The 280,758-nt window shown below is 56.9% G+C and overlaps 2 protein-coding genes across 5 annotated transcripts; one reads left to right on the forward strand and one right to left on the reverse strand.

Moving 5' to 3' along the window:
* The first annotated feature begins 26,197 nt into the window (after nt 1–26,197).
* On the forward strand, nt 26,198–216,870 carry LOC116876547 (mitotic spindle assembly checkpoint protein MAD1-like). 4 transcript variants are annotated; one of them, XM_032872806.1, is made up of 8 exons: nt 26,198–26,342; nt 68,242–68,382; nt 83,996–84,052; nt 106,992–107,080; nt 127,104–127,194; nt 147,234–147,441; nt 173,594–173,784; nt 216,660–216,870. In XM_032872806.1, exons 2-8 carry the CDS (start codon nt 68,254–68,256, stop codon nt 216,816–216,818), a joined length of 924 nt encoding a protein of 307 aa, XP_032728697.1. In that variant the 5' UTR covers nt 26,198–26,342; nt 68,242–68,253; the 3' UTR covers nt 216,819–216,870. The 4 variants fall into 4 exon arrangements, with proteins under 4 accessions (XP_032728697.1, XP_032728698.1, XP_032728696.1 ...); XM_032872807.1 differs by lacking the exon at nt 26,198–26,342 and adding an exon at nt 50,575–50,788; XM_032872805.1 differs by lacking the exon at nt 26,198–26,342 and adding an exon at nt 56,940–57,155.
* A 40,541-nt stretch (nt 216,871–257,411) lies between these two features.
* On the reverse strand, nt 257,412–275,823 carry ELFN1 (extracellular leucine rich repeat and fibronectin type III domain containing 1). The gene is made up of 2 exons (XM_032872808.1): nt 275,777–275,823; nt 257,412–260,319 (listed from the first exon to the last, which is right to left on the reverse strand). The coding sequence occupies exon 2, from the start codon at nt 260,050–260,052 to the stop codon at nt 257,578–257,580; it is 2,475 nt and encodes an 824-aa protein (XP_032728699.1). The 5' UTR covers nt 260,053–260,319; nt 275,777–275,823; the 3' UTR covers nt 257,412–257,577.
* Nucleotides 275,824–280,758: the final 4,935 nt, after the last annotated feature.

Raw genomic sequence — 280,758 nt, forward strand, 5'->3', positions numbered from 1 at the left:
CACCTTCCCCATGTGCCAGGTGGTGGGCTGTGCCTGGTTCCCAGCAGCCCCGCCTCTGTCAGATGGATCCCGGGAGGGGGGCGTTCCAGGGTTCTTCATCTCTCCTTTCCACTCCCCCTCCCCTGCTCCTGCATTTATTCTCTGAGATGGGAGCACCGTCCTGGAGCTTTGCCGGCCGCTGTGTGCTGTCCCAGGAGCAGGCCCCATGGGCTTGGTCATCTGGCGAGGAGCCACATGCACTAACATGGCTATGGGGGGCTAACCTAGGACATAATGCAGGAGAGAAGGGGAACCTGCTTCAGCTGGCTGGGGCTTGTCACAGCAGGAGTGGGTGACCTTGATGTTGAGGCTTGGCATGATAGGAGTTCCCCATCGGTGGGCAGTGTGTGGGGGGGTCTCTGCACGAGAGAGCTAATGGGTGGGAGGGAACAAGGCCAAGGGTAGGCCTTGCGTGATGGGGTCCTGGATGGCTGTGCACATGGGGGCTGGGGTGTGATCCCAGGGTGTTGTCCTTGCTCTCCTTTGGTTGTAGGGCTGACATCCTGAGAAGGTGCAGTGCCCCGTCCGCCCAGCCTGTTGTACAGCATACCTTCTTGGGGAAGGAGGAGAGAGTGCCCCACCATCCTCGGGTGATAGGCCTCGGGTCTAGTCTAGATGCCCAGTGCACTTGGTGGTGGTGGCAAGTGCAGCCGCAGGGCCTGGTTCTCTCCTGTGTCCTCCCCGCAGCCTGTTTGTGGCAGCGGACTATTATTTGTGTGCCACGGAACAGGGCCCAGAGGCTCTGAGAGGCCCACACCCCAAGTGCAAGGCATTGGGTGAGTGAGGCCTTCGTGGCTCCCTTGGCTGCCTGCACCGCACTGCGGAGCACGCTGCCTTTCCTTGTGCCATCTGAGTGTTTATGGGGCGCGTGGGAGGCTTGGGGCTGCTTGGGGCCTGTTTGCAGAGCACATGGCCCGGCAGACCAGCCTGCAATAGCTGTGCACTTGGGTCAGCTGACGGGAGAGTATCTTTGTTGTTCCCAGTCTTGCTCTGGCCCGGTGCTCTCTGCCTCTGAGTGGCCTCCAGGGCCGAGCATCCTTTGGGGGCAGAGCCGTCTGCATCTGCTGGACGCCGTGGACGGGGGTCTCCCCATGGTAGTGGGCTCCATGCTTAGAAGGACACTGTTCAAGTTGGCTACTTAAGACGCACATAATTGGAAGGGGAGCCTTCCCTGTCCCGCATGGCAGAGGATTGTAAATCTTCTCTGATTAAAGGGAGCGGATTCAGAGGGTGGGAGAGAGGAGTTGGAAACAAATTGGCAGCGCGACTCCCTTCCTTTTGCTGATGGGGAAAGTGGTTAATTAGGTGATTTTTCTCTTCCTCTGACACGTGCAAATGAGACTCTGTTAATAACTGAGCTGTTACGTAAATGGGGAAATTTCAGCACCCTTGTCAACTTGTCAGGCGTGTCTGCAGAGTCGAGGTGAGCTTGAGGGAGAGACACTTGAAGGCTCTTGCCTCTCGTGGGGTCCTCTGTAAACTCCCGGGGCTTGCTGTGGGCAGGGGTGGGGGCACCCCATTCCCATCCTCCAACCTGTCTGGGCCTTGCAGCTACTGAAGATGGAGGTAGCAGGATGAGTTGCCAGGATGAGGTCAGTGGTCATTGCCCGGGGCTCAGGCTCACCTCGCCACGCTTCTCCCCTGCTTCCTGCATGCGGGAGCACCAGCACCAGGCTCTGGCCGCGCATGGGTGCGCGTGTGTGGGGGTCTTGGGAGCCAGCTGTCCCGGGTCGGCGGGGCTCAGAGCAGGACCCTGGGCACTGTCCAGACCAGGCAGCTTTTATCGTCCTTAGGAAGCAGGCTTTTCGCTCTCAGAAGTGTGTAGCTGAGACATACTTTTCAGTCTTATTTCTGCCAAAACGCCGGAATCTAAGAAGCTACTGCTTTCTCACATGGGCTTTCGGGAGTAAACACGATCTCATCACTCAGGTGGGGTTTGTTGGTCTGCTCCCTATTTTCCAGCCAGTCTCCATCGGGGGCGTGCCAGGCCGCTGGCTGTGGGCTTGGAACCTCAGCCGGCTCCTGCCATTTGTTTTTTCTTCCTCCCAGACTCTTGACAGGTTGTTCTTGAACCCCCGTGCCCCCCAACCCGCCCTGGGGTTCTGCGCTGTGTGTGGTTCACTCTGCAGGCACCCCCAGCCAGTGGCAGTAACACATGTGGAGCATGAGCCCACGAGGGCTCAGGCCTCCTCCTGCACCCTGCCAGCACCAGGACTGCCTGTGTCTTGGCCTCCCAGCCGGATGGACCATCTCGGGGGATTGTTCCTGGAGGACATGCGGCGTGGGCCTCAGGAGTGCCACCAGGACGTGGTTGCCGAGCTGGTTCCTGGCCTGAGGCATGGAGGCCCTGACCCTGTCTGGTGGATTTTGAAGACGTGGATCTTCTGGCTCAGGTTCCTGGGACTTCCATACCTCCTGCCCTGATGCGCGCTCTCCACTCTCCACTCCTGCCTGGCCTCTGGATGGTGGGTTGTTCGTATAGTGGAGACGGGTAGCTGTCTGTCTTGCAAATCTAAAATGAGATTTTACTTTTTAAATAAAAAGAAAGGAACGCTTGAATATTTGCAGCTGGGAGATGGCAGAGATTAGAAATGCTACTTATCTCTGTAGCACAAAAGAAGGGGAGCGATGTGCTGCTGAATACTGATGAAGCCGCGGCCGCACGAGCCACTGTGGGGACGGCCGCCCTTGCTGATGAGCTCCATGGGGACAGGACCGGCGTTCCAAGCTGTGCTGCGGGCCAGTGGGCATCTCAGGCCGGAGTGGGAAAGTCACCCTGGCTCTGGCTGGAACTTCTTGAACTCCAGGTGCCTTGTTCTGGAGTCCTGCCTGGCCCCGGGCCGTGTTGCCCCAATCTCTGCCATCCCCTGTGCAGCCTCCAGGCCTGCAGCACCTGCTGTCCCCCTCTATAGCTCCCTCACTGCCTGTGTAGCTGCTGGGTAAGGTCGCACGGCTCCCTGGGCCAATGTGTCTTCCCGTCTTCATTCCCATGGCCTACAGCCCTGTGCGTGCACACAGATTCACTACTGCCACATGCTGTGTGTCCTCAGCATCAATTATGCCCCTCATCCGGAAACCAGGCAGGACCGCATGCACACATAAGGGCATGCTGCCGCGTGCCCGGCCTCCTCCTGGGCTGGGGTCATGGTTGCTGTATGCGGCTGGCTTCCATCGGGTGACCCATGCTGACCACCCCACCGTGGGCTTGGTTCCCCCTCACCCCCGCATCCCTATCTTCCCCCTGCTCCAAGCTGGCATGTTCTTACTAGGCAGACTCGTGCACTGTCCCTGCCTTCGGCAAGGAGTAGGCCAGCATTGACTGAGCACCCTCTGTGGGTGGAGCCTGACTGATGGGGCACTCTGTGGGGCTTCTTGTGGAGGCCGGCTGCACATGTCGGACTCTGAGGTTGTCCTGGAGTCTTCGGAGTTGAAGCTGTGTGAGGTGTATCTTTGGAATAAGGGGGACCCTGTGAAGGCAGAGCTATGCAGCCTGGGGCCTGCTCTACCAGGGACTCGACTGGGTCCTTGTCACTTGCATCTCACCCCATCCTCAGAGGTACTGTGTGCTGGGCGTGGTCTTGTGTTGCTGCGGTGCTGATGACAGCCGAAGGTGTCCACGGTCATCAGATGCCTTGTGTGTAGGAAGGGGGAAACTGAGGCAGAGAGGAGGCTGCTGCCTGGCCCACAGTGTGCATCTGAAAGTGGGTGTCCTCGCACCAGCGATGACTTCTGTGGCTGGTCACACCTTCATGCCCAGTGCTCTTTGGCGTTGTTGGTCTTACTTTCAGCCTAACAGAGGGTCCCTATATGGGGGCTAAGGAGACTGAGGTTGTGGAGTAAAGACCCTTGCCCAGAGTCACACAGCCATTCAGGGGCAGGGGTGGGTGGAAGTTGGGGCTGGAGCTCACGTTCTCACCCATGTGCGTTGCCAGGGCCCTCCGCCCAGCCCTGGGCTCAGCAATGCTGGGTGGGTGCTGCCTGAGCCAGCCTGTGCCCTAGCGTTCGTTATTGGGTTCCTTGGAGGGGTTTGAGTTGACGGGTCTGCCTGAAACAGGTACAAGAAGGTTCTCCCGGCGCCATAGCCTTCTGCCATGGGGGTTGCTTCTTGGTGACCCTGGCCTTGGCCCTTGTGTCATTTGCTAAGGAGCTCCATGATGTTGCCTGCAGCCCCTGTCACTACCCCTTGCCTCCTGTGCATGGTGAACAAAGCAGAAGTAGACCCCAAGGGGGTCCCAGGAGGGCAGCGGAAAAATTGAAAACCTGGTGCGGGCCAGTGCAGGAAATGACATGGGCTCTAGGCAGTGGAAACCAGAGCCAGATTCATGTTCAGCCACGAGGTTGCTTGTGCCTAAGAACCAGATCTCATACATTAGCTTGCAGGTGGGGACGCTGGGGGGTAGACAGCCCAGCCCACATGTTCAAGAGGGACTGGGTTTGTACCCAACCCACCACACAAGGGAGACACTTCCTTTTTCTTCTGGGAACCCTGGTTGTGGCCGACTAGGACAGCCTTTGATGGGCCCGTCTCTTGGAGACCGTCCTCCCCGTCCAGGTAGGGACTCCATGCTTGTGGTGAGCGGCACCTGCTTCCTCGTTTCTGTGCCCTCCGAGGTGATGTCACATCCCTATTCTCTTAGTGGGTGGCTGGGGGTTGGTGTGGGTGGCCCTGAGATTTTCCACCCCTGCCAGAACCTTGCTGTCGACACACTCTCTCCCCCTCCTCAGGGAAGCACAGTCTTCCTGGGAGAAGACCCTGGGCCCCCACCCCGGGCTGGGGGCTGCCCCTGAGCATGCTGTACACCCTGTCTCTGCACTGCCCTGAGTGTGTGTCCACAGATGCTGTGGCTTCTGCACGTGTTCTCCCCCTTGCTCCCCTCCCGAGAGTCCTCCCTGGTGTCCTGGCCCCACCGGGCCGGCTTGTAAATGTGCATGCCTCCCTGTGTGTGCCTCGACAGAGCTCATGATACCATGTGTGCAGTACAGCACAGACGTGTGTGTGGTACTCACACACAGTACAAGAGTTGCGTGTCGGGTGTTGCTGTCTGTCCATCGTCCCCGCTCCATGATGCTTCCTTGAGCAAGCTTGCCCTGGGTTCCAAACCACTCTGCTGTTGGCAGGCGTTTGGTTCTCTGCTTGGGCCACTGGTGTGTGCGGCGCGGCGGCTGGGCAGGGCCCCCGAGGCCTCCACCAACGGCAGCCTGTTGTCCCCGTGCTGTGCTGGGAGCCCTGCTCACACCGTCTCTCACCACCATTGTGTCCTGGGGCCGCTTGCCCGTCCAGTTTTGTGATGTGTGCTGTCAGGCCTTGTGCCCGTTTCCCCGTCATGTCGTTGGCTTTATACACACCGATCTGTGTGGGTTCCTTGGATAACCTGTGTGTGTGTGTGTATGTGTGTGTGTGTGTGTGTGTGTCTGGAGCGGACTCCTTCTCCTTGAGCCCAACTCATCAGCTTTTTCTCTTTGTGTCTTTCAAGACATCTTTGATGACTTGGAAAAGTACTCCGTGTTTGTTTCCGAAAGCGGCCTTACCTTGCCTTCCCCATCTAGATCCCCTGTCCGCGGGCCTGTGTGGCGTGCCGTGAGGTGCAGGGTTTCAGAAGCCTCCTGTGCCAGGTGGCTAGCCGGCCGACCTGGTCACTTTTGGAAAAGACCACCCACCGTTCCCTACTGGACTGTTGTGATCACTGTATGCGTTGACTGTGCATGTTTGGGGCTGTTCCCTTAGTTTCTTAGTCCATCTGTCCACCCGTTTCCTTCTGATGAGTGTACATAGAGGAGGAAGAGGCCCGGAGGCTGAGCTCTGGAGGAGCCTGGATTGAGGCGGATCTGGGAGCCGCAGGTAAGGGTGTGTCACAGAGCAGGGGTGATTGACGTGTGGCTGCCTCAGGCTGACCCGTTAAGACGACCCTTCAGAAGTTTGCGGCATGGAGTTTGTGGTGGCCTTGACCGTAGTGGGTTCTGTGGAGGTGCGGGGGCAAGCCTGTGTGAGTGGGTGAGCATGCCGAGAGCCCAAGCGAGGTGGCTCGCATGAGTTCTGCAGAGGGGATGGGTGAGCCAGTTGGGCTGGGGTCTTCAGGGCATACGAGCTGACGAGGTGGGCTGTGTTCAGGATGCATATTAACGGGATGGCCTGGACAGTGGGCTCCGCTGGAGGTGAGTGCGTCACTGATGAGAGGAGGCGGCATCAGGGTCTGCTGTGGCTGGGACATGGGCCGCCATCCGGGCCAGCAGCAGGAGGGGCTGCAGAGTGGGCCCAGGGGAAAGAAGGTGTGGTTTGTTCTCTTTCCTCCATGGAATGCAAAGTAGGACTCTGCGGCCAAGCCTGAGGTTGTTGGAGATCGGTACCTGAGATGGGCATGAGAGACAGCGGGGCAGGGACGTGGCATGACTGCGTGGGGGGCACCAACCAGCAAGGCCCTGCGTTCCCCTCAGCGATACTCATCATGCTGCTGCAGGGGTGCGGCCGATGCGATGGTGGCAGCCTTGGGCGTCGTCAGCCCCTGTGGTGAAGTCAGCAGGGAGCAGAGGTGCAGAGTGAGAGGCATGGTCTCACTGATGCTGGACTTCCCACTGGGATGAGGAGGGGGGCGAGGGCAGTGGAATCTGTGGCCTGTGGGCAGCAGGGATGGAGCCGGGTCACAGTTCCTGGAAGGACAGTCAGGCCCTCCTGTGGGGGCTCAGGGGTCGGGTACTGGGAGGGCAGGACAGGAGCTGAAAGGCACCTTGTGGGAGCAGCCCAGCTGCCTGGTAGGCGTGCTGTGGGGAATGGCGGCGAGGCCAGATCCTACCGGATCTCAGTGCATGTCTGGGATGGAACCAGTCTCCTCTGTCACGGTCACACTACCCGCTGGCTTCCTCGTGACACCTCTGGCTACGCCCTGAGGACACCTCACCCCGGCAGCATTCACAGGGCAGTAAGAATGTGGGTCATGGCGTGCACTCTTTGCTGAAACCCTCCAACGGCTTCGTGTCTGAGGGGGAGCTGACTAGTCTCTGCAGTGGCCTCTGAAACCTGAGTGGTTCCCCAGCCCCTGCCTGGGACTTCCTCCCCGTCTTCACCGTCTCCCTGCCTGCTGCCGCTCTCCCGAGCCCCCACATTAGGGGTCATCCTTTCTGGGCTAGCTCTTCACCTTCTCTTATGGTTTCCTTTTTGCCGCTTGTCTCTCCAGTTGTTTTCATGTCCTTGGGAGCAGCTACTGTGCGTTCAGACAGCGGCCTGACATTTCCATCCTGAGCCTTCCCAGCTGTGCCCTCTTTTCGGGGGAGCCCAGCCCACCCCCGTTGGCCCAGTGAGCACTCAGAGCTTCCCCGGCCACCTCATCCCGGTTCCTCTGGCTGGCCGGTGCCCAGGGTCTGCGGCTTCTGGTGTCCGTGCCGTTGGCTGTGGACGTGCCAGCGACGGGGGCTGGCTGATGCCCCGGTTTGCCAAATCTCCCTGGCCCATGTGCTGGGAGGGAGCCTTCCACGCCTGGAGGGACAGAGAGGGGCAGGCCAGAGCTCTTTGAGTAGCTTTTTAAGATTGTGATTACAAAAGGAATCCATTCTCATTTACAGCATTTGACAAAAAGCAAAAGAAAACCAGGACAGCTGAGAATAAAGGTTTCCCACAGTCCTTCTGTCCTGTGAGAACCACCGTGAACGTGTTGGCTAAGATCCTTGCTCACGTAGAATCGGTGTTTTCCTGATACTATTTTTAGGGAAGTGTAACTAACACCCTGTGTAGTTTGTGGTTTGGGTCTTCTTTCTTTGTTTAATCTCATGAGCGTTTTCCGTGTTAAATATTCCTTTAAAACAACTTTTGGCTGTAACTTTCTTTACGAATGCTCTATTGACCCAAACTTGTTAGATACTTTTTTCATTTTTTCCATTTTTCTAAGTAACACTCTGATTGGTACACACGTCAGCAAACCTATCTGCATCCCTGGCCATCTCCTTGAGGAGTCCTTAGCCTGGGACTGGTGCCAGGAAAGTCCGCATGTTCTCCTGTATGACAAGACGTCTGGGCTGCTATAGCACTCAGGGGTCCTGGTGCTCACTCAGTGGCGACGGCAGGCCAGGGTGACCCCACAGCCCAGGGCGGGTGCAGCTCTGGCCCCGCCCCCGATGTGCCGTTTGACCTTGGCCAGGAGCTCGTGCTCTCAGAGGTTCCCAAGAGAGATCGGAATAGGAACGGTCGGCGTCAGCATGGCCGTGCCCCTGCGCATGGCAGGACCTTCTCTGTCAGCGCCCCTCCCGAGGCGGCCGGCTTTCTGACCCAGATCGGCTTGTTTGTGCCACACTGCTTGGACACCAAGGTGTGCTTCAATGGTTTTCCTGAGACCCTTCTCCTTGAGGGGCACCCTTGTGCCCACCCCGCCCCGGGCCTGTGGGACGGCACCCCGTGCTCAGCATGGGCAGGACCCTGTGCGCGCTGGTTGTACTTTACTCGCGCCCCCGCACCTGGCTGGTTCTGTGCGTGTCCAGTGCTGGGGGCCCCGACAGGCTGTGGAGCCCCTGCCCTCGCGGCCGTGGCATAGTTGGTGCTGGCTCCGGTTCCGCCCCAGCCCTCTGTAGACTAGAAGAGGGAGGAAGTGGGGTGCACTTGGAAGTCCTGTTAACAGACACTCACTGTCTTGGCCCCACTCGTCTCAAGCTCCCGGTGGTCTTGTTTCCTCGAAAGCTCCCTGCTTTAGCTCGTCTGTGACCTCAGCATTCCTGGCTGCTCCTTGCCCTGATGTAGGGCACCCCACTCCCCTGCCACCTTGGCGTTCTACCTGAGAGGAGCAGAGCGGTTGGGGGCACTGTCCGTCCCCTCTGTGGCGTCTCCGGGGCCCCAGGGGAGGAGGGGCGGGTGGTGCTTGTGGTTGTGTGCATTTCTCTCTGGCTAGCGCCCACTCAGTCTTTGACCTGCTCCTTGTCACCTGCTGAGTGATAGATCTGGAGTCTCTGATTGGAGGGGCTCTGGCAGCCCTTGTCTTGAATCTCCACATGACCGAGATTTGGTTAGTTGAGGCCAAGGCCCAGCTCTTCACCTGTGTCATTACTGCTTCTCATCCTTTCCTGGGGGCCGGCTTCATCCCCTTCCTCCTGCCTTTGGGTTTGGTGCGTTTCGGGAGCCCGCCTTCCCTCCTGTCAGGTGTCCCGGCCTGATACAGCCCTGTGGGGCGGGCCTTGTGAGTTTACTTGCCACACCCCTAGCAGGGCCTCAAGGAAGCAGGCCGTGGGCTGTGCCCTCCCTGATGGGTGTCTGATTCTCGCGGAGCTTGAGCTGCCCACGTCTCAGGCCAGGCTGCAGGGAAGCCTGTCCCGTGCTATGAGGACACCCTCTTCCTGCGGCCCAGTCCCAGCCGTCTGACGTCTGATGTTAGGGGAACATGGTATGTCAGCATTACCTATTAAACAGCACCTTATCGAGGGGTCATTACATCCCATCAGATGCTGACACCCCGCACATCCTCCCGCCAGGGCCTGCCCTGCCCCCGGCTACTGGGTGGGTTCAGCCCCCCCTTGCTGCCCAGTGAGGTTCTGGCGGGGTTCCCCCGGCTTGTTGGTCTTTCTCCCGTGTGGACCGTGGGCGATATTTCTGTGCAGGTCTGGTTGAGCGTGTCCTTGGCTCAGAGTGTGGCATTTGCGCTCCGCCTGGGGGAAGCCGCCAGCTTGCTTCTCTCGCGCCCTCGCAGTACCTGCTGTGGTGGGTCTCGTGGGTGCAGTGAGGCCAGGGGTGGCTCCTTCCGTGTGTTGTCCTCGTCACTCCGCTCGCCCCACCCCTCTGTGAGTGCTTCCTGACCCATCGGGTATCTTCCTTTTGAAGTGCTCTCAGCGTAGATGTGACTTAACGTATTTTTCTCCTTATTTGCTCACAGCCTTTGTCTGTTTTTCTGTCTTCTTAAAAAGTAATTTTGGAGGAGTTTTTAATAGCTTGAGGAAATTAGCGCTTTGTCTGGAAATATGGTTTTCCAGTTTGACGTTTTCCTCTATTTGCTCATGAAATTTTCCTGCTGATGTTAATTTTTAATTGTTATCTAGTTGAGTCCATGGGCCTTTTCTTTCAGTGCTTCTGTTTTGTTTTTGTTAACGTGGGAGTGCGGAGTGGACGTTGTCTTTCCTCAGTCGGTATCGGTCTCCTGCGGTTTGCTCTGTCGTGCTCTGGTTCTTGGGTCTGGAACCCCTGACCGCTGAGGCTGTCTTGTGTTCAGAGCAGCGCGCTCTCGCTGTGTGGTCCAGAGACCTCTGGTTGTCCTAACAAGACCCTGTGGACAGCCAGTCTTTCCGCGATGCCAGGCTCCTCTGACCAGGAGGTCTCAGTCCCTTTCCCTTGTTTGGAGCGTGAGGATGTGCCTGGCTTTGGTTCCGGTGGCTGCGTGTGGTGTCTGTGGGCCCAGATGGTGGGGTCCTCTCTGTGTTTTCTCCGTGTCCCGGTTGCGGTTGCTTTCTCCACATGAGCTCCAAGTGTGGTGGCCTCATTTCAAATAAGGGCAGTTCTCATCGGCGTTGCCTTAAACATACAGGCTCATTTAGGGGAGTCGATGTCTTAATGATTCTGACTCTTGAATACACTGTCCAGGATGTGCCTGCTGGTTTGTCTTTTTCTGCTTTTCCTAGTAGTTAAAATTACCTTCCAGTGGATTTTACACTTACTTTATCTTTTTTGTTGCCCGTGTTGGGGTCTTTTCTTCTGTGACATTGTCTGGCTTTTCCCATTCGGTCCAACAGGGAGACAGTGCTCAGCTCTGTGAGCCGGGAGCTGCACTCCTGCTGGGGACAGTGCTTGAGAGCACGGGCATTCTGATCTTGGCTGTGCTCCATACTGAGTTGAGTTTTAGCCTTCCCAGACCCTGTTTTCTTTACTTTTCCCTGGGGGTGTTATGAGTGCCTCCTTTTGGGGTCTGGCATGAGGCTGCCGGAGCCCGAGGGTGCACAGTGCTGTGTGCAGGGCTGGCACCCACGGAGCCGCTGCCCTTGTCACTGTCGTGCTCAGCATCGTGGTCAGCGTCTTCACCACTGGTGGCTTTGGAGTGGCCGCGTGTCTGTGAGTCCCGGCCTCGAGCCGCACGACTCTGCCTGCCGTGCACAGTGCTCTCATGCTTATGCCTGGCTCCTGCCTCTTCGTCTGCGGCCGGGTCCTGCTCTCCCTCTCCCTCCTCTCTCTGGAATGCTTGGCCCACTGCGTGAGAGCTTCTGGCGTGGCCCTGGCCCACTGTGCAGGAAGGGAAAGCCGAGTGAGGGATCCTTGCAGGGCTGCTCCCTTCTCCTCTGGGCGTCCCGATGGACTGGGCAGGGGGTTGGTGCACACACCGCACATGGGCTGCGGCAGAGGTGCCGGCTCAGTCAGGCACACAGCCGGGCACATGCACATGGCTGGGGAGCGCTCGCCCCAAGGCCTGAATTGCTGACGCCGGCCCCTGCTTCCCATGTGTGTTCTAGCTGCTGCTCTCCCTTTCTGGACTCCAGTCCTCACTGCAGTGCTGAGGGCCCCCTCCCTGTGCGCAGATCTGAGGGGTCAGCGTCTGGTTGGCCCCAGTGCTTCCTGGACCTATGCTCGCCAATGCCTGCAGGCACGTGGCACACACCATGCGTGGTGTTGCCCTCCCACAGCTCCCCGTCTGGTGGGTTGGAGGAAGGGCCCACTGTGTGCCATGCTGAGGATTGTGGGAGCTAGGGAGCTGGGCAGGGACTGGGTCCGGTGGGAGAGACCTTGGGAGAGGCCAGGGAGAGAGAGCAGTGGGGAAAGAAAAGGGCGTCTAAAGGAGCAGTTGGCTGGTGCAGTGGTCAGGGGAGGGAGAGGCTGTGGAAGGGGGGGCTGCAGGCAGGTGAGTCTCCCCCAGATGGCTGTGCCCCCAAGTGGATCTGGGGCTCAGCCTGAGCAAGGATGCCCTCAGCTTGCTGTCCTGTTTTCAGGGACTCAGCCTGGCCAGGTACAGGAGGGGGGCCTGCGGAGAGAGAAGCAGGTGTGGTCCAGCCACCTGGACCCGCCCCTGAGTCCTTGCTGGGCCCGGAAGCAGTGAGGTGCCATTGGGATCTTCTTTCTGGAAAAATGCTGTGTAAGCACCTCGCACTATTATCATTTAAATGGGACTTTTTCTACTACCGTGATGAAGTCTGGGCTCAGCCAGAGCAGGCTCCCTGCTTGTGTGGTTGTGTAGCTTTGGGATGCTAATCTCATAGACAGATGGCCACTTTGAAATCCATTTCCTGTGAAGAAATTGTGTGAAGGGAAGCACTTTCCTTTGTCACCAGCCTTCTTCCTCCTCTTGCTGGGCACCGCAGGCCTGTGGGACTGCTGAGCGGGCTTCTTATCCTGAAAGGCGCTGGTGATGTGCACACAGGAAGGGGGCCCTTCAGGAGGCAGGGTGACCCACTGAGACAAAGCTCCGGCCTTCGGGGCGCAGTGGGCGGCTTCTGGTCTGTGTTCGCGGGCCATGTGGGAGAGCGAGGACGGCGCCTGCGGTGTCCTCCCAGTAGCACCGGAAGCCCTGCCTGCCGTGGTCTCTGGGCTGCGTCTGCACGCAGGCGGCGCCCTGAGCCTTTGCTGGTGCCTGTGCTGTGGGTCCATTGCTCCCCACCTGCCACCGAGGTTCTGCGTCAGGCCTCACGGTAAACCACAGTATCACCCTGGCTTCAGCGGGATGAGCCCGTGCACCTGAGCGGCCCTGCTGTCCCGTGAGCTTACCTTGAATGTTGCCGTGCTCACACTGTGCCCGCGGCTGGTGTGCGTGTTCATCGACGGGCCTCCTCTCCTTGCCCTCATGTAAGAACCTGGTGAGTAGGGGTTTTTATCCCATTTGTGGGTGAGGAGTTTGAGGTGTGGAGGCACTGGGGCTCATCGTCTGACAGCATCCACACCCTCTCCGGTGTCTGGGGGACGTCGTGCAGGGCAGACTGCAAGTCACGCTAGCAAATGTGCCTCGTTTAAAACGTCCAGTGTCGCACAGAGTGTGTTCTCCTACCACAAAGGGATGGAAATTAGACAACAGAGGGAAATTTGGAAAATCCATAGACCAGAGGACATCAAACCACACATTCGCTAATACCAGTGAGTCGAGGGAGAACCATGGGAAATTAGAAATGACTGTGGGTGAGCAGGGCACACACAGGGCACTCACAGGGACGCTCCCAGCTCTAAGAGCTGCACTAGGACAAGATCGCATCCCACCTTAGTGAGCTGGAAGAAGAGCAAACCAAATTTACAGCAAGCAGCGGGAAATACAAATTAGAGATGAGTGAAGGAGAGAATAGAAAAAAAGAATAGAAAGTTACTTACTTGGAAAGATGAATAAAATGGGCAAACTGTTAGCTCAACTGACTGAGCAAATGGGGGGGAAGGGTCAGCAAAGCAGGAGTGGGAGTGGGGACGTTGCTCCACGGAGGGAGAAGGGCCTGGGAGAGCACCATGGGGTACTGTGCGCCCACACACTAGACTGTCTCGTGAGACACACGGAACGCCAGAGTGGATCGAAGACGGGAACTATAGATGGACCTATGTGATTAGTAATCAGCCGCTGGAATATTTCCAGCGAAGGTCCCAGGACCAGATGGTGAATTCTGCCTTATGTTTAAAGAAAGAGCTTACACAATGTTTCTCAAACTATTCCAAAACATAGAAGGGGAGGAATCCCTTTCTACCTCGTCTTAGGGTGTGCAAACAATTTTAGGAGCTCGTGTTTGGGCCCCTGCCTTAGGGCACACACAGTGATTCAGGTGCTAACGCCCTGAACTTGTGGAGGAAGCGTTGGTGTCCTAAGTCTTTGTGACCTTGGTAGGGAGTGGCTTCTTAACTAGGATGCCAGAAGCAAAGAGTGCTTCATCCAAATGAAATACTTGCGTGGGTCAGAGGACACTATTAAGGAAGGGAAAAGTCAGCCCACGGAATGGGAGAAGAGACTTGCAAATCAAGTATTTGATGGGGACCTAGCATCCAGAACGTCTAAAGAATTCTCACAGCTCAATGTCAAAAGGACTAAAAACTGAATTTAAAAATGGACAAGGGGTCTGAGCCATCCATTCACAGAGGACACACAGATGGCCTGTATGCGATGTGGCTGGGATGGCGGCTATTAAGAACTCAGGAAACCGGGATTGGCGAGGAAGTAGAGAAATTGCAGCCATTTCGTGTGACATGGGGCAGGTGCTGTGGAGGACAGGCTGCTTGAGCTGATGCTGGCACACCCATGGCTGGAGATGGAGCAGTTGCCCTAGTCTGCAGTGGGAAGTGGCCCGGCGGCCTGGGAATCCATGATTGATTTTTAAAAAATAGGACGTGTCCAGACAACGTGGCTGTCGCTCAGCCTTTGAAAGGAGAGGAAGTCTGGTACCCACTCCAGCATAGTCGAGCCTTGAGGACACGATGGTCAGTGGAAGAAGCCAGACAGAAGGAGAACACTGTAGGATCCCATTCGCAGGAGGTCCCCGGAGTCATGTCTTCAAATTCAGAGAGACAGGAAGTAGAGGGTGGGCGAGGGGCAGAGGAAGGGAGGGGTCAGTGTTTCATGGGGAGAGTCTCAGTGTGGAAGACAGAACATTCGGGAGATGGCTGGTGGGGGCTGTACCAGTGTGCCTGTGTGCTCAGTGCCCTGGGAGTGTGTGCTTAGCAGAGGTTAAAACATATGCTATGTATATTTCACTGCAAACACAAAGGGCAAGGGACTTAAGTAGACGTTTTTCTAGATGCGCAACGGTCACATGGGAGCATTGGGACGACTGTGAGATGCCACCTCACACTGGCTGGGATGGCCAGGAGCCGGGGAGGAGGGCGTAGCTCCTGGAGCAGTGAACTTCCGTCATCCTAAAGTCCTGACACTGACCCGTGGTGTCTCTGGAATGTGACTGTAAGAGACGGCAAGTAACCAGTGTTGGTTGAGCTGTGAGGAACTGGGAGCCACACAGACAGCGGGCAGGGTGCCAGGCGGTGCAGCCACTGTGGGAACCAGTCTGATGGGTCCTCAGAAGGTTCACGCGGAGTCCGGCCTGGTGTGTAAGGCTGTTCCCTAGGGCACTGAAAATGCATGTCCCACCGCAAGCCTGCACTGGAGTGCTGAGAGCCGTGCTGCTCACAGGAGCCAGGAGGCGGACAGAACCCAGCAGTCCACCCAGTGACGTGCAGATAAACCGGACATGGTGCACCTGTCCCGTCGGGGGTCGCTCATTCCTGATCAAGGCGTCGTGTGGCCTCACCTGGTATTGCGACGACAGACCTGGGACCCGTGGTGCGCAGTGAGGGGGGCCCTGTGTGCACGATTCCACGGGGCTGGCATGTCTACACCAGGCAAAGCCACGGACACAGACCGTAGGTTATGGGTGCCGGGCTGGGCAGGGCCTGGGGAGGGGCTGCCCGTGGGCTTGGGGTGAAGGAGTCTTCTTGAATATATGTTTGCAGAGCATTGCAAATATACTAAAAACCACTAAAATTGTTTAACATGGTGAAAATGGTGAATTTTCTGTAGATTTTATCTCAAAAAACAAGTCAGTCATGCAACAAATGGTTTTGTTATGGTAGTGACTGATAGGCCCACTGAGCAGCTGCCCCCTGCCCCCGTCCCATTCTGTTTAAGTGGGGTTGGGGGATGCATAGTGCAGGGCAGGTCCTTGGCCCCAGGTGTGTGGAGGGCACTCCTGGGGTGGGCTCGGTGCTGGAGTAGACGAGAGCTCAGTGGGACCTCAGGGTAGTCTGAACTCAGTGCTCATCACTGCTTGGTGGGGACAGGGCCATGGCTCAGGCTTCTGGGAGGGTGTCCCCTTGTGTGGCACTGCCATGGGGGCACCCACTCCTTGCGGCTCCCTGGAGTTTGCCGGTTCTGTGATGGGCCATGAAGGGGTCACTTCAGGGAACACGGTCTTCCAGTCCCTAGGTCTTCATGTGTGATGTGTGGGAACATGACCATGATGAACTTGGGGCCACGGGAAACAGTGTGGGCACGTCTGGTCATTGGTCTCTGTATGTAGGTGGTTGCTGGAGCCTTAGCGTCTGTGGGCAAAACAAAGCTGGGCCTTGGAGCAGTTTATAGGATTTGAAGTCCTTTTGCCTGTCCTCTTTGTCTCTGCTGGTAAGACGTTTCTCCTGAGACCTGTCATGACCTCCATCCTGCCCGTGAGCTCTGTGAAGGCTGTCCCCTTGTGTCTGCTCTCCCTGGGCGGGTGCCTGACACTGTTTGCATTGATTTGTCGGCTACGTGAACAGTGAGTCCATGGCTGCCTCCAAGCCAGTTGTCGTGCCTTGTACAGGCTCAGGACTACATCCCTGTCTGAAGCAGGAAGAAAGATGGGCCGTGGCAGTCGGGTTTCCTCATTGAGATCATGCCCTTGCGTCTGTCCTGTCTGCCGGCTCCTTCCTTCCTTCTCCGATGGTGCTCCCTGGGGCCTGGCTGTGGAAGCCTTGGGGAGGTTTGGGGGCACGATGGGTGAGCCACAGTGTCCCCAGCCATGGGCTGGCAGGCTGGGTGTTCTTGGTGTTCTCCTCTTGGACCTGCTCTGGCAGATGGGCTGCTGGGTGTCCCTGCATCACCTCTGACCAGTGCGTGTTGTGGGTGCTCACTGCTTGCACCTGCTCCCACGACCTGCTTCTCTTCCGAGTCTGGCCGTGGGACCACGTGACATGTCTGGCACTGCCACGATCTCTGTTGGCCAGGCTCCTTTTCTCCTCCAGAGATTTCAGAAAATTAGTGGAGCATTTGTAATTACACCAGACCTTTATTTTTCTACACTATCTATTCAGACACTTTTGAACTTGCAACTGTAGTATCCGGTCTGGGCAATAGAGCTGAATGTCCACCACCACCCCGTTACCCCTGCTGGCACTGTTCGTTCAAACCCCCCTTGGGTGCACAGATTGGAAGGTGATGGGAGAGGCAGTGCCCGCAGCGTGTTGGGGAACGTTCGTGTCCTTGGCCCATGGTCCTGCATTGGCACGTGCTGGAGGCCAGGTCTGAAGCTGGCCGTGTCCCACGTGATGCTTGGTCCCGGGGCACACACTGCAGGCAATCGTCCCGGTGTGGCTGGAGCCCCCACGCCAGCCTCCACTGCCTCAGAGAGAGAGATGGGAACCCTTGTGCCCGGGTACCTGGTCACCGCAGGGGCGTGGTCCCGTGGCAGCGGCCCCGCTCACGGAGCAGAGCCATGCTCCCGCAGTCCTGAGTGCTGGCCCTTCCTTCTAAAGGTCATTTCTGTCTCAGTCAGTTGTTAAAGTTCAAGAGGAAATAAACTGCTTGGAGCTGGCATTTCTCAAGTGTCAGCTCTCCAGCCCCAGCCTTGCGCCGAGCAGGAAGTGGGGTTAATAAGTGAGCTGCTGTGTTGACACGGTGATGGGTGAGCAGATGCTTCTCTCATCTCAGCTTCACTAAAAAAAGTAAAAGAGAAACTAATGATTTTTTAAAATCTCATTTTCTCCTTTCATTTCTGTTGTTCAGCATGGGAAATGCTTTAGAGATGTTTATTAGTGGGGTGCCAGCCCTTAGAGAGCTTGTCTGCCACGGGCACCAGGATATCATCCCCGGGGAGGGACCGCTCCTCCCCGTGTGCCCCCACGCAGCCCCCATGTCCTGCATCCCTGATGGGGTCTCCTCCCCAGGGTCGGGGGAGACAGCGGCCCTCCAGGAGGGGGTCAGCTTCAGCGTCCGCACACAGGGGCCGCACCTAACTGGGTATTGACTTGTGCTTTGGGTCGAGGATGGTGAAATCGATGGGGAAGCAGGCAGGCAGGATGGGTTTTATTAATCAGGCAGCACTGGTGGCTGGAAGGATGCTGCCGGAGCGCAGGAGCTGGTTGCAGGCTGTGCCAAGAGAGGCCGCAGCTCCGCTCGCTGAACCACGGTGGTCTATCGATCTTTGGCCCGCTGGGTGCTTCCACCTCGGAGCTGCTAATGGGCCACAGGCCGACGCCAGAGAGAGATGTGGGGGATCTGCCAGCTCGTCTGCCACCCCCTATCCTGCCTCCGTGCCTCCTGCCCACCCCTGTCAACTTAGGAGAGGCCGGGTGGAATGGCCTCTAGGGCGGCTACACACCGTGCCCCCATCTTCGGACGGAGTCATGGAGAAGATGGGAGGACACCCATCTCCGCTCCTCCATGGAGCCCCAGTGCCCGTGCAGCACTTTGGAGCTGCCCCGGACGGATCCCCAGCCGCCGCCGCCACATGGGGCATGGTGGCCGTGGGTTCACACTGGAGCTGCTCTGGTCCTGTGCAGACGAGACGGTCTGGGAGTCTTACAGGAAGGGATGGGAGTGAGTGAGCGGATGGTGCCTTCGGGCATCATCTCTCTGAAGAGGAATGAACACTGCTCATGCACGGCCCCGGGCCCTCCAGGCCAGCAAGTGTGCTCGTGGCCCCCAGCAGGCTTGTGGGGAGCGCCTTGGGTGAGGTCTGTCTGCCTCCTGCCTCGTGCCTTTCCGAACCTTAAGTCCGGCACGTGTGGTGGAGGCAGGGACCAGTAACCGGTGTCTGCAGGGGGCCAGGTCATCAATGGTTTTTGCCCTTTTGGGCCACAGAATGTTGCATGAAAGCAGCCACAGATGCGACATGAACAGTGGTGGACGCTTAGCCGAGCACGGGTGAAAGAACAGGAACACGGCCCCTTTGGCTGGGCTCCCGCCCGGCCCTGCTGCCTGTTGTTCCTCGTGTGACTTCCTGTGTTAGGACCAGGACTGTGCACAGACCCTCATCCCCTCAGCAGCTCCAGGGTGTGGCCATGGCGCCCGAGGACGTGAGGGTCCGAGTGCCTTCTGCCTCTGCCACATCCTGCCCTGCTGAGTCTGGGTGGCCTGGGGTGGGTGATGAGCTCATCCTGCTGTGTGCCTGGCATGCCCGCACTGGGGGACGCAGGGTCTCCTCATGCCTGTGATTCGGAGGCAGCCCCACCTGTGTGTTTGCAGGCTGGGGATGGCTTGGCTAGACCACATGATTCATCACAGTGGGACTGAATTGCAACCGCAAGGCGAATTCTCCTCACATCTCAAGGGGGGTGTATGGTGCAGACCCGGCCATCCGGCTGGAGATGCTGGGGCAGCAGGCTTGTCCGAGGCAGCACCGGGCCACCGGCTGGGGGCCTGGCGTGTGCCTCCTGCCCCTCCTCTGGGCAGGTTCTTCGAATCCTTCCTTCTCTGGTTTTGTTTCTGTTGTTTGGGTTTGCATTTTTATTTTTCAGAGAAATGTATAATGACACTTAGATGCATTGAGGACTGGAATCAGATGGCCTGTGTAAAGACAGCCACGTGCCACCCGGCCTGGGCATCATGGGGCGCCGGGATGAGGCTCACTGCTCTTGCCGAGGCGGCCCCTCCGATGAGTGCTAGCAGGACCCACAGAGGAGGTGCCACCTGCCTCTGTCCTCTTCTCCCTTCCTTCCCCCTGCACGTGGTTCTTGTACCACAGTTAGCACGCGGCAAGACTGACAGAGCCTGTTGTTGCGCTGCTGTCCCTGAGACTTGCCCTCGCGGTGCCGGGCAAGGCTGGCCCCACGGTGGGAGGGCGCCCCCGTGCACGTGGGGCTCCGGGCTGGCCCGTTCCCTCGCCGGCAGGGCTGGGTGCCGTCTCCTGGGATTCCTTCGGGTTGGCAGGACCGGGCTGTTGGTGTCTTCTGTCTGCAAGCCCGTCACATGGGGGCGGCCCAAGTTCCGCCATCCGTAGAGACCCCGGCTGCTCACTTCTTTTACCTTCTGTTCCGCGCGTGCTTTGGCAAGCGTACACGAGCAAATCTCAGCCTGGGGTCTGTCAAGGAGGCCTTTCCCAGCATGGACAAGGCCGCACTGCGGCTACTCCACCCCCCGAGGCCGGGCGCACGGCAGGGGACTTCATGCGTGCTCTGCTCTTTCCACATCGGCTCCTTAGATTCCCCGTCGCCTTCAGGCAGAGCAGGGCAGAGGTGAGTGGCTTCCTTCTTACTGGGGAGGAAATGGAAGGTCAGGCTCGCTGGGAGCACCTAACCAGTCAGATGCCGAGCGGGCCCCCACTGGATCTCTCCAGCGGCGGCCGGAGCCTCACTCGGCAGGGAGCTTGGAGTAGAACCCTGCCCGTGGCACAGGGCTGCCTCTGGGAGAGTGTTTCTGTGTCCCTGCCTTCCGGAGCTGCTGTGTGACCCCCTGCCACATTCTTAGGAACATGGCTGGGCATGCGTTTCTCGTGGGGATGCTGTCTCGTTGGATGGTTCTGCCGGGGCTCCTCACGAAGGCATTCCGTTTCAGTATGTGCGCAGTGCTTGTCGCTGGTGGATCCCTCTCGAGCAGGCCAAGGCACACTGTCCTCAGCCTGGCCTTGCCAGGGTCCTCCTGCACCTCCCGCCCTCCCTCCTTTCGGACGTTTCCCCAAAACCTATCTGTGTCCCTCTGATGTCCACTCCCAGGAGCCCTTGCTGCTTCCTTGCTTGATTGAGTCCCCCCCAGCTGGGCCGTTCCCATTCTTTCCTGAGGCCCGGACATCTGTTCTCTTCTTGTCGTTGGCTGGTCTGGGAGCCCCGAGCCATCAGTGAACTCCAGGGGCGGAACTGGGGGTGGAGCTTGCCGTCCTTCAGAACCGTAAGACGTGCCTTTGAAGGCTTCATGGTCAAACTCGGGTGTGGGTTAATGAGTCCATTCCTCTTTGGCCTGGTGGAACACAGTCAGGGGCAGAGGCGTTAAGCGGATAAACACACGTGAATCTAGAAACTGTGACGTGAGCACAAACAACAAAGATTTAGAGCAAGGTGCAGGAGGGAAGCTTGTGATCTGATGGGCGTCACCTCAAGGCTGTGAGATGGTCATGGGAAGTAGGAGACCATTCCTGGCCGTGTGCCCACCATGTGCCTTGACCTGGGTAACGGAAGCAGGAAGACTGGTAGGAGTGGGAGGGGGCTGAGGTGTGGGGCCTGTCAGCCCATTTAGTGTGTAATGTGTTGCTTGTCTGTGATCTGTTGAAAATGTGCCGATCCCTTTTACCCCCTGGCCCTCCACCCTGCTGCTATACCTTCCAGAAGAAAACCTGAAGTCCACAACCCAGTGGCCAGCAGTGCAACTCCTCTGGCTGGAGGCTGATCCTCTCTAAGCAGCCCTCTCCCTGGGGATGGCTCTGACAGGCACTCCCTGTCACTGAGACCACCTGAAGCCTGCATGGCCCCTTGATCCTGGAGGATAGCTGCTCTGCTCCCTTCTCTGCACCTGGGTCCCCAGTCTCTCCTCACCCAGGCCCCCAGTCTCTCCTCACCCAGGTGGTGGGGTCTCCCTGGCCTTTGCCCGCACACTGACCCCTTGCAGTGCTCTAGATTGGCTGGAGTTTGGCCTGTCCAGGGCTCTGTCCATCCTGCCTTGTCCCTTGGGTTCCCTCCGGCTGGGTGTCCTCCTGCCCTGTCTTTGGCCCCATGGCATCCTGGCAGCCCCGAACCATCCAGCTGCTGGTGACCCGTGTCAGCCTCTAAGCCTGGTGTCACACAGCGTGGGTGTCCTGTGCCCAGGAGCAGCACCTGACCTACACGCCAGTTACACCTCCCTGTGTTGGATCAGCTGGCTCTGATCTGCTGTCCACTCCTTGGCCCTTAGCCCTACCCTGTCCTTTCTGTGGCTTGCCCCTTCTTTCTACTAAAGAGACTTCTAGAATGTTCAGCCTCTCATAATTCCCTGCTGAGCCTTGATGGAGCCAAGAGCTCGGCAGCCTTCTTGTGGGTGCAGCTGCTGCCAGGGCCTGTCGTGTCTGGGGCTGGACCTGTGTGTGTCGCTTTGTCCCGACTCAGCCTGGGAGCCTGAGTACCCTAGACAGAGAACAGGGTCTCCTGCTTGAGGGTGGTTTGGCCTGGACAGTGGCCCTGTGGGGTGCACAGGGCCTCGTGTGAGTGAGTGAACTGTTGGGGGCCAGAATTTTCCTGTCTATTAAATTGGAGAAGTTAGTGGTTTGATCTACATTTCTGAGAGCCTGAAGGCAGATGCTTCTCTGGGATTTTGCAAAATCCCTAAATAAAATAAAATTTCGTTAATGTGAATAAAATTTGTTAATGTGAATAAAATTTGTTAATGTGAATAAAGTTTTGTTAATCTTTTGTTAGTTTCGCACAGAAGTGTACTTGGTAGAAATCAGGTCCGTGTTGGAGACCCTGTGGCTGAGCTTGTGCTGTGCCGTTAACGCCCTTGGGCAGTGGTCTGCTGTGGTCAGCATAATCCCGTGCTATGTGTCCGAGTGCCCTGGATAAAGGTTTGCTTGGCTTGGAGTTGTTTTGGGTTCGAGTCTGGCAATGGCTGTTGGCATTCACCCGTGCTCCGTGTTTACTAGCCTGGCAGGACGAGGCCCGGGCCCCACACAAGGAGCAGAGCTCCACCAGGGGATGACTGCCCATCTTGCAACACTGCAGCGCCCTGTTCGGGTCCTTCCCAGAGGCGGTGGCCGGTCCTTGGGCTTTCTGCACACGTGGGGTGGCTGATGTTCTTCCTGGGAGGACACAGACAGCTGTGGGGGGCGGGGGGGCGGGTGCAGAGGTCACACGGGGCCAGAGCCTGCTTCTGCTGCATCTCCAGGAAGGTCATTAAAATGTCTCCTGCTGCTTCAGAGTAGGCTGTGTCCTCTGTTCCCTGAAAGTGGGTGTTCTCCGGCCGGGACTTTGCTGAGGAGGTGGACGCTAAGGGGCCGCAGTACAAAGATGGTTCTCCGAAGCTCAGACCTCGTCTCTTGCTGCAGACGCCCGCTCAAAAAGGCATTGATCGATAGGCATGCCGACTTCGCCTTTAAGCACTAAGCGCTTTGTTTTGGACTCCCAAAGGAAATGCCAGTGACCCCAGAGTTCAGCTTACTCTTGGAACTAGCAGTTTAATGTTTTATGAGTTTTCTCTTCTTCGCTTCCCAAGAAAGGCTGAGGTTCACCGGAGAAGGCATCCCGGCGGGAAGAGTTGGCCATCCAGGCGCTGGTGTCATGGGTCAGGGCCCTGGGCTCGGCGCACATGTGGGGTCCCTTTCTGCCCCTCGGTATGTAGGGGAGAGGGCAGGGCCATCTGTCGGCCGGTAGTTTGAACAGCTTTTTGGGGGCACTTTAGCCGGATTCATGGAAACGGAAAACCGTCCTCCTATGGGAGGCTGGGCTTTCTTGGTTCCTCAGGGCCTCGCTGTTCCTCTCCCTCTGGCCTGTGAGGCCAGGATCCCTGCCGTGGGGCTGGCCCCCTGAGTGTGCTGCTAGCCATTCTCTGTCTCTGCAGAGTTCGTATACAGGCATGAGCCCCTCCTGGCTCCTTATCCTCGGCCTGCGCTTTGCTTTACTTCCCTTTGCAGCCGGGTGGGCATCTAAACGGGGAGGGTGGTCTACACTTCCTGTCTCCCACTTGCTCCTCTGCTCTAACACCCTTTGCCTTAAGCCCCCTCCTTGCCCACATTGGGGTCAACCTCCCCTGCTCCTTTCCCGCGTGACAGAGCCGTGCCCTGGATATCCGCCCCCAGATTTCCCCTTATGTGCCAGTCACACCTGTGTGTTTGCCTCTCGATCGTCTTGTGCCCGTGGTGGTGGCGGCTGAGTGGCGTGCACGGACCCAGTTTTGTGAGGGGCGGCCTGGGGGAAGGCTGTCTCAGCAGGGCCTTGTAGAGGTCTGACTCACTGGTCCAGCGGTGCCCACGGCCCCAGGAACCGACTGCTTCCTGGGGGCTGCTCTGTGACGTCATGGCTCTCTCTTTCCATCTCGGCTGTGGCTTGACAGGTAGCAGGAAGGACCCTTCGTGTCATGTTCTTTTGGTTCACGTGAGCCATGCGGTTTCTGTGCCCCATCAGCCTGCAGCCCCATGAGGTCAGGCTTGTGTTTCTCGTTCCCCAGGTTTGTGCAGGACCCACAGAGCTTGTCGCTGGGGCCTGTCACCGCTGGGTGAGTGGCTGAGTGCCTCTAGCTGCCGATGGCGCTGGGACCTGCCACAGAGCATTCAGCGGCGTCCCTTGTGCTGCCTTCAGGGGGGATTTTACCTTCCCTCTGGCTTTGGGACAGTTGAGCCCCGACCAAGTGTCAGGCCTCGGCAGGCCTGGGGACGCAGGGCCAACAGCCCTGAGGGTGGAGCTCATCCCATGGCTGCAGGCATGGTGCCTGTCCCGTGCCTGCCCTGCAGGGTCACGTGTCCTCTGGTGTTACTCCTTCCCTTCCTGCTTTCCTGGAAAGCATCTCACCACTGGGAGAAGCAGGTGTTCTTTCTAACTGGGCCCGAGGGCTTTGTTCACCTGAGCTCAGCCCCAGCACTCTGAAAGGCCCAGTCACCTTCCTGTCTAGGGCTGCCAGACACACGGGGGTGCTGCCTCTGAGTTGACACGCTTGTTCCTGTGACATGTCAGGACTGGGCTGGGCTCCAGTCAGACACCAGGGGGCTGAGGCCTGCTGGTGCTTTAAGGGCTTGCACGGTGTGCTGGCAGCCAGGAGATGAAGACACAGGCGTCCTGTGCCCCCAGCTTGCCCACCCCCAGCTGCCACCTGCTCTTGGGGTGGTCTCCCACCTGACTTCCACATGGCTATGAGGGCATTGTGCTGCCACTTTGTGGGACACGGGGCTTGGCAGACTCCCCCAAGGCTTTCCCCGCCGAGCTGGTGGTTAGGGCAGCTTCTGAGCGGCTCAGGTCGATGGCATGCTGGCTGTGTTCTCGCCTTGGCATGCACGAGTGAGGGAATGGGGCTGGTCGAATTCAGTAGCCCGGGTTGGAACATGGATTCCAAGCCCTCGTGAGCTGCTCACCCGAGTTCAGTGATTCTGGGGTCGACGTCACAGTGCTTGATTATCAGGTTGGCCTATGAAGAGTTTAGATGGAGTTAGAACTCAAAATAGCCTCTTAATAGGCCTGTTTCAAATGGCTCTGTGCGCCTGTTCATAAGTGTCTGGTCGTGGAGCACCTGGAGGGCTGGGAGCCGTCGGTCAGGCGTGCAGCTGGGTCACACCTGGGTGTGAGACTCTGGGATGGCCGAAGGGAGGTGAGAGTGAGGGGCCCGGGCCGTGGTCCACTCTCTCCTCTCTGCGTGTATCCCCTTCACTTCTATATTGAAAAACAAAACTCTGTGCTCATGTGTGGGAGAGAAGAAACGGGCATTGTCTGTCGTCCCCGTAGATGAAGGTTTTCTCCAAGTTGAGTGATCAAAGCTGAAAGGCTGCAGTCGGAGGCTGGGTGTGGCTGAGCCCGTAGGTGCCCTCCACGGCCCTCAGCCCGAGCCTGACTTGGTCCCGCCTCCCTGGCGCTGCTCCTGTGAGCGCCCCGCAGCCCCCCATGGCACAGTCCAGATGTATGTTCTGCTTCCCCGGGCTCTTGAGATGGTAAGGATTTCCTGTGGAAAGAGGCACCTTCCCCGCACGGAGAGGTTGGCTCCTTAGTGAGGGTCCTTTCCCAGGACGCCTCCCTTCCCAACTCCTCTCCACAGAGCTCGCTTCCTAGGGGGCTGCCCTGGTCATCGTCCCCTCCATCAGGCCCTGGGGACGGCCACTCCGGGTGTAGAATAGTGAGGCTGTGTGGTCTCGGGAGTCGAGGACTCTTCTTCCCGTGCGTGCTGGGCACGTCAGAAGCAGAAGGCGCTCCCTGGCAGGACGGGGGCACTAAGGGCGTTTTGGGGGAAAGAGAGGCAAAGACCAGGCTCTGGAGGTGCTTTGTGGCCGTGCCAGGGGGGTGGGTGTTAGCCCATGGGCCGTCAGGACTGCGGGGTCCTGAACGGGGCCACCCATGGTCTTCTGAAGGGTCGGTTCCGAGGGGGCTGGCCCAGGTGGGGCCCACAGGGAAGGTCGGTGTGCCGGGATCGTGGCCTGTCGTGAGCAGCCACCCGGGTGCCCCGGCCCCCTGGGGTGTCCTCGCCCCCCCTGCTGGCGGCTGGCCGGGCCGCGCGGGGAAACGGGCCCAGCTCGGGCAGAGGGGGCTCCCTCACCCCGACTGCTGCACATCTGGCTGCTGGGATCCGGATGGAAGTGCTTGCTGCTAATTTAGCTCATTCAGAAGTGCTTTCTCCCCGAGCGCTGTGGTGCCGACAATTTTCCCCATTGTGTGTGGGGTTGAGCTCCCCCTCCCCCCCGCCGCCTGCGTGTTCTGGGATCACCCTGGGTGTCTCTTTGAAATCCAGAAACTCCTGAAAAGCTCTAAGTAGCTATTCACCAGTGAGGAAATGGCAGCGTGCCGCTTGCACGTGCAGCTCTATTTTGGGACCAGCGTGACGAGCGTGTCCTGGTCCTGGGGGGCCCGTGGTTGGGGTGGTGTCCCGCGGGCCAGGTCTCACCGCTCTGCCCTCTCGCCTTTCTCATGCAGCGCCCGCGGGCTGGAGAAGGCCCGGCAGCAGCTCCAGGAGGAGGTCCGCCAGGTCAGCAGCCAGCTGCTGGAGGAGAGGAAGAAGCGGGAGACGCAGGAGGCCTTGGCACGGAGACTCCAGAAGCGGGTCCTGCTGCTGACGAAGGTACGGGGTGTGGCGGGGCTGCCCGGGCTGGCCCTGCTTGGGAGGCCTGCTGTCCCGGCCTGCAGCCACCAGCCTGTCCCTGCCATGTCTAGCTAGAGCACCTGGTCCCCAGACATGCATGGTTGTCAAGATCGCTACCAAGGGAAGGGCACCGTTAACCACAGTGGTTTATGTGGTCTGACTGGTCAGGCTCGTGTGGAGCTGCCCGTGTTCTCCCACAGAAGAGCGTCCACTTCCCTGTATCCAAAGCAGAGAGTCATGGTGGCTTCCTCAAGGTGGCCTTTTATCCTGGGATGCTTTCGGGTTCTTGAATCCCAGCAAAGACTTCTGTAAACCCCGCTGGTTCCTTTGGGACTCAGGTGTGGGCCCCGTTCTGGAAGGCCATCCCGCCACCCAGTGCTCCGGTGAGGGGCAGGGCTGGGGCTGTGCTGACCCGGTCCGCAGGCAGGGTCACCTTGCCCTAGGCTGTGGGCGAGGGCAGCCTTCCCTTCCTTCAGGGACCTGTGAGCACAGGGTAAGTGGGGGCTGGCCTGTGGCCTATGGTTTGGAATGAGAATGGTCTCTGGGGCCAGATGCCCTGGGCTGAATGTTCTTGTTCCCAGCCTTATGGGTGGAGACAGGGCTCTCTCTAATCCTGTGCCTGACAAGCTTCTGATGTCTAGCTGGACAGAGTCTGCAGGCAGCGTGTTACCTAAACATTCCCTTGGTTGCTGAAGTTTTAGGAGACGGGGGCGAGAGAGCCTGAATCTGGCCCTAGACAATCTCCAGGCACGGATGTGGGCTGTCCAGCCTGTTGGCCAAAGACACCTTCCAGCTGCCCCAAACCTCACACTGTGTGGGCCTTGTAGGCCATGCCAGGGAGTGACGGTCTACCTGGGGGACGCCAGGAGTTATGCCTCATGCTCTCAGCCTCTGGGACCTCCTGCTTATGAAGCTTGGAGGGGACAGTCCTATTTCAGCTACAAAAAGCCTGCCATTTCATGGCTTCTCCAGCACATTCCTTGCCATGCCATGTTGTCACTCAGAGCCTTGACATTACTCGGGGCCCTGGGTCCAGGGGCTTCCCAGGTCATGCTCGGCCAACCTTTGCATAGAGGTTCCTGGTGCTGCCCCCGATATCCTGGCTCTGCGAGTGGTCTCTGCCGGAGAGTCATGCAGCGTCCCCTCATGCGCCATGTCCAGGATCTTGGCAGCCTTCTGGCAAAGGCGAGGACACGGTCCTTAGGCCTGGGTGCTCATGGTGGGTGATGGTCAGGGCTATGGAGCCGCCTCCTGGTGCTGCCACTTATTTTTCCCTTCCTTCCCCAGCATGTACTGTGTGCCACCAGCTCATCTCTGCGCGTGGGCGGGGTCATGGCCCTTCCAGCACTTACAGTCTCACGGGAAAGGAAACGGTGACACACGTTTGCTAATTGTGATGGAAGTTTTCCTTTTTTTACATTTTTGTTTTAGAGAGGAAGAGTGTGCTTGCACACGGTGGGTGGGGGGTGAGGGCAGGGGGAGAGAAGCTCCCAAGCGGACTCCCAGCTGGACATGGAGTCCGACACGAGGCTCTCTCTCATGACCCTGAGATCGTGACCTGAGCTGAGATCGAGCCGACCGCCCAACCAACTGAGCCCCACACTCATGCCCCGTGTGGTGGAAGTTGTTGGAGCTGAAGCCGTGGCGGAGCTGGGGCCAGAGAGTCAGTTTGTGAGAGTCATGTGCAGGATTTGGGGGCATGGGCATGAAGGGGCAGCCCATGCTGCTGGCATCGGTCCAGACCGTGAAGGGCAGAGGGAACCAGAGGTGGATGGCATGCCTGCCCGGAGGGTGCGTCCACGGCTCAGACGGAGGGGCTGCATGTGGCTGGGGTGAGGGACGCCTGGACCTGATGTTCTGTATGTGGGAGCAAGGCCAGGCTGCAGTCCCCAGCGTGGGAAGCTCCCTTGGAGAATGTGCTCAGTCCGTCCGGGTCCCCGTTTTGCCATCCACAGAGCAAGCAGGGCCGTGGTGTGCTGAAGCAGCCTCATGGGCCAGCCCGACTGGCTGCTGTGTGGACAGTGCTCGTGAGGCATGTGAAAACCACGAAGGAGGAAATGGGTTGGAGGGACCCAAGGAATGGAAACCTGGGACCATTGTGCCATCCGGCAAGCCCACTCTGGGTGTTTCCCCGCGGGTAGCGGAGCCAGCGTGTGGAACAGGTGTGTGCTCCCCCGCGTTCACAGCAGCCCAGGTGCCCGGCCGCAGGGGAGCTGGCAGAGAAGACACGGCATCGGCGCACAATGGAATATCGCTTCACTGTGAAAAAGATGGAAGTCCTGCCATTTGTGACAACGTGTGGGGGACCTGGAGGGAATTGTGCCAAGTGAAATAAGTCAGAGAAGCACAAGTACTGCATGATTTCACATTGGGATCTGAACACGCTGAATTCATGGATACCGGGAACAGATCGGTGGTTGTCAGGCCCGGGGCTGGGGTGGGCATGGTCAGAAGCAACCGACTTCACTTGTAGGATACATCATAGAAGGAAAAATACAAGCCACAGATACCGGGCGTGTCCCCTGCTCATAGGGGATGCAGCTCCCCTCCCAGCCCCCAAGTGTGTGGCAGCCTAAGAGCTACAGGTCTGCTTGGAAGGGGGGCCACAGGGTGCTGTGGCTGGTCGGGAGTCTTCGTGGGGATCCCGGGACCGCTTGTGCGTGGGCATGCAGTGCTCCATCTCCAGGGCTGTCTGTCCAGCCTCATGGGAGCTCTCACGGCTGGATCTGTAGGAGGCCCTGTGTTTCTGGGGCTATCCTCCTTGCGAGGTCTGTCCTGGTTAGCATCCAGCGGCGGACAGCACCCTGCCCACCCTGGTGGCTGCTCTTCTCCTGGGGCGCAGTGATAAGGTCTTGTTGGCTTTCAAACAACTACTGCTTTTGTGTTTAATAAACTTCATTTTCTAGAACAGTTTGCGATTGATAGAGAAAAGGTAAGGCTAGCTCAGAGAGTCCTCACGCGGTCCGCTGCCCTCCATCTCCCCCGTACTGACCCCTCACGTCAGTGTGGCGGGGTCATTACTGGTCACGAACCAGACCTGACCAGCATCACTAACTGACGTCCGCGCTTTCCTCCTGTTCCCTTAGCTAACGCTCCGCCCTTGCTCTGTCCTGGGATCCTAGCAGGACTGAGCGGTTACTTCTTCTTGGCTCCTCAGGCTGTAACGGTTAGCCCTGTTGATGACTTTTCGTATTCCGAGCTTTTTGTTTTGAGATAGTTATACATCACAGGAAGGCAAGGATAGCACAGAGGTTTCCTCACACCCTGCACCACTTCCTCGCTGCTTCCTTTCTATGTCATCACGGTTCCACGAGCTGATACGGGCACACGCTTGTGCACGTCTGTCTTCTTATGTGTAGCTTGGCATCGCTGCCGCTGGCAAGGTGCTGCATGGCCTCACGCATGCCCAGTCACACCCACCTCGCCTGCCCCACAATGGCCTGGGCACAGCAACCACTCATCCATCCTCTGTCCCTAAAGTTTATCCTTTCAACAGTATGGTAACCGTGGAATCGTCTGGCATGTGGCCATTGGGAGACTGGCTTTTCCACTCTGTGGATCTCCCCGATCTGCCCAGTTTGTGCCTGTGTCAGTGTGTGGTCTCTTTTTGCTGCTGGGCAGGACTCCATGAAGCGGGCACGCTACAGACGTATGCCTGGGTGTCACGTGGTGTTTTCATGGCTTCCAGGTTTTGTTGTTACAAAGGCCCCGACTCACGACAATGCCCAGGTTTTGGGTGGCTGTGAGTTTTTGTTCCTCTGGCTGCGACTGTGGAGCCTGGCATCAGCGGCCCCTGGGAGCTGGGGACAGGTAGTTCCTCACCATCCTGGAGGTGGTAGCCCAGTGGCATTTCTGGGGCGGCAGCTCCGAGCTGTTGTCCAGGCGTGGGGTGTGGGGACGTGGGCCAGCATGGTTCTTCCATATGCCAAGCCTGCATTTGCTGGTTTTCTCTTGCTGCGGTGGTGCTATGGCCATGGGTGGCAGTGGACATGGCACGAGGGTGCTATCTCACAGTTCTGGGCGGGCCTGGCTGCTTCCTAGGACCTAGGGACCCAGGTCTTAGCAGACCGCATTGGGTGGCAGCCCCAGCCTTGAGGGGTGCTGGTGCAGAGGCTGTTGGGGAGAGTTTGCACCAGGTTGGCTGGGCCCAGGTTGGCTGGGCCTGTTGTAGAGTTCAGTTCTGTGGTTGCAGGACCACAGGGGTCCCATCCTTGCTGGCTGTCCTTGCTGCTGCTGTCTGCTCACGTTTTTTCTCACACTTTCCCTGAGGCCCCTGAGGCCCCAGGGGGTCGAGGCCACGCTGTATCTCTCTGTGGCTTCCTTTTCTGCCCACACCAGCAAAACTCTTTGCTTCTCCCAGCTTTTGTGGCTTGGTCTGGGGCCAAGGCAGCCTAATCCTTTGGTTTCAGGGTCTCTGAACTTAGTTCCATCTGCAGAAATGTCCCCATCTTGGCAGGTGACCATAGCACATCGTGGCCTACCACCTGCGCAGTTACGGATGGGTTATGCTGTGGACGCCAAGGCTTGGAGACTTAGGCGCCTACAAGGCCGGTGGGGAGCACAGATGTGGGGATTGGTCCTGTGCAATGGGATAGGGTGGACCGGAAGACGGGGTGGGTGTGCCACTCAGAAGGGGCAGCTCCTCCTGGCCCTAGCTGCCGTGTGCCGCAGGAATCGCCCAATTCTGGGAGAAGTCAGCACCCCTTCTATGAAGTATCCCACTCACAGATTTCCCATGGGTCAAGCAGGTGTGCTCATTGTGTGTGTTGAAGGTGACTGGAAGGGATTCGAGAGCAGAGAAGCAGTTGCTGCACACAGGGCCCGTGGGTCCAGTGTTCATGCTAAGTGAGTCCCTCTGGAAAGATCTCCCCGTTGGCCATGAGCAGGTATGGAAAGAACCTTCCTGTCCTCCTAGTGGCCATGCTGCTGTCCACCATATCCTCGGATCACCACACCAGGGGGGCCAGCGGCTGCGAGCCCTCTCTGTTGGCCAAGATCACTTGGGTTCTAGCAGTTAGAATCCCTGTGGGAGAGCCTCGTCAAACCAGCGCCTCACAACTGGAGCTGGCAGCTGTGACCCCCACCTGCGGACCCCGTGGCCCTCTGTGCCCAGACTGTGCCCCCATCTTTGTGAGGTTTTAGCCTGGCTGTCTTCTTGGGCATTTTCTGTCCTGCAAGGTGACTGTCTAGGTCCCAAGGCAGGAAATTTCCATTTTCTCTGTCTCAGCAGGTTGGAACCCAATGGCCCTTCCTGGCCTCATTCCATCCTCGCCCTGACCCCTGGTGCTCATGGGCCTTGCTGAGTTTGGGAAAGAGTAGCTATTGATTGCCTGGCACTGACTGATGGCTTAGACTGACTGTTGCTCAAAGGCATGTTCCCGATGGGTCGATAGCAATCTCCCATGCAGCCCCGGGTCCGGCTTGCAGGGTCCCGTCTGGCCAGCCAGGGGGATGATGAAGCCGTTCATCAGGCCTGTCTGTGTGGGCGGGGATGCGGCCGGCCTGCTGCACGTCACGGGCATGCCCACTGTGTGGCCATGATCGCAGTAACCCTGTGGGCTTGCGGCATGTCTGTCCCACCCCAGCCAGGCCTGCTCCTGTTCAGGTGCATCCTCCTCAGGGTGCCTCCGTGGTGTCTATTCTCAGGCCTGAGGGCATGGGGTTGTTGGTCTTCCCCTGTCCTTGCTGAGGAGAGACCCCCCTCCCCCGCCCTCCCCCGCCCGCCTCCCCCTGGGCAGGGTGGTGTGTGTGGCCCCCTGCTGCTATCGCAGCTCAGCGCCAGGCCGACTGCAGGCCTGCTGGCTGGGCTCTGTGCACCGGGGTCCCGTTGCGGGCCCTGTTTGTGTGGTTGACATTTCCGCTTACAGTGCTTGGAGCGTGTGGCTTTATTTTGAGACCTTATTAAGCGGCTCCAGTCTCAGGGTTTAATTGTTACTGATAGCTGAGAGTGTAATCACCTTGGTAAAATACCATGACTATTTTAAGCAATTGAAAATTGGCTTCCAGAACTGGGTGAGCACAAACCATTTTCCTATTTGGAAATGAGCTATTTCCAGTGTGCCCCTAATACTCTACAATATGGTTATAGAATTTTGTTATTTATAGAACCTCAGCCGTAAAAGCTAACTTTTTAGCAAGAAATTTAAAAAACAAATGAAAGCAGACACTTCCCTTAACTCTTTTATCTATATCCTAACTGTTTCCTAGCCCGAATTCCAGATTGCACTGGTTTCTGAGAGGAGGATGCAGGCCCTGGGTGTCTTACCACCCTGGGGATCAGAGTGCGTGGTTTGGTAGTGATGATGTCCCACCCTTGAAAGATTTCCTGAGTTGGGGGGTGGCCCTGGTGGTGGTGGTGGTGTGAGGGGTGGGTAGAGGTCCTGGTTGGGGAGCAGACAGGTGGTCGGAGGTCCTCCTAGGGGCTTCCTTTGTGTTAGGCATGCCAGGGTGTGGTGCTGGCTGGCAGAAGATGTCCACCATGTGGGCTCAGCGTCACTGGGGCTGCAGGCTGTTTTGTGGATACCCGCCCTATGGGTGCCCTGGGTCTGTGCCAGAATGTTGTGACTCTGGCTTTGGTCGAGCTCTGGTGGGCTGCGGGGGGGCCCCACTGTTGTTTGGGTCTGCTGGTGCTCAGTGAGGTGGGCCCTCCCTGGGTGAGGGTTTAGAGCTATATGCCCTTCTCTCGTGGAGTTCTCTCCATATTCTGACCACGACTCTCTCGTGGGAGATGCATACTGCCGCATCTCCCATCTGTGGCTTGCTGCTTCTCTCTTAATTGTGTCCATTGACGAGTAACGGCTCTTAATGTTAGCGCAGACCAGCTTACGAATTCTGTTACCTTTGTGTCAGCACCTCCTGAGACTTGGTGACCTCAGTCGCCACAGTTGTGGTTCCCAAAGTCATGGAGATGGTTAGCTGTTCTTTCCTGACTGCTTTATTGTCTCACCTTGGGTGTGACAGGCCGTGTGTGTCAGGATCTTTTCCCCACAAGGTGGTAACTGGATTTACCCCGGTGATCATCTTGCCACATATGCAAACAATGGGTCGTTATGTTGTATGCCAAAAAGTAATGCTATGTGTTGGTTATACCTCACTTAAAATTCTCAGAAAGATTATTTTTTCTCTGTTGAACATGCACTTGGCACAGCATCATCTGTTGAGAGACCAGCCCTTTCCCGTGGAGTGTCCCAGGGCCTTTGCCACCCGCCAGGGGTGTTCCTGGACGGTCCAGCTTCTGGATTCTCTGTTCGGTTCCATTGCCTCTCTCTGTCTTTTTACCCTGCCACCTTGTCTTCAGTAGTACAGCTTTATGACGGGTCCGTACCTGGTAGTCAGCCTTCACATTGGTTCTTCTCTAAGATTCTCTGGCTCATTCTGGTCCTTGCGTATCCTTATGTACATCAGAGTCCGTTTGTCCATTTACGTGAAAAATTCTGCTGGAATATGATAAGGATTACAGTGAATTTGTAAATCGGTTTGGGAAGACATGACATCTACATGTTGTCTTCTGAATGAGAACATCCCATGTTACATGCATTTTATTAGACACTTTCCTGAGCATTTTCTGTTCCCAGTGCAGTTTTAATGGCCTCTCTGAGGACTCTGACCTCGTATGTGTTACTGGTGTGCTGAGATGCACTTGGGTTTTGGCTGCTGCCCTGTGCACAGCAGTCGTGCTGAACTTGCTCCTTGGAAAGCAGCTCTGGCAGAGCTGAGCCTGGCCTTTTCCTCTCCAGCCCTCGTGCCTTTCATTTCCTTGTTTTCTTTCCCCTCTTATTGTCGGGACTGCCCGTCGACTGCCTCGCGGAAGTGATGCGGGCTCTGTCCTTGTGTGCAGATCGGGGAGCTTCGGTACCTCGCCGCCAACGGTGACACGTGCTGTTTGTTTCTGGTGGATACTGTTTATTGGATTAATGGAATTCCATTTTTTTTTTTTTTAAGATTTTTAAGTAATCCGTTTGCCCAGAGTGGGGCTTGAGCTCCCAACCCAAAATGAAGGGCAGCACACACCACCTACTCAGCCAGTTGGGCCCCCCCCCATTTGTTGTTTTCTAAAATGTCTACCTCATCAGTTTTGATGTGGGTTATTTTTCTTACTGGTCTGTTTCGAGTATTTTCTCATACTGTCTCTAAGGGCCTGTAAGAGCCGGCCTTCACGCAAGGTTCCCGTGCTCAGGACCACAGTGCAGACAGATGGGGTGCTGTGAAGGGATGGAGGGGACCCATCCTCCCACTCCCGCTCGTTTGCTGTCTCGTCCACGGACCCTGCTGGAGTGAGCTCTGCGTGCTGGCCTCTGCGCCGGGCACTTCTGGGGAACAGTGACTGCATAGACCTGTGTTCCAAACCCAGGTGTGCTTCCCTTTAGGGGACAGAGCAGACTGGTGAGAGCCTGGGAGCACTGCTGTGGTGACTTTGCTGAGCTCTGGAGTCTGCTAGGGGCGGGGCCCCAGGTGACCCTCTGGTGCTGGGGCCTGGTCACTAAGTTTGGGTTTCTGTGTTTGTGTGAATGACTGTAGATCCATTGGAAGTTGTGAAGATGGTGGGACAGGTCCCCCATAGCTTTCCTGCAGCTTCTGCTCTAGAAACGTCTCCCGTGATTGTAGTGCAGAATCAAAGCCGGGCATCTGGTGTCTGCTCTATGTGCGTGCGTGTGTGTGTGCACGTGTGTGTGCGCGTGCATGTGTGGCGGTGGGGGCCGGTTCTTTGTCGTGCTAGCACATGTGTAGCTGCACGAAAGCTCTACCACTGTGAAGACCTTTCGCGTGCTGCCCCGAGAGCACCCCTGCCCGGTTGTCCCCTGCTGTGTTTGCCGTCTCTACTAATAGGGCATTTCAACAATACTCTATAAATGGCATAGTTACAGTATGGACATTAAAGTTTTTGTGTCTTTAGATTTCATAGGCTGTTTTTTAGAGCTGTTTTGCGTTTATAGACACATTACGGGGCAAATACCGACTGCCGGGGTCCCGCTTGCCCTGCCTCAGCAGTAGCTCTCCTGCGATCCCCCCGCCTCAGAGCTCGGTCTGGTACAATCCACACAGCGTTATTGCCCCACGGTTGTTAACGGAAGCCTGTCCTTCCTTGAGGCTGGCCCTTGGTGTGCATTGTGCAGCTGGAAGGATTCATGATGGCCCGTGTGCACCGCTGCGGTGCCAGCTCCCAGAGTGCGGTCACTGCCCTCAGATCCCTGTCCCCATGTGACCCCCAGACCTGGGAAGCCACTGATGTTTCCCTGTTCCGTGGTTGTGCCCCTTCCAGGCATCATACGGTTGGAGTGCCCCAGCGTGTAGCTTTTCCAGTTGGGCTGCCCTGGTTCCGCCATGTCTTCGCGTGGCCTGATGGCTCATTTCTCTTCAGCGCTGGACAGAACAGTTCACCTGCGCACTCACTGAGCAAGGGGCATCTTGGTGCCTCCAGGTCTTGGCAGTTTGAAGGAGCATGCCACGCATGCCTGTATGCTGGTTTCCTGTGATGCCCAATTTCCACTTAAGCACACGAGAAGAGTGTGTTCCGCATCAAATGCTTTTAGCACCAACACTTCCTCGAGGAAGCTGTGTCGCTTCCCTGTTCTTCCCTATTTGTAGAAGCTCTGTGGGGTGGGGCCCTTTGTTCCCGATGGGCCCATGGGACACAGAGCTGGGGAAGGAGGGCCCTGGAGGCTGGAGCCGCGCAGGTAGGGTCTGGCTCCCCGCCCCCGGCCTCCCTCTTGGGACAGGTCTTGAGTCATTTCACCGCCGAGTATGTAACTGGGTGCACATAAGACTTCAGGGCACTTGGTTGCTTCTCCCGGGTGAGTGAGGGTACCAGAGTTGGCATCGATGGGGACTAGGCTCACGAGGGAAGGAGGCCGGGGCGGGGAGCAGACTCAGATGGTGTGCCTCCAGCCTTCGCTCCAGCCGCCCTGGCCCGGGCCACGGGCTCCTCCGTCCTGGTGCCTGAGCCCAGGCAGGTTGTGCACAGCTTGACATCCCAGCCTCTTACCTCCATTTCTCTCCCAAAAGAACTGAAACGGCGGCTGCTTCTGATCCAAGTCTTCATCTTCTTCCCGCGTCCTTCTTCAGAGCCCACAAGTTTCCTAATCTTATTAAAAGGATTGCTCTCGTCCGCCTTCCTTTTTAATGCTGAAAATTCCTGGGCTTAGGTAGCACAGAAGGAAAGGCGGAAAGCACCCAGTACCTGCCCTGTCTCCTGAGAAGCAGCCGGCTGTCAACAGGGCCTGGCTTGGGTCTGTCCCTGGTGCTCTCTCAAGTGCACGCCCTCTACCCCCTCCCCATTGTGGTGACTTTAATCGCTCTGCACCCTGCCCCCCTCTGAAGCCGACCCCCACCCCAGCTTCATTCTGCATGGCAATCTATGCTCTGCACAGAGATGGTGAGCGCACGTTCTCCTGAACGTGTGTTTACGTCTGCAGCTATCTAGGGAGCTGTGGAGATGGGCCAGGATGTACCTGGCGTGTGCAGAGGGGTAGTGCCTCTGGGCAGTCTGTTTTCAGTCCTCTGTCTGGGGGCATTCCAGCTGTCCTTACTGGATGGAAGCTGCTGTGGGGGTTGCAGCTGTTTCTGAGTAGTAATGGTCACTAAGCCACGGCATGTCTGCACTGTCCTGCTCTGGGACCTGCATTGTCAGGGTTTCCCATCCACACACATGCCCTTAGGGATGTCTTGGGGCCCGCTGACCTGGCACGTGGTTTTGGGGGCCTTGCCACGGTGTGCCAGGCAGGACTGGACCAGAGCCCTCTGTCCCTGTGAGTTGAGATGATGAGGCTGAGGCGCTCGACCTGGACCAGGTGGGGAGCTATTCTGCCCACCTCGAGACCCACCCTTCCTGGGGTACCCTGGCCTTCTCTGCTGTCCCCAGTCTCTCTGTCTTGATGACCAGCCTGTCCTCTTCAGGCAAGACTTGAGTAGCTCCCACCGGGTCCTTTGGAGCTCTGGGCCTTTGGTGTAGATGGATTTTGCATGGCCGTGGGTGGTTTCTCCATAGGCAGAGAGGAGTGCTGACGACACCCGGGCTGATGTTACAGACACGCTCTGTGGCCGGCAGGGGCCTGAGTGTGCCCCTCGTCACACCCATCTCCTCCATGCTAGGGACGAGAGTGCTGCAGATCAGAGAGGTTAGTAGTCCTGCAGACTCTGCACTGTCACTCTGTAGGGCGTGAGTCAGTCCTTTACGGCTAGCTCCTTTGTGTGCCTACGGATCAGATGGATCTTGGGGCATGTGGAGTTGAGTAAGGGGCCCTGGCAGGGCCCAAGACCCAGCCTGTCTGCCTGGCTCCCAGGCACTATCTAGGCTGCGGGTCGGTGGACAGTGTTGAATGCAGAGTCCAGTCCATTTCAGAGCCAGTGTAAGGGGACCTGTGCTGGACTGGGCCCAGGGGTGTGCCACAGTGGAGACCTCGCACACCACGGTGACATGTTTTTATCTGCGTGGGTGCCCAGTGCTGACTGCTGGTCTTTGGTGTTGCTGATGAGGTCTCTGCCTATGTCTGCAGGCCCCCCACTGTCCACATCCATTCCTGGTCCTTGTCACACCCTGCTCTCCTCCAGCAACCATGGTCATATCCTCTCTGCATCCCCTCCACCTCCCAGAGGAATCCCTCCTGCTGTGTTTATTTGTTCCGTTTGCCTCTGGGTGCCTGTCCTCCTGTCCCCACACCTGCTGTCCTGCTGTCCTGGGAGGGTCTGTGCTGCACTTCCTTGTTCTCCTGCCTCCGTCCTCTAGCCTTGCATATAGCTCCCGGGGAGCCACCTAGCTACTGGGGAATGGCAGGAGCTGGGCTCGGAACGCGGCAGCAGTCTGCGAGGTGGAGTGGGGGGCTCTGCTGTGAGTTGGGGTCTCAGTCCCTGCCCCGGCTGTGGGGTAGGCCCGGGCAGTGATTTAAATTCAGGCTCGGATTCAGACCTTGCTTCTTTCTTCCTTCATATCACTTTTGCGTGATCCTTGAGAAAAGCCTGGAAGAGGGTAGTGTACATCACCCCGCCCATGGTTTCTAATTTCGCATTTGTCCTGCTTAATGCGGCAGTCCTCCTCCTTCCAAGGCTAGGCAGGCTCCTCTCGGATCCTGCATCGGAGCTTCAAATTTTAATTTTTAGGTGTTGATATATTGTCCCTTCGGGTTACCTTTCCAGGCTGACATTTCTCTTACGTCCACTGAGGTAAAAAAAAAATGCACGTGTTTTGTTATGGGAGCATGCCATTTGCAGACTTGTCACCCCTGTCACCGTGTTATCCACCGAGGAGTCAGCTGGAACCGGGTCAAGGCTGCAGAAACAGTCTTAGAAAAGCAGTTTTAGGAAATATAATGAAATCAAAACAAAGTGCCTTCTATCCCTCTCCAGTTGGAAAATGTTTACTAAGTTAGGGTTTGAGAGGGCGTGGGGGGGTGTGGCACCCTTGGACCCACCACCGTCCAGCCACGGACCTCGGGGACTGCACTGGGCTGCCCTGCTTCTCTCGCTGGCAGCCTTCCCCGCTGCCTGGCTCACTTGTCCTCTTCGTCGCTCTGGACAGGGAAGGGCCTTTTCTGTTGTGTTCACGTGCTATTAGGAGGCTCTTTGTGTGTCGGGGCACTCAGGGAAGGTCTGCTAAGTGTTCATCGGCCCAGGGAGGGTAACTTGCTCGGCCCCCATGGTAGGTGAGGGCAGCATCCCAGCTCTGTTCCCCATCTCTTGTCCGCACGCACCGCCTCCGCCTACGAGCAGCCCCTCCCACCTTCCTTCGGGCCCTGGAGCGGTGCCCTGTGTGAGCGAGGGCCCGCTTCCCCCGGGCCACCCCGTCTGCCCACCGCCAATGGCTGTTCGGGCGTCAGGAGCTCTTGCAGCGACGTTGTGGATACAGACCTGTCAGTATTGAAGGTTAGGACCCAAATGAGCAACTTGGAAAATGGTGTCTTTCCTCCCAACAGTGGAAGTTAAAAGAATGGTAGCTCCCAGGGGCAGAGGGAAGGAAGATGAGCTGTAATGGGGGCCAATGCCCAGGGCAGGGCCGAGGCTGTGCGCCGGTAATGCAGGGCTTGGACATGCATCCTCTTCCTCTAGGTCCGGGGGGTGGCCTGTGTGTGGGGCCTTGGTTTTAGCCTGGTCCCTGCTGTCCCCACCCTGTGCTCCAGAGCATAGCCACAGGCCGCACCGTGTCCTGTCCTCACCCTCGCCCCCAGTACAAACCTGAGGCCCCCGGGCCACCTGGGGCTCTTCCCTGTTTTTGGATTTACAGACTGTGTGCCCTTGTAAAAGGTTCGCCGACACATGCATGTTTACTTGAGAAGCATGCGTGTGACTCACCGTCAGTGATGAAGGACTAAAGAGTTGAATCTCAGTGCATTTACGTGGAAAGTTTTAAAAAATCAGTGATAAAAATTAGTATGAGTAGGACCTCCCATTTTCCCTAGGTTCCTGGATTGTCCTGTGCACACCCTGGGTCACGGGCTCCCTACACGGAGGTGACCACAGGGTCCCACCTGAGGGCTTCCCGACTGTGGTGGAGGAGCTGGGCCTCGGCTATCCAACAGGGCTGCTGGCCGCCCGGTCGCTGCCATCGCTTATCACGTTCTCGGAAGGGGAAGTGGACGGCGTCCTCTCTCATGTCCCCTGCATGCTTCCATCTCCGAGTAGCTGCACTTTGATCCTTCCTCCTTTGAGGTTGGCCCTTTTGGGGTCATGGCCTGTGCCTGTCTGCTCGGCCCACACCGGTGTGGAAGGCGCTCAGGGCTGGGGGCCAGGGATGGTGTGTTCTCCACCCTCGGCTTGGTTTCTCAGATGCCTCTCTGCCAGCAGGTGAGACCTCAGCCCCTAGGCCCCTCAAGACACTCCTAGCACAGGGCTTCTCTGGTGACGCTTGTGAGGCCTGTGTGCCCTAGCTGGCTGCATCCCCATGTCCTGCACGGGTCCAGACTCCAAGCCATCCCACAGAGTGGGGGCCAGAGGGCTGGGGCTATCTTCGTTTGCACGTTTACTATTTTGTTTATGGGGCATTTTTGCTTGAGTGTTGAATTTCTGAAGTACAGCATTGAAGTATTTTCTGTCTTGCTTCCTGAGGTCCTGGGGTGGGTGCCTCCCACCGCTCCTCAGCATCCCGGCTGCTAGGGTCTGAGGCATCTGCAGCAGGGGGTTTTTGGCAAAGAAGCCTGAGTGTCCTCACTGGGAAACCCCCATGCAGGCCTACTAGCACAGGGACAGGGGGGCGTGTGTGGAGGGAAGGACTGCCCACGCAGCCCTGGTGGCCAGAGGGGCCCGAGCGCCACGGGCAGACCTTGGACTCCTGTGTCCCTGTTCACACCGTAAAACCCCCTCCCATCCTGTGAAGATCTGTCTTTTTAACTTGGTTTGGAAGAGATCACAATCTTTGAATGACCTGACCCTGAGCAGAGACAGAGCTGCCAGTGATGGTAACGGTGGTGACAGTGGTGGCATTGGTGGTGGCGGCACTCAGAGCATGGTTCCCAGCCAGGTGCCTCTCAGGTGCCACTGCTCTGAGGAGCTGCATCTCCTGCTGCTGCTGGACCCGCTGAGGGTCTCAGGGTGCCCAGATGCCCTTGACCTCCACTGGCTGCCCTTGGCCTAGGGCTGCTCGACTGTAAGCCTGCTGGGCCATGTCTGCATTCTGGGTGCCCCCAGGCATCTCCCTGTTGCTGGCTTTTACCCCTTGACTTGTCCTTCCTGTGCCAGCCCAGAGAGGGGGTCCGGAAAGGTGCCTGTGCCCTGAGTATGTGGGAGGGGCCCCGGGCTCTCACTCTGGGAGGGGGGTTCCCCACAGCCTCCATGTAGGGGAGGGACCCTGTACCTTCTGTCTGGGGGCGGGGACTTTCTCACTCCAGGCTGCCTCCAGGTGGCCTGGGGACACCAGGCACTCAGCTGTTCCTTGAGACTGTCTCCACCACAGGGTGGTTCCTGGCTTGCAAACTTACCACAGGCTGTAGCAAAATCCAAGGCTGCAGTGGCCTTTTGGGTATTCCATGAGGTGGGTGCGACTTAAACCAAGGTTTGTCCTGAAGGAGAGGGTGTGGCACATGTGTCCCTGACATTGCCCTGGGACTCCTACTGCTGGGGGTGTGGAACCACGGTTCTCCTTCCACGGCCGGCTGGGCTGCCCCTTTCTCCTCCTCTCTCCGGGAACTGAGTCTGTGTGTGACCCCGGCCCTTGGCTGCCCTGGGTGGGTGGCCCCCCAAGGCCTGTCCTTGGCTGTGTCAGGAAGGCAGTCAGCACCTGGGCTGGGGCCTGGCAGCTGGGCTCCCAGTGTCTCCCTTCTGAGGGAAGAGCCTGGGCCTGAGACTTGGAAAGCCCAAGTTGTAACTGACCTCTGGGACTCTGTGCCTGGGGCTTCTGCCTCAGGACACCCCACCTCGGAACCCTCACTTCCTGTCCTGTGTGGGGACACACCTGTGACCCGTCCCAGCACAGGGCAGCACCATCTGAGTGCTGGGGAAGGCTTGTGTGATCCTGAGCCAGTGCTCACACCAGGCCAGTGGATCGTTCAGCACACACTTGCCATCAGCCCTGCTCTCAGAATCACCCCGCTCCAGGGAATCACTCGAGACCTTCCTAGGTGACACGGGAGAGAGAAGCAGGGAATCTGACAAATGGTAGCTCGGCTATGCCTGCACTCAGTGGTTAAGAAGCACATAGGGGCTGGAGCGCGCACAGCCCCTGCCCTGGGCAGAGCCGAGCTTGTGGGGTGGGGGAGTTGCCTGGGTTTGTGTGGTGCGGCGGCCGCCAGGCCAGCCCCTCATGGTGCATCAGCAGTGTGAGAACAGGCTGCTGCTTCAGCACGCGACACGGTGAGCTACTCGTCCATACCCTCCGTGTGGGGCTGCGTGCGGTCTGCTTTAAGCTGACGGTTATGCCTGTGTGTCTGCGTTGCAGTAAGCCAACGGCAGACACCCGGTGTAGGGCCCGAATGAATAGTAGTGACAGCTGACCCCTGTCACGCTGACAGATTTCCCTGAACGGAGTTGGGAGACTGGCTGGGAGCTCCTTCCCGCCTGTCCCTGTTGCTGCTTCCTCGTGTCAGAGACTGCGTGTGTGAGTGTGTGTACCTCTGTGTGCCGGGGTGTGAGAATGTGTGTGTTACTGTGCACATATATGTGGTATGTGAGTGTTCACGGAGTGCCGTTGTCTGTGTGCATTTTATGTGCACACTGTGTGTGCATGCGTGGGTGTGTATGTACGTGTGAGTGTGCATGTGTGTTTTCTCTGGAAAGCTGGCTGTTTGATGTAGTTGGCTACTTTTCCCAGGAGATCTGCATGGAACATTAGGCCCAGAAGATGAGGACTAGCCCTCGCTGTCGTAATAGTTATTAAGTAGCAATAAAGTGGGATCTGTATTTACAGACCCAGAGTGCACTCAGACTGGAAGGTATTAAATATCATCCATCATCAAATGGAAAACAGTCAAATGCAGGGAGAGTGTTTCAGAGTCAATAATCTTTTGGTTAACTTTGCCCATAAAGATCCCAACTGCCCCTGATAAACCTCCGAGGAGGAGGGAGGGAGTTCTTGCAGACCATGGCGCTCCCGGCATGGCCCCGGAGTCAGGCCCACAGTGTACCACATCTCTGGGCTTGCGGTATCACCCTGGGGGGACTGGATATCCACCGTGGCCTCATGCTGTGGCTCTGGGCCAGGACAGAGGCATCTCTCGGTCCCTTCCCAGAAGTCTGGTTGCTTGCTTTTGCCATGGGTCATTCCCGGCTTACACTGAGTCTGGAGAACAGGGAGAAGTGGCACTCACATTGGCCAGCAGTGCCTGGGGCTTGGGGAGGGGGTGCTGGCTGCTGTCTGCCCAGGAGGGTGGTCTCAGTAAGGAGAAGCTTGGGGGGCCCCTTGGGTCTCTGGTGGATTGCGGACTCTCCCACTGGCGGCCCCCTCCTTCACCGAGGCTGTGAGTCTCCTCTGGACCTGCAGGAAGGTCGTGTTCGCATGAGAGACCATGTGGTGTGCCCGGTGCATGGCTTCGTCCCCAGGGAATCCAGGGGGAAACAGTCCAGTATGGACTTTGTGAGGGAGTGACCGTGGGCTCCGCAAGGCTCTCTCTTCTCTTTTGCCTGGGGCTCAGGACTAGCTTCCGGACCAAGGGCCAGTGGTGCCCACTCCTTGCCTGACCGGGTCCTGTAAGTAGATGTAAGTGGAAGCCAGAGGCGAGTGTGAGGCCACTGTGTAAGCAGGGATCTGTGTCATGTCTGTTGTGTGTAAGTTCTTGTCAGGGACGTCAGGCCTGGGAGATGTTTGCATAGCTTATGGATGTGCTTTCCAGGTAAAGGGCCTGGTTTCTGGAAGAATGTGGGAGAATTTAGACAGTTCCTGAGTTTGCCCCTTCTAAAGTTTTTATTTTCTCTAGACCAGAAGTTTCAAGTGTGCGTTACTGTGTTTAAAGCTTCTTTCCTTGTCCATCAAGCCTCTGGCCAAGAAGCGGGGTGCTGCCCTCACGGAGCAGCCACTCTGATGGCCCAAGGAAAAGAGGACAGGACCTCCTGCTGCTCTGGGGTTTGCAGGGTCCCATGGGAGCTGGGAGGTGGGAGAGGCTGGCCAGCCCCCTGCTGCGCACAGGAAGACAAGCTTTCCGGCCCAGGCAGCCTTCAGATGGTGACCGACTGTGAGAAGCTGTGTCATCGCAGAGTGCTGTCCTTGAAAGGCAGTGCCCCCCACTCTGAAGGCATGGGCAGGTGGGCAAGGGGGGAATCTCAGCACAGCCCTGTTTGCCGGCAGACCGCCCACCTCCAGGTGCCCTGGGGGTATTCAGAGCCGCAGAGTCTGTGACTGGAGCCCTCAAAGAGCCAGGTGGGGACTGCCTGCTGCAGGGACGCAGGTCCAGCCCTGAGCCTGCCCCCTGCCAGCTGACCCTGAAGCTCCTTTCTGCCATGCAGGACCCATGCATCCAGTGTGGTCTTGGGGGGCTCATGCATGTGGTCTGGGGGTGCTGCACACTGCAGGCAGCACTCTCCTGGGGGGGTGTTTTGTCTTCCCTTGGGTCCCCCGGGAGAGTAGTGGACTGTCTTCCTGTTGTGTGTCCTGTGCTCCCCAGAGCTGAGTGCTCGGCCTGCAGAGTGTGTGTGGGTGTCTGTCTGGCCAAGGATGGCAGCCTTGGGGCGACACATGGTCTCCCACTTGGCTCTCCCCTCCCCTTCCTTTGAGGAATTTGGGTTGCCGTTTCCCTTGCTCTGGGGCTTATAGCTCCCACTCTGGGACGTCCTCTTTTCTGGGGCTCCCTTGGGGCTCTGCACTAAGCTTTTACAGAGGGCTTTATCCCCAGCTTTATGAAAGTCTCTAAATAAATTAGATCCATTGGTTAGGCTTTGCTGGTGATTTTTATTAACCTCCGGTTAAAGAAATATTGCTAGTTACAGAAGCGTGATTTATTCCCGTGTAAGCCGGCCTCGTTTAGCCACCTGTAAGCCCCCGGGAGGAACAGCTCCGTATTGATGCGAAGTGCTGGGCGGTAATGAGAGGCATATGTAAGGAGAGGGCTTGGTGGCTGGAGGGGCTGGGAACCTGTGTTTCAAAAGGACTTTTCCCTTTTGCATGAAATAACTGGGGAGAGTAGCCATCTCACTGCAGTGCGGGTGGAGAGCCGAGCCCTGGTCATGCCTCCCGCAGACTCCAGACCCACATCCAGGGACTGAGTTCCAGGCGTGGAGAGCAGTGCAAACTGGGGGCGCTGAGGTCAGGGGGTGGGTGACCTTCCCTGTCAACCCTGGTTCCTGGTGGCCCCGCCGTGGAGGCGGCGATGCTACCAGGCAGGCTCGGAGGCCTGGGCTCAGATTCTGTGTGGCTTGGGGCATAGGACCTCCCACCTGAGTTTCTGCTTCCTGTGTGGGATGGAGGGGCGTGGGGTATGGCCCCTTCCCTTAACTTCCCTCCTCTGCATCGGGGACATGGAGGTGACCCGTGTGCCTTTGATACGGGAGGTGGTGCTTGTCAGCCTCCTTCCCTGCTGTGCTTGTCACTCAAGCAGGTGGCTTCCGTGCACACACTGCCTTCTCTTCTTGGTGGAACCTGGTGACACTGAGCAGGACAAGTGGGCACCACGCAGGCTGTGGGGCACCAAGGATGTCGTGTCTGGAGCACAGGCGTCCATGTCAGCCCCGATCTCCAGGCTGCTGCCTCGGCTGCCTCTGTTTCTAGACCACATTTGTAAATGCTTGTGGGTAAAATCCAGACTGTACACCAGTCTCTTTGGGGGTGCTCGTGTTTTTAGGGAACCATTCCAAGCACATGACTTCTTGGTGGTGCCCTGTGGCCAGACCTGCAGCCCTGTCAAGGTGGCATGACTCCCCAGAGTGAGTGTGGACGTTCGGATATGGCTGTGGGTGTGCTGCGTGGGATCCAGACATGGTCCCGCTGGGCCCGACGCCCTCTGCCGCCATGGGAGGAGCTGATGGTCAGGGCTTCTCTGATGGCAGGTCAGCCCTGTGTCAGGGCTCGACAGCTGCCTCCTTAGAGCCGTGCAGGCCACTGGCCCTGACTGCCTTCAGCGTTTGCTGCAATTCGAATCCTCTTGGGCCTGCCCTGACATGTGCTTTCTGCTCAGCCCATGGCATCTGGCCGCCTTGGACCCCTTGTCTTCCTCTGTACCTTCGCACGTTGTTGGAGCCCCTGCTGCCGGACTGTGGCCAGCGGTGACCCAGGCTCCTGCAGAATCGCAGAGCCACATACTGTGAGCCCAGCTGGACCCAGTGACTTCACAGCCTCAAAGCCACTGCCACCTCCCTCTTGCCTGCAGAAGGAGGTGTGTGGACCTGTCTGGAGCCAGGTTCTCCGGGGCCTGTTGGCTGTCCGTTCCCACTGACGTGGACTAAGCACTGTCTCTGTGTGAGCGTGCTGTGTGTTGGCGAGGCCGATGGGACCACCCCGCACACTGTGCTGGGAGAGACCTCAGGGCCCAGAACCCTGTGTCTGGGCAGTTGGGCTCGGTGGAGCAGCCCAAATTCCAGGGGGCAGCTGTGACTCGGCCTTTTGTGGGCCACATACCAAGTGTCCCTTCCGCAGGCGGGTCCTTGCAGACACCCCCAGTGCTGTCCTGGCAGGACCCCCCTGGGCCACGAAGGGCCTCCTGTCAGAGCAGATTGCTGCGTGGCTTTTCAGAGGATTAAAGTTAATTAAAGAGTTCTTCCTTGCTTTCATTTCCGTGTATCTGCTGGCTATTTACATGCTAATGCAAGCCCTGCCGTCCAGAGTGAGGAAGGTGTCAGCTCCAGGCACCTCATCATGCAGGAAAACAGTGGGAAATGAGATGAGCGCTCGTTTATAGATTTATATTGTGTCCCTGTGGGTAGTGAGAGGTGTGCGGATTCAAACACATTTGAAAGTCAGTGGCACAGTCTTTTTTTTTTTTTAATATTTCCTGAAGTGTCTACAAGGCTGACTTGAATTTTCTCCATTAAGGCCGCATCTTACGCTGCATAATTGAATGCATTATGCATGGCAATCTCTTTGCATAAGCAATTTTATAAAGAAAGAGGACGCAGAAAGTGGAGTCCAGACTTTGCAAGTGCAGCTCTGTCCTTGCAGGCAGCCCAGTTTCCGGGGTGAGGGGCTTTCCGCCCAGAGGGCCAGCTGGTGGCTGTGTTTTCTGGCTCTTAGTAAAGCTCTCCAGATGGAGAAACCATGTGGGGTGCGTGGGGGGTCCTGTGAAATGCGTGTGGGTAGATGAGGGAACGCGGCTGCCATTGCAGGCCGTGCTTGGGCTGCAGCGTCCAGAGGTCTCGGGGGTGTTCCTGTCGAGGGCGTGTGTGTGTGTCATTTTCTTTTTCCGTAACCACACCTTTTACAGGGGGATCGTCCTCCCTGACTTTTTTCTGCGTGCCTCACTGGAACAGAGCGAGTGAGTTTCTCCTCCAGCTTTCCCCTCCCCCTTGGGGGCCTTGGTGGTCAGTGGCATCTTCACAGCATGGAGGTTAGTACCATTTGATGGAGTCCTACCTTCCTCAGGCAGAGAGGGTTTCGTGGTCCATCACTAAATTAGATGCCTTCAAAGCCCTTCCTCGTCTGGTTGAATTCACACATTGGGAATGTCACTGGAGAGCCTGAGCAATGCTGGACACTGTCTAGTTACCAGAGCGAGCGTCTGAGGGCAGCATCAGCTGCGGTGCCCAGCACCGAGCTTGCTGAATGTCTGTAGAGAGCGGCTAACACTTTGCTGTCTAGGAGGATGGAGAATTCCTGTCTTCTCCTTCGTGCTAAGCACAACTAACAACCCTGGACATTATGTGTAAAACAAACATAAAAGACACAGGAAGATGGTGGCTGGAGACCTCAGGACCTAGGAAACACCATGCGGTGTTTTGCTTTTTTGTCTTATCCCATGGTTGGAGCTGGAGGAGTCACCCGGAAGCACCAGGGGCCCTGAGCACCTGTGGAGCCGGACACGTTAGACCGTCGCTGGAAGTACAAACGAGCCCGTGGTGGCTGAGCTCAGTAGTGGAAGGCGGGAGCTGTGGGAGGTGTCCCTGAACCTGGAGACCGGGCAGTGGGAACCTGCCAGCGTGCCCCCGCACAGAGCAGTGCATCTGCAGAAACACGGCAGCGGCATCTGAACAGAAGCCCATGCTCACATGGGTGTCCTCCACACCCCCAGGACAGGAGAGGCAGGGCTGATGGGCCTCCCAGCGACGACAGGGAGCTGCGGGGGGGTTGCTGGTCTCTTCAGTACGACAGGCTTTTTATTTCTTCCTGAGTCAGTTTTGGTAGTTTGTGTCTGTGGGAATTTGTCCATTTCACTAGGTTGTTGGAGACTTGGTGTCTAGTTGTTGATAGCATTTTTTTATGGTTCTTTTTATTTCTGTAAGGTCAGCGATACTGCCTCTGTCATTTCTTTCAGTTACCTGAAACTTTTCTGTATTTTTTCCCAGCTTGGCCTAGCTAAAGGTTCATCGATTTTACTGATCTCTTTAAAGAGCCACCTTTTGGCTCTGCTGATTTCTCTGTTGTTTTCTGCACTCCTTTTTGCTTACTTCTGCTCTCATCTTTATTACTTCCTTTCTTCAGCTTGCTTTGGGTCAGCTGATATTTGAGGAAGATGCAGAAGCAGTTCGGTGAAAGAAAGATGGCCTTTCAGCAGGTCTCGCTGGAGCACTTAGGCACCCACAGACAAAAAATCGAACCTTACACTTCATATAAAAAGTAACCACAAAATTAAATGTGGAACATAAAAGTACAAGCCTTTTATGAAAAAAAAAAAAAAGAAAGAAAGAAAGAAAATTTTCAGGGTCTAGGCAAAGAGTTCTTAGACCGGGCCATCGAAAACACGATTCGTCAAAAGGAAAAGTGATAAACTGGACTTTGGAACGGCTGAATGATCCGTGCTGTGAGAGACCCTAGTCCGGACTGCAGAGAGGCGTGCAGACAGCGCGTTTGCAAGCCACGTGTCTGACCAGGACTGTTAGTGGCTATGTCTGAAGAACCCTGAACCCTCCACAGCAGCGAAAATCTAATTAGAAAACTGGCACGCACAGATGGCGGATGGGTGTAGGAGAAGCACCGATAGCCGACAGGGAGATGCAAGGAGAACCACAGTGAGGGATCGCCGCACACCTCCGAACGGTTAACAAGGCTGGCAAGGCTGCGGAGAAACTGGATCCCTTGCTGTGCTGGCGGGCACGTAAATGGGCACAGCACTCTGGGTTATAACGTCTCCATTGTTGAAAGCTCAACCGCAGTGACCAGATGGCCCAGCACTTGCACTCTGGGCATTTATCCTGAAGTAATAAAACTGACGTATGGGACTGTTCCTGGCAGCTTTATGTGGACCAGCCCCGAGTGGAGAGAACTCCAGTGTCCTCCGGCAGGAGGCGGTTGCACACGGCAGGAGGGCCGTTGGGTTGGAGTTGGTCGGACCCAGGTGACCTTCTCTCTCCAGCTACTCCAAGCTACTGTGATTCCTTCTCTCCTCCTCTGTCCCTGGGCATTTCCACCCTCGGGTGCTGGCATGGGTTGTGACCTTTCCCCTCCAGGGCTTTGACCCTCTGTGGAGTGGCCCCAGTCAGCATCGTGAGGGCTCCAGGCAGATGTGTCTAGAGGTGCCTTGGAACCCTGAACCCTTTTAAAACCTAGAATGCCTCTTTTGGTTTTTGTCCTTGATGATAATACTGCACATTTGGGAGCTTTCAAATGCTCCCAAAAAAGTATAAAAAGTATAAAGAAGACCTTTTACAAGACCTTAATTCCTGTACCCAGAGGTGGCATTGAAATCATGTTTTTAAGTTTCCTTCATTTCTTCCTTCCTCCCTCCTTCTCCCTTTATCTAGCCATTCATTCGTCTGTCCATCCTTCCGCCCATGCATCTGTTTATCCAGCCAGCTACCTGTCTGTCATTCCATCTATCCGTCCATCCACCCACACTTCTATCCCGCTGTCTACCCATCTGTCCGTGCACCCATCCATCTGTCCACTCATCCATCTGTCCGTCTGTCTGTCCATCCATCACGGGCTGGTGACCGTAGGGCCAGGTGCTGTGGGATCAGCTGTGTTCCCGCAGGTGTTCCAGATATCAGGAGAATGGGCATGATCAGGACAGACAAGACCTGTTTGTGTCCCGTGTTTGTCACTTAACATTTATCATGACAAATGCTTGGTCATTAAACAGTTTTTGAAAAACTATTGGAAATTTAGACTGTTTTTAATTTTTCATTAGTTTTGGTGGTGGGAACAGCATCCTTGAATGTAACTTGTGGCCCCATCTCTGACTCATTTCTTTCTTTCTTTCTTTTTTTTTTTTTAAGATTTTATTTATTTTTTCGACAGACAGAGATCACAAGTAGGCAGAGAGGCAGGCAGAGAGAGAGAGGGGAACCAGGCTCCCCACCAAGCAGAGAGCCCAATATGGGGCTCAGTCCCAGGACCCCGAGATCATGACCCAAGCTGAAGGCAGAGGCCCTAACCCACTGAGCTACCCAGGCGCCCCTCTGACTCCTTTCTTAAGATGTGTGTCGGAGCCTGGAATTCCTGGTTATAGGGGAGGAGCACTGCTGGGAGCCTGGGTCAGTGCTGCTGGCGTGTCCATCGCCACTCTCATCAGCAGCTCATGTCATGTTGCTTTGCGTGAGAGATGGATCTTACTGGATTTCTGTGGCCCTTGCCCAAGACTGCATTCAGTCCTCTCCCGTCTTAGACGACACTGTTTTCCAGAGGAGGGAGGAGATTTCCGGGGATTCAGTAGCTTGCCAGAAAGCATTGCCAGGAAGTGGGAGAGCCAGATTTGCAGCCCGAGTCTAGTCCCTCTGCAAAGGGAGGGCATCTGAGAAGCAGGGAAGGCCAAGCAAATGAAGGGTTTTTGCAGTCAGATTTGTACGGTAGTGCCCTGTGGCTGCTCTGTCGTGCTTTGAAGAGTCAGCTGGCCACTTGAAATGTCTGTGCCATGTCGAGCTCTCATTGCTGTTTGAACCGTGTGACCTTTGCTGCTGGAGGAGTCGGAGCCCGCTGGCGCGGGATATAGGTGAGGGGGGCCTTTAGTCAGATCCCGTCATGGTCCTGTAAGCCCCTGGGAGGTGAGCTGCCCCCGTGCTGGGCTGTGACTTGGCCATGCAGGCCTCCCTCCTGCCTGTCCTGCTGCCTGTCGTCAGGAAGAGGAGAGCCGGGGGATGAGGGGGACTGCAGGGGTGCTCTGGCCTGTGGTGCAGCGGCTTCTCTGCCCTGTGGTGATGGAGCCGGGAGGCTGCCGCCAGTGTGAGCAGCTGCCTTGGCTTCTCTGAGTCCCTGGTGAGTCCCTGGGCTGGTGTCCCCAGTCCCGTGGAGCACTTCTGCTTTCCTTGCTGAGGGAAGTGGGAGTCTGTTTTTCTCCTGGCTGGGCTCCTCTGTTCTGTGACCCGTTTGTTCTCCAAGCCTCAGCTGAGTTGGGGTGAGAGGAGCTTTTGTCCCTGAGTCCTCCAGCACTGCCACCCTGTTCGCTGGCCGGTGGGCCTGGAGGGGCAGTCGCACACAGAGACCTCGGCACAGCCATCCCCTCGGGAACCAGCCCCACATTGGGCCTCCTGGGTGGTGGAAGGGCAGGCCTGTAGCTGGGAACAGTGTCGGCCTTGTAAGCACCTGGAATAGGGACACTCAGTGTGGAGATGCAGCCTCTCCTTTGGCTCTGCTCGAGGCCAGTGGCAAGAAGCCATCATGTGTGATTTAGAAAGTCAGAGGCCAGAATGCCCTGCAGGGCCTGGCTGGTCCCTCCATCTCGAGTGCCAGTGCGGGCCTGGGGGACCCTGGGAGGGGCCCATGACTGCAGCATGGTGAGGGGGGACACGGGCAGAGGGGGCACGGGCAGAGGGGCCATGGGGAGAGGTTCCCTCCTTACCGCAGAGGCTGGGAGTGTCCTGGAGACTTGAGGGCCAAAGGAGTGGCTCGCCAGCTCTCCTAACCTGTGAACCTCACAGAGCTGCTGCAGGGGCATCGAGGCAGGGCCCCCCACCTCCAGCAGCTGGCCCCCACGCTCTTGACCCTGAAGGTCACTCACTGGGAGACTAGGCACCGACAGAGCCCTTCCACCAAGTACTGCGAGTCGTTCAGCAGTTATATTTTTAACATCTTTTCCTTGCTGAGTATTGTCTTGGGTGTTGAAAATTCAGCCGTGAAAGACAAAGAATGAATGTCTCACCTACCCCGTGGAGCTCGCCGTGTGGTCAGGGAGGCACAGAGAGTCCTGACCTAAATAGGAAGTTGTGATGATGGCCGGATGGTGGGCCACAGAGTGTGTGGATGGACCCCCCGACCCCAGCAGGGCCCCTGTCCTGGGACGCCCTTCTCCTGGGACATTCCCCCCCCACCCAAGCAGGCCCCTGCCCTGGGTCACCCACTATAGTGGGTCCCCCGTCCTGGGCCATCCCCTCTCCCCACCCCACCCTGAGCGGCCCCAGTCCAGTGGTTCAGTGGGAATAACCAGGCTTGTATTTTTTTTTAAAAGATTTTATTTATTTGACAGAGATCACAAGTAGGCAGAGAGTCAGGCAGAGAGAGAGGGGGAAGCAGGCTCCCTGCTGAGCAGAGAGGCCGATGTGGGGCTCGATCCCAGGACACTGAGATCATGACCTGAGCCGAAGGCAGCGGCTTAATCCACTGAGCCACCCAGGCGCCCCCCAGACTTGTATTTTGCTGTTTAATGGGCAAAGACACTCCAAGAAGGTCGGGGTAAGAATAAATTGATATTATGGGTTTTACATAAATGACCCTACTTGGTCTTAAACATAAACCGATGAAAGGAGATTCCTCATGTTTCCTGGCTGACAGAACCGAGGCCCCTGGCAGAGTCACTCACTCACGCCTGCCCTGGTGCCATGTGGGGCCTGGAGTCCAGGACCTGCCATAGACGCGGCAGTGTGAAGAGCTGAAAGCAGGCCTTTTCGTTGGTTGCTCCGTCCTGGGGACCCGGTGGTTGGTGGCCTGCGGTGTTTATGGGATGAGTGAAGGTGGTGGATCTGGGTGTGAGCTTTCTGGTGTCCTGGGCCTGTGGGGCTGTCAGCATGCGTGTGCCGAGACCCTGATGGCATGAGGCCACGTGGCCAAGCTGAGAGAGCAGTGCATGGGGTGGGGGTATCCCGCGGACCCAGAGGTGGAGAGGAACCCGCGTGTGGAAGTGGCGCTGCAGGGTAGAAGATGGGGCTTGGACAGTCACCTGAGCCGATGCCCCTTTGCTGTCCTTCTGGAGAGTTGCCTGATGCACCCTGCCATCCGAGCTGGTTCTGTTCCTGGTGTGCTGCCGCGGCCTCCTGCCTAGGCGTCCTCACCCCCACCTCCCCCGTGTTTTCTCCTTCGTGGCCCTACTTGCTTTTTCGGCATTTACTTCCAACTCTCCCCCCAGGCTGAGGTCTAGGAGAGCAGGGCTTCCTGTAGAGCTGCTCTAAGCTCAGGGGGACATCCATGCCACTGGACACGAGCTAACTTATTTACTTACTTTCTTTCTAAGATTTTATTTATTTGAGAGAGACAGACAGGAGGAGCCAGGAGGAAAGGGGGAAGCAGAGCTCTTCACTGAGCAGAGAGCCCGATGCAGGACCGGACAGATGCTTAACCGACTGAGCCACCCAGGTGCCCCAGACGTGAACTTCCAATTGAGGATGCAGAGCAGCGTGACCTCCCTTGGTCTTGTTGGGGATGCTTCCCAGTGATGGGTCATTGAGCTCGGAGCCCCTGTCTAGATTTCTGTCTGGTCAGCAGAGCAGTGCTCCGAAGGAGGGTCTGGCAGGGGGAGCCCCTCCCTGAGCTCTGGGGTCAGCTCCTTAGAGAGGGCCAGGTGGAAGGACAAAGCCTGACTAGTGTCTGATCTTCTCGTTTGAGGAAGGACTTTTAAAATTAGAACTAATTGGGTCATGTCCTGTGTCCTAGAGGCACGGGGTTTGGTGCTTTAGTGAGTGGTGAAGGCCTTGGGGTCACTGTTGCCCGTTACCTTCCTATGCTCTGTGATCCCAGGGCCGTGGGCTAGGAGCTGTCATGGAGCCTGGGTTTATAAAATGTGTCTCCATCCTGGGTTCCATGCCACCTTCAGCACAACAGCTGAGCCCCCGGCCCCTGCTTCCTGCAAACCTGGGCTCAGATCTCAGCGCCATCACGAGCACCTGAGGACCCTGGTCACGTTGAGCAAGTTCAGGAACTCCATAAGCCTGTTTCCTCACCTGAGAGGGTGAGCCCCTGCCTCCCCTGGCTGTTCCAAAGATGGCGCGACGGACTGTCATGTTCACTCGCATGATGGCCGAATGGATATTTACTGAATGGCTGTTAGCTGTGGGGCGCTGTGCCAGGCGCTGGGCACCCCACAGTGAAGGAGAGGCCCAGTGAGCCATGGCGTGCAGTCACCACCTCGCTGGGCACCTCGCACGTGGGGGGTCCACCTGGGCTCTGGTGCCCATGCCGAAACCTTCCAGCGGGGAAAGCCGGCCCATCTCGTTCAGCTTTTGCTTTACAGCCGTGGCGGGGACAGGGCTCGGAGAGGGAGGGGCCGCTCTGACTCCGGCGAGCTGGCTGGGACCCCAGTCATCAGACCATCCCTCCGCCCCCCAGCTCCAGTGAACGGTGCTTGACCCAGAGCCAGGCCACGGCAGCTCGCGCTCTACCCATGTGCCCCCCCCCACACACACACAGCACGGACGCAAGGCTGCCTGCTTGGATCATCCGCACGCGTGTACCGCGCTGCTGTCAGGAGTGATGGCCACAGACGCGTCCTATACCCACCATAAATGAAATGGCAGTTTGTATTAGGGAGTGTGAGATCTCAGTAAAATTGCTTTGGGAAATCTCAGTTGATTCCTGCTTTGTTGTAGGGCTTTTCATCGGGAGGTTGAGACTGTGGGAAGGTGGCTGGCAGTGAGGACACGAGCAGCAGGTTCCCCCTTCCCCTGCCTGGCCACAGTTGCTGGCCGAGGATGGGCTGGGGAGGGCCGTGGTCCGTGCTGGGGTGGGCTCCTGGCCTCCTGCTGCTGTTGGGGGGACGCCCGAGGGTGCTGGTGGACCTGCCCGGTGTCAGGCCTGCCCTGTGCCCGCCAGCCTGTAGGAAGGAGTGCTTGGCCTCGCTCTCCGGGTGGTAAGGTGAGCCGCTCGAAAGACTGCAAAGAGTCACAGCAGCAGAGAAGGTGGTAGGACCCAGAGGCGGGAATGAGGTGTCATCAGGTGTTTGCTGTCAGGTGTGGTGGCTGCGGGCACAGGAGATCCCGAGGCCCCTGGAAAGCTGCTGGGAGTGGGGTCTCGGCTCCTTTGTGTTGAGAAGGGGACAGTGGTGTGTGGGACCATGGGCCAGCTCTTCTAGCGGACCCACCAGGGCGACATGGGTGTGTTTAGAAGCATCTCACCAAGCCCAGACGAAGTTTCTGCCGCTTTCTTGAGCGTTCCACTGCCTGTTGTGGAAGCTTGGCAGTGCCCAGCATTTGCACAAGCCAGTCCGGAGCCCTGTGCTTACCAGGATGTCGCTGGCCTCACAGGGGATGCGTGTTTGCTGCCTCGCCCCCCGCCCCCAGCATCTCTGGGAGAGTGTGGGGAAAAGCCCTGTCTGCGAGACCCCAGGCTGAATTCTCGGGAACACAGCCCGGGTCTCCTGGCAGGGCTCCCCCCCCCGCCCCCCCCACTGGCATTGGTTCTGGGGGGCTTTGCTCCCGATTTGTGGACATTTGACTCTGTCATGCTTCACTGGTCCTTACCCTGTCACTCCATTGTCATCCAAGCTCTGGGCCAGCCTTCTGAAGTTTTCACCCTCAGCAATCCTTGCCCAGAGCCCCCCAAGCGCCCCCTTTCCAGACCGTGCAGTATGATTTTCAGAACTCCCTTGGGCAGCCCTGCCATGCCACCACCTGACTGAGGATCAAGCTGCCTCAGGGAGTTGGTCTCTGGTCTCGATATTGCTTTCCGATGAGCTGTTTTTGGTGTGACTGGACAGCCACAGCCACGCTTTTAAAACTACAGAATCTTGTTTGTTTACTATTTATTTGTTTCAGCTTTGCACTGGCCTGCAGCACACGTACATCAAGAGCTGTCCTAAGAGGACGAGCCTGTGAGTCACAGGAAATCCAGTCCCTTGTGCTCAGCTCCCAGATGGACAGCTAGTGCCATCATTGGCACCCCGGATGCCCCTCTTTCCCATGACACCGCACAAGGCGATGCCTTTCTGCTGTGAACACTGCGCACCCCCTTCCCTGTTTTTAAGTTTTATGTAAATGGAATCCTACAACATGTAATCTTTTGTATTTGCTTTCTCATGCTCAAAATCAGGTTTCTGTGGGCAGTTACTTCTTTCTGTTCTCTGAGTGGACCACATTATGCTTTTTCATGCACGCATTCGTGTATAATTTTGAGTTTCTCCGCTTCTGGGTGAGGGTGAACAGTGTTGGTGTGAACGTTCTCCACTTGTCTTTTGGTGCACTTAGATCTGAATTGGTGCCTGAGCACCCAGGAGTGAGCTGCTCCGCCACGGGCACGTGACGTGGGGCACGGGAGGGGTCCACTTCTGTGCGTGTGATGGGGTGCACACCTGCTGGCAGTGAGCGAGCACTCCTGTAGCCTCAGAGCCTGCTCTCACTGGAGCGTTCAGCTAGGCAGCTGCGTGTCAGTGTGGGTGGTGGGTCTGCCTGTGTCTCCAGTTTGCGTTTATTTCCCAGGGTGTGGACGGGGGCGGGCACCTCTTCATGTGCCTCCCGGCGGGTGGAGGCCCCTCTAGTGAGGCCCCCGGCACACCCACTGTCTAGTTTTCTCTCATCTGCTGTTCTCTTTACGATCAGTAAGAATTCCTCATGCTTTCTGCATGCTGGCCTTTAGTCAGGTGTTTGCACGCAGATGCCTTCTGCCTGTAGCTGGTTTTCACTCTCTCCGACTTAAAAGATCCAAACTATAATGCAGTCTAATTTATCGTGTGAAAATTCCTTGTTGGTTATCATTTCCCATGTCCTCTCTAGGGAACCCTCACCTGCCCCATGGTCACTGATGTATGTGTCAGTATTATCTTCTTTTCCGCTTGGCCTTTCCACCCTGAGGGCTCAGAGCACAAAGCTTGACTGTGTCATGGCGAGCTCCCCCCATCTCCCCTGCAACTATGTCCTGTCAACTTGACTTATGAAACGCTTCCTTTCTCACCGCCCCACTGAGCTGCTTATGTGGTAAAACCAGGGTCCCCCTATGCACCAGTCTGTTTCTCTCTCTTTTTCCCCAGACCACACTGCCTCCATCCCTGGGACTCTGCTCAGCCCTGTTACCTGATAGAGCCAGTCCTTCCTCCCTGGCTGCCTTGGCTGGTGGTGACCCTTTATGTTTTCATGTGGGGTTTAGAAGTCAGTAAGCCTGCTGAGATCTCTGTTGGAGGTGTAGCACCATCTTGGTAAGGGTGCATCTGATCCATGAACATGGTATGTATGCTTCTGTGCTTTTTAGGTCATCTCTTTTTCCTCTCAGTGTTTTATAGGGCTTTCTAGTAGACCTCTCGTAGATTTGTTTTTTGTGTGTTTTTGTTTTGTGTGTTATTATAAATGGCATCTTCTCTAAAGTTTATTTTTCTAACAATTTTTTGCTGGCACAGAGAAATATAATTAAACTTTGATTATTGAGTTTGATCCAGCAACATTCTAAACTTTTTTTTAATAAGCTATTTGTGGATTCCATTGGATTTTCTGTGTTCACAGTGTGTCATCTACTCATAATAGTTTTTACTTCCTTGTACCTTTATGGCCATTCTCCCCTCCTGCTGCTGCTCAGGATCTCCAGTACTGTTTCAAACAGAAGTGCTTTGGTAACAGGTGTGTCAGAAGGAAATATGTTCACACTTTTCCCTGTTGCAGACTGTGGTGAAATTCCCTTACAGTTCTCATTTACTAAGAGCATTTTTGTTTATTGTCTTCACCATGAATAGATGTTGAATTTTTATCAAATGCTTTTTCTGCATGTACTGTGATGATCATATGATTTTTCTTTACTCCGTTAATGTGGAAAATCAAATTAATTGATTTTCAAATGTTAAACCGAGCTGGCATTTCAGGAATAAGCAAACCTATGTATGGTTTTCCTTCCTGAGTAATGCCTAGTTTGATTTGCTAGTAAGTCAGATAGGGATTTTTGCCTCTGTGTTTATGAGATTTTGACAACTAATTCTCATTTCTTCCAAATTCCTTATCAGGTTTTGATGTCATAGATTTTTCTGGCTTGATAAAATGAGTCAGGGATTCTTTTTTTCTCTTCTCTGTGATGGCGTTTGTGAGATCAGGGTATATCTTCTTTAAGGGTTGGGTAGATTTCACTAGTGAAGAGATCTGTGCCTGTGGGATTTTCTTGTTGGGAAGATTTTAAATTGGGGCTTTGATTTCTTTTAGTAAGTTCAAAGTCGTTTGGATTTTCTTTATGGATGATCATTCATCTTGATGACCTGCAGCTGTGTCTTCTTTTTCAGTCTGGCTGTTTGGTTGTGTAAGTGCTTGCTCTCTCGAACTGTCTCACAAAGAGTTTGTCGGTCTTACTGCTCACTTGAATGAACTGGCTTCTGGCGTTCTTGATTCTGTACCACATGTATTCTGCCTCATTAACTTCTATTTGTATACTTTTCCCTTTTCCTTTTTAATTTGTTGTTCTAACTTTTGAGCTACTTGATGATTGTTTTTTTCCCTCTTGTGCCTTTCAGGCTGTAAACATAGATGCATGCTGTAGTTAAGATACGTTATATTTTTCTTATCATTCATTTCAAAATACCAGTTTAGTGTGATTTTTATTTTGACTACAAGGTTATTTAGAAGTAGATTTAATTTCCAACATTTTGTGATCACCAAATTATTTATTTATAGCTTAGTTTCATTGTGTTAAAGACCACACTCTGGGATGTGTTGTATGATCCCCTAGGGAGCCGATGTTTGTAAATGGTCCATGCACCCATCAGAATCACGTGCGGTCTGTGTTGTTGAATGCGGTGTCTTTTAAGTCTCTGCATATCAGTTGTTAATCATACTGTAAGATTTTCCATGTCCTCAGTGATGTTTCTCCCTTTTTTTTCAATCCTGAGAGACCACCATTGGAATTTCCCAGCTTCACTGTAAGTTTGCCTATTTCTCCCTTTAATTTTGTCAATTATGGCAGCATATCTTTATTAGGCCCATATAGACTGAAAATAATTATCTTCCTGGTCCATTTAGCCTTTTATTATCATGAAATAGACTTTATAATTTCTTTTGATCTTTGAATCTCCTTTGTGTGATATTAATACAGATGTTATCAGCTTCCTTTTAATATAGCCTTTGTGCCTTTTACTTTCTCAAGTTTTGTTATGATTGTTTCCTCATTATTTTATTATGATGTCGCTCCTACACAGGTTAGAGATAGATTTTGTAGTTTTATACAGTCTGAAAATCTTTGTTTTTTTAAAATTGAAATATTTAATTTAGTTGCAATTAGTAATTAATTTCCCTTTTTTTTTTCAAAGAATTATTTATTTTAGAGAGAGAGTGCACTTGGGCAAGTGAGTGGGGGCAGAGGGAGGGTCAGAGGGAGAGAGAATCCCAAGCAAACGCCCCGCTGGGTGCTGAGCCCCACATAGGGCTCGATCTCTCAACCCTGAAAGCACAACCTGAGCCAAAATCGAGAGTCGGGAGGCTCGCCTGACAGCGCCACCCAGGCGCTGGATAAACGTGCTATTAGACTAACCACCTCACTACCTGCCTTTTGCTCATGTTCTTTTTTGTTTGTTTTTAATACTTTGTTATAGACTAACCATTTCCCCCTCATCATCTTGTCGTTATGCTTTAATGCAATTTTTTAGTGCCTGTTATGGTGATTACAGCAGACTTTCAAAGTCTCATAAAAAATAAATACTTCTTTCTCTTCTAGATGATTCAAAGGACCTTAAAACACGGTATCTATTGAGCTTTTGTCCATTTACAGACTGTTCTTGTTGAGCACTTTACACAACACACACACACACACACACACACCTGTAGCTGAAAACATACCATCATTATATTTTTTTAAAACGAGAATTCCAGGATAGTTACCACACTGTATTATGTTTAGTGTCAGGTGTACAATAGAGCCAAGTCATCGCTTCCATACGACACCCAGTGCTCATCTCCACAAGCGCACCCTTAGTCCCCACCACCTGTCTCCGCCCCACCTAGTGACCATCGGTGTGTTCTCTATAGTTGAGAGTCTGCTTTTTGGTCTGTCTCTTTTTTTTCTTTTGCTCATTTATTTCTTAAATTCCACGTACGAGTGAAATCACAGATTTGTCTTTCTCTGACTTATTTCGCTTAGCCTTATACTCTCCAGGACCATCCATGTCATTGCAAATGGCATGATTTCATTCTTTTCCTGGCTGAATAATACTCCTCAGTATAGAATGAATATATATATCACAGCTTCTTTTTCCATTTATCGATCAGTGGACTCTTGGGCTGCTCCCATAGTTTGGCTATTATGCATAATGTTGCGATAAACACAGGGGTGCATGTATTTTTTCTAATTAGTGATTTCATATTTTTTGGGTAAATATCTAGTAGTGCAATTTTTAGATCATAAGATTGTTCTATTTTTAACTTTCTGAGGAACCTCCATTCGGTTTCCAGAGTGGCTGCACCAGCTTGCATCCCCAGCAACATCGCATGGGGGATCCTTTCTCTCCACACCCTTGCTGACACCCGTCGTTGCTTCTGTTGTTGATTTTCGCCGCTGTGACAGGTGTGAAGTGGTACCTCCTGGTGGTTTTGACTCACATGTCCCTGAGGATGAGTGATGTCGAGCCTCTTCCCATGTGGCTGCTGGCCCTCTGGTTAACCTCTTTGGAGAATGTCTGTTCACATCTGCTGCCCCCTTTTCAACTGGATTATTTGTTTTTTGGGTGTTGAGTTTTGTAACTTCTTTGTATTTTGGATACTAACCCTTTATCAGAGATGTGATTTGAAAATATCTTCCCCCATTCAGTAGGTTGCCTTTTAGTTTTGTTGATGGTTTTCTTCGCTGTGCGGAAGCTTTTTATTTTGATGAAGTCTCAGTAGTTTATTTTTACTTTTCTCTCCCCTGCCTCGGGAGACTTATCTAGTAAAATGTTGCCACGGCCATGCCTGTGTTCTCTTCTAGGATTTTAATGGTTTCCAGTTTCATATTTAGGCCTCTCATCCATGTTGAGGGTGTTGTATATGCTGTAAGAAAGTGGACCAGTTTCATTGTTTTGCATGTAGCAGTCCAGTTAGTTACTGTTGTCTTGTATGTTCATATAGATGTATGTTTCTCACCCTTTTTATTTTTTTTCATTACCACCTGCATCCCTGGGCATCCACCTGGGATCATTTCCTTGGGATCATTTTCTTCTGCTCGCAAAATGCCCTTCGGTGTGGCTCTGATGCTGAGCAATTAATTCAGTTTTTCCCAGTGTGAAAATGTGTTCCTTACAGTTTGACTTCTGAAGAATATTTTTGTTGGGTATGGAATTCTCGGTCGGTGCCTTGCAGCTGCCCCCATTGAGCCTGGACTTTTGTGTCTTTTGACTCGGACCGAGTGAGCACAGGAGCAAGCCACCTCCTTCCTGCGCCCAGTCCCTTGCCCGCTGTCTCCTCTCCAGCTCTTTGTGGGTGTCTTTGTTTTCTGTTTTATTTTAAGAAGGGATATAAATATTCTACTATATCTAGAATTATATTTTCATTAATAAACTTTGCTTTTGGGACAGTTTTGGGTTTATAGGAAAATGGAGGCGATGGTACAGAGCCCCTGTATTCTTTCCTGCATCCCACCATTTGACCTAACATCCCGCATGTTCCGTGGCCATGGCTGTCAGGATTGAGTGCACTAGTTTGGGCACAGGACCACTAACTAACATCTGTGCTTTAAGGTCTGCTCTTGTGTGGGTCTGTGGGTTTTGCAAGTACATGTCATGTGTGGACCATTATAGTATTATACACAAACATGTATGTATGACTGCTTCTGTTTTCTGCAAAAGATTTTAGGGAATTGGTACAATTTCATGCTTAAATATTTGGTGGAATTCCCAAGTGGAACCATCTGAGTCTGGTGCCTTGTTTTTAAGAAGGTTATTATTAATTCAACTTCTTTCAATAGATATAAGCCGACTCAGATTTTCTCCTTCTCTTCTTGCAAATTGTGGTAGTTTGTGCCTTTCGAGGAATTGGTCCATTTCATGTAAGTTACCAAGCTTCTGGGCATGGGTCTGTTCATAATACTTCTATTCTTCTTCATATCCCCGCGATTAGTAGTGATGACCTTCTCTCACATCTGATATTAGTGTTTTCTGTCTTCTCCCTGTTGTTTAATCTCGGTCAGTCAGCTAGACATTGGTTTTGTTGATTTCTCTCGATTGATTTCCTGTTTCCAATTTCATTGATTTCCGTTCTAATTTTTATTACTTCTTTTCTTTTGCTTTAGGCTTACAGTGCTCTTCTTTCTTCAGTTTTCTAAGATGGGAGCTTAGATGATTGATTTCAATTTCTTTCCTAAACTAAAATACGCATTTGGTGCTGCCTGTGCCCTCTAAACCCTGCTGCATATTGTGTTAAGTTTCATTTCATTTAGTTAAAAATACTGTTCTGTTTCTCTTAAGACTTCTGTGACCCATGTGTTTTTTAGAAGTGTTGTTTAATCTCTAAATAGTTTGGGGTTTTTCAGCTATCTTCCTGTTATTGACTTCCATTTTAATTCCAAAGTGCTCTGAAAGCTTACTCAGTATGATTTCTATTCTTTTAAGTGTGTCCAGGTGTGTTTTATGGCCCAGAACGTGGTCTGGCTCGGGTGAATGTTCTATGCGAGCCGGAGAAGAATGTGTGTCCTGCTGGTGGCGGGTGAAGTATTTTATCAATGTCAATTAGATCCCTTTGATTGATGGTGCTATTTGGTGCAACTATATCCTTACTGATTTTCTGCCTGCTGGATCTGTCAATTACTGATAGAGGGTGTGGAAGTCTCCAGCTACACTAGGAGATACGTCTGTTTCTCCTTGCTGCTTTATCAGTCTTGCTTCACGGATTTCAACCCTCTCTTGTGAGGTGCATGTGTGTTTAGGACTGGTATGTCTTTTTGGGAATACTGACCCCTTTATCATTATGACATGCCCCTCTTCTTTTCTTTCTTTCTTTCTTTCTTTCTTTTTTTTTAAGATTTTTATTTATTTATTTGACAGAGATCACAAGTAGGCAGAGAGGCAGGCAGAGAGAGAGAGGGGGAAGCAGGCTCCCTGCTGAGCAGAGTGCCCCATGTGGGGCTCGATCCCAGGACCCTGAGATCATGACCTGAGTGGAAGGCAGAGGCTTAACCCACTGAGCCATCCATGCGCCCCATGGCATGCCCCTCTTATCTCTGATAGATATTTCTTTTTCCTGAAGTCTGCTTTGCCTGAGATTAATAAATTTACTTCGTCCGCTTCATTGTCTTTTGATTGAGGTTAGCGCAATGTATCCTTCTCCACCCCTTAACTTTTATGTCTGTGTTTGTAAAGTGGGTTTTTTATAGACATATAATTGGGTCCTTTTCTTTCTTTCTTTTTTTTACTCCGCGTTGAACTTATCTTTCAGTTAGCGTGTCTCAGTCACTCACAGTGATACTGATCCAGTTGTTCGGCAGCCGTGAAGTTTGTTGCCATTTTCTGTGTGGACACTTGTTCTTGGCTCTTTTTCATTCTTCCCTATTGATCTGCCTGGTTTGGTTTTCAGGAGCGTCTTATAGGACTCCATTTCTTTCTTTTTCTCTGTTAACTCACGAATTACAGTTCTTAAGTGATGTGTCCTCACGGTGGTCCTTGAGTGTGCGGTTGTATCCCAGTCAGAGCCCATTTTGAAGCAGCGCTGTCCCTCTTCCCAGGGCGTGCAGGAGCCTGACTCCACTGCACCCCCAGGCCCTCCCTCTGTCCCTTTTTGCCACACTACCACTGACTCACCTCCCCACTGAGGCATGGTGGCCCGTCCCTGTGAGCGTTTTCTGTGCGATCAGTGCAGACTGAAGAAGGGAGACACTGGTTTGGCGTCACTAGCCCCTTCCCTGAAGCTCGCGCTTTCTTTCTGTAGATCAAGCTTCTGACTGCTACCGACTGCTCCTCTCCGGAGAATGCTCCCACGTGCTGTTTCCGTTTGAGGATGTCTGTATTTCCTCTTCTGTTTCACCCAGCATTTTCCTCTCAGCGCTTGGACGTTTTCACTCCCTCTTGTACTCACGTGCCGCCTCACTCTGTTGGGGTTTCTCTGTCTTTGGTTTCCTGAAGTTTGCACAGGAGGTGCCAGAGTGTAGATTCTGTGGTATTGATCTTGCTTGAGGTTCTCTGAGCTCGCTGGATCTGAGGTTTGAAAGATCTCCCCTGATGGCGAAGTCTTTGCTCGGCCACTGGCGTCTCAGTGCAGCTCCTACCCCTTTCGTAACTGCCCCTTATTCTGAGATGCTCTGCTTTTCTCTTTATTTCTCTCTCTCTTAATTTCAGTTTGGGAAGTGGCTATTGCCACATGCTGTGTCTTTGTTTCCTCTGCCTCTTCTATGCCCGTTTTCATCCTTCCACTCTGTTCCTGTGTTGTTTTATCCTTTCTCTTATTTTTGTGTTGATGGGTTGGCTCATTAGTTTTCAGGGTTGCTAATGCAGACACTAAAGTTATAGACTTCCTGCTGAATTTTTTCTTGCATCGTTTTTCTCTCTCATATTTTTCTCCATGTCTCCTCTTTTAGAGGTTCCCGGGCGTATTTAACGTAGCAGGTGCTTAATGATATCTTTATCCCTGTTGGAACAATTTAAGGCCCCAGGCCTCCCTTAAAGGCTTTTATTATATTTTATATTAGTTCTTTGTTTCCTGAATTTCTGTTTCTGATTTGTACGTCGCTGGCTGGTACCTCCACATCACAAAGTTGAGAAGTTATGAACAGGTGCACAGTGAGCAGCACACCTCTACCTGCCTTGCCCTGTTCACCCATATGAAGGCGGCCAGGGGTCTGGCTGAGCTTCCGGAGAGTGTGTGCGCATGCGCGTGCGCCTGTGCCCTGTCCCGTGCGCGTGCCACTCCTTCCCCACCTCCTCCGTGGCCTCAGCGTCTCAGCTATTTAAGTGTCTAGTGTCGCCGCTGCGCCTTCCTCGTTGGCGGGCCAGGAGCTGCGTTCATGCGCCCTGTCCCACCCGGAGAGTCTGGGCACCTGGTGACCTCACGCAGTCACGGTTGCCTGCGTCCTGGGATCCGTCCTGCGTGGCCTCCTCTGGGGAAGCTGTTGCTTCCTCTACCCCAGCCGCCCTGTTGCCGCAGCATTTTCCCACCCTCCCCGTGACAGGCTTTTGGGGCCTCGGCCAGGCTCTCCTGCTCTGGACGGGCTGCGGGCTGCTGCAGCTGAGGCTGGGGCTCGTGGTCACTTCTGGAAGTTACTTGAGCTGGGTGGTTACCCTCCTGTCCTTCCTGCCCTTCCTCCCAAATGTTGATGGAAACCCTGCCCTCCCCTGTTCTGCCGGGGCCCTCGGCAGCTGGCTCCCATCTGTCCGGCTTGTCCCTTCATGTTCTCTTCTGTAGCCCCGAGTGTCTCTTTAGCCACAGCCCCCATTGCTGTGTTACCTACTTAAGTGTTTGATTGTTTGTTCACCTTGTTGAGCTTCATTTAGTCTGCTTTTTGTCTTTGTTCTAAACTTATTGTTTCTTGCTGATACGGTAAATCCCTTTATTGTTTGAAACACACCCTGTGAACCTTTTCTTCCGCTTCTGGTGGTTCTATTACCTGATGCTGTGGGTTTCATCCTCCTCGTTCTTGTGTTTGCGGTTCTGTTTTCAGTTGTGCTCTGCTCTGTGATCTAGTTTTATTTTTATTTCATTTTACTATGACCTTACGATCCTTAGAACTTTGTCTTTGGAACTGGTTTGACGCTTGGAGTGAGGGTCTGCTTTTCTAGCCAGGATCTCTGTTCCCTCCTGTCACGTGCCTACACGCACCTGCGGCCTTGAGCTGCCGTGTGGTTGTCCGCCCACAGGCGGTGCTGGTGTGCCTATGAGCGTGTGCCACCGTCTGTTTCGTTCTAAAGATTGCCCACTGGGGAGACTGACTTTTCGGTTCTGGTTCTCTGATCTTCCCTCCTGTTCAGGCACCACATTTTTTGCTTCTCCCCTACGTGGGGTACTAATTCCATTCCACCCCAGGGAGCTCCTGCCCCGGACTCCAGGGCTGCCCACTCCCTCTGGACTCAGGAGGAGAGCGGTGGGGGCGGGGGGGGCTTAGGGTCCATTTACATGAGAGGGGGGCGCACGTGTGAGAGACCACATTCCTTAGGACCATGGGCTGGGGTATTTTGGTGCAGGGGAGTGCACGGAGTAGGACGGGCCTGTTCTTCAGGAACCTGGGAGTCGCAGCTCATCCGGACACTGGTCAGGGCCACCTTGCCAGCTGTGAGAGTAGCATGTCACCTCTGGGCTCTGTCCCTGCCGTGGCTCAGCAGCACCAGAGGAGGCAGAGCCTCTGCCCCTGTGAGCCAGACATGGTCGTGCCTGCAGCTGCTGGCTGGTTTGCTCACACACCCAGCACACGCTGGGGCCTGGGGTGGGGCGGGGGGAGGTGGATGTGCAGCCTTCGCAGGGCTTGGCGGCAGCGATCTCTCAGTTTGTACCCGGGCGCGTCTCCACGGCTTCCACGGCCCTGACCGGATGTGTTTGTTCAGGGATTAATCACCCGCATTTGCTCAAGTGGAAACGAAGCAAACTTCACCACAAGTGGAATCACTCATTAAAAAGTCATTATCAAATCAAACCGGCATATTTCTTGGTCCTTTACTAGTAATGACAAAACAATATCTTGAACAGGTACGACAGACAACGAATCTGCTAGTTCACGCACTCCTCCTTCCATCCTCGGCTCCCCTGGGGACGTGATAGAAGAGCCTCTTGCGGAAGGGCAGTGTTGGGGGGTGGAGGGGGTCAGCGGAGGAGATGACTGCAGCTTGTTCTTGAAGGGAAGCCCCCCACACCGCCCCCCGCCCTCTGGGCCAGCGGCGCTCTGGTAGCTCCAACTGAAAAAGTCAATACCAAGATAGAGCGTTCCAATGAAATGAGGATGCTCCATAAACCTTCCTTTGGAAACAGATTTCCCACAGATGTGCGACCAGTGCCAGGTGGATTTGTAACTTTAATTTCTCACTTATTGAATTTCTTGTCATCGGCTAATTGTGGAGTCCACGCTGGAGTGATGAGCGGGCGTGAGGCTTGTGAGCTCTGCCCCTCCTCCAGTCCTACCCAAGAAGGAGGGCCTCTCCCACCAAGAGGACGCTAAGTCAGGGGCTGTTGCCGGTCCATGAATGCGCCTTTGAGCCTGGGCTGGTACCGGCTGTCCGGGTAGCGTGTCCGGATGGGAGGGGCTGGGGCCTCGAGGGACCGAGGCAGTGCCACGGCTGGCGCGGGACATGCCTGTGAACCCATGGAAGTCTGTTTGCCAGCATGGATGAGATCACTGGGCCTCACTTATAGGGCAGTGCGCAGATGCAGCGTCTGTGACGGCATCGATCCTCCCACCCGCCCTTTGAGACCGGCAGCTTACCCCACTAGTCTGGGAACTGAGGATAGGGGTGAGTGCTCGGGCCTCGGGTGCCCAGCTGGCCCAGTAGAGCTGGGACAAACCAACCCCAGGCAGAGGCCACGGAGCTCTGTGTCCTGCATTCTGCAGCATCAGCCTCTCTGGGCGCCTGTTTGTAGAACTGACTCTCAGGCCCCACCAGACCTGTGGAGACTAAGCTGACCTCCCCCCACCCCCCAGGATGTTCGCATGCACGAGGGTATGAGAAGCATGCTCAGAGCACCTGGGCTTCTGCACGATGACTTGATTTTCTCCACGTGGGCTTCCCAGGTGACAGCACGGAGACAAATGGGGTGCCTATCCCCAGCTCAGGCTGAGGAAGAATCCAGGCCCATAGGGAGTGAGAAAGGGTGGTGGGCAGCTCACAGGGGAGACAGCAGCTCCTCTCCTGGCATGGGCGCCCTTTGTGCAGGCCCTCCAGACCCTCTCGGTTGCTGCACCCAGGGACCTTAGGTCCCTGCTGCCTTTCTTGGTTGGCCTCCAGAAGCTTGTCTCCCTCCGTCAACACCTGGGGAAGGCATCTTGCAGTTGTGGGTGGGAGAAGCCATGCACCTCTCCCAGGGCCCCGACTCTGGCGCACACACAGCCTCAGCAGGTGTTCTTGCAGGGCCCCACTGGGCACGCTGCTCTGTGGCTTGGTCCTCCCACTATGAAACCTGGGTGTGCCTGCTGGAATGGAGTAGAGGGCTTCTGCACAGCTGGGGGCGTCAGCAGGCTCAGGGAGGGGTCTCTGGCCTCCCAGGTCTCCACTCACCTGCAGCTCAAGGCCAGGCCATTGTGGGGAGTACCTGGATCACGGCTGGACCCTGGTCACACCCAGGCTGCTGGTTTGGAGCAACTGGGGGCCCTATGGTGGCCTGGCTGGGCTCTGTCAGGCCATTGCGAATCTAAACAGTCCTGAACTTCTCGAGGATCCTGACCCCCTGCCCTCTGTGCCCACAGGAGCGGGACGGCATGCGCGCCATCCTGGGTTCCTACGACAGCGAGCTGACTGCAGCCGAGTACTCACCCCAGCTGACGCGTCGCATGCGTGAGGCCGAGGACATGGTGCAGAAGGTGCACGCGCACAACTCGGAGATGGAGGTGAGTGTGTGGTGGGCGCAGGGCCAGCCACCCGACTGGCTCCCGCATGCCGGCCCCGCTTGCGACCTGGTGGCCTGGGAGAGGGTGGCCCACCAGGGGACCGCTGCTGGTACAGTGTCACAAACAGACCTTCAGTTCTGATTGGAAAGGTTAGCTCCAGCCGTGCTGAGGGAGTCATCATAAATATAAGTGCATTAATAGCCATTTTATTATGACACATTTGGCTCCACATGAAACATTAATGAAGAGAGATTTGCAGGGAAGGCTCCCTGACACCTTCAGTCGTCCCTGGCATTTTTTTCATTGAGAGATTCCTCCTGTCTGTGTGCGCCCTGTGCGCCCTAATCAGTTAATTACGAGGCTGACAGATCTGGTACCTCCGGTGCCATCTGTTTGAGTTTTGTGTATGTCGGGTGAGGAGGGGCTGTCACTGACCGGCGTGGTCACCCCGTCTTAGCTCGCTGGGCCTGCACATCCGGCCCCCGGCCCTGAGGCTTCCAACATGGGCTCGCCCCTCCCACCAACGGCTTTTAGCAGAGGCTTTGGCGGACAGATGGGCACCGGCTTTGTCTCAGCTCCCTGCCATGGGCCCCACTCGCCTCCTAGTCTTCCCCTCCTGGAGTCCTGCCTCCTTGCTCAGGACTGGCCCAGTCTCAGAAGAGAAGGTCCCTAACTCTCTCCTCCCCCTTAACTGTGGTCAGCAGTGGAGTAGGGCATCACCCAGCCTTCCCATCCACCCACCTCTGGAGTCCTGGGCGAGTCCAGACACGTGGAGGATGCCCAGGCTCGGCCAGCGTCACCACCACCACGGTCTGTTCCTCTCTGTCCTGGTCACTGTCGTCTTTGCTTCTGGATGTGGGCACGGCTGGGCCCCTCCAGAAGCAGGCGAGCCCCTTGTTGACTTCCTGCCCTTCTCCCAGGCCCCAGTGACCCAGATCTGCATTGGGAAAGAGACTCCCCAGTGCATAACTCCGGCTTCCTGGGATCCCCTGTCTTTGAGGCTGGGTGCTGACCCTGAGACGCAGCCTCAGAGCCCATTCACTGGCTCTGCTCGCTGTCCTGCCTGCTAGAACAGAGGCCCTGGTCCTCCCAGCAAAGCATCCTGTCTGGTCCTTCTCCACGTGCCCTCCACACCCTGTCATCTACAACAGGCTCTGTTAGCCTCCACAGGAGCACCCCCCCCCACACCGGGCCCAGGTTGCTGCCTGCAGGGTGGACCGAGCATAGGGAGACTGGCAGCCAGGTGTTCCTGAGTTGGGCCCACCGGTTACTGTCCCCTGGCCTTTCTGGAGCATCAGCAAGCAGGTGAAGTGAAGCTTACTCAGGTATTAGTGATCAGCAGGCACTTCCCCCTGCCCCCCAAACAGACCCCAGCCTTTGGAGTGTGGAGGCCGTGGTTGGGTCAGCGCATCCCCGGAGTTGGACCTGGAACAGTCCCATCCTGCTCAGAGGCCTGGGTCTACCCGTGTCGAGAGCTGTGCGCCTCCCAGCCCCCACCAGGTGGCAGCAGACAAAGCCACGGGTCCTGCTCCTGTGTCCAGGCCTTGGGTGGGGACAGGCAGTGTTTCCTCAGCCTCTGTTCCCACTGTCATTGCTGAGCCCCTCTCTCGTCATCTGTGCTGGAAGCAGGGTGTCCTCCCCAGGAGGCTGACAGGCGGCTATCCGACACACGTCCTGGGGGCGGTGTGGGGGTGCAGTGAGGACAAGGGACCCCATGGCAAGGCCTGCCACATGTGCGATCCACAGAGCTCATTCTGCCGGAGGACCGTGTGCCTGATGAGCTCAGTTCTTTGCTGGCGGCTGCTGGAGCCGAGGCGCCTCTGCTCTTGGGGTTGTGTGCGGGATCAGGATGCAGCGTGCATGGGAGGGGCCTGCGAGAAGCTCTGGCTCATCCACTTGTGGGGACGTCCGTCATCCTCGCAGAGAGCCCACTTTGCTCACGCTGTCCCATGCTGTCTGGGCTAGTCTGGCTAGTTCTCCGGCAGCCCGAGCAGGGGCAGCCCCACTCGATGATGTCACAGAAGTGCTCCAGGTAGCATGGACATAGACGGCCCCTCTCTGTGGTCAGTGGAGGACGAGGAGAACATGGTAGACAGGTAGAAAAGGTGGGAAAGCACAAAGTCCTTCTTGTTCCCGGGCATCACAGCCTCGGTCCTGGCAGGGGCACAGAGATCAGGCTCCCTCCACGGGCCCCGCAAGGTCATCAGGCTGCCCCGCAAAGGGGTCTCACGTGGGCCCGGGGGTGGCTCTGTCAGCATCTTGGAGGGTGTGCAGCCCTTAGAGGGAATGGCCCAGGTTCTGTCCATACCTTCTCTCTTCCCGGCACCACGCTGGCTCTCCTGCAGCACCGGGACTACCCGCTTCCCCTGTGGGAGGCTGCTGCCCCCGAGCACCATCCAGGAGGAGGTCTGAGTCAGGGAGAAGGAGGCCCAACTTTAAGAACTAAGCCCTTTGCAGTGAAAAAAAAAAAGGGGGGATTCAGAGGGGGTTGGCGGTGGGTCCCAGGTTCAGGAAAGAGTTGGGCGAGCTCAGGGATGAAGTGGATGTGAAGGTGACCGTGCCCGCTGTGTCCAGAGCAGCGGCACCAAGATCAGCCTGCCCAGTAACGCCAGCAGTGAGAGGTGGGAGCGCTGTGGGGCAGCTCTGCCCCTCCCGCCATCACCGTCTATGACGAGCTTCTGTCTCTGAATGGGTGGGCATCCTATCCCCGCAACCTCCCTGAAGGTGGGCCCATCCCCAGCCACTGTGCAGACCCTCTCTCCACAGCGGGCGGAGGAGAACCTCTGGAGGCATTTTGGTGTGCTTGGTTCTGGCCAGGCGGGGGACCAGGCTTAGGCTAGGGATGCAGTCCCCCCGCCCCCAACATGAGTCAGCAAACAGGGGCTTTGATGCACAGCTTCCTTGGGAGCCAATGGCTGGGACAGAAGGAATGGGGTAGTGGCCGTGGGCTGTGAGTTGGGGTCTCTCAGGTTCAGGAGCCTCGTGGACTCCAGGAGGCAGTGGTAGAGCCTGCCTTCTAGGTGGGACACCAAAACCCAGACATGGGCCTGGCAGAGCTGAGTCCTGCAGACGTGTGTCCCCATTGGTGGACGGAGAGTGGGTGGGCATGGGAGGCTGCAGGTGGGGTCACTCTGTCCACACAGGCTCATGGAGCCCCTGTCTTTGTGGCAGCCTGGGGGGCCCAGCCCTACTTGCCCTCGTCCCATCTCCCAGCCTGCCATGGTCTTGCCATGGGGTCCCGTGTCCTCACCACACCCGCTTGGGGTCCAGACCGTCTACTGCAGGGCAGCTCTGAAGCCAGGGTCTCTGAAGCCTATTTTACCCCTTCTCTCTGCTGTGGGGCTGCGCTCTAGACAGGAGCCCCCAGCCCCTCTCTGCTGAGGCCCCGGGTCCTTGGAGGTGGCAGAGGGGCTGTGGCCTCGGCTCTGCCTGCTTCCTGACCCTCAGTGGGCAGCCAGCCCTGGGAGAGACCCATGGCTCAGCGAGTGGAGCAGGGGCAGCACGCTGGTGCCAGGAGCAGGTGCGGGCACCCCGGCTTGGAACCTACTCTCTGGGTCACCTAGGCCATGTGCTGACCCCGGGCCCTGCAGGCCACGGGGTGCTGCTCTCCAGGGCTTGGGGCAGAGTTTCCTGTTCTTGGTTATTAAGCAGCGATGTTTTATGTACTAGGAACTCAAGAGCTTTCAACACTGCCCCGAAAGGCCTGTCAGAAGTGTATTAGTTGAGCATTACATACGGACACACAGTGATAAGTTACGTCACTTCGTAGAACCTGGTTGTTAAGGTTCCTTGGTGTCTCTTAGGCAAGACCTCTGTCACTGCATGGATGTACCTATCGCTTGGGGGACACATGTGGGCCCTGGATCAGCAGTGGTGCTCCGGGTGCTCACTGGCAAGCCCCCAGTGTTGCCTTCAGGGGCCATGGGGAGCCACGAAGTGCATGCAGGGAGAACACCCCCACAGCCCTCGGGGTCTGATTACTGAGGTGGATTAACTCTCCGCAGCTTACCGCCTGCCTGATGGATTGCCTGTCTAGAAGGCAGGGTCCAGGGGGACAGAGGGGGAGAACATGACCGTGCTGGAAGTCGGGTATGCGTGATAGGTGCGGGATGTGTGCATCTCTCTGTTCCCCACCCCGACACCTGCTGCTGCTTCCTTTCGTTTCCTTCCTTGTTTTGTGTTCTGCCTTCATGGCTGCCCTGTATGTCTTCCCCTCCCCTCCTCCCATTCTCTGCCATGGCTTCCCTCAACCCATCCCCGTCCCTCACCCCAAGCTCCTATGTCTTCTCACTTGGGTTGGTAGGTTGGCCTTGCCCATAAAGGACCAGACACTACGTTCTGTGGGCTCTGCAGCCACATGCTCAGCTGTGTGTGGCTGCTGAAAGCAGCTTTGGGCCCTCTGTGAATGGTGGGGCGTAGGCATGGGCATGGGTGTGTGCCCATAAAACTTTATTGACAAAACAGGCAGGAGGCCTGGATTTGGGTGCCGGCTGTAGTTACAGGATGCCCGTTCCAGCCCCACTCTTCCTGGGACTCCCGGCATGCTGCTGCTTGTGTGAAGCCACCATGGTGGGGTGGGGGGGCTAAGCCAGCTTGGCAGGTGCCCTCGGGCAGGCACAGAGGGAGCTGCTCCAGGGGACCCTCTGTTCACTAGCGGGGAAGGTGGGGGTACTGGGAGTTTGACAAGCTTCCTTGCTCCTTGCGAGCTGCTGCTGCCTTTCGCTCCTTCAACTTAATCAGGTTGTTCTGATGTGGAGCACGTTTTGAGTCCGGCAGACACGTTTCAGTGGAACAAGCTGGAAGTGTTGAGATTGGGAGAATCCCAGTAGCGTGTCTCTGGTGAAGTTTGTGCCGTTTTGCATGGATTTTGTTTATTCCACTTAATAAAGCGGCTGCAGAAGTTCGTAGCCTATGTCACGAACCTTCCTGTGTCGACAGAGCTATAAATATGCAGCTCACGCCACCCTGATTCCACATATCGGCCTGATTTGTTTTTCTGATTTAATTAAAACAGATTATGGTGCTACTGGCTTCATGAAGGTATGCGGAAAATCCCAATTTCCAGTGATTCTCGTGAGAGCCCGATGACGGTGCTCGGGTCCTTTTGCCCTGGCCGGGGCTGGTTTGGCCTCTGGAGGAGCCCCGGGTAGTTCAACAGGTCTAGGGCCCACTTTCCCTACTTAGGAAAGTAGCCACTTGCTGTCCTTGCACGAAGAACTTGGGGTCACTATCCTGTGAAAAAAACACAAAAAACAGTGAAAAATCTGTAGACAGCATTGAAAGGTAGTCACTGTGTGATGGACAAAGGGAGATGAGAAGGGGTCATTGAGACAAGCCAGGCTCGGGGACCGCTCTATGGGGAGTGCTCTCCGAGTGCATGGGCAGGGAGACCCACGGGAGACAGGTGTTGGGTGGAGGCTTGGGCTCTTATGCTCAGGACCAAGGGAGGAGGTGGGGGAGTAGGGCTGGTGGCAGGCTCTGTGTGGACACATCAGCAGAGCCCTGGCCTCCGGGGTTGGGGACTGGCCCTATTGGACCCCTGGGGAAGGGCAGACACTGGACTTGGCAGACCGGCACCCCACCTGCCCTGAGGCGGGAGTGGCGGATACAGATTGCATTCATCCAGCGGTACAGTGTGATGTTTGGGTGTCCGTGCCCATGGTGCAGTGACCACCACAGTCCAGCCGGTCACCCCTGCATCATCTGGCCTAGCCCAGCTGGTTTTTTCCTGTAGCAAGAATATTGAAGATCTGCTGTCAGCACATTTCAGGCACGTGGGGCAGTGTAATGCTCTGATCCTGTCACCGGGCTGTGCTCGAGGTCTCCAGGTGTTGTTCGCCTCCCACCTGGCAGGGTGCACGCATGCGCCCACACCTCCCCGGCCCGCCCACCCCTGCCCCTGGCAGTCGTTTCTCTTAGTTTCTGTGAGTTCAGCGTTTTCAGATTCTGCATGTGAGGTTTCATAGTGTTTTTCTTTCTGGTTCTGATTTAAGTATTTTTCACTTAGTGTGATGTCCTCCAGGTTCGTTCATCTTGTCACAGATGGCGGGGGCTACGGCCTCTTTGCTTCCTCGTCTGTCGGCCACTGGCCGGCGTTGTGCCTGCCCCTGGGTCTCGGCTGCTGCGACCAGTCCCGTCAGGAACCCGGAGTGCAGGCACTGATTTGCGGGAGTGACTTTACTTCCTGTGGACGTGCTTCCAGCAGTTGGAGTACTGGATCACATGGGTCATATTTCTATTTTTAATCTTTGGAAAAGCCTCTGTACTGTTTCCCGTGGCGGCCGCGCCACTGTACATCCCCTTCAGCGCCGGGGTCTGGTTGGGGATCCCCGCACGAACGGGCATGAGGTGAGACCCCACCGTGGTCCTCACGTGAGTTTCCCTGATGGTGAGGGCTGCTGAGCACCTTCTCATGTGCCCGTTGGCTGTCTCTATCCTCTAGGAAAGTTTCTATGTTGATTGTTTTCCCACTTTTAGTTGGGTGTTTGTTTTTTTTTGCTCTCAGATTGCACAAGTTCCTTACATGTTAACCCTTCATCCGATAGATGGTTTGCAAATATCTCCTCCCGTTCTGTATTTTCTCCCATTGCCTTGAATTTTGCTGATGGTTTCCTGTGCTGTGCACTGGCTTTTGAATTGGGTGTAGTCCCACTAGTTTATTTTCGCTTTCGTTGCCTGTGCTTTAGGCGTCAGATTAAAAGAAGTCAGTCACCAAGGTGAACGTCAATGAGCTCTTCCTGTTTTCTTCTAGGATTTTTCTGGTTGCAAGTCTTTGTTCTGTGTTGATTTTATGTGTGTGGTGTGAGATTGGGGGTCCATTACCGTTGTTTTCCATGTGGATGTCCAGTTTTCTTAACACGGTCCCTTGAGAGCCTGTTCTTTCCCTGTTGCAAATCGTTGGCACCTTTGTCAAGTGCTAGTTGAGCATATATGCATGGGTTTACTTCTGGGCTCTGTGTTCTGTCCCATTTGTGTGTGTGTCTGTTCTTAGATTGTTATGCTGGTTAGATTACAACCGTTTTATGGTAGTTTGAAATCAGGAAGTGTGATGCCTCCAGCTTTGTTCTCCTTACTCAAGATTTCTGTAGCTACTCAGAGTCTTTTTGCGGTTCTATAGAAAATTTAGAATTCATTTTTCTGTTCCTGTGAAAAAATTTTGGTAGGGGTTGCACTGAATCTATACTTTGCTTTGGATAAAATTGGACATTTTGACAGTAGTATGTCTTCCCATTCATAAGCATGAAGAATATCTTTTTATTTATCTGTGTCTCGTTTTGTTTCTTTCATCAGTGTCATAGCTTTCAGTCTACGGATCTTTCACCTCCTTGCATAGATCTATTTCTAAGTGTTTTATTGGTTTTTTAATGCTGTTGCAATAGAATTGTTTTCTTTTTTGAATTGTTCATTGTTAGTGCATAGAAACACACCTGACTTTTGCATGTCAATTCTGTATCCTACAACTCTACTGAATTCACTGGTGAGTTCTAATGGATTTCTGGTGGAGTCTTGTTTGCTACACGTTAGATCATGTCACCTGCAGGGACACTTTTACTAATCTGCAGAATTGGATGTCTCTTACTTCTTTTTCTTATCTGATTGCTCTGGCTAGGACTTCTAGTACCATGTTAAATAGGAGTGGAGAGAGGGCATCCTTGTCTTGTTCCTGACCTCAGGGGGAGATCACTAGCTTCTCATTGCTGAGTATGACGTGAGCTGTGGGCTTGTCCTGTGTGATCTTTATTATGGTGAAGCACTGTGCATTGGTATCTAATTGATTTTTATCATTAAAGCATGTTAAATTGTATCAAGTGCTGTTTGTGCATCTGTTGAGATGATCATATGATGTTTATCCTCCATCCCATTAATGTGGGGCATCCCATTGCCAGATTTGTGCATCCTTGCATCCTGGCGATAGATCCCACTCAGTCATGGTGTGTGACCCTCTCTCTTTTTTTTTTTTTTTTTAATTTTATTTATTTGGGACTAAAAACATACACATGTGGAGGGGAGGGGCAGGGGGAGAGGGAGAGAGAGAATCCTTGGCAAACTCTGTGCTGAGCACGGAGCCTGACCTGGGGCTCTCAGTTCCATGACCAGGAGATCACAACCTGAGCCAAAAATCAAGAGTCCGATGTTCAACCAATAGAGCCACTCATGCGTACACATTAATGTGCTGTGGAAAATGGTTTTCTAGTACTTTCTTGAGGATTTTTGCGTCTGTGTTCATCAGGATACTGGACTATGGTTTGGTTTTCTTGTAAGATCTTTGCCTGACTTTGGCATCAGGCTAATGCTGGCCTTATAAGATGAGTTTGGAAGTGATCCTTTCTCTCTGGTTTTTTGGAGGAGTTTGAGAAGAATTGGTAATAATTCTTCTTTAAATGTTTGGCAGAGGGGTGCCTGGGTGGCTCAGTTGGTTAAGCGTCTGCCTTCAGCTCAGGTCATGATCTTGGGGTCCTGGGATTGAGCCCCGCATCGGGCTCTCTGCTCGGTGGGGAGCCTGCTTCCTCCTCTCTCTCTCTGCCTGCCTCTCTGCCTACCTGTGATATCTATCTGTCAAATAAATAAATAAAATCTTAAAAAAAATAAAAATAAATAAATAAATAAATAGATGTTTGGTAGAATTCAGTGGTGAAACCAACTGGTCCTGGGCTTTTCTGTGTTGGGAGATTTTTTATTACCAATTCAGCCTTCTTACTTGTTACTGGTTTGTTTGGATCTTCTGTTTCTTCCTGGTTTCTTCTTCTTCTTCTTCTTTTTTTTTTTCCCAAGATTTTATTTATTTGACAGAGCACATGTAGGCAGAGCAATAGGCAGAGGGAGAAGGAGAAGCAGACTCCCCGCTGAGCAGGGAGTCTGTTGCGGGTCTTGATCTCAGAACCCTGGGATCATGACCTGAGCTGAAGGCAGATGCTTAACCACTGAGCCACGCCCACATCCCTTTTCATGGTTTTATTCTTGAGAGCTTGAGTGTTTCTAGGAGTTTGTTTCTTTCAGGTTGTTCTGCATATTGGTAATTGTCACTAGTAGTTTTTTATGCACCTTCGTATTTCTGTGTTATCTGTTGCAATGTCTTTTTTTCGTTTCCGATTTTCTGTCAGGTGTGTGTGTGTGTGTGTGTGTCTGTGTGTGTGTTTACTGAGTTTTGTGAAAGTTTTGTCAGTTTTATCTTTCCAGAGCAGTTCTTTGTTTCTGTCCTCCCCCATGCATAGTTGTCTCAGCCCATGATCTGTGGGGTGACAACAGAGACTCCTGCCCCACACCTTGCTGATGTCCCAGGCCAGTCCTTTGTTTCCTGTCTTGGAGTGGGAACGCGGTGACTTTGGGACTGGCTTCTTTGTTGTCTGGCTCCAAATTAAACCTCTGTGGCAGTGGTTCTTGAACTTGGTGCGTGTCCAAAGGGCGTGAAGGGCTGTGGTCCCTCCCTGTGAGGCTGTGACTCTGGGAGTGCGGGGGTTGGGCTGAAACATTGTCCCTATGGCAAATTCCCAGGTTACCTGACTGTACTGGTCCCCACTCACACTCTGAGAGCCCTGCCTGCTGAACGGGAGGGACTGAGCCCTGCAACAGGTCCGAGGCACCACCGGGGAGAGCCTCATGGTGCCTGGGTGTGCTCTGCTTATGGAGAGGTGTCGGCCGCTTGGGTCACAGCAGCAGTGGCCTCGGGGTACAGATGTCTCCTTCTGACGGGCTGCACTGCCGCCCAGGGTCACCTGACAGAACCCGGGCTCTGGGCTACCATGCGGCCCCGGGAGCAGCCCACCGCTGGCATACAGCAAGCTTGTCTTGTGGCTGCTGGCCTCCCTGGGCTCGCACCTCCCCGCTCCTCTCTGTAAGGCATGTGGAGACTGTGTTCAGCGTCTTCCCCAGCCCCATCAGCCCCTTCTCCTGCTGCCCATCCCGGCTTGTGGGTCGGCCCCTCCGCTGGGCCCGGGCTCCGCTGCCGGCGGGTGCTGATCCTCTGTCGCGGCTTCTCACCTCCAGATAAAAATAGCCACACGAGGTCTTGGCGCAGCCTCCACCTGTCACACGTGGTGCGTGGGCTTGGAACATGTGTCTGGGCGCAGTGGCCCCCTGCAGGCCTGGCTGGAGGACGCATCTCTGGAGCAGGAAGGGCTGTGGGAGCTGCTGGGCTTGATGTGGCTCGTGGGCAGCCTTGTCTGCCTGATACGTGCTCCTGGGCCTGCCGCCTTCTGGGGAGTGCCTGGGCCCTGTGCCCGATGTCCCTCTTCCCGTGCCGCCTTCATACATCTGCACTCCAGCCAGCCCCACTGCCTTTTGGGCCCGGGTCGGCTGGACGGGGCTGGACCTCAGGGCCTGGGCCGCCGGACGCTGTTGCGGGCGCACCTTCAGGATGTGCTCCAGCCTCGCAGCTGTGACGGACCCAGGGGATGGGGACTCCAGCCAGCCTGCTGTTCCCTGGCCCCCAGCCTCCCTTCTGAGCCCCTCTGTAAGCCTCGTGCCTGAGAAGTCCCATTACCTCCGTACCCCCCAATGTGCAGGACGAACACCAGCGTGCTGGTCACATACGTCCTTCCCTCCTTTCCCAGTGAGGAGACTGGGATGCGGAGCCAGGCTGGATGACAGGAGTGACATCTGAGTCCACATCTGGGGCACACGTGGGTTCCTTCAGCCTTCCACCCAGCCTCCGACGCGTGAATGCTGGCTGCAGGGAGGAAACAGCCCTTCTTGGGGTCCTGAAACTGTGGTCTGTGGGCCCTGCTTGGACTGTACGAAACCCAGACAGTGACCACTGCCACCCGGCCCCTAGACCTCATGCGACTGTCTGAGGGCTCCGGGTGCACCTTCTTCCTCTTCTCCTGGGTGTGAGCCTGGCTTTCCCTGAGGCCTCAGCGTTTCAGGCGGCGCCGAGAGCCTGCATGTTGTGAGTGAGACAGATGCCGCAGATGACTCGGCCTGCGCCCAGCCACCTGTGGCTGACGAGTCCGGGAGGTCTGACGGCATTCTCCTGCTCAGGCAGCAGCCTGGCCACAGCAGAAACCTCAAGGGGGAGGCGGGAGTAAGTCCCTGCGGAGGCAGGCTGAATGCTTCGGGCAGATGCCATCCTGGCCGGCAGCTGCTCTCATCGACAAGCGGCTTTCTGTGTAGACAGGCCACCCCTCGGGCAGACCTGGGCCCGCCTGCTGCCTTGGCCAGGTGCTGCTTCCTGCTCCCAGCTGTTCCCCAACTGTCCTGGACATGCCCCTCCAGGGGGGTGACACCTGTAGGGACAGTAACGCAGGAAGGAGTGACAAGCTAAGGCCCAGTGGATGGGCTCTCACCAGCGGCCTCAGGGTGGGGCTGCTGGCAGGTGCCTGACCGCTCCAGTAGGCCCAGGCCCTGTAGGCTCTGCACCTACATCAGGGCTGGGCGAGCATCTTGCCCACTTCCCAGTCTTCTGGAAAGACTGGCGTGCTAGAACCTTCTGGTGTTGGGTATGGGCCCCGAGGTGCAGGGCTCTTGGGTCCAGGGCACCCACGGGGATGGGCGGATGAGGCTAGCACACCGCACAGGCCTCCTTGTCTGTGTGGCCTGCCTTGACTCAGGCCTGGTCGCTGACTAGGCTGCTTTGTGGTAGCATGCTCCAGGGTGGGGGGACTCTTGAAGAGGTGCCTGGCACTGGGGGTGGCACATGACGGCCCTGGACACCTTTCTGACCAGTGTTCCTGCAGGGCTGTTATCTGTCATTGGTGCACTTGGATGGACCATGTTTACTGCTTGACTGGGAGTGTCCCCTGGGCCACGGCTAGTGCCTGTTCAGTCCTGATGCGGCTGCATTTGAGCTGTGGCTGCCCGCTGTGCTGCCCCGGGGAGCTGCCCACCCTGCCCTCTTCCTCCTGTCTGCCCACCCACCCTTTGTCCCTGCTGGAAGCCCAGCTGCTGTGTGACAGGAGCCTCCTCTCCCTCGTCAGCACTGGGGCCACAGTGCCCGCTCAATACGCGTGTCCTCTCTCCCTGGTCCTCTGTGGCCTCTGTGTCCCATAATGCATAGACGCAGCCAGTGAAGGCTGCTAGAGTCTGGGTGAGGGTGACCAGTCCTCAGTCCCTTGGGGGCCTCTCTGCTGCCCCTTTCCAAAGCTCCCTCGGCACCAGCTGCCCCATGTGCATGAGCCAGAGGGCACACGCCCCCCCGCCCCACACCCACGGGTCTGGCCCTGAGGAGAGTCAGCCCACCCAGCGAGAGGCTTCACCCTATGCTGCCTGCCCCTACCCATCCCATCCCCTGGTCATGCGGCTCCTCGGCTGTGGGCTTGTGTCAGCACCCCACCCCGTGGCCTCCCCAGCCTGAGCCCTCCCACATGCTTGGGGTCCTGGACACAGACGGCCTCCTATGGGGGCCGTAGACAGGTTGTGGGGTGGTGTTCGGTGATGGTGTGCTTCCTGCTCTTAGACACTTCTGCCTTCACGTAGCAGAATGGACCGTTGCCTCCCCTCTGACCCATCCTCCAGGGTACAGGGGCCTGTATTCCAGCCTCCCTCTTTTCGGGGTGTGACACACACGGTCTGCCACAGTGATCCCTCCCTGCCTGTGGGCACACTTCTCTGTAACTCCGTCCTCTTGGTGGAGCACCTCAGGGGTGGGGGGGGGGCGCCCTCTGCTCTCCTGTCACCTCTGTGGGACACAGTACTTGTCAGAGTCTGTCTCATTGAGCGTGACAGGTACCCTTGCACTGCGTGGGACCTTTGGCCTGGCCAGAAGCGGGGTGGCAGAGCCTCCTGGCCTCATTCCCTGGGCGGCGTTATTTCTGACAGCTGTCCCGAGGTGGGACGTCCTCGGAGAGGTACAGGCCAATGCTCCATTCCCAAGACGGGATTGACTGTCATCCAAGTCCCGGTTTTGCCAGCTCTTCTAGTTCCCCAGGATCTCTGTAGCCCTCATGGGTGCCTGTCAAAGTTGTGCCATTTCTGAGCCCTGCGTCATGCAAGGGTTGGAGCAGCACACCACCTGCATCTCTGTCTTGCAGGGACTGGAATATTGAGCAGGGCACCGAGCATCTTGGATCAGCCTCTGCTTGTTCATCACAGTCTCTGCGCCCCTGCTCGCACGCGTCGGTGCAGAGACCATGGTGACATGTCTGCACCCATCTGCAGTTCTGGTGGTGGGGCCCTCTGTTACCCAGACTGCCTCGGTGGTCACCGCTCCATTTCTGCAGCTCGTTTGCCGAGTCTGAGTGCAGGAGCCTGGCTGACACCTGGTGTGCCCACGGGCAGACTCAGCCCTGGCCTTTTCTCCGTTCCTGGCTGACCTCACACTTGAGGGCTATGTGGGGACGCTGGTGTCACCACTGGGCACACAGACACACCGCAGCCTGTGGGTTAACCCCTTGCTGTGGAGCACGAGGCAGTTTCCGATGGTGGCTGCCGCAGCGCAGCTGGACATACGTTCCGTGGTTTCCTGTGAACACATTCGTGGGTGGGATCCCTGAGTGAGAGGGGACACGTGTTAGACTTCGGGCAAAACCCAAGTCATGCCGCAGAGCGACTTCCTAGTTTTAATCCCCGCTGTCTGTCCCAGTGGCTGGGATTGCCTGAGTTCTTTGTCTCTGCTGGTGAGACGGGTGTGGGCCGGTACTTCACGGCAGACCTCAGCTGGGCTGTCCCTGGGCTCGTTGGCACAGGTGCTTTGCCCTCTGGGAAACACCTGTCTTGTGCCCTCTTCTCTGTTGTGTCGTTTTGGTTACTGCTCTGTAGCTCTGTCCCTGCTGCTGACCAGGTAGGTGGGGTGGGGTCATCCCCAGCAGGAGCCTGTGTGGTGTTGGGGGCAGGGCTGGTCGTCATCCCCAGCAGGAGCCCGCGTGGTATTGGTGGCAGGTGGCCACACTGCCCAGGGCCTTCCACCTGGGGGGCAGCCTGTATCACTCCCCTCTCCCTGACAAGCCACTCACAGATGCCAGCCTGAAAGGGTGGGAGCCGCTCCCGCTCCCAGGTGGGCCACATCCCGGCTACGCAGAATGGCTCTCGTCCTATCCCTGTGAGTGTGCATGGGGCCTCTCCCAGGTGGCCCTGAGTTGCAGCGTGATGTTCCCTTGGCTTCCTCCTTCAGTCTTCCTTCAAACGTCATGTCCTGCCTACAAGAGGTGGTCTCCGCAGTGCCTGCCAGCCTCCCTCCCCAGCCCCCCACTGGCCCCCCTGCGCCCCCCTGCCAGCCCTCCACCCACCCACCTGACGGCTGTGCCCATCCCTCTGTGCCTGGCCTGAGGTGAGGCCAAGGCAGGTGGGCTATGGCATGAAGCTTAGCACTCGGGCCTAATGAGCAGTGTTCGGTTTGGGGTTTTTGGCTTGGTTTTGTGGTTGGGGGTTTAGAAGACTGCACTGCTGGGGTGGTGATTCCCACCCCGCCTGTGTTTGCCGTGGTTTCAGTTCTGCTCCTGGGAGTGTTGGTCACGTGGCCTTGCAAGGTATTGACAAGCGTTCAGGAGCCCTGGCCTCGTTGGCAGGGCTGGCGTGTTGGGAGTGGGTATGATTAGGGAGCTTGGTGGGTGCACCCAGATGTCACGACAAGATGCAGGTCTCCCTCAGCCCGAGGACCCAACACCGCCGGCTTCGTTGGCGACCACCTTCTAGCCGCCCTTCCGCAGGCCTTGGGAGCTGGGTGCTGGGACCCCACTCAGTGCCCGGAGCGTGGAGGCGGTGCATGACCTCTGCATGTCTGTTGCTTGTCGCTCTAGGAAGGACAGCATGTCCAGTCTGCAGGCTGCTCTGGTCTCTGCTCAGGGTCAGGCCGTGATGGCACGGACTCTCTAGCTGTCACCTCGGCACCTGTGTCCCTGGTGCTTCTGCGTCCCTGGTGCTTCTGCACAGAGGTGGCTGCTGGCACGTAAGATAGTGGCCTCACAATTCTCTTGCTGCATCTGTTTTCACTGTTTTCTGGGAAAGGTGTATGACTGCTTCTGTCCCTGCACGGCGTGTCCTAGACTGATGCTGCTCAGGAGGCATCCACGCAGGACCCCTGGCAGGCTGCTCACCATGCTTCTGGCATTGAGGTCAGGGGCACACAGCAGTGATGAGGGCCTGGGAACCCGGCCCTGGGTGCTGGTGGGCAGCTCCAGACTTCGGTCTGCTGCCTATTTCGCGGTGGTGTCTTGGAGACCTAACATGCCAGCTGCACTGGCCAGGCTGGGAGGGTGGCCACCCCTGAGCTCCTGCCTGCGTCGCTGGGACCTGGCCTGGCCCTGCTGTTGTCCCTGGTCAGGAACCTCCCTTGCATCTCTGTCCTGGGGTGGGCCAGGCCCCTGGGGAGGATCCTAGAGACCCGTTTAGGGGACAGTGGTCGGGGGGCGTCAGGGGTTTTCCTGATGTTGGCCCTGTTGGAAATGTCACCTCCATAGCTTCCTCCAGAGTATGAACTTGGCGGGAGGGCATGCATTGTACTCCTTGTGCCAGGGGTGTGAAAACTCCCGTCAGGAACGTTTCTGCGCCTGTGATTGCATTGTTGCTTCCGGCAGCAGGCTTGGGGATGGACTTCCCACTGTATGTCCCAGCACTCCACCCCCCTCCCTGGGCCGCCTCGCAGCCTTCAAGGTCTCAGGCAGGGGGCCTGCTCAGGCAGTGGGGTGGTAGGAGAGGGGCAGCGGGAGGCCCACTCACAACTGCTTTCCGTCTTGTCTTGAAGGCTCAGCTGTCACAGGCCCTGGAGGAGCTGGGAGGCCAGAAGCAACGAGCAGACATGGTGAGTCTCTTGATGGTGGTCTCCGTGGCCACAGGGAGCCCAGGGCGTGGGGACCTTCAGAGCCTGGGCGCAGAAGGAATCATATCCCTATCAGGCGCAACCCTGCGGGTCCCTGATGGTCACAGGGTGTCCCCTCGCAGAAATGAAGGAGGGGATGGGACAGGCATGGGGCTTGGAAGCTGGAGCCTGGCCCCCAGGGACTCTGATGTGGGGACCCCAGTGCCCTTTCTGCTCTGCTTCCTGACCTGCTTGACATGGAGCCAGTGTGAAAACCCTTGTGATCCCCGCTTGACCCCCACGGCCAGGTGGTCATTCGGTAGTACCCTGGCTCTGGGCCCATGGCAGCCCCACCTCATAGGGTGTGCAGACAGACACCCACCTGACCCTGCAGCCCGCTTTGCCCTGCTGAGCACTAGGTATGCTCCTTGGCCGGGTGGCCTTGTGGCCGTATGCTGCCTTCTTGGACCATGTTCCCCCGGATGGGCCGCCTGTGGGGCTGGGTGGACTGTGGGCAGGTACCACTGACCCTGGCCTGGGCGCCCTGCACCGAGAGAGGCTTCCTTACCACCATCGGGGGACAGACAGCATTGCTTTTAATGCATCTTTGTCCCATACGAGCTGTAGCCCCTGCCTCTTGCTCTGGCCCGTGGTCTGCTCTCTGTGGGGACCCAGCCAGCAGGCTCACAAGGAGGCCACAGGGCACATGTGAGGTGCTGTGGGGGCAGCTCTGCCCCAGGCCACACACCAGCTCGTTGGGGTTGGGGCGGGCTCAGGGACTCACGTCACAGGTTGGGGTTCCTGGTGTGCAGTCGTCTTTTGTCAGCTTCCGACCTTGAGCAGGTTGCCTTTACCTGTGACACAGGAGTGGGCTACGGGTTGGCGTGTCCTGTCCTTGGGTATGTTTCATCCGTCCTACAGCGGCCCCCACCGCCTCAGGCTATCCAGCTGCGTCTTATTGCCACTGCCACTGTCTCCGTCGTGGAGGGCGGGGCCAAGCCAACCTGAAACCTGCCCCCTCTTGAGGCAGGGGCCTGGGGATGGGAGGGGATGAGGCCCAGGCACCAGCGCCCAGGAGCCTGAGGCTGACTGTGCTCAGAGCCCCTAACTGGCGGGGTGCGTGGTGGGCATCGGTCAGACCGGCCGTGCCAAAGGTAGACACAGTTTAGTTAGAGTGTGAGGCCAGAGGTCAAGGATGGCAGGATGGCCTGGGCAGTGGGTAGGGGAGTCCCCCGTGGGGTGGGAAGATTGGGGAGGGCAAGCCAGGAGATAAGCTGAGATGCTGTTGGCTGTTGGGTGCCTAGGCCTGGGGGTGTGAGCTCCCACGTTGAAGCTCTCGAGGCTCCTGGCATGGGTGGGTCCTCTGGAGCCAGCGAACCTAGCCAGGAAGGCAGAGCCTGAGGTTCGAGCCCTGTCAGGCTGCTCTAGCACTGGGACGTGCGGCCCCACTTGCCAGGAGCAGGGAGGCAGCCCCGCAGCACCGTCCTGATGCCGCGCACGTGCTCTTCAATCTGTAAGTCAGCCCATTCTTGCCGCCATGAGGGCCCGAGGGCACATCCGGTCCCTGCAGTGTCTGAGTTCTCCGCAGGGGCCGTCACTGTTGGCCGAGGGGAACCACCATTCTCCACGTAGAGGCTTCACCCTCGTCTGGCGGGGCCCGGCGGGGGCACCTGCCTCCGGTGAGCCTGGGGTGGGAAGCTTTGTAAACTGCATGGCCTAGATCGCGTGTGTGGGCATGACTAACAGACTGTGGGTGGAGGACAAGCCCAGGGCTGCAGTTTGGCCTGCCTGGTTTCTAGACCTGAGGGGTGGAGGTGGGGGGAAGAAAGCCAAGGGGAGACCCTGACGTGTGGGTCAACATGCATCGTTCCCTCGGCTTTGATGGGAAATGTGCCCGAGGGCATGTGTCCATGCCGTGCACACAGGCAGGCGGAATGAAGATGGAGTCGTGCCGAGTGCAGGCCCAGCTCTCCTTCCGTGGCTCCTCGGGGTTTGGAAAGGGCAGGAGCTCCCATGGTGGGGCCACAGGGGCCGCCGCGTCTCATCATGGGGATACCTGGGGGATGTGGGGCTGGAAGGCAGCTTTCCCGCCTGTGTGTTCCCTTGTTTTCTGCCCATGACGTTTCTTTTCATTGTGTAAAGCTCCCTTGAGCCCTGACATACTGAAGCCCGGTTCCACCTCTAGACCAACTAGACTGGAACTCGTGGGGTGTGGGGCCCACTTCTGCCCAGGTGCTGCTGACGTCAGCCAGGGTGGACGGCGCTCTAGACCTGGCGCCCCTGCCTCTGCTCAGGGGCCCCTCCCCAGCGCTGCGGGGCCTTTGGGGAACACGCTCGTTGGGGAGCTTTGGGTGAAACGTCCCCGTGGCTCCAGACCCGCAGAGCCGGGCAGGCAGGTGGGGACCCGGCTCTTCCCCCAGTGCGCTCCCGGCTGGAGCCTGGAGGTGCCAGTGCTTGGTACACATAGGCGGGAGGTCTAAGGGACGCTAGCTCCTTTAGAGCTGGGCTGTGGCTGGCAGCTGCTTTCTGATTGTCACATCTTGAGCTTGTGTCCCGCTTGTTTCTCTTCTCTCTCTGCTTCCCGCTTAGCAGCAGCACCCAGTGAAGTATAGCAGGCCTCCCTCAGAGGCCCCTGGGCCCTCTTCTTCCTCCATCCTCCCTGGCGGCACCTCTGTGTTGTGAGGCAGTGAGCCCAGGTGGGTCCCCAGCCCATGAGGAAGTGGGTCCAGCCCTGCTGGAAACCCTATTTGGTGTGGCAGTTCAAAGACAGGGTCCGTGGCCAGAGCTCCCTTTGACATGGGGACCAAACCACTGTGGGTCTTGCTCTGTGACCCTCAGCCTGTTTTGGGGACAGTTGTGGCAATGGGTGTGACGGAGGGCACCTCTCACCGCAGGAAGATGTGCCCCCCAGCCTCTGTCCAGGTGGGTTGGGGACAGCCTGGTTCCTGTGCCACCTGTCCCAGCCTGCTGTCTCTGGGTCCTAAGTTGATTCACTATTTAGGAGAAGAGAGAAAAAAGAATATAAACATCTGTAGCTAATTGCAGATGACAAGACAAAGATAGTTTGCTTTTCTGTTATTAATTAGCAAATGTATGCTAATTAGAAGCATGGCAGAATTCAGTCTTTTCTCTTTAAATGCAATTAATATCACAAGGAAAGATGTCCTGGGCCATAGTTGTATCGTTAACATCCCTCACCCTAATTAGACATGGCCAGTGGTGGCTGGAGAAATGAGCTTTTTGACTATAACTATGAAAATCCCTCTAATATTTTATGTACTCCAGGGAGCAGGAAGTGAAGATTTATTTTCCAATTTAAGGGGAATGAAACCCCTCACAACTCTGGGTAATGATGCTGTCGTCTGCCTTGAGTACCGTGTCCCCTTCTGGCTCCTGTGGGCTTGCACTGGCCAGCGCAGGCCCGTGGCGGGTCAGCCAGGAAGGGCTCTGGCAGGAGAAGTTCCATCCATGCACTGGTTGCAACAGATGCTCCTGGGGTGTGCATGGTGTGGCCACATCCCAGCAGGGCAGGCCCGTCATCCAGGGCTGAGGGGTGTCCACGAGGCCGCAGCCCTTGGCCTCCATGCGGCCTCTCCCAGCCTGCGGCTTCCATTCAGAGCACCAGCTGCGGCTCTGAGGGGCTGGTGCACAGATGGCCGGAGATACCGGTGAGCGGCGATTTTCAGCTCTACGGACGGGCTGTGCACCCTAGCGTGTGCCTTGCTGATGTGTGTGGGACCGTGAGAGCAGTGCGGGGTGCTGGGAAAGCTCAGGAGGAGTCGTGTGCACTCCCATTGTTCAGTGCTGGCAGCCGGCATCCGTATGTGCCTGCCGCCCGAGAACCAGGCCTTATCGCAGCCTACCAGCGTTGCCAGCTGCCTTCCGGAAAATTATTACAAGAATCTCCTGGTTCTGTGACTGACAGTGACTCGTTTCTCGTCCCGGATCCATCCTGCCACGCAACCAAGCCCAGGTTGGAAGATTACCCCGCCTCCACCAGAGAACTTCGTCTGTGGTGGGGGAGTCACACAGGCTCATGGGGGACATCATGCAGGGACCCAGGGCTGGTAGCAGCCTCGGAACCCCTTGCAGGGTTCTGCGCACATAGAACAGTGTCTGACTGTGTCACCTGCTGCTGAAGCCCAGCATGCTGGCCGCGTGCCTGGCTGTCCTGTAGGCTCGGGGTAGCCGGTGCAGGAGGTGGGCCTTCCCTGAAGGTAGTGGGGCTGCTGGCCGGCTGGCGGTCCTGAGTGGTAGTGCTGCCTCGTCCACACCCAAGCCACGTCCTGGGTGTCTTCTGGTGCTCAGTGCCTGGCACGGAGTGAGCACTCGACATGCAGTGGGGTTGACATGGGGTGAGCATCTGCAGGCTGGTTGGTTCTCGAGTGCCCCAAATACCCATGGTGAGGGTTCAGTTTATTACTACACACTCTGCTGGTGTTATGGGGAGCCAGGGACTGTTCCAAGAGCTCTGGACACGTCCACTCTTAGAGCCCTGCTAGGTGGCCCTGTTGTCACACCCCCCTTACTTAGCAGGAGGCAGAGGCCTGGGTCCCAGTGAGTTCCAGCTCTAGAGGCTTTGCTGCCGGCGCACACCTCTGCCTGGGCCTTCAGGACTCCCAAGTGTGTGGGAGTGTCCCTTGTGTTCCTGACTGCACTGACCCATGTGAGTACAGGCCATGTGGTCAGCGTCCCCATCTGGGAAGTGTCCGATGCCCAGAGCTTTGTGTCCCTTCCAGAATGGATCTGCTGAGTGCTGGCCCCCAGGGAAGAGTGCCTGGGGTGGCTCTGTGGGATCCAGGAAGCCATTTGTAGGGGTGGAGGGAAAAGGGCTTAATGAAGTATATGCAGAAGTTAGCATCGAGCTGACCTGAAGTGTACAGGGCTGCCCCTGAGAGCAGAGTCCCCAGCAGGCGCCTAGGGCTAGGGGGTTCTGGGTAATGGAGGGACATGAGCTGGTTTCCAGCTGCTGTCCCTTGATGGCTGCCTTCGGGCAGGGCTCACGAGAGCATGGAGCTGGCTGCCCTTGCTGCACTGGCTCGTCTGTCCCCCGAGCCCCAGGATGTGGGAGTCCAGAGTCCAGCCCTGGGTCCCTTCCTCCTCAAGGTGCTCCCCATTGGACCCTGGCAAAGGCCAGCCTGGGGCTCTCTGCCTTTGGCCACAATGGTCCCTCATCTTAAGATGTAGCTCCTAAGGGAGAGACGGGGTCTCATGCCGGGGACTGGACAACTCTGCATGCTGGTAGTAAAAAGGTCGGATTCGGAGAATGTTTCCTTAACATGACACTTCACGGTGGCCGTTTGGACTTTCCATGCCTTTCCACATGCGTATGTTCACTGAGGCCCCTGCCGTGCTCTGTGCGCTGCTTTCCTCACCCTTCCATGTCTCCCCATGCTGTTTCTGCCTCTCAGAATATGTTCCTGTCTCGCAGGCCTGAGTTTTCCCTCAGCATCAAGCTAAACCTCCTCTGCCTCCCCCAATTGCTGTCCCTTCATAGGACATGTTGCCCTCCCATTCCACGCTCATTGTGGGCGCAGGATTGTCATCACAGCCATCATCCTCACTGTGGCCCTGCTTGGGATCATGCCGTGGCCACCGAGTGTGGAGCACTCGCATGTGCTGGACACATGCTCACTATTGTACTGGACCGTGTCTTGGAGTCCTCGCTGCAGACCCTCCTATGACCTGGCCATGACCCGACGGGGGGACAGATGCAGTGAGTGGCTGGGCAGGTGACAGGCCGGTGGGCACTGTGGAGCGGGTCCAAGCCAGCTGTTTTTCGTGGACAGTGCCGTCCTGCAGGGCCGAGCCCGGGACTTGGGTTTAAAGTACCGAGCGACTGGAGGCGGACTCGGAAGTATCCTGTGTTGCTGGGCCTCTCGCCTGTGGTGGAGACTTTTTGGTTTTGCCAGGTTTGCAAGGACCTAACAAGAGATTGGTGATTTATTACCTTAAAAAGATCCGTTTGCATCTTAGGGACACTGTCCTGAGAAGATGGCTTCTTAGCCTAGGAAATAAATGTCTAATGGTATAATTTCTGGTTCTTAATTGGATCTCTACACAAAAGGAGAAGAAAACTCCCCAGTGTGGAGGGAGCACTTTGGTTTTTTCCTGTCTGGAGCAGAGGAACGTGCAGTTCCCAGAGCTGTAGCATGTTGAGTGACTGGCAAGGCCTGACCTCTCCCGAGTTTTCTGTCCCGGCTGAAGCTCGGACTTAGCTCGTCAGGTCAGAGGAATCCTGCCATCTTGTGCTCATAGACTCTGTGCAGTACTGACCTCCCATCCGTGATACCGGCCGTGGCTCAGTCCCCACGGTCTTCACAGACTTCGCTGGAGCTTGGTCCCTTGTTCCCATGCGTCTTACACGCTTCTTGTTAGGCCTCTCCCCAGGTGTTTGATCATTTCCATTTTTCTCATGTTGCTCTCAGCCCTGGCTGACAGCCCCATGTTCACCACGAGCCTTCGGGGCCTCTCCCGGGGCTGAGGGGCTGAGAGAAGGCAGGCACTCCAGATGAGGAGATGGAACCCTCCCACAGGCCCCAGCCTACACAGTTGAGACACAGTGAGAATCGGGAATAGCCACAGATTGAAATTGGTTAATTTATCTTTAAAAACCACGGGGTTCCTCCCAGCCAGGGGAATTCTCCACAGTAGACCTTGTCGTGCTTGTCCCATTCTAAGGACAGTGTTTCTGTTTCCTCTAAATGTCTCACGTCTCTGCAGTGACCGTCTCTGGCCTAGCTCCTTCTCAACTACCAGGTCTTACCATGTCCGTGCTACGTCATTTTGCTGCTTACTGTTTTATCAAATCCGCTGTGGTTCCCCTCCCACACGTCCGCTGCGCGCCCTGCCGGTGTGTTCCGGAGGAGCTGGGTCAGATGTGGTCCTGGCCATAGCGCCCACGGTCCTCTGGAGGGGCTCAGCTGACCTGGATTCTGCCCGCCAGGGTCTGGCTGCTGCTTCCTTTGGCCCTCGGCCTGAGGGGGAGGCTTGTGTGGTGGCCATGGCCACCCTGCTCCCCTGGAATCAGGCTTTTCACGCTGCCTCCCCGACTGGGAAGCGTGGGAACGTGGGTGTCCTGGTGCCCCCGGGTGAGCCCCATAAGGAAGAGCTAAGCTGGGGCATTCAGCAGCATCCATGACATCACCTGTGGAGACATGAAGGGGCCCAGAGTTCTCAGAGCTGTGCCACATTTTCTGGAGAGGGGGTTTCCATTCTCATGGGTTTTTCCTGGACTTTCTAAGTCTCGCCTCCCGGTGTTAACAGCCGCTGTCCTGCAGGGGGCGTCCTCACTGGAACCCTCTAGCAGCACCTGGATGCCTCCTTCCACATGTTCCTGGGGTAGGCATCCCCCTCTGCGGAGCTGGGCCTGGGGCAGCAGAACCTTCTCTAGGGACCCAGTAGACGTGAGCTGCCTGTGCTGCCTCCTGATCTGGACAGCGTTTGTCTTCGTTTCCGGTTTGTTTTTTTCCAGCTGAAACACTGGATTTCTCCAAGTGTGTCTCTGGGGCCTTTCTGTCTTCTGTCACCATGTGCCTGTCACCTGCTGTTGGGCTGCCCTGGCCAGTGTCTCTGGCCCTGAGAGTAATGGCCCCTGGGGCGCTGTCCAGCCTGCCCACTGGGTCCTCTTTCTTAGCAGGTGTGCCGGCGTAGGTGGCAGCTCCTGGAGGGTGGGCACTGTGCTTGCACATGCTCTCCACCTTGGCTGCTTTGTCTGAGGCGTAGGCAGGCATGTACCAGCCCGGGTGACCAGCTGTGCTCATGAGAAAATGCACAGAAGAGCCACCGGAGACTGCCTGTGGCCTCTGGCCTGTCGCATCAGGTGTGTCCCTCTGGAAGGGATGGAACATGATGAGGGCATTCTGTTTTGGCCCCCTCGCCCGTCCCCAGGAAGCAGCAGCCACCACAGGGAGCTTCCTGGATGCATGATGGGCCAGAGCTGAGCAGAAAAATGGCCTTTGACCAGGATTCCCACTCTGACCTCAGCGTTGTCTCTTCTCTGGGACATCTGATTCACCTACCCTGACTGGGCTCTGGGGAGAAGCCCTGTTTGAATCCTGGGACGCCAGCAGGCCTTGGCTCCGTCAGTACCACCTGTGGTCCTTGGCCCAGGGGGGCCCTCGTGTGTCCCGTGAGCAAGTGATGGAACAGACAAGGGGTTCGAGCATCCTTCCTCTGGCACTCCCCAGCGCTGGGTTCATTTGGACCATGTCGAGGGAGAGGCACATTTCCCCGCTCCTCCTGTTGGTTGTGGCCTCATGAAACCGGGTAAGGCCCTTGGGATCAAACTGTGTATCCTCCCAAATTAAACTGAAATACACAGTCTCTATTTAAAGGTTATACTGTACTAGCGAGCCAGCCTTGAGTACCATTAGTATTAAAGTTTAATGACGCTTCAGAGCTGTGAGTGAGCCTGGCAGGCCAGGCCTCCTTGCAAGGAGGGAGGGACTTTGTCACCAGAGGAAACAGGCAGGTCAGAGGCTGGTCCACGCTGACCCTGGTATGCTGCCGTGGAGGTCTGTGCCCGGTGCTTGGGCCGCTCCGGCACTTCGCTCTCATCTGCTTCTGCTCAGGGTCCAGACCCCCAGAGAGCTCCACCTGGAAGTGTTCCTCAGCCCCCCACCCTCTGGGTCTCACGCTCGGAGGTGAGTTCTGTACGTGAGACCGCACTCTGGGGGCTCTGCAGCTGGACTATCGGAAGAAAGGGAGAGAAGACACAGATTACTAGCATCAGGAATGAGAGAGGGGGCAGGAACGCTTGTCACTGTCCTGGTGGGTGCGAGGTGCATGTCGCTGTAGTTTTGGTTTGCGTTTCCCTGATAGCTAGTGATGTGGATGGAGCATTTCCTCACATGCCTGTTGGCCATTTGTATATTTTCTTTGGAGAAATGTGCTTTCAGATCCTTTATCCATTTTTAAGTTTTTAAAATCTTTTTATTGAGTTTCAAGACTTCTCTAGGGGTTCTTCATAAATTATAGATACTGGGTCCTCATCAGATAAGTGATTTGTGGGGTGTTCCCTCTAGAGGATGTCTTTTGGTGTGCACATGGTTTTGCCTTTTGTACATTTTGTCTTTTTTTTATTTTTATTTTGTCATTTGGTGTTCTTGGTGTCATATCTAAGAAACTGTTACCATATCCAGGGTCATAAAAGATTTACTCCTGTGTTTCCTTCTAGGAGTTTTGTGGTTTTAGCTCTTACACTTAGGTTTTAATCATTCTGATGGTGTGAGGTAGGGGTCCCCTTCCTTCTTTTGCCTGTGGACATCCAGTGGTCATGGCACCATCTCTTCAAGGGCTGTTGTCTCCCTACAGAAAGTGTCAGTACCCTTGTTGACGATCATTTGACCGTAGATGCTTGGCTTTATTTCTGGATTTCCATTTGGGTCCCTTGGTATGCGTGTCGGCCCTTCATCAGCACCATGCTGTTTTGGTTACCGTCACACTGTGGTAAGTTTTGAAAGTAGTAAATGTGAATCTTCCAACTTTCTTCTTTTTCACATTGATCTTGGCTGTTGGGGTTTTGTAATTCCATATCAATTTTAGTATCAGCTTTCCCATTTCTGCAAAAAACACTGAGGATTTTGACAGAAGTTGCATTGAATCTACGGATCACTTTGAGGAAGATTGCCGTCTCGGACGGCATTAAGTCTTTCAACCCAGGAACACAGAACGTCTTTCCATTTATTCAAACTTACTTTCTTCTGTTTTAGCAGTGTTTTATAGTTTTCAGTGTGTATGTACTCCCTCCTTGGTTACACTTACAAGTTTTTTATTCTCTTTGATGCTCTTGTGAATGGAATTGGTTTCTTTGTTGATTGTTGACTGCTGGTGTTCAGACACGCTGCCAATGTTTGTGTGTTGGTCTTGTTTCCTGCCGCTTTGCCAAATTCTTTTAACTCCAGTAGTTTTTGTGAATTCTGTAGGATTTTCAATTTATGAGATCATGTCATCTGTGAGTAGAGATAGCTTTACTGCTTCCTTTCCAATTGGAGGTCTTTTGTTTCTTGTTCTTGCCTAACGGCTCCCGCTGGAGCTCCAGTGTCATGTCCAATAGCAGTGCTGGAAGTAGTCATCCTTGTTTTGTTCTTGATCTTAGGGGAAAGCTGTGCGTCCTTTCCCACAGAGGATGATGTGAGCCATGGGTGTCAGTGAATGCCCTTTATCGGCTTGGGGAAGCTCCCTTCTACTCCTACTTGATTGAATGTTTTATAATGAAAGGGTGTTGGATCTTTGTCAAGTGCTTCTTCTGCCTCAGTTGTGATGATAGTGAGTTTTTTTTCCTTCATTCTGTTAATGTGGTACATTGCATTAATTGATTTTTGTATGTCGAGCCATTCTTGCATTCCTGGTAGAAAGCCCACTTGGTCATGGTGTGTGACTCTTTCAGGTGCCGACAGTGGGGCTAAGCTGCTGGTTTGTTGAGGTTTTGTATGCCTGGGTTCATAAGGGCTCTTGGTCTTAGTTTCCTTTTCATGTGGTGCCTTCTCTGGGTGTAGTTTTGGGGTTATGCTGGCCTCATAGAGGAAACTGAGAAGCATTCCTCCTCTTTAACTGCTTGGAAGAATTTGGAAATTCTGTGTTAATTTTTTTTACATGATTGGTAGCATTCTCCAGTGAAGCCATCTGGTCCTGGGCATGTCTTTGGTACTCATTGAGCGTCCTCACTTGTCATGGGTCTGTTCAGATTTTCTACTTCTTCTAGAGTCAGTTTTGGTGTTTGCATTTCTAGGAGTTGATCTGACTTGTCCAGGTGGCCTGACTGTTGGTGGACAGCTGCTCTAGGACACTCTGAACATCATTCTTACTTGCTAAGGTCAGCAGCAGTGACTCTGCTCCCCTTTCTGCCATTGGCAGATGGGCCCTTATCTCTCTCTCCGTCAGTCTAGCTAATGTTTGACAGTTTGTTCAGCTTCACTTCTCGGTTGCCATGATTTTTCTTTTCCATGAAAGGGTTTTTCCATTGACTTGGACTTGCCTTGTTTCTGTCAACCTTCTCATGTAACTCACGTGTTCTCTCTACTTTCCGGTGGTTTCTTCATCCCTGAGGGGAACGGTTTGATTATGGTGCGCCTCGCTACACTTTGCGGTGTCGGCTGTGTTTGGGGTTTCTGCGCTTCTGAGCTCCATGGACTTGCTGTCCTCATCCTTTGTGAGTGTCTAGTTACCCACAGTTGGGGTGCTGGGACTAGTGCCCCAGGCCACATTTGCTCTTCTCCTTTCTGAAAATTGTCTCATTGTGAATCGTTCCTGTGGCTGTGTCTCCAGCCTCCCTGACCTAATCTTCCAGCACAGTGACCTGTGCATTTTTATTTCCAGCATTGCTGTTTACATTTCTACAAAGTTTGCCTCGGTCTTCCTTTTTCCCCGTGTGTCTCTACTTGATGTTTGAAAGTATGGCATCCAGTTATGTGGACTGTTTCAAAGTCGTTCTGTGCTCATTCTAACACCTGCGTTGGGTGGATGCCAGAGACCCATGTGAGCTTCGTTCAGGGATGCAGCTAAGCTCCTTAGAAGTGGTCCAATCTGCCGGGTGGCATCTTGATGACATTCTGGCCTGCTCTGGGTCAGCGCTAGTTCTGGGGCTAATTATCACCAGGCCTGGGCCTCGGCCTTCTGGGGTGCTCTGCTGGGTGCCCCATGAGTGAGGGGCTTTGGAGTCTGGCTGGACAGAGCAGGTGCTCTTCCCTCTCGTCCCTTTCCTGGTTTAGTCTTCGATCCGGGGGTCTTTCCTGTCCTGCATCTGCCTGTCAGGGTTGTGCCGCGTACTTGTGGGGGACCCTGCATGCGCCCTGCTCCATGGAGTCTGGCTGCCACTGTCACCCCACGCTCCTCACTCTGCCTCCTCAGCAGGGATAGCAGGCTGGGACAGCCAGCAGGCCTGCCTCATGCTTTCCAGCCTTCCAGTCTTCCAGAGGCGGCCCTGACGGTGGAAGCCTCTGGCCCAGCTCTTCCCTCTAGCCTATTGTACACCTGGCCTCACTTAGAGCACTGGGCATTTTTTCCAGAAGGTGCCAGGGCATATGTCATTGATTCAGAGTCTTCTGTGAACACAGATTTGCAGAAAATCACACTTGATGTACTGAGTACTTCCTGATACCAGGGCCTTTGCCTGATTGTCCGGGGCTAGGGTCAACTTAGGCCTGTTCCCTGCCCTAGTCAGGGCTCTTTCCCATCCCTGTGGCTGTGTGGATGGGACCTCAGTCTGTAGGCTGTGGCCCCAGCTCCCATCCTTGGGTTCCGGGTGCTGAGTATCCCAGCTGGCGGGATACTCCACCCTGGCAGCCCAGCGTCCCCGCTAGGGTGGAGACGGGAGTGCTGGTGTGAACTCTGCCTGGGGCAGCCCAAGCAGATCTGCCCTCAGAGGGCTTGGGAAGTGAGTCCTGGTGTGGAATCTTTGGGTAAATAGTAGCTTTCTGATCCCTTTTGGGAGGCCAGCTAGCCTTTGTTGTATTAATCTCCGGCTTGTCGAGGGGATTTTCACTTGTGTATGAATATTCCATTAATCTCTGCAGACTGATGGGAGGATGAGTAGTAGCTTTGAGAAGTGGTGGGGCCTCCTGAGCTGTGACCTACTCCAGAGACCTTGTCCTGTCCTATGTCCTCCTGCCCCGTGCACACCACACTCTCACCCTGCTGCTCCCCTTCTTCCCATGTCAGACTGATGGGGATTGGCAGCCAGTTGGTGGTCTGGAGTTCTGACCACACAGGGTCCACTTGGATGTCTGGGGTGGCTCCAGCCCGTGCTTGCCTCCCTGACTTGAGCAAATGGGGTCTCCGATGTGAGGATCTCAGTGGTTAATCGCCCATGTGTCCATGTTCTCCATGCCTCCGTGCCTTTTCCCCCGCTGTTCCCGCGTCTCTTTTCCACCCGGGACAGTCCCTGTCCTTGAAGCTGCGCATGTCTGTGTCCGGCTGCATCCGAGGTGATGGCGTGGTTTCTCAGCAGGCACGTCTTTCTGCCTGCATAGACTCGGCTTATGTTCAGTATCGGATGTTGTACTGCGACCTTCCTGCCAGAGGTGGAGGGTTAGGGCCTAGCCAGGGCTCTCACCCCTTTGACAAGAGCCTTCTCTTGGACCCTTTGCTTCTCAGTAGCTGTGTGGGGCTTGGAGGCTGCTGGGGGCTGCTGTGCACACGGGTTCAGGGCGTCCCCCTCGATGCCGGGTGGGGGCTCCATAGGTGCCGCCCCTGTTGCCCCCTCTGGGAATGGAGTTGACGTAGATGGGACAGATGGGAGATTCAGGCACATGGTTGGTTTGTGGGCCTTTCATAGTTTTGCTTCCTGCCATGAGCACATCACCAGACTGTCATGAGTCTGTCACTGGCACCCTTGACAGCAGGTGACTCTTACGGCCCTTGCTTTCCCAGCTGCTTTGGAAATGCCCATAGTCAGTAGCAGTCTCAGTATCAGATGAAGGGCAAAGAAAAGAACAGTAATCAATGAGAACGGTACCCCTACATGTCAGCGTGTGTGTGCGCGTGGACGTTGACCGTCCGGTGAGAATGGAGCTTGTGTCCAGAGCCGTTGGGGACGTGGCCACGTGGCATGCTGTGCCGGTGCTCCAAGGCCGTGCTCTTGCCATGGCAATGCAGGTTTCTCATGTGATAGCCAGTTTTTGTGTTGTGACCAGGAGTGTCCTCCTCACTCCGTTGCCGCTGAGAGCATGCGGGGAGCCTATGCACTGCTCTGTTGAAGCGTGGGGTCCGCGTGTGTCAGAGTCACCACTTGGTGCCCCTACAAGCTTGGGAAGCACCCTTAAAATCGATGCCATGTGCCTGGGGGTTCAGGCACATGGTTGGTCCTGTGCTTGGGGGTTCCCTTGTGTCCTGCCTGTGGCAGGGGGTACCCTCAGCTACTGTGCCTGGCTGGCAACCTCCCCAGCAAGAACCTGGCACAGAAGCCCCACAGACCCTCCAGCCACACGGGGCTGGGCCCCACCACCTGGGGGTTGCAGTCCTGGGAGTTAGCGGTGGGGAGCCAGTGGCCCTGTCACTACTGGGGTCTGGCAAGCAGCCCCCCACTTCTGGACCTGGGCTTACCTCTGCCCACCCCCACCTCTGGTCAGGAGAGTGGTGGGGCCAGCTGTGGGGCTGCTGGGGCAGGCGTCCCGTAGACAGTGTGCCTGTCAGCTCTTGGGCCTCTGTCCTGGCTGACTTGTCCCCTCATCAGCAGGGAGAGGGGTGTCCAGCATGGGGCAGCAGACCAGCCCACTGCTGTCTTGAAGTAAATGCACTTAGAGCAAAGTGACTGTGTCCATTTGTGTGCATGTTGCCTGGGGCTGCCTGTGTGCGAGGCAGCAGCAGGGCCTTCATGCTGTGAGTGGGCTTGATCCATGCCAGTGAGGGTCCTGGCTTCTAGGGCTCCGTGCTAGAACCTGAGCTCTGCTGGTGTTCACAAAGATGCCCTGATGTGTGGACACCTGGTCCCCTGAGGAGGCACAACCCCCTGGGAGGCAGGTGGGAGGTGTCCAGGGACCCCAGACCCCCAGACCCTGGCTGTGGGTTGGCCGGCAGAAGTCCCAAGGGCAGCATTTCCCGGTGCTCTCCGCTGTCTGCGCATGTCTGCCCAAGAAGTGTGAGACTTTCCTGGGGGCCCGTTGAACCAGTGTCTTCCCTGTGGTCTGGGGTCAGGGCTGAGAGTTCCAGGCAACCCCGAATTCATTCAGCAATAGGGTGAGGACCAGGTTCATGCTCCTGGCCCCTGTGAGGGCCTGGAGGTTGGTGCTGGGCCTGGTGGGAGCAGCCTCTCCAGAACTCAGCGTTCCTGGGGCAGAAAGCCAGAGGGACAGTAAGGACCTGTGGTTGGGGCACGTGCTGCGTGTGAACCGCTGGCTGCGGTTGGCCGTTGAAAATAAAGGCTCACCTGGGTGGCCTGTCCTTTGGTGGATGCTGGCCTGGGCTCTGAGCCAATAAATGGGTATTTTTAGTGGTTCCATAGTGTTTGAGTTAGCGACATGTACACGTGGTATGAAGTGAGGTTCTGGAAAGAAAGCAAGATGGTAATGCTCAGCCATCTTCCCGCCCAGTAGGCCTTTGTGCTGGAGGCTGCTGGTGTCCCCAGGGTCTTGTGTGCAGGCTGGGAGGTTCTGTGCCGCCTGACTTCCTCCTCGGGCAGCCTCAGAGTGGAGCCGTCAAGTCTTGGGCAGTTCATGGCCTTGGCGTCAGGGTGAGTGGTAGGCTCTGTTTCCCTCATCGTCAGAGCCAGGGAGGCTGGGGGTGGAGGGTCCTTTGGCCAGGCCCAGGGCGACTGGCGCCTGACCCTCTGCAGGGCTGCCTCCCCGGTCCCCATGCATGTTAGGTTCCGGGTTTGACACGAAAGTTGCAGGGGGTGTCAGCCCACCTTGGCTTTGGAGGAAGGTTGACCTCCTTGGCCTCAGCGTGCTTGGCTAGGCAGCGAGAAGCAGCAGCCTCCAGGGGGGCCGTGAGCGGGGCTGGCACATCTGACTTCCCCAGGGGCACCCCCGTTTGTGAGCACAGTCTGCCAGTAGCCGGGTTCCCTGGGCATTAGAGTCGTTTGGAGCTGGCGCTGCTGGTAATTATGCCTGTTAATTTGGAGAGTGAGCCCAAGAAAGGAATATAAATTTGCGTATTAACTTCAGAGGTTGGAAAGGCAGAGGTGTCTCTCTGGGACACACATGTGGAGATGAAGCAGGGAGCTTTGCAGAGGGGCTCCCTCGGGCCGTTGTGAGCCCAGGACCTCATCCAGGCTGTGCCTGGCTTGTTGAGCTCGTCCTTATCACGCATGCTGCCTCGGTCCACGTGTCTACAGACAGCCCCTCTGAGGGACCCCCTTCCGAGCAGGCCTGGGAGCTGGCCGTGGTCCTGGAATGACTCACAGAGCTGCCCTCGTGGTTTTGTCATTTAGCAAGTCTCTCAGAAGATGCAATCCAATTAGTCCTGTGTTCTTTTTTTCTCTAAACCAACTCCAAATACAGATTTTTCTCAGTCAAGTATGAAATAGGTAGTTGCAGACGGCAATATTAATGCATTTCCAATTTTCACTTCTTCCAGTGCCAGCTCCTAGTAGCGTGGCTTCTCCTGTACCTCCGAGCGAGCCAGGGCTGGGCCTGAGGGTGGAGGAGGGAGGTGCTGTGGGTGGGCGCTGGGCGCCTTTCAGAGGAGTGGCTATGCGGCACCATGGGGATGGGACTCCGGCTCTGGCATGTGCCGGGCCCTAGAATGGGCACTTTCCTCTCGGTCTTCTCGCTTCCTGCTCAGACTTCAGGAATAGGAGGTTCTGTCCCCACTTTACAGATGAGAACATTGAGGTTCAGCCTGTATGTGAACAAGCCCAGGGGATCCTGCACAGTGTAGCGTGAACCCCCCAGAAGAGGGGCCCGGGAGAGAGGCTGTTCCCAGGCACCTGCAGTAGCACTGCTCACATCTCTCCTCCCACAGCCCCTTTCAAACCCAACTGGTTTCCTTCCTTTTAAATGCCGAAGCGTTTAAGTAGTTTCTGAAATTGGGTGTCTGGTGGGTAAAGAAGTTCCAGGTCTCTCTCCCTCCTGGATGGGGTGCTTCCTTGTGTCTTTACCTGGGATCCACCCCCTGCCCTGTGCTGTCCTGGCAGGGCCTGGCCCATCCACGTTCCCACGGCTGCCCTGCTCTGGACCACGCACGCAAGGGACGCGCCAGGCCTGGGTGCGTACTGGTCAGCCGTGTGCCCTGGGCCCCTGCCCGTGGGCCTGGCCTGCCTCCTGCACCCCGGGCTGAGCTGGGAATTGGGTAAAGAGGTGACAGCAGTGTGTCCACCTTCAGGGGTTCCCAAGCCGGTGGGAAAGGAGAGTCACACACTGGAAGCGAATGGCTCAGCAGCGCATGGGGGCTGGCACTCCCCTCTCGGGAGGACTGGTGGGGAAGGTAGCCTTTGAGGTAGGTGTGGATGGTGGCAGGGGACTGACTGGCAGACAGATACCATGTGTCTTGTGTGCCGGCCACCATCCCGGGATGGGGAGCTGGGGCAGGGCAGGCTTTCCCAGGGCTGAGGCAGTTCCTCGTGGGCCTCAGCACATGTGGCCTGTAGCCCTCGGAGGCCTGTGGTGTCGGGCCCTGGCAGGGTGGGAGAGGGTGAAGTGGAAAGCCTATTAGTTAGGAGTCAAGCTTACAAGTTAAAAGGGCCTATTTGGCCTTGAACACTGTGGCATAAGTCAGCAGTTCTTCCTCCTTTCCTGGAAATTGTCCAAAAGTACCAAGAAGAATAAAAGCCAAAAAAGGCAAACCTAAATTTGGGCCAAACAGAACTTCAGCTAAAGCCCAAGCCCCTAACGGGAGGGAGCTGGCTGGCAGCGGAGGTGGTGGCGGGGCGTGGGGGACGGAGCCCCGCAGTGAAGCTGCTCAGAGAGAGCACTGCTGGAAGGAGCAGCCCCGTGCACCAGCTCCGCCGCCAGGGCACGGCCGCAGTAGGAGGTGGAGATGAGAGCTTGTGGCTTCCCCTCTTGCAGAGAGAAGTCGGGAGTGTGCATGGGACTCGGAGCCACCTGGTCAGATTTGGAAGAAGAGAAGGCACCCTGTCCTTTCTGCAGTGTGGCCCTTTTGCACAAAGCTGGATTGAATGAAAATCTCCTTCACCAATGAGTAATAAAGGCAACATCACACAGTTTTGTAAAACCCAAATGTTTTGTAGAAAAGCAATAACAGAAAAAAGAATTTCACAGAAAAAATTAACAACCCGACCTTGAGCTGGTGAAAACTGTGAACATTTTGCCCAGAATCCGGGAGTGTCCGTGGGGCCGGAGCAGAGGCTTAGCTGCAGCTGGCGGGCCTGAGGGCCGGGGTGTGTGTCTACAAGGAGCGGCGGCCACAGCTGACCCCACAGGCCTGGAAGACTGAAACCAGCGTGGGGGGGTCAGGAAGTAGAGCCAGGCAGTTGCTGTGGGTTCTGTAAACGCGGAGTTCATGGGTTTCATGGAAATTCTCTGGAAGGGAGCAGACGGGAGCGGTCATGGTAGTGGCAGTGTTCCCGCCGTGGTAGCTGAAGGTTAAAGCATTTGAAGTTAATGTCGTGTAGTGAGAGCACTTTTAACTGTTGAAAGTGAGCAGTGAGAAGGGTCACACTTCTGTTGCAGGAGGCAAACAAGGACTGTCAAAAGCAGAAGAGTGTAGGTATTATGTCAAAGGAAGAGAACAGAGAGGTACAGACTCATTCCACACAAAAAAGTAAACAAGATCATGATACATCATCGACGTTCAGAAAGAGCAGAAATGGGGAGAGATTCGGGGAAGTCCTCGAGGACATCAGCAGGAGAGTTTGACTTTGTGGCACCTGGTATTTCTAATGGACCAAGAGTAGTGATGGAAGGAACAGTCTGTTTTAGATAAAGCCCTCAGCGCCAAAACTAAAGAATGCTGTTTATAAACCGCTCATGGGAAACATTCGCCAGAATTCACTGTATATTGACAATAGGAAAACCTTCCTGAGCTCAAACAGGCAGAACTAATGCAGACACGCACCTGCTCACGACATGATGAATTTGAGATTATGAACAAAACAAAACAAAAATGAAAGAGAACCCAAGCCTCTGTCTTCAGCATTTCTTGGGTCGGAAGTGCACAGAATCCAGAAAACACGTTTCAGAGCCTGTGGGAAGCAGAGCGGGCTTGAGAAGAAAAATCGCGGATTAAATATTTATATTATTGAGCAGGAAAGCGTGAATAGAGATAGATTAAAGACCCCGATCAAGAACTCAGGAAAGGAAAACAAAATAAGCCCTAGTAAAGCAAAAAGTAGGAATTCGTGAAGATCAAAGCAGAAGTTAATAAGAAAGTGAAAAATACTGGAAATAATAAATCCAAGTGCTTGTGCCCCAAAATAAAGTTAGTTAAATGCATGAGTCATTCACAGTCCCAGTGAAAAATGAGCAGACGCACCCCCCACACGCATGAGGACTGAGGATAATCAGTTTCTGGCAGGGAGGGCGTGTGGGAGTCCCCCTGGTGCCTGGCCCCCTGGTCCTGCTCGGAGGTGCCCTGCAGGTGTAGGCCCACATGGCCACAGAGCCGGCCGTGGCTCCTGCACTGGACCATGTTTGAGCTGCACCTCGAGGGTGGCAGAGACAGAGCAAACATGGAAGTCAGTCTAAAAAGAATAAATGGAAGTACCACAGCAGTACTCACTCTGGACGCGACTGAAACGTTAAGGAGACTGAGTACACTGTCTGCACATTGGCCGCTCCTGCCCTCCCCCAGCAAGAGGTAACAGAAAACAGTTGCCTCGGGTTGAGGCGGTTTGGGGGAGATTCTGTGGGGCCGACAGAGCACAGACCCCGTGTATGCCACATGTGCTGACCGAGCATGGTGAGAGAGGCTCTTGAGAGGTGAGCGACAGCTGTGCTGCGTGGCCGTCACGTCCGCGGGGGCCCAGGCTGTGGACGCCACCCTGAGCACCGGGCCCACAGGTCAGGCAGGGAGCCAGCAGGCCCAGGACGGACCCCACAATTCCCCCCATCCCTGTGCTGGGCTGCCAGCTTTTTTTTAGGGCAAGTGCTCCATATTTGCCGTAAAGGAATTTAAACCCAACATTCGTCTTAATAAAACGTGAACATATGGATAATTTCTCGACATGATAGAGTGTGTCTATTTCAACCTCGAACTGACATGCTGTGGAGGAAGATACGGGCTTCCGCTCCAGGGCTGCCGCAGACAGGCACAGGATGCCCAGGGCTCCAGGCGCCCAGGTGCAGACTCGGGCTGGCAGAGGGAGGCTGCTGCTCGCACCTCGGACGTGACTGTGTGCTGGACTTGCCCACTGAGACGGCCGCAGCAGTCCACGGTCGTGAGGCTGGGGACAGGGTTACCGCGCAGGGCTTCTCAGACCTGCACATCCAGACACGAGCTAGGTAAGAAAATGCACCACGTACAACAGCAGCACCACAGGGCACCCACGAGCCCCAGGCCTGCTCCCGGTGTGGGGTGCGTGGGGCTGACGGCACCCCCTCATGCGCTGACTTCCCAGTCTGTGCATTTACCACAACCCCAGTGTTTCCTACAAAGGTTGGTTTTTTGTTTTGTTGAGATGGTTGAAGGGAGGGCTGGGGCAGAAGAGAGAAAGTACCCTGGAATTGTTGTGGATAGAAGGGCAGAGGAAGAGGACATCAGAGGCAGATGCAGAGCTTGCTGACAGTGTGGAGTCAGACGTCAGCGGGTGGCCATCGCTCCTCCGCATCCTCCTACAGGGATGTCGGGGCCGGTAGGTCGGCCACAGGAGGAACCCTGCGAGGGGACCAGCGCATCCAAGAGCCACGTGCTGCGGCATGGATTCCATGCTGTTGGGTGGGAAGCGGCTGAAACCTCTGTCCGTGGAGACGGGTCAGCGAGAGACTGGAGGCCCGCGCAGCGGGATCTGTGGGGCCACAGACATGAACTGGGAGGTGCGCTCCACACCGGTTTGGAAATCTCTCCCAAATAGATTAGGTGAGAAAGCCAGAGTACAAGACAAGGTGAGGCTGTCTTAGCGTTTTTCTAACAGTGAATCAAGAGAGAAATGAGGGGAAGTACCGGGTCTTACTTGCTGGCAGGAGCATATGCTGTTCCTGGGGCTGCACGGCCGGACGGCTCCAGGGGGCTGCAGCTAGTGTCAGGGTGACCACGGAGCTTTGCAGAGGCCTCTGGGCTGTGTACCTGTTGTGTCCCACCTTTGAACCTTGGGTCCCGAGGCTGCATGGAAGGTGGGGCGGTAGACTGGGGCTGGGACTGGGACATTCCTGCAGAGAGACCACCTGTCTGCCGCGCGGGCACTTGCCGCCGTGGGATGTGCAGCCTCCTCTGCTCGAGAGATGGAGACAGACCAGCCCAGCTGCATTCTGCTGTTTCCTTCTCCACCCGGGAGAGTTATCCTGGGCCACTAGCCCCTGCATAAGCGTCTGGATGGCATCAGAAAGGAGTGAGGAGCCTGGCCAGCGCGGGGAGGTGTGTGGGGATGGGGGGGCAGGAGGGGCTCCAGACATGGTTGGCACCACTTCTCCGGGAAGGTGAGCAGGCCTTGTTGCGCGTTGTGGGGCCACGGCATGGTCTCTTTGTGCCTGTCTGTGCAGGGGGACCTCAGCCAATGGGCACTGGTGGGTGTGTGTGGGGACTCTGTCTCCTTTCCTCTGGGGACTTCGTGGAGGCCACTACTGCTCGTGCTTGGTCTCCACAACCAGCAGGATTGTGGTCACCCGCGTGTGTGGTGGTCCCACCTGGGACCTAGATGATTGGTAACAGGGCTTCATGCAGACTGGAAGCCTTGGGCCTAGGAACTCCTCAATAAGCTGCTGCAGGAGGACCTTTCCAGGAACAATCCAGAAAGGACATTATTGAGAAGAAGGCTGCTCATTCAGGCCCAGTTAGGCAGATAATGTAGACGCTCTCTGGTCCCCCAGCCCTGGGCCACACTGATCTGTCCACACCCTTCCCACAGACCCTGCTGGCTCCTGGCTCAGGACAGCAGCGTCGTCCACTTACTTGCTGGTGCAGGCTGGGGAGCTTTTGGCCGCTCTGGGGAAAGGGCAGGGTTTTCAGTCGTGCAGCCCGGAGGGTAGTGAAACAGGTCCACAGACCCGGACTGGCCACGTCATTCCCAGCCTGTACCTTTGGGTGGGCGTGGGAGGAGGTCTCTTCCTGACGTCACCTGTCCCTTGGCATGCAGAGTTGGGGGGGTGTCGAGTAGCCTTGGGGCATCCGGACAGGCCACTGCAGGGAGGGGCTGCCTGGGAGCTGTGTGCAGGCCACCCCCAGTGATGTGGGAAGTCTTGTGTCTGCCCTGTGACCCAACCCTGTCCATTGCCCTCATCCGAGCTCACTGGACTCTCGTCCTCGTTGTCCAGGCTTCTGTGGGGCCTGGAGCTTGAGACACCTGTCAGCTCGCCCCTGAGCTGCTTTTTGCGCTGACTGAGGTCATTTCTAATGAGTACTGGCTTGTCAGAGTCCCTTGGGGGACATCTGCCCCCTTGACTGGGTCTGGTGTGATGAGGAGTGGCAAAGGCTGGCATGTCTGTATTCTTGGTGGTGTGCCCACCAGCCATGGGGCTGCAGTTTCCGGGAAGGCCCTGTGAAAAGACAAAGGCACCTCTCCCGGCCTTCCGCTGTCAACTTGGGGACATTCAGATTCCCACAGAGGAGCCTTGAACCCCACGTCTGGGCCAGAGCAGACCATCCTGGTTACGCGATTTCCTCTCTGGCTGCATGGTGGTTACCGAGGATCTCTCCTGATCTGAGAGCTGGACGTACAGCAGTCAGACAGACTGACCCTGGCCAGATCAATGGATGCAGAGCCACATCTGCCAGACAGGGCCCTGAGAAATAGCCCTGGGCATCGCGAGCGTCTCCAGCAAGGAGGTGGGGTTGAGGAAGGGGGCATGCTTTTTGGGGAGCAGGAGTTCTGGGGGCTGTATGCAGTTCGCAGGCTCGCTTCTATGAAGGCCCCTGCCACTGCCCCTGTCCGTGAACCTGGGCCACCAGGCAGGAACCCCCTCTCTGCTCCTTCTTCAACCTCTTTGCATCTGTCCCAGTCCCCCGGCACTCCTTGTTAGTTCAAATCCCCGTTCCCGTCTAGGCGACCTGTGCATCACTGTCATTCTGCAAGGAATTCAAAGCAGCAAATAAATAAAAGACCATGACTATTAGAGCAGATCAAAGCACTGGTAAACTCAGACTGTGTCCTTTCCAGCTGTTGTGACCCCTTTCCCCCATTCTGATGTTTCCCATCCGCATGGCCCAGAACGAGTGTATGTCTGTTGCTGCCCCGGTGGTGGGTGCTGAGAGCTGCAGGCTGTGAGATCCGGCCGCCCAGGGTCCCTGGGACACAGCGGAGCCCAGGCGATGGCAACTCTGCCCCCAGTGGCTCTGCCTCTGGTGTCACCCCCTCTCCCAGAAGCCGGGTACGGGATCTTGGGTTCTTGCGGCCCGTGGGGATGGGGCGGGCTGCAGCAGCCACTCCTCCTGACCTGCCTGTGCTCTCTCGTAGCTGGAGATGGAGGTGAAGATGCTGCAGTCCCAGTCCAGTGCTGCTGAGCAGAGCTTCCCGCTGTGCAGGGAGGAGGCCAGCTCACTCCGGTACGTCAGCACCCACAGCCTGTGGGCCTGCCTTCCTGGATCACACTCCGTGCAGTTGGAGCCCTCCGCACGGAGACTCGGCTCTGACCCCCGGCACTGAGGTCCGTCCAGGGTCCTGCCGTCTGTGGGGGCATAGGGGGTTGCCCGGGTTCGGGCATGGACAGCCCTGCTTCAGAAGAGTGTCGGCCAGGCCACCTTCCGTCCGTGTGTCCGGCCAGCTCAGGACACAGCTGTCTCCCCTAGAGGCTTTCTTAGTTCCTCCTGACCCCATCCTCACAGAGCGCACGGCCCGCTTCCTGGGAAGGGGGGGTGGTCGCAGGTCCTGAAGGAGGAGGCTTTCAGGGAGACTGAGACAGCACTCTGAAGGAGCGTCTCCCAGCTCCCCTTGGGTCCCCAAGCTGGCCCTGCTGTTTCAGTTTGACACTGGAAAGTGGCTGATGGGCAAGTAGACGGCCTTCCCCCAGAATCTCTGTGCAAAGCAAGTGCAGGCCAAGCCACCTGGGCTCGGGGTGCTCTGAGCGCCTGCCACAGGCCAGCACAGGGCGCCCGGCATCCTGTCCTTGGGAGCTTCTTCTGGGTCAGGGAGACAGAGTGGATGAGGACCCTGCTCCTTGGGGATGTGGCTGGGGTCAGAGCATGAGCTGGCTCCTGTGCCCCCCCACCCCGGGACTATGGCCCGGTCTATGCTGGGCGGACAGCTCTCCTGTGTAGATTGAGAGAACCAGATGCAAGACCGAGTGCCGGCCGTGGACGTCCCCGTGGAAAGTGTGTGTGCAGGCGATGGTCCCCTTCTAGGTTCCAGGTTTCTCCCGTTGTTCCAGAGCCGCTCTCATGTCAGGACCTCGGCCTCATAAATAGCCATCTCTGAGGACCCCGCGGTCCTGCACTCACCAGTTTGTTCTTCCCGGGCTTATTCAGGTGCGAGCGTGTGCGGTGGGCATCCTGTGGGCTGAGCGTGAGGATGGGGCAGGGCGAGCAAGAGCACCTCTTGTCTGTCTTCCTGGATGTTACTGTGTAAGGGGGATGAGGGGGGATGTCCGGCAAATCAGGTCAGCAGCATTGGGCTGCTGAAGCATGGCAGATGGGCTGTGAGAACCCAAGTCCGTGGAGTCTGCTGGCCTTGGGAGGCTCCGGGGGTGGGCTGGGCGGGGCTGGGGAACCTAGGATTAGTGGGGGAGGCAGCAGCGTGTGAGGACGTACGTGGGAGGAAGGTCTCTGTGCTGGAGAGGGACCAGCAGGGTGCTGGGGACCGGGTCAGGCCAGGCGAGGCCCTCTGCAGTTGTGGCCTTATTCCCAGGAGCAGTGGGGCCCACAGGAGCCTTGAGGACCAAGGGGCCATCGCATTTGTAAGAGCGCCCTTGGCTGCTCAGAGTGGGGCCCTGGAAGAGGGGCTTGGCCGGGGGCAGCTGTCTGTCAGCCGAGCATCAGCTGAGTACTTGCTGTGGGAACATCGGTGTGCAGAGATGCAGAAAACACTCTCCTACACCTGACTTCCCGGAGCAGGCCCAGCCCACAGAGGAGCACAGTTGTTTCTGTCAGAGGGCGTGGTTTGTGGGGGTCCTGATAGTAGGTGGGTGAAGAGGGTTGGCAGAGGGGCTCCAGGCAGGCCTGGGGCACAGCCAAGTTCTGGGATGTGGATGGGCTTCCCCACAGGAGCCCCACAAGGAGCTGGGCCAGGGCGGTGTTCTTGGTACTGATATGAGGGGCCTTGGGGGCTGCCCTGGGAGCCCCCCACAGTGTGGGAACGTGGATGAGACACAGCATCCGCACTCTGCCTTAGCACCCTCACCCCCAGCCATGTAGCAGGTGCTTGGGACCTGAGCCGCCAGGTACAGTGGTCCTGCCTCCCACCGCACCCTCCCCAGGAATGCGGGGGTGCTGTCCAGGCCCTGGTCAGCTGCTGGCCGACCAGGGCCAGCTGCGCTCAACATTTGCATGGGTGGGCACACTTTGGGTGTATTCATTTATATTTATTTTTAAGATCTAAATAAAAGGCTTCATCAGTGATATCTTGTACATCAAGATCAAAGCTGCCTGTTTCCACCATCTCGTTTGGTGAAAGCAACCATGGGAGACGAGCCTTTGTGGCTAATTAATTGGAATTAGGTCGGCAGTTGTGTGGACCACTTGCCGAGACATGTGCTCATTGCCCTCCTGAGTATCTGACCGCTTGAGGGAAGGCTGGGGCCATGCATGACAGCACATTGTGCGCTCCCCCTCAGCCCTGTGGCGAGAGCACCTGCCAGGCCGGCTCTGGGGTCCACTGAGCACAGCCATGGGGAGCCCCCGACCCTGTCCCTTTCCCGGGACCAGTGGCTGTGAGGCTCTGCCAGCCCCTCCACTGCTATGGTGTGGGTGGAGCCTGCCACTCACCCTGTCATTCACTCCACGGTTCACCCCACCGTTCACCCTGACACTCACTCCACCATTCACCCCGCCGTTCATCCCACGGTTCTCCCCACCATCCACCCTGTGGTTCACACGTGATGTTGTGCACACACACGAACGTTGCTCTTAAACCAGCAAACTAGGGAATGTGCACAGAGATTCAGGTGGAGCCCGTGGACCTTTTCCCAGGAGTAAATCCTGGTGCTCCCCTCTCCGCGGTCACATGGCAGCACTGGCAGTCCCGAGTGTGGTCTGTGCCTTCAGTGGCCAGGTGGACTTCAGTCACTCTAGTGTCGCACGTGGCTCTCACACCTGCTGGCCCTTCCCACTGCTCTTGGCCCAGCTCCATGCCCTCTCCGCTACCCCGAGACCCCTGCTTCGGGGGCTAAAGGGATGTGCCCCATGGTCCCATCCACGCCCTTTCCAGAAAGCCAGGTGATAGACTATTATTTGTTTTTTTGTTTTTTAAAGATTATGTTTATTTATTTGACAGAGAGATCACAAATAGGCAGAGAGGCAGGCAGAGAGAGAGGGGGAAGTAGGCTCCCTGCTGAGCAGAGAGCCTGATATGGGGCTTGATCCCAGGACCTTGAGATCATGACCCGAGCCAAAGGCAGAGGCTTAACCCACTGAGCCACCCAGGGGCCCCCTCTTATTTGTTTTTTTAAAAAACACCTTGTATTGAACAAGTCCTTGATGAGCACCCTGTCTTCTGTGCACCCACGAGTCTACAATCCTGAGGACATGGGCCCTGCCCCCGGAGCTCCCAGAAAGGTTGGTTGATCTCAGAGGTGAGGGCACTGCTGGACAGCCCAGGCCTTGAGGGCACAGCCAGCCTCCCCGCGTTTCAGACCTGCTGCTGCCGCCTTCTCGTACAGACCTGGGGCCATGGGCCTTGGTGAGTGGTCCCAGTGGAACAGTGGTGCTGCCAGGGTGAGGCAACCCTCCAGGCCTGGTGCTCACAGGACATGAGCTTCTGGGCCAGCACCAGGTTTCTCAGGATCAGCCGGGGAGACTAGGGCAGCCTCCTGGAGCTCCTGTGGCCTCACGCTCCCTGCTGACTGGCTGCTTCGTTGGGAGGGTGGACAGGGGAAGCAGGGTCAGCAGGACTCCACTGCCTGGGCTGCAGGCACCTCTGTGAGCAGTGGCCGGACCACCAGGCCTGGACCCCTCTGCCAGCCCGCGGCTCTGCAGACTAGAGCTGGTGGCCGTGCCCGTGGGCCGGGTGCCACCTACAGAGTGATAGGGCCTCCCTGCGCTGACCTGTGCGGCCAGCAGCGGGGGAGGCGTGTGCCTATGGCCATCTCTGGGCCCGAGTCTTCTCCTTGGAGCCTGTTTCCACCTGCTGTGGATACCCGCTCGGGCCTGTGCTCATGTGCTCTGTGGGCACTCAGTGGCCTCTGGTGGCCCTGCCCCCTCAGTCCTTGCTGATTCTCGTGGGTTATTCTGCATTATTTTTTCTCTTCGGTTTTTCTAGTTCTTTCTGAGACTACAATCATCTGGGGGTTGAACTTCCTGAATTAGTGCTGTGTTTTAAAAAGATTTTTGGTTTTATTTTCTATCTTTTTATTCTACTTTCTGTAAGATTCTCTTTCTGAGATTTATCAGCCTGTTCTTACTGTATTTCTACAGTGATGTTTCCTAAAATTTCTTGTTGTTGGGTTGTTCCTTGAGGATTCTTTTATACATAAGACGCCTTGTGGCTTCGTGAGCACGCTGTGTCCGCTGTGTAGCTCTCCGTTCTCTGGGCGGCCTGTTCTTTCTCGGCTGCTTCCGTGTTCAGGTCAGTGTGGTGGGTGTAAACCGGACCTTGTTCTCTCAGTCTGGTTCACTCCGACCTCCAGAGTGCGGTGGGCCCAGCCATCTGCTCATGGGACAGGTAGGGCCTGGAGGGGCCTTGGGACTGGTCATATCTTTGGGGAAGATCCTGTCTGCGAGGCATAGGTGCTGCTATCGCCTGGGAACTGAGGGGACAGGACAACGGGGAAGCTCAGCATCACTATGGAAACGTTCCCGAAGTCCCCTGGTCATCGCGGTGACTTTGCACTTTATCTGGTATTCCTCGGCCCGGAGACCTGCTGTTTTCTCTCTCAAGAAAATAAACCTCTGGTGTTCTTCTAAGACAGGGAGAAAAAAGGGTGATGGGAAACAGAGATGCTGGCTTTTCCGAAGATCTCCAAGTCCCATTCTGGTCAGTCATCCTGTCCTGCCCACGTCCTCACCGTATGACTCAAAACCCAGCATGACACACAGGCAGGCAAGACCCAGAAGGGGATCGAAGGTGGCCCACGTGGGACCCTGGGACTTGAGCAGGGCGGTGGTGAGCTCCCTGAGCCTCTGCCTGAGCCCCAGGACTGGGAGCTGCAGAGGCTCTAACCTGGAGGAACCACAGACACACACCCATTGGGGGATGGAGGGAGAGCCTGTCTGACCACACCCACCCATGACAACCAGCAGGGGCACTCAGTCCCCACGGCCCATGTCATCCGGGCCAGTGGTGACCCGTCTTCTTGTCCAGGCCCCAGAGTGGGCAGTGCCGCACGTGTCAGCAGGACGAGGTGAGCTGGCCTCCTGCAGCCCACTGTCCGGATTTCCCTGCATCTGAGAGCTGGAGCAAGACAGTGGGGGCCTCCTCCCCCCTCCCCACTGCCCCTGGCTCAGAAGGCCCAGCAGGAAGCCTGCACTTTGCCCTGTAGCAGCCATGAGGTGGCCCTTGCTTTCCCGTCCCCAGGGTCCCTGGGACCCCATGGGGAGCCCGGCTTACACCCCACTATGTGCAGTGTCCAGCTCTGCCAGCATCGCATGAACATGGCCCATGGGTAGTGGGACGTGTGCCCGCCTTCTGGACCAGGCACTGCATCTACCCACGGCTGCCTGCCAGACGCAGGGAACTCGGTTGCAGGATGTGGTAAAAAGTCTTGTATCGTACCCAGGCTGTCGTAATGTAAACGAGAGAAGACAGCAGGCAGCAGAGCAGTGACGTGGGTGTTAGAGTTATCTGACAAGGATCATAGAGCAGCAATCATAAAAATGCATCAACAAACAGGAATCTTATTAAACAAAGGAAAAAATGGTAAACCTCAACAAAAAAGGAGAAATTAGTTTGTTTATTTGACAGAGAGACAGTGAGAGAGGAAACACAAGCAGGGGTAGTGGCAGGCAGTGGGAGAAGCAGGCTCCCCATTGAGCAAGGAGCCCAACACGGGGCTTGATCCCAGGATGCTGGGATAGTGACCTGAGCCGAAGGCAGACACTTAATGACTGAGCCACCCAGGCGCCCCAAGGAGAAATTAGTAAAAAAAAAAAAAAAAAGGAGAAGAGCCCAACAGAAATTTTTGTAGACCTGGAAAATCCAGCAAGCAGAAATGCAGAGTTCACGGGCAGACTCAGAGTGGGCTGGGGCCAAGAGTCAGGACCTCAGAGGCAGACGGACAGACGGCACCAGTCAGACAGACGGAGGAAACAGGCTGACAGACGGGAGCAGAGCCACTGGGATTGGGGCCCTGGAGATAAACATGCATTAATTGGAGCCCCAGAAGCAAGAGAGAGACTGGAGCTGGAAAAGTATCTGAACAATGCCTGAAAATGCCTCAAATTTGGTGAAGGGCGTAAACGTGTGGATTTAAGAAGCTGGGCGAACCGCACACCGTGTATGACCACGGAAATTCACATGGCACATCCTAATTAACCTGAAAATTAGAGACGGAGTCTTGAGAGAAGCAGCATAGGAGTATGCAGGGACGCTACTTGGAGCCGCACAGCACTGGCCTCGGGGGCTGTGGAGGCTGAGGGAGCACACAGGGGCGTTCACGCTCTGAGGGACACCAGCTGTCAGCTGGGGACAGTGTGCTTCAGGGGGCAGCAGAGAAGCCAGACATCCCCAGAGTGTGAGCAAAGGACCCGCCCATGCCCAGTGGCTAAGGGAGCGTCCCAGACAAGAGGACTGGTGAATGGAGGGGAGGAGGGCAGGGGCGTGGGCTGTCCTCCGCCCCTGTGTTCACTGACTCGCTGACTGGCATATCGCGGTGGCGCTCCGTGTATATGGGGGGCCAGGCCCTGGGGGCAGCTCTGCTTCCACTCCTGACTGTGCTGTCCTGTCATGCCGTCGGCTGAGCCACAGGTGTACGTTTGAGGGCCTGAGGCAACCACGGAGACAGCTGTACCATGCACTGTACTCCACATTGTCAGTAAAATACAGAGGAACCCTGAATGCATCCAAGGAGGGCAGAAAACGAGAAACAGAGGCATAGTCAGAGAACATATGACACCACGGCAGATTTAAGCACAAGCAAGTCAGTGATTACTTTTAATGGAAATGATCTAGGCACACCAGTTACAAGATGGAGCTTAATGGGTGGGTGAAGACACAGGACCGCTCGTATTCTGTTGACCAAGCTTCCTTCAGCCACAGCCATCTCAGCAGAAGATGGGGCATCGCTCACATGGCTGCATTAACTAATATCAGATAAAATGTACTTGAGAGCAAAGAAGATTGCCGTGAACACAAAGGGACATCACACGAAGGCCAGTGAAGCAAGAAGGCACGACAATCCCAAGTGTGTTTCCACCGAATAGCAGAACTTTAGAACGTGAAGTGAGAAGCGGTAGGACTGATGGCAGGAACAGATGATCCATGTGTGTGGTCGAGGCCTCTGCTCAGCTCCGATGGCGGGACCGCTGAAAGGGACCGCGTGAAGTCATGGAGGAACTCAGCATCACCACCAACCACAGGGTCTGGCGAGCGTTTATGGTACGCTCCGTGGAACCCCCCTTTCACAGGCACCCGGGCATTCTATAAGTGACCGTGTCCGGGGTCAGAAGACACACTTGGAAGAATCCGTTACAGAGCACGCTCTCTGACCATACCAACCTCACACTAGAAGGAACAGGAAAACAGCGGGACCATCTCTTCCCACTTGCACATTAGACAGCACATCTCCAAATAGCCTGTGTGTGGAAAAGGAAGTCTCGAAGGAGAAGTCAGCACAACTGAGTGGTCTTTCGCTGCGACACGGCTCTGTCAGCACCAAGGCGGTGGATAGCGCTCAAAGGGGGTGGGTCCCAAACTTCCAGCCTCCAGCCCCAAACAAGCAGAAACGAAGAAAGAATACGTAGCAAACAATAATGAAATCGAAAGCAGAAAAACAATAGAAAAATTACTGAAACGAAACGTTCTTTAAAGAAGGGCAATAAAATTAATAAACTCCTTGCAAAACAGACCTACATGGAAAGAGAAGGCAGTCACCCGTACCAGGAACGAGATGGGGGCGTCCCTAGCGTTAGGCCGACAAGCGCGTTATCTTAGGAGCAATGGACCAATTCCTCAAAATCCACAGATTCCCAAACCTCAACCAACATGAAATAGATCATCTGCATAGTCTTACAGGCATCAACCAACCGAGTTCATAACTAAAACACTTCCCCAAAAGATATTTCCAGGCCCAGCAGGTGTCCGTCAAGAATTCTGAGCTTGAAGAGTAATTAACATCAGTTTTAAGAGGTCTGTTCCAGAAAAGAGAGGAGGTTGTCAGGGTTTGGGGGGTGAGGGGTGCGTGTATCTCCAGGAGGATGGCGTGAGCAGTCTTGTATGTTGACCCAGTTCTGCATCTTAACTGTGGTGGTTACACAGATCTGCACGTACGGTGGGAGCTCATGAGGGCCCGCAAGTGGGAACCTCTGGGGGCTGCCCCAGGGTCCGCTTTCCTGGGTTTGATATTGAACTGTATTTGCTTCACGTTGTTGCCCCAGAGGGAGGCTAAGTGAAGAGCACATGAGCCTCCTTGTACATTTTTTGCAAATTGCTGTAATTATTTCCTACAAAGTTTAAAAATTAAAAAAAAAAAAAAAAAAAGCACCTCCACACAGTCTTCCAGTTTGAGCCCTACCCTCACCCTGTTCCCAGAAGTGACTACTGGTAGCGCCTGTTCCTGAGACTGTAGAATTTTCTTGGCGTTTCCACGGCCAGCCCCGGATTTAGCTTTCTGGGTCATTTACCGCTCCTCCATCTGCTCTCTGGCTTCTAAAGGTCTTTTGATGTTGTCCCTTCCTTTGTTTTCTTTGTCCTCGTGGGAGTACAAAGTATAGGGGAAAACAAAAAGCGAAGCCTTTACTCTTGTTTTAGTGAGATTTTCAGGGAGATTGCACTTCAGTCTGTAGAAGAACCACTACCTCTCCTGGAGTCATGGCATTCTTCTCGTTCACGTCTGTTTTATAAACAGGGAAGGACAGCATTCAAACCCTGTTCCTTCCCATGTTTTTACAGACTCTTTATAAATTTAATGGATAAAATAACCAAACATAGTTAATTAATCCATTTCTGGAGTTTGTTTCCAGTTTTCAGCCATTCAGAGCAAGCTGCAATGAACATCCCTGTGCGTTTGCTGTGGTCCGTGTTCTGGCGGACGTGCAAGGATATTTTCTAGGTCTCAGAAGCCCGACGGTATTTGGACCACAGAAGTCTGGCTGCGTTTAGAATTCTGATGCGTCGTACTTTGGCGAGTGATGACAGGTCCTTGCTCTGGTAGTGGCGGTAATCATTGCAGTCAAAGCAACTAGCATTAATTCATTCCTCTCCGTGGGCCAGGCTCTGCACCTGTGCCTTCTCCGCGTTAGGCTACAGAACTCTACCAACAGTCCAAAGAGGGTTTTAGGAAGTAGTGTTCTACTGAGGCTAGTGAACCTACAAAAGAATACATCCCCTAAAAATGCATCCCTAAAAAATAGGGAGCTATGCCTGGCAGAGTACCAGTGGCTAGGTTGTGCCATTGTACCCCAGGACACAGGTCTAAGATGGTGCGTTCTCTTTGGAAAAGGTTAAAACATAATGAAACCAAATACAAGCCACTTTCCTTTTATTATCACCGTGCACCTTCAGTTCTAAAGAAGGTCAGCAGGGGTGCCTGGGTGGCTCTGTAGGTTAAGCCTCTGCCTTTGGCTCAGGTCATGATCTCAGGGTCCTGAGATTGAGGCCCCCATCGGGCTCTCTGCACAGTGGGGAGCCTGCCTCTCCCTCTCTGTCTGCCTGCCTCTCTGCCTACTCTTGATCTTTGTCTGTCAAATAAATAAATAAAAATCTTGAAAGGAGGTCAGCAATAAAATTACTCCCTATCTTCACCCCCACCTGGTGCCGGAGACATGTTTGATAGATGTGGACACATGTGTTTGCCATCACACTAAGGTACAGATAAAGTACAGAACATTACCAGCTTTTTTATATTTTACTTTAAAAATTATTACAGGGGTATCTGGGTGGCTCAGTCAGTTAAGCGTTTGCCTTCAGCCCAGGTCATGATTTTGGGGTCCTGGGATCAAGCCCCACATCAGGTTCCTTCCTCAGCGGAGGGTCTGCTTCTCCCTCTGCCTCTGTCACTCCCCTTGCTTGTGCTCTCTCTCTGTCCTCTGTCACTCTGACAAATAAATAAAATCTTTTTAAAAATTATTTATATAGTAAAATTACCTTTTCTCGTGAGGGGTGCCATTCTATTAATTTTATTCGCCCCCTCAGTCAGAGAACAAAGTAATCTCATCACCTCAGAATCCCCCTTGTGCCCTCCCTACCTCCACACCGCTGACCCGGTGGCAACCACGGACACCTTCTCCATGTTTGTCAGTGACGTCTGATGAGTGGAGTTCTACAATATGTCATCTTCTGAGACTGGCTTTGTTCACTTGGCTTCAGTGACATTCATCCACATTGTTCATTGTTATCTGCATAAAGCCCATTCCTCTCCGATGACTGTTGCCTTCTATTAAGTTTTGAAGGCAGGATGTAGGAGTCTTCCAGCTTCATTCTTCTTTCTCAAGATTATTTGGACTCTTCCAAGGTCTTAACCACACTCAAGTCTTCCTTGAACATGGGATGCCTTCCATTTATTTCGGTTTTTTTTCATTTCTTTCTTTCCTTTTTTTTTTTTTTTAAGATTTTATTTTTAAGTAATCCCTGTTACATGCAACGTGGGGCTCAAACTGACAACCCTGAGGTCAAGAGTCACATACTCTTCTGACTGAGCCAGCCAGGTGCCCCTTCTTTCATTGCTTTTAGTAACATGTATCAATTTTCAATATACATACCTTTATGTCCGTGGGTAAGTTAATTCCTAAGTATTTTGTTCTTTTTGATGTTGTTGTAAATGGAATTGTTTTCTTAATTTCCTTTTCAGATTATTCATTACTAGTAGATAGAAATATAACTGAATTTTACATAATTGTTTTTATAGCTTGCAGCTTCCTGAATTCATTTATTAACTCCAACAGGTGTGTGTTGGTTTTGCAGATTTTTTAGGGCTTTCTAGATTATGGCAGCTGCAAATACAGTTTTACTTTTTCCTTTCTAGTATGGAAACTTTTATTTCTTTTTATTGCCTAATTGCTCTGGCTGGAACTTCCAGTAGTATGTCAAATGGAAGTGGTGAGAGCAGGCATCCTTGTCCTGTTTCTGATCCTACAGGAAAACCTTTCAATCTTGTACCACTGAGCTCGGTAATAGCTGTGGGTTTTTTCAAATAGGCCCTTTGTCATGTTGAAGTCCCTCTCTACAGGTAGAGTGTTGCTGGTATGTCAGATGCCTTCCCCATGTCTGTTGAGATGATCATGTGGGGTTTTTCTTTATTCTATTAATATGGTATATTGTATTGAATGATGTCCATATTCTGAGACAACCTTGCATTCCTGGCACGAGTCCCACTTGGTTGTGGTGTATGATCCTTTCAATATGGTGCTGAATTCGGCCTGCTAGTATGTTGTTGAGGATTCTTACCTCTCTGTTGAATAAGGTCATTGGTCTGGGGTTTTCTCATGGTGTCTTTGCCTGGCTGAGTGCCACCGTAACACTGGGCTTGTAGAATGAATTTGGAAGGATGCCCTCCTTTTTAACTTTTTGAAAGAATTTGGGAAGGATTCATGTTTACTCCCTTGTGAATGTTTGGTGGAACTCACCCATGAAGGTGTGCAGTTCTGCGCTTTTCTTTGCTCTGTTTTATCCCTGCTTCTGTTTCCTTACTTTTACTGGTCTCTTCAGATTTCTGTTTTATCTTGTGTCAGTTTTAGTAATTTGTTAGTTGCTAGGAATTAGTCTCACTTATCCAATCTGTGTCTAGTCATCCATGGTCTTATCGGGCGGTCCTTTTTATTTCCAAAAACATTAGAAGTAATGTCCTAGTTTTCATGTCTAATTTTATTAGGTTTGGACCTAAGTATGTCTTTTCATGTCAGTTCTAAAGTTTGTTTTGTTTTGGTTTACTCTCGTACATTGCTATTACCTAGAAATGATTGATTTTGTAGTTATTCATTTTGTATCCTGAAACCTTACTTCATGTTCTCAACAGTTTTATGAGGGTTCTATTGTTCCAATTCTTTGGACATTTCTACATGGATGTTCTGTTGTCTGTTAATTTGGTTAGTTGAGGTCTTCGCCGAGTGATAGGCTTTTGGTCTCCTTTCCTTGTGGTTTGTGCTGGTTGGACACCTGCACGATGTTGAAGTGGGATGATAAAGGCAGACATCTTTGCCTTGTTCTTCGTCTTGGGGAAGGGCATTCAGTCTGAAGCCCTTGAGAATGAGGTGAACTGTAGGTTTTTTGTAGGTGCCTTCTGTCAGCATGTGGAAGTTCCCTTCTCTTCTCGATTTATCGTGAATGAATAGGGTTTTTTCAGGTCCTTTCTTTTTCCTTGAATTGATTGGTATGATCATGTGGTGTTCCTTCTTCAGACTGTCAATATGGCAGATTCCGTTGATTTATTTTTCAGTATTGAACCAGCCTGACACCCTGAGGTGAGCCCTCCTGGGTTGTAATGTATTGTCCTTCTCACATATTGCTGGATTCAGCTTGCTCACATCTTGTTGATGAGTTTTGTGTCCATATTCATGAGAGATGCCGGCCCGTGGCTCTCCAGGCTGTGCCTGTCTGGGTTTGTACAGCATAATGCTGACCCAGTGTAACGGGCTGGGAGGCATCCCCTTCTCCTTTGTTTTCTAGAAGAGATGGTGTCGAACTGGCATCATTTCTTCCCTAACCATTTGCATCCAGTAAAACCAACTAAGCCTGGATGTTTCTGTCGTGTGTAACGTCTCCTCTAGTCCTGGAATTACCCAGGCTGTGTGCTGTATCTTGGGAGAATTTGGCTGAATTGCTGCATCGGTATATCCCACCTGAATTGGCAGGTTCTGTGCACACAGCTGTGTACACGGCTCCTTTCCTGTTGGTTTGGAGGATCTGGGGGGCGAGACCTCTTGCTCCTGATACGATAACTTTGTGTCCTCTGTTTTGTCTTTTCTTTGCCAGTCTTGCTGGAGGCTCGCTGTGTCACTGGCCTCTTCACAGAATGAGTGTTTGGTTTCTTGCATTTTTCTCTTTGTTTTTCTGTTTTTAGTTTCACTGATGTCTGCTCTTTATATATCTTTCCTTCTGCTTGTTCTGGGTAGATTTTTTTCCCTTTCTGTCTAGTTTCTAAGGTGGAGGCTTAGATTATTGATTTGAGATCTTGTTTTCCAGTGGAAGTGTCCCTGCTCCCCTTCAGCTGTGTCCTGCAGTGAGCTGTGTCGTGTTCTTGTCACATTCACGCAAACGTAATTTAGAGTCTCATCAGGCGCTTCTCCAAACAACGTGTCATTGAGATGTGCGATGTTAGACTTTCAGACATTTAGAGATTCTCCTGCTACTTGCCTGTTACCGATCTCTGGTTTAATTCCGTTATGGTCTGTGAATATAGTTTGTACAATTTCTGGTTTTAAAAATGTGTAAAGGTTTGCTAAATGCCACAGGAATACGATCTGTCTTGGAGAACGCTTTCCTGTCCTTGTGAAGGACTCTGTTGTCCCGGGGAGGGGGAGTGCGTTGTTCCCACATCCATTAGGCCTGCCTGGTCTGTGGCTCGTGTAGCCCTTTCTAACGCCAGCATCTGCTTGTTGCAAAATGCTTGCTCAATTTGCTGTCCTGTGCCTCTGGGACCCAGCCCACGGGGTCTCCACACTGTGCCTCCACATTGTGTCGTGGCCCCTTTCCAGCGGGCGGCTGGTGCCGTGTCCAGTGTCAACATAGCCCCTCCACTCACTCCCTTCTTCCTGTTGTCATTCCTTCTTTCTGTGTTTCTTTCTTGCGTGAGAATGTACTATGTGCCAAGCACTGACTCATTTACTTCTTAAAACAAGCTGTAAAAAAAAAAAAAAAGACAAAAAAAAAAGTATGGACTATTATTTTCCCAGTTTTATAGATGAAGGAAGTGAACGAGTATCTTGTCCAGAGTGATACCCGTAACCTTCTTTCATGCCCAGTGTTCATTTTGGATTACATTTTGGTTTGCAGGAGGCTTGCAACAACAGGACAGAGAGCTGGGTACAGTGTGCCTAAGCCCTCGGATCTCTGACAGGGAGGGTCACCCCATTGCAGGGTCCCACCCTCATGACCTCAGTGAACCGTGGTTACCTCCACGTTCCATCACACGGTGGGTGGGGCTTCAGCATAAGAATTTGGGGAGACACAGACATTCGGTCCACAGCCAGACCCCCGCTCCATGTATGACTGACCCCAGAGCCTGGGCCGTCAGCCTCTCCATGCTCCAGCCTCTCCAGCCTCTCCTGCGGGATTCCGACAGTTGTGTGTAGACACGGTCATCTAGGCCTGTGTGAGCCTGACACTTCTCTCTGTGCTGGAAACGCAGGGTGGGCGCGTGACGCACGGGATGGGGAAGGCTGCGGGGGTGGTGTGAGCCGGCGGTCAGGGCCCATCAAGGAGGAGGAGGCAACAGGCAGTGTGTGCAGGTGGGATCTGTGGGTGCTCAGCCTGGACAGGTGCATCGTGGGCCACTGCCACTGGCTGTCCCCTCTCTGGGCAACTCTGGGGCTTCACTCCCGGCACCCCGTCCCCACACCATCCCCGTTTCGTGGTTCAGTGAGAACAGTGAGCAGCTGCTGTCTCCTAGCTGATTCTTGGACACACACACCCATGTGGCTGGCTGAGACTTCTCAAGCGGTGACCTGGGATGGCGTCCGGTTTATAAAGCACCCCCACGTCTACAAAACGTGGAGGTCCTTTGTTTCTAGAAACACACACAACTGCCTGCTTTGAACCACTTGTAGGCAAAGCAGCCTTGTGAGTGGGCTCCTTCTCCCTCCCTCGGCAAGGTGACAGCTTGCTGGAAGAGGAGGACCAGGGAGAGAAAGTGCTCCATGTTAAAATGCGTCAACAAGTGTTAGTGGTGTAGGCTTGTCCTCCAACTGTGGGCTGGACGAGAGCAAGCCGTCTCACTGACACGCCTGCAGCCACATGCCTGCTTCTTTGAACGTAGCCCTCAAGGGCACGTGCTCACCAGCCTTCAGAGTCCGGAACATCCTGCTGCCCGGCGGCCCAGCGGGCCTTCTCTCACAGCCTGCGCCCAAGATGCAGGAGTCCTTCCTGAAAGGCGGCTTCTCTGAGGCGGCCTCGGGTGCTCGACTTCCCCCCACCCCCACCCTGGGGGATGCCTCCTCGTACAGCCCTCTGCGAAGCCGTGACCCAGCAGGGAAGGGCAGCAACGCTGGAACCCGACCACCAGAGCCCGCTTCCCATCAGTTCCCATCGGTTCCTGTCGGCGAGGGTGGTGCATGTCGGCGCTCTGGCCAGTATCCCCAGCTCTGGGGGGCCCTGCAGCAGGCTTACGCAGGTGTGAGGTAGGGGCACATCAGCCATGTAAGTGACAGTGAGCTGCACGTGGTCAGAGCGTATAGTGTGACGTTCTTGCAGACACTTGTGCCCGCACGCCGCTGTCGGCACCACACTCCTGCGACCTGACGTTTGCTCTCCAGTGCCTGAGACCCTCCCTTCCTCCCCCACCCAGGCCGCTGCTCATCTGCGTTCACTCGAGCGGACTGTGTGGCACTTGGAAGTTGGAGAGGAATGGACTCCCGCAGTGTCCACTCCTGTGTGTCAGTGCTCGCTGTTTGGAGAGATCTGCGTGCACAGACCGGCAGTGCGTTCCTCCTGGTTGCCAGCTCGACATGCCGCGGCGTGTCTGCGGGCACTTGGGGCCAGCCGTTCACTTTCCCAGGCTTTTGGCCTTCATCTCCGACAAAGTCCTCGTGTACAAACGTACCTTCTCTTCTCTCAGGTACCCGCCGACATGTGGCATGGCTGGTGGTGGCGTGTTGCCCTGGTTTGGGAATCTGCCTGGCTGCAGAGTGGCTGCACCGCCCCGGATCCCCGCGGGCAGCAGACGGCCTCCAGGGTCTCCTTGCCAGCACCTGGCCCGCAGCCTTTCTCGCTGTGACCATAGCCGGTGCACGGTGGCCTCTGCCTGTGGTTTGGACTGTGTATCGCAAAGGACCGATAACGCTGAGTGTCTCTGCTGGTCCTCATCGGTGTCTTGCTCGGCACAGCGTCCCCACTCAGGCCGTTTTCCCCCGGCAGTCTACTCCTTGCCGAGCCCGAGTGTTCTCCGTCCGTTCTCGCACGGGTCCTGTCACACACTTTATTTGCAGGCGTCTCTTCCCATTCTGCCGCTCACCATTTCGCTGCTTCATGAGGCTTCAGAGAGAAATCTGTATCATGTTTTTCCTTTTTATTTGTGATGATTTGGATATCGGAGCTGGGAAACTTCTCCTCTCCCAGATTCACATGTTTTCCTGTATATTCTTGGGGATTTTATTATTTTTCAACTTATGTGGAGGTTTATATTTCCATTTTGAGGGGTTTTTTTTATATTATACACATTATAGAATCTGAGGTTTGCTTTTTTTGTTTTTTTGTTTTTTGCTTTTTAATAAATACCCCGCTGTTCCAGCACTGTTTGTTAAACAGACATCCTTTCTGGGCGCTGGGGTGGCTCAGTGGAACAAGTGTCTGACTCTTAATTTCGGGCTGTCGTGAGCTCTGCATCCTGGGATCGAGCTCCGTGTCTGGCTCGGTGCTCAGTGGGGCGTCTGCTACAGATCCCTCTCCTCCCTCTGCCCCTCCTCTGGCTTGCGCGCCTGCTCTCTCTCACGCTCTCTAAAATAGCTAAATAAATCTTAAAACAACAACAACAACAAGCATCCTTTCTGTGCTGGATTGCCTTAGAAAATGTATCAGAACACACTGTCCACGCGTAGGTGTTTATTTCTGGGGCCTCTTGTTTTTCCTCAGTCTGACTTCAGGCCAGGGCTATTGTGGTCACTGTGGTTTTTTGACAATTCTTGAAATTAGGTTATTAGCTCTCCAACCTTTTCCCCATTGTTGTTTTGAGCATTCTGGGCCTGTTACATTTCCACATGACTTTTAGAATGAGCTTGTTTGTACAGAGAAATGTGTGGGATTTGACTGGGATGGTTTGGATTCTCTTGAACAGTGTGGGGAGAAGTGAAATCTCGTGAGGCCAGCCCTCCAGCCATAGCCACGAGTACCCCATGTGTTCGGGCTCATGCTGATTCCCCGCTGCTCTGCGGACCCCTGCGTAGTTATCAGAGGGCAGGCCTCTGACAGGATTTCCAGAATGATCTCCCTGCGCTCCGTGTTCTTGGGTGCTGTTGTGGATCACGCTGTCCAATTATCTTTCTTTGGTTTCTGTTGATTTCTGTAGCTCAATTCCATTAGGGACACAAAAGGTACTTGAATTACTAAAAAATCCTTTTCAGCACGTTGAGGGAGCCTCCTTGCATGGCCCACCCTCTGTCTGTGCTGGTAAATACTGTGTGTCCACCCAAGAAGACTGTGCCCTGTGCTGTACTCGTCAGAGGGCTCCTGCTGGACGCTTGAGTCAAGCCGGCTGATCATGTTGTTCATGTCTACTTTCTCCTGGGTTTTTTGCTTCTCGCTCTCTCAGTGATTGAGAGAGTGATATGAAATGTCTGGCTGTAACTGAGGGTCTGGCTGTTTCTCCCCACATTTCTGTCAGGTTTTGCCGCGTCTCCATTGAAGCGCTGTCATTGGCGTATGCGCTCTTAGGACGGTAATGTTCTCTTGGCCAGTTGGCCCCTTTGTCATTATGACTTTGCCTTGTGGGTGCCGTTCTTGGCTCTGGAATCACCTTGACACCAGCAGTGTCTCAGCCTTCTCCGCTGTCCTCCTCATGTTGGTATCTTACGGAGGTGCGCCTCTTTGTGTCACGAGTGCTCCTGTAAGCAGCCCATGGCTGGGGTCTGCTGTCCTGCCCACTTTGATGGCCTGCGTGTAGGCTCACGTGTCCTGTGGTGACTGGTACACCTGGGTCTCACTATCTTCTACTCGTCCCATCTCTTCCTCTGCATTCCCCATTTTCCTGTGTTCTTTCTAACTTATTGGGTATATTTTGTTTCATTTTATTTCCTTTATTTCACTTATTAGTCATCACTCTTTGCTATTTTAGGGATTATTTTAGGGGTTACGGTACATCTTCCACATACCACAGCCTTCCTGCAAGTGATGCAGCCTCGTAACTACATGTATCTGATCTTCCCCCTCAAGCCTCTGTGCTGTGTGTGTCACACATTCTATTTATAATCCTACCTCAGACCCCAATACACTTTTTATTAGTGTTGTAGAAACAGTCTCCTCAAAAAACAGTAATTTTGTATCTTGGCTAGAAGATGCAGTATATACACACAGGAGAATATTACTCAGCCATAAAAAAAGAATGAGATTTTGCCTCTTATGACAACATGGATGGACCTAGAAGCTGTTATGCTTAGTGAACTAAGTCAGAGAAGGCAAATGCCATACTGTTTCACTTATGTGGAATCTAAAAGACAAAATGAGTGATCAAATGAAGCGAAACAGAAAGGACTCACAGATAGGAGCAGAAACTGTTGGCTACCCAGGGAGGGGAGGTGGGCAAAGTGGGTGGCGGGGATTGGAAGGTACAGACCTGTGGTCATAAAACAGGTAAGTCATAGGGTGTGACATACGACACAGGGAAGGCAGCCCCTGACCATGCAGCAACTTTGTGTGGGGACAGATGGTGACATTAGTCATGGGGTCACTGCGTTACGTGCCTGAAAGTCCTGTGATAGCGTTTGTCAGCTGTGTACCAGCTGCAAACAGAAGCTAGCCATCCTTAGAGGAAATCAAAAGCCACATAGTTGCTACCATAGTCACGCTGTCCACTGCTCCTCGCTCCTTTGCATGGATCCTCGTGTCCCTGCAGTGTCCCCATCCTGCTGCTAGGAGGGCTTCCCTGGACCTCCCTTGCGGAGCAGGTCTGCTGGCGACACGATCTTGCAGGTTTCGTTCGCCTCAGAACAGCTTTATATTGTTTTTGTTTATGAATATTTTCACTGGGAATCGAATTCTAGGTTGGCCTTGTTTTCTTATTTCAGTATTTTAAAGATTTTTCTTCTGTTTCACACGTGCACTGGGGCTATTTTTCTTCATGTGTCTTGTGCTTGGGCTTTGTTGAGCTCCTTGGGTCTGTGTTTACTTTTCATCAAATGTGGGGCTTTCTTGCAGCATTTGTCCTTCTCTCCGTCCCTGTCCTTTCCTCTAGGGACCCCGCTCATGCAGATGTTGTGTTCCATGATGGCCCCACAGCTCAGGGACGGCCCTGTCAGCCTTAAATATTCCTTTTCTTGTCTATTTCACTAGGGGTTGTTTGGGGTGTTTTGTGTGTTGGGTTGTTTTCTTTCTATAGTCTTCAAGAGTGTGAACCTGTCTCCTGCCGCGTCGACTGTGTCGTTAGCCTGTCCGGGGTGTCTGTCAGCCTGGGCGCCGGGGCCTCCCCTCCAGGGATCGGGTCATCTTGCTCTTTGCTCCTCAGCCGCTGAGCTGCTGGACAGCGGACTGTTGCTTCCATGTCCCGACACTTGGAGTAACTGTTCCGGTCCTTGGATGCTACTTCCTGTCTGCCGTTCTTGGTGGCTTCCAGTTGATTGATTGTTCTCCTCATTATGGGTCATATTTCCCTACTTCTTTTAATGCCCGCTAGGCCTTGATTAGTTGGTGGACACTGAAGTTTGGCTTGTTGGATTCTGAATGTTTTTGTATTCGTATAAATCTTCTTGAGCTTTTTCAGAGATGCAATTAGGTTTCTTGGAAAGAGTTTGGTCCTTTCAGATCTTGTGTGATTTGCTAGGCCATCCTGGAGCACTTCTGAGTCTGGAGATAATTATCTCTTGCTCCTGAGCCAAGACCTTCCTGAATAATCCATGAAATGAGAGTTTTCCATTCTGGCTAGTGGTGGGGAAGGCCCTGGACCTTAGCCTGTGTGCATGCTGGGCCCTGCTTCCTGGACATGCTTTCTGCTTTGTAAATCACGTGAATGTAGTGCCTTTCAGAAAATTAACTTTAAAAAAATGAAGACAAAAATAAGAGTTTCTCACAGTGAGCTGAAGCCTGCCACATGCCTGTGTCGGCACTGAGCCCACTTCCCCGCAGTCTAGCTTCCCTCCCCAGCCCACGCTTGTCCTCAGGCCATCTCCGTGGTTCTGTGTCCTCTACGACATGAGGTCACACCTGCTGTGAGCGGACCGACAGGTGCAGGACACGTGCAGGCTCCTACTTGTGCTGGTTCATTTTCCCCTGCACCCCACCCCCCAGCTGTGATCAGTGAATATCCCCTGTAGCACCCTCCCCTCTCGGTCAGAGCAGACACGTGGGCCGCACTCCCCGCCTGTGCAAGAACCGATCCCCACCCCCCCGCCCCACAGAGAAACCCTTGCTGTCGGAACGGATGTGTGGGCTGTGGACTGTGTCCTCATGGTCCGGCTCTTCTTGCAGGTTGAAGATTGAGGAACTGGAAGGGGAGCGCAGTCGTCTGGAAGAAGACAAGAAGATGCTGGAAATGCAGCTCGAGAGGTTCACCCTGCAGGTGCGTGTGGGCGGGCGGCCACAGGTGGAGGCTTCTCCCAGCGCTCTGTGTTCTCCCCGGGCGTGCCCTGCTCTCCTGGCTTCTCCCTGCGTGTCAGTGTCTGTGCTTCCCACACCCGTAGACGCCCTGTCTTCTGGTTCATCAGACTAAGCCGAGTCGGGGACCTCCCAGGACACACGCACCCCTCGTTGGCCGAGACCATGTGTCCCGGAGCCCAGCAGAGAGGGGTGCTGCCTTTGGCCCACATGTCACCAGGCCAGGGCCACGGTCCTGTGCTCCATCAGTGCTCTTCCCCTCTCCCCTCCCCCTATACCGGCCACAGCCTGTGGCCCGTGTAGTGGCTGAGAACCCCCAGGGACCTTCTCTGTTGGGGTCTGTGTCCAGGCCCGTCCCCACCTCCCACAGCCGTGAAGTCACACTGCCGCTGACTCTGTTCGCTCTCTGTTTTCCGTTGTTATCCTCCTGTCTGAATTGTTCCATGGCGAGGAACCTGCAAGTTCGTGATTACCCAGATTTTGGACAGGCCATTGATTTTATCTTGACACCTATTAGAGGCAAATCAAATCTCTTTTTTATTACCGATGCTGGGAGTCGGGAGCAGTGACAACTCTGATGAGGCACAGCGCCGTGGGCCGTGGCTGGCGGCGGTCAACGCTAGGAGCTGTGCCGGTTTAATTGGGCCGCGGGCCTCAGAAGGGAGAGCTGGGCTGTCGGCAGGTCGGCCCTGGCTGCCTGTCAGCTGGTCCCTGTCAGAGCAGGCTTGGTGGGTGTCTCTTGCGTGTCCGGTTGGGTGCAGCCTGCCAGCAGGGCTGGCAGCGGCCCAGGCCCCCCACCCCCGTGATTGCGGTGCATGGAGCCCTGCTGAAATCTTTCATTTCCTTTTTCCCTGCCTCTGGGCTTCCAGGGAGAGCCTGCTGTGGCGCTTGGCAGGATCTCGGGTGCGGTGCAGGTGAGCCCCATGGCTCATTGGACGTTCACCACCAGTGCCAGCATGCCGGGAGGTGGGGTATCCGGTGCTCTTCCCATCTCAAGTCTTCCTGGGTGGAGATACTTTGAGCACCACACCAGCCCTTGGGTGGGACAGAGGCCTTGCAGCAAGTTCTGGAGCTGCTCATGGCCCAGGGGCTGGGCTTCCACCCACGGGGCCAGGTGGCGTCTGTCTCCCCACCTATGGGATACGGTTAGGAGCTCAGCAGGTGCCACAGCCCAGCCACGGGGGCAGGCCTTGGGGGCCAGGTCTCCGTCCTGCTGGGGCTCAGGTGCATGTGGATGGATGTGGCAGGACTCCCTGGGTCTTGGCTGTAGCCCCGGGGTGAGGGTGGCAGGGCTGAAATGCAGAGGAGTGGGTGGTGGAAGCTTCTAGATGGTCACACATGCCTGCTTTCTCTGTTCCGGCGGGTGTCCCGCAGCCAGCCTGCTGTTCTGCAGCAGTGCCGTCGCTGACCTTGAGGGGCAGGGAGAGGGGGACCGTGATAGCCTCTCCATATTCCTGCTTGCAGCTCAGATCCACGAGGGCCGTCCCTGCGTGGAGACTGGGTCTTGTCTCAGGAAAGTCGGCCATGCACCATTGCTGTGCTCTGAAGACCTTTCTCTGTGTCCATGATCGCCAGTGGGAGGTCCCACTACCCCGTTTCCCTGATGAGGAAACGTCCAGTCAGGGAGGGGCTGTCCTTCGGCCCAGGGCACCCAGCAGAAGGGACAGAGCTGAGCTGGGAACTCGGTTCCTGGTCTCCTGGTCCGCTCCCCCCACTGGCTACCCCAGCCCAGGTCTGCTGTGTGGTGCAGAGGTTGGCACCCCGGTGCTAAGCCGGCCGTTCCAGAGGGCTGGGACTCTGGCTGAGGCAGCGGCTTTTCCGTCTGACTGACCCAGACGCCATCCCCTTGTCCGGCTCATGACAAGCACCTGTGAGCTCCGGCCCGGCTGAGCGCACAGACCCCCGGGACAGACAGGAGTGAAGGCCAGGTGAACGGCCGTGCTGGTCATGCAGAGTGGATGAGAAGGACTTGTGTCTGGCCGAGGCCCAGGTGTCCGCCCCCTACTGCCCAGCGAGCCCCCGCCTCACAGGGTGCAGTCCGGCCATGGGGCTCCGGAGTTCCTGAGCACACGCCCCCCACTGTCCCCTCTTTGCTCTGCGAGAGGCTTCAAGTTGGGCCGCTTCAAGGAAGATTGATTAAAATCAGCTGCAGTTTGACTTAATTGGGAACATATGCTTGGAGAGGGAGCGCCACTAGTTAGAACTTCTTGTAATTAGTTCACAGCTGGTTGGTGAGGAAACAGCTCCGGTTACCGCTCCGAGCCTGGTGTGCGCCTGCTGCTCCACTCGCTCTGGGTGCCTGGACGGCCGTTGGGGGCAGGCCTGCCGTGGGGCCGGGGCCCGGCTGTCCCCACACTCGTCCTGGTGCCGCAGCCCACGGAGGGGACTCCCACCAGGGGGGATCTGCAGCTGTCCCATGCATGCCGCCCTCTAGTGATGGGGAAACTGAGGCCTGCGGTTGGCTAGCCTGTGAATGGCTCGCTCACAGACACCTTCTGTAGAGGCAGGATGGGTTGGACAGGTCCAGAATTCTCCAGGGCTGGGAGTGAGCAGACGGCCTGGATGTCTGGGCCTAGAGGCAGGGGGCGCCCTGTGCTCCCCGTGTGGCTGCTGGAGCTGGAGACTGGTAGCCGTGGAGCAGGACGTGCCGCCACGGCCCTGATCCTCCCTGCCTGGGCCCCCTGCTCCCTCCCACCCCAGCCCTGCCCCACACACCTCTCCACAGGCCTCAGTTTCCCAGAGTCAAGAGAATGATTGAGGAATGGTAGCAGGACACGTCTCGTTAGCCCTGACCTCCCACTGGCCTCTTCTCAGTGAATGGGCTCTGGCGTGGGTGGTGGCTGTGGCCCTGGTGTCAGTCAGGCCACTTTGATGACCATAGTGACAGCCCCCAGGCTGGGTGTCTCACTGCCAGCTGAGCAGGGCCACTGCCGCGACTGCTGTGAGTAGAAACCCCGCCATCCTGTGCATCACCTTGATGACAACAAACATGCTTTTCCACATTGGAGGTTCTGACGGGCCAGGCTTGGGGACTGTGACAGCCATGGGCCACTGGTGAAACCGAGAGGGGACCAGACATGGCAGCACCAGGGCCGGGGGCCATATATCTATCAGCAGCCTGGCTCAGGCTGGACACCACATGTGCAAAGCACAGCCGGGCCACGTACGTGCACTCTGTGCCCTCGGCCCCGCCGGGTTGGTCCCAGCGCGCGACAAGTATCCTCAAATGTCCAGCAAAGCCGGACAAGCTCCTCCGTGCAGACCCACTTCCTACCGCCCACATCCTGGCATGAGCGTGGGGGCCCCCTGATGCCACCCCTCCACCATCCATCAGTGCTTTTACCGTTTTTTGATGCATTTTAAAGCAAATTGCAAACATCTGCACCCTTCCCTGTAAATGCTTCAGCATGCATGTAATCAAGCAGAATTCATCTCTGGGAGAGGAGCCCACGTCCTGCTGCCCTCGGTGCTGCCTGATCACGCTGTGTATCCAGCCAGGTGACCAGCCGGGGTGGGCGCAAGTCCCGATTCACCCCCCGCCGCCCCAGCCCGCCATTGGCTCCCCAGGACTGGGTGGGGCTGCCCATAGCCCACCAGCGGTGCTGCTCAGGAAGGGGACCAGACTGTAGCCCAGTGACATTTGAAAGAAGTATCGTTTTTGGAAACGGAGTGGGTAGAAAATTGCTGGGTTGCCTGTGAGCGGAAAGCTCACAGTGCCCGTGGAGACGTCCCCACTCCTGTCCCTGCGTCAGCAGGCAAGCAGCCCTGTCTCATCAGACCCTCCCGGCCTCCACCTCCTTCCCTCTTCCTGAATACGAGGTTGGGGGAGCTGCACTCCTCACACCACCCTGCCCTCTCCCCACTGATGCTGTGACAGGATGGCCCCCGGGTGCCCACTGGTTCCCTTCCACCTGCAGGTTCCTCCTGCCCGGCCTGGGCCCCCTCCCGGGGACAGACCTCCTCTACCCCACCTGCTCCCACCTGCTCCCACCTGCTCCCACCTGCCTAGGAGCACTGAGCCCAAGGCAGGCCTGACCTCTGCTTCTCAGAACCCTCCTGCCTCTGACCTTTCCCCTGTGGACTCCGGCTACTGACCACGACCCTGGGTGTGTCCCATCCCTGGCTGGCCCTCTGCCTATGTGTCTGTAGTGCTCTCTGGGCCCCTCCCCAGGGGGGCCAAATCCCACAGGCCATGTGCTGGGGATCCTGCGTGAAGGGAGAGCTCCAACAAGCGTGACCAGAGCTTAGGGGCGCTAGACTGACAGTGGGCAGCCACGGCCACAGCTGGTCTGCGACAGGCAGGTGCCAATCACTGCTGTGCGGGAGTCGCCCCTCACCCCGCCTCCAGTGCCCAGTGAGGCCCCTTGTCGGCTGCACACATAGAAGGCCTTCCGGTCGCTGAAGAAAGAGAGTGGTCCTTCTCTCCAAGCAGATGAAGGAGCCGGGTCCCTCAAGTCCCAAGACCCCCACGTCCTGTGCCTCCATTCCCCCAGCAGAGGCCCTGCTGCACCGTCAGCTCGCATTCCTGCCCTGGCAGCTTGGGGTCCCCCCATCCAGCTGGCTTTCCCCTCAGCCCTCCCGGCTCCCATGACAACTGTCTGGGGCGCCCCCCGACCCCCGGTCTCTGCCCAACAGCCCTGCCCATCCCTTGAGGCCAGCTTGGGCAGTGCCTTCAGGCCACATCCGGGACCTCTTTGTGGGTCGGTCCTCTGGAGCGCGAGCTCTGCAGGCAGTGACCTTCCCTGGCTCCCAGCCCACACTCAGGGTGTGGACGAGCGGGGCATACCTGGGGGTGCAGCAGCAGGTGACGTGGCGAGGAGGTGGGCTCTGGAGGAAGCTGGGGCCAAGCAGCTTGGCCCTGCGTCCTGCGGTGGCTGGGACAGGTTGGTGCCAGAAGTGTTTCGTGGCGTTCTTCTTGTGTAGGATCTCCTTTGACTGCTGGTTGTTTTTCCCCTAACAAATTCTTAGTGCCGGCCCCCCTTTTAACTCAAAAGATGACCTGTTTTCAAACCATTCTGCCCCTTGTTTTTCACGTAACAGATCTGGGAGGTCTCACTGGTTTTCTTATGGCCACTTGATGTGTCCCTGTGATATGCCGTAACATACTGAACTTGGTGCTGTTTGTGGCCTGTCTTCCCCTTCTGCAGCCATAAACGTGGCTGTGGCGCATGTCCTGTGTCCGGCATCTCTGTGTGTGTGCGTGTGTGTAGGATAAACTTCGGATCAAAGGGTACCTGTACTTCTTTTGGTGGCTTCTGCCGGATGGTGCCTCATGGTGGTCCGTCAGCGACCACTGCCCCCCACGGGGGACGTCGTGGGCTGCAGGCTCGCCAGGAGTGCACTGTCCCATGGGGAGACCTCCTGCCCCCGCAGGTGGGGGGGTAGCATGCTTTCAATCTCCAGTCCTTGTATTACACATGGGAGCGAGGGTGTTTCAGTGTGTTCGTATGTGTTAATGCCCTTGGTCCGTTTTTCAAATGGGTTGTTGGTTGTATTGATTTCTTGGAGCTTTTTGTATTATGAGGAGCTGAGGTGTTTTGTTTTAAGTTGTGAGTTATATTTTCCCATTGATCATCTGTCTTTGGACTTTGCTTGAGGCGTTTTTAAGCGAGTGGAAGTTTTTGGTATGTAAGTTTTCGTACAGGTGCATCTGTCGACGTATCCTCTGTGGCTCAGGTTGTGAAGGAGTTCCTCTATGGCGGTTCGTTTTCATGTGTAAATCTACGGCTACTGCGGTGTTTGGGTTTGGTCTGGTGTTTTACCAGGTATGAAGCCTGACATCGGCCTGTTCCCTAGAAGGGGCTCGTGCCCGTAGCCCCAGGACCGCTTACTGCAAACCTGCCCTCACTGGTGCGAGGTGCTGTCCCCTCGGGCCTGGGCCGCTCCCAGGGATGACACGTCCCCTCCTCCCTGCCCCTGTGACTTCTCCTGCAGGATGTTTCTGGCACCTCTTGTTTATTTTTGTGTGCCCCCTGGAATGAATATATCTAGTTCTCCAGCCAACTTGGAAATTGTTAGGTTTCGTGAGAGGAGAGTGAACCTCTGGGGGAGCAGACGTAGGAGGACAATTACCGTTCTGTGTGGGGACACTGCTCTGTGTACGTTTGTGGGGTCCCCTTTGTGCCCCACCCTAACACTGACAGGTGTTCATCTCCTACGTTTCTTGGTCGCATCTGCCTCTGGTCAGGGGTCTTCCCTTCGGTGTCCCGGCCGTATGAGCACACACGCAGACTCGGGGCTCCGCTCCAGAGGTCTGTGACCCAGCCCGGGGCAGCAGCGTGCGCCCTTTCACACGTGGAGTGAGCAAGCAGGCGTGTGCCCCAGGCCTGCGCTCCTGGATGGATGTGTAAAACAAGACGCTTGAGGAAAGAGCCCAAGCCTCCCTTCCCCTCCGCGGCGCCCGGCTGCTCATGTTTATTAACGCCGAGGACTAAAAAAAGCCAGCTTGCTGATGTGTACTTGCATGGAGACATTTCCACAGGCGCTGATTTCTCTTGATTTTTTTTATGAGGAGAATGATGTGTCTTGAATCATAAGCCCCCTCTCATCCCATGAGCCGGTGTCAGCGGGCGTCCCCGCAGGCCTCAAGCCTCCCAGGCTGCTGCCCCGCCGGTCCTCTCCCCTGTGTGCGCATGGGGCCTTTCCGCCTTGTGACCCTCTGGGTACCGGCTGGCCCACTCTGCCCGCTCTGCTGCTGGCTGGGCTGGAATCACGTGGCACAGGGAGCGCTGGCTCAGGGTGCAGTGGCCCCGCGCTGTCAGTGGCCCTCACAGCCTCGCTGCTCTCAGACCGCGTGCTGATACCTCACCCTCTGCATGCTCCTCACCAAGCTTATAGATGAGCGTGCTGGTGGCCAAGCCATCTGTGAGCCTAGAGGCTGGGCATGATGACATGTCATGTGTGTCCCTTCAAGGCAAGTTGAATTTTCCTTGGAGTGGGGCTGGAGTGTTGCGGCCACAGGCTGAGGCTGGTGGGCAAAGGCAGTGCCATCATCCTGGGACCACCCATGTGTCCTGGGCCCTGCTCAGCCAGCTACAGCCTCGTGCCCAGCAGCACCCGGTGTCCCTCCTGGGAACCAAGGCCTCGAGCCCCTAGGGCAGAGCTAGGAGAGACCCGTTGTCCTGACGCCAGTGCAGGGCTTCCTGGCCATCATAGCAGTTCCCCCAGCTCCTGTCAAGTTCAGAGGTGTCCATGGAGACACCTCTGAGACACAGAACGGGCTAAAGGAAGGCCAGCTTAGGGAGCACTTGTCCTGGGCTTCCTGTCCTTTGGGAGTGTCCCAGGACTAGCAGGACCCAGCCCCACCCTGCACACCAGGGTCCTGTCCTGGTGGGTCGATGGCCTCCACAGGCCCCTTTCACAGCCTGTCACTTTCTCCCCATGAGGCCCGCAGCCTGGATTTGGATCCCATCCTGCTCCTTTCTCCTTGACACTGGCCGAGGGCATGGCCCCACTGGCTGCCGTGGCTTGTCCCTTCAGGGCTGGCTATGTGGCGCTGGACACAGTATGCACACAGACCCCCGCCTTCAATCAGGACAGCCCACTGAGAGGTGGCGGCTTTGGCCATAGGGGATGGTGAGTGTCCAGCTTCTGAATCAAGCCTCTGTCCTGGGGATCAAGGGGAAATGGAGGAGGTAGGAGCTGGGCCCGTGTTGTCCCTGGCCTCTTCCTCAGCCATGTTGGCCCAGGGCAGATGGAGGCTTGCAGAATACCTGCTGCCCCCTCACTGAAATGCCTCTGGCTTGAGGAAGGGACCTGCCTCTGTGGCCACCACCCCTGGGCCTCTATCCCTTTTACTGCCCCCCCACTCCCCCAGTGACCAGTCATGGGCAGGTGTGTGGGTCTCCCCCCTGCTCTGGGCCTAAGAGTTTCTGAATCTCTGAGACAAGAAGTGGGCTGGCTGCTCATGGTGCTGGAGATCCGGCAGGCGGGGGGTGGTGGCATGGAGCTCAGCCTGTGCTTCTCTGTGTGACTTCTGCCACCACTCCCTATACTGTCCACATGCAGCTGGCACACTGTCCCATGGGCTCCCGCTCCCCCACTCTGGGGGACGAGGCCTGCTGGGTGCCTAAGGCTTCAGAGGCAGGGAGTGTTCACAGGAGCCCACTAAGCACGGAGCAAGATCCTTGTTGGCTCCCCGCCGCCTGTGGGACCTGCCCAAGGTCATGTAGCTCCTGAGCCCCAGGAGCACCAGCCCTGGGCCTGTGCAGAGCCGGTCCACAGGCTTGGGGGCAGCAGGCAGAAGACGACACAGGGCCAGGGTGGGGGATTAGGGTCACAACGGCAGGGCCCAGGGAGGCCCTGAGACCCAGCAGGTGCCCCTGAGGCCCCTGCTCTTCTTCCTGAGCTGTGCTTCCTTCAGCCAGGAGAGACATTGATTTAACTTAGAGGCCGGGTGATTTATAAATATGCATGAGGACCAGCACTTACTTAACCGTGCTGTTTAATTCTCGCCGCATCCCTGCCTCTTCCAGCAGGGCCTGTTGGTATGCGCGTCAGGTCTGGCAGCAGGCGCCCTCCCTCCCGGGCCGTGGGCCAAGGGGCAGCCAGTTCCTCGCCTGGCTTGCCAAGGCCGCCGTCCACAGCACGTGTGGCCACAGGCTGGGCGAGGGCCCCCGGGGCTCGCTCTCTTTGCAGGCCTGTGTGCACTAGGCCCAGAGGGCCCTCAGGGATGGTGGCCACTGCCCTCAGTCTTCTGCAGATGGGAGAGGGCCGGCACGGGCTGGGGCAGAGGGGCCCCTGGTGCTGCTTGCCACCCCACACCCCATGGGCCCGGACGCAGAGGGAGCGGCCGTTCTCCCCAGCTAGCACGGAGTCGGGGAGCAAGAGGAAAATCCTTGCTATGGGGGCAAGCGGGGTGCACCCTGTGGCCCAGCCCCCTGCCCCCAGCACAGGGCTGGTGGTCACAGAGGCATGTCCCTTCTGGAAATGTGCAGCTGATGTCCCCGCGACCCTGGCCAGCCCCTGTCTGGCCCTGGTTGGCTTCAACTAGGTCGTTCTCTGGCAGGAGTGCTAGCTCCCGCCGCGAGCGACACAGGTGTGTGTCGCGTGAGGAATCTCACCAGCTCGTCTGAGGATGCCTGCAACTTGGCCTTTGGAGATTCTTGTCAGGACCACCCGTGTCTTAGCTGCGAATCGATCAAGGGGACGACACATCTCAGCGCCTGGCAGCCATGTCCCCTTCTCACTCCGAGCTGCCCCTTGGTCACAGATGCCCGCAGAGTTGCCCACTCTGTCCCTTGTGCTGGGCGCTCCTGCCCATAGGAACCACTCATGGGGGAGACGGTAGTGCTTGGGAACAGCTCTGCTCCCTAGGCGCTTGCGCTATCCTCTGGGTGGGAGGTCGGCCGCGAAGCAGAGGTTCCACGACGCATGCTGCCCAAAGAGCCAGGTGGGAGCTTGAGGGCAGCCCTTAGCGGTGCAGGGCCACTGGCTCCCCTCAGTGGGTCCTTATGGGGTGCTGGCTTTGGGCGAGGCACTGGGTTCCCTTTCCCCATCCTCACGGGATCCCCACCTGCTGGAAGCATCTGGGAGCCTCTGCTCTCGGGGGCTGGATGTCCTGTGACCAGCCAGCCGGGGGCACCTGTGTCTCCCTTCCCTCCTGGACCTCCCTGGGGTCCACCGCACGATGCTGCCCACACAGAAGCGGAAGGACGGCCTCCTTGCTTCAAGAGGGGATGGTGTAGCAGGCGCTCTCCAGCCACGTGGTCCCGACACATGGGTCAGCGCCTGTCTGCCCCATGACAGCTCCGCAGGGCATGGGGAAGGGAGAAGGATGGGATCTGTGGGCGATCCTAGGATGACCACAGTGCCCATTTCCAGTTTGGCTGGGCCTACAAGCAGCTGCCCTGGGAACCAGTCTTCTCTGGACCCTGGGAAGACAGCATTTGGCCACCTGGTACGTACGCTTTCCAATTCCAAACCTGGGCAGACTCCTGAGGGGCCCCGATGGCACCCACCAGCTTCACTTTCCCCTCACCTCCTCCAGCCCTCAGCTTTCTGAGCTCAGTGTGGAAGGCTCCAGGTGGCAGGTGCCAGCGGCACACCCAGGCCCTCAGGGCATTGACACCTTGCTTCGGGGACTCGGTCTGTGCACCCCCCGCCCCCAGCTCCCTCCCCGCCAACCAGCCTCGCTGCGATCATGGCTGAGAGGCAGCTGCTAGGGTTTTTCTGGGACCCAGGCTGGCCAATGCCCTACGTTGCAGTCTCAGGTCTGCATGTGCTAGTTAGGCACCCCAAAATACCCCTGTGTCAAGACTCAGATGAAACAGGCCTGAGCAGAGGGGCCTGGCTCCCGTCGGACATCTCTAGGGAGGACAGACAGCAGAGCTCTGTCCTCGGGATGGGGGCCCAGCAGTGTGTGGGGTCTCGGGGCGGCCAGTCCAGGCAGCCATGGGGGCCTGCAGGAGCCCTGAGGGCCCGGGGCTGGGATCCTGAACACAGGAAACTGGTCTGAGAACATGAGGTCAGGGAACGTCCCTCGGGGGGACCGTGGCAGCAAATTCTGACCAGCCATGGGGGCACAAGTGTGCCCAGGAGGCTCAGAGATGTTGCGGCCTGGCTGCTGGTTGGGTGCCTCCTGAGGCCCTGGAGACAAGGAGAGCCACTGGTGGGGCCAGGCCCAGCTCTCGGGTCCTGACAGGACAGCTGAGGGGTGCCCAGGTAGACAGGTGCCTGCCCCCAGCTCTTCCAGCTGGCCCCAAGGTGACGCGGGAGGTGGGGGCCTGTGCCAGAGTCAGCACCCGTTCCCTCACTGGGCCCGGGGCTGCTCTCCCGTCTGCATGCCAGCTTTTAACCCCACCACTTGCCTTTTTTTTCTCTTCTTTTTTTTTAAATAGCTGTATGGGGATTGGATTTATGTATCACGTACCTCACCCATTTGAAACGAGAGTGATTTGGTGGTTTTGGTGGACTTGCAGATGGCGTACCACTCTCGTTACCTCAGGACGCCATCCCGTGCCCTGCCCCTGCGATACCTCTGTCTCCTGCCCTGCGCAGGCCCTGGCCCACTTGCCACCTGTGTGGGGTCCCGTCCTGGAGGTGCTCTGTGAGGGGCTTCTCTCCCTGGGCATTGTGCATCTAAGGAGCACATGTGTTGTTGTGGGTGTCAGAGCTGAGTAACGTTCCCTTGTGCGGACGCGGTTCTCCCCGCCTTTCCTCTGCCATTAATAACGATGCTGTGAGCGTTTCTTCACAGGCAGACCCCGGTGTGTAGGCCTGCTGGGCTGTGTGGTGACTCCACATTCAACTACTCGAGGGCCTGTTACCATTTTATACCCACAGCAGTGGTCCTTGGGGGCTCGGCCTCCTCCCCGCCCTCGCCAAGGCTTGTTATCTCATGGGGACTTTGGTTTCCCTTTCCCTGAGGAGCGATGACATCAGCTTTGGGCATCTTGTCACGTACTTACTTGGGTTTGTGTCTCTTCCTTGGAGAAGTGTGTCATCAGACCCTGCCCGTCTTTTTATCTGTTACCTGGTCTCGTCCGCACTGAGTCAGCATCGTGGGTACAAGTCACGTACTTGATGTGTGACTCATAAGTATTTTCTCCTGTTTTGTACGTTGTCTTTTCCTTCTCTCAAAGGTGTCTTTCGAAGCACAAAGTTTTTCACTGCGATGACATCCAGTTTGTTTTCCTTTTTCTTTTCTTCTTTGTGTCTAGCATCCTGTCCAGGAACGCACGGTGGAATCCATTGTCACGAAGGCTTAAGCTCACATTTTTTTCCTGGGAGTTGTAGTTTTAGCTCTTATGCTTAGGTGTTTGATTAGGAGTTGGGGTTTTACATATGGCGTGAGGTAGGGGTCCGGCCTCACATATTTGCCTGTGGGTGTCCCGTGGCCCAGCACGTGTATTAAAGGACTGTTCTTCCTCGTTGAGTGGTCTTGGCAGAACTGTAGGAAATTGCTGGCTGTAGATGGGAGGGTCTCCCGTGGGCTCTCGATTCTCTTCCGGTGAGTTCCCCGTCTATACCAGGGCCGGCATCCAAGTGCATGGCTCCTGTAATCGAGGTGGGGGTCTTTGTGCTGTACCCCCTTCAGGGTGGCCAGGTTATTCAGGGTTCTCCCAAGCCCCTTGCAGTGCCACGTGACTTTGGGAAGCAGCTGGCGTCTGGGTGATGTGGGATGAAGGGCACGTGCCCACCAGCTGGGTGCGGTCATTGTCACACACGCCGTCCTCCGGTCTGTGGGTGCTTATTTCCGTCTCTGGTCCTTGCCAGCACTGTTTGTTCACTATTGTTTTCAGTGTGCTCTGGCTCGGCTATGTGGGCTGGGGACGCTCCCCCATCACTGGCACCAGCACTCTGGAAACCAGCCTCTGGCCCAGCCTCGGCACGGCCTGCCACACAGTCCGTAGCACGTCCCTGCGGGAGAACCTTCCTCCCCCTCCCACTTTCCTGCTCAGATTCTTCCCACCTAAGGTCAGCAAACCTGAGCCCGTGGGCCAGGTCCAGCCGGCCGTGTATTTTGGCAAGTAGAGCTCTCTTGTAACGTAGCAGTGCCCATCTTTCTGCGTAAGTCTGTGGCTGCCTATGCAGTACAGTAGCAACAGAGGCTGTGTGGCCCACAAAACCTGAATATTTGCTTTGTGCCCACTCGTGGAAAGGATTGCTGGCCCACATAATAGCCATCTCCAGGAAACAGGAGAGCAAACCACCAGGCTTGTCTCACCAGACCATCTGCCCCAGCTTTCGGGGCCCTAAGCCTCTGTGCCCTGACCCATTCTCTACCTGTTTCCCCTAAAATGAGGGTTTTGTGAAAGATGGAGCGTGATCACAGATGGGATGGAGCAGGGCATGCGCTGTGACCCTGGGCTTCTATGCGGGGCTCCTCATTCCTTGTGCTGCAGTGCGGGCCTTCAACCCCTACAGCAGGAGGAGGGCCTGGGACTGCCCTCCCAGTGGTACCGGCTGGCCTTTCCCCCAGCTAGCTGTGTATCCTCCCACTTGTCCTCCACAGTCGGGCCAGGGCAGGGGTCAGTGGGGTACTGTCTTGGCACTATGGTTACCCAGGTTGGAGTGTAACCCCTCGGCACTGTTCTTTGCAGAATCCCAAAAGTCTGGCTCTGGAGCCTCCCAGGAGCCTGCTGCCCACCTGGTGGGAACCAGGATGCCCTTAGGGCTCATCTCATTTCTTTCATGGCCTCCTTGAGAGACAGTATCTGTTCTGTGTTGCTTTGTTATTAACACCCCAAAATATAGTGGCTTAACACAGCAGCTTCCTTGTTCAGCACGGGCGTCTGGGTGACTGTGCTCGTGTTCCCCGGGCACTAGCTCCAGCTTTCAGTGGGTGGACCTGCAGGGAGGCTGGAAGAGTCAAGGCCTCTCTTGGGGTCTTCGTCCCAGGGAGGCTCTGTCGGGGTCTGCGTGCAGCCTCTAATGCTTCAGAAAAGGGCAGGCCACACAACGCATATACTCAGACCTGGATGCGCCATGTCGACCTAGAGGCTGTGGGGGACTCCACAGGGAGGATGCGTGGGGCAGTGGCCACTGAGACCTGATCTGGAACCTTCCTGCTGTGGCTGCTTGTCTGGAGAGGGGGCTCAGGCCTGCCATGGGTGCTCATGCATGGGACCGTCTCCCAAGAAGCAGCCTGCCCTCAGCTGTGGGGAGGGAGCGGGTCATGCCCGCAGGCGCATTGCTATTCCATCCTTGTATTGGTCCCAGAAGTGGGGCACCAGCGTTGGACACTGGTCCTCAGGCAGAAGCAGGCGCAGTCAGGATGGCGCCGGCGGACGTGCCTTTAGGCTCATTTGTCAATTTGACCGTAGAGAGGAAAAATGCCTGGTGGGCTGGGACTCCCGGGATGGGTTTGCCATAGGCTTACAGGGCATGTGACGGCCTCCCAGCCTGATTCTGTGGGGGCCGGCCTGCTTGGGGAGCTCACTCCCTAAGACCCAGGGCTGGCAGGCTCCGCACTGCCTGGACAGTGGATAGCTGTGCTTGGCCATCCCTGACCCCTTCTGCAGGCCCGTCTCAGTGCAGGGGTGAGCCTGGGGTATGGACCATAGCCCCCATCCCTGCCCCAGACCCCCTCGGGAGGGCCTCCCAGCTCCCTTGGCCGTCCTCTCCAGCGGAGTCAGGGATGTGGCCCCGCCTGCCCTGCTGGGTCCTTACGGTCCGCGCAGATGGAGGGAATGGGCAGTAGACAGTCTCACACCCGGGGAGTCTGGCTGTGGCCCCCTGTCAGCTGACGTGCCCAGGAGACCTTCCATCTTCTTTACCCACTGCGGACGTGCTGGGGAGGTGGTTCGCGGTGGCACAAAACTTCATAGTCCGTGACGGACCTCAGAGCACATCACTGTCACTCCCTGACATTCCTGAGGGCTGGGTCCATCCATGTTTCCCAGGGGAGGGAGCTCAAGGCCGTGGTGAGCAGTGTGTGGGTGGGGGCAGCTAAGCTCACCCTGGCACTGGCCACAGGTGCCATCTCCGTGACAGGTGCCTCCCCCCTGGAGGTGGAGGCCAGGCCATGGGACCTTGTCTGCTGGGCTCTGCCGTCAGCCTGTTGGGGCTCCCAGGGCAGGACCAGGTCAGAGGTCATCCCAGCCAGGACATTGTGGCCTCTGCCCACCATCCGGGGTGGTTGGGGATTCTGCTCTCTGTGGCCAAAGCTGGGAGGAGCAGGAGCTTTTGCAGGTCACCCCCAGACTGGGGAGATGACTCTCACTGCAGCAGAATTGGCTTGGGTGCCAACCCCATGGCTCTACCCTCGCTGTAAACGCCGGGAGCCGAGGCCTCCCCATGCTGGGCTTGCTTGTGTTAACTCCTGTAGGGAGTGGGTCGTTTGTCCCAGCTCATCAGACCCTCATCAAATGGTGAGGCTTTCCCTGCTTAGGTTCCTCCCTCCGTCCGCCCCATCTGGCTGAGCCCTGCTGGATCCCAAAATCCCCTAGCACATGTTTTCTATGCCTGCAGTTTGCCCTCGAGGGGAGGACCACCCCAGGATGCCGTGGTCCAGGGTGGGAGTGGTGGTTGTCCTTCCCACCCACATGTGTTTGGCGTCTCCATAACAGAGGATGCCATTCCAGGACCTCGATGTCTGGGCGCAGGTCCCTGATTCACCCCACACCTGCCTCCCTGTGCAGTCCCCTGACATCAGCGGTCACTTCCCGTCTCCAGCCAGGAGAGCATCTACTTCGTGGCTGGGGAAAGAAGGGACTTGACTCTCTGGCTCAGCAGGGGTGGGTCCAGGCCCAAGGACTGCTCACCCATCTTTGTTCTTACACTTTTGAAGGGTTGAAGGAAAACCAAAGGAAGAATGGCATTTGGGGACTCGTGTGTGACAAGAGTTGGGTCTGTGTTTTTGCACGGCTCATGGCTTACTCCTGGGTGCCCAGTGCAGACACCAATTGGGCTGGTGGATGGAGGCGTGTGCCCGTGAAGCCTTACACTCCCTCCCTGTGTGCCCAGACCCCCACCCCAGCCCACAAGGGCCCAGAAAGCAAGCTGCCAGGCCGTCTGCTGCCACCGGGCCTCTACCCAGCTGCGTGGGGCAGATAGATTTCACACACTTGCTTATCTTTCCCAGACTGTTCAAATTCTAGGAGTAACACTGCCTTCTAGCCTCAGAGTCTATGATTCAGCCAAAGCTACAGAATCTCTCTTTATCCTTTGGGGTTTTTACAAGGTTCTCAGAAACCCATCAAGAGCTCCGAGTCCTCCCCACTCAGTGCCTTCCCCAGCAGGCTCCTCGGAATCCCGGGCCCCCACCCTCTGGTGGCCTCAGGTGGCCTTCCTCTCTCTCTCCGAGGTGATGCCAGCAGAGAGGGGCTCAGGGGGCCGTGGATGCTGGCCCGCAGCTGAAGCTGGTGTCTGTTCTCCCCTCCTACCATGGGGCTTATGGGCTGCCTTTCCCTGTGCCTAGAACACCCAGAAGGTGTTTTACTTTCCAGAGGGGGCATGTAGAAGGGAGATGATCCTGCTGCTCCCTTCCCCAGCCCCATCCCCCTCCCCTTTGCAGGCACCTGCAGGTGTTCTGGGCTGGCGGCTGGCCCCGCCCTGGGCCCCCATGGTGGCTTCAGTGTCCTTCAGTGACGGGGCAGGACCACACCCAAGGCAGCTTCAGCTCGTGCACTGACCCTGGTGCACTTGACGGATGTGTCTGCAGCCAGCCTCCTTCCCGGGGGAGTGGGATGATCTGAATTTTTCCAGGAAGAGAGAGGAGAAACATGGCAGTGGGAAATGGGACTATTGTCGAGGAGAGGGCAAAGAACGGCGGATCGGGCGGGAAGGAAGTTTGGCCGTGGTTGTTCTTCTGGCCCAGGTGCCTCACCAGCAGAGATGGGATGGGGTGGTGGGCCAGCGGCCTCCTGCCCATCTGCTCAGGAGACATGGGCCTCCCAGAGCACCTGGCTGGAGGGAGACCTCGGACCTGCCCCAGAATGGGTCCGGGGCCTTCCTCAAAGCAGTGCCAACTCTGCTCTGGCAGAGCTGAAGCCCTTGAGGCAGCCCTCTCCCTCCCCTGCCCTGTTGTGGCCCCTGTTCTTGTCAGGGAGGCTGGAGAGGGATGGCCAGAGAGACGTGGCCAGTGCTGTGACCCCACAAACATCCCTCCCGACAGAAGAGGCAGCATCTCCTGGATCCTGAGCCTCCAGGAGCCAATTTTGTGTGGAGGGGGAGCTTCCCAGGCCTGGCTCCCAGCCCACCCCCACTCGCCTGGGCCACAGGGCAAGTCGTCCAGACTATAAACTGGAGCTGCTCTTGGCAGATCCAAAAGCATGAGGGCAAAAGGCTGGGACCCCCCCACCCCCCGCAAACTGACCCAGGGTCATTAGGGTCTTAGAGACAGGTCCCACGGGCCGCAGGGATCCCCAGTTCCCCTTCCCCTTGGGGTTCTCTAACCTTCATACCTGTGTGTGTGTGTGTGTGTGTGTGTGTGTGTGTGTGTGTGTGAGGCTGTGCATTGAGTGCCCATCCGTGTGTGTACACACATCTCGGTGTATGAGCATATATGTGTGTCTACCTGTGTGAGTGCATATGAGTGTGTTCGTGTGCATGTGGGTGCACACACGTGTACATATGCGCGTGTGCACGTGAGTGTCGTACATGTATGCGTGCACGTATGTATCTGTTCGTGTGTGTGCCTCCCTCACTCCCAAGCGTGAGTAAATTCTGGGAGAGTCAAGCATTCGACTCCCGTGAGTTTCTGGATGGTCCTTGTGTCAAGGCGCCCCTTCCCATCACGGCCACAGGGCGGGACACCAGAAACGGATTTCCCTTGACTGACTGACCCTGCTGGTGACCGGCGTCCTGAGCAGGAGGCAGAGCATCACAGACACCCTGGAGCCCCCCGGCTGGCCCCACCTTCCCTTCACGGCCCAGAGCAGTGTGGCCTGCCGCCATGGGGTGCCGTCGGGCCTTGATGTGGGCTCCGCTGGGTCCGACGCTCGCTGCTCGGTGTTGTTTGTGATGCCCGTTCTCGCGGATGGTCCTCCACATGGGGACCACACACTGCGTTTGATGGGCGTGGACCACAAGACCAGGACCTGTTGGTGCCTGACTCCCGGTGGCCGTCTGTGCAAGGCCCGGAGTTGCTGGCCGTGGGATGTCCATCTGCTCTCCCTGAGCACCCGCGCTGCCAAGTGGTGTTTCCAGGGTGGCTGTGTCCGTTCCAGTTCTCACCTGCACGAGCGCTGGCCGCGCGATACACGGTGCTGCTGGGTGTTTCCCACCTGTTCGGTGCCGGCTGGGTGTTCGGGGATGCGTGCGGGCTATCTCACAGCCGTTTTAATTGGCATCCCTCTGACGATTAATTTGTGCTCCATTTCCTGCCTTGTCGGCCTTTGGGACACTTTTGCTAAGTGTTTGCATTTTTTGCCCATTTTAAAACTTGAATTGTCTGATGCTTGTCTTGCTTGTGTGAGTCCTCCAGGGATTCTGGGCATGAGTCCTGTGTCAGGTGTTGTATTCCAAGCGTCCGCCTCTGCCGTCGCCTTCTCGCTCTGAGTCAAGTGTGCTTGTGTTCACGTGTGGCCCGCACCTTTCCTGTTTCAGAGGAGCCTCTGTCTGCTCCAAGGTCACGATGTCCTCTTGTGTTTTTTCCTAACGTGATTCTGTTTTACCTTGCGTTTCCCAGTTTGCCCTCCCTCAGGAGTCGGGGTTCATGTGTGCTGTGAGGTCAGAGTGAGTGGGGCATCCCGTTGCCCCCACGCCATTTACTGGGGAGATGACCCTTCCCCCTGGGCTCCGTCTGTCCGTGCATTGGTGGCTCTCGGTCGTCACTGCTGAGACTGTCATGCGTCGTGGCGTCTGCCAGGTGGCCCCGTAGGCATGTTCACTGGCCATAGGCTGAGGGGTTCATCTGGGCCCGGGGTTGGGTCTGAGGTTTCCAGTCATTCTCCACATGCTTACTGAGCTCCACACGGAGGCCAGGCCTCACTCGCTCCCCATGTCTGCGTTGCTGACCTTGTTTCCCTGGGGTGGGCCGGGCCCTTCCAGGCCAGGAGGAAAGAGGTGGGACATGTGGCAGATAGTGAGGCCTTGGTTCTCCCAACTGCAGCCTCGGGAGGGAGGAGGCATCTTTCCCAGTCTCTGCTGGCTACTGGGGATAAAACCTCAGGAAAATGGCTTCGCCCAGTCACAGGGCCACGTTCACGCTGGTTTCCGGGACTGGGCAGAGCAGGGATCTGCTTTGGCTGGAGTGGGGCGGTGTCTGCTAACCAGAACAGGGGCTGCCAGGCAGGCGGGAGCAGCAGAGGGGGATCGAGGGGTGTCTGTTGGCTGAACGAGGGTGGTCCTGGGGCACGGGGGACGCAGGGGCCCCAGCAGAGGCGGTGGGTGAAGCAACAGAAGGCTGGACCCAGTTACTTGCAAACCTCTCTGTCCTAGAAGTTGCCCGGGACTGCTCATGGCGGCTTTCTCCATTACTGCCCAAACTGGAAGCGATGAGGGCGCCCCTCAGAAGTGAGCAGACCCGCACACAGGTGCGTCTGCATGAAGGAGTGCTACAGAGCACCAAAAAGAAATGAGCCAGCAAGCCAGCAAGGGAGGGGTGCAGCCTTCCACGCACGGCGCTAAGTGAAAGAAGCCTGTTGGAAAAGGCTCAGCTAGCCACGTTCTGGAGAAGCCAGAACCGCGGGGGCAGTGAGCGTGGGGCAGGACACGTGACTGCGTTTGTCAACACTGACTGATCTGACTGCACGCTGAACATGGACGTGTGCGTCACTGTGACGTCATCTGTGAAGCCAGCACCCAAGCTAGACTCCCGAATGTGAGGGCAACCTTGCTGTGCTCGGAACAGCACCCTGAGGCGGGACGGGGGCCAGCCTTGGTGCCTGGGAAGCGGAGAGGCTGAACCCAGAGGCATGAGGGCCTGTGCCCAGTGCGGCTCTTGTCACGAGCGGCCCGCAGATGCTGGACCAGGTAGCCATGTGGGGGGTGGGCGGCTAGGGCAGCAGCAGGGGAGGGAGCTGGGCTGGGCCCTGTCGAGGCGGGGTGCACAGGTGGCCATGGGCGGGAACGCACAGGCAGCTGTACCAGCACGTGTGTGTAGACTCACAGCTGAGCAAGGGCCACGTCCACACTGGTAAGCTGCTGACGGCCCTGGTGCTGTTAGTGATAGGGACATGCGGCAGGGCTGCATGGGTACTTAGCTCTCGTCTCAGTCTTTCTCTCAGGTTTGTGTTGTTTTTTGCATCTGTGGTCCTCGAGACAGCGGGGTGTGTGGGAGCCAGGCCCCCGGGTGTGAGTGTTTGCCAGTGGCGTGTTGGAGCGCACAGACTCCTGTGATGCCCTGCCTGTGTGCTTTTCCAGATGCTGTGTGAGGAGACGGGCAGGCGCCCGGGCAGCCCGAGCACCTGCGACATTCCGAAGGGCTGTCTCCGGGTCTCTCCGTCTTTCCTCCCCCAGCTACCCCTTGCCGCTCCCTGAGGCAGGTCAGAGCACCATGGCCTCATCAATCGGGTGGGGAGGCCCAGGGAAGAGGTGGCCGTCCTTGCTCTCACCCCCCAGTGTCCATCCCCAAAGCTGTCCATCCAGGCTGTGCTGACCCGCCCCATGGTCCTGCAGGGTGGCTACGACCAGAGCAGGACCAAAGTGCTGCACATGAGCATGAACCCGGCCAGCGCGGCCAAGCAGCGGCTCCGCGAGGACCAGGCCCGGCTGCAGGAGGAGTGTGAGCAGCTGCGGGAGCTCGTGCGCGCCCTGGAGCAAGGCGGCCCTGTCCCCGCTGACCTGGAGGCCGCTGCAAGTCTGCCTTCGTCCAAGGAACTAACAGGTAGGCCCCTTCCCAACTGCGTCCGTGGGCCATCCTGTGGGCAGGGGGCTGCGGGGGGGCCTGGGACAGAGCCCCTCAGGGGCCTCAGGTCCCGGCGGGAAGAGATTCCGGCAGCCGTGGGAGAATAAGTGGCTGAACTCTTCCCAGCCCCTCACACGGATTTGTGCCATTTTTTGGTATATACGTGTCCCATTAATCACGAGTCGATCCAATGCTCTGTGGAAATGGGGACCATCTTTCATGGATCTAAGTACCTTTCATGGAGTCCAGAGCCCTGGTGCAGGGGCCAGGAGCGGGACACATGAGCACGGCCTCACCCGCACTCTGCAGCTCTGCACACCAGGGCGACAGGCCCTGAGCCCATGGCTCGTCACTGCCCATGCGAGCAAGTAACCCTCCTGTTCCCACTGGGTCCTGTGCTGGAGCTGCCCGGCCAGTGCAGAGCAAAGGGGCCCACCAGCCAAGGGGGGGGCATATCTAGGAGCCCCACTTGCCCGGGTCCCTGTCCAGGGGGAGGGCCGGGTGCAGAAGCCAGCCTCTCTGCGGGCTGCCCAGCCTATTCCGCCACAGCTCTGGCGGGGACACTGAGCCATCAGTGAGCTAGGGTGAGGCCCCTGTTCCCCGGGTGTTTCCCGGCTGCGCTCCGGCCCTGCTCCTCCTGCTCAAAGCCCCTCCCGACCTCCTTGGGCAGATCCTCTGTCCCATGAAGGCACAGGGCTCTGGCCACCATCTTGTCCCCCTCAACTCTACCAGCCCTGCCCAGGACTTGTTCTGCGCATGTCTTCTTGCTCGGGGGTCTTGGCTGCAGCCCCCTCTCTGCCCCGTTTGTTTGCCATTGCCATTGGCCCGACCTGCTGTCAGCCTGACTGTGGGAGGTTTGGGGTTTTGTAATTCATTTTCAAGGGAGGTGCAAACCCACAGAGAAGACTGGAGGATGCTGGTGGGTGGCTGAAGGGGGTGGAGCTGAGAGGGGTCCAAGTGGTGCCCCAGAGCCCCCGAGGCTGGAGGTGGTAGCAGGTGGCCCTGGGGGCAGACAGTTAAGGACACTTGCCAGAGGGCATAAAGACAGGCATCGGTCCCCAAGCCTTCCACTCAGCACCCTGCTGTAGACAGTGGCCTTGCCCCCAGCAACAATGAAAAGAGGAAACAGAAAACCAAGGTTATTCTCTTAGAGCCAGAATCCCAAAGAGCAGGCCCCATGCTGGCAGAACCTCCCCGGGAACTCATTAGGGACGGAGGATGTTGGGCTCCGTGTCAGGCCTGCTGGGCCAGACACATCTGCGGCGTGCAGAGGGTCCCTGGATGGAAAGAGCGAAGTGAGCTCAGAGGTGGTGCGTGTGGGTGCCGGGACCCCCGCCCCAATCCACCCCCTTCTCTTCACCCACCACAACACCCTCTGGACGGGCTCCTTTTGCAGCAGCTGACATGGGGCGCCCTGTCAGGCCTGTCCCCTCGCTGTGAGCAGAGTCCCAGGACTGCCGGGCCCTGAGGGAGAGAACAGCACAGGTGAAAAGACAAAACCTCCGTCTTCAGAGAGGAAGGATGTGTTGCTTTACTTTTTTCAAAGAGGAAACACGTGAACTTTCCGAAGTTAAAGACACCAAAATTGAAGTGAAAAGCTAAACAGAAGACTTAGAAAATTGGGGGAGTGTATGTGCACAGAAGAGCAGAAGGTCAGATAGAGGCATGAGGGGCATGGGGTGTCTGCAGCTCCTCTGGTGGCTCCAGGAGAGGGCGGGGGGGCCCAGGGGACTCGTGGCTGGTCAGAGGGAGGCGCCCCATGCTGGGACTTGTCATAGTGAGGCTTCTCAACACGGGGACAAGGGCACCTGTCACCTCCCAGAGAGGGAGAAACAGGCTGCTCCTTTCTGAACTGTGGCTCGAGGAGCAAGAAAGCCACCAGGGGCCAGACTCTGGGTGCCCGAGGGACCAGACCGCAGCCCACAGCCAGCCCCACGCTCAGCCCCACGAGGGAGGAGTTTGCTTCTGTTTTCGCCGTTCAGTGTCTAGAAAACGCTAGCTCGAGGTGCCCTCTCTCACGAGGCCCGTGGAGGATGCACACCTTTGAAACGAGGGCAGAAGCCAGGGAGCAATATGTGGATACAGAAGGCTAGAGCGCCAGCCCTGGGGAGATGAGGAAGACCCGGGACAGCTGCCCCAGGAACAGCCAGAGCAGGTTGAGACTGGTCAGAAAGTTCTGGAACCTTGTAGAATGGAAGGTGTCCAGTGTCTTGAGAGATGGTGCAGACTAGAGCTTTCCTCGCCTGGGTGCTGGACTCACAGCTTGTCATGCCTACCAAACGGTCAGGGTGCTCCAACGTCGACCCCCAGTAGGGGTTTGCCAAGTTGGTCATGAGTACCCAGGAAATGGAGCCGCTGGAGAAACAGGACGGTCAGCAGCTGTAGGGGCAGCAGAAGGTGTCGGGAGGAGTAAGTCCCGGTCTCCTGTCTGGCCCGGCTCACATGGCTGCAGTCAGGACAGTGTGGGGACCTGACACAAGCGACTCAGGGCAAGGAGTCCAGGGAGAGGTCTGACGGCAGTAAGCACAGCCTCACTGTCCGACCTGGGAGCGCCAACACCGTCGTGGGTCCACCACGGGAGGACCTAGTACCGAAGTTACCAGCCAGTGGGTACAGCCAAAGCCCCGTAGTAGGCCATACACCCATCCCGCCACTGGACTCTCGTAGACTCTTTGCGACCTACCTGTGCAACAGAGTTGACATCAAACCGAAGCCTAGAATTTCAGGCTCGCGTGCAGGTCGAGCTTGTGAAGGCCGGTGCGTGTCAGTTTCACTGAGACCCCGGCGCTGGTCTGCAGAGACAGAGGCCACAACCCTGTTAGGGATGGGGCCTCCTTGGGGCACCGGGTGACGGACCACACAGCTGCCACAGTGGGGGAGGTGCAGGGCTCGTGGGCATGGCTGGGGCCGCTGCTTCCACGAGCTCGGTGAGAGCAGGAGCTCTGAGAACCTCTGCTGGGTTGCCCATGGCCTTGTGCCAGGCATTTGTGTCATGTTTGTGGCAGAGGCCACACGGCGAGTATGGTTGTAGGACCCAGCCCCAAGGGATCACGGTAGAACAGCCAGGCGCCTCGTGGTTAGCACTGGAGCGTACAGGCGGACGACTGGCCTCTGCTGACCGGCTGGCGAGCGCGCAGATGGCGCAGTGGGGTACTTGTTTCTGCCTGCGAGGCTCCGGGTGCTCAGCCAGCATGCCACCCCGAGGCTCCCAGGTCATCTGCAGGGCACGCAGCCCCAGCCATGTGGGGCCAGGCTGCTGGACGGTGACTTGTGACCTCCCGCCACTCACAGAAGCCTCAGCACTTGAAGTCCCTGGCCAGGGTGCCTGGTACCCCATAGATGCCCCTCGGAGAGTGGGGCTCCAGGGGCCTTCCAGCCACCAACAGATGTCCCCCATGCTGCTGCCCTCTACCCCGGATCTCACAGGCCACCTGCCCTGCCACACCTCCGAGCAGCAGGACCCCTCGCCCAGGCCTTCCGCTGTGCTGACCGGTGCTACTGGGAGCAGTCAGGCTTGCCCCAGTCTGGGCATCGGCGGAAGGCCAGAGATGAGGCAGGAAACCCCTACAGGGGCCCCTGCTCTCGGGCACCCCAGGGGTAGTACTGACCGACGGACCTTAAAGGAGCACGACTGGTTCCCTGACAGATGATGTAAAGTGTTAGACAGGCTCCCGTCTGCTCTGAGCTGGCCTTGTGGAGCAGCCTCCAAGTTCATTTTGGGTGCCCACGGCCCTCAGATGGTGCAGGTGCACATGGCAGGCAGCTGGACTAACGGCGGGAGGCTGGCCTCCTGAGGAGAGCAGCTTGGCTGATCAGGAGGAGAAGGACCCATCGGGCTACCTGGGCGGGGGGGGGGGGGAACAGGCACAGCCGCCCACCCTTGCTGACTGCGCTCTCAGAGTTCAGGGAGAGCTGCTCTGAGGTTCTTGTGGATCTTTGACAGAGGAATTGCTGAATGACCGCTAGCAAGGACCCAGTCCCCTGGGTCGACAGGAGCCAAAATGCTCAGCCTCCCCCAGCTGGCTCTTGGCTCCCCACAGGGCCCCCTGTAGTACCCGGGCTCAGCCAGGGAGATTATTAATTGCAGCTTAATTAGGTAATGCATTAATATTAAAATAACCGGGTTTTGACAGCAACACAGTGAAGGTGATGAGGTTTGTCACGGCCTGGCTGTGTGGGTGCAGCTGATCCCAGGGTGTCCCTGAGTGGGGTAGGGTGGTGGGCTCTGGAGCTCCACCCCGGGGAGGCAGACTGGGGCACAGAGAGCAGCTTGCTTCTCCCTCCGTCGTGCCATCCTCTCTGCGGGCTCTGCAGCGGCCTGCGTGGGTGGGACACCGGAGGGCCAGGGGGCATGAACCAAAGAGGTGCCATCTAGGTGCCTGGCATGGTGGGGTGGCTCCACAAGGCATAGGCCTTCTGAGTTTCTGCCACCCTGGTGCCCTCGGGTGAGGCAGCCACCCCCAGCTTCCACTGGGTCACATGGAGGGGAGGGAAGGGCGCCACCACGGAGGAGATGGGGTGGGCTCGCCGTGGCCCCTGAGGCACACACTCCCATTACCAGCATCACCGGCCGCCGGCTGCCTTCTGGGCCCACAGGTGGCAGCAGGGCCTGTCCCTGCCCTAAGGACAGAATGGGGGAAGAGCCAGGGGGGCCGGGGGCCTCGGAGCAGGCCCTGGGTGTAGAGGGCCAAAAGAGGGGCAGATTTTGGTGGCTGGGCAGCTTCCCAGGCCAGGGTGGGTGGCTTCAGCTGAGCTTAGTGGGCTGAGTAGGAGGGGAGAAGGGCTGCTGTTCCAGGCAGGGATCCCCTCAGCTGGTCCTCCGCCCCCACACATGTGCCCAGCCCTGTGTGGGGCCACAGTGAGAGCCGTCCCTGTGTGCTGCCAACAAGGAATGCTGCATCCACTGGGAGAAGGAAGACCGACGTGCCTAGGGAATCCAGGGAGCAATGCAGGGTCCCTGCAGTCACCCGCGCCCCTGCTCCAGATGAGCGCTCCCATTTGTCCCCGGGCAGGTCCTGTGAGCTGCAGGAGGGTCCTGATCTGGGGCTCTACTGACCCACCCACCCCGCAGAACAGCCCTCACTCCCCAGGCCTGGGAGCAGGAGGGAAGGATGGGTGGCCTGGGTCTTTGGAGCCTCTGGCTGCTGCCTGAGTGGCACACACCTGGGATGAGTCTGAAAAGCACCACAGGGGCTTTAAAACAGAGCAGACATTGAACCTGAGCTTCCAGAATGGGGGCAGACGCACCCAAGTACACCAGTATTAGAGTACCGGGCACAGGAAACCACCACACAGGTGCTTGTGGGAGCATTAGCCCATTTTCTCAGGGCACATTCTTGGTGGGGATGGCTGGGTCAGCCCGTGGTTGGCTTCCAGAAAACTGGCCCTTGTCCCTCAGTGTCCATACGTGGCCAGTGGCCATGTGTCCCCACAGACGCTGGTGCTGCCGGGGTAGTTCTCACGGGTGTGCATGTGTGTGCATGTGCGTGCATGTGTGTGGTGATGCAGCGTGTCCCGTCCTAGCTGGCGCTCCCCGCTGTCTGAGGATGAGCCCCAGCAGCACCTTGGGCCTGCCCCGCGTCCTCTGGGGCAGGTCTCTGCTCTAGCTTCCCCTTTATTGGGTTGTTTTCTTTATACCGAGTTCGGGGAATTTCACTTTCTCACAGCATCCTTCTCAGAGCAGACATTTTCCATTTGTGCTCAGACAATGAATGTTCCTTTTACGGGAGTCTCATCTGAGAGCCCCGCCTGACCCAAGGTCAAGACACTTTTTTCTTACTTTTCTACGAAGAGTTTTTTAGTCTTCCAGCTGACTCGGTGATCTGCGTAGAGTTGAGTTTTGCGTGCGATGTGAGGTTTCGGCTGGGATGAGTTTTGAGAGGAGTTTGCTGAACGTCTGGTTGTTCCGGCGTCAACCATGGAAAAGCCTCTTCCGTCTCCAGTGAATTACCCTTGCTCCGAGGTCTTGTGCCCCTTACCTACGTGTCTGTCGCGTCGATGCCACCTTGCCTAGCAGCCATAGCTGGACCCTCCATCCGTAACACAAGTCCTCGGACTCGCGCCCCCTCTTCACGAGCACCTGCCTGTTCTCGTCCCACTGCCTTTCCGCATGAACATGAGATCCAGCTTGTCTCTGTCTGCAGGAAATCCGGCCGACACTTTCATGGGCATCCCGTTAGGTCTGCACATCAGTCTGGGCAGAGCCGTACCCCTGCGGTGGAAAGACACAGCACAGCTTCCTTGCATTTCCTTCCTCAGCGGTACCCGTGCTCTGTTAGAAACATCCTGAAGTGTTTCCTGGTTGTTGTTTGAAAATCTTGGAGTTTAGTGTGTGTGTGTGTGTGTGTGTGTGTGTGTCCACTGTTTCCAGCTGATCTTGCTTTGTGTGTAGAAGTGTGATTGGTCTGGTGTCCTTGGACCTCACAGAACCACATACCAATTCGGGGAGGGTCTCGTTTGGATTGTGTTGGTTTTACTCGTAGTCATGCCATTTGTGAAGACTGTTCTGTATTTTCCCGTAGAGCCTGGGCACCCGCGTCCCCTGCCTGGCCCGCAGCCCAGTGCTCTGCTTAGTGGTGCAGAGTGCGGGTGTGCCAGCCATGTTCCTCACCTCCTGGGGGGCCTTCCGTCCCTCCTCGCCGCCGGTGCTGGGAGCTGCAGGCCGTGTGTCAGTGCCCTCCGTCAGGCCGAGGGAGCCCCCCTAAGCCCGCGGAGCGTATCTGTCAAGTTGGATGCTGATTTTTGGGTCTCCATCTGTGGGTAAGGTCGTGCGTTCTTTCTTCCTTAGGCTGTCCGTGTGGACGATTACTTGTGAAATTTTTCAAGTTTGGATCAGCCTTGTATTCCTACAATAAATTCCTCTTGGTTGTGGCATATTCTTCCATTTTATGGTGCTGGATTCAACTTGCTAATATTTCATCAATAATTTGTGTGTCGTTGTTCATATTGGTCTATAGTTGCCTCGTCCGGTCCTTGTCTGATTTATCAGCATAATGAATGAAATGAGTCAGAAAATGTTTCTTCCTCTTCTCTTTCCTAGAGGAGTTGGTGTCAGATTGGCATTACTTCCTCTTTAGCTATTTTGTACACACCTGCTGGACTCCCATCTGGACCCGTAGCTTTGGGTCGCCAAAGGTTTTTAATACTTACAGGAGCCAGGGACTGAACGGTTGTGCCCCCTTCCCGACACACACAGTTTGTATGTTGAGCCCCTCATCCCCAATGCAATGGTGTTAGAAGATGGGATCTTGGGGGGTGATGAGGGCATAAGGGTGGGGCCCCCACGAATGGGACTGCTGCCCTCAGAAGAGAGACCCACAGCACTTCCTCGCTCCTCCCACCACATGAGGACACAGTGAGAAGATGCTGTCCGTGAGCCTGTAACTGGACCCTCACCAGACCCCAAATCTGCCAGCATCTTCATCTCAGACTCCCCAGCCTCCAGAACCGTGAGGAATACAAGCTCGTGTTGATAAGCCACCCGGTCTGCCGTGTTCTGTGACGGTGGCCCACGGGGACTACGACCACAGAACGATCAGCTTATCTGGTTGTTCTTAGGTGAATTGTGGTAGTTTGTGGGATTTTTTGGTAATTTGTGTTTTTGCTTTTGTTACTTCCTTTTTCAACTTTGATGGAAACTTATCCATTTGATCAGTCTTTCAAAGACCTAGCTTTCGGTTTTAATGGTTTTTCAGTATTGTTCCTCTGTTTTCCAATTTTACCGACTTTTGCTCATTTCCTTGTTACTTCCTTGGTATGCTTGCTCAGCTTCCTCTTGCTCTTTGTTTGGTTTCTTTTTCTTTCTTTCTTTCTTTTTTTTAAAGATTTTATGTATTTCTTTATTTCTTTGTCAGAGAGCACAAGCAGGCAGAGTGGCAGGCAGAGGCAGAGAGAGAAGCAGGCTCCCTGCCAAGCAAGGAGCCGGATGCAGGACTCAATCCCAGGATCCTGGGATCATGACCTGAGCCGAAGGCAGCAGCTTAACCGACTGAGCCACCCAGGCATCCCTCTTAGTTTGGTTTCTTAAGCTGGAAAGTGAGATTGCTCATTTGAGATCTTTTTTTGTTTTCTAAAATAAGCATTTAATGCTATAAATTTCCATCTAAGTACTGCTTTAGCTGCATCCACAAATTTTAGTATATTATAGTTGCATTTTTGTTCAGTTCAGAAATTTTTCAAATTTTCTTTAAAGTGTCTTCTGTGATTCATAAATTATTTAGAAGTGTGTTTTTAATTTCAAAATGTCTGGGGATTTTCCAAGTGGCTTTCTGTTATTGGTTTCTGGTTTAATTCCATTACATTTAGGGAACACACTTTGTATAATTTGGTTTTTAATTCAGGATTTGTCCGATGGCCAGTACTGAGCAATCTTAGTAAATGTTCCGTGTGCACATGACAGGAAGGTATATTCTGTCTGTTAATCAGTGTGTTTAGATCATTTATATTTAATGTGATGTTTTAATACATTTGGAGTTAGGCCTGCCATTTGTGATTAGTTTTACTTGCCTTTGTGTTCTTTTTCCTGTTTTCCCATTTCTACCGATTTCCAGATTATTTGGAACATTTTTTAGTATCTCATTTTGATATATCTTAGGGTTTTTTTAATTCATTGTATCTCTTTGGACACACACACACACACACACACACAAACACACACAACGGCTCAGGATTTTTACCTAGACATTTAGAATTCCTGTTGCTTTGTCTTCATTCCTGAAATTCCAAGTTTCCCCCTGCTATCTGCTCCCTGGGTATTTCTTTCAGGATCCTGGGGTTCCCTCCACATGGTGACCCTGTGTTGCCCTCACTTCTGAAGGATACCCCTGCTAATTGTAGGTGAGGGGTCCTGTGAGCGTTGTGGAAATTGACACTGCTTCTCTCCCTCTGGCCTCCACGGCTTCGGACAAGTGTTCTGCAGTCTCTCGGATAACCTGCCCTCAGCATAAGAGGCACAGGGCATCGGAAACTCAGATTGCACATAATGATGTTTGCAAGGTAAAAGTGGGAGACAGGCAAGTGGCAGCATCTGGGGACAGGGGACCTGTACACCGACATGCTCTCCACAGCCAGCTCCAGTGCTAAATGCGGTTTCCGAGTGGACGGTGTTGCAAAGTCCTTGTGGGGCGTCTGTGGAATCTTGCTTGGCGGTTCTGCCATCTCCATCATCCTGGGTCGGCACCTGTTGGCTGTGTGTTTCCTAGCAGGTTAGTGTTTTCTTGGTTCTTCATGTGCCGCTTAATTTTGGATGTGTTCTGTGGGTTTTGAAAGCCATGTTGCGAGATTCTCGGTGTTCTTGCAGCTCTGTGGAGAACGTTCATCTCGGTCGGTCGGTTTCAGCAGGCGGGCTGTGCAGGTGGACTGAGAGGGCAGTCCCCGTGCCTGCGGACAACTGTGCCTCCACAACCGTTCAGTTTTGGGGCCACACCACAGTCTCCACGGCCCGTGTGGGTGCCAGGCACACCTCCTCGGCATCCCCTCTCCCCTTGCCCCACATTCCCAGGTTCCCTCCCTGCTCTGCTGTGTGCTTCCGCAGCTGGGATTCACCCCACTGTCCTGAGGTCATGGCTCTCCAGGGGCTACGCGCCCACCCAGCGGCACGGCACCTGCACCTCCGTGGGGTTGCCAAGGACCCGGAGGAGAAGGGGATGAGATGAAGAGGAGGGATTGCTCCTGCCTCCTTCTCTCAAGTCTGCCTGCACCCAGCGCTCGCGGCATCCAGCCCAGGCTCCAGTGCCTCTCGTCCAGGGCGGGGTCGGGGGCACCAGGAACCAAACAAACAAGCAACGGCAGCCAAGCTTGGCAGACTCCGACTGTAAATTTCACCCGCTGTGAAGGAACTAGCCCCACAGTCCCATAGCTGTTGCAGGAGCTGGAGCTCCGATCAGGAGCTCCGATCAGGATGCCTCCCAAGGCGTCTCCAGGCCCGGGTGCTGTCACCCGCAAATTGTACCAAGGAAAGAACAATTACCAGCTCTGGACAAGCTCTTCAAGAAAAGTGAAGAGGGAGCACTTTTGAACTCATTTTATGAAGCAAATATTACCCTAATTTGAGAACCAGTGACAGGACAGAAAACAAGACCCTTAGGAACTTATTTTTGTATTTATTCCAGGACTCAGATATCCATTGATGTCATCCACTACATCAATGTGATCTAACCGATTGCTGGGGTAATTTGGCAAAGTTCAACACCCAGGAATACTCTTAGCAAGCTAAATAGAGAGGGGGCTTCCTCAGCCTGACACAGCATCTGCACGCACCCTCACAGCAGATCCGTGCTTCCCCAAGGTGAGAAAGAAGGCAGAGGCGGTCCAGCACCCCGAGTGAGCATGTCGGGAGTCCCGGTCTGGGCCCCCAGGGACGAGCAGCCTTAGGGACAGGAAGGGAGGGAGCAGAAGCGCTCCTCTGTGGATGAACCTCGGTGCATAAAACCCCAAGAAGCAAAAACAGACCCGAAGACTGCTGAAGTGAGACCGGCATGGATTCCTGTGATCCAGCTGACCTCGTGTCCTGCAGCCTTGCTGAACACACTTGATGTGACAGGAGAGTGCGTGTGTGCATGTAAGAAGCACGTGTGTTGTGCATGATGCGCTGGCAGCGGACACATGGACTCTGAAGTCAGGAACATAATGCCGTTTCTGTTCACTCTCAGCACAAGCAATTCCTGGGTGTGAGGCCAGCAAACTCACAGTGGATCCTTACGCTGCGTGCTCTCGAGCAGTGTTCTGACCAGACAGGAAACGCGACGCGCTGTGGATGAGAAGACGGCTCACAGCGTGTGTCCGTCGCCCAGGCTGGTGCGGGGACTTCCCGTGGTGAGGGTGGTGGGACTGGTGCTGCTGGCCCTCTGGTCCCACCCTCGGCCACCTGTGGCCTCTCCCTTTGGGACCAGTGGCGGCCGCTCCATGCACTCTCTCCAGCGTGAGCCCCTTCACTGAAAGGCAGGCTTGAGTTCACACCCTCTTCTTCCCTGGAACTGGAATGCATATTTCCAGCAGCGTCACACATAGTCACCAAAATCCATTACCAATCCAATGTCCTTTAACGGGTGAGTGGAGAACAGGGGTCTGTCTGTGGGTGGAACACTGCTCCGCGTCAGTGTGACCCCCTGCTGACCACCTGGGGGCCTGGGGGGCCCCAGAGGCACCATGCTGGGGGAGGAGCTGGACCGCAGGCAGTGCCCTGCAGGGTCCCCGAGACAGGACACTCAGGAGGGCAAGAGTGCAGGTCGGTGAACAGGTGTGGTGGCAGGTGCCGGGGCCAGGAGCACAAAGTATGTGGCAGTTAGCTGTCCAGGGTGACAGAGCGGTCCTGAGTGTCGGAGGTGGTGGCCTTACAGAACTGGACACCAAAAAGTGTCAATTATACTGCACAGTTTTCAAAATTTTAGATATAAATGGTACCTTGTTTTAACATGTTCCTTTGCTCACTAACAAGGAAGAGTATGTCTCACCTGCTCCTTCCACTGTGGTCTCACCAAGTCCATGCTCCTTGATCACTTCCTTATTGTTTTTCTTTATGATTATTTTTTGTAGAAAGTTTGAACTGTTTTTGAGTTCTATTGATTCCATTACTTTTAAGATTAGAAAGTCCTTTTGATAAATAATCCTGTTTTTTTCTGGGGTTTTCTTTTCTTTTCTTTTCTTTTTTGGGGGGGGGCTTATTTTTCATACTTAAAGATCTACTTGGAACTTACCTTGGTGTGTCGAGTAAGGTCAGGGTCTAAGTCGATCCCTTCCCAAACCAATGAGCGATCGCCTGGCTCCCGTTTATCACGCCGTCTTTCTTTCTTCCTCATATTTATGACCTGCCTTTATCTTTGCGAGGCTCTGATACATAACAGCGTCTATATTTGTGTCTCCTGTTGACTTCGTTTATCTCTACTATATGTTTGTTTCTAATTGTAACTCTGAGATATGTTTTAGCATCTGGTGTAGAGCGAGGGGTTCCTTGTCACTTGGAGACTTTCTTACCTGTTTATTATTCTACAGGAACTTTAGAATCACTCTGTCAAGTTCAAGAAAAGGCTGGGGAGGTTTTCGTTTCTATTGGAATTGTGTTAAGTTCGTAACTTACTTTGGTAGGCGAGTCTTCAGCTGCACCTCGTTGTCTCTGGGCAGGGAGGGCCCCAGGCACAGACTCATGTGGCCCGACTGCCAGGAGCCAGCACTCCCCCGGACATGTGGCATCCTTGTACTTGGCCCCAGGACCCACGGGCGCACCCCAGCCCCTGCTGCTGGGCTGGAAACACAGGGTCCAGGTCACCTTCCTTTTCCAGGTTGGGTCCCGAGTTGCTCTGCTGTGGCACTATGGCTCCCGTGCCGGGCCCCAGGACTCTCTCCTCCTCCCCCGACCCTCTGAGCTCTGCTGTGTGGCCCCCAGCACGGCCAGGCACAGAGTTGTCTTTGGGAGGGAGAAGTCCACTCCATCTCTCTGAGCCAGAGGTCCCCATGAAGGTACTGTAACAAGTTCTTAGCGACCCTGTAGTTCAGCCCAGCTTGGATCCTAGGTCTCCCCGGTCCCATGCCCTGAGCATGCGCTGAGCCCACCCTTTCAGCCTCACCTCAGAGGGTCCGCAGTGTCTCTGAAGGCTGGGCAGGAAGCAAGGCCCAGGGAGGGAAGGCAGCTTCAGGGTCAGGCTGCTGGTGCATGGGGGGCCAGGTGTGGCCTCGATGGAGAGCCCGGAGCCCGGGGTCATGAAAGAGTCCAGATGCCCAGGCCCCGCCCTCCTGCACTGCCTCCAGACAGTAGGCTCAGCGGAGTGGTTGGTACCTTCATCACCACGTGTCCCAGGCCCTTCTGTCCCCAAGCTGCTTGTTTGTTCTCAGGGTCAGGTAATGAAGAGCAACACCATCCATGGGGTGTTTGACTGGAGTTGTAAAGAAGTCCCGATACTTAGCCCCTGGGCCTGCAGCATACTGGCAGAGCAAGGGGCCCTGCCTCGCCTGCTCCGTGGATTTTGTTCCTCCGATGGCCCCGCTGCCTGGACTCTGGGCCTCGGCTCTGTCTGCACCGGGAGGCTGCTGTCCCATCCATCCTCCCTCCTCTGCCCTCTCCCCTCTGCTCTGGGGATAGCCGCTGGGTGCGAGGCTGGAGCTGCTGCCCTGGGCGCCTCCTGCTTGGGGACTGGAAGCGGGTGGGGGCATCTGTGGTAACCACATAGAAGAGGCCTCGGTGGGCATCTGTCCAGAGAAGAGCTGTGTCTGCAGGGCCTGTCCCTCTGCTGGACACCCCCAGTGGGGTGTGTCTGAGGCATTGCAAAATCCGCGTGTTTAAAACTGAACTCCCATGGCAGCAAGGAGACACCGCCACCCCTTGATAGAATGGCCACAGGCCAGAACACAGTTAGCACCAGACGCCGACGGGACGTGGAGCCGCAGGGCCCGTAGTGTGGGGGAGGATGTGTTGTGTGTCCACGTAGGGGAAATCTCTATACCTTCCACTCAGTTTCACTGTGACCCTAGAACTCTTCTAATAGCCTTTCATACAAACACTCCTGATCTTTACCTGTTTTAAGTATGCATTGATTTCTAGTAAATATGCAAGGCTTGCGACCGTCAAAACAATGAGTCTTTCCATCACCCCGAGGGGTCCCTGCTGCCCACTTAAGGCCATCGTCCACTCTGGCTGTGGGGCCAGAGTCTGCATTCTGCCTCTGGTGACATGTCCGCCACCTGCTACACACCGAAACGTGTTCAAGGTCCGGCCGTGAACTCATGCGTGCTACCAAGTAATGCTCTCATGGTGCGGACCTCGCTTTGTCTGGGCCATCGCCCGCTGATGGATGCGTGGTAGTGTCCTCTTCCTGGCTCATTGGAATGTCACTGCTGAGGATGTGGGACCACGAGACTTGCACGGGGTAGGAGTGGAATTGGGGGCTCTGTTTCTTGGGGTGTGATGGGGACAGGCTTGTGTTTAACCTTTAAAGCAGCTGCCAAGATGTTTTCTGGAGCAGCAGCAGCGTCTCTAGCCCACCGCCTATGCCCCACATGCCGCTGATTCTCTGGCCCCTGGGCATGGCCGTGCTGACGGGCCTCCTGACGGTGTGCCGTCTGCCCCGCTTGTGTCTCCCCGACTGCGAGCAGTGGCGAGTGCGTTCCCACATCTCCTGAGTCATTCTCACATCTCCGCTTAAACGCTTGGAGTGTTTTCTTGTGATCGTTTTCTTCATGCTGCTTTTTGATAAGCAAAAGTTTTAAATTTTGATGAAGTCGAATCTACTCGTGTTTTCTTCTGTTCTTAGCTCTTTGTCTAAGAAATCTTGGCTTGCTCCAGCATTGCCATCTCCTGGTTTCTTCTAGACGCTTTTAGACCTATGCTCTGTATCAAACTGACTTTTATATGTGATGTGAAGGAGGATGCAGCGTTCATTTATTCCTACTTAGAGGTCTGGTTGTTCCCAAAGTACCACCTCTCTCTGACACAGCTTGCTGCTGGATGCACGAAATCGGTCAGGAGAAAGCGTAGACGTGCACAGCTGTGGCTCTGAGTTCTAGCGGCCAGATGCTGGGATGCCACGCATGGCTCCTGGGGAAGGAGCTGGGGGGCCATTCACGCTGCCAGTGGTGCTCGCTGCCTCTGAGGGCTTGCTGCAGAACTAACACTGAATGCTACTATTGCTTTTTGCCTTTTTTATAAAAGTGAGAAAACCCTCTTTGGATTTCTTTCATCTAGCAGAATTGGGAAATATTCGCATGGGCCTTTTGCTGAAGTGGAGCGGTGGCACGCGGACTGCGTGCTGGTCTCTGTGGCCGGATGACTGCAGCCCAGCCTTACCGTTGGCGTTCCTGTGTCCATTTCCGCATTGGCTTGCTGGCCTCGTCCCTGCTTTTCATGAATGGTCCAAGCTGCCTCCTGCCTCAGGTCCTTTGTCCTGGCCGCCTCCTGCCCACCTTGTGCTTGACTTGTTCCCTGGCTCCCTGGAGGTCCGCTGTGACCAGCTGCCAACACTGCAGCCCCTTCCCAGCCCTGCCCTCTGGTTCTCTATAGCGCTTAACAGCTCTGGAGACCACCTTGCTCTGCTTGTGTGTGTTTTTGTCTGTGTCCCCTTTGGGAACATAATTCCCTCAGACCTGAGGTTTTGAGGTTTGTCCACGCTGTGTGCCTTAAGCCTAGAATGATGCCAGACATCCTGTTCACTCTTGTCACATACTTGTTGGGTGAGTAAAGAAGTCACCAGCCCTTCTAAAGTTCCTGTCCTGGGGGCTGGTCACGGTGAGGGCTTAGTCCTGCTGCTGCTGTTGGGGGCAGGGAGATGGTTCTCAGACAGGCCACCATGGCAGTCACCTATGCCCCCAGGCACCTGTGGCCACAGTGGAGGTCATCTGCACCCCCAGAGGTCTCATCTGGCAGCAGTGGGGGTCAAAAATCACATCGGGGCTGACAGCAAGGTGTTGGCAGAGCTGCATCGCCCGGAGGCTCTGGGGGTCCTCTTCTATTTCTATTTCTAGCTGCTGAAGGCAGCTGCTTTCTGTGGCTCTCAGTCCACCCCCAATCTCCATGCCAGTGGCGCGTCTTCTTCAGACCCGCTCTGCTCCTGCCTCTTCCCCTCGTAGAAGCCACATGAGGACCCTGGGCCCCTGGACCATCTCCATCTGCATCTGCGTCATTCCCTCCCGCCTGCCCGGTCCTTCTGCCTTGGTTCTGGGATTCAGACACAGACACCTCCCCACAGCCTCTGTCCCAGTCACTCATGTTGATGGGAGAGCCCTGGGCCCTGCCGTGCCTGCGGAGTTGAGCCGGGCTGGACTCTCGTCCTGGCAGTTCCTCCTCCGGCTGGCTGTGCTCTACCAGGCCCCTTCGCCCTCTGAGCCTCACCTGACACTTGGCAGCTCTGTCTGCCCATGGGCAGCTATGCGCCACGGACCAGGTCAGGGGCCCCGGGAGTAGCAGCCTGGCTCTGTGGCAGAGCCCCTGGGATGCGGACCCCCAGTGGGCCCCCAGGCGCCAGGGCTGCTGTCTGTCCCTGCTGCTTGCCGCCTCAGAGCGCTGCTTCCCTCTCGGGCCTGTGTGTCTGGCAAGGTGTCTGGCCTGTGTGTCTCACTCCTCTGGATCCCCAGAGGGCTGACTCGCCCCCTGCCCACCCTCTGTCTCCCACCTCCGTCCCTCCTCCGGACCCTGTGGTCTGTGGGTGGCTACAGCCACCAAGCGGGTTGTCCGTCCTCTGCCTTCCTTGGCCTGGCCGCATACGTTGGCAGGTTTTAATAGACTGCCGCATCTCAAAAGCAGGGAGAGAAAGATTTAAAATCTTGTCTCGCCCAAAGCAGACAGATTGACTCGAAAATGACTCCGTCAATAAAAGATGAGCTCTGAGAGGCTCTTCCCTCTCCGAGAGGAAGCGCACCTTCCCGGGACTCAGCTTCTGGGAGCCCACTGCTGGAAATGAGGAATGTGCCCGCCATGCGGAACGCCGTGGGAACGCAGCAGGAGCGACCCTGCCGCCGCCACTGGCCTCCGCTGCCTTCAGCCGTGGGCCGTCCTGCCCGCTGGCCCCAGGCTCTATGAGCCCAGCAGGCCACCTGCCGGGACGTGTGTGAAAGGAGTCTCGGGAAACTTGCGTTCTCTACATCGGGGTTTGTGATGGGATGGAGCTGTTATGCGCTTCTCCGCTCTGCGTGGCTTCTGGCTCTGGCGGGGGTCTGTGAGCGTGTGTGTGTGTGTGTATGCGTGTGTGTGTGTGAGTGGGGGGGGCCTGCGTGTGTGTGTCCGTGTGTGAGCACACGTGTGCGTGTGCAGGCCTGCGTGTGTGAGCACACATATGTGGGCATGCGTGAGCGTGTGTGCGGGCCTCTGTGTGTGGGTGTATGACCGTGTGCATGTGAGCACGTGTGCATGCATGGGTGCATGAGCACACATGTGTGGATGTGTGAGAGTGTGTAAGTGCACGTGTGTGCGCGCGGAGCTGCGAGTGTGGGTGCGCATGTGTGTGGGACTGCGTGTGTGAGCACACCTGTGTGTGTACAGGCCTGTGTGTGTGAGCACCCATGTGTGTCTGTGAGTGCATGCCTTGGGCAGTGTGCTTCCAGCTGTCTGGTCCCCGGTCCCCCACCCCTGGAGATAGGACTTAGCTTCACGGAGCCAGCGTGCTTGTAAGCCAGCGGGTTCCGCAGGGTACGTATTTCTCAGCCCTCCTGGAACCTGCGCATGGGGTATGTGCTTTAGTTGGAGGAAATGCCCGCAAACAAGTGAAACAAAGTCAGAGGAGTGTGAGCTTGTGCATGAACACTGGGACGTTGGGATCCCAGGGTGGGTGGCCCCTGCTGGTAGCATGGCCGGGAAGGCTCCAACAAGCAACTGAGGCCAGACTCTGTACCCGAGGGGGCACCTCGTGTCCAGGGATGGTTCCTCACGGCAGCACTGGCGCTGCCTGATGGCCTTTGGGGGACCCATCCTGCCCCGAAGTCCTGGTGTGAATGTCCGACTTCTCTGCTTCCTGGCCGGGTGACAGTGAACAAGGCACTGACCTTCTTTGGGCCTGACCCCACATCTGTCAGCTGCCCGGACGAGGGGCTGGCCGTGGCCTTCCACCAAGGCTCAGCTGGTCCTCCACTCCCGAAAGAGGCAGCGGGTTGGGGAGCCTGGTGCCCAGTGAGGCGAGGGAGGGGGGACAGCATCCTCTGGGGCTTCGACTGTTCTCTGTTCTCCGTGCTGGGGGAGGGAGCCTTCCCGGGAATATGATATCACATGAGCTCCCGCCTGTCACCCCGAGACTCTCCCACCCCATAATCTGGTGGGCTGTAATTGCTGGTGTCTTTTCAGATCATTTTTGTGCAAGGTGACAAGCTGCTTGTGGAGTGAGCCATTAATCACACAGAGATGCCCCTGTTTGAAAGCTGGCACCAAGCTCACCCAGGGCGGGCGTCTGCCAGGCAGCCGGCGGTGGGCACACACGCCGCTCATCTGCATATAATTCCAGGCCAATGTCTTCTCTCTTGTGTAAAACGTGCAATTTCCGGCCCAGCAGGGGAACATGGGCTCATAATGGAGAGACCATGTCCCAGGGGCCCTCCGGCTGCAGGCTGTTCAAGCGAACCCTTCCCTAGGAAGGCAAAAGTCTATGTCTAGTGGGTGGTAGGGACCCATCCACCGGTCCCTGAGGCCCACAGAGGGGGGCGGCAGCATCCACCGTGCCCTTCCATGGAAGGCTTCCCTGAGTGCTGTGCAGGGAAGCGGGGAGCCCTCAGACCTCCCGGCTGGCATAGGCATGGGCACACAGGTCGCTCCAGGTTGCCTAGGTGCCCCTTGTGCCTGCCAGCCTCCCAGGGCCCTCTCCTGGGTTTGCATTTGGGATGGGACGGGAGCCTGCAGAAAGAGCCCATCAGGGATGCACTTGCTGCGTCAGGGCAGTGGCCCTGCGGTTTTTCTGCGCATGTCCCAGAGGCATGGGACCCCCTGCCCAGGGCAGGCATGTTTCTCCCCGCTCCGCACCGTCGGCCAGGACCAGGACCCAGACCCACAGTCACAGCCCCTGCAGGGTCGGCTCCCATAGTTGTTGATAAAATTGCATAAATATTTGATGCTTAATTATTAAATATTTAAAAATGTAAAACTAAAATAGTTAGAAGTTACGAGAAGTGAATAATTTAGCCCCGGAAGTGTGGCCCAGCTTTGGGTACAAGCAGAACTAGCACCACCCTCCCACCGTACCTCCTTTCTCATGCACCTGCCGGAGAGGCCCAGGGACATTTCCCACAGGGACATCTCAGGCCCAGCCTGGCTCTTTGGCCCTCAGCATGGTCCCGTGTGGTGGGAGTGTGGACGGGGCGCCCGCCGCACTGCCCTCGGGGGCTAGCCTCTCAAGGTGCAGGGGTGCAGGAGCTCTTTCATTGGATGTCAGGCCCTGCATCGCCCTGACACTTAGCCGTCCTCAGGACGCACCTCTTTACAGAGGCTGGTCCCCTCCCTGGTCTTTTTTGAGTTGCAGGGGCCAACTCAGAACACATTTGCTTTCATCCATGTGCCCTTCAGATATATGGGGACACAGTTTGTGCCCCAACTTCTCCAGGCCCAGCACATCCACATCAAAGAGCTGCTCCTGTGGTCTCACAGTGCGCTGCCGTGGCTTGGTTCCCATGGGCACAACCACTGTCCCCCTCTCCTCCCCTCCCCATGTGTGTGTCCTCCAGACACCTGGCAGGCATTTCCTTCAGCTCCATCACCAGCTTCCAGAACCCAAGGAAACAAACACCCAACTCAGGACCTTGACCTGCAGACCCGCGGCTCCCCCAGGTCCTGTGCACAACGGAGGATGGGACTGCCCTTGCCTCATGCCCATTGCCAAGACTGGGCACAATTGTGCCTCCTGGGCCTTGGGGCTAAGGGCAGCCAGAGCACCAGCTGGCCTTCTGGAATGTCTGGCCCAGCTGCCGGTTTCCTGGGGGGCCTGTTGGGGTGGTTGCATGCTGTCTTTCCTGACCCTCTTGCCCTGCAGGGCCTTGCCTGGGCACCTGACCATTTAGTTTAGCCAGAGACAGCCAACAGGGAGCACTGTTCCAGAAGCCAACCGGCCCCGATCATCTGTGGCCAGCACTGCTGGGTGCACAGTGGGCCCACCCCTTGTCAGGGCCTCAGCCTCCTTACTGGGGAGCCGGGCAATCAGTCAGCCTCCCCACAGGCACGCCCAGGCAACAGGCCATGGATTGGAGCTCAGTGAGCATGAGGGACACAGGTGCATGCACCCAGGGCACAGGCCGTGCATCAGAGCTCAGTGAACATGGGGCAGTGGGTGACAGGCACCCTGCTGTCACTGTCCACTGCTAAGCACCCATGTGGCGTGGACCCCAAGGGCACACTAGCCATCATCTCTGCCCTGTTGACCCCTCCAGGCTGTGGAGTGCAGTGCCAGGGATGCCCAGAGCTGAGGGGCACAGTGTCCAAGGGCCAGGGCACACACGCCAGCCTCAGGGCCTGGGACAGAGTGGGAAGCTGGTTGTCCAGCCTCTTGGAAAAGTGGGGGACACTCCACCCACCCTTGGTCCCTGGGCCTCACCCTGCTGCCTCCTTCCAGGCGGGCCGGTCTCGAAGCCCTCCGTTGCTGCCTTTCCCACGCTGCCCTTGGAGCGGCCCGGACGGGCGCCAGGTTTAGAAACAGCTGCCTGGAGCAGCCTGGGCTCAGAGGGCCACTGTTGCTAATGGTGAAATATTAGTGCTGTTTGTTGTTGTTTAAGCCTGAAAATCGTAGCATTGGCTAAGTGTTTTTTATTCACTTCTCAGAAAGAAAAATGACTCTGTCCTGAGTCCCCAAAGGAAAATTTCAAAAGCTGCTTCCAGCTCCTAAACAAAGCGCCACTGCAGGAGCCGGGCCGGCCCGCCTCTGATGGCTTGGCCAGCAGCAGCCTGGTCCCTGGCCCCCAGCCCCCGGCCCGCTTCCCTGCCCTGTGTGCTTGCCCTGAGCCCGGCCCTTCACCCCTTCTCTCTACTGCCCTCCCCAGGGCCTCTGTCCCCACCCAGGCAGGCAGTCGGCTGGTGGGCATCCCTGCTGGGGCTGGTCTGCTGGACATGGGGACACACAGCCCTGGGCCCCCTTCCAGGGATCCTGAGCATGGGGCGTGTGTGCAGGCCGCTTCAGACCCCACTGGGTCTGCTGGCGCAGTTTGACTTCTTCCTGCTGAGCCCGTGCTCTTGCCCACCTCCCTGCACCGGTGTTGACAGGAGGTGTGGGTGCCAGTCCACACTTTACTGGTTGGCTTCTCAGGAAGCAAGCTGCTGCCCCCCCCCGGGGGGGGGGCTCCAGCTCTTTCCTTGGGCATAAACCTGGCCGTAAGGGGGCAGGTGTCGGCATTTCCTGCAGCTGCCCTGAGAGGCGAGGCATCACCTGGGGGACAGGAAGGACACATGTGCCCCCATATGGACCCTGAGCCCCAGCTCCAGTCAGCCTCCCTACCACCCAAGGCAGTGAGGCCCCACTCTTGTAGGTCTGCCAAGCCTCATTCCTCTCCTCTGTCTGCTTTTTGTCTTCAAAGATCTTGCTCACCCCACTCGTCTGCCACCACCTCCCCTCCCTCCCACAGCGGTTGCAGTGCGGAGCAAGGACAAACATGTGTGTTCAAGGATGGGCACGTATGTTCCATCTGCCCTGTCTACAGGGAAGCCCCATGTGTACGTTACTTTTGTTTACACTAATTTTCTAGGGGTTATGATTTAGGATTTATGCAGAAATGGCATTTTCTGTACTCCCGGCTCCTTGAGGTGCTGTAGGGAGGCAGTGGGACAAAAGGACCTAGTCCTTGGCTATTCTGAGCTCAGAGTCTGCTGGAGAAATAATGATAACAGAAAGGAACTTTTAAAAATGCTCTGTTGTGCTAAAGCAGGCACTGTCATGTACCCTGAGAACATACAGCAGGAGATGGGATCTATTCCAGATACACAGTTTTGAAGGTCAGATGACTAGGAGTCAGCTAGAAACCAGGAGGAGCTGCTCCAGGTATGTGCAAAGGTCCTGAGATGAGGAGGAGAGTGGTGTTTCATTCAGAGCATGAAATAAAGGCAGCCAGGAACAATTGGAGGGGCGGCCTGGGCTGCTTGGCAAAGGCCTGATGTCCACAGAGGGGATTTTTGGTTTTGTTTTGTGTTAAGATTTTATTTGTTATTTGACAGAGAGAGCACATACACCAGAGCAAGCATACTCAAGTGGGCGAGAACAAAGGGAGAGGGAGAATCTCAAGTTGACTCCATGCTGAGCATGGAGCCCGACACAGGGATTCAGTCTCATGACCCTGAGATTGTGACCTGAGCTAAAGTCAAGAGTCGGATGCTTAACTGACTGAGCCGTCCGGGCACACCAGCAGAGGGTTTTAACCCAGACCACATCTTCCCTTCAGAGCTCAGAATTTTGTCAGAGGGCCTGACTTGGCTGCCAGGGCCACTCTAGGCTGACTGTGGGGGGAGGCCCGAGGCCCCAGCCACCTCACCTCCCGGTCCCAGCTGTGCTCCCCTGCCAGCTGCCTCCACCATGAAGGGGCTGACCTCCCACAGGGTGGCTGGGATGGTGGCCAGCGGACAGCACCTGCTTTGCTGTCAGAATCCTCTGGCCTGAGATGTGGGTCGGGGAAGCCCACTGATGGGGAGCCGTGGCCTTAAGAGGTCCCAGGATGGAGCTCAGGCTGAGGCACTCAGGGCCGGAGATGTGTCTGTCCAAGTTGGCAGTTCTACTTGGCCCTACTTGGCAGGGCCAAGCAGCTCTGAGTGGGCATCAGGCTGAGACCCGGGCACCTCACTGGCGCACTCGGGCCACTGGTGCAGAGGGGCGTGTACCTCCAGCTGCCCTCCTAGGAACCGTTGGCGTATTTGAAAGTGTTTCTTGTGATCCTATCTGCTTGTGCTTCTCAACACTCCAAGGAGTAAGGGGAGCTTGGAAGAAGGGGCTGCACATCGGCAGCCTGTGCGAGCAGGGCGCCTGGTCTCCGTCCTGAACCCAGGTCAGTGGTCTGTTGGGGCACAGACCTCAGTTGTCGCCGCCCTGCCCACCCAGCTCCCTGTACTTTCCCCAGCAAACTGGGAAGAAGGGGATTAAACCACAGTAGCGCGTGTACATTTAGCAAAGTAGAGACACAGTGGGCTCTGTGGGCCAGCACGGCCGCATGCGGGGGCCCTGAAGAGGCTTTCTGCAGGGAAGGTCCAGCCGCCCACCCGTTGGCCTCTCACTTGCACTCCTCACCCCTCCAGGATAAAAGCATTTCTCTGAATTTCAGACTGTGATCTGGGTCTCCAGGGTTATGTGCCCATAACCACTGCTCTTTTATCCTGACATGTCTGCTGTCAGGGTGAAGTGCTCTCTCCTGCTAGCCTTTATATGATGGAGAGAAGGAAAGCAGTTTATTTTTGTTCTGCGTCCTTCCCACAGGCTTTCCCAGCTGCCTTCCAGGACTCCAGGAGGAGCCAGGTGTTGGGCAGAGATGAGGAGCAGGGGCTGGAGGGCAGAGCTATCCAAGGGCGCCGTGGACATGGCTGGGGACAGGTGGCATGGCCCCTTGACCTCGGCACCCAGCCCCAGCTCCAGACCCCACTGCCCATGCCCACCTTCCACACCCGGGCTCCTGGCGACAATGTTCTCTCTTTGGCACCCACTTGGCCATCGGCCTTCCTTGTCCCTCACCAAGGACTCTAGGAGAGCAAAGGGCTGCTGAGGAGAGGAGGGGCAGGAGTGGCCTAGAGAGGAAAGATGGTGGTCAGAGTTGGGGGGACATAGTCTCCCAGCCAGCGCAGCTGGAGACTAGTGTTGAGGGTGGGGGGTGGGAGCAGGAAAGGGCTGAGGGCAAGTCTGGGCTGGGTGCAACCTCCCCCCGATTCTGGGGCTGGTTCTGGGCCTGAGTGCAGGCGCCCCAGGCACGAGGTCTCCATCCTGTCTGGTGGTCCCCGGGATGTGCACCCAGCAGGAGAGCTTTGGGATGGGTGGTCCAGGCTCTCAGCAGACTCGATGAGGCCACTTGTCTGCTCTGCCAGCCTTGCCCACGTGTGGTTGCCACCAGCAGGCCCGGCGCTGGGGATGGGTATGGCAGGGTACCTGCATGTGGGTGCAGAATGTGGTCCCTACAGGTCCTGGGGTCTCGGGCTCTTGGTCACTGGGACGTGGAGGAGCATCTCATGAGTGCCACATGCACAGGCCACCAAACCCGCCCAGAGGAAGGCTCCGCTCGCTCCCCAGGAGAGCCTGCATCAGAGCAATGGCATTTCCAAGGCAAAAGACACATCTTTTATTTATTTAATCCAAACCATCATGTGAATTATTCATTCATGTTTATATAAGCAATTGAATGGCAGAGTAAGGGGGAGGTCAGAGCACCGTCTTTGCTCTGCCCTGAGTCACAGCCAGAACTCACCGTGTCCCTCCTGAACACACTGCGTTAAGGTGACTTCACCGGAGAGCTGCTGTCTCTCGCCCGACCCGCACCAGGCAGGCCGGGGTCAGAACCCTCTTTAGACCTCTGACAGCCTGTGGGACCTTGTGGCGGCTCCCCCACCCCGACCCAAGCACCCCTGCTCTTGCCCGTCAGAGGGTGACGGGGGACTTACTTCATGCTGTTGAGCAGGCTATGTGGGGTAGGGTGTGCGTGCTGCCTGGCGTGTGGTCCTGGCGCCTGGGTGCCCCTCCCAGGGGCACCTGGCAGGTGGCCAGCCTCATCCGCTCCTGATCCGAGCCCTGTCTACTCGTGGGAGTCCATGAACTCTGGAAAGGGCAGCATTTTGGTGCCTGTGGACGAAGGGGCTCCTACCTTCTCCAAGGTCAGGCTCTGTTATTACCAAGATTTAATTTTCCCCGTGGACATCTGCGATACATTAAAGGCCGTGCAGCCTCTGACAGGGGTGAAATATTGCCTCGGAACCTCGGTCAGTGGATTTTCCCTGGTGGAATGGGCTTTCCTCCTGCTGGCGGACCCATCCTCGGTGGGCTGGCTAAGAGACACAGGGAGGAGCGTGGGGTCAGAGCCGCCAATTACCCCCTTGGATTTCATAGTCTGATTACTTGATTAATCCAGGGCTCCGTGTGTGTTGGATGGGGGGGCAGGTGAGGGCAGGGCATGGGGATGGATATGTGTGGCGGAGAGGCCAGAAGGAGCTGTGCTCTGGTATCAGGAGGCCACATTCAGAGCAAGAATGTGGCCAGCCCCAGGCTGCTTGCAGAGGCACGAGCAGTACAGACAAGACAGAGGATCTGTGCTCACAGGCCTGGTGCCACCCGGAGCATGTGAGGGGCAGGGGGCTGTTGAGAGCTTGGCCTGGGGCAGAAGGCCCTCCCTGTGGCCTTGAGGCAGCCGCAGAGCCTATGGGAGCCTGTGTGTGGCTGTTGGGCTCCCTTCATTGGTGGTATGGCCTGAAGCACGCCGCACTTCACTGTGGCCCCTTAGGGTCCCGTGAGGTCCAGCTTGGTCCTCGTGACACCTCTGGAGACGGCTGTGTGCCTGACTCGTACCCAGGAGCTGCAGGGGGAGGGCCTTGAGGCTTCAGGTCAGGAAGGGCAGAGCGGGTACAGGGTCTCCAGTGGGTTTCCCTCCCCAGAATGCAGGCTTCCTGTCCCCTATCTCCATCACCTCCTCCAGGAAATGACCCTACCCACATCTGCTCATGTTAAGCTGTCTGACTGGACCACCTGCTCTCAGCCCCGCCAGGGAGCTGGTGGTTGACGGGCCTGGGCCTGGGCGTCGGTCTGAGAACAAGGGGTTGCTGTCCCCATCACGATGGGCAGGGCTCTGAGCTGGGCTGACCGGCTCCGAGGCTGGGGGGTTTCCCCACCACCCCCTTGGCCAGGGGACTCCTGTCTGGCCCAGGGGAATCCCCGTTGTCAGCTCCAGACAGGACCACTGGGAAGGTCCTGGTTTCAGAGGCTACACTGGTGTTCGAGGAGAGCCAGCCTCACTAATGAATGGTGGGGGGTAATCGAGCTTTCATTACTGGGAAGGCACCATGGGGGACGGAGCCATGGTAATTGCTGTGTAGCCTCCCGACGGCTTTGCACTTGGCACGGCATCTTCTCCTGCACAGGCCTAGACCGTGGTGGGAGTGACGGGTGGGCCCGGGGGCCTCTGCTCTGAATGGCGCTGCTAGAGCCATGTGGGGGCCAAGGGGACCGAGGGGCCTGACTTCACCTGGTGGCCTTGTCTCCGGGTGCCAGGGGAACCCCAGAGAGCATGGTCGTGAGTCTCTAAGGCATCTTTTCTCAAAGACCCCCGTCCACCTAGCGCTTTTCCGTCCTGGCCCATGCGGGTGGGTGTTGGCCCCTCGGCAAGAACGCGGCTACAGCTGTGTGTGGGGAACCAGGGCTGCAGGCCAGGCCTGCGTCCCCAGTCAGAGAGCACTCCTCCCTGAGGGCTGTGGCCAGGGGCTGGTCCCTGCACCCCCCACGTCCCAACCCAGGCCAGCTTCCGTGTGCCCTGGTTGTCCTTCAGGAAGGGACCAGGCCAGGGGTGGAATTGGGGCTCAGAGCCGGGAAGGGGTCTGGCGTTCAGAGCCCTGCTCTCCATGGAGGCACAAGCGCAGACTGCTTACGGCCCACACTCTTCACTCCCGGACAGCGCACACACCGGGGCTCGCCAACACAGGTGGCCTGTCCAGCTTCCTGGACCCTCTGCCCGGAGTTCTGACCCTGGCCCCTGCTGCCACCCTGGCTTGCAGGCTCACCTCCTCTCCTCTCCCCCTCAGAGCTGAGGAAGCAGGTGGAGAGCGCCGAGTTGAAGAACCAGCGGCTCAAGGAGGTCTTTCAGACTAAGATCCAGGAGTTCCGGAAAGTCTGCTATGCGCTCACGGGCTACCAGATTGACATCACGACAGAGAACCAGTACCGGCTGACGTCCATGTACGCCGAGCACAAAGCCGACTGTCTCATCTTCAAGGTAGGGCCTGCCGGGACCCGCCGTTCGCGCTGCTGGACGATGGCGTGTGTGCGGGATCAGCCTCACTGTGTGTGCGTGGAGGCCCGGGCCAGGGGCGTCTCCTGACTCTCAGCCAACCCCAGCTCTGCCCTGCCCCCCAGGGCCTCTTGCAGGAGGCATCAGGCCCTGATCTGGCTGCCTCTGGCTGTCGGCCGTCCCTGTGTGGCTGGGAGGGAGAGGGCAGTGAGGACCTGGGCATCCCGCACCAGCCGTGCTCAGGGGACAGCTGGAGTAATGGGTGAGGGTCCGTGCTGGGCCAGGGAGGCGCCTCAGGACTGGACCATGGCCAAGGCCAGCGTGCTGCACTGCAGGACAGGAAAGAGACCTCCCCTCCGTGGGACTGTGGGACATGCACTCGGGCTTGCTGGTGAGGCCAGGGCTGGGACCCCCAGCTCACAGAGGGCGGGAACTACGTGACCCGTGTTGGCCCCAGACTCTCTCTGGAGATGCTGCCGGGGTGCAGTTCCGGACGGGACCCGATAGGTGTCTGTGTGAACTGTCAGAAACGTACTTCACTCCTGTGTGATGTCCCGCGTCTTGGGAGAACTCAGCATTGCTGATCATTGTTTCGCATCTTGTAGAAATACCACGGTTTCTTTTAAATGTTAAGTAAATTAACAAAGATATACAATTCGCTCTGGGCAGCCACCACAGAGTGGAGACAGGCAGAAGTCACTGTCAGACCCCCAGGCCCTCTGCCATGCCCCCCACCAGACCCTCTGCCATCCCCCCCACTGGATCCTCTGTCGTCCTTCTCCCAACTCTTCGCCGTTCCTCCCGGTAGTCGGCTGTCCCCCTCAGACCCTCTGCCATTCCCCCTCCCAACTCTCTGCCGTTCCCCCAAACAGTCTGCTATTCCCCCCAGACCCTCTGCCGTCCCCCTCTCAAATCTCTGCCATCCCTCAGACGCTCTGCCATCCCCCGAGCCTCTGCCGCCCCCCACCGATGGTCTGCTGTCCCTCGCCACCTTCAGCTCTCCCCCATGCCCGAGGCCTGACTATGCTCAGCAGCCCCGCATAGGCACGTGCACCCTGTCCCAGCTCTGGCCAGGGCTTGGTGCAGCAGGGGCCCGCCAGGCTGGCGGCATGCACAGAGACTTTCCAGTAGCTTTGCAGAGTCCTGGAAGCACGGGCTCCTGCTCGCCATGCCCAGCCTTCAGGGCAGCTCCCAGCCCTCCTGAGCAACAGGGTATGGGGAGGACTGGCCAGAAGCAGGAGCCGTTTCTCTCATTTGTCCATGGAAATCTTGGGGATGGGTCCATAGAACAGGCCTGGTGATTTCCGTGTCCTTGTCTAGCCTCACTGCCTCTCCACAAAGCAGGGGACCCAGGCACAGGACAGGGCGGTCCCTGTCCCTCCTGTACTCGGCTCTCAGGCATTCTCCTAGATGCCCCGGTGGCCCCCGTGGAGGACGGCCGCAGGCCAGGCAGCTGAGAGACCGCGACTAATGGGTCAGGATCTCCTTCGGCAAGCGCTGGTGCTGTGCAGCCTCCTGGGATGGGATGGGGGTGGTGGGGGTGTCCCGGGAAACAGAGCCTAGGAACGTGCATGTATGCACATGTGCATGGACATCTGCATGTGATAGGCACATGCACAGGCTCCCCCCTACCCAGACCCCCAGCAGGGCATGGAGGCAGAGTCTTCTCGTGCCTGTCACGGGGCCCTGCTGGTCGGGAGCCAGCCCAGCTCCTTGCGGATGGCTCTGGACAGGTGCCTGCCTCCCTGTGTCTTGGTCCCCTGGAAGCCCAGCTTTGCCAAGGACACTGGTTTTCTTATCATGTGCAGTCTCGTCACCCCATGGTGCCTGGTGCTGTGTGGGCAGGAACAGATGGTGGGGTTTTGCCTTTCTCATCCTGGCTCTTTAGGAAGGATGGGAAGCCATGTTGGGTAAAACAGAGGGACAGGGATCTGGGGCCATGGGGCCAGCTAGGGGCCCCAGACACACCCTTCCTGCCCCGAACATGTGTCTCTCCCTTCAGGGCGAGGCTGTGAGTCCCCAGGATTCCAGCGTGGGCCCTGGGCCCTACATTGGACCCTTTTGTGGGTCCAACTGAGGGGCTCTCCCCTCCATTCTGCAGGTGAAGCCCACCCTGCCCCGCCCAGCCAGTGCCCCCATCCTGCACGGGACACAAACCTGCCTCTTGGGCTCCCCGATGTGGCCGTGAGGGCCTGCCAGCCTCAGTCCCCCATCCCTCACCCCCAGGGCGACCCCGGCTCCTCCCTCACTCTTCCACTGAAGCCTCCCCCTGCTGCTCACACACATGTGGGCACCCGCTGCTCGGGGCACATCCACGTGGGGCCTTTCTCGGAGTTCACGGGCCACCCCACAGGAGGGGTCGGGTGGGCGGAGGGTCCGTCCTCTTGGCTGGCTCAGCCTTCTGTCCACAGACACGCTCCCTAGTGTCCTGAGGGACGGTCCCCTGGCACCAGCTGCCATGCCTTGGGCAGTGCTGGGCAGGGCTTGGAGAGGCGGCTGCTGCTTGCATGTTGTAGGGCCCCAGGCCTCTGTGGTGGCCCCATCCTCCCCTGTGACTCTGCCGGCAGGAAGTGCTGGGCTGTGGGGAGCAGCTAGCCAGCAGCGGGCAGTCTCCACAGACTCTCTGGAGGTGTGTGCGTGCATTCACATGCTCGGCCAAAGGCCTCCCGGACACTGACGACACCGAGCCTCTGAGCTTCCTCTGGGCCAAGGGCTGTGGGGTCCGTGGCTGGAGCTGCCTGGCCTGTCAGGAGTGCTCTAACCCGGCACTCTGAGTGACTGCTGGTGAGTCACCTGTCACCTTTGCCTGCTCCCTGTCAAGGGACAGGATACCCCATCCCACCCTGTCCTCTGCCTACTTCCCCGCTCAGGGCCTGGCACGGGCAGGATGCTCGCTGAGGACAGACAGATGGGGGAGAGAGTGTAAGAAGCTAAGTAGAAGGCAGACCGACCCTCTGCAGACACTCACTGGCTTCCAGGGTCCCAAGAGGGGACGCGAGGGGCCCCGGAGCCCTCCCACCCTTGGCAGGGTCACTGCACTCTGTGGGACTCAGCTTCCCCACCCACAGTGGTGAGCTCAGTCTGGATGCGCCCCAGGGTCAGAAGGGCTTCGCCAGTGCAGGGCTGCCCTTCGGTGGGGCAGCAGGGCAGTCTTCTCTGTGGGCTGGCAGTCCTGAGCATGAGAGGCTCCGGACGGAGATGGGCCCGAGAGACGGGGTGGCCCAGCGGCCCCCATGCGGTGTTGGGGCCCTGCCACCTGGGGGCTGATGGCAGACTCCCGCGGCGGTGGTGGTGGAATCAGGCTGGAGGGGGTTACGGTGAAGTATAGCCTCCTGGCCCCTTTGCTTTATTGTATTTTGTTTTCCCAACAGTGATTTTCAGGCAGGAAGGGGCCCTAGGCAGAGTTGGGAAATAGCTGAGCGCTATCCCAGCTGAGCGGGCTCCGCAGATGTGCGCCGCCGTGACTGAGGGCTCAGGCTCACCCGCGCACTCTGTGCGAGGACACACGGTGCCAGCGGTCCGGACATGCCGGCTGTGTGCGGGGAAGAGGTCTGGCCTGGGGCCGCCACTCCGAGGACAGCAGGAGCTCTGGCCCAGCAGGGGCCTGGCTGCATGCACACACACACACACACACACACACACACACACACACACCTGCCCCAGAGCAAAGCCTGCTCTCCCTCGTGCTCGTGCCAGTGCAGGGGCCTGTGAGTTCCCAGGACCAGCCAGAGCCCTGGTTTCTGTGGCCCGTCGTTCTGTGTGGCTGTGGTTCAGGAGCCCTCCTGCCCGCCTCCTGCAAGAAGGCCCTGTTGGAGGGAGGAGACGAGGATGGTGACGATGGCAGCTGAGTCTCATGCCAACGCCCTGTGTGGTCCAGCTGTGGACAGGGTTGCTGTGGGACGTGTGGTGTCCTCTCGGCCTAGCCCTGGTGATGGTGTTGGGGCCGGCCGGTAAGGCAGAACCCAGCTTCTGGCCTCGGCAGAGTGGCTGGAAGGCAGCATAGCCACATCCGGGGCTCACCTGCTGTCCTGGGGTCTCCCGTCTGTCCAGGGCACGTGGCAGCATGCGCCGGTGGGGACTGGGTGTGAACTGGACCGCAGTACACACCCCATGTGGGCCAGAACCTGAAACTCTAGAGTGACTCCACTTGCCACAGCGAGGGCTCTGGGGACTCGGGGGCTGCAGGAACCTGCCAGGTGCCGACCTGCTACCACGCAGTGCTCCCCGGGGGTGTGGGCAGCACCCGTCCCGCACGCTTGCTTGTGTGGATCCAGGCACCCCCAGGAGAAGTTTGGCTCCTGTGGGGACATCCCTCCCCTCTGGGCTCTGCTTTTGGGGCTTAGAGGCACATTGGTGGCAGCCCGCTCCCCAAGCCTTGCCCCAGAGCTGTCTGAGGATCGCCTTGCCCCTCCCATCTGCTGACCAGTGTTTGGGGACGGGGCTTCTTCCTTTGCTTTCACATGTCTGGGTCAGCTGGCCTTCACAACCCCGCTCAGGCATGGCCTCCCTGAGAAGCAGGACCTGTCTGGGCTCCTCCAGCGCCTGCCTCCCCACCTGGCCCCCAGGAACATCTCTGCAGAGGCCGGGCCCCCCGAGCAGCTGGGCAGGAAGGCAGGCTCTTGAGGGTCCCAGAGCAGTGGAGACCAAGGTCAGGTGGCAGGCAGTGTGTCGGCCTCCAGCTCGCTTTATGCTGTGGGTCTCCTGGACGGTGCACCTGCTCTGATGGGGTGTACCTCTGCTGGGGGCTCTCGCCTCTCTGGTGTGGGCCCAGAGCTTACAGTGGGGGAGTGTCTCCTAGAGGGAGGTGACCTTTGGGCTGCAGGGATGGCCCCTGTTGTGTTGTGAACGGCGCCAGACTTGGGGTCAGAGCTATGGAATGTGACTGTCATTATGCCTCCCCTGGGCCGTATGGGACATTCACGGGGCTTCGCCTCTGTGAGCCTCCCCTTCCTATGTGCACCTGATGGCCGAGTCGGCCTCAGGGGTCCTCACAACAGGGCCCACAGACCATGTGTGGGAAGGAACCCGGCCCCCTGGACCGTGCGGTTCTTGGTGCTCAGCCCTGAGAAGATCTCACAGCATCACACACAGTCCCCGCAGGCACGTGCACACAGGGCTTGGTGTCTCCTGGGGCCGAGGCCGACGTGCAGATGGGCCTCTGCGAGCAGTTCCCTGCCTCTCCCGTAGAAGAGCAGCCTGAGCGCACATCAGAGGTCACGTGTGTCCCGCTCCTACACAGATTGTGCAGCTGCTAGAGAAGCCACGGGGGCTCATACCTTGCTCCCACCACGCAGTCATGACAGCGCGCTTTCTCCCTTGGGTGGGCATGTGGGCCACACTGTTCCTTGGTACCCCCTTGGGACGTGCCTGCTGGGCCCTGGCAGCCTCCCTGCACCTCCACGGACCTGGGGCCTGCCCCCTCCGGTCCTCTGCCAGCAGATGCCCGCTTGTTGGGCCCCGGGGAGGAGCAGAGCTGGTCCTGCCCACGGCCATCCATTGTTGAGGGAACATAGGCCCAGGCTGAGGCCCCTGTGTCTGCTCAGCTTGCCCCCAGAAGGGACTGGGTGTATGGCTGCCACCGGCCCCACCCCAGCCCTTGTGGCTGTTCTGTCCCCACACCCTGTGCGTGGTGTGGCCCTCGCGGGCCTGGCTGTGGCTGGGACCTGCGCAGGCTGTGCTGTCCCCCGACGGAGCTTTCTACTTTGTCCCCTGTGTGTGCAGCCTCTTCTGCTTGTAGGGCAACCTCGTGAATCAGCAGAGCAGCTCTGCCGGCTGGCTTTCCCCTGTGCCCCATCATCCACAGAGCACAGCCTCCCTCCACCGCCCGGGCTCACACCAGCCCCATTGGGCCTGGCTGGCACCGTTGCCGGGGGACCCCTATCCGATGGGCAGAGACAGGCCAGCAGTCTCCTGTGGCACCAAGGGCAGAGCCACCCACTGCAGAGGTGGCCTCCCATGGGAGCAGTTGCTGTGGGTCAGCAGAGGCGGGGAAAGGGGCCAGAGCCAGGCTGGGGAGATGTAGAGCCGCCCTCTCCAGAGGTGGGGAGATTGGGCCAAGCAAGAGAAGGGATTTGGACAAGGCCGTGGTGAGGAGAGAAGCTTGTACCATGGGGCGATGTCCATGTGGCGTCATCTTGCTGGCACAGGCCTAGTGGGCCTTGCAGTTGCCACACCAACAGCTCTTGGCTAGAGGAGGAGGAAGGGGGGCTTCTGGGAGCAGGAGCTGCCCCTTGTGCCCCAGGAACAGCTCCCTTTGTTAGGTACTGACCCGGAAGCAGCCCCGACAGTGCAGCCCCACGTCGGGGCCTCGTCTCAGGAGAGGAGCCGGTCTGAAGCCAGGTGCACGTCTCTCTGAGGCTGCCTGGGGACATGCCCCACTCCCCACCGTGAGTTCTGCGCCCGTTCCCGTGGGCCTGATGGTCTGATGGTGTTTTGGCAGCGGGAGGGGGTTGCTGCTGTCCCTGTGCAGTGTCTAGCTGACACAGGCCACTTCCCGCATTGCTGTCTTCCCATGCAGGAGTCCCAGATCCTACGGCAGAGACGCCCCAACAGTGGGAGAGAGCGGGTTGAAGGGTGAGCTCGCAGGGACCAGTGTCCCAGCACTTTCACCTGCACACGAGAACATCTGCCCGGGGCTGCTCAGGCCTGTTGGACACAGGGCAGGCACAGCCTGGCCTTGGTCCATTGCGGCTCTCCTGTCCCCACCCGTGTGGGATGCCTGCCCTCCCCCACCAACCCCTCAGTCCCTTCCCTGCCAGTCTGCCCCCTGGGTACCCCTCGGCCTGGACCAGGCCGTTCTCCGATGTGCTTTTAGATTGCAATAGGCTCTCCCATGAGCGGGTGGAAGAGAGTGAGGACCCGAGGCCATGTCCATAGAAGCAGTGTGTGGGCCTGCCGCTCTGTGGGCTGGAGAGCTGGCAGCGCCATGAGAGCACAGTGGCTGACTCCGGGGACGTCTGTGGGCTGCCCCTGCCAGGCAGATGGGCGGCGTTCCTGCCGTGTCCGGTGGCTGCTGACCGATCTGGGTGGCCAGGCATGCTGTGTCTGGAAGCTTGGTGGGATCAGGCCAGCCCCACATGTAAGTGCCAGCAGTGCCTCTCGGTGGTCCCCTCCTGGCACTCGTCTCCCTGAAGGTGACTTTGTGGAGCAGATGATTTACCGCAGAGCGTGGCTGGCTGCTGGGGCACCGCGCAGGTGCACGGGGACATCCCTGCAGTGTGGCCTGCAGGCCTGATGGTCTAGGGGGCACTGGGCCGGCCTGGGAGTCGGGACCTGGAGGCCTAGTCAGGCCAGGGCCTCTGCACCCTCCCTGCCACCGTGGCTGTGTGGCGACTTTTGCAGAACAGTCAGGACTCCAAGGTGCCGGGACATGGCCTGGTCTCACCCCTGCATTTATGCATGAGGGGGCCAGCATCCCAGGTTGGGCCGCAACTGTCCAGTTGCTTCAAGTCAGATCCTACAATCAGAGTTGGAGTATCCGTTTCTGAGCTGAGTAATCGCGAGAGAAAGGGGTTTGCTCTGTTTTCTCAGATTTTTAAAGGAGAGGAGAAAAGGGCCCTAAGGGCACTCAGACTTTGCTGGGTGAACCTGGTCTTCCGTCCGCAGCTCCTGGCGGGGGAGCCTGGCCTGTTGGGGGATGTTAGGGGATATTGGGGGGGGGGGGGAGCCGCCCTGCCTCGTGTCAAGGCTGTGGTGTGGTGTGTGGAATGCACACACTGCGGAGAGGGGGCTCCTGCTGGTTTGGACAGAGAGCCCCGGACAGTAGAATACGGCTGCTCCTGGGAGGAACACGGCTTAGTCCTGCCAGCTCTCCTCCCTCGTGGCCCCAGCTTTGCCCTCACTTTGTGCGGATGGAGGCCTGGCTGCGGGAGAATGGTGGGTGAGCCTGGGCATCTATGCGGCCCCACCAGGCAGTGGAGAAGTAACAGGGCTCCTGCGTGGGAGGCCCGGGGGGAGAGGGGGAAGCTGTGCTGTTTCTCCTTCGCTCCCTCCCCTGACAGGCAGTCGAGACCACGCACAGGCTCCTGTCGGAAGAAAGCTACTCGTGGAGCATTCCAATCTCCTGCTGTAACAATGAAGTCTAGATAGACACTTTAATTTGAATTTGCCTTTTTTGGATCCCCTGAATTTCAAATAGAGTTGGTTTGAATACATGCTGACTTCAAAACCTCTCTCATTTCTTCAGCTGAGCGGGCTCAGGAATCAGGGTGACCCAGAGTGTCCGAGTAGTCGTGTGGAGTGCACTGTGGCCCCCAAGCCCCCTCTTCCCAGACATACTTGTCCCCTGGGCCTCAGGAGGAGAGGCCAGGCTTATGCTAACCTGGACGATGCCCAAGCCAGAGCCCGTGCCTTCTGGTGTCCGCCCTCCTGGGGTGGGGGGACTGGCTTGTTGAGGGGGATTGGACAGCAGCTGGGATCCCAGGACACAGCCCTCAGTTCAGGATGAGGAAATGTTCCCAACATTGGGAAGAAAATTCATGAACATGAGTAAAGAGCTGGCTGACTTGGTGTACAGTGCTGCCTTTCTGGTTACAAGACACAATCGGGAAAGGCTGGTGACCTCTTGGGATGATAGCTTCTTCCCAGGCAGATGGACCATGTCCTTCCAGCAGACAGTGGGCCCTCACACTGTGAGCAGCACAGTGCAAAGGAAGACCTGGTTTCAACTCCAGCAGCTTATGCAAAGGCCCTGTGGTCAAGGGGGCCCAGGCATCCTCAAAACTGAAATAAGGCTCTGAGGCTAGATCCCAGGGATTTTGGAGGGGGCCTGAGGGGAGGAAGGTGAGGAGCAGGGCCTGGGGCACACAGCACCCTGGCAGCTAGGGCAGCATGTCAGCTCTCCAAGAGCTCTCAGGAGCTCATTCAAAAGATTTTAAGACAGGGGCTGAGGGCTTAAGCAGACTATTAGGGCGTAAGCACAGAAGCGTGAGGGGGAGGGGTGGTGAGTGGAGTGTGCAGTCCACGTTCACAGCGAGGTGAGCCCCTGCCTCCCCTGGGGCCGCGACCTGGCCCCATGGTCACAGCCACAGACCCTCTACCCGACCTCCGTCCTGTGACTCCTGCAGGCCTGGACTCATGCCTCCTTCCTCGCTGGTGGCCATGCTTGCCTGGTGGCCACACAGAGGCCCAGGTCCTGATCATACAAGCAGCTGTGGGAACCCTATCCAAGTATAGCTGGGCCTGCAGGGTAACTCTCAGCCACGTGGGACCCCGTGTCCGGGGGGCAGCATGGGCTGGTCAGCGGCTCGCTTCCGTGTTCATGTGTGTTTCCTGGTGAAGCGGGCCCAAAACACGGAGTTTTGTCTCCCGCTCCGTTCAACGCCGGATTATGAGCATTTTCTATCTGGTTAAATGTTCGTCCCAGTGATGGGCTCAACCGTCCCGTGAGGAACCGTTTGTGGTCCTGCCTTCATTGATTCGGGTATTCCTTTGTGCTCAGACGGGTTAGCCGGGTCTTCCGGTCCATCTGCTGGTCTGCTCACTGTGGTGAGATGGCCTTGGTGGGGGGGTGGGTTTGCACCTCCAGATGAGGCCCCCAGGAGATGCATTCTCCATTCAACCCCACAGAGGCCTGTCCCTGTGCCCCCCGGGGACATCCTTGTGCCTCGGGTCCCTAGACAGCATCGCTGGAGAACCCAAGCACACCGCAGCTCCTGGTTCTTGGGGGAGAGCCAGGCTGGGAGTCAGTCTGGGTCTCTCACGCTCTGTGCCCTGGACTGTCAGCAGCCCCCTGAGCACCACCACCTTTGTCCGCCACAGTGGGCGCCGGGGCCCACGAGAGGCTGAGCCCCCGGACACCCAGAGGGCCTGTGAGCCTGGTGAACTGGCCTCGCCCTGTGGACCTGGTCTCCTGGCCTTGGGCTGCTTGCGGGATTTTTTCTGTGCTCACTTCGCCGTGGTCACAGTGGCTCCTCGGGTTTGTGGTGTCATAGTTCACCAGATGCAAACGATCCAGGCTGTCATTCTACATGTGCTGCTCCTGTGCCTCTCTTGGAGCTCTGGCCCCACTCCCGGAAGGTCACTTGGTGTCACTCGGCCGCGTGCTTGTGTTTCTGTGTCTCGGTCTGGATGGTGTCTGTCGCTCCATCTTCCGGTTCACTGACCTGTTCTCTGGGAGCTGCTCATCTGCTGTGCGCTTCATACGGTAAGTTTTTTGTCTCAGATGCTGTGTTTGTCATATCCAACAGACCCGTTCGGTTCTTTTCTCATAGGTCACCGTCACCCCCGATTCAGTTACCTGTTGACCTGTAACAAATCCCTTAGAGCAACAAGCGCCTATCACGTCCCAGTGTCTGAGGGCCAGGGCCCCGCGAGTGTTGTGTCATGGATGCCCGTGGGCTTCCGCCCAGGCAGGAGGCTGAGGGGACACACACATCCTGCTGTCACACCGTGCAGCTCCCGGCAGGAAGCTTCACGGCTCGCCACATGGCGCTCTCGGGGGCCGCTCGATGCCTGTGGAGTAGGACGCGGTGACTTAATGTAGCTTCGGACGGGGCCATCGCGCTGCCGTCTCTGTGAGGGGACCGCATAGGAGGGGACTCTCCAGGGTGGGAGGGCCAGGAGGGATCATCAGGGGCCGCTCGCCTCATGCTCACTGTGTCCATGTCTTATGAACCGAGAGTGTATTCGTCACTGCTGCGTTCAGGGCCTGCTGTGCTGATTGCCTCGTTTCTGGGCCTGTAACTGTTGGCGGACATGTCTCTCAGTTACCGGTCACAGTCGCCTTTTCTTCGTGCTTCCTAACTTCCTGCACTTCCTGAACATGACATGGTTGAGGGTCTTCCTCTGAGCAGCGGTGGCCTTTTTCTGGCTGGCAAGTTGGTCAGCTGGCTCTTTTGGAGGCCGGTGTTCAAGCGTGCTCAGAGCTCACTAGTTTGCTTTTATTCTCGGGCTGCTTAGTTGCTGCTGCTGAGACCTTCGCCCTCTGGGGTCTCTGGTCAAGGCCTGGATGCCCACCGGAAACTCCTCTCTGACCAGCGAGGCCCTATGCACCCTGGGGGCCTTCCCAGGTCACAGAGTGCTCCTGCTCTACTCTGTCCTGCACGGGCTCTGGCCTGCAGGGCCTGGCTCCTCAGGGCTGCTGAGCTAGCCACCCACCCAGTGAGGGGCCCCTCACGTGCCTCCTTTCTCTGGGACTGCTGCAGCTGCTTGCCCAGCGTCTGCGCACAGTTGTGTGTATTTCGTCCATTTTCTCCGGTCGTTTACCACATGAAGGCAGCTCTGGTTCCGATGCCCTGGTGGACGTCCCCAGTTCATGTTTTAAGAAGACCAATCAGCCCACAGCAGCGTGGGCTCTGGGGGCTCCGGTCACCCCTGAGATTACACACAGACACGGTCTGTCTCCGCATGGACCCCGTGTCTCCTTGCCTCCCCGGAAGTGCCGTGGGCCTGTGTGTGCAGGTCACTCGAAGCAGGACAGTGTGCCGACGGACCGTCCCCATGCATGCTCTTCCTGGCCGCACAGATGCCTTGGGCCCCGCCCTCCAGGAGCTGCAACAGCTTGCCCCGCAGACCTCCCAGGGCGACAGATGGGCCAGGGGAGTAGTGGCCTCTGCTTTCCTCAGGGGGGTCTGATCGTTGCTCTTTTCACTTCTCACTGGGGAAAATTGTAAATGTATGAAAGTAAAGATCAGCATCGAGAGTCCCCATGAGCCCCCGAAGCCCTCCGCCACCTGCTCCCCATTATTCCGCAGCAGCACTTGGGCTCTGTACCATCAGCTAGGACAGTCCAAGCATTTGGTGGGGGCACCGTGGTAGCAGGCAGGTGCGGGGAGGGGAGGAGTGGGGCAGGAGGGCCTCGTGGCACAGCGACGGGGCGGCACGAGGGATTGAGCCAGCGCACGGAGTCCCGTGGAGCGTGCAGGGTGGACATCGGCGGACCAAGCTGGCCCTGCGCCCGGAGAGGGCACCGCAGTGCTGGCTTACGGAAGCCTGAGCAGCAGGCCGGGGGGAGGGCCTCGCTGTGCCCACTGTGCCTGCCCCACAGCCCCCCACAGCCCACAGCACATGTTGGGGCTTGAGTGGCTGCTGCCTGGCGGGTTTGTACCAAATAAGACTCTGCTGTGGACACTGGGCACAGTCAGCTCAGCGCCCCCGGCACTGGCCATGGAGCTGGCGGCTCCGCTGCTGAGCGCGTCCTCCCACCTCACGGACAGCGTCCTCCACTTTGTGTCTCACGTGGCCTGTCCTCCAGGCACGTGCCAGGCGGGGCACCGTGGGTCCACGGTGTCTCCCCCCTTCTTAGGGGAGGACACCAGGCCTGGTGGATTGGGGCCTACTCTCATGACCTCTGTCTATCTTAACTTCCTCCTTAGAGGCTCCAGCCCCGAAGCTGGGAGGCACAGGCCAGCCCGTGCAGCATGTGTCGCGCGCTCATTCCGATCCGTACGTGTGTGTGAACCATATACCACCCAGGCACACGTAATCCGACATAACCGGGGTCGTGTCACACCTGCTGAGGGTTTTCCTGGAGAGATCTCTGCTCTCTGTGAACCTTTCTTGCACTTGGCTCCCCCCACCCCACGTGGGGAAGCCCCTGCTTTTGCCCACATTCATGCTCTGAGCAGCCAGGGAGGCTGTAAGACTGAGGTTCAAACCTGACCACGGTGTCCCCCAAACTGACCTGTTCTCTGTGGCAATTTCCCCTTGGTCGGCCGGCTTCTGTTTCCCATAAGCTGTCAGCCCCAGTCGCGAGCGCAGATCCCAGCGCAGGCGTGGGCAGGTCTGCCGTGTTGCTAGAGCTGGGGTGCAGCAGGAAGGGGGGGCCTTCCCCAGACAGGGGCCTGGTTACTGGATGCCTGGGGACTCGCCCGCTCGTATCTGCCCAGCCTACCTGCAGGAGAGAAGGGGCTATGGGTCCCGCCCTGCAGCCCCTGTCGTCGTCGCAGCAGGACAGAGACTGTGGGTTCCCGAGCCTTCTGCCCCTGGGTGGGTAGCAGGTGGCATGGCGTGAGATGTTCTCCCTAGGCAGCCCGATGCCTGAGCCCCCAGGCGGTCAGTGAATAGCCCCCAGCCCTGGGTGATGTTGATTTGTGAGAGCAGCTCAGTACCCCTCTTAGTTTTTAAGGGAGGCACACGTGGCCTGTACACTGTGTGGACGCTCCTGCGTTGTCAGGATCAGAGAGCCGGCCCTCCCCCTCCGCCTGCCCCTAGAGTTGCGCCCTGACACGTGGTGGGGAGCTTCTGCTCTCCCCCAGAGCCTCCCTCCCCAGCCAGCTCAGGCTCCCAACACTGCTTCCTGGCCCACTCAGCACAGAGGCCCTTGCCACACAATGGGACAGTCACCTGCACCCCCACTCTGAGAGTGCCTCCATGAGCCCCCATCAACGCCCTGCTGTCCACTCGCTGGCCAAGTCTTCTATCTGCAGGCAGGGCTCCGGGTCCAGCCAGCAAGTCGGGAACACTGAAGCCCAGGCCTGCCCTTCCCCACCTGCTGACAGCAGGAGCGGACATGGGAGCCCTTCCAGGTCCCAGGTCTGTCCCCATGGTCCCTCACGTGCCCAGCACAGGTGGGGTATTCTGAGAGGAGTGACCTGGCCCCAAACCAAGTTCTGCGTGCCTCCCAGACGTCCTCCATCCTTAAACTTCAAGCATCTGGCACAGGTGCTGCCCCCGTTCCCACAACACACATGCACCCCGACGGGCTTCCCGGGGCGTTTAAGGGTCCCCTTGGGAGGTTAACATAGAGGTGTGTCCCAAGGGATGGCGCTTGTGGTTTTTGTTCTCTTTAGAGAGAGATCTAAGCAAGAGTCCATGTCATGAAGGAGCACAACGACATGACCCTGTGCCGGGGCAGATGTCAGCCCAGCGTTTGGCAGGCTGGGCCTTTCATTGGTGCTTAGTGACCTCTAACCAGAAACCACCCCCAGCCCCAGAGGCTGGCCAACTCCCCATGCCGCAGACCCCAGGGCCTTTGCCTGGCGCAGCATCCTGTTCCCCTGAACCCTGCCCCATCCTGCCACCATGCCCACTCCTCTGTGTCCCTTCTCTGCCTGACGACAGTGTATGTTTTCCTCAGGGACACAGCCCCAGGGCTGCACTCCTTGGGCACCCTCCTGACCCCTCTGGAGGCAGCAGCTCCCTGCCCCTGGGTGACTGCATCTGGGCTGCCTTTCTCCACAGTGGGAGACCCCCAGCCACGGAGAGCCTGAGGGGCACCCAGGCCTGTGCGGGGGCACCCAGGCCTGTGTGGGGCCACGACCTCTCTTCCCTGCCCACGGCTTCACCTTAGTCCTCAGAACTGCACCCGAGATGCAGCTGCCTCCACACCCTCAGGAACAGGGAAACTGAGGCTCCAGGCAGAAGGCACTGAGCCAGGATTGGCATGGTCTGTCCACCCAAGGCTCTCCTCCTAGCTCCGCCTCCCCCCAGGCCACCACATCCTGTGGGGACTGGGTGGGGCCCTTCCTCTCCTGACTTTGACCTCAGGATGAGCAGGGTTGTGGATCAGAGGCCAGGGCCGTCCACCCCGGGGCAGGTGTTGACTTTCTCTCTGGGGACACAGTCCCTGCCCCTGGCTGCTGGGATTGACTGTACGCTCTGACGTCTCGTTAACTCACCACAGCGCCATCTCTGACCACACCTCCCCTCGGGGCCAGGCCTGGGTGCCAACCAAGGCCTGGCGCTGGTCGTCACTCAGGGACACCATCTTGCCTGCTGGCCCTACCCTGCTCCCTGGAGCCCAAGGATAAGGGCAGCAGGACTCCAGAGATGAGTGCAAGCCTTGTCCTGGGGGAAGGGGAGGCCCTGCTGGGCACCGTGCGTCCTCAGGGCTGACGTGAAATCGGCTGCCTCTGCGTGGTCTGTCCACCACGTTAGCAGAGCCCTATGAAGGGCACATGCCCAGTGCAGTGGCCACCAATGGCAAGTGTGGGCATGGAAGCACATCAAACCGCGAGTGTACACCGCCGCCGTTCCCCGCCGTGAGCACGTCACGCCAATGCTGTGCCCCAGGTAGCCTCCTATAGAACCATGGGCTGTCCAGGGCTTGAGGGGAGCAGTGTGGGGGACGCGTATCAGAGATAGAATGCCACCACCTCCTTGGGACTTTGGAGCTGTGGCCACCCCTGCGTCTCCATGGGAGCGAGCAACTTCCCCTCCAGCCCCAGGCTTGCCGCACCCCAGCGCTTTCGCCGCACCCCAGGGCTCCCACCGCATGGCCGCCTCCTGCAGCCCAGACTGGTCCATCCATGGCCTCCTTCAAACCCACTGGCGCTCCCTAGAAAGCAGATGCCTGAGCGACACACACGCCAGGCTCCCCAGGAGCCTCCGCCCTCTCCACCGGTGCCTGTCGGGGTTCTGCCCTACTCCCCACACCCCCACCACATCCCCACTGGCTCACTGCGTGTCTGCAGCACCTGACACCTTCCAGGTGAGCGTTGCTTGTACCATCTGTTCCTCCCAGCATGCTTCCTCTCCCTGGGCAGGGAGTGTCTGTGCGCTCCCAGCCTTCATGCCTGGGGTTAGGGACTAAGAATCTGCCGGTCTGGCGGGAGGTGGGGGCAGGCAGACAACCGGTTATGTTCTGGGTCCACATCTGCCTTCCTCCAAATCCCAGCCTCTGTGTGAGCCCATGCAAGGTGCCCTGGAGCTCTGAGGAGCATGGGGATGTTGAAGTGGGCCTCGTAAGGACCCCGGGAACACAAGGTCCTCAAGGTGGGGACCCTGTGTGCACAGCTAGGTGCAGGCACCCCATGGCCAGGCCCAAGCTGCCCCCATGGCAAGGTCTGGAAGTGGGAGCAGTAGCCCGCCAGGAGTGGGGGGCCACCCAGAACTCAGGTGCGGCTGTTGGAGCAGCTGCCCTTCCCGGCAGCAAGGGGTGACTGCCACAGAAGCCGACAGCGTGGAAACGTAGTCATGAGCTAACGGTGATCATGTGCAGCTCCCTGTGGCTCAGGGGAGGGATGCCCAGGGCAGTGAGTGATGCCCACAATGACACTAACAGCCTCAGCCTAGGGCTGTGTGTTCCCTGGCCGGCCTGGGCAGCATCCCAGAGCACCTGTGTCCAGCGAAGGCCATGGCTCTGGTGGCTAGACCCCCAGGATTCTGGATTTGGGAGAACCATGGGCACGTGTGCATCATGATTGGGAGTGAGGGGTCACGGCCCTGTTCCCATAGGCCTTACTGCTGACCGCATGGAGCAGGAGGGTGCCTGTCCAGCTTGGCGGCGTGGCGCGTGGGCCGGCTGCTGTCTCACCACTGGCTGAGGGTCAGCGGGGCCTCCAACAGTTAACCCACAAAGGGTGGGCTTCACATGGCCCCGCCAGGGGGCCACAGGAGATGGGGCTCGCAGGGGGAATCATTGATGCTGGCAGCGGTGGACACCCTTGGGCCCCCCGGCTCAACCACATGCTGCGGGGGTGACCCTTCAGCCAGGTGGCCACACGCCGAGGCCACAGAGGCTGGGAGCAGGCCCTCCGGCGGCGGGAGGGGCAAGGGGCTCCCCTAGGTCTCTGTAGGGGCACTGACCCCCCTCCTGACCTCCTGGCACCCCAACAGTGGGGTTAGGCTTTAGCCTGTACATCTAGGCATGACACATCAGTCCATAGCAGACACCCCCAAGCCAGTCTGACGTGTTTCCCCCCGGGACCCTCTGTGCAGTGTGAGCCAGAGGTCAGCGCCACTGTGACCAGCCATTGTTTCCAGGTCCTCTGCGTCCAGGCCCAGGAACCCTGGAGCACCCATCTGCACGTGGGGGTGTCCCCAACACACCGAGGGTGGGCTGGCAGCTGAGTGCACAGCGAGCCCTGCCTAGTCTGTCCTCCACGCGCAGGTTCAGCTCTGCTCCACCACCATGGCCGTCAGCACCGTGCGGGCTCTTTGTGCGGACACAGGCCAGGGCTGGAGAAGGGTCCTGAGCGCATCATAGGGGCGGCCGTGTCGGGGGGCTGCTCGCAGCACGGGGAGGTCTCATGGACACATCGCCTTCAGCGTGGGCTGTTGAAGACAGACGGGAGGGCGTGGCACAGGGTCAGAGGCCAGGGAAGCCCAGGCTGTCCTCAAGAGCTGACAAGCATTGGAGGGAGGGGAGCCTGAGCGAGGAGCCATACGGATCGGGAAGGTTCTGGCTAATTCAGTCCTGCAGGAGGTGGGGCTTTCATCCCAGTTCTGCCGCTGCCCACCCCCTCAGGGCCACAGAAGGATCATGACCCTGACTTAGAAGAACCAGGAAGGACCCTTCAGCTCACCCCTGCCCCTTCAGGCAGAGCCGCAGAGCAGGACAGCGCCCGAAGGACTTGGACCGAGGATTTTTTCAAGCAAGTGTCTCTTCTCCTTATGGGAGATGGTGTCTTAACTGTGTGATTCTTATCTGGGCAGTGCCTTTCTACATGGGTGGAAATCTGTCTTCATTAGTGACTGGTTTACATCGGGAGCTGATGGCTGGCCCGTGCTCACACCCCTATCCCCTGGTCCTCAATGAGGGGCTCTTGCCCATGACCGTCCTTTACTTTCGTTCCCTACTGCGGTGCTAGGGACAAGGATCAGCCAGGGCAGGGGGAAGAATTGCGGTTAGGGCCCCTCTCGGGGTTCACTGGGCACTGGGGAATCACAGATTGGAGGCCACACACCTGGGTCCTGCTTCAGTCTAGGTGACTGTTAGCAAGTCCCAAGGGACCAGATCGGGCGCTCCGGCCCCACCTCCCTTCTGGGCCTCGCACACAGGTCCGTCCCCCTGGCATTTGTCATCCTGCGGTGGCAGCCCCCGCCAACCCCACCAGCGGTCCCCCTGGCTGGCCCCTGGCGCCCGTCACAGGGATGCCTGTAGGAGGTGCTGTCACGCAGCTAGGCTGGACCAGTGGTCCCGGGGCACTTGCGGGTCACTGGAAGCCCGCGTCTGGCTCCTGGAGCCACCAAGACCCTGGTGCAGGCCTGGGCCTCTGCGTCTGAGTGGACGTGCAGGCAGGAGGGCTGATGTGCTAGAGCCATTGCCCTGTGTCCCCGCGGCCCGTCTCCGCGTCTGTGGACACCGCGTCTCTGAGGCAGCCGGTCCTGATTAACTGTGCAAACGTAATTAGTTCACATCACAGTTTGTGGAGGCCGTTCCTCAGGGAGCTGGTGCACACAGCTTCTGGTGGCCGGGAGGGCCGGCTTCCTGGTGCGGCACTGGTGTTAACCGAGTGCCCTGCTCAGGTCTCCGCTGTCCCGAGTCGAGTCGTAAAGAGCCGCGTCTTCCTGTCTGCCCCCCACCCCCGCACCACACTATGAATAACACAAAAGCTGCTTTCCCAAGGAGAGTGCCAGGAGCGTGGGGCTGAGCAGGCAGGGTGTCCTGAGACCTCCCCAGCCCTGCTGCCCGAACTGGGCACCATGGAGCATGGCACCTGCCACCTGGGGGCCTGGAGTGGCGGGGAACAAGCTGCCTCACCGTGGGGACATCTCCCCTCCTCACTGTCACTTCCACTGCCCAGGTGGCCACCAAGGTCCCGGGCAGAGCTGGGAGGCCGGGGGGCTGTCCCAGGACAGCCCTTCCGGTCACTGCTCTTCACTGACTCCGTCCCCCGGCTACCAGGCAGCCCAGTTACTTGTTCCATGGCCCCACACCGTGCTGCGCTCTATCTCACTCATCCGCCCTCTCCCTCTGGTATGGCCTCTGGAGCGGGGCCAACACCAGGCAGGTCTCCCCAGGAAGTCTGTCACACCCACAGATCCCATGACGTTGGCCGTGGTGGCTGTATCACGTTAGCCCAGGCAGCTCAGGGAGGAAAGGGTGTGTCCCAAGTCCCAGTCCTTCTCCCCCAGGTTGAGTGCCTCAGTGCCTCCCACACGGAGCCTGGGCCCTGGGTTGGTAGAAGAGAAGGGGGCCTGCTGTCACCTGCAGCAGGCACCGGGAAGGTCTGGGCTTCAGGTGGCTTCTGTCTTCCACGGAGCTCCATCTGTCGTCCAGGGTGCCCTGTCCTGCCTCCCAGCCCTTCTTCTTCTGTAGACAGTAATGTGAACATGCTTATAGGGGACAAGGTGCGCCTCGTAGTCATGGTGAGTCATGGTGAGGCCGCTGGCACCAGAGTGCAAGGCAGTGTTTCTCTTGCTCAGGGAACACTCGGAGTTGGCTGCGGGGAGGGTGCCCCAGCCCAGGTGCTGGCCCCACACTGCCCCAGGCCTGAGGTCTTGTGACGGGTGCACCCCAACACGCGCCCCAGCTTCTCTTCCCTCAGGAGGTGTGTCTGGGGAGGGGGGCTGGTCCCTTGAGAGCATGCGTGGTGGGGGTTGACAAAGTTATGAAGGACCAGCTAGTGAAGATATGGGCCTTTGCAGGCCACACGTTCCCCATCACCACTGCTGGGCCACGCTAGGGTCCGGCACCAGCAGCCCCAGATGAGCACGTAACCGACCACAGCCGTGTGCCGATTGAACTTTACCTATGAGATTCTGATGGCGGGTTTGGCCCACACGCTGTGGTTTTGCTGGCCTCTGTTCCAAGAGACGGGTCTGCCTGCTGAAGTGACCCCAGCAAATTCCTCGCGCCCACATGGGGTGTCTCTGAGATGTGATTCACTTACTGCAAAACCCACCCTCTTCAGGTGGACGACCCAGGACTGTTAGTAGGGTGTTCGTGGTGACGCGTGGGCCCTCACCCCGGGTGGCGTGTCCACATGCCCCCCTTCGGTCTCCCTCCCCCAGCCCCAGCACCCAGCACCCTTTCTGCCCTTGGACATTTCACGTCAGCAAGCCCCTGACGCACCCCCGTGTGTCCGGCTTCTCTCGCTCGCATCAGACTGTTGGGGTTGGTCCGCGTGTAGCAGGGGCCAGCACAGCGTTCCTTTGTCAGGGTCTAGTGACGCTGCAGTATGTGCGACCACGTCTTGTTTATCTGCCGTCTGTTGGTGGTCATTCTGGTTGTGTGCGCTCTTCAGCTGCCGCGAGCAGAGCTGCCGTGACCTGTGTGTCTGGCGCGTGGGTAGCTTGCTGGCCGTGTGTCGTGGCCGTGGGTGCAGCTCACAGGTGCCGGGCTGGGGCCCTTCCTTCCCTGAGCTCAGCTTCCAAGCAGCAGCTCTCACCGGACTGAGTCCGGATGGGGCGGGGGGACTTGGTCAGGGACGTTAGCAGGTGTCTGTTGGGTGTTCTGAGACCCAGAACTCTTCCCCTCTCCTCGGTGATGACTCTTTCCCGTTGACACTTTGAGCACCTGCTGCACGCCCACCCCAGGCCCACGCCTGCGGCTGCAGCCAGGGCATCGCAGTCCTGCCTCAGGACAGGTTGCGGGGAGCACACGCGAGGCCCGTGGACTGTCGGCTCCCAGGCAGCACCTCAGCTCCAAGGAGGATGTACGGACAGGGCAGGGCGGTGAAGTTGAGAGGAGGTAGGCTGATGGGCTGCTGGGGGAGGGGGGCAGTCAGGCGGCACCTGAAATGGACAGAGGGTGGTGCGTGCCATCAGGATGGGCTGGGCAGACCAACATGGAGGAAGGGACGCCTTCAGAGGGAAGCACAGTGCAGGACAAGGGGCTCAGCGGTAGGTCTGACATGTGAGGCATATGCACACGGGCAGACAGGGTAACCCTGGTGTCCACATGGGTGCTGCATGGACAGGGACATCGCCACGTGAGTGTAATGTGAGGGGTATCCCCATATGCCTGTGGAGGTTGGGGAGCCCCTCTTCCCTGTCAGGCTTCCAGAAGTACGGTTCGGAGGCTCCAGGGAACACGGGGCCAGAGGCCACAGACACTTGGGCCACTGGTCATCTGCTCCTGGCCCATGCTGGGCAGTGGCTACATGGCTGAGAACCAGACAGGCAGCCAGACAGCCTCCAGGAAATAAAACCAGGGAGAGGAGCAGGGGCCAGCCCGAGTCCTTGGTGACGTGATGGGACATGTGCTACTAGAGCTGGTCTCTGTAAAATGCACCATTTAAACCAAACCAGGACCTACTGGGCAGGGAAGGGGGAAGCCTATGGGTGCCAGGGCCAGAGTGGGAGCCAGCGGCCAGGATGGACAGACAGACCAGGGGTAGATGGAGGAGTAGATGGATGGATGGGTGAGTGGACAGACAGATTGTGGGTAGATGGACAGGTGGTAGATGGATGGGTGAGTGGATGGGTGGATGGACAGATAGATATGGATGGATGGGTGAGTGAATGGATGGATGGATTGGACAGACAAGATGGTGGATGGATGAGTGAGTCAATGGATGGATGGACAGATGGGTGGGTGAGTGGATGGATGGACAGATAGATGATGGATGAGTGAGTGGTTGGATGGACGGACAGATAGTGGATGGATGGGTGAGCAGATGGACAGACAGATGATGAATGGGTGAGTGGATGGATGGACAGTGGATGGATGAGTGAATGAGTGCACGGATGGACAGACAGATGGTAGGTGGGTGGGTGGATAAGGAATGAATAAATGAGGAGGTAGCTCATTCTGTCTGAAGGCTCTGGGAGGCTTCGCAGGAGCATCAGGTTTTGAGGCAGCCCTTGAGAAGGGCCTTGCAAGGAGCCCATTACATAGGCAGAGGACCTAGCACCTGCAGACATGAGATGGGAAAACATGGAACATGTGTAGAGAACACATGGCTGGAGAGTGTGGCACATGACATTTCTGCCTGTGGTGTTGGACTGTGTGGGGGGCAGTTGGAGCAGAGGGGATGGCTGGTTGCCCTCTGGTGGCCTTGAGGCATGGGGAGGCACCAGGAGCGTGATACAGCTGCTGTTAGTGCACACCCCCAGCTGGCAGAGTTCCTGGGCTCTTTGGATGCATGTGTCATGCTGTCCTCCCGGTGGGCTCCCAGGTAGACCCAGCCTCTGTTGTGTTAGGAGGGGATGAAGGCTCAGAGGGTTCAGGGCCGGGCTGCCTGCCACAGGGAGTGGATTGCCCTCCGCACCAGGCCAGTTTCCTGCCTGAGGCCGTCATGGCCGCCCCAGCCTTGTGTCACCTCACAGACACCTCAGCTGATAGGTGGCTCCCACAGAGGACAGGCTGCCCATGAACTGGTCAGCACCTGCACCTGCCGGGAGCTGTCCCCCATTAGCTCAAGAGCGGGAGGGAAGAGTGTGTGGGTCTGTCCTGGGGGTGCAGACACCCCAGGAGCCTGGGCCCTTGAGGAGGGGGAAACCATGAGGACAGACCCCTGCAGCGGCCTCTTCCCGCCCCCCTTCGCTCTGAGTGCCACCGCCCTGGTATCAGCACGCCAACGGTGGCACCCAGGGATGGGGTGCGTGTGCTCCAGGGTCCTCGCCACTGATGACAGGCGCTCCGGTAATGACTTCTCCGGCTCCAAGCCTGACCCCATGGTGAGGAAAATCAAGTTGAAATTAAATCAGATTTCAAAATGTTAAACCAACCAATTAAAAAAAGCAATCACATAGAAACATGCGTTTTTCAAAACACTGTTGTTTACTCTGTCGTAATTAATGTGAGCAGGGCGCCCACCCCAGCAGGCCTGGGGCAGGTGCTGAGCAAGGCAACGGGCTTCCTGTGCAGCTCTGTGTGGGCAGCCGGGGAGCCCAGACCCAGTTCAGACTTACCACCATCTCTGTACCGTCTGTGGGCAGACCGGATGTCCAGGGAGGCAGCTTGCAGCCAGTGACACACAATGGTGGCCCTGTGAGGTGGTGAGCTCCCTGTCAGGGCATTGCCCATTCAGAGTCCGCACCATCCACAGGAGGTGGCCGTCTGGACCAGACAGCACATGAGGTCCCCGTGGGCCTGGAATCCCCCACGTATGCCTCTGACCCCACACATCCTTGGGGTCTCACCCCAGATGCTGCTTCCCGGGGTGGTGCCTCCTGCTCTGTGGTTGACAGATGTGACCCCGGGCGTCCCAGTGGGGCCTGCATGCTCCCCTCCACCTCCCGCTATGGTCTGGCCAGCGCTCAGGGCAGGGATGCGGGAGTGAGGGAACAAGTGTGTGGAGAGAGATTGCACAGGTGAACCAGCGAGCGGAGGAATGAGTGAGCGAGTGAACGCATGCATGGAGGAGCCAGTGCCTGAAGGACAAATGCAGGAACTGGGGAGCTCACACACACACGGCCGCCTCTGGAGGGCGCTGCTGGGGCAGGCCTAGCTGCAGCACCCGCTCTGGGCCAGGAGGGTCATGGGGTGGGGGGGTGGGGGGAGGCGGGGGCAGGGACGGAGCGCAGGCATCAGGAGGCCCACTGCAGAGGCCGGTGATTTAGCGATGTGATTACTTCCTAATGCAATGCCTCACAAAGCTTTTTATTAGATTTCCCCTTTTCCTTCCAAATGCTCTTTGGAAATAAACACCTGGGGCTGTTAGACTTTGTACCACTCAGTTTAATTAACTTTTAAATCACATAGTGTCACCCGGATTGCTCTCAAATGTCGGCTCCCTGCCGGGCTGGGGCATCCTGCCCAGCTGCCCACCCCCCATCTGCCCCTGGGGACCCCAGGCAGTCGCCCTCAGCCCCTCCCCCACTGGAGGTTCTGGGCTGGGGGCACCTGGGGCTGCGGCCCCTCAGGGGTGTCAGTTGTCCCGTGGGCCCTCCCAGCCCAGCGGACATGGTGACGGTAGACACGGAGTCTCACTGCAGGACAGGGAGTGCCCACTCTCAGCCTGGAGGTTTTCCGGAGCACATCTGCGGGCCCTGCCCTCCACTCAGGCACCTTGGAGCCCCTCCCCGCGCCCCCACAGCACTCCTGAATTGCCCAGCTGCACCTCCTTGACCTGTCCCTCTCTGTTGCCAGGAGGCACTCTGGCCTCGTCAGGTGGGCGGGTTCCCTGTGTTTCCTGGGGTGTAGACGGGCTGAGACACTGGGGAGGTCTGTGTGCACTCGGGGGTTGGGGGAGCATCTGGGTGCCTTTCCTCTTGCCCTGCTTTTAGTCCCGGCTCTGCTGGCTGGGCTCACTGCGATTGCTAATGTGTGACTTGCCAAGAGATCCTTTCAAATCTGTGATCTTATCCTGGAGCACGGGGAACACACGCTCCTCGCCCCTGTTACTCGGCGTGGTGGAGGCCATGGTGGCACTTACAGGTGCTTCCACGTGCCGGGCAGCTGACATCAGAGAGGGAGGCGCCCACCGCCATGCTCCCCGCCCGCAGGCTGCCCCTGCTCTGTGCCTTGACTCCCGTGGAGGCCGTCCAGCGCTGGCCTGCCTCTGGCCCTTCCAGCCAGAGAAGCCTGGGATTCAGGGACACTTTCCTGGAGTTGCCAGGGACTCGTCCTGGCCCTGGGCCCGTAGATGTCTCAGGGCTGGGTGTCAGGTATTGACCAGGGTGCTTGTGATGGGTGGTCCTCCCCAGTGCTGCTCAAGCCCCCAGCCCCAGCAGAGGGGACAGCGTGTGACCCCTCTGCCTGCCAGCCATCTGCTTGGGCCTAGCCTGTGCTCGCTGTCACCCGGGAGCATTGTCACCAGGTCTCTCCACCTTTCTGTCAGGACACTGGCTCCAGGAGGCCCCTCCTCTGAGCGGCCCGAGGCCCAGGCTCTGCCCTGTGGCTCTGACTACCCGGCAGCAAGGACAGAACTTGGACATGTGAGGAGTGGGTGCAGTGCTCGCTGCGGGCTCCCATCCAGGAGCGGCTCTGCCTGGGAGGGTGGCCTCGGCCCAGCTCCTGAGTGGGCAGCATTCAGGTGGAGGCTGGTGGGAGTCAGAAAGCCAGCGCCTTGCCAGGTTGTCCGGGAAATTAGATCCCCTTAAGGTCGCATGCTCTGCTGGAAAACTAACCTGTGTTTCCTACATCAAAGCTTGGCTGTTCCTGCTTCAAGGGTCGTTGCTTGTCTCCAAGGCCGGGCCTGCGGGAGCCCTTTTTCTCATACACACCACTCTCACACCTTTGTCCACAGAGAGTGGCCCCAGTGACCAGTGTGGCACAGGCCTGCACTGCTCACACCACCCTGGCCCCAAAGCCATGTTGCCCCAAGTCAGGGCCCATCTCCTTTCCCACATCGGGACCTCTTGGGGCAATTCCCAGGCAGGAAGCTGGACCCTCCCACACCTGTGTGCATCTCCAAGTTTGTACCTTGGTGCTGTCAGGCCCAGGGGCGGTCTTCTCAGGGTTGTGCAAATCCAGCACGGCCTTTGCAGCCCTGCCCCTGGTGGCCATTGGTTCTCTCGGTGCAGCCTCAAGGGATGAGGAGGAGTGTGGGCCCCAGAGGCTCCAGCCCCCAACACCCAGCAGCCCCGAGCCTCCCTGACCTCCCGCAGGGCTCTTCCGGCAACTTGGCACAACTGTGACTGCATCGCAGTGGGAATCAGGAAAAGGCACGGACCATGCCCAGAGTGGACTACAGTAGGGCTGCCTTACCTCACACGTGTGGCTGAGCTGTTGGTGACAGGGACAGCAGCACAGTAGCCATCCATCAGCCACACCTAGCGCTCATGCCCCTGTGTGATACAGACGTGTGTGTGGACACTGCTCACACGCACATGGCATGCACACACACTTGGCACATGCTCATATGCTTAAAAGGGGGACAGAGGAATGCGGCATCACCACTCTTGGGGTGTTGTTCCGGGGAGGGGGTGATGGGTGATGGAAAGAGCGTTGTTTTGTGTTACCGATGAAGCGTGGGCTGTCCTGTGGGGGCCTCGGCCGTGCCCCCTGGGTGGCTCGGCTCTAGTGCAAGGACCTGGGATGCTGTGGACATAAGGTCATCGCAGGCCCGGGCCTTGTCCTTGCTGGACCCAAATGAAGTGAACTGGTCCTCCTTCCCCAACTGGACTGTGTCCCAGGGTGGGCCCGGCCTCTAACTCTCCTCCCGTCCCTGCAGTGCACAGCCCGTGTCCAGGGCAGGCCAGCGTCTCACAAACACCTGCAGCACCTCCCCCTCCTCTCCCAACCCTGGCGGCCTGCCTATAAGGGAAGCCTCCGTGGAAGCGAACAGTAACCGGCCTCAGCCATCGAGGAGCGTGGGGTGCGCTGGGCTTCAGGGTTCAAAGTAGCTGCAAGCTCCCAATTTTTATGTTGGGTCCCCAAATTCTAAAACATTGCCTCACGCTTGTAAGCGACACTGGATCTAACCCCACGGGACAAGGTCTCCACCTGGGAAGTGACATAAAGCTGCTCCTTCCTGCCTGGGGAGTGCAGGGGGCTCTGGCCAAAGGCTCTGTGCACTGAGCTCCCCGGGCCGCCCGAGCTGCGCCCGCCCAGCCCCCTGGTTTGCTGCTGGGTGGAAGCCACGGCTTCAGCCGCTCCAGCACGTTCCGACGCGTCTTGAGAGAGGTGTGGTGCTAGCTCAGTGGGAGAGGACACACGTGCTCCTCAGACACCCCAAGGAGAGCAGTGACTTCTTCCCCAGGACGGGCAAGAACGTTCAAGTCCTTTAGAAAATCGTTTCCGAAATTAAATCACAGGAAGATACCTGCCGGATGTGAGCTGATCACTTGTATTCAGTTCTTGGGGCCGAGGAGCATGTGGCTGCAGAATACGTTTTGAAATTTCCTTTTCCGATGAATGTGGTCAATGAAAATGCAGAGTTATCAGCAGGACCTGAAATCTCCTATTGCAGGATGAAGAAAATCCCATAATATAACTCAAGCCCCGTGAAACGGCTCTGAAAGCAAACAGCAGCTTCGTGCAGGCTGAGGTGCTGATGAGCTGGAAAATGCACGTCACACATTTTGCACACGCAAATTGCATCAGTCCGAGCATTTTTTGCAGAGAACGAAGGACTTCCGCCCTTTGGCTTTTATTGTCTGGGGGCAGGGAAGCAGCGCGCGTGCTGAGCCCTGGCCGCAGTGAGGGGCGGGCATGCTCGGGGCCAGAACAGTGCAGGTGCACACACAGCATCTCCCTCCGAGGGCCGGACGTGCCGTGAGGGAGTCCAGGACCCTTCGCTCTCAGCTGGCTGTTTGCCCCGGGGGGAGGGAAGTGGGGAGGCCTTGGTTCCAATGACCCCACCATCCTGGCGACCACTTCCTGTCCTGCGTCCTCTTCATAGCCTGGACACTCTGTTGGTCCCATATCACCCCTCGGTTTGGGGACACTTTGGGTGCAAATAACTCTTGTTTGATTGGTGTCCTTGGGTCTCGGTGGCCTCCACCCCGGTGGACGGCAAACTGCCTCTCACCGTGGCTGTGCTCCCTGGAAGGTGGATGGAGACCCGCCAGTCCCCCCCACACACACCCAGTTCTGGGTGCCAGGGCCTTGGAATAACACTCCCTCCCACCCGAGTTGGGCCACCGGGAGAGGCCCCTGCCTGCTGGCTCTATGGTCAGGAGCGGTCATCCAGCACCAGCCGCCATCTCCCTAGGACCAGTGGAGGGAGCCACGGTGAGTGGCCCATGGTTCCTGGTGCACCTGGCCTGAGACGTGGTGGTCACCACGCTCTTTTCTGGGAACGAGGGAGAAAGACGAGTTGTGTTCTGACTCTTATTTTTGGGTCGCTGACTTCTCAGCCACGGGCCGTGAAGGAGCCAGGAGGGCTGCCTGATTGGCCAAGGTCAGAGCTACAGCCTCTCCCGCATCAGGATTCTGGGCACAGCCATGCCGGATCAAGTTGCACCATGGAGCATGAGTGGCTCCCTCCCAGCCCCCCCGGCTGGCACGCTCCCTGGCAGCCAGTGAGTCTGCCAGGCGGGGTGGTGGGAAGCAAGGGACCCGTATCGAAGACCTCCTAGCCCATTGTGGTCAGCCCCTGCAGCCCACCTGTGCCGTGCCCATCACGGTGGCGGCAGCCTATAGGCCTGGGTGGTTTCTGTGCACAGGATGAATGAAACCAGCCTTGAGCATCACCGTGGCCCCCTCCCCTGTCCTGGCACTCAGACTCCCGGCGGAGGTGACAGCAGCCATGGCTCCCTGCCCACTCACAGCTCACTGGCCATATACCCGGACGGCAGTATGCAGGGCAGGTATCCTGCATCCCTTCCCACTGGAGATGCCCCAGAGGCTCCCAGTTCTAGCCAAGCTCAGAGCCCCTTGCCTCCTGGGTGTTCCCCCCACCAAAAGCCCCAAAGGGAAGATGGAGTCATTCATGGGGAAAATTGGGTCACATCATTCTGGGGGCAGCCCTGGGTTCCCGTGTCACCCCTACCCCTCCCTCTCCCACAGGGCAAAGGGAAATGCTGGGGGAGGTATTGGCCCCCAGCCTGACTGCAGCCCGTACCACTGCACGGGCTCCGTGTACCCCACCATGGCCCCACCTGCCTCCCGCACAGCTGTGGCGGGCTCTTCCCGGGGTCTGCCTATTGGGCACCCACTGTCTTGTGCTGGATTCCTCACAGAGTCCTGCCAGCCACCCACCAGTCTTGGGCTCAGGCCTGCCTTATCACTGATGGTCCTGCAAAACTGTGTGCGGCCACTGCCTCCCAGGGTCTGAGTGCTGGGCCTGTGGCGGGGTGCACGCAGCCCCAGGACAGGCTATGACCTGGGTGGGACCAGCATGGGCAAGGCATGTGGTCACCAGCCCAGGGGTGTCCGAACTTGCTAGCTCTTTCTTCAGCCCCTTTTCAGCTGTAGTGAAACTGCACTGATGTGCATGAATGTTCCAGTGGTGGCTTCGGCTCACTGATATCCCAGAGCCTCTTTCCTGTCAGGTACTTGTGTTTGCAGAGCCCAGACTTCTGGAGTGTGTATCCCTCCACAGCAATGGCGGGATGGCAGTGCCATTGACAGGCAGAGTTGGAGGGAGGCTCTCGTGTGACGCAGCCTCCGGGCTGCACGGTGTGCTGGGGGGCCAGGTCTCCTCGGGGACTGGTCCTGAGCAGGCCTGCCACTTTGGGAATGAGAGTGGCCCCCGAATCGCCACCCCATCTTTGTTTTTGACTCCTTGGCACAAGGGGAAAGACTCAATAGGAACCGTGCACTCTGGCAATGAGATGTTTTAATTGATCTTAAAATAGGATTGCAATAAAAAAAACACTGAAGTGTGACTAACCAGTTGTATTTAAGGAGGGCCGAGCACAGTCAGCCGGGCAGGCCCATGAGGTCTGTCCACTCCTCGAGCCACAGCCCATGGCCAGCGCACCAGAGACTTCACCTGCCCAGCCTGCCTGGGAGCCTTTCCCAGGTGCAGCCCCGCCACGCAGGGACAACAGGAGGGTTGCTGCCCCGTTCGGTCAATTGATCACCATCCCAGAAGCTGTGGGTTCCACAGGGAAGGGCGGGAAGGGAGGTGCCTGCCCGCGGCACAGTGTCCTGGCCCAGGGTGACCAGCTTCTGCTTCCCCAGGTGCCCTGCCTGCCGGGAGGTCCCTGGGGGGGTTGTGGACGCTCCTGGAGCAGGAGAACGTCATGCCCCAGAATTGTGTAGCCTTGAGCCCCTGCCCCAGACCTGCTGGTGGGCTTGCTGGGGACCGCACCTCTGCTGAGGGTCCCAGGTGGGCTTTCCCACTGAGCCCCAGGCAGGGCGGAAGTGTATGTGGCCTCCCAGGACCCCCAACAGCTTAACACTCACCTCCCCTTGGAAGGAGGGAGGGGAGGGCACATAGTAGGTGCTCAGCGAGGGTCTAAAGAGCCAAGTGGCCACAGGGCCATGAGAAAGGAAGACCAAGGAGGTGGGCAGTGTGTCCTTGGCAGAGCCAGGCCCTCCCATGAGGCTCCAGGAGACCATTGGCTATAGACTACCCCTGCCCTGTGGGGTCCCAGGACTCCTGTGCTTCCCACCACCAGAACCCTGAAACATGGCGCCCAAGTGTGGAGCAGAGCCTGAGCACCTTGTCAGGATCACAGGGGGCTGGACGCCTGGAGGCAGATGGCCTTGGGAGGGGCTGGGTTCCTGCCAGGGCCATGGGCACTGCAGCCACAGGTAAGCCAGAGCACGGGTCGGAAGGGCCAAGTGTGACGCCTGGAATCTGTTGCCTCTTCCTCTCTTGCTTAATTACCGCCATGGCAGTTGCAGAGTTGAAATGCGGCTTAAAAAGCCTTTGTGAGTAATTAGTGTCAAAAACACAAGATCTACAAAGCCATAAACTCGCAGCTTGGTGATATTACCAAGTACTAATTAAAAAAGAAAAAAGAAAATCTCCTTTCATGATCAGATTTTCAGCCTTGCCAAAGATGAAAAATAAGGCAATTTGCAGATGATACCAACGCCAAAAGGGTGAGGGGTCGGCACAGGGACAGTGGCAGACATGTGAGGGCTGGGGACCTTGAGGGAGCACCTGCAGTCCCCAGCGGAGACGGAGAACCTCGACTCGGGGGCAGACACAGTCCTGAGAGAGGGGGTCTCCTCCCAGCGGAACACCGCACACAAGCAGCAGCCCCTTGTTCCATGGGGAGGGAGACCCAGATCACACCCTAATGGAATGTGCCCCGGGTTCAGGTTGCCCAGCTCCTCCAAACCTCCTGCGGCCTCTCTGCTCCGGACCCCCTCAGAGGAGGAGCGCCTCTGGCCAGGCTGGGACCTGGGGGCCAGGGCAGTGTAAGGTCTGTCCTGGGCCACCATATTTGCTTCTGTCAATCCAGATGGAAGCCAGGCCACGGTCAAAGCAGTTGGCCTGGAAGCTCGGGGGAAGACCGGACTCTGGTCATCAGGGTGGAGACGGCCTCAGCTGGCAGCCCCAGGAGGGCAGGGGCGGGCCAGGGCGCATGAGGACGGCGGGGCTGCACCAGAGCTACGTAGCACAGACAGCGGGTTCCTGTCCCCATGACTACCCGGGCTGCCACCTGCCAGCCAGGTGAGCGTCAGCGTGACTGTGGAGATGGAACTTTCTGGAAGTCCACAGTAGTCACAGGGATAGTTTTGGCCCAGAGCTAGCGAGATGTGCCTAGTGCACAGCACCGTGACTACACCGGGGGCCTCTGGGCCCCCGGCCACCAGTTGTGCTTGCGGGCGAGCTTGCAGGAGCAGCCCGGCCCAGCCGGTGGAGGCGAGAGGCTGCAGCTCGGACCAGCATTAATATCCACAGTCCAGACCATCCTGCAGACGCTCAGGCTCCCCCAGCCAGGTGACCAACCCCCCCTTGTCTGGCCTTGGTGTCCTCTGGACCGTCCTCTCCAAACCATCGGGCCCAGGACTCCTCTCTTTGTGCCCCAGCCAATGTGGGACCTGGAGTCAGTGTCCAGCAGTGCTGGCGGAGGGAGGCCGCTCAGGCCCAGCAGGGGAGAATTCCCCAGTCCCACGCAGGTCGCTCTGTTAATGGCACAAGACCAGGTATTTAGGCCCCTCCGCACCCCAGGGCCCTCAGCCGCTGGCTCACTGTGGATTTACGACGCTCCTGCTGCCAATGGACACACATGCTGTGCCACGCGGCGTGAGGACCCCGTAGTAGTTTCTCCCAAACATGTCACAGGCATGCAGAGGAGCCTGGAAGCCCCAGCAGAGGGCCAGACTCAGGGGCTGTGCACACGGTCATTCTGCTGGGACAGTGGATGGTGCCTCCCGGGACAGGACCATGCACACCTGGCATGCCTGGAGGGGCAGGCAGGTATCTGCGTGCCAGGACCACCCTCCTTCCACCACTCCCTTCACATCAGGTGGTGTCCCCCTCCAGCTTTGTTCTTCAGACTTGTTTGAAGTGTTCTCCATTCTTTGCATTTCTATATTCATTTTGGGCTCCTCTGATCCACGTGTACAATCCAAGTCTGATAGGGTTTTGGTCAGGGTTTAACTGAGCTCCTAATCCATTGTAACAACAGGCCGAGAACAGTTTCTCTCCGCACTATATAGCTTTGTTCTCTTTATCCCCGTTTGCTATTTTGATGCTATTGTAAAAGGTCTGTCACCAGTGTCAAAGCAGTTTGTTTTTGTGTATTGATCTTTTATTTTGCACGCTTGCTAACCTCATATATTAGTTCTAGTAGCTGTTAATACATTTGATTAGATTTTCTGCACAGACCATGATGTTGTCTTTGAGCAAAGACCGTTGCACTTCTGCCTGTCCAAACTGGATGCTTTTGTTCCTTTTTCTCACCTTATTTCCTTGGCTAGAAGCTCCAGAGTGATGCTGAGCAGAAGTGGGGAGCTGCGCACCCTTGCCTGCCTCCAGAGGGCCAGCGTTCGCGCTCAGGCCAGTGAGGACGGTGTGGGCTGCGGGTTACCCGCAGGTGCCGTCTGTCAGGCTGGGAAGTTCCCTCCAGACCCTGGTTTGCTGAGAATTATTGTGAAGAATGCTGGCGGACGTGGACCCTGCTTTCTCTGCATCTGTTCAGATAATCGTCTGGCTTTTCTTCTTCACTTTGTTAATACGGGAATTAGTATGATTGGTTTTCTGATGGAAAACCAGCCTTGCCTCTTGGATAGACCCCACTTGGGTCTACCCCACGTGCCGCCCTCTGTGCCAGTTACTGGGCACACGTTGCTCACTGTTGAGGATCTCTGCGTCTGTATCCCTGAGGATTACTGCTCTATAGTCTGGTTTTTTCCTTGGAAAGTCACTCTCTGATCTTGGTATCACAGTGATGCTGGGCGCACAGGGGCGCTGGAAAGTGTCCATCCTCATCCGTTTTCTTAGAGTTTATGTCGAATTGAAATTTCTTCCTGGCGTGTTTGGTGGGATTCTCCAGGGGTGCCACCCAGCCATGGAGAGTTCTTCGAGGGAAGGTTTTCCGTAGCAGGTGCAGGGCCGTCCGGGTTATCCACCTCCTTTGCGGTGAGCTTGGCCAGCTTGTGTCTCGCAGAGACTGGGTCCGTGTTAGCTGAGTCGTCAGACCTCCCAGCACTCGGTTGCTGGCCATGGTCCCTGTTGCCTTCTCGACACCTGTGGGACCACGTGCGTCCCCCCTCTGTTCCGCGACCCCGTCAGGTGTCTTCTCCATTTTGTCCCTAATGAGCGTGGCCAGACTGTGTCTGTCTACATGAGACATTTCGGGCTGTGTTTTTTTTTGCGTTGTTTTTCTGCATTCTATTTCATTGATTTCTGCTTTGATCTTTGTTTCCTGTCTTCTCATGTTGGGTCCAATTTGCCCTTTTCATTTCAGTTTCTTAAGGTGGAAGCCATGTCACTGATTCGAGCACTTTCTTCTTTTCTCATGTAGACAGTCAGTGCTAAAATTTTCCCCCAAGTGCTGCTTCAGTCATTCCACAAATTCTGATATTTTGTTCTTACCTTCATTCAGTTCAAATGACTTAGTGGTTTCCCTTTTGGTTTCTTCTTTAACCCAGAGGTTTCTTAGAAGTAGGTTACTCGGTTCCCAAATATTGTAAAAATTAATTCAGCAATTAGCTTTCTGTTACTAGTTTCTAAATTAATTTCATCGTGGTCGGAGAACATACTTTGCAACACGAATCCTTTTAAAGTCACTGAAATTTGTTTTAAGGTCTAGACTGTTGTCTCTCCAGGTAAATGTACTTGAAAATAATGTGTATTCTGCTGGAGGGCTCTCCTATAAATGTCAGTTATGTCGAGTTCTTTGATAATATTGTCAAGTCTCTTATCTTCCATCTATCAAAATCTTGCCGATTTTCTATCTTTTCCGCCAATTAAAGAGCGACAGGCATTGACACCTCTGACTGTAATTCTGGATTTGTCTGTTCTGTCTCGTATTTTTGTCCTCTCTCAGTCGATGTATAAATCAGTCCCGTCATTGTTTTGAAAAGGCCTTTCTCCCTTGTGATCCTCTTCGCTGTGAGGCCTACCCTGTCCGATGTCCACAGGCCAGTCTGGATTCTGGCTAATATGCAGGGGGCAGAACTCCTTCATCCTTTTCCTTTTAAGCTCCTCGTGTCCTCACACTTGCGATGTGTTTCTTCGGAGCCACGTGTGGCCAAGTCTTGCGTCTGTGTGCAGTGTGCAGTCCCTGCCTTCCCGCTGGGCTCGTCAGACCATGCACGCCGGCGCTGGCTCCTGCTCCGACCGGGCTCCGACTGCCAGCTCACCGCTCCTCTGGGTGAGGTGAACCACTTCGTACAGACTTGCGTGTCTCCTTTTTTGACCTTGTACCTACGATTCTTTGTGATTTTGTGGGTTGCAGCAGGATTTGTCATGTGCGTCTCAGCCTTCACGCATCGTGGGACGTGAGAACCCCATCGTGCCCACCCAGTCTGCGCACACTCCGCTGACCCGGCGCCCGCCTTCCTGCTGAGTCCGCTCCGCACAGACGCTGAGCCTCCCAGCACGGTGTTAGGTCTGTGGTGTGAGTGCTCAGCTGTCCTTTGGGGAGATTTAAGTGATAGCACATGTCATCATGTGTCATTCGTGGAAGGAACAGGGCCCTCTCCTGTCTGTACTGCGTGAGCCCGTGCTTCAAGCTTCGTCGTCCTGAGACAGTTCTCACGTTCTGAATGACACATGGGTGGAATTCTGGGTTCACGGGTTTCGGTTTTGCTGTTCTTTGTGGCATCCCCGGGCCACATCCTTGTGCCTCTGCGGGCCCAGGGCTGGCTCCCTCTGACTGTGCAAGGTGCTGACTGACCAGTTTTGAGCAATTGGATATGACACGCCTCCGTGTCATCCCCTTCACCTCCCTTTTGTGCTTGGGGTTCGTCGGGCTTCTCAGATCTGCCAGGTCGTAGTTGCCCTCACATTTCCGGTGTTTGGGGCCATTCTTTCTCAAGGCTACCTCTTGTGTCATCCTGTGTCAGCCATCTGTCACAAAAGAGCGTGGTGGCGGGTTGCTCCCAAAGGTCCACGCCGCAGCCACCTCGCATCTCTTGGGGGGGACCAGTCTCCTGAGCACGCTTGCAGGGGTGTGGGTGATGCCACCAGCCAGAGGCCCCCTTCGATCCCCGTGACAGGGCAGCTTGCCTCATCAGCTTGCTGTAATGGGAGCGAGTTAACGTCCACGCTGGCAGCCAAGACCTACGTGCCCTGTTACGCTGCAGGGCATCAGCTCAGAGAGGTAAGGTGAGGAGCCACGGCTCTCCTGGAGCCCCGGTCTCCGGCGGCGTCCCTATGTCCCTGCACCACCCTGTCACTCTTCAGACAATTCAGTTGCCCCGTGAGCCCCACACACAGGCACTCCACCTGACCCAGCCTGTCTGGACGGGAAATGGGCTTCCTCCAGGTTCTTGTTTGCTCACGTCATTGCACTTGAGGGCCGCTGGGGTCCAGCCCATCTGACGGATGAGGTCCAGCCGGCCCAAGCTCTCCCAGGATGCCGGGCCTTCAGACTCCTCCTGTGGCTCCTTGCACTCGGCCCCCGACCCCCACAGTTCTCCCCACCTTCTTCCCATGACGGTGTCTGTGTCCCAGGACTCCCTACACATTCCCACCGCGCCGATGGTCCTGTGTGTGCGCAGGACCGGGAAGGAGGCTTGGGCCAGGAGCAGAGAAGCGGGACAGTGCCTGGCCCTGGGCTCACGGGCTGAGATGGGCGAGGCTGCGGCAAGGACCCTGGGTCCTCGCGCCCGCCTGTGCCCTGCTGCCCCTCCCCCGCGAGGCTGCGGGAACAGCTGTGCAAACTGGAGCGCCGGAGGAAAGATGCGGCGCCGTATAAATAGGGGAATAATAATAACCACGGGCTGGAGACGGATCTGCAACTGTGGGGGCGCCTGGCCTCGCCCTCCCCGCAGATCACGCTTGGGAGAGGTCGCCCCTCGCTGGGACGGTAATTCCAGCACCGCCGGTATAATTAGCACATGCAGCATTGAGACGTTTTCTCGGCACAATTAAGCAGGGATAATTGGGTGAGCTATTTCCCCGCGTGCTGGACATTCTCTCTGCCAGCGCGTTCTCTGGAACTTGATGCCGGGACAGCCTCCTCAGCATTCTGTCCACCTCGTCCTGACCCACTTGCCACCGTGTCCCTCTGCCTGCTGGCTCACGCGGCGGCGTTTGCCCGGCCTGCCCATGTTGGTGGCCCCAAGAAGAACAGCCTCGCCCTGCTCTGAGGGACACCAGGGGGTCAGGAAGAGCCGGTGCCGGAGTGGGGGGTGTGCAGGGCATTCTGGGAGCGCCCGTGGGCGGCAGTGGCCAGAGTGGCCTCCACACCCAGCCTGGCCTCGAGGGTGGGGGCAGTTGCAGTGGACAGGGAGGGAGACCAAGCCCACAGGGTGGCTGGTGGCCTGGGGAGGGCCGGCAGGCTCGGGGTTGGGGGCTGGGACAGGTCTTCTAGGCAGCAGGAGAAGCTGCGTGCAGGCTGGGAAAACCGTCCTGGGGCCAGCATGGAGGAGGAGTCCCATCTCCCCACGCAGAGCACAGGTGGGCCAGGCGACACAGTGACTTCCACCATGCCCTGCGGCCGCATGGCCCAGGACACCTCGGGGCAGGGGTAGCTGGCCTTCGCATGCCTATAGGTGGGGTGCTTCTGGGGCTGGCAGCCAGGTGCCCCTTCAGAGCCAAGCTCACACTTGCCCTACAGACCAGCAGGTAGCCCCAGTCCCAGACACAGGGCATCCCCACAGCAGCTGGGTCTCACACGGGGCCGGGCCCCAGCCTGCCGGTGCAGCCCCCACACGTGCGCATGTGGCAAGGACAGTGTGTTCTCAGAACTTCTCAGCTTCCTTGGATATAATTTAGGTAGGACTTTTTCTGATTACAGTTACAGTGTGCAGTCACAGAAAAATCTGGGAAGTGCAGAAAACCATGAGGGGCCCTGTTTCATCTCTGCTCTCCGAGCTACCCGCGGTTACGTTTCATTGTTTACACGCTCTTTCTGTGGGTGTGAGTGTGAACAAGGGAGAGCGTGAACCACAACGGTGCAAGCTCGCGGGGCTTTCTCCAGCTCGGAAGGCCAAGGTGCTTTCCCGACGGATGAGGTGCAGCCGCTCTCCCCAGATCACCTGTGAGCACATGACAGATCTGGGGCCATGTCAGAGTCTCAGCTTGAGAAACCCAGACTGTCCTCTGAAGCGGGGAGCGCTTGGGTGTTCTTGCGGCCGGATCCATGCAGGATGTCTCCTCTAGCAGCTCTGGGAGCCGGTGTGCGCGTGCAGCCCAGGTGCACGGGCCGGGTGCTCGGTGGGGAGGAGGCTCGTCCTCGTGGTGCCGCTGCAGGGCTGCCCCTGTCCCCCATAGACTGGGCTCTAGCAGGTCTCCTCTGTGTGCGTCCCCGCGGGCCGGGAGCTCTCACACACCTGACCTCTCTGCTCAGCCATGGCCGGCGTACACGTGCGACCTGGGGTTTGCCAGAGCGCCCAGGGTTGCACAGCTTCCTGGTGTAAAGCCAAGGTTGAAGCTAGGTCTGACCCAGTGCGGGGCCCGGGTGTTGGGCGGCACCCAGAGGAGGCTGCCCCGGTGGAGGGGTCCGCGGACATAGTTCAGGTAGTGTCTTAGCGTGGAGGTGCTGTTCATCCCCGAAGGCCCGAAGTGCCCATGAGTGGTGGCAGGAAGGGGTGTGGGTGGGAGCACTGAGCACTGTCAGTGCTCACTGACCCCTGGGGACCATCCTGCCCTGTCCCTGTGTAGCCACCCCACCTGGGACCGAGCTGCACAGTGTGGCTCTGCCTGAACTGGCCTGACCTCCTGCCACGCGGCAGTCCCCAGGCTCTCGTGCCTGCCCCTCCCCTCCCTCCTACACGAAGGCCCAGGAGCAGCGCCGATGACCAGGCTGAGAGGGGACCGGCCACACTTCACGGCAAGCAGGGCCGCCTGGAGCTGTGTCCAATTAGACACAGCTGTGTAACCTGCCCACAAATCTGTACGAGAGTCTTCATGCCACTGAAGACAGCCACGGATCAGCCTGCCTTCCCCGGCCCCTGCAGCCACGACCATCCCACCCGGAGCCGGTGGGAGCCGGTGAGGGAGCCGAGGCTGCTGTCCATGCCTCCCCCGCTGCCTGTCCTGACCGCGGCCGCCTCGTGCTCGCATGTCCTGGGAACACAGTGGACCCAGTGTCCGAGAGCCTCAGACGTAAGGCTGGTTGTCCCCATGGCTGGTGCTGTGCAGGGGGCCCGGCCCAACCCCACGTGGCAGCCCCTCGCTGCGCCTGACATTGCCGGAAGGGCCCAGACCCAGGACTGGCAGCTCTGGGCCCCTCATGCAACCCGCAGTGCGTCCTCCCAGGTGGGCCTGTCCCCTCCTGCTCCTGGCTCTTTCAGGAGCAGACGGTGGCCATTTGCCTGGGGTCCGTCCGGTTTGTCCATCTCTGTTTTTTTGGTTGTGCTTTTGGGGTCAAGTCTGAGAATTCTTTGCCTGGTCTCAGATCTTGAAATGTTTCTTCTCTCTGTTTTAAGTTTTGTTGCTGTTGGGGTTTTGTGGGTTTTTTTTATGTTTTATGTTTAAGTCTGTGATAGATTTTGAGCTAAATTTTGCGTGAGGTGTGAGGTTTAAGTCAAAATTCTTGCTTGTCTAAGTAGGAACGTCCAGCCGCCCCAGAACCGTGTGTGGAAGAGGCGAGCCTCCTCCCTGCGTGGATGGCTCCTGCCCTCATGTTGGGGGTGGTGGGTGTTGCTGGTGCGGCTGTCTCCAGGAGCTCTGTGGCGTCCCCAGAACCAGGACCACGCCAGCCCCATGCGCTCGCTGCTGGTGCCACTCCGGCCTGCGGAGGGGTCTCATGGGGAGTGGCTGTGGGGTCTGGCAGGGGCTCTCCTGCGGCCCCTCCTGGCCTGTCATCCCAGCGGCTCACCCCGCCAGCCTGACGCAGAAACGAGGTGCCCGAGCTGGGTCTGGTCACCTGTTCCGCACGTTGCTGGATTCGACTGGCTGAAATCCAGTGAGGGTTTTTGCATGTGAGTTCATGGGAACCACATGTGTGGACCCTTCCTTCTCCGCTGTGTGTATGGGCGTTGCGTGAAAATGCTTCTGTGCAGGGCGCCTTCCCTCTGCTCTGTGGTCTGGAAGGGACGCATGAGGTGGTGTTAGCTCTCGTTTACATCTCTGATAAACTTCCCCGTGAGACCATCTGGGATGGGAGGCTCCTTTCTGAGGAGCTTCTTAGTGACAAACTCCGTCTCTCCGGTGGCGGTCGGTCGGGCTGCTCGGGTCTCGACTTCCTCTTGGCTGAGCTTTGCTGCCCTGTGGTTTTCAAGGGATTCCTCCGTTCCCGGCTGTCAGATTTACGGGCATAAACAGTTTTTCGTAGTGTTTTCTTCTTATTCTTGTAACAGCTCCAGGATCTCATTTCTGATTTTGGCAACTTCTGTCTTTTCTCTTCCTATCTCCATTCATTTTTTTGCTGTTTTTCAAGGGACCGGCATCTAGTTTCCGTGACTCGCTCTCCTGTTTTCAATTTTGTTTATTCCCCTTGATCTCGACTCTTCCCTTCTTCCTCTGGTCTCCCGAGGTAGAGCCTCAATGCCCGGTTGGGCGCCCCCTTCTCTAGCAGGGCACCCAGCGCTCCATGTCGCCCACGGCTCTGCCCTGTGCGCCCCGCAAGGCGTGATGGCACGCCTCATCCCATTGGGCCCACTGGTCACGGAAGTGGGCCACGTGACCTCTCGTGTCTCTCACACACTGAGCTGAGGTTCCTGAGTCACTGTGACATGTGCCGCCCTCTGTTTTCAGACCCCAGTGTGTTCCAGGTCGTCCTGCATTTCCCACCCCCCCCGGGAGGCGATGGGACGCTGTCATGACAAGGCACGATGCCACGGTCTCGCAGAAATGGTACTCGGGTCCCTGTGTCCTAAGGGAGTAGCATTTCTGCTCCCTGGTTTATAGTTTTGTTGCATTGTGCACGTCTTGTCTGTTCAGATCAGAATTTGGGGACCCACCCCTTGCCGTGGGTTCATCTCAGTTCGTCCTGATTCTTCACACACGGGGCTGTCGTCGGTGCCCTAAGCAAAAGGTGAGCTTGCATGCGGCAGGCGCCCTCAGGCTTGGGCCCTTCCTGCAGGGCTCACCACCCCTGCGGTTGGGGGGCTCGGGAGGGGACCATGGGGGGGAGCTCTTGTCTCTTCTTTTCGGGCGGACAATTCCCTTCTCAGGGCGTCTCATGAGAGGAGGGTTGCAAAGCGCCCGCCGGCTGGGATGCCACAGACTTGAGGGTGGCCAGACTGCGTTTAAAAAACCCGTTTCGAGCCCGGCGTCCCATGAGCACCGCACACGTCCCCTGTGCTGACCCGCAGCGGCGGACCCCTCCTGCCCGTGACGCCCCCGGCTCCCCCGCACTGGCCCTTCTCCACAGACACACGCCGTGGTGGACAGACCTGCTCCATGAGGAGGGAGGGAGGGAGGGAGGCCCTGCCCTGCCATCCGGAGGGAGGAGGAGGCCCCGAGGCGAGGCCCGGCTGAGGTCTGGGCTGCTGGAGCGCCTTTCGGCCAGCCGTGGGCAGCGCGGGCCTCGTTGTGGCACAGGGCCCCTCGCGCCACAGGGCGCCTGCCAGCCGCACCGCAGCCTGTCAATCCCGGACGCTGGGGGCAGAGGAGGCAGAGACACAGCCGTCAGCCCATAAATATTTCCAGCCGCAGCCAACACGTCTTACTGGGCAATTTGCTTTTTAAAAAATCGCTCTCTAATTTTAAGTGAACAGCCCCTAATTAGAGTGATTTACAAGGTACCTGGGGACCGGGTGGTATTTGCACACAGCGGAGCCTGGCAGAGATGGATCCGCACCACAAGTTCAGGGGCGCATTCTGGCAGCCACATGGCGCCGCACCGAGCGAGGACTCGGCCCTTCCGACCGTGGAGTGGGCAGGTGCGGCCAGTGGCGGCTGGTGGGTCGCAAACGCTTGGCTTTGCCTTGACTTGGGTTGAGGTGAGAACATGGCTTTGGTCACACCTCCTTCTAGGCCACCCAAGGCCCGGGGCCCCCAGGGCCCTGGGTACAGCCAGTGTCGCCATGTACCTGGCATTCTAGAGTGACCGTCGGCGCTTCCTGAATGCCAGACCTGTGGAATGATGCGTCCGGGACGGGCCTTGTGCTGGCTCGTTCAGCTGTGCTGCTCCTCAAGATGGGGCTTCGGGGCTGGAAGCCACGAGGGACGTTTGATGCAAACAAACGTTTGGTGCAAACGAAGCCCGGTCAATGTCCGCAGCCCCGGGGACCTGGGGAGGCACGCAGAGAATGACACTCTTCGGACTGAACTGGTGGAAGAGCACCTCCATCCTGGGGGCAGGGGTCCCGGGCAGGCCCGCGGTGCAGAGTGAAGGTCCCCAGTTTAGGAGCTGGTTGTCCCTCAGCCGCTGAGCCAGGAGAGCGTCGCGGCCTCCCTTGCCTCCCTCACCTCCCCCCTGCCCTGCGTTGGCTTCTCGCCCCCCCGCCCCGACAGCTGCAGAGAATCAGCCCCTGTGACATTTAGGGGAAGAAATCCAGATTTGAGCAGAAGGCAGAAATGAAAGGATTTTCTTGGTAAAAGGTCAGAGTGGTTTCTCTTACTTTTGTTTAAAAATGGTTTGTGTTGAACTCTGACAAGGCTAAATGTAGGAGTGGACAAGGGACCAGGGTTGGCCGCTCAGAGAGGGGTGAGCACTCTCAGGAGGGAGCAGAGGCTCGTCCGCACTGCAACCAGTGCGGGGAGCACTGGGGGCCGCTCTGGGCTCATGGGAGCACCGGCAGAGGGCAGGCTGAGCCCTCTTCGGCTCTGGGCTCTCGGAGGGAGCCCACCTCCCTCTCACAGGCCAGTCCAGGCCTAGGACCCGAGGTATCCACACCAGGGAGCAGGCGTGGCGGGGGTGGTTCCCAGGGGAGAAGGCTTTCCTCATGAGAGCTGTCCAGGAAGGAGGGATCCTCCGTCATCCAGAGTGGGGACTCTCCAGACAGGGGGCAGCGTGGTCCTCAGAGCAGGCAGTGGTCCCCAGCCCACCCCTGAGCTGCCCAGGTTCCACGTGCAGAGTGGGAAGGAAGTTGTTCTTTTGTTCCCCCCAGTGACCCTACTCAGCTCCTGACACCCCTTATGCCGCCCCGCTGTTGCCACTCACCTTGCTGAACGGGGTTCAAGGGACACAGGGTTCTGTCTGGCAAACAGTCGCACCTTCCCTGGCAGTGCTCCCAGCCCACCTGGCAGGCAGGAGCCCCCAGACGCCCCCCAGCCTGCTGCCACCAGGGGGCATTCCTGAGGGCTAGCACTGGCCCCAGGCATTCCTACTCCCCGGGCTCAGCTCCCTGCCAGGTGGGGCCCACAGCAGAGCGGGCAGGGTGCTGTCCGTGGTCAGGCAGCCTCCCCTGCTTCTGGGAGTCTCCCGGGCACTGGGAATCCCCTGCCTAAGTGCTCAGGCACCCTGAGGTCTCTGTCCACACTCCGGCCCAGAATCCCTGGCTGTCCTCTACCCTGTTCCCGGGAGCACCTGGCCTGGAGAGCTGGCCCTGTGGCCCAGACCCAGCTCTGCCCAGACCTGCCCCGTGACCTGGAGTGGGGGGGCCAGCTCTCGGGGCCTTGGTCTCCCCAATTGCACATGAGGGGACAGCCAGCTCGTTTTGGGGAGCCCTGCCCTGGGACCCACACAGTGCTTGGAGCTGAGGCATTTGGAGGCTGGTCTCAGTCACCGTGGGATAGACTTGTCTTCTTCCACACCCTCCCCAGGCCCTGAAGCTGGAACCACACACACACACACACACACACCTGTGTTCTCCGGGACTGCCCGGCCCCCCACCCCCCCCACAGCCACTTCCTGAAGGCCAGCAGGACTCTAGACTGCTGCTCCCTCACTACGCAGATGGGGAAACTGAGCCCAGAGGGGTATTGTCAGCAAGGCCACCTGAGCGGGGTTACTATCCCAGCAGTGCTGCCTGTGGGAACCCCCTCTTCTGTGGCCAGTATGGTGTGATGGGGAAGAGATGGGATGTGAACTCTAGAGGCAGCCCCGCGCCCCACCTAGATGGCCAATGCCTGCCCTGGGCATGAGGTTCCGGCACGGCCTACATCCCCTGGGCTGTTCATCTGAGGAACAGGAGGGGGTGTCGCCCCCCCAGAGCGCCTCGCAGCCTTCCAGCACCACTGGGGAACGTGCAGGCAGCTGTCCTCATGCGCCGGGGTCTGAGGACGGGGAGGGCTGGACGGGCCAACCGGGAGGAGCGGTCTTCTAGATCCCGCAAACATGGGTGAGACCACTGCCCACTGGGAAGGGGGAGACACCCAGCCTCACTGGGCATGGGGGCAGCGCTGCACCTGTCTGACCCCCGCCTACAGCAACCCTCCAGGGGCATCATGGGACAGGATCTCCACTGCTCCCTGTCCTGGCATGGGGGGGCCCTAGAGGCAGGGAAGGGGCAGCCCCAGGCCGCCACCATGCTGACCACTGTCCTCCCTGTGTCCCGCCTCCCCTCGCAGGCCACAGGACCGTCGGGCGCCAAGATGCAGCTGCTGGAGACGGCGTTCTCGAGCTCTGTGCAGGAGCTCATCGAGCTGCACCTGCTGCGGCAAGACAGCATCCCGGCCTTCCTCAGTGCCCTCACCCTCGACCTCTTCAGCCGCCAGACTGTGGCCTAGCCTGCGTCCAACCCCCGGCGGCAGCCGGCCACTCGGCTCCACGGGGGAGGCAGGCAGCCACTCCCCCCAACGCCCCCAGTCCAGCTCCAGGCTACACGCTGGCTCTCCTCCCAGGAGCCCTGTGGGCGTCCCCTGGAGCCGGGAGGGGCCGAGCTGCCAGCGGGACAGAGGGCTCCACCCTCCCCCTCCCCCAGTACGTGCGCTGTGGCGGGTCCAGGTGAGGCCTGGGGGCCGTGTGGTCTCCCCTCCCCAGTGTGGGCTGCCGGCCGACGTCCCTGCTCCTCATGAAATAAATTTTGCTCTTTGGCCACCCCGCCTGTCTCGCTGTGTGTGTCTGAGTGGACAGACTCGCTCTGCCAACCCTCTGTTTGGCCCCAAGGCAGACACTGGACACCAGGGGACAGTGGGTCGCGGCCCAGGTGCCACCACTGCCTGCACAGGAAATGGAGCAGGTGCTCAGGTGGGGCAGAGTGGCCACAGCGCCTCCCGGACTCCAGACTCCGGCCACCTGCCTGCCATGTGGACTGGTCTGCGGCCTCAGATCCTGGCCAGGAAAGCAGCTCCAAGCACCCACCCATGGAAGCCCGGTTGGGACTCGCCGGGCCTGTCATGGGGGAGGGGGTCTTCTGAAACCCCAGGCCCCCATAAGAGAGGCCAGCCCTTCCATGGTCCCATCCTCGGTCTAGTGCTCTTGGGACAAGCAGTGTGAACACCTGGGCACCCAGGGCTGAGTTTGCTGCAGGCCAGTCTTGGGCCCAGCGACAGGGGCTGCCTGCTTGGGAAGGGGACGACGCTGCAGGTGTGGGAGGGACTACGGCCTCTGTGCTCATAGCTCCGGGCGTGAGAGGGGGCCTGCAGACCGGGGGCCTGGAGGCCTGGGGGGCCTGGGGTAGGGTCCGCCCCCTCCCCCGGCACAGGAGGCTGGGGGGACAGAAGACGGATTGCCTGGTGTGGGAGGCCAGAGCCCCACCTCATTGACATGCACAGCTCGGCACGCCAGGCCTGTCAGCAGTCATGGGGAAAATGAGTCCTGACGTCAGCCGCTCTGGTGTCTGCGTCAGTGGCGCCAGCCCGTGGCCGGGCAGCCTCACCATGGGCACACAATCATGTTGTGCACTGAGCCCGCTATCTGAGCCCAGCAGAGGCCGGGGGAGTAGCCTCAGCGCTGTCAAGCGGTGGGTTCCGGGGCCCCTGGCAGCAGGGGAGGGGGCCGGAGTAGGTCCACCTGCTCCCTGGAGCCCAGGGGGCGCGTGCCCTGCGTGTCCCCTCTAGGTGCACACCCTGACCCCCAACACTGGCCCCCTGCCTCCACATCCCCAAGCCCCCATGCGCGGCAAAGCTGAAGGAAACTGGGGCCGTCCAGCTCTGGAGCTTGGACCATGGACGTGGGCCTCAGAGACAAGGCCTGCCCCAGAGCCACCACCAAGGTCAGCTGCAAGTCCACCAGGCTCTCCTGCTAGCACCCCGAGCCCCCTGGCTCCTTTGATCACAGTACGGCCGGGGAGCGGGGGACCTTGGCTCTTCCCACTCCGCAGATGAGAGAACAGGCCTGGTGTGGTCAAGGGGCTTCCGGGCCATGAGCCAGTTGGAATGGGGACTCTGGCCCAGTGTGGGGGACTTTCTGCCCTGCACAGCCCGAGGTGACCTCCGTGGCCCTGGCACCACGTGCTGTGAGCCCCCAGCGTGCTCACGTCTGCCTCACAGACGACACTCAGAACCCCGCTCCCCAAGCAGGAGCCAGCGGCACCTCCGGACCAGCTCCCCACGGGGCATGGGGAGGAGGCTCCTGGGGGTCCCGGCTTCAGAGTGGACTCGTCCCCTCAGATCTTCGTGAGCAGCCGCTGTGTGCGAGGCTCTGTTCTAGGCACGGGGGACATGCCAGCCCGAGCCAAGCCCCGGGTCTCATCCTGCCCACCAGCAGCCTTCAGGGAGGCATGGGTGCCCTTCTGCACGAGCAAATCTGTACGTACCGGCACCATCCCTGTGGTGGGAGGGGGCCGGTGCTCACTGAGATGGCTTAGGAGGGGGCTCCAGCTGGGCCCTGGCAGCAGCTGGAACCTCAAGGGACAGGCCAGAGAGACGAGACAGAAGCTCTTCACCTCTGCCCAGCAGGCGGCCAAGGGAGTGGTGAGCACCAAGGCCCAGGGGCCCCGTGGGATGCCCCCCAAGTGGGTACTATTGGTTACAACACCAACCTGGGCAAGAGAGGAATGTTCTGGAAGGATTTTCGTCAGGGCCGAGGAATTGGCTGCATTGTGCCACAGTCCCTCCTCCCACTGGTGGACACATGGTCCCATGGCCACCACCTGCCCAATGCCTGACATGCCACGAGGCAGCAGCCCCTGGCTGCAGGACTCCACTGCCATCTCTGTCCAGGATCCCTAACCCTTCCCCGAGGCTCTTGTCACCTCTCCAGTTAGGGTGCCTGCTAGGTCTTGGCTTGGCGGAGCCTTGGCTGCCCCTCTACCATCCCTGCAGGGTGGGCACCAGGCACATTTTCGCTTGGGTCCAGATGCCCAGACATGGGCCTCATCCCTGCCACGGCCGCTAACTTCCTCCCTCCACAGAAAGAGGGTCTCCAAGGCCCCTTCCAACTGCAGAGCCCACTGGGGCCCAGCCTGCCTGCCCAGCGGCAACACAGGGCTGGCGGGCGGTGGACGGTCACTGTGCTCGATGGCAGGGTTTTCCTTTCCAAAAGAAGCAGGCAGGTGCAGGTGAGGCCTGCCCTCCCGGGTGTGATGGGGAGCACACTTCCGGCCGACACCCCTAGCCCCGGGCTGGCTCAGGCACCTGCTACTGGAGTTGGTCCAGGCCCCGTGGAGCTGCCCACCCGGGGAGCCGGGGAGGCACAGACAGCTCACGGTGTGGTCCCAGCCAGGTCCCAGCCGCCAGGCCACGAAAGTTCTGGCTCTTTCTGGCAGATCCCCACTTCTGCCAACTCATTAGTGGGCACCCGACGCTAAATGGTTCTTAAGCCGCTAATGACTAATTTTAAGGGATTAGTGCCACAGCGATAAACTCTAATTGGCAGGATGTAACAGGATTTGAGAGCGACAGGGCCCCTTCCAGCTTCTTGGAGGCTCCAGGGAGGACAGCGCCGCCTGCTGGGGCCTCTGCAGGACCCCCACCCCCACTGGCACTCAGCCTCCCTCGGCCATGGCTTGGGGACCACACCAGCAGCCCTGGGGGCTGTTTGAGGTGCAGGTTCTCTGGGCCTGCCTGGACCAACCCGATGGGAATCCACGTTTGACCAGAGGCTGCAAAGCCTGGAAACCTCCTAATTCACAAAGCTCTCTCCCACCTGGGAGTTCTTCCCCACCCCACAGCGACGCTGGGTCCAAAAAGGGCAGGGACCTGTCCTGGGTCACATGCCCAGCCCTCACATCCATGTTCTGCAAGACCCCAGCTCCTGGGTCCGCCTTGGCCCATTTCCCTCATGGTTAAATGTCACCAGGACGCCTGGGCCAAGCAAGATCCAGGCGTGTGGACGTGGGGGACTGTGTGTCCGTGCATGCCTGTATGTGTGTGCCTTTGCGTGTACGTGGTCATGTGCTGTGTGTGCCATGTATATGCACACGCTCACATGTGCATGGCTCTGCCAAACCGCCCCCGTCCTGCTCCAGACGAGAGGGGCAGAGCTTTGCCCAAAGTCACACAGCACGAGGACTGGGGATGGAGCACGGGTCCAAGCGCAATGCACACAGAGCCGCCCTTCAGCCTGGCCAAGCCCTTCAGATCCATGGACGGATGGCACACCTAACGTGCGGACACAGGGAAGTAGGCTGGATCGGCGGGGCCGGTGGGGTTGGCGCAGTAGCCGTGGCTTCTGAAGCTTCCTTGTTCTCAGACACTCGTCTTGGAGGTTTTCTGTGGAAGCATCTACTGATGCATTTCACTGGGGCTACGCCATTGTTCTTCCTAAAACACTTAGGAAGTTTTATTGAAAACAATAATGTACAAAAACACCCGAGTCTCATTTTAAAGTAAAATTGACAGCATTTCTCAGAACTGTCATAGTTCTGAGCCATTTGGGTCATTCTGTTAAAAAACGAACAAAAGCCAAAACAAGACAAACAAAAGAGGAACTAAGTCCCAGACTGAAATTAACAAGCATGTCTTGCTCATAAACCTTCCTCTTGGGCTTCTGGTCCCAGCCCCATGCGCGGCTCCAGATTCCCCAAATGTACCTTTTGGAGAACGAGCGGTGGTTTGGGGTTGGTTTCTAACTGTCACTCTTTCTGAGACCAGGACTCCTCAGACCCGCCGGTCCCATCACGTCTTGCCATCCCCGCGTCTCGTCTAACCCACCCCCGTGAGGGGCTGAGTTGTGTTCCCCAAATTCAAGCCCCAGGACCTTAGAACGTGATATATTGGGAGATGGGGGTCTGCGAAGAGGAGGTTAAGGTGAAGTGAGGTCACATGGTCACAATGATTCCAAAATGTCACTTCAATGTGTAATCCTCATGAATAATTAAGGAGACGTTCGTGTTACAGTACACTACGTCTGGGCAACCCAGTGTCGTCTATTGTGCCCATTGCCTGCCTCCGTGGGGACAGGACCGGGTCTCGCACCACGGGCCCCTCCAGGCTCCCTGTGCTCGTGACATGGGTCAGACTGTCTATGTCTTTAATTAATAAGACAAGGGGCTGTCCCAGCAGGTCACCCTGGAGTTCATGGGGACTCAGCAGAGCCAGGAAGTGGTGAGTGGCATCCCCCCCAGACAGGGGCCCTGGTCTCCTGGCAGAGTGGCTCAAGGCAGGTCCAGTTCCTCTAGGACCCTCCTCCCCCAGAGCCCAGCTGCCATATGGTGGCCTAGAGGACTCCCAGCCTCCTCCCCACTGTGAGCCTCAGTCTCCACATCCAGAAAATAGACTGACAGCTGGGGGCCCACCCAGAGGGCGCCCAGAGCCACTGGGACCTGCCCGGCTGCTGCCCCCTCCACCTGCCGGGGCTCCCTGTGTGGTCTCGTTAGTATAACACCGTAATTAGCTCAATTACCAACAGCCTTCATGACTTTTTTTTTTAACTTAAAATGGAAATTAAATTTTGCACCGGGTTTACAGGCTGTTAACGGAATTCACTAATCAAACCCCAACACCAAGTCCTTGAAAATGAGAATTTAAAAAGGTCTGCATTTGCATATTCATGTTTTTAATAGGGTTCAGAAGGTATATTTGCAACTGATGAAAAGGATTAATTAAACCTGATTTGCATTGGTGGCGCATCTTAACCGCTTCGGGGCTGGCCTGTGTATGACTGGCCTGGCCTGGGGGTCCGGGTCCCCACTGCTGGCCGCTGCATAATGAGCCAGGCTCGGGGAGCAGGACCCTTGCACCCACATCCCTGGCTGGAGGCAGCGGTGGTGTTTCCTGCCTAAGAAACAAACCTGTCTGGGAATATTTTGTTCTGATTCACGCCGGTAGTTGGAAGACATTTGGAAAGTCTAGGAAAGTCTCAGGAAGAAGAGAACATTCTTGTCACTCCACCACCTAGAAATTGTCACCGTGCCTTCGGATGGCACATCTGCAGACCCTTCCCCTTGAGTGTGTGTGCACACGTGTGTGGCAAAGCTGCATCTACAGAACCCCAGCCACAGGGCGATCCCGAGGAGGAAGAGGGTCCCTCACCTCCTGGGGATGCTACTTGTCCAGGACAAGGAGGGACCATGGGTCCGCGGGCGGTGTGAGAACTGCTTGGAGCGGGGACACCACCCAGGTTCCCGCAGCTGGTGGCGGGAGGCAGCCCCCGATGGGGATGAACCAGTGCCGCCCCCCCGGCAGGTTTCACTCGGGTGGACACAGGGAAGACGTGGGTTCGAGAAGAACCCAGATTGCGCTGGCGAGGCCGATGGAGGGCATGTCCTCTCCATGTTTCTGGAAAGTCCCCGCACCTGTGGAAAGGCGCGAGAACAGCAGAGAAGTGGCACCGTGGGCAGCTGGTGGGTCAGAAACCGTAAGGCTTTTCTCACACTTAGAGACACCCTGCCGACGGGACCACGCTCCCGGCAGGGCGCAGCCTTTTCACAAAAGCACACAATCACGTTCCCATATCTCTGTGCTGGCGGGGCCTCGGGCCAGTGGTGGTGTCCTCACCGAGGCCAGAGAGAGCTCTTCAGCGTCCCCTTTGTCTCGTCTGGACACGGTCCTGTGGAGCCAGAGCCCCACGGCCTGGTCACCACCGTCACCACCTCCTGGAGGGTCTCCAGTCACGCTGGGGGTCACGCCCTCAGCACGAGAATTTGGGGGAGACAAAGACACTCTGCCCTTAGCACGTAGGTTGGTCCTGGTTGTGAAGGCGGTTACAGCGATTGAAACAAATCTGATATATTTAGCTTGCGATTTTAATTAAACATTTAGAAGCATTTGATTAAAGTTTATAATCAATATCTAAATATCTGGGAAATTTTATTGGTTAATTTTTCTAGTTGGGATTCATTCATTGTGCAAGTGTTTAAATATTTAGGGAAATACGGTTAATAGATGCATCAGATAAGCAGTATCAGACACCATGCAGAGAGCAGAGACACTCGTCTCCCTTAGAGATAGCGATCCCGCTAGGAGGGGAGCGGGTTCGCGTGACAGCTCATCTGGGCGGCGACCACCTGGGCAGAGGCCCAGGGCAGAGCTTGCTTCTCAGTCACAGTGCCCATCCCCTGTGTCTTCATCCCCAGCCCCGGGTTCAAGAGGGGACATGATGTCACACAGGTCATTGCATGGGACACGGTGTCCCTCTGAGCATGGCCTCCGACCACACTGGGCCCAGCAAGGGCTCCCGGGGCTGCATTTCTAACCTATGACTATGACTTGGGACAAAGTCTAGGGACGGGAGGCCAGGGAAGGCGCATTGGGCAGGGTCTGTCTGTACGAGGGGAAAGAGGACAGGCGGGCAGAGGGACCCCTGACCCCACTTCCCAGCTGAAGGAACCCACAGGTGAGCGTCAGAGGAAACTCCAGGGCATCCGGGCTGGAACGGGGACTCCCTACAGAGGAAACAGGTGGGCGGCCGGTGTCCGCCCTTCAAACTGGGACTCTGAATGGCAGCGCGGCCCGACACGGACGGATGGGAGCCGCGGTCCCCACGTCGGAGCAGGTGCACTTGGCGGAGAAGGAAGGGGAAGGCCGCACCTGCTCAAGGCTCTTCCTCGAAGACGCAGTCCAGCCAGCAGAAGGCGCGAGGACACCGAGAGCTCCGGGATGGCAAGCCCTGGTGCAAAGCACTAAGGCGGTACAAGTGAGCGCAGATGTTGTTGGAAGCCCGTCCCGCGAGCAGAAGGAAGCATGAATCACTGATCGGGCCCGGGGTTGTTCATGACGCTTGGGCGTAAGAAAGGCTCTGCTTCTGTTCTTCATTAATTCAGTCGTGTCCTAGGGGACCCGTTGAGTGAGACGGTGTCATCTGGGGTGCATCGTGGGCCGTGATAGGACCCTCCCAACGCCACCACGTGATGCTGGAGGGCCTCCAGGTCCGTGACCACACCTCTGCCCCCAGCTCCCCATGGCCCTGAGCGGGGCGCCCCCGACCTCCTGCTGGGGTCACACACACGGGAAACAGCACATGGCTCAGCTTGCTCTCACTCTCACGGCGTGGGACCCACCCGTGTGATGCCTCTAGGGTCTGCCCAAACCATCCAAGCCCTGTGCTTGCGCCCTTCCACCTCTGGGCCGGACTCCCCCATGGGGACGCTCTGAGCTCGCGTGTATCTCTTCACCTGCCACGTGGACGTGGGCCCAGGATGACCCAGAGTGAGTCTCCTTGGGCCCAGGACTGACTGTTTCCTTAGGGTTTAATGAGGAACAGAATGCCAGATCCCGGGAGAGAAAGCCCTGTTATTCCCCAGGGCGCCAGCCCCCCACCCTCGCCTTGCCCGCGGACCCCGAGCCTCGTCCACGGCCTCACGGCAGCCCAGGCCCCCACGGGGCAAGCCAGCAGCTCACTGGGCCTCACACACCCTCCGGGAGATGCTCTTCCCTCCGATGTGCCACTCGTGTGCGGGCTGCGTGCCTCCACGTGGCCTTTCTGGGGCTCTGGACGCGCTCCGCCCCGCCCCCTCACGGATGGATCCGCCGACATGGCTCCTCCCACTATACGACATGCTTTTCTCCTCTTTATGTCCTTTTTCAATGAACAGAGTTCTCGATGTTAATGCAGTACGAGTCTCCCCTGCGCCCGGCCGGCCCTGCGTCTCTCCCCGACCCGGGGAGGTGGCAAACACGAGCCCGCACTGTCTTCTACCACTGACTTTTATTTATGGCGAGAGACAGAAATCCAATTTCATTTTTTCCACACGAATAACTAATTGTCTCCGCAGCGTTTGCCATGGGGCGTCCTCTTCCCCGAGTGGCCCTCCTCCGCCCACGCCCTCATAAATCAGGCTCCTGCCAGCGGGCAGGTCTGCGTCGGGCTCCCTCCTCCCCAGCAGCCGCGATGTCCCCACAGAGCCGTCTCAGTTACAGGCGACCCGCCCCACGAGGTCAGCGGCCCTGGGACGTCAGGGGAGGCTTCCGGCTTCTTGTGATGACTCGGGGGTGGTGTGTCAAAGAGACCGTGCATACGGCCTCAGGGTGACGACCGCGGGCCGTGGGCAGCTGGAGCCTTTGCCCAGGGTGAAGACCTCCCGGTCCATCCCCGTTTTCCCAAGCATTTCCATGGTATAAATTCTTACTGAAGCTTAAAAATACGAGTAAAATGCACACATCGTAAGGGACCCCCAGCACAAAACAGCCTGGGAGCCCGACCCTTGCAGAAGGTGGGCCGCTCCTGGACTTTCTATAAACAAAGTTCCACGGTGTGAGCTCGCCCGTGTCTGGCTCCTTCCCCTCAATGTCGTGCCCGGGCCCGCCAACCACGATGCCCCGAGCACTTTCATTCCCCCGAGCTTCTTGTTACAGAAGAACGTCTAGCAGAGACGAAGGAATTGGACAGGAAACGCCAACACGCATCCCCTTGCATGAATGCTTTATCACGTGTCCGTCTGTCCCTCTTACTAACGCATCTCAAAGGAATCCCGGGCAGCTTTGCATCCGGGAGGCCGACTGGAATTCCCCCCCGGATGCTGGGGTTTGGTTTCCCTTGGAGCAAAACGAACACATGAGATGAAAAAGCCTTCAGTGACAAATCAGTACACGTGTGCCACCCAAGCCCCAGCAGTGCTCAGGACATTCCAGAAAGCTCTCTCGTCCCCTTCCAAATCAGTGCTCACATCTTCCTGCAAGCAGTCCTCGCCCTTCTGTTTCCACCAGCTTCGTCGCGATGTGCCACGGTGGCAGGAGCAGATGGTGTCGCTGGGATGATGCCACCTGTGGAAGTGGAGGGATCGCGATCTCCGGACACTTACCCCGTCCCTCACTCTCCTGGTGGCAGCGGGAAGATCCCAGCCAGGCTCGCCCCGTGAGATCGAGAGGAACCTGCTGGCCAGCACCATCTTTCCAACGGCACCTGCTCCCTTGGTGTCCTGGGTCACCCTCGCTGATTCCCAGTGTTCCAGCAATTTTGTTACTATCGCATTTGTCCCCATGGCTGGTGGCCCGTGGCTGATTCATGGACAGCTCAGATGGTGGTTGGCGTTTTCTAGCTGAAAGTATATACATTGTGTTTTTATTTTTTATTTTTTTTAACATTTTATTTATTTATCTGACAGATTACAAGTAGGCAGAGAGGCAGGCAGAGAGAGAGGCAAGCAGGCTCCTCGCTGAGCAGAGAGCCCGATGTGGGGCTCGATTCCAGGACCCTGAGATCATGACCCGAGCCGAAGGCAAAGGCTTAACCCTCTGAGCCACCCAGGCGCCACTACATTGTGTTTTTAGACCTACTGTCCTTGTGCCCTAGCTAGAGGCCGTGTCTCAGAGCCCAGAGCACTGCCTGGGCTCCCGTTAGCAGTAGTGTCTGTGGTGCTGCCGGGGCCGGCGCCGAGGCTGTGGCGTCCCCGGGTGCACCCACTGTCACTACCACAAAGAACCCCGCTGTAGGGGCAAGCAGTGGCTCGTCCATTCTCTCGTGGGCAGAAGCTGGGAGGTTTCTCGTGCTGCCCTTTGAGGTTGGGACCCCGCACAGACCTCGGGTCCCCGCCTTCGGGCAAGGGTTCCGGGCGTTTCCACAGGGGCGTGCCTGGCACCACCAAGTCCAGGGAACCTGTATTCGGCCTCAGTTAGTGTCCCCAACTGCAGCCAGAAGGGTCCGGCCACCCCCACTCCGCAGACAACAAGCGTCCTGGGGACTCCACGTCCTGGTGATGCGTGGCATCTGTCCTCCTCCTCAGCCACCCTCCTGAGCAGTATCTCCCTGAGGTTTTAATTTGTGTTTTCCCTCCCCGTAAGGAGGCTGACGGTCTTCAACTGTGCTGGTCACATGCAGCCTCTTTTAGCCAGTGTGTCTGCAAACCCCTCCCCACACTGTGCCCACCCCCCCACCCCGCCCCCAGGGCCAGGTGGGCTCCATCTACCTGCAAACCCCTCCCCTCCAGGCCAGGTGGGCTCTGGCTAACAGCTGGTCCCAGGCAGGCGTGTTGGGACGGGATTTGGCTGATCTGGTGGGACCTCTTCCCTCTGCTGGCAGGAAGCAGGAAGCAGGAAGTGGCCTTTCTCCCATACTTAAGGGGAGAACCAGGTAGGACTCATGGAGATGAGGCTCTCACGGGACTGCGGTCCCCAGAACGGGCCCCCCAAGCCTCACCACGCCACCTCTGCCGTCAGCCCCTCGCACCCAGGTGTCCGCCCGCAAGCTGAGGACCTGCCCACGCCCCGGTCAGTTGTGAGTTGTGATTCTCTGTCTCCCGAGGGGACCTTGCTTCTCGGCCGGATCTGCGCGTTGCTGGTGCTGTTTGCTTAGCTCAATGTTTGCTGCAAGGACGGGGTGGGGACGCGGAGACCCCGTGCGTGTGTGGCCAGACGTCAAGAGGGGTTCTGCCTGTTTTTAAATTGAGTTATTGCCCTTTCCCTTACCGATGTGGGGACTCCTCCACACGATCTGGGACACACATGTTTTGTCAGACGTCGGTCTGCGTTCCAGATTGCGGGCTTGCCTGTGGGTTTTCAAACTACTGGACGAGCACAAGTTTCTCGTTGTAGTTAAGCCCAGTCCGTCCCTCTGTGAGGGCCTGTGGATTCACGTGGTACTGGAGACCGTTCACAGCCTCCTGATTTGCAGACATTGTAGGTTTCCTCCTAGAAGCTGGACGTTATGAGTGCTCATGCTGGGCTGTGGGGTCCATCTCAGACCGAGTTCACAGCCGGTGAGAGGGGAAGGTGCCCTCTTCCCCTGGGAACATCCAGTCATTCTAGACCCACAGATGCAAGTGACCCCCTCCCCCTGCCCCAGATTCCGAGCACTCAGGTCGTGGCCATGGCACCTTATGGGAGGGCTTGTTCCCGGGCTTTGCATTTTTGTCCCATGGCTCGTGACTCCTCCCTCCCTGGACCTCTTCCCTCCCTGCTGCTTTGTGTCCCGAAGTCAGGTGTTCCTGAGCTTGCACAAACTCACGGTCCTGGTGGTTTATAGATCCTTTTGCGTTCACGGTGCACGCCAGTCGTGTCTGCAGATAAAGACGGTTTACTTGCTCAAATGCAGTCTTTCTTCCTTTTCCTTCTCGAGTCCATCGGGTGGGATGAACGGCTCCATGCTCCCCAGGGGCGCAGACGCTGGTGTCCCCTTCTGTTTGCAAAGGGGACAGGTGTGCAGCCTCCCAGCACGGACGCTCCCCTGTAGCTCGAAGCCTTGTTAGACTCCAGCCCCGTCCAACCTGTGATTCTCCGAGTATTTATTACGAACACCTGTGGCTCCTCTGCACCTGGTGAGGTCCTCCTGCGGCTTCTCTCCTTTGTGGACGCGGCAAATTCCACTGGGGTTTTCTTGTTGTTTTTAATGTTGAACCAACGTTTCATTCCTGGAACCAGCCCTACTGGTCACAATGCCCCATCCTGGCCAGACGTTTCTGGATTCGACTTGCTACTTTTCAAAAAGGGGGTTGGGTCTGTGTGACCGAGGCACATTCTGAAAATCTCATTTCTCGTAGGTCTTTAGCAGATGTTGGTGTTGTCGGCGTGCTAGCCTCCTGCGCCGCGTGCGGTCGCCCCTCTGATCGCTGTGTGCAGGGGATGTGCCGGGACTGGAGGCTCGCGCCTCACTAGATGCAGGGCTGCTCTCTGAGCGAGTTCTGGTGGTTTGCGCCGCTCGTGGACCACGGTCCCCGGGGTTGCAGGAGGCAGGTGCTCGTGGCAAACAGTCCCGCGGACCTTCTCTTGCGGTGAGACCGGTGATGTTTGATTTCCCCCTCCTCATCCATGAGCTAAAGATGTGTTCATTCGACGGAGCTTTTCAAAGAACCAGGTTTGGTTTTAAGGATTTTTCTGTGGCTGCTTTTCTCACCCTGCACAGCCCCGCTGTTTGGATGAGCTCTGTCCTGTGGCTTTGGGTTTATTCGGTCCCCTTTCTTGAGTTTGGATCCAGATCTAATCGGAGAGAAACCGCACGGCGTTTAAGCGGGGCGGGCAGGAGGTGTGCACCGAGGCGGGATGACCCGGAGGGCACCCTGGGGCTCAGAGTGCAAATCCAGGCCGGGAGGCGTGGGGGTGCTCTGCTGGGCAGGGAGGGGCGGGGGCAAGCGAGGGTGCCCACAAACACGGTCCGGTCTGGGCAGAGCTGGAGAGGCTCCGTGGGCAGCAGCCTAACCCACCTCTACCCCCTGGCTTCCTCTCTGAATGCCCCCCCCAGCCCCCCTCGGCTGCCCCCACCTGTATTGCTGTCTGGAAACTTCCAGGCACCGAGCTGGGGACACGGCGGGACTCCGTCCAGGAAGCAAACACAAGAAAAGTTGGAGGAACTCTGAGTGCCATAGTTACCAGGATTTACTTAAGACACAAATATGTTCCAGCTATTTCTCATTCAATCAGAGAACATACCTTTTAAGTCCTATATAACATTTAGGAAGATTGACAGTATATCAAAACACAACAACAAAAATCAATATTTATGATACCATATCCCCAAACGGCGATGCAACATAACTTGTAATTAATAAGCATTTTATGACTAGACTCATAAAATATTCTCCTAAACCAGTCCAGTCGAAAAGGAAATAAAACACCCCTTAAACTCTGTAAGGATAGAGAGAATGTCAGGTATTGAGAACGGGGGATTCCGCCAGAACACCAGAGGGAAACAGGACCCCACATTCCCATCATCTAATGAGAAATAATGAAAGCCAAGAACTCAGACATCAAACACACCTAAAAGGAAACTAGGGAAAAGAAATAAATGAAACATGGAATTCATTAAAAAGCCACATTATTAGTGGGCTCTGTAGGCGTTAAGGCTGGCTTCCGGAAGCCCGTATTAGTCAGCTACCTGGATGATTCTCGGGACGCCCTGTTGGCACCCCACTTCTGAGGCAGTGAGGGCGGCTTCACTGAAACCCGCTGCTGTGCCCACCCCTGTGTGCAGTATGCTTGAGGTAGCACCATCCTGGGGGGACTTGGGTGACATCACCTGAGAACCTGGGACCATACCCCAAGGTTTGAATCAGAAACTCTGGGGGGACCCAGCAAGCTCCTCTCACAAGTGCCCTGGGAAAGTCTGCTGTGAGCCAAAGTCGGAGAAGTGCAGGACCCAAGGTCCTGGGGTTGTTCCCCGCTGCCCCCCCCCACCCCCAGTATCTTAGGTAGACCTCTGCCAGGGAGAGACAAGGACTGGGAGTCTGAATGATGAGGGGAACCTGAGGCCTGAGGCCAGGAGCTGGGGGAGGGTCTCAGCTGCAGTGCCCAAGGGCAAAGCTGGCTACCGGCTATTCTGTGCCCTGGGTGGGGGGGTGGGCTGCCAGCTCCCCACCCACCCCTGGGATGCAGGTGGGTGGGGCCAGAGACCCCAGCCTCACACCAGTACTCGGACCTGCTGCCCCCTCACCAAATAGTGAAGGAGAAAACGCCCCCATTCTTAGGGAGGAAATGGTCTCACCTTGAGTCCGGAGGAAAGTCTGGGTGTTTTAAAAATTTCTTTGGGAATCTGTGGCACTGGTCAGTGCTGATACGGGTTTCCACACAGAATTCTATGCTCTTTGCATGACCCCGAAAAGGGCAAGGTAAGAATTCTAATTGGAAGTGATCCCATAGTGTGCTGGGTGTCTGCCCGAAGCAAACCCACATTTCTCAGCCCAGATCTCAGAGAATTTCCAGGGTCAAGGTTGAGCAAAATTATTTACAGATTTATGTAAAACACACATACATAGGAAATGTTTTCGTAAATCACAAAACCTACAAGAAAGCAAGGCAACACGCAGATGATCTCCCCCGATAATGAACGACGTAAAGACTGGGCTTTGGACTTTGCAAAAGCAGGGTGTAAAACAAACATGTTTAAAGACCCAAAGTGAGAGAATATAAAACCTGGGTAAGAAAGGAACAAAATAGGACCAATATACACACGCATAACATTTTAACTCCTTAGAAAGATTAAACCACAAATGCAGCTGAGGGGAGCTGAGACAGCTGGCGGAGGGGGAAGGAGCCTGGAGAAGACACCAGCATTCAGGGCAGGGGCAAGGCGGACAGGCAAGGGCAGCTGCAGAAAGAGGAGCCCCCCCCCCCGTCCCCGGCAGTGGACCGAGGCTAGGTGTCAGGTCAGTGCCCCAGACAGAGAAGCCCAGGGCAGTGGGGAGGCGCCTCTGAAGGGGTTGTGGCTGAGAGTGTCCCAGAGCCAAGGACAGATGGCGTTTCCAGAAGGAGGAGGTGGGACCCCCGGACGGTGTCTTCAGAGCCGTGCAGGAGGGGACCCTGGCCGCCCATGCGCCCTGGGGGACAAATGGGGGCCACTTCCTGGGAGCTGCACAGGGACGCAAAGAAGCCAAAGGGCGCCAGTCTCCAAGTTCAGAGAGAACGTAACTATTACAAAACACAGTGGAATTGGACGCCCAACAAAACTGTCCTTCAAACGTGCAGCAAACGCATGATTCTGGGAGGGCTGGAGGACTGGTGGGAGGGGAGGGCAGTCCCTACACGGAGGTCTGGAGGTCCGCTTCAACACGTGCGGGTCCACCAGGCCTGTGGCTGTGGGACACGGACAACACGCCACTGCGGCGACGTCTGTCGTGAGGGCGGGAAACCCGGAACAACCAGTCGGACGCAGCCACAGGGAGGGCATGAGAGCCCCGGGGGCTGAATTCCAGAAGCATCCCGAAGTTCTCAAATGGTATCTGGGGACAGGGGCAGTATTGGTTAATTTTATGTTCTGTTGGATCAGGTGTTCATTTCTAAGAATAACCAAAAAAAAGACACATTTGATGGGTAAACTAATGGAGGAGGGAAAGAAGGAAATGAGGAAGGAGGGTAGGTAGGAAGGAAAGGAGAGGAGAGGAGGAAGGAGGGAAAGGGGAGGGAGGAGGGTAGGAAGGAAAGATGGAGAGGGAAGGAGAGGAAGGAAGGAGGGGGAAAAGCCTCTGAATCAGAGAGAGAAAAGACAGAATCTGCAGACAAGCGTGACCAGGACAAAGCGTGAAGTGAGAGAAAACGGAAGAAATGCACCCAAATGTCCATCAGAAACCTCGTGTTCCGAGCAGAGCACACAGGTGAGCAAGACCACGCGCTCCCGCACCGGACGCTTAGGGGAGACCTGCCCAAGACGTCACTCCAGCGAGAGACCGAAAGTAAAAAGGAGACAAACACTGTAATCAAGATGCAGAAAGCTTTGCCAGGAACAGGAAGAGTTAAGTTTCCATTTCGGGTAGTACAGAGTAACTCGGATCTTGCTCCAGAGTGAGGCGCAGACCCCCACGCAGGGGACGTCCGAGCCCCTTTGTCCACAACAGAGCAGGCCCATACACGTCGGGAAAGATTTCAAGGATTTGGGTGACGGAAGCAACGTACTTGATCTGGGAGGGGCTTGGGGTGCTCCCCTCGCAGTGATGGGTGATGCTCTGCTGGTGGGTACGGGTCGCCCCGCGGGGGGACCAAGCGTTTGTCCTAAATCCGATCTCCACGGGCAGGGGAGCCAGCGGTGTAGACAAGGTGCTCTCTGATCCCAGCACAAACAGACTCGGGATCCGTAATAACGAAAGACACCCCAAAGCCCCAAAACCTCAATCTGGGAACTTAAACATATACTTCTAGTGACTCACGTGTAAGAAATTTTAAAAAAATACTTATGACTCGGGTCACCTGGGTGGGGTACTCAGTCAGACTCTTGATTTCGGCTCAGGGGTGTGGATGGTTCCTTGAGAGTCACTCCCTCTGCTCCTCCCCTGCTCACGCTCTCCTTAACAAAGAATCTAAAAAAAAAAAAAAAAAATTTACGCTTAAATAACAATGAAAATACCATTAAAAAAAGATAATGAAATACCATATGGTGTTTGGAGGGTAATTTATAATCCTAAATGGATATGTGGGGATAAAAAAGAACTAAAGGGGCCCCTGGGTGGCTCAGTGAGGTAAGCCGCTGCCTTCGGCTCAGGTCATGATCTCAGGGTTCTGGGATAGAGCCCCGCATCGGGCTCTCTGCTCAGCGGGGAGCCTGCTTCCCCCTCTCTCTCTGCCTGCCTCTCTGCCTACTTGTGATCTCTGTCAAATAAATAAATAAAATCTTAAAAAAAAATTTAAAAACAACTAAAAATTAATGCATTAAATATCTAACTTAAAAAGTTAGCAACAACACAGAACACGGAGGGAGAAACCAAAAGCTAAAACCAGAAATGAATGAACTGGCCGGGGAAGGTACGAGGCTGGGGACAGGCAGACATAAAGTTGGATTTTTGAGAGGACGAAGGGGGCTGGCGGGCATCAAGCAAGACCGATCAATTTTCTAATAGAAAGCAGCAATAAGACTATTAGGATTGGAAAAGCAGACACAGCTGCAGGTGACAGGATAGATTTGAAAGTTAATGAGGGAGTTCTGCCGGGATTGCGAACACATCCACGAAACACAGAGGCCCAGCCCAAGCAGAGCAGTAACCACAACGAAAGCTTCCTCGGGGATCTAGAAATCTTCCCGTAACAGGAAAACCAAGGCTCAGCCCTTTTTACGGGCAGGTTCTAGCGAGGCTTATTCAAGGCCGAAGGCTCTTATTCAGAATCTTCTAGAAAAGAGAACAAAAAGGGAACATTCCCAAGCTATTTCTGTGACGATTAGAAAATCTTCATGGCCAACCCCAGGAGGACGGCAAGAAGGAGGACGGACGTGTGGGCAGCCTCCAGTAAACACAAACGCAAAATCCCGGAGGTGTTTTTTATAGCCAACCCCCTCGGACACGTTAAACATCCACATAACGTGTTGTTACCCCTTTCGTTTGTCCCCGGGGCTGGGAGGGTGCTTTACCACGAACGCGCTTGTGCATTTCTCCCCGGTAACAGAGCAAAGGATGAAAATCTTTGGTCATCTCAACAGATCCGAACAGGTGAAAGAAAGAGTCCCATCTGTCAAGGCCCGGCACTGCCACACGGCGGTGACTCACAGGGAGCACATATGAGATGTTTGTGGGACTTGGACAGACCCACCTTTGAACTTGCAGGCAAGACCAAAGGGTCCAGAAAAGCCAGAGCCTTGGCCTCCCTGTTACCAGGACATGGGATGAGCCGCTGGTAAGGGACTGGCATGGGAGCGATCCCATTCTCGATGACAGGACAGGATGGTCAGACGAGCAGAGATGCATCTATGTAGGCGTGGCATGGGGCAAAGGGGGTTCTGGAAATCAGTGGGGAAAATGGCTTCTGGGGGCACGGCCTGATTCTGTGTGTAACCAGCGTTAGTCCTGCCTCATGCCCGAGCTGTTCCACAGACGCCCGGGGACGGGGCTACCGCCCAAATCCCAAACTGAGCTTGCAGCAGCCCACGCACCAGGTAGACCCAACTTTGGAAACTGTGCGGTATTGGAACCGCCGCCCCAGAAGGAACCGGAACCTGAGGACTGGGTCTAACCACTGGCTAAAGCCCTAAGAAGAAAGCAGGGCGTGATCCAGAATTCCTCAACTCAGGAAAATCTGGCCAATACTTCCGGACCATCCTTCTGAGCTTAAGGTCAACAGTCTTGAAGCGAACAGGAGGATAGAATTTCTCTGCAGAGAAACAAACTGGAAAATACCCAAACGAAATGTTGTCTCTGAAACAGCACAGCATCAGGGAGGAAGCATTGGGGGTTCATTCCCAGGAGCAGAGCGGAGGCGGGGGGCGGGGCCCCCAGAAGGATCCGGAGAATCAGGGCTCTGAAGGACAGACAGAAGGAACAAAGACGGGGAAGGGAACAGGGGCCCCAGAGCCCGAGGGGCAGCACCACGCAGAATAACATTCTGCCAGCGAGGCCCCGGGAGGCGAGGGGAAGTCGGCACAAAAACAAGACTTGGAGGAATCGTGGCCCAAACTTGTCAGACTTGGTGAAACACATGAATTCCCCAAGTCTTGATCTACTCTACGCAGAAAGTAAAAAAACAACAACAACAACAACAACAAAAACGGATCACAGACCCAAATACCAAACCAAAACCAAACACTTTTAGGAGAAAACATGAGAGAAAACCTTGGCAATCTCAGAATTGAGCACAAGCCCACACTCTGAACGAGAGACCGTTGGTGAATTGGCTGAAATCGGGATGAAGCAGGGGGAGGAAAAGACGCTCCCAGGCGGGGAGGAAACGCGCCAGTCGCAGACCCGCTGACACTCCTGTCCTCAGCAAAGAACTCTCCAAACTCAGCTGTAAGAAAACAACTGAATTTTTTAAAAAGGGGTAAAATATCTCAACATACCTGTCTCCAAGGAGGATAGTGGGCAGCAAATAAGCATGTGGAGAATGAGCACATCACCCTCGGGGCGAGGCAAATAGACCTTGAACGGCTCTAAGTGTTTGCTGGGAGGGCTCAAGCACAGAAAACCGGAAACTCCGTTCACGCACAAATCCGTGTCTGAAAGGTCCTCGTGGCTTTACTGTCCATCTCAAAACACCCAGAAAACCCAGATATCCTGCAGCCGGCGAGCGGGTGAGCCAGCAGCTCCGCCAATGGCCCGGGGTTCACCCCAAAAGCATCATGCTAACCTGAGAAGCCAGACCTGCAGCCGGCTCGCCACCTGAGTCGGAGGGAGCGATGCCCAGCGCTGGGCGGGGAAGGCAGACCCCGGGAGCTGAGAGGCCGGCAGGGCGCTGGGGGTGGGGTGCGCAAGGCAGGGAGCTACGAGGGGTGTTTGCACGACTCTGAGCGTTTGCCAAATTCTTATGATTGTACCCCAGGGAAACTGGATTTTACCACCCGTTAAACCAAGACATAAATTTTAAAAAGTCTTCCAACACAGATCCTGTTTCTGGGACAGGGCAATGACCCTTAGAGCATTGTGGGAAAGGAGCCCATTCCAGATAATGACAGCACGGAGTCAGAGAGGCCAAAGGTCTCGGGGATAGAAACTGGAGAACTTCAGAGTCCGTACTGCTCTCCTTGGAGGTGATGGGGTCCCCGCCCGAAGGAGGTCACCAGAACTAGGCGACTTTGCTCGAGGAGGTGCACGGCCAGGTCTGGCCAGAGGCAGGCACTCCTTGCCCCACCCGCCTGCCAACCCACGTTGTCCAGGACGCAGGAGGAACAGGCCAGAGCCACGGCCACCAGGGCAGACAGAGCATCTCAGGGACGTTGGCTTGAGTTGTGGCCCCCCACCATCTCCCCCAAAAAAGGACATTAGAGTGCTAACTCCCAGTGCCCGTGAAAGTGACCGGATTTGGGAATGGGGTCTCTGAGGACATGACCAAGTAAAGATGAGGTTGCTGGGGGAGGCTCTGCCCAGTCTGGCTGGCGTCCTTGCAAGCAGGGGACATCGGGACACAGACACATGGGGGGGACCACACGGGAAGGTGAAGGTGGAGACGTGAGCAGGCACCAGTTGGGGCACGGCCATGGCGGGGTCTCCCCAGAGCCTCCGGGAAGAGCCAGCCCTCCACACATCCGTCTGGGACTTGGGGCCCTGAACCTCTGTGCGGTTGCATGTCTGTGGGGTGACCCCCACCCTGCCCTGGGGCATGGTGCTCAGTGATGGCCACCCCAGCCAGGTCACCCATGAGAGCTTCCCGTCTGCACGTTCCCACCACATCCCCTGCCAAGATCAATGTTCATGGGGAGAGCTGCCTCCCGCTGACGCTTGGCCCCATGCAGCCAAACGCAGCAGCCCACAGCTAGCTGGAGAGCAAGTTCGTGCCCCTATGGGGTCCTTAGGGCTTTTTGTGTGTGTGAGCGCCTCCCGCCGGCCTCACTCCCCTGCTGAAGAGTGCGCCTGGGGAAGCAGGGGCAGCCAGGGCCCTGTCACAAGTCCTCCCAGCCACAGTGGCTCGGAGTAACACCCGATGACCGCGGGGGAGGCTGGGAGTCCCCGTGAGGCCTCACTGGCCGAAACCAAGGTGGCGGCAGGGCTGGGGCCCTTGGGGGGGGGCACTCTGGGAGAGAAGGTGTGTCCTGGGCTCTCCAGCTTCCAGGGACCCCCACCCTCGGCCCCCAGCATGTGGCCTCCACCCTCAGAGCCCGGCAGTGGCGAGACGGGTCCTCCCTCCCTGTCTGATCTTCTCCTGCCATCACAGCTCCAGCCCCAGAGGGACAAGGTCCCCGCTCTTCAGGATCTGTGGTCACACCATCACACTGAGCCCCCTAGATATTCCAGACCATTCTCCCCATTTGGTACCTGCAAAGTCTCGTCGGGGCACCTGTCACCGGGCGGGTCAGAGCGAACCGCAAGCATCCTGTCCTGGTTCAGGAGAGAGCAAGTCTTTGCTCATGAGTGAGATAGTTGATTGAATCTGATTTTTAAAAATCAAAATTATTCCTTTTCCAAGGCCGGTTTCTGTTTTAAAACTAAAGAATGCTTCAAGAAAACAAAGCTGTTGCCTAACTTCTACCTCTGAAGGCGATTTGGTTCTCTGAAATTTGAGGATGTGTTTACAAGAAGGGCTGCGTATCTGGAGCTCAGCAGAGCGTAGGAGAACCACGTTCACAGCCGCCCTTCCCCGCTCCCTGCTGCCGTTCACGTCCTGATTCCAAACAGGGGACAGAAATGGGTATCTCAGGTGTCACATGCTGGGTACAGCCCTACGAGAGGGATGGAACGTTCCGGCTGGCCGAGCCCGGTCGCCAGCCTGCCTGAAACACAGGAGAAACACGGGAGAGTAGCACACGGGGGGCAAGGCTGGCAGGTGACCCTCACCTGTCCCCACCATGTCCCCGAGAGCCCTGTCTGGTGGTGATGGGATGATGTCAACTCTCATCCACTCTCAGAAATGCGGGCGGCAGCCCCTGAGGCCCTGCTCAAGGGGACCGAGCTAATTCTGGCCTGCCGTGACTCCGCTGGCGATCCCAGCACTGGGAGAGCGCAAGCACGGTCATGGGTCTGGACGTCCGTTCTCGGCAGTGAGCTTCAGGTCCCCCCCCCACCGGACCCCAGCCTGAGCACATCCCCGTCTCCAGTGTCAGTGGTGCCAAGAAGCAGCTGGGAGGCTGAGGGGGCAGAAGACAGTGTGGCAGGGTCTGAGCCTGGAGAGCCGGCCTCCCCTCCCTCAAGGCCGAAAATACCCTAGAGCTCTCAGCTCTGTGCACAAGTGTCCCACAGGCGACCGAGGACAGTCCCTCCAGCTTCCTGCAGGGACAGAGGATGGCTGTCCTCCCAGCTGGGCGCAGGGGCTCACCACCAGGGCACACCCCTGCAGCCCGCGGGCTATCCACTCCCAGACCACTCTCCAGATTTAGGAGGGAGTCCGGACCACCCCACGGCCATCATGTGATCCGAGGCACAGCGTAAACGTCTCCAGGCTCGGTTCCTCGTATGCAAAGTGGGTCAGTGGGGCCTCCCTTCAGAGCCCAGATCTGACGGGCACTCGCCAGTCTGGATGTCGACGTTGGGGTCCAGCCAGGTACTAAGTGCCGCGAGCATCACCCGCGGCGAGCACGTCAGGTTGGGTTACCTGCGTCTGTTCTTGGGAAATCTGGAGAACGTCCCCGGTGGGTCAAAAGTGCTCAGTAACTGTGCTCATTTGCTGCTGCGTTTCTCAGACCCCGGACTCACTCCCTCTTTCCGGGGTGGGGGTAACCCCAGAGAAGAGGAAGCCGTTTCCTTCCTGGAATCCCACACCACATCTCACGAGGGACCAGCGGCTCCTGCCTGAGGGGGGAGGCATCCCTGTGCCCAGGGACCAGATTCATCCCCATGTCACCCCCTCAGTGAGGACAGTGACATGGGGAAGGCCTCCCTGCCAGGAAACAGGGAGTCCCGGGCAGAAGGAAGACATGGCAAGGTCCCACACACATGGGCACATACACGTACCCTTCACACACAGAGACCAGTGGGAGAGCAGCCAAGGAAAACTGAAAGTATAAGAAGACGAAGGAAGGGGGCTGACCCAGTGGACAGTAAACGTATCAGCAGCTAAAGGAACAAAAGCAGCACGGATGTGGAGAGGGGCGGACAGGCCAGCGAGCAAAGGCCTGTCCCAGAGGTGGCCACGAGCGCGCCGGAGGATTTCATGTGGGTGCGGCGGCGTTTGGAGCCCACGGACGCTGGGTGGGCAGGTCTGTGATGCTGTTGAAAGTCTGGTCCACCCCTCAGAAGAAACCTTCTAGGATCAGACCCACAAACCTTTCCGAGCCTTGCACGTGTGGCATAAAGGCCTTATTACAAACTGAAAGAAAAGGTCGTCTTGCGTGCCATCCAGGGCGGGCTGGGATCAGAGCCCACGGCACATGGTGTCCCTGGTGGGGAGGGGGGCCCTGTGCCGGGGCTTCCTTTGGCTGGCGGCCACCGCGGGCAGGGCAGTTCAGGGGTGCCCTCCCGAGGGTCGGCAAGCTGTCCCCCTTCAGCACACGGCAGAGGTCAGTGTTACAGTAAAGTCACAGGCTGGTCACCTGGGTTTCCAGCTTAGGCGGCCACAAAGAGTCTTGTAATCATAGGAGAATCTATAAAGAAGAAAGATGGCTCTATTTTGCTAAAAAAGTACTCAAAACTTTTAAGAGTCAAATGCATGCCCAGGTCATGTGCCCAGGTCACGTTCCCAGGTGCAGCAGGCAGGTGGGCATGGAGGGGTCCCCCCCGGATTCTTCGGGGCCCCACGGCCGCTGTGGGCCACCACCTGCGTCCACGCCCGACACCTTCCCCGTGGACCATCGCCCCGGGCAGTCGGGCACGGGAGGGACTCTCCCCGCAGGAGTGGCCAGTTCCCCACCTACCCTCCCTTCTCTGCCCCTCCCGCAGCCCTCAGTGCCCCCCGGGACGGCCCCCTCCATTGCTGCCGAGCATTCCTGTTCCAGGCTCTGCTTCCAGAGATCCCGAACTAAAACTTTAGCAGGAGAGGCGGCCCTCCTGACTACACAGGTGAGGGGCTGAATGTAGATGTGGCTGGTACAGAGAGGAGCCCCTCCCTGGGACCAGGTGGCGCATGTGAGTGTGGGCAGGGGAGGGGGACATGCAGAGGGACTGGTGGCCTGGGGTAGGGGGGTGGCATCTTGTGTGGGAGCAGCCCAGCGGACACAGGACTATACGGCCACCTGGAGCGAGGAGCTGTGGCTTCTGCTTGTTCATGCTGGGCTCCTTTTGGCAAAGAGAGGGGACAGCACACCAGCGAGTGCCTGGCCATGATGAGCGTGGGACAGTAAGGGAGCTCCTGCATGAGGGAGACAGGGAGGAATGTATCTGATGCTTGGGTGACTTCTGGGCCATCTCTCTGTGCTGCCATGGAAATGAGGAAGCTACCCAGCATGTGCCCCCCCTCCCCCGGCCCCAGCAGCCTTATGCTGGAGGAGGCTAAGGGGAATCCAGAATGATGTGCACCAGCTGGGGGCTGGGGTCCGCTGCACCAGTGGGGACCAGAGCTCGTCCCAGCGACATTTCTCTTCTAAGTGCGCCAGGAATGGCAACCCGCTCACATCCCAGAGAGGCAGTGATGAGACAGGATGGGTTTGCTGTGAGAAGCCAGTGCCCATGCGTGTGGCGGTGGGGGTCTACACCAGATGCCGCTGCTGCCCTGTGTAGGTGCCACAGGCTCGCGTTCGCCCATCTGCCGTCCTGCACTCCAGCTGCTGCCGCTGCTTCCACCTGCTGCCCTCCTGCAGGACGCCCTCGGGGTGATCTGCACCGCCCACCATGTAGGGGCTCAGAGATCATATCCATCGCGGCGGGGAAGCTCGTGGCCAAGACCAGCTGACACAGGTCACCAGCGCTCACGCCTTTGCCATAAGACAGGACAGAGGCTCCGTAGCCTTCCTCGATAGGTACAGGAAAGAATTAAGTCCCACAGGAGACGACATGAGTGGCTGTTGTCTCGAGTCTCTCCAGGACGGCTCACAGATAGCACGCCCTTCCAGAAGCATGGGAGAGGAGAGTGCGTGACACGTGGCACGAATCTTAGGGCTGACGATCTAAAGGATATAGTGACTGTACTGGTTGAAGAAGGAAAGCCACCGGGTGACTTTCTTGTTTAGATGTTTACTCCTAGGGGAGGGAGAACCACAAAGACCTTGGGCTCAGGGACCCCAGGGGCAGTGGAAGAGAAGGGCTCTATGCAAAGCAAGGATGAAGGTCAGGGTCTCTCCTCTCCCCCGCCTCCCAGATGAGGGCACTCGGGAAGGTGCCCGAGGATATATCATATATATTAATATATATATATATATATCATATATGTATCATATATATATCATATATGATATATATCATATATATTATGAGGATAACTTTTAGAGAAACTGGCCCAAGCATAAGAGCCTTATGAATCGTCTGTTGGTGTCTGCCAACAAAACGCCCTTCCGGCTTACCCTCCTTGCCACCAAAATTGGTAGACCCTGTCTAGGCATGAAAGGTTGCAGTGAGCTCGTGAGAGCATCTCTCTTGAATACAAACAGAGCAGACCCCCCCACGGGAGACCCGAGCAATGAATCTAATAGCAAAAATTAATGCAAACAGGAAAAAGGATTCTTTTATAATTATAGTTCATATTTCCAGAGAGCTCAGGAAGATATTTTTCCAGGGCTGCTCATGAGGCTGGATGAACTTTTATGGACATCCTGGTTGTGTAGAGTCTGCCTCTAGGGTTACTCTTTTTTCCATTGGCTGGTTCTGTATTTATCCTACTCATTAATGATTCTGAATATCACTATTCTTTGTATGCTAAAAAAAAAAAAAGAGAGAAACTTTTAAAGAACAACAATGATGCACACAGTAAAAACCACGTATCATCCCCACAACCGTAACAATCACAGCTTGGATGAGAAAAGATAACCAACAGTGACGTGAGGGAGACGCTGGGGTTACCTGACAGGTATTTCCAAGCAGCAATCCTAAAGAACGTTTCAACAAACAATTATGAACACTCTTGAAACACACAAAAAAGAAAATCTGAGCTGAGAAATAGAAGACCTTAAAAAAAAATGGAAATTAGAGAACCAAAAAATGCAAGAACTGAAACCAAAAATTTACTGGACAAGCTGAATACTGGAGACAACAGGGGAAAAAAATGGTCCATAAACCAGAAGCCCTATTTTGAAAATGACCCCAGTCTGAGCAACAGAGAAAACAGACTGGAAATAAATGAACAGACTGTTAGGAATCTGTGAACAACAATGAAAAATCTAACACTTGTGCCAGCAGAGTTTCAGAAGAAGAGAAGAAAATGTGGGCTGAAACATTTCTTTAATTGAGATATAATTGAGATATTACATTAGTTTCAGGTGTGGCCCATGGTGGTTCAGTATTTGTGTATGTTGTGAAACAATCACCACCGTAAGTCTTGTTAATATCCATCCCAGCACAGAGTTACATTTTTCCTTGTGGTGAGGTCTTTTAAGATCAACTTTCTTTCAGATGCAGCACAGTGTGGTAACTGCAGTGCTGCACGTAACGGGTATGGGACAGCCCCAGGACTTACCGATTTTTATAACTGGAAGTCCGCATCTTTGGACCCCCTTCGCCCATTTTGTCTACCCCAAAACCCCACCTCTGGCAACCACCAATCTGTTCTCTGTGAGTTTGGTTTTGTTCTGGTTTTGTTTCCACATGGAAGTGAGATCACTCACTATTGGTCTTTCTCGGACTTCTTTCACTTAGTTTATGCCCTCGGGACCCAACAGTACTGTTGTCCATGGCAGGATTTCCTTCTTTTATGGCTATTACTCCAGTGTGTGTAGATGCTGCATTTTTTCGTAATCCATTCGTCCATCTACAGACACTTTGCTGCTTCTGTGTCTTATCCATGGTGAATAATGCTGCAGTGATCATGGGGTCCGCCGTGAGAAGCGTCTTTCCGAGTCAGCGTCTGTCTTAGGGTAAGGACCAGGGGTGGAGTTACTGGATCATAAGCTAGTTCTGTTTTTAATGTGGTAAGGCATGTCCATCCTGTGTTAGAGGGGCCGCAGCCAGCTTGCCTTCTCACCAACAGGGCACAGGCTTCCGTTAACTCCCAGCCTCGCTGACACTTGTTACCTCTTGTCTTTTTGATAACAGCAATTTTACAGGTGGAAGGTAATACCTCACTGTGGTTTGGACTTGCATCTCCCTGATGACGAGTCATGTGGAGCGCCTTCCCATCTACCCTTTGGCCATCTGTATGTCTCCTTTGAAAAATGCCCATTCTGGTCTTCTCCCCATCTTCAATTAAGTCAGATTATTTTTGTTTTGCTACTGAGTTGTGTGAGTTCTTTATATATTTTGGACATTAGCCCCCGACCAGAGATAGGATTTGTAAATAGTTTCACCCATTCCACGGGTTGCCTTTTCATTTTGCTGACGGTTTCCTGGGCCTTGCAAATCTTTTCAGTTGGATGTGGTTCTGTTGATTCATTTTTGCCTTTATTGCCTTTGGCATTAAATCCAAAAAGATCATCACCAAGACCGAGGTCAAGAAGCTTACTACTTGTGTTTTCTTCTAGGAGATTTATGGTTTCGGGTCTTACACTCAAGTCTTTAATCCCTCTTGAGTTGATTCATGTGTACGAGGTGAGGTAGGGGTCCAGTTCCTTTCTTCTGCAGGAGGCTGGCCCATTTTCCCAGCACCATTTATTGAATGGACTGTCCTGTCCCCATCGCATATTCTTGGCTCCTGTATTATAATTTAATTGACCATGTATATGTGGGCTTATTTCTGGGCTTTCTGTTCTGTTCCATTGATCTATGTGTCTGATTTTTTGCCAATACCATATCGTTTCGTTTCCCTTAACTTTATAATAGAGTTTGAAATCAGGGATTGTGATGCCTCCAGCTCTGTTCTTTCTGAAGATTGATTTGTTTGGCTCTCCGACATCTTTTATGGGTTCCATACAAACTTTAGGATTGTTTGTTCTATTTCTGTGAAAAATGAAATTCTATGGAATTTTTATAGGGGTGGCTCTGAATCTATAAATTGCTTTGGGTAGTATGGACATTTCAACAGTACTGATTCTTCCAATCCATCGCACGGAATACTTTCCCATTTATTTGTGTCTTATTCAATTTCTCCCATCAGTATCCTAGTTTTCGGTGTATAGGACTTCACCAACTTGATTAAATTTATTCCTAGGTATTTTATGCTTTTTGGTGCAGTTGTAAATGGGATTGTTTTCTTAATTTCTCTAATAGTTTGGTATTAGACTGTATAGAAATGCAACCAATTTTTGTACTTTAAGTCTGCATGCTGTGACTTCACTGAATTAATTTATTCTAATAGCTTTTAGTGGTGTCTTGAAGGCTTTCTATATATAATACCATGTCATCTGTAAATAGTGTCACTTTGGGGGGCACCTGGGTGACTCAGTCAGTTAAGCATCTGACTCCTGGTTTCGGCTCAGGTCGTGATCTCAGTCCTGAGATCGAGTCACACATCAAGTCTGCTTCTCCCTTTCCCTCTGCTCCTGCCCCTGCTCGCTCTCACAAATAAATAAGACCTTTTTTAAAAAAGTAGTGACACTTTTACTTCTTCTTTTCTGACTTGGGAACATTTTCTTTGTCTTCCTACTTGCCTCGCTAGGACTTCCAGCACCATGTTGAATAAAAGTGATGACAGTGGACATCCTTGTCTTATTCCTGATCTTAGAGGAAAAGCCCTCAGCTTTTAAACATTGAGTGTGGTATTAGCTGTGGGCCTGTCCTGTATGGACTTTGTTAGGTTGAGGTACATTCCCTCTGTACCCACTTTGTTGAAAGATTTTTTTTTAAATCATAAAAGAATACTAAATTTTATCAAATGATTTTTCTGCACATATTGAGAGATCAAATATTTTTATCCTTTACTTTGTTAATGTGGTGTATCATATTGCTTGATTTGTGGATGTTGAACCATCCTTGCATCATGAAATAAATCATATATCATTTATTCGTATGTGCAATGTATATAGAGACCCTGCTTCTCCCTTTGCCGGCCCCCACCCCGCACACCTGCTCTCTCTCTTGCTCACTCCCTTTCTCTCAAATAAATAAATAAAATATTTTTATTTTATTTATGGTATATGATCTTTTTAATGTGTTGTTGGTATATGATCATGGTATATGATCTTTTTAGTGTGTTGTTGAATTCAATTTGCCGATATTTTGTTGAGGATTTTTGCATCTACATTCATCATGGATGTTGGCCTATAATTTTCTTTTCTTGAGGCATCCTTGTCTGGTTTTGATGTCAGAGTAACACTGTCCTCATACAATGAATTTGGAAGCCCTTTTATATTTTTTTGAAGAATGTGAAAAGGACTGGTATTAATTCTTTTTACAGGCTAGGTAGAATTTACCAGTGAAGCCATATGGTCCTGGACTTTTTGCTTATTGGAAGGTTTTTTTTTTTAATTTTTAATTTGGAAGGTTTCTTTATTACAGATTCAATCTCCTTATTAATAACCAGTCTATTCAGATTTTCTATTTCTTTGTGATCCAGTCCTGGTAGGTTGTATGTTTCTAGGAATTTGCCCGTTTCTTCTAGGTTGTCCAATTTGTTGGCGTATAGTTTTCCATAGTACTCTCTTATGATCCTTTGTATTTCTGTACCAGTTATAACATCTTCCTTCATTTCTGGTTTATTTATTTGAGTCCTCTCTTTTTTTTCTTGGTAAGTCTAGCTAAAGGTTTATCAGTTTTGTTTGTCTTTTCAAAAAAACCAGCTGTTCGTTTCATTGATCTTTTCTGTTGTCTTTTTAGACTCTCTTTCATTTATTTCTTCTCTGATCTTTATTATTTCCTTCCTTCTACTTGCTTTGGGTCTTCTTTTTTCTCGTTCTTTGAGATGTGGAGTTAGGTGGTTTATTTGAGCTTTTTCCTTGTTCCTTGAGGTAGACATTTATCACTGGAACTTCTTTTCTTAGAACTGTTTTTGCTGTAGTCTGTAAGTTCTGGTATATCATATTTCCATTTTCATTCATCTCAAGGTATATTTTTATTTCCCCTTTGGTTTCTTCTTTGACCCAGTGGTTGTTCTGTAGCATGTTGTTTAATTTCCACGTAATTGTGACTTTTCCAGTTTTCTTGTGATTTCTAGTTCCATGCCCTTGTGGGCAGAAGATTCTTGAGATGATAGCAATTTTCTTAAATTTATTACTACTTGGAGCCCAACCTGTGATCTCTCCTGGAAAATTCTCCATGTGTGTTTGAGAAGAATGTGTGTTCTATAGTTTTTACATAGAATGTTTTGTATATATCTATCAGGTTCCTCTGGTCTGACATGTCAGCCAATGTTTCCTTATTGACTTTCTGTCTGAAAGATCTAGCCATTGATTTAAGTGTATTAAATCCCCCTTTATATTATAGTTGTTTACTTCTCACTTTAGGTCTGCTAGAATTTGTTATATATACATCCGTGTTCCTCATATGTTGGGTGCATAAATATTTACAAATATATCCTCTTGTTGGATTGATCCCTTTATTATTATGTAGAACCCTTCTTTCCCCTTTATTATAGTCATTGTTTTAAGGTCTATTCTGTTTGATAGGAGTATAGCTACCCAAGATTTCTTTTGGTTTCCATGCACATGGAATATCTTTCCCATCTCTTCACTTTCAGTCTCCGTGTGTCCTTACATCTGACGTGAGTCTCCCTCCTGTAGGCAGTGTATAAGTGGGTCTTGGGTTTTTTTGTTGTTGTTGTTGCTGTTTTTTATTTCATTCAACTACTCTGCATCTTCTTAAAAAATATTTTATTTATTTATTTGAGAGAGTGAGCAAGAGAGAGAGCAGGAGTGCGGGGTTGGGGGAGGGAAAGGGAGAGAAGCAAGCTCTCTACTGAGCAAGGAGCCTGATGTGGGGCTCAGTCTGGGACTCTAGGATCATGATCTGAGCAGAAGGTTAATGACTAAGACGCTCAATGACTAAGCCATCCAGGTGCCTCTACTCTGTGTCTCTTTATTGGAGAATTTAGTCCATTTATGTGGAAATAAGTGTTGATAGGTATGTACTTATTGCCATTTGCTCATTGTTTCCCGGTGTCTTATAGTTCCTCTGTTCCTCTCTTTACTTGTTCCCTTCCTTTGTGATTTGATGATTTCCTGTAGTAGTGTGCTTGGATTTTTTTTTCTTTTGTGTGTCTACCATAGATTTTTGCTCTCTAGTTACCATGAGGCATACATAAGACAACTTACACTTGTAACAGTCTGTTTTAAGCTGATAACAATGGAAGTTTTAATGTATTCCAAACCTCTACATTTTACTCCCCCTCACACAAGTTTTATGTCTTCAATACCATGAATTACATCTTTTTATCTTGTGTTTTCCTTAATAAATGATTGTAGCTATCCTTTACTACTTTGTCTTTTAAACTTCACTCCAGCTTTGTAAGTGACTAACCCACCACCTTTACAACAGTAGATTAATTCTGAATTTTGAGATTTATACTTTCTTATGTTTTCCTGTTAGTAATTAGCACCCTCTTGTTTCAGCTTTAAAAAGTCCTTTTAACAGTTCTTGTAAGGCTGGTCTGGTGGTGATGAATTCTTTCAGCTTTTGCTTGCCTAGAAAACTCTTTCTCTCTCCTTGCATTCTGAATGACAACTTTGCTGAGTAGAATATCCTTGGTTAGAAGCTTTTCTTCTTCCAGTACTTTGAATACATGATGCCACTCCCTGCTGGCCTGCAGAGTTTTTGCCAAGAAAGCTGGTAAATGTTTTACAAGAGTTTCCTTGTACACAAAAGTTGTTTTTCTCCTGCTGCTTTTAAGATGGCCTCCTTGTTTTTTACTTTTTACTTTTTTACTTTTTGTTTTTTACTTGTTGGTGGTTGTTCAGTAATTCCCTTATGCTATCTTAACTCCTTTTCACCCTTCCTGCTGTTCTGATCTCATGAGTTCCACTGCTCTGTCTTAGAGTTTTCTGATCCTTTCTTCTACTTCATCTCATCGGCTGCTGGGTCCCTTTTCTGTATTTTTCTTTCTTTTTCTTTTTTTAATTTATTTATTTGACAGAGATCACAAGTAGGCAGAGAAGCAGGCAGAGAGAGAGGTGAAGTAGACTCCCCGCTAAACAGAGAGCCCGATGCGGGGCTCGATCCCAGGACCCTGAGATCATGACCTGAGCCAAAGGCAGAGGCTTAACCCACTGAGCCACCCAGGTGCCCCTTCTGTGTTTTTCATTTCAGTTTTTATACTCCATAGTTCTGTGTCTTCTCTCTGGTACTTTCTTGTATTTTCTACCCTTTTGTTGAAGTTCTCACTTTGTTCATCCCAGTCTTGATGCACACCTTTATGACCATTACCGTGAACTCCTTAGCAGGTAAGTCACTTAACTCCACTTCATTTTGGTCTTTTCCTGAAGTTTTATCTTGTGCTTTCGTTTGGAACATGCTCCTCTTTATGTTCATTTTCCTTGACTCTCTGTGGGTGGGTGTTTGTGTGTATGAGAAAGCAGCCCCTTTCCCTACCTTGAAGGAGTGGCCTCATGGGGGAGCTGAACTTTGTTGCTCAACCCTGCCCCAGCTCTTGGCTGTGTCTCAAACTTTAGTGATTATACAAATAGCCTACTTTTAGTGACTTGAAAAAACATTTTGAAGAGCTAAAAATTTCCCCAACTTGGTGTAAGGCCTAAACCTACAGATTCAAGAAGTTGAACAAACTCCACATAGGAAAAAAAATATATATGTTGAGACATATTGTCATCAAAGGTCTGAAAACTAAACACAAAGAAAGCATCTGGGAAGCAGCTGGAGAGAAATGACAGAACACCTGCAAAGGAGCCACTCTTGGAACAGCGGATTTTTCACCTAAAACCATGAAGGCCAGAAAGGGACATTTTCGGAGCACTGGAAGAAAATTTGAATTCTGAAAATCTGAACTCAATGTCCAGCAAAAATATCTTCCAGGAATTAAGAGGAAATAAAGAGATTCTCAGATGAAGGAAAACTAAGAGAATTTATCATTGGCAGGGTTACCTTTAAAAAATTACTAGAGGGGGCACCTGAGTGGCTCAGTGGGTTAAAGCCTCTGCCTTTGGCTCAGGTCATGATCTCAGGGTCCTGGGATCGAGTCCCACGTCGGGCTCTCTGCTCGGCAGGGAGCCTGCTTCCCTTCCTCTCTCTCTGCCTGCTTCTCTGCCTACTTGTGATCTCTGTCTCTGTCAAATAAATAAAATCTTTAACAATAAATAAATAAATAATTACTAGAGGAAGTTCTCCAAATAGAAAGAAATTTATAACAGAAGGAGGCCTGAAACTTCAGGAAGTTGGAAAGAACAATAGATTGATATAGGGCTCCATGTATGTAAAGGAAATAGTTAAGACAATTCTATTTTAGGAGGGAGGATAAGGAACTAAATGGAAGTAAGTTTTCTACACCTCACTGGAAGTGATAAAATTTTGATACCAGTAGATTGTGGTAAGTTACATAGGCATTTTGTAATATACCATTAAAAAAACCTACGTAGTAAGATACACTAAGAAAATATGGATTGGGGGAAAAAAGCAAATTATAAAGGTTAAAATAACCAACAGGTAGGCGAGAAACAGGAAACAGAAAAACAAGAAACAGGGACCAAACAGAAGACAAATAATAAAATGTCAGCCTTGGGCCCTGACACATCAATAATTACTTTAAATGGTCTAAAAATATTAATTAAAACACTGAGATTGAAAGAATGGATTAAAACACACACACACACACACACACACACTACCCAGCTATATGCCGCCTACAGGAAACCCACTTGAAATATAACTATATATATAAGATGAAAGTAAAAGAATGGTAAAAGATATACTATGCAACCACTGGCTTTTAAAACGCATAGATATATATTTTTTTAAGATTTTATTTATTTATTTGACAGAGAGAGAGAGGTCACAAGTAGGCAGAGAGGCAAGCAGAGAGAGAGAGAGGAGAGGAAGGGAAGCAGGCTCCCTGCCAAGCAGGAAGCCCAACGTGGGGCTCGATCCCAGGACCCTGAGACCATGACCTGAGCCGAAGGCAGAGGCTTAACCCACTGAGCCACCCAGGCACCCCAAAATGCGTGGATATATTAATACCATATAATGCACACTGCGGAAAGAAGATCCTCAGACACAAAAAGAGACCGTCCTAAAAGTGAGGTGAGCAAGGTTGCCGCGAACAAGCCCAGCACCAAAATCAATCACATTATTACACACTAGCAACAAACAGGGAATCTGACATTTAAAACAGCGCCACTCAAAATTGCTAAAAGGACAAAAAGGAATAGGTATAAATCTAACAGAACCAGTACAGAATCTATATGCTGAACATTGAAAAATGCTCATAGAAAATAAGATACTCAGAGAACTGGAACAGCATATTGTGTTCATTACTTGGAAGAGTCAAGAGTGGTGTCTGGGGACGCCTGGGTGGCTCAGTGGGTTAAGCCTCTGCCTTTGGCTCCGATCATGATCTCAGGGTCCTGGGATCGAGCCCTGCATCGGGCTCTCTGCTCAGTGGAGAGCCTGCTTCCCCCTGTCTCTCTCTGCCTGCCTCTCTGCCTACTTGTGATCTCTTTCTCTCTGTCCAATGGATTAATAAAATCTTAAAAAAAAAAAAAAAAGAGTGGTGTCTGTTCTCCCTGAATTTATCAGTAGGTTTGTCACAATTTCTATTAAAATCCTACTAAGATTTTTAAAATAGATCTAAACAAGCTTATTCTAGAATTTATATGGAAAGGCAAAGGCATTTGAATAGTTGAAATAATTTTGAAGGAGAGTGAAGTGGGAGGAGCCACTGTGCTCAGTGTCCAGATCACCTTGCAGCTTCGGCACTTGGGACAGCGCAGTGCTGGTGGAGAGAGAAACACAGAATGGGGAGCCCAGAAATAGACCCTCGCGGTACAGTTGCTGGATTTTCGTGAAGGGGCAAAAGCCATCTGATAGTAGCATGATAGTCTCTCCAACAAGTAGTATGAGAGCAACTGGATGTCCACAGACAAAAACGCAATGGCCAAAGGACATTTGACCTAAACTTCTATAAAAGTGAATTCAAAATGGGCTATGGGCTTAAATGTAAAAAAAAAAAAAAAAAAAAAAAAGTAAAACTATAAATCCACTAAAATAAAATGTAAAGAACGTGTTCAGAACCCAAGGCCAGGCAAGAGTTCTTAAATATACCAAAAGCCTAAAATTAAAAAATAATACACAATTTCAACAAATTAAAAACTTTTGTTTTTAATTTAGAAGATCCTGTTAAGAGGTGGAAAAGATGAGATGAGCTGCAAATGGGAGAGAATGTTTGCAAATCATATATTTGACAGAAGTCTTGTATCTAGAAAGCACAAAGAACTCTCAAAACTCAACAATAAAGACAAAGAAAAAATTCATAAAATGGGTAAAAGATAAGGAAGTATTTCTTCAGAGAAGAGATACTGATGGACAAGTAGACACATAAGAAGATGTTCAACAACACTGGACATCAGAGAAATAGAAATCAAAAGCACAACGATATGTCACCAGAAAACTATAAGATCAACCAAAATAAAATTAAAAAAAAAAAAAGCAACAACACCAACTGTCAGTGAGGGTGTGGAGACATTACATCTCTCGGAATCTAAAATGGGAATGTAAAATGGTGTGGCCATGCTGGAAAACAGGTGAGCAGTTCCTGATGGGAACCAGGCACTTCCCACACAGCCTGGCAATTGCCCTCCTGAGCATTTATCCCAGAGAAATGAAAATTTCAGTTCACACCAAAGCCAGTATGCAGATTTCCATAGCAGCTTTATTTGTAATAGCCCCAAATCGGAAACGACCCAGATGTCCTTCAAGAGGCGAATGGTCAAACGGTGCATGTCATTTATACAACGGAATATTACTCAGCAATAAGAAGGAACATACCAGATACATGCGTGAACCCAACAGATCTCAAAGGCCTATGCTCAGTGAAAGAACCAATATCCAAAGGTTACATAGTGTCTGATCCCATTTATAGAACATTCTAAAAAGGACAGAGATGAACAGATTAGTGGGGCCAGGGGACAGGGATGGAGCTGGAGGCATGGGGGAGAAGTATGGGGGTGGTTTCGCGTCTTGACCGTGGTGGCGTTTACACAAAGCCGATACCGTGGACACATCTGCAGACCACACACACGCGTGAGTGCATGTGAAGGCTGGTGAATGCTGGGTAAGATCTGTAGCCTAGTGAACACAGTTGTACCCACAGACTAAACACCTTCACTGCTTTCAGTGCTGTACTACAGTTGGATCTTAGCGTCAGGGAGTGGGGGAGGTCGGAGACTATGTACTCTTTCTTATGGCCCTATGATTATTTCATATTGAAAAAACTGAAACACAAAAAACCTCCCAGAAAGAACAAAAAGGCCATGCAGTGGAGTGAGACAAGGTGCGGTGGGTGTGTGGTGACCGAAGGAGATCTCCCTCGAGACCCCTTGTTTACCCCTGCCTCATTCCAGGTACCACCCAGTCTGCAGGGCAGGTGGGTGAACTGTCCATGGTGCTAGTGAAGACCAGCCATTCCATGAAGCAGTAAGCCTCATTCTTTCTTCCTCAACCGCTATCGGCAATCCCCCCCACCTCTCAACACACACACATCATCAGTGCCTTTACTAGATCCTGCAAACATCCTGGTGTGGCTCCCGTCTCTATGTGCCACACCCCTCACCCCCTCAAGGAGAACGGAGGCTCCAGAGGGAGGTACGCAGTATAGAAAGCAAGATCACGTTCCTTGGCACAGTCGGTGGTAGATAGTGTGTAAACTCCAAGTCTGCTGCATTTGTAGAGAAGAGGAACTAGAAAGACACGCACCGAAATGTGACCCATGGCTTATCTTGGGGTGGCAAGACGGTGACTGCTTTTTTCTTCTTTATGGTTAACTCTCTTCTAAAGTTTATGTAGTAAAAGGATTATTTTTGAGATAAGAAAAAATCAGTAGAGGTGGTTGTTCTAGAAACTGCCATCGAGGGGCCCCCATGGTCTGACTCTCATCTCTTTATGCTTTCAAGGTGGGCCAGGCTGAAAGGGGTCCCAGCAGCCCCGGCCCCACACTGCCCCAGCCACTGACCTCCCACTGGGCACTACCTGCTCCTTGGGGCACGGTGGGTCCCGTGCTTGTCTCCCAGAGCCTGTTTGTCCTTTGGGGTCTTGGTCTCCCCAAGAAGTCTCCCCCAGTACGAGGCACTGACAGTCTCCTCCTCTATGCCCCCATGGCACTCTGTCACTGCTGCTGGGCTGGCAGGTCAGCAGCCACCTCTCCCATTAGCCCCCTCCCTTCCCTACGTCCTTCTCTGCTGCCTCCTTGACTGATGAGTATGGACCTCATCCCTGGGCTCTCTGAGTCCTGGGGTTCTGGCTTTTTAGCCAAGCGGAGCCCTGCCAGGGAAGGGAGGAGCATGGGGTGGACACACGGGCCCCTGCTCCCTCCTTGGAGTCAGCTCAGGCTGGCGGTCATCTGCCGGAGGCCCCTCTCCAGGGCCCTGGCAGGTCTCTGACAACGCTTCATCCTGTGGTTTCTCCCTTATCCCGATGGGCCACCATGAGTCGCCCACATGGCTGTTGCTATCCTGCGTGGGTCCCCTATCCCCTCTCTCCAGAAAGCGTCCCTTTGTAGGCATCCCCCCTTGAATTACTCTGCGATGTGTTATCACCTCTTTCCTGTGGGCGCCGTGACTGAGTCACTCTCAAAGGAGCAGACAGGTGTCGTTGACGTCTCCGGCGTCCCCGTACACAGTAGGCGATCTGTAATCGCAGTTTGAATGAGAGAAATGTGTGAAACCTGAGGAATACCCATCTTGGATTTGCTGCTCCCTGTGCTCTGAGGTCTGCCCTGGGGAGGGCAGACACGTGCTGCTGGACCCCGCATTTGGCATCTGTGCGCGGATAGACCTAACTCTTCAGCCCTCCCTGAGTCTGTGTCTCCTGTGTCTGTGTCAGCTGCCTCCCTGTCCCCCACCAGCCGCCCCAAGGACACAGGCAGGTTGAGCAAGAGCCAGAGCTCTGACCCTCCGGGGGTGTGAGCAATAATGCATTGGGGTTGTTTGCAATGCAGCGTTATCATGCCTGTGGATACCTGGTGAATAACCAGTCTGGTCCCACGTGCCATTCGCCCACCACTGTGACCCCGAGTGGTGGAGGAAGGGCAGGCATCAGCGTTTCTGCTGGGGTGCACGAAGGTCAGCAGCGTGCTGTGGTCCCATGGTCCTGAGTGGCAGAACCTTGGTTTGGGCGTCTGCTTTTGGCCTTCGAACGCTGTCACCTGACGGACCAAGAGCTGCCCTTTGGGGCCGCCTTGGGGACGCGGAGTGCTGATCCCGGACAAGGGCAGGGTATACCTTATAGGTCTTCAGCCTGCACTCAGAGCTCAGTCCTGAGCCCACAGGACACCAACCTCTCCTGATGTTGTAGCCTCCAACCCCCTCCTCACTACGATTCCCTTATCCAGAACAAATGCCACCCCTTCCAGGAAGCCTTCCAGGTTCTTTCTATGTGGGGGTTCCCCACTTTCATTGGCCTCCTAGGTCTCGTGCCACCCTGAGCTGGGTCACCTGCCTCTGCCTTAGGTGCCCTGATGGCCGTGAGCTCCTCAAGGGTGGGGGCAGGGCCCAACAGTGCCCGGCATGGAGCTCTGCACACATTAGGTGCTTAATAAGTGTCTCTCTCATCCCATGCTGTTGCCTCTTGTTGATGTCACTACCTATTTCAAATAAAGGCACGGTGACATACACATCTGTGTCTCGGAATGGGCCTGGCATTGGGCATCCAGCTGCCTCTCTAGGGCCCTGGCTGTTCCCGGTAGGGTCTGTGCTTCTGGAACGGGCTTCTTGGCTACTCCAGACACCACACCTGCCTCCCCCTTTCTGCATGTCCCTCCCCGAAGGCCCCTGCCCCGTGGTAGTGCTCCTGGTGGTGACGTGTCCCTCTTACACACCTGGTCTGTCTGGCCAGCCGCCCTGCCTGCCCAGGGCACACACCTCTCTTCTGTGCCCGTTGTTCTCCAAGCCCCTATAAATAGCCAGTTTTATCTCTTCGGTGACAGCGAGCAGCTGGCTGAGAGGCCTGGCCCCACTTCTGTCCCCTGGCCAGGACTGTCCCACGTCACTCTGTGACCTTGGGCCAGGCAGCCCTCTCTCTGGGTCTCCCCCACCCCATTCCTGCCCCTGCTGCCCTGGGCCCCCTTGCCCATCACCAGGCTCCCTGCACTGTCCTCCCAGGGCCCCATGGCAGAGACTAAGGAGCTGCCTGGGGCTGGGGAAGCCTGGGCCTGTTGGGGCAAGCAGGGAGCAGGAGGCATACCTAGACCTCGGAGATGACCCGTTCTGGAGGGGCTCTGGTCATGGGGACCAGTCAGGGTCACGTGTTCCACACAAGCCTCATACATAGGCCCTCAACGGGGTCGGCTGATGTAGAGGTCAGGAGCAGGAGGGGGGCGGACTGGGCCTGTCCACAGTGCTGCGTGGCCACTAGGGCCAGGGGTGGGGTGGGAGCTGGGCCCTGTGGGAAGCCACTGGTTTCCCCTCAGTCCCAGGGAGGGACCTAAAGCTGGAAGAGCTGACATAGGGGTGAGCTCCCTGTCCCTGGCGGTATACAAGCAGAGGCTGCTATTAGAGCTGTTTCCAGTCCTGAGTCCTTTCCTACTCACCTGCCAGATTCTGAAAACCCGCTTGCATCCCTCTGCTCCCTGCCCCAACGTCTCCCAGGGTCCCTATTGCCTCTGGGATCCAGCACCTTCTCCTGTCAATGCCCAATCGGGTCTTACTGGGTTGAGTCTGGGTTTGCCCTTGGCAGAGAGGGTAAGGCCTTAGGAAGGAACAGGGAGGGCCTGGGGTGGCCAGGCCAGCGGCGCTGGGGAGATGGGGTGAGGCCAGTGGGCCAGCCTCAGGGCCAGCAGAAGGGAGGGAGTCCCTGCAGGGCCCTGGCCACCCACTCCCTGGGGGAAGGTGGTTCTGCTGGACCCAGGACTGGGGCCAGGCATGAGGGAGACTGTGGCCTCCGTAGCAAAGACCCTGGCACTGGCCATGGACGGGGGCTTTGCTTTGGAGTTTGGACAGTCTGGAGTGGTTCATACATTCCCAACTGCTTACTAACTCCAGATCTGGGGCCACACTGGGGAGGGCGAGGTGCCCGTGCAGCGAGCTGTCCGTGGGTCCGGCCACGGGGCTTAGGCTGGCCCACCCCCGACTCTGACTCACCTGCCAGTCCTCTCCAGCTCACCCACACTCAACCGCAAAGCCGCGTCAGCCACCCATCACCTCTGGCCACCCACTCACGCCCACGCATCACAGACACATGGCCCTAGCTCCTTCCTGCCCTGTCCACACTGCCTCTGCCCCCTCTCCAACCTGGCGTGGGCTCTCATGTGTCCCCCACTCTGGGTCTCCAGGGGTCACTCCTATTCTCCTGGGAGGAGGGCTTAGTAGTGACCCTGCTTGTAACCCCAGAGCCCCAGCCCAAGGCCAAAATCAATAAAACCCCCACTAAACAGCACATAAAACAAACCCAAATCATTCCCTAAATCCCCAGAGTAAAAACCCAGTACAAGCATTTGGGTTTTTCCCTTTGCAGATTTTTTTTTTTTTAGTAGACATAGTCTCTTTCTCATTTTACATCAAACATTGCAAATATAGAAATATTTTTCTGTACAATGGGAGGACGACAGCGTACAGTGGGGACGAGGACAGAGCACATACGCCCAGCCCGCGCCCCTTCCAGCCACACCCCAGGCACAGCCCTCCCCAGTGCCCCTCGCACCCCACAGGGCTCCGGGCAGGTCCTGGAGGCCACCCGGCTGCCTTGCTTGCTCTGTCCCTCTTTGGTGGCCTCTAGAGTTGGCAGCAAAGAAATGGACCGGGGAGGGGATCCACAGCAAACCTAGGCAAGGCAGTCGTGGGAGGAGCCGGGTGGCCACTCTGTGTCTAGTGTTTTATGTCTTTAAGAGAACTTTACTTTTATTTTTTGTTTAAAAAAGGAAAATAAAGACAGAGAGTAAGATCAAGAAGGCAGAGAAGAATCCAAGAGGAAAGAGAATGAAAAAAGTCCCCTCCCCCACCCCCATCCCCAGACACAGTTTTCTCAAGTCCCTTGTGTATGTGTGTGTGTGTGTGTGTGTGTGTGCGCGCGCACGCGTGTGTGGAAGCCACGGCTCATTCTCTGTTGGGACTGGCAGCGCCCCCTCCCTGCGCTCTCTGTGGGCTCCAGGCTCCCACACTGGCTGTGTGCGTGTCTGTGTGCACATGTGTCTCTGTGTGTGAGCGTGTCTGTGTGCACATCTGTGTACACACGTGCGCATCTGTGTGAGCGTGTCTGTGTGCACGTGTCTGCGTGTCTACGCGTGTGTACGTGTGTGGCGCGTTGCGTGGGAGTCTCTGGGTTACGATAGCTGCAGTGGGTCTTGTGTCCTTTTTGGTCCCGTGGGCGTCACGAGTCCCAGGGAAGGTGCGGGGGGGGCGCGGGCCGTGGGCTCAGGACTTGTGCTGGGCCGACACGCCCTTCCAGTAGTCCAGGATGTCGTGCAGGTCCTCGTCTTTGGCGAACTGAACCTTCTTGCGCAGGGCGTGGCCGGCTGCCATGAACTCCTCGTGGTCCTTGTGGCGCCGGCGGCCCAGTCTGAGACGCTCCCAGATGCTCTGGGAGGCCCTGCAGGCATACTCGGGGCTGGAGGAGTAGCTCAGGTTGTGGTACTGCGGGGACAGTGGCGAGTAGGCCAGCTCGCGGGGCCGCGGCCGGGTCAGCGGCTCCAGGATGGACGCCTTGCGGCCACCCAGGCTCTCATGGGGTGGGGGCGCGGGGGGCACGGGGGGCTCGGCCGGGTGGGAGCCGGGGTACGAGTGCCGGTGCTCGCCGTAGTGGCGGCCTTTCTCGGCCTCGGCCCGCAGCACAGCGGCTGCGGGCGTCACAGTGAGGATGGCGTCAGTGGCGGGGGAGCTCTTCTCGATGTACTTGGCCTCAGCGGCTGCGGCCTTGTGGACGCCGGCGGCCTCGGCGCGGAAGGCTCGCGGGCTGCGTGCGGAGCCGCTGGACGAGGAGCTGGCGCGCGGTGGGCCGGTGGCCGCCTCCACGCTGTGGTGCCGCTGAAGGCTGTGGCCAAAGGTGTCCTTGTAGACGGGCGCCAGGAAGCCGTGCTTGCCGGCCAGCGGCTCCGACAGCAGCACCAGCTGCGGCTCAGCCGCGGACACGGCCCCGGCGCCGGCCTTGCCGCCCTGGAAGGAGGTGGCCTCAGACTTGAGCGCGTCGATGCAGTTGTTGATGATCTGGTTGACCTTGTCCACCTCCTTGGCGATGGTGGAGATCTCGGCCACCGAGCTCTGGCTGTCGGGGCCGGGCCGGCCCAGCTCGCAGTCCCTGCGCTCCGCGGGCTCGCCCGTGCGCACCTCCATGTAGCTGCCCTTGCTGGCCTTGGGCGTCTCGCCGCTCTCTGCCAGCTTGTACGGCTCCATCTCGCCGGCCGCCAGGTACGGGATGCGGGTCGTGGCCTCGGGGCCCAGCAGCGGGCCCTGGGACAGCGGGGCCAGGCCAGGGGCCTCCAGCTCAGGCCCGTACTTGAGCTCGATGATGGTCTTCTTGAGGCTGCCGGCCGCGGCCGCCTTCTTGTGCTTTTCCTCCTGGCGCCTCCGCCGGCGCAGGCAGTAGTAGACGGCGCCCAGCACCAGCACCATGCCGAACAGGCAGCCCAGGATGGTCATGATGTAGTGCGTGGCCGTGGACGGGCTGGGCACGGGGCCGGGTGGGCCAGGCGGCTTGGGCAGGCCGATGGTGAGGCAGGTGTGGTTGTGGTGCAGGCCGGAGCTGGTGGACACCACACAGTAGGTGTAGTTGGTGAGCGTGTACAGGTTGGTCAGGCGGATCTCCTCCTGCGGCTTGGTCAGCCGGGACACGGTGGACGAGCGGCTATTGTTGAAATGCTCCAGCGTGTACATGCGCGTGAACGGGCTGGGCAGCTGCACCGTGATGGTGGCCGAGTTCTGTGTCAGCTGCTTGACCTTGAGGAGGGGCCGCGCCTCAGCCTGGGGGGCCAGCGTGGGCAGCGCCACCAGCGGCGTGGTGCCGTCGCCAGAGAAGCAGTCCTCATCGGCGCAGGGGGGCTCGCTGGGCTCGGGGGGCGGTGGGGGCGGGGGCGGTGGGGGCGCACGGCCCGGGGGCAGGCGTCCCGGCACAGGGGGCGGCTCGGCCACGTAGGCGCCGTCGGTGCACACGGACTGCAGCTTGGCGAGGATGCTACGCTGGCCGTGGCGGCCCTGGCCCAGCAGGAAGTAGCCGGCGTAGAGCGGCGGCGACTCACACTGCACGCGGTCATGGGCGTGCGTGGCGTTGGCGAAGGCGGCCAGCCAGCGCAGGAAGCCCAGGAGCTCGCAGGAGCAGTAGAAGGGGTTGCTGTAGAGCTCGCACACGGACAGCCGGGCCAGGCCGGCGAAGGTGGTGCCGTGCAGCCGCTGGATACGGTTCATGGACAGGTCGACGTTGACGACGTTGGGGCACTCCCAGAAGGCACCGGGCGTGACCACCTCAATGAGGTTGGCCTGCAGGTACAGGTACTCGAGCTTGGCCAGCCCACGCAGCACGCCCTCCGTCAGGTTCCGCAGCCGGTTGTAGCCCAGCTGCAGCACCTGCAGGTTGAACTGGCCCGAGAAGGCGCCGTCCTCAATGTAGCCGATCTCGTTCTTGGTGAGGTTGAGGTACGTGAGGTTGCCAAAGCGGCTGAGCGAGGCGTAGTGCACGCTGCGGATCCGGTTCTCGTTTAGCCGCAGGTCCACGATGGTGCTGTTGATCTGCTGCGGGATGGCCTCGTAGGGCGGCTGGTTCTGGCTGCAGATGGCCAGCCACACGAAGCCCTTGTCGCCCTCGATCAGCCAGCAGTCTCCGCGGGCCAGGCCGCCTGCGTGCAGCAGGATGGCGGCCGCCACGCACGCCCATAGTGCGCCCCAGAGGCACCCGGCCATGGGGACGGCCTCCGTGGGACAGCCCGCGCCGCCTGCCCAGGGGGACCGGCCGGGAGACCCGGGAGGAACCAAAGGGGCCGGCGCTCGCGCTCAGGGGTGTCCTGTCCCAGGCCGCATGCTGGCGTCGTGTGGGAACTGGGAGCCGGCTGCCACCCTCAGTGCCGCAGGCCCCCGGTCATGCGCCTATGTCCTGCCGAGGCCGTGGTCGCCTCCCCCATCGGCCCGGGCGTCTGGACAGCTCCGCCCTGCACCTCCAGCTCCACAGTCCTGTGGCAAGACAGAAGAGGGGAGAGCCGTCAGGAGGGGCTGGGGTTCCGGCAGGCCCCACCATGGAGGAGCAAGGCCCTGTCGGGCGGCCTGGTCAAACCAGAAGGCATGTTGGGGGAGCCCATAGTCCTACAGGACAATGTCGGGTACCAGAAGGGCGCAGGACAGGTTGTGCCTCAAGGGAGGGGAGTGAAGGGAAGGCCCCATCCCAAGCCCTCCCCAGCCCCCAGCCCCATTTCCTCCCAGAGGCGACAAAACCCCACCTGCTGGGCAGGGTCCCAGAGATTCAAGGACTATGGGTCTGGCACAGGCAGGGCCACTCGCGGGACAGTTGGGAATCAGGGACGTCCTCTCCCGGGAGGGCCCGGCCAGACTCACAGCCGCCTGCAGAGGGTGCTTGGAGCCCTGGCCCAAGGGTCCTCAGCCCCAGCACACAAATCCCTTCAAGGCCTCAGGGCGCCTCCGGCTCCCCTCCAGGGAGGCACAGGGAGGCAGCCGGCCCCAGGGATGGCCAGGTTCGGGGCCTGAGCCCTCCCACACTGGGTCAAGGCACATCACACTCCTCTGACCCTAAGTTTCCCCAAATTAGACTGCTGGATGGTCTCAGGGGAAAGGAGGCTGCCACCACCCCCTCATGGGTGGATCCCGGTACAAAGGCTGGGAAGGGAGGAATGACTCTGCCAAGAAGCCCCCAAGCGCACCCACACCCCCACCCGGGGCCTAGGAAAGGCCCGATCCCTCCCAGCTCTGCCAGCTCCTGAGACACAGCGTGAGGGGATGGCCACCGGCCCCTGCACAGAGCCAGGATGGGAACTTTCCTCCTGGGTCAGGCTGGGGAGCCCGTGCACAGGGAGATGGGGCTGGACACAGCAGCTCCCGCCAACGGGAGGACCTCTGGTCTGCGGGACCCGCCCTCTGCCCCCACCCCAGGTCTCCTGCGGGACAGACGAGCAGGCGTGCTTTTCCTCGTTAACATCTGGATTTATAGCCGGCCTCTGTCACCGCTCTGTGGCCTGGCCAGCGGCCAGCTGAGTATATTTTACGGATATTGACGTTTGCAACTAGTCTGCACTGAGGCAGCTTAAATTAGGGAACAAAATATAATGATGTGAAATGGATTTTCTTCCCCTTTGGAAACTTCATAGAGCACTGTTTTGATCTGGCTCCTGGGGAGGAGAGTGACTGGCAGATGGGGGCCAGATGGGACGGAGAGGGACCCGGGGCGAGGTCCTCCCGGCCAGCCTGTGGCAAAGCACGGGGCCTCCCCTGGCCGGTGGGACAGGGAGGGAGCCTGTCGGGGGGACTCTGGGGTCCCTGCATGGTGTCCCTGGGGAGGATGGAGGGCATCTCCAGTACCTGCCCCTGCCCCTCCACCAGGGGCCCCGCGGTGTGGGTAAGGCAGGTTGGGGCAACGGGGTCAGGCCAGCTCCCACTGCTGAAAGCAGGTGTGTAGAGCCTGTCTAGGAAGTGTGGCATCTCAGCAATGCTGATTGTAATCACCTTTAATCTCTTGCTCAAAATAACCCAAAGTCAAGTTAAGGAGGATTACAGGGGCCTGAAGAAGCCTTATCACAGGCAGACTCGGGTGGAGGAGGGACGGCCCCCAGGATACCGGCCTCTCCCTGCTCCCCCCCACCCCCTGCCAGGGCCGCTGGGCCCCTTGGCGGCTCTGGGGAGCAGCATGCACACGTGGGTCTGTGTGCGGTGAGGGAGGTAGTGGGGGGAGGGGGGCTCACCCCACAGGCAGGCTCCCACACGTGGGAGCTGGGGTCTGCATGTGCGAGGGTGAGGCTGTACCAACACACATGTTGGGACCCATGTTAGCACCCGTGCACGCAGACAGGGGTGCCTTCGGGAGAACACGGCTCCATGGAAGCCTGCTCACGTGGTCGGTGTGAGCTCCCCCCCCCCAGCCCCACCCTCCCCAGGGCACACGTCCAGGAACGCAGCATCTTGGGACGGGCGCATGGTTCTGGGGACCCGTCTTGTCTCCCCTGTGAACTGCCCCTCCCCCGGAGCTGCCTCCACCAGGCCAGCAGTGTGACGAGGGCGGCAGGGCTGGCCCCCCTGCCCTGAGGACAGGGCACGTCCCCGCCTCGGGTGCTCCCTCTGGCCTGGCAGGTGTCCTGCTCTCACCTTTGTGTGCCATGCCTGCCCCCAGAGCCTGGGCTGTGTGGGGATGGGCAGCCTCAGGGGAGGGACATGCTAGGAGTCTGGGTGTGACCCTGCTGGCTGGTCCCTTCTGCCCCTCTTATAGCCCCCAAGACCTGGCCTCAGAGGGACACCAGGATTCTCCTTCCACAGCTCACTGTGCAGATGGGAAATGGAGACCTGTCTGAGGTCCCAGTGCGAGTGGCCCCATCCTCCTCCTGTTAGGGCTGGGCGTCCACACCTGCAGGCACCTCGTCCCTCCAGGAGGCCCTCGGCTGCAGGGATTGGGCTTCCTGAGCGGAAACTGATGCCCAGGGAAATGGTCTGATCGGCTGGGAGGGCTCTGCTCAGGTGGCGTGCTGTCCCTTGGCCTGCCCCCTCCTCCTGGACTCCCTCGCTCACCACCCATCGTCGGTAATGGGCCCCAGCGCCAGCCCCGTCCCCGTCTCTCACACACACACACACACACACACACACACACACACGTGTCCTCCATGCCTGGCTGGTCACTCATGAAACAGACGTACCCATATGTGTGGGAGGCACAGGCCTGTGTCACAGCAGCCCCCACCTGCCCCTGCCGCCCACACCCCTACAGGCCGGGGTGTCTCTGCCAGCACCTCTCCCCCCGCACCATCCCTGCCAACTTGTGGTGCCCCATGCCGCCGCTGGCCGCTCGACCTGTACTGTAGTCCTGAACAGCGTAGTTCTACAACATTCCACAGAAGCACCTTGACCAGAACACCCTCCAGCCCATCCAGGCAGTGTCCACCCCGAGTGGTCACCAGCGACCCGTCTTGCCAGCCCTGGGGGCATACTGTTTCCGTGTCCCCCAGCCACACAGCAGCCCCTTCCTGGAGCGCCTTCTGCTCCAGGTCTCGGAGCAGCCGCCCCTCCTGTCCAGTCCCCTCCACAGCCCCCGAGGCCACACTCCGGCCTCAGTCGTTGCTTCCTCTGCTCACTTCCCCAAGGGGGTCTCAGGGCCCCTCAGGCTCACGGACAGCTCCCCCTGTGAGCTCGTGCCCCACCGCCCCCATTCCTCAAACCCCACACCAGTGCGCCATCCTCCAGCACGCTCTCCCCTCTCTCCCCACATGCAGCCCAGAAGCAAAAGCATCCCCCCCACCTCGCTGGGTCTCTGGGGTCGTCTCCTGGCCTCTGCTGCCAAGGCCACGCTGGTCCAAGCCACCGCCCCCTCTGGCTGGGCTCCCACCTCGTCTCCTGCTGCCCACAATCCACCCTCCCAACCGCAGCCACAGGAACCGGGGGGACCTTGGAGCGCGGTCATGGGATCCTGCCACTCTGCCATCCCCGCCCACAACCCGGGATGACATCCGCTCTTCCAGGAGGGAGCAGAGGAAAACCCAGGCTCCACCAGGACCTACCAGGCCTCGCCTGCTGGGGCCCCATCCATCCGCCACCCCCCCCCACCCCGTGTGCACCACCCCCGTCCTTCTGGCTGCAGGGCCTGGTCCCTCCCCTGAAAAGCAAGAGCTTCGGATCCTAGAGCCGACAGCTCCATCGGAATATCACCCCTTCCAAGCCCCTGCCCAGTACTTGCTTATTTACTTGGAGTCACTGCTGGTTCCCTCCCCGCCCCCCGGGGTCACAAGCCCCAGTGCCCAGACCCCACGTCCTACCGGCTGGGATGCCCCCAGCCCAGAGCATCAGCTGACAGGCAGGAGTTGCATGGGGTCAGGCACCAGCCGTCAGCTCTGTTTTCTCATCTGTGAAATGGGAGCCAAACATGCCGCCTTCCCCGGGGCCCATGGGAGGGAGCTGCCCCCCCACCACCCTGCTCTGCAGGGATCCAGACCACCCCACGTCACTGTGGGCCACATCAGCCCGAGCTGCCTCTGACCTGCGGATGCAGACACATCCAGTGGGATGAGAAACGCACGTCGGTCTCACGTCCTCACTTGGCAAAAACACCCCACTGTCCCCCACCCCGCAGAGTTTCTCCGTGCGCACCTCCCCCAATGGAGAGCGACCCCTGAGCACGTCCCCTCAGCCCCAGGAATCTTGCTGGACACCTGCCCCCCTTCATTCACAGACGCCTCACGCTGGCCCCTGCAAGGCCCTGTGACAGAGACCCCACACCTAGGAAGGAGAGACGGGCCAGGTGCAGCCTGGCACGTCCCAGAGGGACGGGGCATGAGTTCTGGCCCTGACCAGAACGGCTTCGGGGCCAGTCCCTGCTCATCTCGCTTCTGCCCTCAGTCAGTGGGCATAGAGCCTGGGGCCCCCTCATGTCCCAGCAGAGACCAGAGGCCCCCAGCCCCAGGTGGTGCCCTGCACAGTTGGTGATCACGTACACACAACAGCCAGCCTTCTGTGTGTCTGCACATGTGGATAGGGACCTGTGTGCCAAACTGTATCCGCGGCCCCACACCTATCTGCACACGCATGTTCACATGTGCCTGGGGGGGATCTGACAGTGGTCACTGAAGCAGACTGTCCTGAGGTCATCAGTTACCAGTGGGGAGGGACAGGAGAGACAGTAGGGCCTGGAAAGGGGCTCCCCTCCCAGCCGTCATCACCATGACCATCGGGACAAGTCCCAGAGCCATCACCTCATTAAGCCTCATCACTGCCCTCCACAGGGACAGGGGACAGCCACAGTGCCCTCTGTGGCCCAGGAGAAAGGACCGGCCAGGGAGCCTCAGCTACTCAGGCAGGACTCAGGCCACCAGAGCTTCTCAGCCACTGACCCAACAGCTCCCTGTGGAGGGTCCCCCTGGTGCCCAGGAAAGGGGGCAGATGGGGCCCCTGGCTGCCCAGGGGGTGTCTGGCCCCACCCAGGCCTGCGGGGAGTGGGAGGTGCTCATGGGGCCACCCAGGAACGGGCCTGGTGGGGGGGGGGGGGATGCAGATGGCAGGGGTGACCAGCGTTCCCCAGCCCCTGGGCATGCAGAGCTGGGGGCTCAAGAATGCAGAGGGGGAGGGTGGATTCCCTGTAAATGTGCTCGGCTGTTGTTAGAGGGGCGCTCTGGGGGTCCCCGCGGTGGACGCCTGGTGCAGAGCCCTGTCTGGAGCCACGGGCAGTGTAAGCCCCCAGCAGGTGTATTCAACAGGGAGGGGAGCTGGCCGGCTGAGGGCAGGGGCCTGTCCTGGAGGGTGATGCAGCATCTGGCCATTGGAAGGGGAGCGGGGAGAGCATGAGCATGGAGAGGACCCTCGGAAAGAAAGAAGTTGGACTTTCCTTGAGAAGCATCACATCTGGACGGTGCCGGGGCGGGGGGTGGGGGTTGGCGGGGGAGGGACGAGTCTTCCTTCCACACACAGTGGGGCCCCAGCCTGACTGCAGAAAATACTTAGACATGAGCATGGGACGGTCACGCGCACACACACCCACATCCGGTCCAGCCCCTACCAGGAGGGCCCTGGCGTTCACATCCTCGTCCACAGCAGGGACACGCACCAGGCAGCGGATATTTAGGAACAGGTCCCTGAGGGAACAGCAGGGAACGAGAGGGAGGCCTGCTCAGTGCCAGGAAGACCCTGGAAAACTGTAGGCAATCAGGGAAGGCCTCCACTAGGAGATGCCATGTGAGGGGTTCTAGTAGGTGAGTAGGAGTTCGGTAAAAAGGGGTTACCGGGCATCCCAGGTGAGGAGGAGGCGGCGGAAGGCACAGGCGATCAGAGCACAGCGCCCATGCAGGGTGTGCAGGGTGCCCAAGAATGGGTCCCGGAACCAGCGTGGAAGGGCGTGGTGGCAGGAGAGGAGCCCAGACTCCCTGCTCCCGAGAGCCTGAGGCACGGTGGTGGCACTGGGCTGGGGAGGGGGGACCCCTCCTCCCTCTCAATACTGGGGTTGTGGGGAAAATTGGCGACAGTGGGGGAGGACAGGGACCTGCCCCAGCCTGGGTTGCTCCCAGCCTCAGTTTCCCCACCTGTAACATTAAAGAAAGGGTTGGGCTAGGTATCTCCAAGCGGAGGTGCCCTAAGTCCCACGTGGTGGCTCCTAACCCCCCACGTGGTGCTTGCACACACTGCCCCCTCCACCCGCTGCCTGGGGGGACGACGGTGCTCAGGAGGCTGGTCCCACCTCTGTTCCCTCACGTCAACCCTGCCGACATGTTGCCGCTAATGAAATAAAGAAATATGGTGGTTCCAGGCTTTTAAACTTGTCACAGCCAGATTTGCATAATCACCTGCCTAAAAATACCATTGCTCTGCTCCATCTCGGCACTCAGACTTGGGGCCAGCGCTGGCCCCGGGGATTCTGCACAAGGCCCGACTCTCACATCCAGAGGGAAACAGGCTGAGCGCCACGCACACGGGGAGGCGGGGAGATGGGCGGGAAGTTAGAGATCGATAACTTTTTACCACTCCAATGTTTGGCCAATAGATCATGTTTACTGCTTACGTTTGTCTGCCGCTGTAGCCGGGCTCTGCCGCAGAGGCCCCGGGACCGCGACGGGTACAGCGGGAAGTGCCATTGTGGGGCAGATGCCAGGGCCTCGGGCCAGCAGAGCCCGGTGGGGGGGTGGTAGTGGAAGGGGGCTCCAGGCCCGCCCACCTGAATGGGGCACCACCAGCTGGGGCCCCGGGCCCCCAGGCCGGGCCACGAATGTTGGCTCCTCCGCACTCTGGCTGTGTGACCTTGGGCAAGTCACTGGCCTTCTCTGGGCCTGTTTCCTCCTCTGGCAGATGGAGATCGCCGGGGCTTATCCCTCACAGCCTCACGGCGAGGGTAACACGACCTTCCCCTCCATACCTTCCTGCATGTACATGCGCTCTATAAATACTCATTTCCTCCTAGGGTAGCCCCTTGGCCTCAGGCGGGCAGGGGAGGGAGTGCACTATTCCAGGCCGTGTGGGTGGACTGAGCAGGCCAGCAGGACAGGCCTTGGGGGCTTTTTGACTTCAGGAGCTACCCAGCCCAGTGCCCCCAGCCCTGGGGCCGAGCGAGCACTGTCCCCAGCCTCATTACCCACCTTGAGCCTGCCCTCCCTGCTCCTGCTCCGTATTCACCCACAGAGGCTGGCCCAGGCTCCTGCAGCCGGCCGTCCCGCAGTGCTGACTCAGCCGGGCTCCAACCTCAGGACTTGGCCACAGGGTCGGCCTGGCAAGCCCCCGACCTCAGCTGGCCCTGCCCTTGTCCTCTGGGAGGCAGGCTGGGAGGCCCACGGTGGAGAGACTGTCCCTTGCCCTCCACCCCACAAGGTGCATGCAGAGGGAGCTGGGAAAGGTGACGAGTTGGGGCCCAGGGAGAACATGGAGGACACACCTCACCCACCCACTGACCTTGGGCGTCCCCGGGAGCCCTGAGCCTCAGCCTGCCTGGCCAGAGTCCGGGAGCGAGCATGCAAACAGCAGTGGTCTCTGGTTTCCTATAGGCCCCCACGTGCAGTGAGTGTCTCCTGTGTGGGCGCACCCCCAGGAAGACAGAGAGGAGGGAAAGCCAGCAAGCCCAGGCTTTCCCCACAAGCAAGGGCAAGGGAACATGGCATCAGAGTCTACCACTTTGCTTGGTAATTCCAGCCCTACCCCAGAGTTTCCAGGGGAAACCCTGCAGCTGGAACCCAAGCTGTGGCCCAGGGTGGGGCTGGGCCAGGGTTCCTGGAGGGGCAGACACAGCAGGAAGGGCCCCAGGCAGGGCTGGGGGCTGGAGTCCGGCCCCCACGACGCAGGGCTCACCCCGTCCCCATCCCGCCAGGCCTCACAGCTCCCGGCTGCTCTGAGTTAATTAGGGATCCAAACATTTAATGGTCTTTTATGCTTCCACTGGGCATCTTTTTAAATTAAAAAAACATGATGTACGGCACTGTTGGAGGGAGAAATCACTTTGCGATGGTTTCCTGCTCAGGCACTGGCAGGGACCGGGAGAGGGTGGCTGGCTGGCCTCCAGGGAGGCCGGATGGCGACACGTGACCCTCTCCAGGAACACTGCCCCCCACCCCCCCCCACCGTTGGGAAGCATGTTGCAGACTCCAGGCAAGGGTCTGGGTGTCCAAGGGACACCTGGCACTCTTCCCCATCACACCCTCCTAACCCGGGCAGCCAGGAAGTTCTATCTTTAGTCTGACCTGAATCTCTCCAGTTGTTTTGAGGGACGGCCAGCCTGAGACCGCACTTGGAGATGCGCTGGTTCTGCTCTTCCCAGTCGAACCTAAACCCCCCAGGAACCCTGAGCTCTGGGAGCCCTTTTCTGGGCACGGGGATTCCGTCCCTGTTCCCAGCTCCGGCGGAGGGCAATGCAGACTGCTGGGAGGGCCTCGGGGGACACTGTCCCCCGTCCCCACGCTCCACCAACCGGGGCCACGCACCCAGACACGGGGACCGCTGCCCACCCCACTCACCCATCAGGTCCTGTCTCGAGTCCCCGCCGCTGTGACGATTTTCTCCGAGCAGTTTCCGGCCACTACGAGTTGCACTAAAGATCTGGAGCATGGTTTTCAAGCAGAGGTTGTAAGAGAGCAGTCAGCTCCTCGAACATCACATGAAGGGGGGAAACCAGGTCCGAAGCAAAGTCCTGTCTAAGGCAGCATCGGTGACACCACCCGGGCCAGGGACGGAGCCGAGACACACGCTGTCCCTGAGCTAACCGGGCCCCCGGCTATGTGTCGGGGTCACCGGCCATGCTGGGATGGCATCATCACTCTGGTGAGGGGTCCTGGGGAGAGCCCAAGATTGGGGAAGAACAGCCAGTATGGTCCCTTGGCAAGCAGGGGGTCTCTGCATTGGAAATGGGGCTCTCTCCCCACGTGACCAGATCAACACGGGGCTTCCGAACAAACAGCCTGCCCAGCGCCCCCGCGGCCACAGCCGGGACCACCAGCCCCCACAGGCCCTCTCCCTCCAGAAGCCATCCCCTCCCTCGAGAGCCCCTCGTGGACACCTGTCAGGAGGCTGCTGCAGCTCCTAGGGGCAAGGATCGTTCCCAGGCTCCCCGGGAGCTCTGAGAACAAGACCCCCTTTCCCTGCAGCCCCTGTGCCCCGGGGGACCTCAGGCTCATGTCCCAGGAAAAGAAGCTTCTGGAGGGGAAACCATGGGCAGGCCTGGGCCCAGACTCTCGTTCTTAATTTGTCACTGAATCCAAACACACACACAGACACACACACACACATGCACGGGGTCTGCGGCCTGGGGAGCCCCGAGACATCCTAAGAGCAGACATCACCTCCGTCTGCTCACATCTCTAGGGTCCCACCTAGAAGGCATTTCACTGGGGTGAAGGAGTAAAATCGATCCCCCCCAACCCCGCACCAACAGGCAACAAAACGTCCAACACCATATAGTGAATCATCTGTTCCCTCGGCTGATCTGTGATGCCCCACAGGGTGAGTCGGGTCGAGCCTGCCCTCCCCCTGTAACCCTGCATGGCTCCCCAGTGCCCTCAAGAGAGCCCATGTCCCCGCCTGCCTACCTCTCTGCCCCCACCTTGCCCTGTAAGGCGATGGTCAACCTGCTTCTCTTGCATTTTCTCTAAGCTGCTGTTTCCAAGCCTGGGACACATCCCCCTGCCACCATTGTGGTCTCTGCTTGGACTCCCGAGAGGGGCTGGGGTCTCTCCTCGTAAGCACGAAGTGGCCCAGCTGTGCCCCCGTGCGTCCCTCCCTGTCAGCCAGACTGGGGGCTGCAGGCACGGATGGCTGGCTCTTGCCCGTCCCTTCCAGGCACAGGGTAGGGAGTGGACGGGGACAGAGCCTGTGGAGGTGCTCAGCCCATCACCTGTAAGGGAGGGTAGCTCCATGTAGTGATTCTCCCCGGATGGTCTCCACGCACCGGCTGTTCGGTGGCACTATGTGTGGACCCCCCCACCCCAGTCACACACCCCACCAGGTGGCTCACGGTTGCATTGGTATAGACACCTCTGCTGGGGACTGCGCCATTGTATCAGTGGCCCCTTGCCCCTCTCATGATGCCTAAACGGCCCTGTTTACGTCCCTGGGACATAAACTCTGTGATAAGCTTGCCCACAGAGGACGATAGACACCCTTTCATGCTTCTCCGTTTCTAGAACCTTGGCTCAGCGTCCCTCTCCCAGGTGATTGGGCACAGCTCTTCCAAACACGCAGCCAAGATGCGGGTGGGACCCCACGGAGCCTACAAATTAACTTTGGAAGAACCTTCGGGATTGTAATATTTTGGCACGGCCTGTCCCGTGACGCCCACTCTCTCTCTGGTCTCCCAGGAAGCCTCCACAGAGTTCCGCACGATGATCTCAAATTTTTCTCATAACTGCATTCCTGGGAATCCCACGGGGTGTTTGTGTTGTTGCCACTGTGAGCGGGGACCGCTGATCTCATTGTGTTTTCCGACCAGCTGTCGCGGGTACAGATGAGAATTACTGATTTGTGTATGTCTGTCTGTTCAATATCCAGCCCACTACTTCCGCCAAGTTCTCCAGTGACCACTTCAGTGGCTTCTTGGTTTCCTTGGGCCTCGGATCAGGCTGCCAGCAAATGATTACAATTCTTTCCCAGAGACAGCACATTTAATTCTGTTTCATGTCTTATTGCTATGTCCAGGATTTCTGGACAATGATAAAGGGTTCTTTTGGTGATGGGGTTTTTTTTTAAATAAAAGTTTTTGAACTCCCAGGAATTTGAAAAATCTCATCATTTAGCATGGTCCTGGCTGTGAAGTTGGGACACAGTTTCTTTACCGGGATGAGAAACCATCCCCGGTTCCATTTTTAGCAGTTCCTTTAAGATCGGAAACCAGAGCTAGATTTTGTCAGATGCTTCTTGTCATTTCTCAACAGGGTCCCACGGCCAACCTGTTGAGGTTGTTATGTATTATATTAACAGGTTTCCCCACTATTAAGCCATCTCTGAATTCTTCTGATAAATCCTACCTAATCACAGTGGATGACCTAACATTCTGGAAAACGGGATCTGTGTGTATCTCACCGAGGATTTCTGATCCCATCCCCAGGGGCGAGATCTGGGTGAGGTCTCGTTTCTGTATGGTGTTCACAGTCTGGGGTTTGGGGCCGTTCTCACCCTCTCTCACCGGGGTGACTTCCTGCAGACGGCAGCTGCCCACTCCGGTGAGACTCCCGGGTCTCTGAGCTCAGGGCCCCTCCATGGCGAACGTGTTCCCGAAGCCATGTGGGCAAACACCATGGACCACTCCGTTAAGGGACTGTCACTCTGTGTTCGTTGTTTGTACGTTCCAGATTTTCATGATTCAGGGTTGGCTCCAGGCTGGTTCACGGCAGGGAAATGTGCTGGGAAAGTGGACACCAGCCTGGGGGAGGTCAGGACTGTGACACCACCCTCCGAGAGGACCCTGCAGGGCCTCCTGGTCTGTGTTCCTTGTCACCCACATGCAGATGGATGGATGTCACGTTGGGTGTCAGGGGCACGGGAAACACAAAATGAGGGAAGGCCTGGACCCTCTCAGAATGTCCACTCTGAGGAGAAAACCCACAGAAGTGAGGGGCTTGGCAGGAAGGACACCCCTGAAAGATGGTACCATCTCCCTGTCCTCCTGCCACGGTCCCAGCGTGGGACCAGCATGGTCGCCGACCTACCCCTACATGGGATGTCTGTCTCTGTATCCCTTGAATCTGGTGGTCCTGACCACACTGGCCACCAGCGCTGCCAGAATTGAGCCCTATCTGTCCCGGGCACGGCCCTTGGCCACTGACACGTGGACACAGCTGCCGCCACCAAAAGCCACAAGCTTTGGCATGGTTACACGGCAGCAGACAATGACACAATGCCGAGCGTCACGCGAGCGCGAGCAGGACAGCGACAGGGAGCGGGAGAGCCCCCTCCCCCCCATCACAGGGAGCTCCTCACCCTCACAGTCCAGGAGGGGGCATCTGCCAGGTCGGGCGGGGAGGGGGGGCGGCTTCTGCAGTGTGTGGGTCAAGGAAGGCCCGTCCATGCCCACTCCCCTGGGCGGCGGCCTGGACGACAGGGTTTCTGACCCACGTGTGACTCAGGCCCTGGTGCTCTCCAGGCCAGCGGGTTTGTGCAGATGCCTTCACTTCTGAGACTCAGTTTACCTCCCTGACAAATGGGGCCCTTGGCCCCTGCTCACAGGTAAATGCAGCCAAGTCTGGGAACAGCCAGGACCCAGTGTGGCAGGTGTCCCCGGAAGCGGAGGCTCATGGGGTACAAACCATCTGCCCCCAGACCCCTTAGACTTTCTCAGCTGCATCTTGTCTCCTCTGGGAAGTGGGAACAGTGCACGGAGCCCACAGGTTCACCAAGGGGCCTGTGCAAGACACGCGTGTTCGTGCACCATGCCACACCCGACGGGGCCGTGTGAGGCTCTGGCTGCCGCCAGGATGTGGGGACAGGGCTGAAGAAGAGCTGAAGCAAAGTCCAGGGGGTGCAGGCAGGCCTGGGCAGCTGGAGGGTTGGGTGGCCCCTTTCCCAGGGGATGGGCTGCAGTCGGCCCACAGCTGTCCCTCTGAGGCCCCGCCAGCTCTCGGAGTCCATAAAAAATCAATCTAATGACACAGCAAACATTAATTAGAGTCGTGAGACCAGGAACGGGATTGATCTGGAAGGGGCTGCTCTGCTGTTAGTCATCGAAACGCTCTGCGGGGGTGGGGAGGGGCCGGGGCTCGGGGGCAGGGGCCACGGAGCCGACCAGAGCCTGCCCCCCCATATCAGGCTGACGGCAGGGGAGTGGAGGCTGCTGGGGGGCCCAGCCGGGGGTCAGGGCCCTGGGAGCTCGGTCTGGCCCTGCTTCCCACTGGTTTTCTGGCCCAAAGGGACACTGCAAAGGGGCGGGGCTCCCTCCGGAAAGCTCAGGTGGGGAAGGACCAAGCTGGACCCCTCAGCTCTCCCTGCTGTGCGGAGAGCAGAGCTCCCAAGTGCAAGGAGCTGAGCATGAACCCTCGTGGGCACAGCTGGAGCCCCCTGCCAGACGGCACTGGGGAAGGGACTGCAGTCAGCCACCTGGACGAGGACATGAAAGGAAGTCCCGGTGGGAGCTGGGCAGCCAGCAGCACAGCCTCTGACCCACGGAGGGACACAGACATGTTTTAAGAATATGTAGAACATGTCCCGTGTCCCCTGGGGAGGGGGCACCTGGCAGCCCTCTGCCCCTCCTCTGGGTGGGGAACACAGGCTCCATTCTCCCTGATGCTATCCCCCCAGCAGCACACTGGTCTGTGTTCTGGGGGGGTGGGGCGGTTGGGAGAAGAGGTGCTCGGGGACCCTTCCCAGGTGAGAAGTGACCGCAGACGCCCTCGGATGGCGGACTCCCCTCTCCCACAGTCCCACCCATGTTCCTGAGGTCCAGGGGTGCTGGGGACCACCATGTGGGGCCGGGGATGGCTCCGGCCAGGCCTCACTGTGTGTGTGTGGCTGGGGAGGGGGACTGGAGCGCGTCTGGCTGTGCCATGCCTCCCAGCGTATGTCTGAACAAGAAATCCAACGAGGTCCATATGCCGCTGTTCTAAATAGAGCCTCTCATGGAGCCTTCAAAGGGCCAAGGTCAGTGAAACTGGAAGCGGGGAAGCGTGGTGGGCAGGGGGCTGGGCTGAGACGTTGACCTGGGTCCCCCTCCCAGGCAGCTTCAAGGTGAGGGTCTGGGAGGCCTGTATGGAGCGCCCTGAGACCCGCAGGGAGGAAGTGTCTATGGCGACCGCACGTGTGTGTCCCCAGAGTGCGACCCCGCAGCCCTGGGCCCTCTGCCTGCCCCCCACCGCACCTCATGCGCACACACCCGCATGCACACACGGGCGCCTAATTATTGTCTCGCGGCGGGCAGGAGTCCGACCGCCGGAGCAGCTGGAGGACATTCAATTCTCGGAGTAATTGACAGTGCTGGAAGGCACCCAAGTGGGGTGTGAGGACGCGCTCCCCTCAGCGACTCAATCCTTCATCGCAGAGCACATTACTGCCTCGGTTCACACTGCCTCCGCCCCCTCACCGCCTACCCGCCTGGCTCTGGGCCTCCGTCTGTCGGCCGGCCGTCTGTCCGTCTGTCACCCGAGATGCCACCGGCCACTGGCCTCGCCTCTGTGTGTGGAGGGAGCTGCTTTCCCCCCTGGCCGCCCGCACCCTGCCCCCCCAGTATCAGGCCCCGGGGACGGCTACAGGGGTGGGGACTTCAGAGAAGGGCTCTGGGACATAGTGTTGGGACTCCAGGGGTCACCACCCCAGTCCCTGGACTGCCCAGCAGGTGCTAGGAGGCCAGGGGCACCTGCCCCTACTCGCTCCTCCCCAAAGGCTCCTAGAGGACAGTGTGACATTCATGGGGACTGAGCCTCCCACAGGGGATAGGGCCAGTTATCAGGCATGCACAAGACAGGGCAGTGCCTGGGTGGCAGTGTGACCACACACCCAGAGTGACCGCAGAGTGGGGGGAGGTGCAGAACACATCCAGGGGCTGGGGGGCACCCACAGGGCTATCTGGGGAGGTTTCCGGGCTCTGTCCTCATCCGTGTGAGCAGCAGCCTGGATGAACTCTGAGAACCTGTAGGAAGGGGACGGAGGCTGGAGGCCAGGACCGGGAGCCAAGCACTCCCTCCAGCTCGATGAATACCACAGGGCAAAAACCACGCCAGGAAGGGATCAGCATGGCTCCACATCACCCGTGGGGAAGAGAATTAAGTGAGAGCCAGTTGGACAGGTCAATGTGGCCACCTGAGAAGGTAATTGGCTGACTTAATAGAGATATAGCAGGGAGAACAGAGAAGGTGATGATCCGGCTCTAGGCAGCACGGCTCAGCCTGTGCTCAGAGTGTCTGGCTCCAGACTCCAAGGAACATGACCAGAGCCCACACTCCTACAGCACCTTCTAGGAGCTAAACTCTCGTCTATCAAACTATTTAGTACTGAGGCCAGTCCTGTGAAGCAGGAACTAGTATTACCCACCTAACCAAAGAGGCACGAAGTTGTTAATGAACTTGGTTGCGTTTCCACAGCTGCTTAGTCATGGGGCAGGATTGAAACCCAGGCACCTTGGCCCCAGAGCCCCGGTGCCTACCCACATGTCATGCAGCCAACAGGCCCAGGAGGGCGCGTCTGAAAGTGACGGAGCTGGCGGAGCACAGACGCGAAGGCAAGATGGGAGGGTGTGGGGGTATCTGGCTGAGAGGCCACCTGCAGAGGAGGGTCCCCCAGGCCCTGGGGTGGACCTATTCACCCTCCCAGAGAGTTCCCTGAGTCTGCTCACCAAGGTTTAACACACGCGGCCTCACTGGGAAACATCTAGGCGGCATTGCACAAAGATCAAGACGTACGGAGCCCATGAGCCCAATTTTGGTGTGTTTTACCACAATGGAAAGTTCAGAAAGAAAGGTGGCGGGTGGGGGTGGTCTGAGAGGGGCACATAGAGGCTCCGGCAGGGGTGGGGGGGGGCGAGGAACACTGGAACACCCACCTTCTCGCACCCCTTCAGGGCTTCCCTAGGTCCCGGGCGGCATGCGGGGACTGACACTCAGCTGGAGGGGACAGCGTTAGGGTTCTCAGGGTATCTCTCTTCACACCTTTAGCTGTATTAAATATTTCATAATTAGTGAAATATTTATTTGGGATTTCTTAAATCTTTGAGACATCTGCAATATTTTATAATACATTTTTAAGTGTTTTGGAAAGGAATGGGCTGCTGTGTGCGACTGAGCTCCCCGTCGCCAGAGGTGTGCAAGGAGAGGCTGGATGTCAGAGAGGGCACTGCCCCCAGCAGGGAGGTGCCTAGAACCAGGAGAACGGTCAGCATCACTCATGAGCCTTTACAAAACAGATGTCCGGGACCCATCTCTACTCCTGATTCGACAGGTCCAGTGTAGGGCCTGGGTGTCTGCGTTTGTGCCATGGGCCACGTGCCCTCTGCCCTGGTTGGGACACGGATTCTGGCTCACACTTTGTTTTCTCTGGCCTTGAGGACCAGGCCCAGGCTCCTCGGCCCCCGGTCAGGCTGAACACAAGGTGGGGGTACCAGCCCCAGGAGCTGAAGGCCTGGGGCCTTCAGCGAGGTGTGCACGGCCCCCCTTGCAGAGACGGGAGCACTGAGGACCAGAGAGGGGAAGAAAGAGCCTGAGGGTCACAGGAGAGGAGAGAGGGGAAACAGATCTTCTCCTTTCTGTTCCAGGGCTGCCCCGGTCACGGGTGTCCCCCATTCTGGTCGTAAGAGCACTAATGTTGACCCGTGGTGTCTGGAGACAGTCCCTCCCTCACAGGGCCCTCCTCAAACCTGAGCCCCTCCCTCCTCTGACCACATGCAGAGGAAAGGTTTGACGGATGGAGCTTGGCAGGTGTGTAACTTGGCGCCCAGCAAACAGGCAAGCTGACCGATGGCCCTGAGCTCTGGCCTTTCTTCATCTGATGGTGTTGAAAGTGGCTGTGTGCCCGGCCCAGGCCAGGGCCCGGCAGCGGCAGACGGGGGTGGCCACGAAGCCGGGTGCCTAAGGAACCACATCAAGAGAACCTCCCAACATTGGCCTCAGCCTTGTGAGGGTGTGCACTCAGGCCCCGAGAAGGAAAGGCATTTTCCCCAGGTCACACAGAAGATTGTGGCACAAGCAGGACAAAGGCTTTGTTTTCTCTCCTGAGCCCTCTCTAGCCCTCCCGCAGCCCCAGGGCGTTGGGGCTGTGCCATAGCCCAGGGCTGGAGGGTTGGGGAGTGGGAGGAGGCTGCCCCCATCTGCCTGCCACTCTAGTAGCCACAGGGACCTTGGAGTAGTGGGGTCGAGTGCCCAGGTTGGCAGAGATGCCACCTGGCTGGTGACGGCCTCGTGGGAGGCCCGCAGTGGCCCCGCAGGACTGGGAGTCTGTTACAGGAACGGCGGCTTCCCGCCACAGAGTTCTGACTTTACCAGCGCCGTCGCACATTTCTATAAACGTTAGGACACACGCAGCATCGTGAAGGAGCGGAGAAGCCAGGTGGAAGCTGGGAGGAGGCCAGGCTGGACGGGGCCGGGAGAGTGGGTGGGACAGCCCCGGGGCCACCGGAGAAAGCGAGGCTGAGCGAACTCGGTATTTAGCTGCTGTTGATTCCCGTAATAACGAAGCAACGTTCGCACTGTATGATCAAAATAACCATACCAACCCATCCTATGAAGAGAGACCCAAGTACGAAGACAGGAAGGAGGCTCAGGGGAGGAGGGGAGCCAGTCCCGCCCGGAAGGGAGAGATGGTCTCAAGGGCCCGCAGGGACCAGGAGCAGGAAGGGGCTTTGAGGGACTCGGGGCCAGAACCCCACGCTGCCAGTCTTGCCACACAAGGCTGGGAAAAAGGGCCATCTGGTCTACCCCCTGCCCCCACCCCCAGGTCAGGCTGGGCTGCTGAAGATGGCCCAGTGCTTCTCCTGGAGGCTGGACAGGCCTCCCTCCCCACCCGGCCCCCGGCACGGACAAGGGGCTTGACGTAATCCGCAAGGCCTCTGGGGAAATGAAAAGCAGGAGGAGGAAGCCCACAGACCAGGCTAGAGAATTCGCCTCCCCCAACCTTGGTTCTGCCTTCTTCCCAAAAGAGGTAATGCGTAGAGGCTTTGTCCAGGCGGGGGGGCCAGGTTCGGGGATGCGGGCTTCCTCCTGAGGAGGACAGCAGGTGTGCCGTGGGGTTGAAAAGGAGAGGTGTCGGGCCAGGCTCGGCTCACAAGGGAAAGCATGCTGGGATGCTGTGGACTGGGCTGGGGCCGGGACAGAGGTGGGGGTGGCCAGAGCCCGCCAGGGCCAGGCTGCAGGAGCCATGGGCCTCCCCAGGGATGTCCTCCTTGCTGGACCACAGTGCCCATCCCTCCACTGTCCGAGGCAAGCCCTCTGGGCCCTGCTATGTCCTTGGCTCTCAAGACAGCTCTGTATACGTGCCAGCTGCCCTGGGAAGAGCACGACCCCACAGGCTCCAGGTCGGCAGCCCCTCATTCTGCGGACCCGCTGGATGACTGACCACGCCACTCTGGGATTCCCGGATCGTGCACCCACACCATGGGGGCTGCAGCTCTGCCCTGCCCATTCCGAGTCCACACCTGGCGAGCAGGTCCCTGCCATGAGCCAGAGGCAGGGCTAATGGGCTGCAGAGGGACGCCCAAGTTTCAATCAGTACGTGGGTCAGCCGGGGACGCAGCCTGTCTTGTGGGCCCAGGAGGGCTCCCCCAGAGAGCTGACATTTCTGCAGAGACTTGAACAGAGAAAGACCAACCCTACAAAGGCAGTGGGGGAGACAGGGCAGGGGAAGGGCCAAGGAGGCCGGAAGAGCCAGAAGGGTGGGGGTGAAAAGACCCATGAGGCTGCTGGAAGCCTTGATCTCACCCCAGCGCCCCTGCCTGAGACAGGATGTTATCTCAGGGGCAATAGGGAGCCACTGAAGGTTTCGCGCAGAGGATGAATGACGACTCTGGCTGTTGATGGAAAAGGGACTGTTGCAGGACAACCGTGGGTGTGCAGGGAATCGAGCAGAAGCATCTGCAGTCCGTGGGAGAGGGGGCAGGAGCCCGGTCAGTGAGGGGCAAGGGAGGGATGTGGGCGGAGCCGAGAGGCAGAGATATGCCTGACAGAGCACATGGGAGTCCAGGGTGTACACAGCAGCCGCACTCGGGATAGCCCCAAACCGGACGTTACCCAAACGCTCGTCCACAGGCAGACAGATGGCTCCCAGCGGTGCAGCCATGACAACAAGCTATCACGCCACCGCAAAGATGCACAAGCCATCCTGATGCGGCGACATGGAGAAGCCCTACCCTAGAGGGTGTGCAGACCGCCCCAGGGAGCTGCTGATGCCTGGCCGTCGGTCTGGGAGCTGGGGACATGGGTACATCTGGGTTATAAGAACTTCAGAGAGCCATGCTGATCTGGGGTTCCTCTGTCCCCATGGCCCGCACTGGGCAGAGAACCAGCGCTGTCTGCATGGGGACATAGCTGACCCCAGACCCCAAGGCAGGACAACGGATACCGCGTGAGAAGGGGCAGGAACTTCGGGGGCACCAACTTCTAAGGGGGCACATGAGAGGAAGCATGTCAAGGCAGGAGAAGTGCGGATACCAGGGGCAGAGAAGGGGCTGTTTCAAGTTAGAAGGTATGGTCTGTGACCCTGAACCGTGAGTCTGCAGGGTTAACCGGCAGCTGTCATGGCTGTGGCCCATCCCACATGTGGGCTGGCATCATGATGCATTCTCATGGGTAGCAGGTGCGTGTCCACTGTGCTGACACCAGCCACAACACACACAGCCCAGCTATGAAGGGCTCCAACGGCACACACACGGGACAGGTGCAGGGGGACCTGTCCTAGCCACACACGGAGGAGGGACTGCAGACAAGACCAGGGTGGACGGGACTGGGGAAGGGAGCTATCTCTGAGCCACAGACATCCGCCCGGACACGTGTGTCTGCACCAGACCCTGGATGTGGAAAGGGGCACTAGAGGGGGTCAGGGCTACCTGATCGGGTACTGCTGGTGGGGAGCTCACCTCCGGAGCGTGGCAAGGAGGGACGGGTGGCACTCAGCTTGCTGACACTGTGCGGGTGGTCAGGACCCTGGACACCTCAGGCCTGCCTAGATGCTCCTGGAGGCAAAAATGGGGAAGACCAACCCTGCCGGCCTCAGAAGAGCTCAAACCCAGACTCAGAGAGGCAGAGATGCTCAGGAGGAGACATGACAGCCTGCCCGAGGCCCTGCTGTCAGGGGGTGGGGGCTGTGTCCCAGGCCCCACCGGGAATAGTGGAGATGCGGGAAGCCCTGTTGCTCCAAGCCCAGTCTGCACTCATGGTCCTGTCTTGGGGCAGGAGGGTCGGCGCCCCCCCACCCCAAGCCGCATCCCCAGCCAGAACTAGGCTTGTGGGAGCACACAGTAGGACAGCAGCACAGGCCCTGCCCCCACCTGCCTTCCCCAGGAGACTCAGAGCAGCCGCTGGCAAGCCCAGAAGAGCCACCGGCCGACGTACACACCGCATTTCAGGGCCCAGTGCCAAGCGGCCAGGCTGGGGACGTCCATGTGCCAGGGCAAGGGCCAGCCTGGAGCAGAGTCCCTGCGGGCGGCTCTGTGTACCCTCCTCCCCATCAGAGAGCCCAGATACTTCCACAAGGTGGGCGCATGTCAGACCCCCCAGGCACATGCCTTGGGCAGGACTCGTAACCTCCCTCCACCTGCAGACCTTGGGGTAGTTATTCAGGGCCCCTGGACCGGAAGGCCCAGTACTGGAGGTGGTGCAGAGTCTCCTGGACTAGGATGGAAAGCCTGTGCAGAGTAGGTGCTCAGGAAGGGAGACCTCCCCCAGCCCACTGCGCCCTCCCCCGCTCATCCTGGCAGAGAAGTCTTGCCAGAGCTCTGGGCCACGTCCCTCCGTATCAGATCATTACTGTGAGAAACAGCCCTGTCTGCTCGTTTCCTCTGGGCTGCTCCAAGCCTCTCTCCCCCCACCAGCTCCCCTC

This window comes from Lontra canadensis, unplaced genomic scaffold (genome assembly GCF_010015895.1).
Source record: "Lontra canadensis isolate GAN:19392208 unplaced genomic scaffold, GSC_riverotter_1.0 scaffold45, whole genome shotgun sequence".
Classification (NCBI taxonomy): Eukaryota; Metazoa; Chordata; class Mammalia; order Carnivora; family Mustelidae; genus Lontra; species Lontra canadensis.

Coding starts and splice junctions, on each gene's coding strand:
- LOC116876547 (XM_032872804.1), top strand. CDS start 62,457: ATGATTTCTATTCTTTTAAGTGTGTCCAGGTGTGTTTTATGGCCCAGA. Junction 68,383..83,995: donor CGCACAACTCGGAGATGGAG/GTGAGTGTGTGG, acceptor CTTGTCTTGAAG/GCTCAGCTGTCACAGGCCCT. Junction 147,442..173,593: donor TTCGTCCAAGGAACTAACAG/GTAGGCCCCTTC, acceptor TCTCCCCCTCAG/AGCTGAGGAAGCAGGTGGAG.
- ELFN1 (XM_032872808.1), bottom strand. CDS start 260,052: ATGGCCGGGTGCCTCTGGGGCGCACTATGGGCGTGCGTGGCGGCCGCC.